The 288,358-nt window shown below is 41.4% G+C and overlaps 5 protein-coding genes across 5 annotated transcripts; 3 read left to right on the top strand and 2 right to left on the bottom strand.

The window, feature by feature from the left end:
• Positions 1–23,777: 23,777 nt before the first annotated feature.
• afap1 (actin filament associated protein 1) lies at positions 23,778–59,532 on the top strand (the record flags this gene model as incomplete). The annotated part of the gene is made up of 17 exons (XM_079215467.1): positions 23,778–23,906; positions 24,401–24,483; positions 36,943–37,051; positions 37,243–37,454; positions 37,626–37,805; positions 42,399–42,485; positions 43,594–43,669; positions 48,003–48,155; positions 48,863–49,074; positions 49,750–49,895; positions 50,325–50,439; positions 51,172–51,417; positions 55,316–55,439; positions 58,142–58,306; positions 58,456–58,646; positions 58,758–58,925; positions 59,506–59,532. The coding sequence occupies exons 1-17, from the start codon at positions 23,780–23,782 to the stop codon at positions 59,530–59,532; spliced, it is 2,421 nt and encodes an 806-aa protein (XP_079071593.1). The 5' UTR covers positions 23,778–23,779.
• A 5,691-nt stretch (positions 59,533–65,223) lies between these two features.
• cfap184 (cilia and flagella associated protein 184) lies at positions 65,224–68,148 on the bottom strand (the record flags this gene model as incomplete). Its single annotated transcript, XM_079215672.1, has 3 exons — positions 65,224–65,553; positions 65,634–65,981; positions 67,378–68,148. The coding sequence occupies 3 exons, from the start codon at positions 68,146–68,148 to the stop codon at positions 65,224–65,226; spliced, it is 1,449 nt and encodes a 482-aa protein (XP_079071798.1).
• A 310-nt stretch (positions 68,149–68,458) lies between these two features.
• tada2b (transcriptional adaptor 2B) lies at positions 68,459–71,043 on the top strand (the record flags this gene model as incomplete). Its single annotated transcript, XM_079215125.1, has 2 exons — positions 68,459–68,746; positions 69,832–71,043. Exons 1-2 carry the CDS (start codon positions 68,477–68,479, stop codon positions 71,041–71,043), a joined length of 1,482 nt encoding a protein of 493 aa, XP_079071251.1. The 5' UTR covers positions 68,459–68,476.
• A 6,111-nt stretch (positions 71,044–77,154) lies between these two features.
• On the bottom strand, positions 77,155–80,755 carry grpel1 (GrpE-like 1, mitochondrial). The gene is made up of 4 exons (XM_079215932.1): positions 80,673–80,755; positions 79,319–79,475; positions 78,579–78,660; positions 77,155–77,957 (listed from the first exon to the last, which is right to left on the bottom strand). The coding sequence occupies exons 1-4, from the start codon at positions 80,738–80,740 to the stop codon at positions 77,611–77,613; spliced, it is 654 nt and encodes a 217-aa protein (XP_079072058.1). The 5' UTR covers positions 80,741–80,755; the 3' UTR covers positions 77,155–77,610.
• An 18,548-nt stretch (positions 80,756–99,303) lies between these two features.
• Positions 99,304–284,712, top strand: sorcs2 (sortilin-related VPS10 domain containing receptor 2; the record flags this gene model as incomplete). Its single annotated transcript, XM_079215636.1, has 28 exons — positions 99,304–99,657; positions 180,429–180,496; positions 228,756–228,855; positions 240,448–240,612; positions 244,715–244,788; positions 253,829–253,893; positions 257,258–257,376; positions 260,347–260,436; positions 264,759–264,938; positions 265,376–265,522; positions 266,876–266,978; positions 271,428–271,504; positions 271,809–271,900; positions 275,215–275,322; positions 275,851–275,971; positions 276,067–276,200; positions 276,469–276,588; positions 277,631–277,802; positions 277,888–278,074; positions 278,232–278,365; positions 279,277–279,400; positions 279,692–279,804; positions 280,871–280,993; positions 281,660–281,759; positions 281,847–281,894; positions 282,277–282,379; positions 283,207–283,412; positions 284,648–284,712. 28 exons carry the CDS (start codon positions 99,304–99,306, stop codon positions 284,710–284,712), a joined length of 3,492 nt encoding a protein of 1,163 aa, XP_079071762.1.
• Between the last annotated feature and the right edge of the window lie 3,646 nt (positions 284,713–288,358).

Genomic DNA, 288,358 nt, shown 5'->3' with positions numbered 1-288,358 from the left:
GATCAGAACTTTTTGTTACAGGTAATAGATAGATAGGTAGGTATAGGTAGGTAGGTGGTGATGAAGATAGGGTAAAATAAATGACAGAAGCTGCATTGTAAACTAACAGTAAAATGCCGCCCTTTTACAGGGAAGTTGTTCAGTGTAGACAAACAAACAGAGAGACAGACAAGTTATAGAGCTAGACCAGGGGTCAGCAACCTGCGGCTCCGGAGCCGCATGCGGCTCTTTAGCCCGTCTGTTGTGGCTCACTAAGGCTTTGACAAAAAAAAAAAAAAAAACACAACTTTTTTTTTCTTTTTTTTTTGCCCAGTGGAAAAACTTTTAAAGGGAAGTCCTCTTATCTTGGAGTTTTAGGCAATATTGGGTCACTGAAAATAAAAATAAATGTTTAAATATTTCTTTCACTAAAATGTGCGTCACGTCGCTGTCAAGCCTCCGCCCCTGCAGCTGCTACTCGTGATTCAGAGCCCCGCCCTCGCGTGCAGATGAGTGCAGAAGAGCGATTCCTCATCTGCTGCAGCAAACAAAAACAAAAAGTCTTTATTCTTGTTCTATAATTTCATAAATACAACAAACTATAGTTTTTTGTATATATATATATATATATATATATATATATATAATATGACTATATATAAAACTTTAGAAGCTGTGATATCAAATAATTTACAGCTAATAATACAGCTACTTGAGCTCGCACTAGCTAACGTTACAGATCTTGTTTCACCAATTTAAGCAAACATGAAACCGACCATATGAAACATTATCTTAGATGTAACAGTTCAATAGTCATGAAGACAAAATAATACTGGACACGTCGGGTGGTAACTGTAACTATACCTCGGCTCCTCGCTTGATCACCACATAGCTGTGCTCAGAAGGACGACTACAAAGCTGTTCAGGAACAGTCGATCCCGTCATTCACTCAAAAAGGATTAGTGTGCTACGAGCAGCTAAGTTAATACAAATGTGCGGCCATCATAGCGGAAACATTAGCCTATAATCAACAGTAGGATGTTGATGGATATTGACCCACTCTTAGGACAGACAGACAGACACTCTTAAGTGCTTTGAATAAACTAAACTGAAAAGGTCAACATCGCTTTTCGATCTTTTTGAAACATCTCAGACAATGAAAAATATGATCTTGCTCCATCCTTGACAGTGGACACATAATATACAGTCATGCACACACACTCACGCAGGGCCATATGGACATCCAGCCATGGCTGCAGTCTTTAGACCACTCCAGACTGCACAACACACACACACACACACACACACACACACACACACACACACACACACACACACACACACGGAGCTCCCTGACTCTGGTGGAGATGATGATGATAATGATGATGGGACTTCCAGGCCTGGATATTAGAGCTGGCTCTTTTCTCAACTGTGACGCGCTGTGACTTGAGATTTATAATGGCTTGACGTCAGCATCCCTCATATACTTCACGTTAAGAAAGGTGAGCCTGCTGTTTGTGTGTGTGTGTGTCACAAATTACAAATTTGGAGGGCTTTACAATCTGTACACCTACGACATCCCTGTCCCAGGACCTCACATCGGATCAGGAAAAACTCCCCCAAAAAACTGAAAAAAAGGAAGAAACCTTCAGGAGAACAATAGAGGAGGATCCCTCTCCCCGGATGAACAGAAGCAATAGATGTCATGTGTACAGAATGAACAACTTAAGAGAGTTACAGCACATTCAATGAATTGTATCTCTCCTTAAAAGTATTTAACTGTGACCTGTATGGCACTAATTCAATGCAAAACTCAAAAACTGATAAATATTTACGGACAGATGCCAATGCATGCTGTGCCAACAAAACCAGCTGGATCAGATATCCAAAGCTACATAGTCAGTGCAGAGAATCCTACTGTAGAAGGGTATTTCCTTATCCTGCTAATTGGTATCACTGGATTGTGTTGGCCGATCCTGTAACATGTGGAAAACAGGCACAAGCCAGATATATAGTTCCACATGTTGCAGAATTATTGTGCTTGCTACTGGGTGTGTTGGGAAAGCAACACACGTGTTTGATGGTGGTGTCGAGACACTGCAAGCTGTTGTAACACCGCCAGCAGAAGTATGCTCCAGAAGAATTCCTGCAGTCCTCACTCGCATTCCAGCCTGATGGGACAAAGTGCAGTATCCAGTGTGTTCAAACACTTTACTTTACCGCTTCCTTTTCATATCATCAGCAGACATAAATGTATCATTTGCAGTAACAAGTGTTTATTCCTGGTCAGTTCCATGTGCTGCTCCTGTGTCCTTTCTGTTTGTCATCGGGTATGCTTTTGCACAAAATGTGCATGATGGAATTTTACAAAGATACTGCCAAAACAAACAATGCCCAAAATGACTCATGTTGTCCCATTTATTTACATGTCCGAATACAAAGACAGGTCCATATATAGAGGACCACAGAGTTGTTACTTTGTTTGTGGAAGTTACTCCAGGAGAAGTCCTATCTTCATGGAGCATAACAGTCAAAACCAGACCTGCGGTACTATGGCGCCACAATATGCATCTCTTGGTTAGCTTTCATTAAAGCGGACTTACATTCATTAAGCGGACTTACTGAATCAACCACTGTGTTGTTAGACCTCCTGAGGAAACAGAGCTGTCGACATCTGTTGCTGATGGAAAACATTCCCCATTCTAGTAAGTTTAAAAGGACACATCATTTGAAGGCTTCTTTCTTTTGGCTTTCACTCCAATGACCTTTGCACTGTGCAAGTTCAACGTTGAAAGAAATGAGAGCTCCTGAATCTGAACCAGGCGGTTTCCAGGTTGGGTGAAATGACGCCCTTTGAACCTTTAGGGAGCCACCTCTAAGACAGACAGACGCTCTCTCCTTCTCACTTTTTGGGGTTTGAAAGTAGATATGGTAGCCAGGTTGGGTTAACGTCTCACCCTCCTGGGGGAGCAAGGAGCAGTCTGGAGCACACACAAAGGGAATGAGTTGCTCTCTGTAAATTTACAAAGGAATCAGTGGGGGGTTGCCAGGTTGGGAAGCGTGTGTCACCGTTTGACCGTGCCGCACAGTGGCATACCTCAGCATCCATTCTAGACAGACACATTTTGCAAGAAAGCTGTCACTCCAAGACTTCACACTCTCCTAAGCAACCCTTGTATAACCTTAAACTCTAACAAGAACACACACAGACACACACATATTTTAATGAAGGTACACAACCAAATCCAGAACAGCTGTTCCTCATAAGTCTCAATGCCCTGTTTTGCTTGTACAGTATGTGTGTGCATGTGTGAGAGTGGGTGTATGTCATGTATTTGTGCGTGCTGAGAGGTGTGCAGTTTGGCTGCTGTTTTGACAGGTGTGCCTTGAATACCAGCCTTTTTCTGGAAGGCAGGAAACACACTGAACAAAACAGGCTGGCTAGCACGTACAGTCGAGCCTCTTGGGACCCTTTTTTGCGACAGCACAGACACACACTGATGGCCTTGGTCCGGGGACGTTAGCCCACTTGCACCCTGCTGAGGTTTGGGCAGTAGTGCTTTCGAGTTAATGGGTATCCCACAATGTATTGCTCTACCATTTACCCCTTTGTAGGTAAATGTTGCTTTAGTTTTTGCGAAAAATACTATATTCATACAGATTTCTTCAAACTCTATCTGGTCTTGTTCTGTTGAGTGTCCTCCCTTTATTTCTGCTTTATATTTTACAAACAGTATGTTTATAATACTATATTGTATATACTGTATATAATATAAGCTTTAAATATCAAGGGCAGCTGTGATTTTCTTTTGGCTTATTACCCAAAAACAAATAGTCATTTCATGTGGGCCTCTGATGTGGTTGCATCCAATCTAAGGGTGCGTTAAGACTGAAATGTGACCACTAGTGTGTTTTGCTGATTAGTGTTACGTTGTTGCTAGCTGTTAATGCAGCGATAGCTCTGACGTTAGCTGTAGCTTGTAGCTGTCATCACATGCACAGACTACGTTTGCATAAAGAGTGGCTGTATGTATTTCATAGCTCAGCAAGAACTCATCAAAAGCTCTAGCTCATTATTTTATTTTCCTCAAGTTTTCTTGTGAGTTTGCCTTAATTCACAACACTTGAATACATTCACATATTTCCATTGACTTGCACTTCCTCTCAAATGTATTCAGTCTGAACATAATCAACAATGAATCATGGATGTAATGTGAAAATGATCCCTGGTTGAGACGAACTACCAGAGCGTTACCACCCATCTCAAGGGTCTGTAATGGTTTGTGTATTACTACTGAATCGTCATGTTAAAGTCTGGTGTAAAATGTAGATATATACATATAACGTTGAACCAAACTTTAAAACCGCTTGTTCTGCGGGGAAACCTTTAGCCCTATGCTGTTAGCAACATGTTCTTAGGTTAGTACGACAAGAGGATTGAGCTGGAAGACATTCAGGTTCTCAGTGGTTCTCAAACTTTTTTTGTCACGCCTCAATTTGGAGGAAGAAAAAATGTTCATGCCCCACTGCCCCAACAAAACGCCGATCTCCGTGAGATTGGCTTTTCTGCTGTTTTTGTTTTGAATCGGTGGGTCGCCAAGAATCTTGGCCATCGTGCATGACCTGCGTGACCTGGCATTTCACCATGTATTTATTAATGACGTTTTATGTCCGTGTACTTTGTACTTTTGTACTATGTAAAGTTATCATGTTCATGGAGAGAGGTCATCCTGAAACCACAAGGTAGCCGGTTCATCCCTGGTCTCCCCATAGTTTCATGTTGAACTGTCCTTGAGCAAGACACTGAAGCCCCAGCGCTTCACAGCAGCACACTGCTCCTTAATGACTAAGAATGGGGAAAATGCAGAGAATAATTTCCCCACTGTGGGGATTAATAAAAAATAAAATTAAAAAATACCAAAAAAAATCTGCATCCCCCCCGCGCACCACCTGTAATACCTCCGCACCCCACTACAGCGTTGCGCCCCACAGTTTGAAACCAATCTAAGTAATTAAAACATTCCTCATGCACAACTTTTGTATTTCATATAATAAGAAATGTTTTTCAGGTTTATAGCCTTTTATGACTTTGAATTTTATTGATGCTCGATTGATTGGTGACTGCTTTTATTTTGAGATTTGTTTAAATGACAGTTTGAGAAGGTTCTGCAACTTGATGCAGTTTGCAGAAAAGTTATTTGAAAGTTAATGTTTTACTATGAACATATAAAATAGAATTAACATTTTTACCAAACAGGTTTTGTGTTTGTCATCAATTACAGTTGTTATTGTTGTTATAAATCAGATTTTGAAAAAATAAGAATAATATTTTCAGGAATTTCATTTGGTGTACATTTGCTTATTTTTATCATTAAATAAGTTTAATGGACAAAATGTTACCTCTGGAAACTTGGACTACTCTCTGTTCAACTGTTCAACTAAAAGAAAATGGATTCTAATGCATTTCTGGGTTTTCGCCGCTGTACTTAACTCGCACCGAACCGTGAGCCCTAAACCGGGGTATGAACCAGACCGTGACTTTGGTGTATCATTACACCCCTTCCCAAACTCTGCACTCTCAGCGATGTGGAACGCTGTAGCGTCTTACAGCTCACTGTTTTGGTTCAGTCCCACCGCTCTCATCATTGACATTTCCAGATGCAGTAGGCAGCTGTTTTCAGTGTAAAGGCACAGATAAACCCATCTTCCATAAACCCAACCCCAGAATTGGTCACAGGCTACAAGTGTGATTTTGGACCGGAAACATGGTCGCAACCAAAAGCACCAGTGTGTGTGTGTGTGTGTGTGTGTGTGTGTGTGTGTGTGTGTGTGTGTACAGGTACAGGTTTCAGATTTTAGAGTTAGGAGTTCAGGCTCAGGGTACAGGGTACAGGGCCAGGTTTCAGATTTTAGAGTTAAAGGTTCAGGTCCAGGTTACAGGTACAGGTTTCAGATTTTAGAGGTAGGAGTTCAGGTCTGGGGTACAGGTACATATTTTAGAGTTCAGGATACAGGTTTCAGATTGTAGAGTTCAGGATACAGGTTTCAGATTGTAGAGTTCAGGATACAGGTTTCAGGTTTCAGTTGTAGAGTTAAGGGTTCAGTTTCAGGGTACAGGTACAGTACAAGTTTCGATGCTGGAAAGCAATGTCAGGAAGCCATGTTGACAATGGACTGGTGTGTACATGTGGCGTCTTTAGGAAGTGAAACACAGGGGCAGAAGGATGTGAGAGTCAGGTAACCAGGATACGGAAAGTCTGAATAACAGAGAGGCAGAATGGACAAAAATAAACACAACTGAGGAAGCCGTCGCAAACCGTCAGAACCTGACACACAAAGTCATTCAGTCAGTCCCAATAGTAGTATTTGTCTGAGTTTGTCGTGACCCTCCTCTGGTTTCACATCAGGCCCGGACAGTACCACACAAGAGGCTCCCCGTACAACGGGGACAAGGCTCGCCCTGTCTCAAAGCCAAACTATTTGTCTTAACTCAATAAAGCAAACTGGGAAGGGGGATGATTTGAGAAACTGTTTATTCTATTCTTTCCAAATCAGTCTCCTCATATGTGACTCTGCATTATTATCTCTCTGCATTCTGGTCTGGTGTCTGGTGTAATTATGGAGGAGTATACTAGGGCTGGGTATTTTGTTTTTAACTTAATGCTAGTACTAATACCAGTATCCTTTATACTAATGGAGTACTTTGATAACCATAATGTGAATGGAAGCTGTGTGTAGTACTTAATATTTTTACATATAAGGCAAATTATTATAACAGAGATAACGCAGAAACAAGAACATGAAAAAGACAGAACATCTCACAAGAAGAAGGGTATTATTAATTCAAATTAGTATAAAGCAATAGTTTGCTCAGTGGGGTGTCTGAATAACATAATAGGTTGATGGCTGACCAAGGCAGGGAGGGTCCAAGTTATTATCTCAATCTCTATTAGATTGCATCTCAGTCAGGGGGCCAAACACTGATGTCACTGTTGACTTTTATACAGCAGGGCCAAATATCTATCCAGTAACACCCACCCACATTATACACACTTGAATGCAGAAGTGAGTCAAGAATAAGGTGAGAGTTACAACACACATTCTGTAATCCAGCCATTATTTCATCGCTTATCATTTTAGCACATGTTCACCACCACACTCCCTCTCCATCATCATATCTCACCCCGATAAGAGTCTCAGAGCTCAAGACGAAATCCTCCCACTGGATTTCTCCACTGCAATTGACTGATTTTAGGGTCATCTGGCTTGCATACTGCCTCGCAGTCCAATACAATGAACAATGCTGTGAAGAATGCCACTTTCTTCTGCCCAAGAATACATCTCAAACCCAACCTGCCAGGTTACAGTGTTTTAAGATCAGTGGTGTTTGTCTGGCCGATTATTTTCTTATTAAAATGGGTTTTAATGAAGATCCATTCTGGAGGGTTATTGGGTTCAGATTAGCTCACCGTTTATTTTGACAGGCATGTCTGAAGCAATTGTCCCACAATCTTTGTGTGTGGTTTGCCCTTAGCTAGCCTGACATCACCAGACCAAAACAAGAATGTGAACTAGTCTGTTCATTTCCAAGGGGCATTATCAATTGGTAATCTGCACAGTGTAGATGGCCAATCACAGCACAGTAGGACGAACCAATCACAGCACATTAGGGCAAGACGGCACAAAGCGGGTTGGAAAAACATATTAAAACACAATAAAAAAAGGACAATATGAGCGTTCTTTTGCTCTGCTCTCACTCTGTATGCAGTTTGGGAAAGGTAACTAGAAACACTTGGTTATGGTTTGAGATGCATTCCTGTGTCAATAAAATGAACCAGTGTTCACTAATAGTTATGTTAGGTCTCTTGTTTAGATTTTTTTTAATATATTATTTTTCATTGCTCTTACGTTTCTGGAAAAGTGCCTTTGAGTACCTTGTAAAGCGCTATACAAATAAAATGTACTATTATTATTATTATTATTATTATTATTATATTTATGTTTTTCTCTATGAACAGAAAATTAATTGGTCTTTAGGAAACTAAAATGTGCCAAATGGGGAAATGGGTTTAAAAATAACTTATTACAGCGTTACAGCCTTGTAAAAGTACCTTGTTACGTTACAGTGTTACATACTGAGAAAAGTAACTTCACTGTACTCCTACCTTTCCACTCTACCACCATTGGATAACCTCGCTTACGGCATCGGTAACTCTGCAGGCAAGAAGGACGCAATATCCTCTTTACAGCTACACATTGTGGGCGGAGTGCAGGTGGTTGGGTCAAACCAAAGAGGACTTTTATCCAGGAGACATTTTTCACGTGAATCGTTAGTGTTGTTGGTCCATGACTCATGTACGGGAGTCTCTTTCTACACCTAACTAATTGGGTTGCCTTTACCTAACTTCCTGTGAAGACAGAAGTTTATTTTGAAAAGACGCAATGCATGCAATGAGCATATATATCAACACCCCGTCACTGAGACATGCAAAACCGACGCCAGAGGGGAGGGTAGAGCATCATAGTTTGAAGCTTAACGCCACTGACCAAGCTGCATTTCTGATCATTTATCTACGGCCTAAACATTGCTGTTTTGAAGCTGTACTGGCATTGTTCCCCTCGTCAAGGTGCCTGGCCACCCACCAGGGTTGTAGAGCTGTGTTAAGCAGGTGTTTCTTTCAATTTAAAGTAGATTTCTTGCAGCTTGCACACTTATCCCCCAGGCACAAAAGCTGCACCATACCACAGACAATTAATTAATTAATTAATACATTAATAACTAATAACTAAACAAGTCATAAACTAAAAATAATTGCATAGATTCACTACTGAGCACCACACCCACACACACACACACGCACACGCACACACACACACACACACACACACACACACACACACACAAACAGTAACAGTCGTTTACAGGAACATTATGGTGATTATCCTTTAGGGAAATACACTAACAACCTCTCCCAGTCTGTGGTGAGCCGGGGCATTATTTCTTCTCTCCACACTTCATTCTCAGATTCCTCACTGGAAAAGTGTAGAGAAGAGAAATGGAAAAACACGACATTTGGTACCCTCCACCCCTCCCTTCCTCCTCCTGCCTTGGTGGCAGATGGGATATTGAACTCAGACTGGTTTCTGCCCCTAGGGATGGGGGGAATCTGCAGCTTATGGTAATAGGGTATAATTAGGAAACCTGGCCTCTTGCTCTCTTTTATTGTTTCTTTCCTTCTCTCCTGTATGTGGCAAAGTGTGACTAAAGCAGCTGAAGACCAATCTGATGGAGTTTTGAAGTTAAAGGGTTACATTCTGTAAACAGGTTACAGTATCCCCAGGAGCACCAATGGAGGTTCAATTACATTTATTTTGTGTCGCCCAAAATCACAAATTTGCCTCAGAGGGTTTTACAATCTGTATAATCTATACAACATCTTCTGTCCCGGGACCTCACATCAGATCAGGAAAAACTCCCCCAAAAAAACTTTAACGGTGAGAAAAAGGGAAGAAAACCTTTGGGAGAGCAACAGAGCAGTTATAGCATTGGCAATACTAATTGCACTCAAATGCAAAATAAATTCATTAAATGTTCATAAAGTACATTTAGAAAAATGAGCATAAAGAATGGTGGTGATAGACTATCCATGCAGACACAGAGGGCAGGAAGGCATAACAAGAAGAGGACAAAGCTGCTTTCAAGTGCGCTCAGGTAAATCTCACTTCGAGAGTTGTTCGTTCATGTGGATGTCAAAATTATTCAAAAAATTATGGATTGCATAAGAATAATACAAACCAGACAATATGAGCATTCATTATTTAATTTTATCTTCACAGTTTTATCACAATTATAACTATTATTATTTTAATATTCATTCACATAATAAAAGTAAGTTACTTCGTGTAATGTTTTTTTATATCACATTGTTTTCGATATAAAAATATTCTGAGTAGGCTACAATTTGATATAGTAACAAGTACAAGATAGTACAAGATAAAAACGAATAACAAACAAAATAATATATATATATATCTCATGAGGAAGTATGTATATATATATATATATATATATATATATATATATATATATATATATATATATATATATATATATATATATATATATATATATATATATATATACAATAGCCCGTGATATGTGAAACAATATGTGATCCTTAATCCAGGCAAGTAATAATTTTATTTCCGATGGTCTTTAAATGCAGCATAAGTATCCATGCAGGCCGTTTGTGGGGGAGTGCGCGAGAGGGCTTGTGAGACATTTGGAGAATCAGAGGGGAGGAGGAAAGAAGAGGGAGGAAGAAGAAGAAGGAGGAGGAGAAAGACCCGGAGAAAACTTCTGAAAGCAACGGAGAGACGTTTCAGTGGCCGGCTCGCCAGAGAACCAGTGGAGGCACTCACGATTTAGCCTTAAAGTCTCTCGGTGTGGATTGTATTGCTGCCGGGGAGCCGCTGGGCACGCGTCGTCGGGCGGATTAGATGCGCTTGACTTCACGATGAGGAGCGACCCTCTTCTGTTCACTTCCAGCAGGGGTGAGTGGCTCCACCTGGGGCTTTTCTTCTGACCACCGCGAACACCAGTGTCCCGTTGAGTTTCACTCACAGGAGCACTTCTACGAGGTTACGGTGACGTGACCTCACTCTATCTATTTCCTTAATATCAAAAGTCTGTCATCTGTCAGCGCTCACGAGCTGCTAGCATCGAGAGTGTGTAGCTCCGCCCATATTTCCATCTCGATTTATCGATACGGGTCTGAGGGACACTGTCCGGCCGGTGGTCTCTGTGGCCCTTCATCTTGGGTTTGGATGTTGTACTTGTGGTCTACTTGTGTTCCATAACTTCTATGTACTTCATTTATACAAAGCGGTATTGTACAATTACTACAATGTATTTTATGTGACGCTATACTTGGACCAGCCTTAGGCTAAGTATTTGTGCCACACGCACGCACACACCCATTTCAGGTAAAACCGTATGTAAATTAGAGCCAATCCACGCGATTACCGTAAAACAGCAACTCTACTTTCTTGGGTCATAAATGTGAAGCCGGTGGTGAAACGTCTCAGATGATCAATGTTGTTAAACTGGTTATGGCCGATGCTGGAGGAGAGAGGAGGAGAGAGGAGGAGGGCCAGCTGGCTCTGGACAGCGTCATCAGGGTTGTGGTCATTGTCACGTGTCCATATTGTATGAACTTCACACCAAACTCTTTTCAGTCATCTGGAGAAGTGATGTGGCCTTTATGCACAAATGCAGTGCTCCTAATGTGAAGGACTCTTTGGTCTTCAGGGGTCCAGACCTGGACCTGGTTTTATGATCTCGTGTCGCTCTTCGCTTGATTCCTTTGGAACCTCTGGGCCTCGTTGCGGTATGGAAGCCCTTTTTAGGCACTGATAGAAAAATGGGATAGAAAAATGATAGACTGATAGAAAAACTGATAGAAAAATGGGGTATTATCTCATAATTATTAGGGGTATTATCTCATAATTATTAGGAGTGGGAATCACCAGAGGCCCCACGATACAATATTATCACAATACTTAGGTCACGATACGATATATAGTATTGCGATATATTGCAATGTATTACCTTTTTTCGAACCGCGACTGGTCCCCAAAGGAAATTTTGTCAACATATTTGATCTAATAAGATAGCATTTTCAGTCTGTTCATCTCACTTCAATCATTTTTATTGCAGCAAAATGGGATTGTCAAGCAGACAAACTGAGCAACACTGTTATACATGTTGCATGCACCTGTCATGCACCTGACATTATACACCTGTATTATACACCTGTATTACAGTCTAGATAGTCGCGTTATTCGCCTCAGAAAGGGAGCGTGGCTTATCTCCGTGCAAACAGTTACCATTTCCTCCGTCCACCATGGCAATAACCACTATTTCTGCTTTATATTTGTTGTGGAAACCCCCAAAACGTCGGAACATTGTGTCTGGGTTCACAATATTACAGCTCGGTGGATTTCACCGACTCCTCCAGGAACTGCGTCGAAAATAGATAGTTAAGTTATAATTATGAATAGTAAATTGAAATTATGAGATTTTTTTTTATCACAGTGGCGGAAACGGGCTTCCATTCTGCAGGCCTCTTCGAAGGGCAGCCTGTTCTTCGTTAGATGCCAGTCGGAGTTCAGCTTGAAATTCTCCTTTAAAACAACAGAAATGGCCTCTTTTGACTGAATGGATGGATTGTACAATAGAGACTGACCTTTACCTTCACTGACCCCAAAGGGAAAACCAACGCTTTCTTTTCCCGGGGCATCCTGACGCACTCCGTTATGAATTATTGAACAACTCACTTTTAAAGCATCCGCTGCTAATATTAGTTTTCTGTACTATGCTATCATTTCAGCTTTCTGACATAGCTCACATTTATGACACTGCACATTGGTTTTCTAGTTTTGTGACCTTAAAAACAAGTCTGGTTTTCATTACTTCATCGTTGCTAGACAACAGATCCAGATCCATCGACAACACGTATTCTGTTTCATGCTTTACTGAAATACAAAATACAAAGGGATCAGTAGAGTTCTTAAAATGACTTTCAGTCATGCTAAGAAACTCTGCTTTGTCTGACCTGTAAGGTAGAACCATGTGGGCTCTGTCCTGGTCCCTGGTGGCCTCCATTTGAAATGATACAAACTCTGACTTTCTAGACTTCTTTCGAAGAGAAAGGTAGGCCCACCTTAGTCAGTCCAACTCAGTCCAACCACCTTTTGGTTTTGGATTAGACTTTGAGGCTCACTTAAAAGCTGATTGAATTAAATTCATGAAAGCTCTTTTATTGTCCCTCATGAGGTCAAGGTCCATCCCCTAAACCAGCGGTCCCCAACCTTTTTTTCAGCCACGGACCGGTTTTGTGTCAGACAATGTTTTCACGGGAAAAATGTGATGGGAAAAATATGACGTAAATGATACGACCGGCATAAAGACAATTAAAAAGTGCATAAAGATACATCTCACCATTACGCTGCATTAGTGGAGCCCTGAGCTTGTTTCTCTGCAACAAGCCGGTCCCATCTCGGAGTGACGGGCGAAAACGTCCGAGCCCCGACGTGAGTTTATGTCCAGTCTACTGACTCTACTCTGTAACTTAAACCTTTATGTGCACTCTGTAACTTCATTAAAACCCGCTTCACAAAGACAGGATGTTGAAATGGAGGCAGAGTTTCAGAGCTTTTTTGGCGATCTCAGTATAATCTGCCTTGATTTTAATCCAGAACACAGAGTTGAAACGGACTTTTAAGTTTCATTTTTGGGGTAAAGTATCACGGAACCTCTTGACATGTGTCAAGATGTTACGTTTGAGGATACGCACAGACGGATGTATCCGGTCTTTTTTCAAAATATTTTTTTTTTCTGACCTTTTATTCATAAATTCTTTCTCTGCGGCCCGGTACCAAGGGACCCATGGACCGGGGATTGGGGACCTCTGCTCTAAACCACTCTGGTGTTAGATGTTAAAGTCAATGCATTGCATCAGATTTCCCAATTCAACTGAAGCTGCTAGTGCCCAGTCTGACATGACACAGTCCAGGTCAACATGGGGTGAGTCCACACAGCACAGCCAGAGGCTTCCTAACGCTGGACTCTCTAATGTGTCCTGCTTGTAGCAGTAAATGGTGTCCTGCAATAACAGGACCTCCGCTAGCAGCTGCAGAGTATCAGATGGCATTTGCTCAGCTTCTGACAGACACCTATTGTGTTGGGGTTGTAATCACTTCTCAGTGGCACACCCAGAAGTGACAGATCATGTGTTGGTCTGGGATCTGGACGAGAACCAATGTGAGTTTATGACAACTAGTATACAGAAATTAAGTAGCTGGTCAAGCTTTGGGTTCGGTTCGTACCCCTGTTTTGGGGTCACAGTTCGGTACGGCAGAACAAAAGAAGGACACTTTTCTTTTCATTTACTTTGAGCAGACAGCAGTGTGAATACAGACAAAATCCTCTTGGTGGGGACTGAGGGAGCACTTTGCCATTCTGGGAAACAATACAAAAATAAGAAAAAAGGAAAGAAACATTTGAAACACTTATGTATTACACTGTAGAAAGACAGAAAACAGGCCACAATAGACTATACAAATGAAAAGCATCACACAATGAACATGAACATGTACGAATGATAAGAAACAAACCGTGCATTAGGAAGAGTGTTGATTGACTCGCAGGCCAATCAGCTTCTTTTGCTACATGTTGCTAACGGTAAATAGCTAAAGGTTTCTGGGTGGAACTCCCTCTTGTAAACTTTGGTTCCTCATTACTTGTATTTATCTCCACATGGTGTATTCTGTGACCCCTGTGACGATCGGCAGACATGAACTCGTGAACTCGCGTTTGATTTCCGTGAGGGGTGCCCAGTGTAAACTAATCTGGCTGATGATACATTTATGAACACGTCCTCCCTTTCTATCAAAGCATTTTCACTGATCTGTAGAGAACAGTGAAGTCATTGACAGCCAGTGTAGGTCAGGAAATACATCCAACCGGACGGCTGCCTAAAAAAGGAAAGGTATTTATTTTCTTGGGCGCTGAGATGTGGACGCCATGTTGTAGCAGCAAAGCGACACAAGTAGCCTAAACATCGGCCTTCTTATGCTGTGTTCACAACGAACGCGACGCAAATTTGTCGCGCGACCAGATTACATGCAAAGTCAATGCACAGACGCGACAGGTTGCGAAGGCGCGACATTCCCGCTGGGCGACGCGACTGACGCGTTTGAGGCGATGCGAATAGCGTGTTTGACGCGGGGCGAACAGAGCGAAGGACTCGGCGCGAAGTCGCGCGAGTTGAAATTTCCCAACTCTGGCGACAAAAACGCGTGAGTCATAGTTGTGTCAGCCAATCAGCGCTGAGATTCAGCGTTGAGAAGCTCCGCCCGTCATCACCGCTGTCTTGCCGTCGCTGAATCAAACTGCTGCTAGTCTGCCTGAAGTAGCGCTGGTAGCGGCCGTCATTCAGACATTGTTGTGGGGCTACGGATAATATTATGAACTCAGACACCATGGAGTTTGATGTTCCGACGTTTGTGGAATTTACACAACAAGTATAAAGCAGAACTAGTGGTTATTTCCATGGCGGAAGCGGTATCCGTTTTTCACGGAGATAAGCCAGACAGAGTTCCTGGAGGTGTCGGTGAAATTCACCGAGCTGTGTGCGGCTACGGATGATGTTATGAACCCAAACACGAGGGCGTTTGATGTTCCGACATGTTTGGGACTTCCACAACAAGTATAAAGCAGAACTAGTGGTTATTTATTCCATAGTCGATACCGGAAAAGATAACTATTTTTTTGATAAGCCATGCCCTCTTTGTTGCGGCGCGATTTGGTGTGAACACCCTCTTTTCACTCGCGCGAGTAAACTGAAGCGGTAAGTTCAGTGTGAACGTAGCATTAGGCTTTTATCCTTAGACTCCCTGTTTACAGCAGCCATTGTGGCACAGGTGTAACTGATGCAGCAAACACAGCAAGCTGCTGAGGCGAGTCAAGGATCCTTTTCAGCAAGTCCTTGCTCCAGAGCTCCCCCACTAAAAGGGGCGCCATATGTTTGGAGGCGAAAATGCACAAGTGTTTAAGGGTTTATTGCCATATATTATTACAGCTTTCCTCACGGAAACCCTGAGTCGACGGGCAATGAATTGGGGTGTGTGTGATGTGGGCAAAATGGGTACATGGTGTCACCGTTTTGGCCCATTTGGTTCTGCTTTAGAGTCGGGGGTCGCTTGCTCTGAAAGTCCATTTGCCCCGATGATGATTGAAGTTTAAAAGCTTTGACGTGCGAGCCTCTCCCTTTTATTTGGGAGTGGTGGGGAAGACAGATCCCAGAAGGAGAGAGGAGAGATGAGGAGAAATTAGTTTGTAATCTCTCCCTCCCTCCCTCAAAAGCCAGCCTGTCAGTAAGTTGGCTTGCGGGAACAGAGACTTTAATTTTCGGGCTGGCTAATCATAGCCCTGCCGGCTTACCCCTTGTGTCAATATTCTTCTGGAAAAACACAGGCAGAAGAAAACCCTGATGGATGCCAATAGGAGAGTTTAATATGGCTGAAACACAACTGGCAACCGGTCGGTTGACTTAAGCATCATCATCACCTCAGCATTTACCTTGGGAATCCTGCCTCAAAATGTAAAACTAACAGTTGAAATAGTCTTGATGGTTACCGTTGTAATTTGGGTCCATTAAGAGAGGATCATTTCTGATTTTCCTCGCCGGGCTTCTTTAATAGGCTTATTGTTGTAATAGGATGAGGCTGTTAGCTTGTTAGGGTGTCTGTTAGTCTTAGACAAAGCTTTTAGGATTACATGACCAAAGCTGTACTGGTGGCCCATGACAGGGTGTGGTGCAGCGTGAGGGGGGTTACACAGCAAGAGGTCTCTGAGATTAAGGGAGGTTCTCCAGCAGGTAGCAACACACACAAAGAAGGGCTGAGGTCTGGACTTGTGAGAACATCATATTTATCTGTTTGTTTTGTGGTGTTACTCTCACATGGATGCCCATGTGAGTGGGTCTGGTGCTGGGTGGCCGGGGCACTGGTTTAACTGGGCTGGATGTAACTGGGCTGGATAGATGAACAGACCTGAACCTGCATTTGAGATGCACAAGTTGTAATTTTCTGGACCAATTCTGATTTGTTTTATTCCAGTTTTCTTTCTTTTTAAGAACTACACAAACATTTGTATAATTTTTCTAGAATATTAAAATACAAAAAAAAAAAAAAATCCATTTACATCAAAACCTTCAGACTATGATGCATTTGTCAGGGCTTTTTAACAGCCAATCTGCTCCACTCGCAAAAATAAACCTTAATATGTGGAATTGTGATGCCTCTTAATGTTATTGAGTGTTGCCAAATTAAGCAACTTTTTCCCCTGGTTTTGGGACCTGTTAGGATCCCTTCAGTGACTTCTTTCAGTAAAGCACATAATGTGAAAAATCTAGTCTCTGTTTGAGTATTGATTAGCTCCATTTTTATATGCAAATCCTGATACAATGAGTAACATGGAAACATGCAGACACTTTTTGAGCAGGCTGACTTTCCATTAAAAAATAAATCACTCATTTATCTGCACCTTTATGTACGTAATTATTGCGTAGACCGAAGACACTGTAAACTCTTGCTCATCTGAAGCATGCATGATGTTTGATATGAAAGGCTGAGATCATTTATATCCAACATACCAAATGTCCAAACAGTCACAGGAAAGAACACAGAGCCAATGCTGCAAACCTGCAGGGGCAAGAAGACATGATGCCTTCATCACGAGGAATAAAGAGGCAGCGCAGGGAGACGTATGGAACAGTGGACTGAGGAAGCAGGAGACGGAGGAAGCAGAGAAGGACTTCAAAGTATCAAGCCCGCACTCTGTCCATGTGTGTCTGCCTCTCTCTCTCTCTCTCTCTCTCTCTCTCTCTCTCTCTCTCTCTCTCTCTCTCTCTCTCTCTCTCTCTCTCTCTTCCCCCCCTGGGGGAGCACAACTCTCCCAAACCTCAAACTTGAAAGAAACCTCTAGTTGCCAGATCCTATGTTTTCAACAGAATTGCACATGTTGCGTAAAAGTGTGTGTCCAGCTGCAGTCGTACCAGTTAGGTTGTGTTCAGTGACAGCTGTGTCTGACGTGCTGATTGGTGTTCTGTTGTCTTTCAGTGGGAAACTCAAAACGCCTCAACCTGTTTGTGTGCAAGCAAATGCGACCTGCTGCCAAAGAAGGGAATGCCCTGAAATTGTTCTGTTTGACCAATAGTCCAAAACATAAATGTTTTCAGGTAGCAATGACAACGCCAAACAAAGCAGCTGTTGATTTATTTTCTGTTGATTGACTGGTCTTTAATTAATGTTAACGTACTTCACAGATTGGGGAAAAAAGGAAAGATGGAACTGAGAGAAGGATTTTGGCCCAATGCATTATGGGTAAAGTGTGTCGGCGTGGGGAACACAAATCAATGCATCCGGTCTGTGATGATCCCAGTGCCTTGCTTGTACTTGGGTTGGGTTGTTATGTCATCAGTGGACACATGGACCCTCCCATGTTAGCTTTGTCGGCTTGCAACCTCCATAACCTCACGAATGAGAAAGTTCTGGACAGTGTAACACTCATTTCTCACACCAGGCAGCTTCCATTTCCAGTCCTATCAGGGAAACCACATGTCCTCTATTCCCAAAGCTGCTTCTCCCGTCCTCCCCTTTACCCATCTCCCTCTCCTGGTCCTGGCCCTGGGGTTTTTAGCTGAGACCCCTCTAATTATCTTTTTAAAAGAGATACCGAAGGGAGCATCCTTGCCAGGCTCCAGCACTATCTGTCTTTAGCTATTGCTCATGTTGTGTAAACCTCGCCTATGTCCATATCCAACCATTTCTTCTCCCCCTCTTTCTGCAGATCAGGGTTTTTGCAGATGTGTATATTTGCGGTCAGGGAAACATCTGTTTGTACGGTAAAGCACCTGTACTGTTCGATAGCCATCAGGCCTGCTTTGTGATGTTCTCTTGGCATGTCTAATTGGGAAAACACACACACCTCATGATTACAGAGCTGAAACATGGGGAGCGAGCGAGACGGCCTGTCTCTCACCACAAGCTAATGCAGCAGTGCCCGACGTCCACGACTTTCTCTGCCAAGTCCAGGCTCTACTGAGCCTCCTGAAATACATATGATGTAATAATGCAGCTCCTCACCAGCAGTGCAAACCAAAAGCACCAGTGTGTGTGTGTGTGTGTGTGTGTGTGTGTGTGTGTGTATGTGTGTGTGTGCGTGCAACAAAACTCCAATCTAGCAAAACTGCATTGAGGATAAAACCCCAGAAACTTTCTCACCATGCTGCCAGAAATACGTTTTCCTTATGAGAATGGACCCAACCTCACTTTTGGCATTGTGTGTTTGTGATCCCAGCCAAGAGAATAATAAAAGACCTTCATGACGTTTGTAAAGCCTCACTTATCCAAGTAGACTGACTAATGGCACGGCTTCATGTTGATGATGGTTTGAAATTAGCAGGACACATTTTCCAAGTGTACTTGGAAAATGGGATTTACTATAATCATGTGTATGTCACTGTAGAACCACAGATATTTAATGTGTGTGTGTGTGTGTATGTGTGTGTGTGTGTGTGTGTGTGTGTGTGTGTGTGTGTGTGTGTGTGTGTGTGTGTGTGTGTGTGTGTGTGTGTATTCCTGACCTGAAAGCTTGTTAAATGCCCAGACTAAACACATCCCTGAAGTGTTAAAGACACTGTTGGTAACAAAAAGCAGACACCTGAAACGCACGCACACACAGTCACAGAGATGGTGTCTGTCAGTGAGCTGTCAATCACAACAGCTGTATTTTGGGACAAGTATCCTCCCTTCAACCTGGCTCAGCATTTTTGCGTCGACAACAATAACGGAGCCGCAGGGTCTCAAGTTCTCTCCGAGACCCAAACATGATCCCGTTGCCTTGCACACACACACACACACACACACACACACACACACACACACACACGCTCACGCTCACACTCACACTCACACTCACACTCACACACACATCACCCAGGAAAACCCCCTTTGTCCTGAGCTCCGGGAACTGTGAATACCTCACAGTGAGTAAAAACATCCCTCTAATATGTCTAGGTGTTTTTACTGGCTGTGTGTGTGTGTGAGAATCAGTGTTGGGTCGATTCTTGTGTATGAGCTTCCAATCGGAGACAATTATGAGCCCACGGCTAGTACTTTACGTTATTCTAAGCTTCATCACTGGCCTGTAAACACGGGTTATGAATATGGACTTTTACTATTGTTATGTTCTTTGCATTTACCTCATATGTATTAAATGGGGCAGTGAGGGAGCATGGAGCACGCTGGGGAAACGTCACTGGACTACTGCAAGACCTTTATTTATTATTCATCATCGACATCATCATTACTTAAGTTGAAATAGGTAATTTCAAAGGGAAGCAGGGAGTAGAATGAGGAAGTAGGAGAGGCAGGACTCCGCTCCTGAAGAGTGGGTGGTTTGTTTGCTTGAAGAGGTATTCTCCTCTCGCTTGGGCCTTGTTTGAGGGTGGTCCTCTCGCTCCATGCCACTTCATTTTCCCTCCACGCCTTTGGTGATCTAGAGAGCTTGCCTGAGGTTTTAATGACACACACGTACACACACAGGGTGCGTTCTTTGGCCACCCCAGTGGAGGTACAGTACTGCACAGGTTGCACAGAGCTATGAAACGCTAAATGGAGCAGTAAAGAGAGCTTGGCTGTTCTCTGTGTGATATAAAAGCAGGCATGCTGAAAGTGATCCAGGGTGTGAGCGTTACAACGGGGATGCTCAGAGGAATTGTTGATTGGTGGACAATCATCCATATGGTGGAGTCATGTTTTCAGACTCTTCCAAAGCCCTGATTAGGTGATGCTATGAGTTCTCTTGTTGCTGCTCTTAGACCAGTCGTTCTCAAACTCTTTCTGTCACGCCCCACTTTGAAAGAAGACAAATTTCCATGCCCCAACCAAATTGTAACAAAATGGTCCATGCTGAATCTTTATTGAAATAACAATTCTTTGTGACTCCTCCATCCGTGCTTTTTTTTCCAATAATAGAATAAAGAAAATTGCTATCACTTTAAAGTAAACCAGATTGCTCCTTTAGACAAAAACAAATAAAATGTACAATCACTTTGTTAGAACATTGCAAATAAAGTTATATCTGTATTTTGAAAATATATATTTTTTTATCAAAATGGTTGCATAATAGTTTTCTATTGATCAAGTAAGGGATTAATGTACTGATCACTTCAGTAACATTTGCAATAACAGCCTCCACTCTCCTGGAAGGTGTTCCACACATTAGGGATTTTCTCCCATTCATTCGTTTGACCTCAGATTTAATGAGGTCCACTGGTGTTGGTAGTAACGCCTCCTCCACTTTATTCTACAGGTGTTGTGTATGGACTCTGTTTCAGGGTCAACGTCATGTCCAAGCAGGAAAGGAACAGAATACAGAAAGCCACAAAGGGCACAATGCTTCAAAGACCCAACGGCTTAGTTTACAAACACAACACAGGTTATTGCTATTACATTTTGAATCTATCTTAATCTGATTTGAATATGGCAAATTCCTGAAAAATACCCTTCAATGAAACTATCTTTTTTCTTTCAACTCAATTCATGAATTTGTTTTGTCTCACTCTCTTTCTCTCTTTTTATTTGATTTTCTACTTCATTGAGCTACACTACTTTCTCTGTCCTTGCTTGTTTACCTCCCTCTCTCTCCCTCCCTCCCTCTCCCTCTCTCCCCCTCCCTCTCTCTCCCTCTCTCCCCCTCCCTCTCTCTCCCTCTCTCTCCCTCTCTCCCCCTCCCCCTCCCTCTCTCTGCCTCTCCCCCTCCCCCTCCCTCCATCTCCCTCTCTCCCTCCCCCTCCCCCCTATTGGATAATGAGATTATGTGAGGAATGTGTGAAAGTGGCTGTGTATCCAGCCTCAGAGCTGCTGTCCAATACCAAAATGCCTCCTGCTGCTGTGATAATGTATTATGGTTGCATTGGAAACCTATATAATGCCTCTGGGATAATTCATTGTCATAACTGATGAAAAGCTTTGGGATGAATCTGGTCCACCGTGAGCCAGCTACCTACAGACTCACCTGTTGTTGGTTAATGGTAGATACCTGTGTGCTAGGCAGAGTGATATATGATCACAGCTGTCACTCTGACATGTTTTGAAGAAGATATAAGAGTGTGTTGCATCATCACAGATACCAGGATGAAGTAGCAAGAACATCTAGTCCCTGACAAAAAGACGTGTTGGATTCAGGTTCGGGATTAGAATGTACCAACATGTGGGTGGAGGGCTGCTTAGTGTTCGACGACTGAACCTCAACATATTAGAGCTGCACAATCCTGGATGAAACGTTGACTCTGAATTCAGATCAAAGATTTTCTGAGTGCACACAGACCAGCCTAAATAGATGAAAAGTGCCATACAGAGGAAATGGTCCAGGTACGGTAGCCTGGGGGGATCTTTTCACAAAGCTGCTGTGGGGAAGTTGCTGCTTCTCCACTGGGGAGCAGGACCGAGGCACGTTGCGATGCAATGCCACTGGTCTGTGAGCTTCCATTCTAAACAATAGGAGTCTGTGTTTTCTTCGGCATCATGTGGCCCTGTGTGCTACCCTCAAAAAACCCATGACATCTGGGGAGGATTGGGGACATATTGGAGGTTTGTGTGTCAAGCGGCAGGTCTTATGGTAGTTTTCATGGCCTCGAAATCTCCAACTATCATGTTGTAGTTCGTAAAGCGGTCATAAAACATTACTTTCCAACTGTTTGGACTGCAATTATTGTTATTAGTATTGATTAACATGCTGATTACTTTGATTTGTTGAACAATTGTTTGGATTATAAAATGAACGACTTGTAGTAGTGAAACATTTAATCTTTCCCAGTTTAACTGCCTTACAGTCCAGGTGGAGCTCTGGCTACTTTTCCTGACTTCACAAAAGTAAAATAAATCAAAATAAATGCATTATCATTTACTCCACTGGCCCCCTTCAGTCTGCAACTGCCTTTCAGTGTGATGTCGTCACCTTCGATACAGTCACATGTTGACTTGAGTTGCACCAAAACAGGCCAGGACCCTGATTTAGAGAGCTGCTGGTTATCTTTGCTGTGCGGTTATGAAGTGAATGTGATGTCAGACAAGCTCTCAGATAGATGTATGGATATATGAACAGTCAAATACTGCACACACATACCTCGGCTTCTCACAATATTTAGATTCCCTCCAATTGTTTGGTATTGCGGGGGAGGGGGGAGGATGTGGTGTATTTTCCACCTTCAACAATCATTCTGCACTAATTTGGCAATCAGATGAGTTGCCAGGTCTGTCCCTGCAGATCAGCCACCAGCCTGCCGGGTCTCTGTGCTAAATGAGTTCCTGTTCAGATCCATACCGAGTACCCACTTGTCTGTTATGTGTTTTTGTTCAGTCCCAGTTTAATGTTGGATTGCAGAGCAAAACTAAACCATTACAAGAGAATGGACTCATGAGCAATGCTGTGTTCTATTTATGTGTATGGTTTGTGTTTCTCTAGAGCTTGATGTGGGGAAAACCTCCCTATTAACACACCAAATCCACTTTTCAGTCATTTTGATATAATAAATGAGCTGGTGGTGTTGTCAGCTCTCCTTCTACAGATTGTAACAGATTTGTTGTTCACAATGTAGCATCATCAGGGATCTGAGACTAGACATCATTAATGCAGATTTCTCACGAGCACATATTTCTACTGAATATAGTGATCACATACATATTTTACTTGTATTAGCTGCATGAGGCATTCCACTTACCAAAACACAGAGTCTCCTTGCCTTAATGTGGAGCCACAATACTGGTTGTTACTTAACACAGATTCAAATTATTATTCTGGTTTATTACAACTTGTACTTATAGAGCAGGTCTAGAGACTGTACTTTTTAAGGAGATATAACTCCTAAACCTGCCAAATGGCTTGTATTCTCTCCGAAGGCTGAAAATTAAAAACTTACTGAATGTGAAAATGGTTTTAGTGCAGATCAGCAAACAGACATCTAAGAACACATACAATATCACATTTGCATTTAAAGACTGTTGTAATTGTTGCTGTGTACATTGTAACAGATGTGAACAATTTATGTGTGACATGACAATGGCATCCCTAAATATTTAGTGTGTATGTGTGTGTGTGTGTGTGTGTGTGTGTGTGTGTGTGTGTGTGTGTGTGTGTGTGTGTGTGTGTGTGTGTGTGCGTGCTGCAGCGATGGAGGAGCTGGTGTGTGAGCTTCGTCTGTTCCTGGACCTGTTGGACAGGGAGTATCTGAGCGCTGGGGTTCGAGAGAAGAAGATGCACCTCTCCAACATCCTCCACAGAGTCCTGTCAGATAAAGGTGAGAACACAAGCCACCCTTCACAGACACTTTAGAGAGCTGGAGTTGGTAGCACTGCAAGACTATCTGTGTTTATTTGAACCAACCATCCATCATCCATCACATCACTTTAAAGATATCTGGAGTTGGTAGGGCTGCAAGATTGTCTGTGTATATTTTCTTCTGTAACCATCCATCATCATCCTTCTATCATTCATCACACACACACACACACACACACACACACACACACACACACACACACACACACACACACACACACACACACACACACACACACACACACACACACACACACACTTACCTTTTAATTTATTTACCATCATTCACTGTGTCCTTTCCCATATTTGTCATCGCCTCAGAGCCGGGTTGTGACATATTGGGTCCATCCAACTACTGAAAGTTATATTACATAATATCAAAGTTCCTCCCACTGCATACATGTTTAGTTAAGAACGTTCTGTCATTTGCTGATACTTGATCCTTCCTCTCAGAGCCTTCATTCAAGTCAGAGATCCACAGTGGTCTGCCGGCCCCACCTCAGATGCCCCTCCCTGAGATCCCTCACCCCTGGCTGGTAAGACTTGTATCCTGAGCCCATGACCTATAACCTTTCAGTGCCTCCAGCAACATTTAGTCCGACAGGGAGCACCATACTGCTTCATGCTGTGTTTCAGATGTCCTCTTACAAAGTATATGTTGTATTGTGTTATGAGAGACACACACATGCATGTGCTTTGGACGTCTGACTGAACAGAGGAGTTTCTCCAAATACCAGTGAACCCAGTGTCACTTTGTTTCTTCCTGACCGCAAGACTGTGTTGGGTCGTAAACCACGCCTATTTGTATTTAAATAAAATGTGTCTTTTTTCATACATGGATTATAAGGAAAGACAGAATGGAATAATTTAGGGCTGGATAGCGTTTGAAATGTTTTGAGTCTAGTGCCATTGCATAGCTTTTGTTTTTACTTGTAACAAAATAGGCCAATGTTGTAAAATGTAAAATGTTGTCCAAACAAAGACATGCACTAATCTGACTTTTTATACTTCGTTCCCTCATTCTCCAAAGTTTAACATGTCAGTTTACTCATCGTGAGGCTTTAACTGCAGCTGCAACACATCACTTCTCAACACATTCAGTATTTAGCCTCATCAGTCATGACATTTCCGCAGGTCATCATCTATCCACCATCCCTTGTGGGTTGCTCCATCTTTAGGTTGTACCACTGCCTTCACATTTATTGATTGGTAGCATCAGTAGCTTAATACATCAATATAAGATGGCTGCAAGAAATCATTAGAAAATGTGGATCTGCTGTCATGCTAAATAAGATCAGTGTATAGGCCGTGAACGATCCAGATGGAATCAGATCAGAGCATCCCGAGTCTAAACACAAGAAGCTGAATTCAATCAGAAAATGTCTGAACAAAAAAAACTAAAATTAGCTCCTGATACTTAAAGGCACGTTTCCATCAATCCCCAAAACCACCAATTTTCCGTCAAAGGTCGAATAAAAACATACCCCAGGCTTTTCCAGCAACATACATACATGTGAGATTTAGTGATACAGTGGGATGTGGAAGCTGTGTGATGTGTTTGAGGGTCATTTTAAAGTAGGAAGTTCTCCTGTCTCACACAGCGCCTCAAATCACCTGATATGTCAGTGAGGACGGTTACATCTCTGCTCGAGCAGCTGAGGAATTAGAGAGTGTGTGTGTGTGTGTGTGTGTGTGTGTGTGTGTGTGTGTGTGTGTGTGTGTGTGTGTGTGTGTGTGTGTGTGTGTGTTTTAGAGCAGATTCCCCTGATGGAAAGCAGGCGGCCTTCTCACCATTACAATAAGCCACAACACCTTGTTCTATATCATCACACACACACACACACACGCACGCACGCACACACACACACACACTCTAATTCCACAGCTGCTCGAGCAGAGTGAGGCATAAGGCCTTACAGTGCAGTTTGTAATTAGAAGCAGTCTACAGCCTCAGCCTCCTCTGGTGACCCCAGTGTGTATCTGGAAATCACAGCCGAGGTTTTCCCGGAAAACTCGATGAAGGAAGAGGAGGAGGAGGAGGAGGAGGAGGAGTGATGTTCCTCTACTTTTGGAGGAGGAGGAGGAGGAGGAGGAGGAGGAGGAGGTGGAGGTGGAGTGATGTTCCTCTACTTTTGGAGGAGGAGGAGGAGGAGGAGGTGGAGTGATGTTCCTCTACTTTTGGTTCCTGTCTTCATGGCAACATTTGTCGTTTTTTAGCCATTTCTTCATCCTGCAGTCAAAATAATTTTCACAAAAAACAACTTTTTAAACTTCTTCATGAGCTTCATAGTTACACTTTCATAAACAGAGCACACAACCACAAGTCAAACGATAAATAGGTTTTAACTTACTTGAGAGGTTCTGACACTTATCTTGCGTCACAGCCAATACCAGTTATCGATCTGATACCAGTGTGTTCAAATCCAAAATCTACTGTTTTTTAACAACTATGTACTAACTCTGTATGGATGTGATATGATTGCTATATATATATATATATAATCATGCCTACTACTCGTTTTAGGATATGTCATATGCATGGAATGTTTTGTTATGTTGTTCATTGGGTACACATGACATTTATTGTACTTCTGTCCAACCTGATAGAGGGATCCTCTTCTGTTAATTCTGATCAGTTGATAAATAATTAGACTGCTGAACAGTTCAAACCTTTTTGGCTTGTATTCGTGGTCTGTCCAACCTATCATTTCCAATGCTAACATGTGACTGAGCTGATGGCTGAGCATAAAGTACAATTGTCCTACTTGGATGGAGACCCAGCTACTGTCTTTGAGTTCCTTCCAGCTCTTTGACTCTCTGTTGCTGTCTCTCCGCTCAGATTACCATTCATCACGTTTCCACAATGACCTCTGGATAAGCTGTCAAGGCAGAGAGAAAAAAAACTTTGCTGCTTCCCTCCACTCTCCATTCCTTTTAGTTGTATACATTTCAGCCAAAAAGATAGATGGCTAAAAGGAAGAGAAGGGGGAGGAGACAAAATAGAAAGGAGTAAACGGGGTGAAAAGTTCCAGAAACCAAGAGGAATAGGACAAAATACTTAAACCCTGTTTAGTCATGTTTGAATGCATCAAATGCAGTTGATTAACAAAATGTAATATTTTAGCATGAGTTTCTGTAAGTGCAGTAGAAAGAATGGAAGAGTATGCTGGAGGAAGAGAAGGCATTGGCCACATTCTGTCTGTGACCCGTCAAGCCTCGGGACGGAGCCAGACCAACGCTGAGAGCCTGTGGCTTTTAGAAGCTACATCAAGACTCGGTCAACCCCAAATCCTGTGGCGGCCATTTTGATTACTCACTGTTATATAAGGAATAATTAGTTGAGAGTGCTCTTGTGGATTTAAAATGCAGTAGTAAATGTTTGACAACAACCGTGTTATTGCACTAATTGTAAACTACCCAAACATAAAATAGAATGGTTAGAATGGACGTTTGCAATGTGCTGCTTGTGAATTAAACACAAAACAGGAAGTCATCAAATTATAGGGACCTTCATGATGGATTTACTCCATGTTCTGTAGTTTGTCACACACAGCCCTTTACCGCCTGTGCAACTTCCCACTTTGTTAAGCTACTGCCCCGGCAGAAACCTTTAGCTTTATTACTGCTACGTTAGCAAATTAGCCACCACATGCACATTTGTAAGAGGTCCTTTTAGCCAAATCCTAGCTAAATAAAACCTTTTTAGCTGCATCAGTTAACACCGGATGCCTTTCTGAATATAACTGGGTATGGAAATATGTTTAAAACATTAGTAGGCTCAGTAGATGCTGGTAGATGCTGGTAGTAAATAAATGTTAGCAATCAATGCACGGTTAAGCTAGCAAAGCTCAGCTTTGAACAACAGGCTTAGCTGCAGTGACGTTATTGCAATACATCCTAATTGATCCCACACCTTGATGGTGTCAGCTCTTCAGCTCAAGCAATGCTAATTGTGTGTGTGTGTGTGTGTGTGTGTGTGTGTGTGTGTGTGTGTGTGTGTGTGTGTGTGTGTGTGTATGTGTGTGTGTGTGTGCGTGCGTGTGACTTTAATTACCTCAAGCAGTGGCTTTGCTCAGACACATGTACTGTATACACTCACCAGAAGCAGGATCTTTTCAAGTCAGTGTGACCCTCTCCACACCCCTCACCTCATAAATCACTCCAGGGATCTGAGGGAGATGATCCCTGCTCCATGTTACAATGTGCCACGCTTGAACACATACACACATGTATTTGAGCCCAGAAAAAACAAGGTCTGTCTCTAATTACATCGTAATGACCACTAAGTGTGGCAAAATCCCACTGAAGTCTTGTAGGACTACAATGATCTCTCTCTTTCCATATCCAGGATTTATGCCACATTAATGTTGCTCTTTGGCACGATATTACATTACATTTAGCTGACACTTTTATCCAAAGTGACTTACACCGTAGACACAGCAACGAGGAGCAATTCGGGGTTAAGTGTCTTGCTCAAGGACACATCGACGTGAATTAACGGTGCCGAACTACCAATCCTCTGGTTGAAAGACGGTTATGCTAACAACTGAGCCACAGTCACCCCACACATATACATTCCTGTCATCAACAAGCTGACTGCCTCGGCCACATGAACGGTTTCCATCCAGCTGTCAAGCAGTTTGAATTAACGTCCTGAAACATATACTGTAAATTATGTGTGTTTCCATTAAGCTGCATTGACGCAAACAAATAGACATCCAGATGGAGAATGCGTCCGCGTCACTGCATCCTCCAGAAAAACAGCATACATCATTCAAGGCAGGATTAGTTTTGGGTAAAATGTTAATTGTTTTCTGTAGTTTTCATACTTCATGCTGTCCATTCACTTTTGATTGGTGTCTTGCATGAGGGAGCATCAGATGTATGTGACATTTCTTGAGGCCGTGAGCTCTTTTCTTTTGATGACTCACTCACCTTTCACACTTCTGATACTCCTTGTGTAAACAACTGAGTGCAGCACAATAGATAGATGCCTTTGGGAATTCCAGCTAATGTCAGAAAAACTGTGAAAACCGCTCAAAGAAAATTGTTTGCTTTGTCCAACCAACAGCCAAATCCCCCAAAATGTTCTATTAATCATACCAGAGAATAGATGCAAATCCTCAGTCTTAAGAGTCTGCATGTCTATAATTGTTGACTAATTGTTTTAGCAGCAGCTACATTTGAGTCAGTATTGCAGTCACATCATCAGACTGTGTGTGAGGCTCCACCTCGACTCTGCTCAGGGAGAATGTGGACCAGTCCCTTTGTTGAGACACAAATGATTTCCATCTGTGTTGATGTTGGAGAGCGGTGCCACCCCCCCGACCCCTTCCTCCTTTCCTCCCTCGTCTTCCCCCAAACAGACCCTCCCTCGTTATACAAGCCAACCAAAGTGTGTTGGGATGATGGATATGCTGTATACACACCAGCCAGGTTGCGTTATCCGCAGCAGTCTGGGTCCCATTTGGAATTCATTTCCTCCCCTTCTCATTTTGAATCAGACAACCCCCTCCGCCCCAAGCCTTTTTAAAGATAAATATGTGTCTCGGCTCAAGCCTTACGTTCAAATGTAGACAATACTGTACACACAAAGTCACACTTCTCAAAGCATTTCTTTCCCGCTGCAGGACCAGCAGCTTTGTATTTGAAACAAACAAAGGCCTGCTGTATTTTGCCAAACCAAATGTTTTCGAGCCTGAAAGTGAAACACATTGTAGCGAGTAGATGTGTCACTGTGCTGTGTCAAGCTACAGATTGCATGCACAGCTAGAGTTGGCTCCAAATCACAAAATTTCAGTTGAATCAGTCCTGCTTTTGTACATCTTCAGAAATGATTTGCCTTTGGGAGTTTGTTGCACGGTATGTTTTGGGCTCCATTTGGTGCTGATGAATCTGTTTTCGTGTTTTACTTAATTCCTCAGTGGGGTTCCCCTACTTTGAGGCCTGGTCAACCACAGCAAACCATCCAGTGACATCAGCTCATATTGTAATGTGTTGCACTTTGTCACTGTAGAAACAAAAAGGTGTCAAATTGGAGATTGATTAAGTCTTAACTCCGGTGATCAGTGGGATTTTACAAAGTGACACATGCCCACAGCCTGGTTAATCCTGAGGTTCAGAATTTATTCAGCCTACTTACAGTAACACTCTTTGGAAAAAGTCCCCGCTCAGAAACTGGGCCACAAATGGAAAACCTATTTCACAACTTTTCCCCCCACTCAAGTGCTTTTGAAGACTTTTTACAATGCCAAGATGTTTTTTTCCCTGACATGATGTGATCCCAATGACTTAATAAAGCACTGAGGGAAAATTGTAGCTATTTTTGCAGTCTGGTAGAGAACTAATACAATTTACTGTTGAACCAGATTAAATCTAGGGGATGTTGATAGACCAAATGAATGGACTTTTTGTGACACATTGACATTTTAGCCCATTATCACTGACTTTAAATGGAAATGTCAATTCATTCCATGTCTTTTTGATAAATGATTGTCCAGAGAATGGCTGCATGCAAAGGTGGTGATTCAAAGAACCAAAGATAAGACTGCAATGCAACTAAACCTGAACAAAATGCAACCGTTGCCCTTAAGAGCAGTGAGCGTGCTGTGTCTCCAGAGAAAGCTGAACTCAATAGTGGCTTCACCCATTTCCAATTCTGTGCCAACAGCATGTCTGTAGTTATCTCTAGTATATGGGAGTGCTATATTGGCATAGATTACTACTGTAATTATGATTATTAGTGGCACGTAAAAGACATTTTATAACCATTTTATAACCAAAACAAATTTCAACTGTAAAATGTCCCACTCAAAACAAATCTTGTTTACAAATCTTCAATCAATATTCAGATTTAAGGGATAATTTGTATTATTTTAGGAATTACAGTGGGTCTGAAACAAAAGTGTACAATTCTGTAATGCTTGCCAGTCCCACAATATATTATCAGTTACATTACCATTAAGTCCTGATGCTGTGTATATGTGTGTGTGTGTGTGTTTGTGTGTGTGTGTGTGTGTGTGTGTGTGTGTGCGCGCGTGCGCGTGTGTGTGTGAGAATGTGTGTGCGCGAGCGTGTTGTGTTTCAACAAATCACAAATCCAGAAATGTGACGTTTCCCTTGTTTCTAGTACAATGGACGGGTTCCATTCCAGGTATGGATATGCTTCCCCTCCACCAGGTCCTGCTGACTCATATTTACACCTCATTGTGAGGTGAGAGAAATGCAGGAAACTGCCGGCCCAATCTGACTCCACAGTTATTTTCTTCAGTGTAGCACATGTAATGGCCCTCTGGTGATGTCCCCTGTCCCGCAAAATGCACACTCAAAGATACTTAATTTGACGGCACAAGACAGGAAGAGGGGAAAGTGATGGAGGGAAGTGGAGTTTAAAATTGTGAGAAAGCTTTTTTTGTCAGAGGTAACACTAGCATGGGTGGTGCATGTATAAACAGAGAGGGGGGAACTTAGATTTGTATCACAGAGTTTGGCAGGTCTTGAGCTTGGACAAAGACTTGAGTTCTGCAAAGGGGATTTTAAAATCTATTTAGTGTGTGTACAGTATGTGTGCGTTAGCCTGCCTTGGTCCACTTTGTCTTTGGTTCATTCTAGTGCTGTCTGTCTGAATGTTTTTGAATGCATGCTAGTTTGTCAGTTGTAGTACATAAAGAGTCTTGTGTTGCCTCTCAGATGATATCCAGATTGAGCTCCTCTCCTACACAATGGAGCTCTCAGTAGTGCTGCTGGACAGCTGCCACTGTTGCGGCCACTGTAATGTATGCTGTGGTTTGTTATCACAATATTCCAACTGATAACCCCGATTTATAAACAAAGAGTGTCCTCTTATGAGGTTATTTCATACAACCAGAGTGAAGACTAACTCGGACAAGTACATGCATTATGAAAGGGATCATACTCTTGGGTAATGTGCTTGAATAGATATGGGTGGCAGTAGCTCAAATAACTACCATCCAGCTGACCTTGAGCATGGCACTTAACCTCCAATTGCACAAGAAGTAGTAGTAGAAGACTGTGGTTGCACTGTGTAGCTCCCAGATGTGCATGTGTATATCTGTGAAACAGGGTGGTGCTGGAAAAGAGCGTAGGTCTCACTAAAACCCTCCTCAGGATAAATAAAGCTTTGGGGGAACTGAAGGTTTGGTCAACAGTCTAAAGTCCAACGTTTTCATTCACAGCAATGTGTCCTTCAAATGGAGGTGTTTGGTCTTAAAGGAATCTATAGAACCATTGTCAAGCCATTTAGACTGTTATTATAGATTCTTTACCAAAATGTAGCATACAGTTTTTTCCCAAAGCACTGAACTTGCATATTTGTGTTACAGTAGAACAGAGCTTGAACATTTTTCTTTTTTTTAATCAAAGAACCAGATATTATCTAACAATGCTATTCATCTTTTGTCCTGATGATTCAACCAGGACCATTTCAGGTCCATCCAGGCCATGGAGGTGCTCCACTGATAGTCACATGAAATTGTCTTATATATATTACAAACAAAACATAATTTTACCAACATTAAAAAACAAAACAAAAAAGCATTGTATATGAAGTCCCCATGGTGTCACCAATACAATACTAACTGTTTGTATTCATCATCTTTCACCATCAAATACAATTCAGTTAAGATTGGCTGGAAATGTATGTGCTTCCACATCAGGTCATTTGCCAAGAATCATTGGAAATGCAGTTTTCCCTTTCAAAAGTCTTTCCTAAGGGAGTGGCTTTCCTGTGTCCACTCAGTTTATCCATTCCAGTCCCATTGGCACACAGGCAGAAACATTTATTCAGGTCCAGTCCTCCTACGCAGGGCAAAAATTGATACTTGGTATAAATGTTTGGATGTGAGTTTCAGGGCAAGAGCAGCAGCAGCAGACATACCTCCCACTCAAAGTAGTCCAAACCAAGGTCAGGACTCCTTTACCACTACCTAATTACACATTATGACTGTGGAATTCTGACATTTCTGATATGCATCCATGCACATGACCTGCTCAGGATGCTGTTCTTCTGGTTGTATCAGTGCTTCCTGTGGAAATGTATTCTCGTCAGGGAGGACTGGTTTCAAACCATGAAGGCACATGAAAAACTTCAAACTCTTAATGTAATTGCTTTAGGTGGATTAGGAGTTCCCTTAAAGTATGAAATAATATGAATGATATGATAATATGAACGTGCAGGGTTCCTTGCATTTGTTACACTTTGTATGGCTCTGCAACCTCCGGTGCCGGAGCGATTATTCTTTTCTGGCTGTCCGTACGCCTGTCTATACATTCTTATGACGTGTCTGAGTGACCTGCATGCTGTTAGGACGAGATAACACCTCGAGCATCCTGAACACACTTCTCAGTTTGAGACCCCAATGTCTGGGAGGTAAAGTAAAATAAAGTGACTTCCAAATTAAATTTCACTTTATTTTACTACATTATCCTACAAAGCCACGAGGATGCTATGCACCACAATGGAATTTGACGGATCACAATATATTTGTTTATCCTCATTCTATCTTCTTCTGTTCCTATCAGAGAGAATCCGTAGGTGGACACAATTCACTTTGTATCTGTTTTGTTCTCGACAGTAAAATCATATTTGTTGGTGTCGGTGTATGGGCAGTTTGTGTTTATGGTCAGAAGAGGAGCATCATACATTGCGACTGCAGTGAACTCCTGTTGGTGTCAGTGGGTTGCAGCCGAATTGATCAGTGTGATAGGGCCAAGCTGCTGTTTCAGGGAATGAAAGCAGAGGGAAAAGTCCCAATGTGTGATTATGCATGTCTAGATTCAAGTGTGCGTGTATGCACTGCAACACTCTCATCATCCCAATGCCTCTAAGCTTTGAGTCACTAAATAGCAGAGCAATTGGATCACATTCTCTGAAGTGTATGTCGTGTATTCTGCTGCAGTGCACTTCATATCAACAGTCCTTCTCCACCCACATAAACAAGTCTACTTTCACATCTTTTCACTTCTTTGTCTATATTTCCCTCTGTGTTCCTCTCCTGGGGACTTAGTTTTCGGGCTGTGGTGGGGAGGAGAACGTTGTACTGGGGTTTTGTAGGGCAGCATATCCCTGTCATGTAATGAGTTCACCAAACCACTGTTCATGGAATAAGAGAACAATGTTAGTTGTCGTGTGTTGTGTTGATTTGAAGTCCGGGTATGCGGGTATGTTTGTCTGTCTGTGTGTGTGTGTGTGTGTGTGTGTGTGTGTGTGTGTGTGTGTGTGTGTGTGTGTGTGTGTGTGTGTGTGTGTGAGTCTTGGGGGAAGTCTGTAGGGTGAATGGATGAAAAAAAAGTGTGTGTCCATAGCAGGCGACAAACCTCCGGTCCTGCCCAGTGAAGCCAATGCAGAAGTGTCTTAAAACTTGCATTCTCTCTACTGACCAGCAGTGGTGACTCCGCCAGTTGCAAAAAGAGGTCAGATTGAATGGAACTCTATGAGAAAAAGTCTTCTTCAATACAGCATGATGTTCATTTAGTAAATGATGGTCCCTTTTAGAGGAAAGTAGACCACAGAGCGAAGCAGGCTTTAGGGCGGGGCTACCTGAGATTGGCACCGTGTTGCTGCTACCAGAGAGTTATACAGTGTCACTACGTCACTACTCCGCATTCCAAATATGGTTACTTCCATTCATGCTGACGGCCGTAATCCAAGATGGCTACGGCCAAAATGCCAAAGATTTATTAGGATGTATTTATTAGTATGTGGACTATAAACATTAGACTGTTACTGAGCTACTGCTGATTGATGTTTATAATGATAACACGTCCTTCAGGCTCTGTGGTGATGGTGTTATGGTCAAATGAGATTTTTTGGTATTTATAACCATTTTTATCCCTTATTGGTTTGTGTTAAATTAATCTGAGAATAAGTGATTCAATTGTGATGATTTTAATTCATTGTAGTCTGATTCTGAGAGGCTTGATTCTTGTAATAAGCATATTTCTGACTCGCCAGATGGTTTGTTTACACAGCAACACTTGGAAAAGGTCAGGCACTTTAGAATAATAAATAGGTGATAGGATGAACCATCTTTCTCTTACTGAAGCCAGTCAGGAGAAGAGCAAAAACATCTTTTCCATGGGGAAAACATGTCCATGTCGTTCTTTGCTCTTTTTCCAATGAAGAAATACTAATTTCTCACAGCATTCCAAAGCAATAACCTCTTTAGGTGCCATTGTGGTTTTAAACAAACAGTTCCCCATAAATCCTCACAGGATGCTGAGATTATTGTCTTTTGTTCCCTTTATCATCAGTTTTCAGCAGCTGAATGTGATTTCTCTTGGATAAGGGTCATTGAGTCTGCCTCGTTACTTTTTGTTCGTAGGGTTTGAATTTCACGATAATCGTCCGTGGTCGGTTATCATTGTTCTTCAGCCCAGATGTGTACGTGTTGTGTCGTTGACGGTCTCTGTTGGTAGTTTGAACTGTTTGGACATGAATGCCTCGACTGATTTTTAGGGTTGTCTGACATTTGTTGAGGAATGCCTGTGAAAACTAGACTGACTGCAGGTCCAGCATGGATTGTTCATGGCTTTGTCGGTGATGGTAGCACAGTTGAGCTGGGTGGTGATGGGGTTGACTGAGTGTTGAAGTGATTTGTTTTTCTTTGTGAGTATTTAGTTCTGACTTTGTTCTAGGCCTGGAGTTGTTATACAATACTTCGATGAGTACAATTCTAGAGTTTTATGAAGTGCGGAACGTTTATTTTCTATTGAAATGAGAATGATGTTGCATCTGTGCAGCACGGGGGTTTTGGAGACGTGGATGGTGTTGCACCTGAGTCTCTTTTTGATTGGAGAACAGATGGCTTTTCCCTTTTTTGTGTCTTCTACATTGTCCTGGTTCATGGTGCAGATTCTGTTGAAGCACTCACCATTGTATTCTTCAAGATGGTCCAGGTCGCTTGACATTGTAGTCTGGTTTTTGAATGGAAAAAGGATAGAGATCTTTGTTTGGATCGGTAGTCTAGCAGCTGGAGGTCGCCATCTTGGATCTTGTCTCGTGAGAGTTGCGTTCAGTGACACCCGTCCTCCTCAGTCCAGTTTTTCCTAAATGACACATACTTTCTGCACTTGGAAGTTAGCCATTGAAGCTGCACGCAGCCAGACCCTTTTATGAATGTTCCACGTTGTTACCGCCATGGATGCTGACATCACTGCAGCACTGACGCCTCACTGGGTCAGCTGTAACCAATGGCCCGTAGCACATAGTTTCATAACTGGTGGGGACTTTCTCCCCTTTATAACTGGCCTGCAAGCGGAAAATAAGAGATGCCACCAGTAAATAAAATAAAAACTATGTCACGGTCCTTTCAGAAAGACTTAGTGTGTTACACCATGTTAATGTTAGGTCTTTACAGCTTTATGCACTTTAAAGTTGTCTGGTACTGGCTTGTACTCTTTAGAATGAGGCTACACTCCACTGTCAGCTCCTGCAAGATCATTTGACATCAGGATCTCCCATTGTCTGTCTCGGGACAAAACCAAGGACAGCATCAATTCAGTTAACTGAAGTAGCAAAATGATGATTCTTGATATTTAGCTTAACTTAGGTTGTCATGGAAACTACCTCAGTCACAAAATCTGCATACAGAACATGACACGGATCAGCCACATCATCCGTGGAAGATGGAGGGCTGATCTACAATATGTTTAGTGAATGTTTCTGCTCGTTTGATACCGGTTAAACCTCAGACCATATGCCCACAGGCATATGGTCTGAGGTTTACTTTTACTGTGGTCTGTTTGTACAATGACCAGAACATAAAATATTCTAGTAGATTTAAGAAATATTAAGTGTAAGTGTGCTTGACAACACTATAAAATGAGTGAAATATCTGAAAACGTTAATTCTTTGCTCGTGAAATGTGAGGAAGTAATTGTTCAATCGCTTTAGGGAGTTGAAGTGTAATTTTCTCTCGACGTACTTTGTTCTCTAACTTGTCACTGATCACTAGAAGCTTCTCTTCTCGCTGCAGCCTCCAAACAATGGCCCCCCTCCTCTGCCCAGCTCCTCTCTACCAGAAGGCTACTACGAGGAAGCGGTTCCTTTGACTCCTGGAAAGGCTCCTGAATACATCACTGCCAGTGAGTGGATGATTTACAATGCACATCACTGATGAACTGCACTTACTCATACGCAAAGTAGTTAATGAACTCTATGCTAAATGAACAGTGGATTTATAGCTTTTTTTCTGGTTTTATGTTTACTTACTTTCATGATAGAAAATAAAAGGCAGTATGTGAAAAAACTATAGCCTTCTGCACCTCTCTGTCAGACTATGACTCAGACGCCATGAGCAGCTCCTATGAGTCGTACGACGAGGAAGAGGAGGATGGGAAGGGCCAGAAGATGCGTCACCAGTGGCCATCTGCAGAAGCGTCCATGGACCTGGTGAAGGACGCTCGGATCTGTGCATTCCTGCTGCGCAAGAAGCGCTTTGGCCAGTGGACCAAACTCCTCTGTGTCATCAAAGATAACAAACTGCTGGTGAGGGACACTGACTGCATGTACATGCTGGCACAGAAAGGCATTTTACAGGGCTCCCACATAAGATCGATGGACAAACTTGTGCAAATAGTTACATAAATGTTCTTAGCTCAATGTTGAGTGAGAAAACATCACATCCATTTTAATCGTGTCCCTTTTTTCTCCCTCCAGTGTTACAAGTCCTCCAAAGACCACACCCCCCAGATGGAGCTGACCCTGACAGGGTGCAGCATCAATCACGTCCCTAAAGACGGCAAGAAGAAGAAGCACGAACTGAAAATTGTCCACCAGGGGGCGGATGCCCTGGTGCTGGCTGTGCAGAGCAAAGAACAGGCCGAGGAGTGGCTCAAGGTAACACAATGGACCCCGTAACCACTGTTACCACAATGTTTTACACTTCTCCTACCAATTTGTCCAGAAAGGAAAATGTGCTACCTCTTATGTGGAATTCCAGTGCTGATGGTAAATGTAGTCCACTGGAGAAGTATCTTCCCGAGTGCTATATTGACAGAGAAAAGTGATCTCTCCTGCTGCAGTTTGCTACTTCTGATATATCAACAAAATAAACAGCCTATAAAACATTGTAAAATGTACACTGTGAAAAACCATTATGTCCATAACATCTTCTGCTCTCATATTTAATTTTGCTGTTGGTTTCCAGCACAGCGCAGAGTAAAGGAATGTTTTGAGCCACATGGCGCCCCACAGCTGAAATAGCAAGTACGGAACTGCCACCTCACGGAAGAACAACAAATTTGGAGCTATTTTATAAAAACTACGAAAGCAGCTTTTTAAAAGAATAATGCCGACGACTCACATCCGGAATTGAGGCACAGAAAAATAAACCTAAGAGCCCAATATGATCAGAACCCTAACACATGAATTAACTGACCAAAAATGATGTGAACAGAGAGGAGAAATGAGCTGAAACAAGTGGTTTAACCCGATTGGGGGACCCTTTTATATCAGGAAAATCAAGAAAAAATCCTGGTATAAATCCCTGCCCCCCAAAAAAACAAACATGTTAGGTATCAAATTAAACATAAAAATCAGGGCTACAATAACATATATAATCCCGATGTACAACCTCTAAACACAACTCAAACAATAAATAGGAGTAGGGGTTAGGGTTACTAGGGTTAGGGTTAGGGCTTAAAGGGCTAGTAACCACAGATAAAGTCCCTGCCCACACACATTTCTCTTTTTAGCAAGTTTAAAATCCAGCCTTTATTTGACTTGAAATAAGAGAAGATAATGTATTTATTATTAGAGTATGTATTTTATTTATAATTAATCCAGTTCAATTGGAAATCTGTAACAATAAATATTGTTTAGATCTTATACAATTGAACTTTATTTTATTTTGTCAGTTGTTGACTACTTACTGACGTTAATACAATTGTTTGCTACTTCAATACATATGTCCCAACATCATATGTCACAACGTCATATAGCGCAAATTGGACACTATTGGGATGTTCCGGACCTTTGCAAGATGAAATTCTCTCTAACTGTGACCTGTGCCATAGATCATTGTCGCAGAGTTCAGACTGGGGTGAAGTTCTTGGCATCGGCTTGAACGTTTCCTTTGGGATGTTAAGATGAGATGCTCTGTAACTGCTGGTATTGAAGGTAGAGGGTGTAGCTCCGTATGAGAATAGCTTGGCCTTTGTTCTTCAGGACACCTTTTCCTGATATGGTATGACTCGGTGGTTTGTTTTGAACAGGTGGTTGTGCTGGTCTCACTCTGATGTGAAGATGTTTGCTTTGTAGTTTTCCTCTGATCTCTCTGTTTATCACACATTCTTGCTCTCCCTCTCTCACCCCGTCTCCTCTTTCGCTCTCTGATCTTTCCCTCTGGCTGCTCGACAAGTCTGCAAAACAAACATCAATTAGGCTCTGTTGCTTTTTGCTTTTCAACCCCTGCGTCCATTTGTTGTTGGTGCGGTGCCAGCTCCTCTGGCTCGTTCAGTTTCAATCACAGAGGAAAGACGGACCTTATCTGGTCTTTGGATTTAAAAGAAACCCGACAACCCTCTCTTCCTCCTCACCTCTGCTCGTCTTCGCTCTCCTGAGAATCACCTGGACTTTCTTGTTTGTCCTTGTATTGTGCTCTATTTTAAGACTTCTTGGCACTGAGGGTCTTGATAAAAAATACAGTGTGGAGCCAATTTGCCCCTCAGACCTTTGATGGAAACACCAGTCTTATTATTGGCAGTGTTTGCTTCTGTCTGTCTTTTTCTAAATTCAACAATTTCTTTTTGCTGTCAAGACACAAAGTTTTACTTCTTGATTCAATGACTTGTTCCACGTAGTAACAAGTTGTTTATTGATTAGCTGAGGCTGGTAACCTGGTTGGGGCGGAGCAACCTGCAGGCAGCCGGGAAAATATACCAGTCTCTGTAGCAGCCACACTTTGGTAACGACTGCATCGGCTTGGCTTGGAGAAACTGTTTCTCTTTGCATATTTAGTCAGGTGACTGGATATTGGAAACATATTGAACTGATACCACTATGGCAGTCAGGGTGGGTAGTAGTGTGTCTTTGTCAGTATTTTACTCTTTTTTTGTCCGTCTCTCTGGAACTTGTCTTCTACCCAGGAGGCATAAAACTCCAATAACAGCAATTCTTACATTTCTTATTACCGATTTGGATGTTGGATATAAAGGTGTCTTATGTTGAATCCGCCAGCCAACAGTTTGTCCGCCTGACAAAAGTGAAGCCCCGTGAAATCGCATTTAGCACATTGAGACGAGGGACGGAAAGAGGAAGAGCTGGTAAAGACTGAGGAGTAAAGGGAGGGTGAGGAAAAGAAGGAGAAGGGCGATAATGAAAGGAAGAGAAGAAAGAAGCGGGAAAGGATGCTAAGAGAGTACCTGAGGGTTTCCCAAGCCCGCTAGGTACAATAATGATTCTCCCAGACATTGTCTGCTGCTGCTGTGTTTATGGGATAACTATTTCCATATTGTGTCCTTCCCAGTACTTTTTTTTTTTTAACTATGTATGTATTCCTCTGCCTTCCTCTGCCTCCTCTCCAGTTGCCCTCTGCTTCAGTTTGACCTGGTTCTCTTTGTGTGTGTGACTGGTACAATATCTTCCCTCCTAACTTCTCTTTTCTTGTCCTTTTTCTGCACTAAGTTTGGGGAAAGTAAGTTGTATGTTCACTGTTTGTGTATTCACAGCTTATCTGCTCAAGTGTGCTTTCAAACACTTCCTTGACTACCCAGAGTGCATCATTGTTGTCCATTGCAAACTGGCATGCATGGCCATCTTTTGAATGTCACCATGGTATTTATTATTGTTATAGGGACAAGTATATAGCATTAACCAACTCCACATACAGTACCACAGCATCTAAAGCCTAAAAGCATTTCCAATGCCAGTCCCTCGATGGCCATTTAGGGTACACAAACACTCAATAATGAAATACATACAGCACAGCACAACTCACAAACAATGATACCTTAAATTTACCAAAACAATTCAATGACAAGCACCAGATCATTCATAAATACATCTCTAATGTCTGCTTAAAATGATCCCACTAATGATCTTTGAACTTGAATGCTGAAAAGTTCTGTGGCTCAGAAATTCCACAAATTCCCTCCTAAAGAAAAAGACATTGGTCTAAATGACGATTACTAAAAGTGGTATTGACCGACCCCTGTGTTACTGACAGCACTGTAGGAGCCTGGCTATTCAGGTTTATTGAGTTTTTGTAAGACATGATTGACTTGTATTGGTGCACTGTATCTTGGTAGTGCTTGCTCAATTGCAAAGCATCTTCAATAAAACAGTGCAATTTAATTAAATTCCAGGGATGGGGCACCCTGTGTAGTGGACCTGGTTTGTGTGGGAATGTTTGTCCAATGTATTTACCCCGTCTAAATCTCCTTTTACTTTCTGTCATCTCTGCTGTCGGCTATGTAATAAAGGCATGAATGCCCCAAAAAAATAGCATGGAAAATGAACTTTGATCATTTTTATGGAATTCTTTTATGTATTTGTTGTGTTTAAAGTTTTTATGGCTCACCCACAACTACTCTACTCAGTCCCACTATCTCCTCAAGTTTGATTTGTAGCACATCATCAGACCTACTTAGCACCCAGTCTGGCAGCGGGCTCTCCAGTGGTCGATAGACATGATGTTGCAGTTCCGTCCCACTCTCCGACTCTCAGAGCCAAACCCATGGAGCCACAGTCTGTCATTTCCCCTGCGAAACCCAATTATGCTCCCTCCAAGCCAAAACCAATGAGCTGAGGAGCCCTGCAAGGCCAGAGACGGTTCAGAATGCTTGTGGAAATGATGAGGTTGTGTGTGTTGGTGTGTGTGTGTCAGTAAGCCGACTTGCACACGCGGTGGTTTGACTGAAATCTCATTTCCCGCTGCCCACTGCTCATCTACAAACACCCCTAGGATTGGCAGATCTGATGCTGGGTTGCCAGATCTGAAGTCCAATGAGGTCACGGTAATGCACACTGGCGCCCTGCAGATCTCATTCAGCCCTGCTGGACCTTATTGCATAAGGATTCCATGGACATCGTAAAATTCTGTGGTGTCTAATGTGTGGAGCAGACACCCCCACCCCTCCACCTACTCCTCCCCCACATGCATGCCCACATGCTCTACCTCCTGTAGTTACTCCACTGCATGGTCTGCATTGCCTTATGATCCTTTGGCTGCCACTCAGTAGCATGATGAGATATGAGAGGGGAGGGAGTTCACCGTACATGTGGCCTGCATTACTCCAAGGATGCTTTCCAGCCTTAAGCAATGAGCTGCTTGATTATATGGCAATGGTGTGAGGAAATATTTTAGGATTTTTTAATAAGGGTGGATACCCATGTGTTCTGATCACAGTTCGGACCTGATAGTGTCCCTCACTTTGTCTATTGTAAACAGTAGCCTCATTAATTAACGCTGTATTATCTTGTGTTTTTCAGGTGATGAGAGAGGTGTGTGTCAATGGGGGTGTAGACTTGGATAGCGCTGGATCTGGATCACCTGTTCACAAACCCGAACTGGAAAAGGTAAACACACTTCCTATCTTTCCACCATGCTGTCCAAACTGATGTACAGTCTGGGGTGTACATATCTGGCCCCAAACACCACGTTGTTATCAGATTACCCTTTATGCAGATTGACAAGACCAACAGAGCGGCGACTCTTTGCCACGTAAGTTTCAGTTCTAAATAGTTCTGAGTCAAGACTGTAAGTTGAGCACACACAAAAGTAGGGTTTTTCTGCTGTTCACTCTGGTTTGGTCTCCACCAACTCCTAAGAGAGGACTGCCAGTGATAATTTCTTGAGGGTTTATCACTATGAATGACCCTTTTTATAATAGTCATTGGATCCATTGTTAATATGACAATATTGAGCAGCCGAACTTAAGGTACAACTTAACTCACAAGTAATGAAAGTGAAACCCAAATAGATCGATAAGCGATTTAAAATAATACAGATTTTTTTAAGGAGAACTGGAAGGTAGATTCTTATTTTATAAAAAGCTATGAAATCCCAACACAATCGTGTACCTTATGTCCCAGTAAAGGATTGTTAATTATTGCGAATTAATAGAAGATTTGTTTTTCTTGTCTCGTCTTCCTCACATGTCAGTGATGGCTGAGTTGGATCTTGTTGTCGTAGACAAACCAACAAACACATTTGCAATTATGCCTCCATCCCATAAGGGCCTCTTTTCTTGGCATAATTGATCACAATCACACTGGGTAGTAAAAGTTGTGTGCCAAACACATTCTGTTCTGTTTCTGGGAAAATTTAGGGAGCTGAAGGGAAAACACTGCGTTATTGGTTTTCATTGGGAAAAAACGCAGGTAATATGACACTGGAGACATACTGTACCCAGCACATGTGTGTGCCTGCATATATATACGGATGTGTGTTTAATGATGGAAAATGAGGCTCTTTAGTGACAAACTGCTCCCAACTTGGCACAACAAACCCCATCTGAGCCTGAGTATTCATCTATACCATTTTGCAGATGCTTTTAAATATGTTTACAATGTACAATATAGTTAGACAGCTGTGTACATTATATGTCAACCTGTCTTTGTTCTGTATAAAAAGTAACGTTTTGTTACTTTGTACCTTCTTGTGTATGATCTCCCTAACTGCCAGAAGGCATCGTGTGACAGACCAAGCTCTGATGGCGAAGTGACTCATGAGAACGGACAAAGCGACTGCAAGGACCAAGGTGAGAGTCCACAGCAGCAATAACTACACAACCTGTAACATGTTCTGGGAAATAAACATTCAGTTTTCTATTGAATAAAAAAAGAAAGTGTATAGCCCAATATCACAACAAAGGTTTTCCACAGAGAGCTTTACGACATATGATGTCTGATCCTTGGACCCTCACATTGGAAAAGGAAAAACAGATGAGTTTGTCATTTACATCCAGTTCATGAGTGCGTTTTAGTTTTTGTGGTGAACACAATATGTCTGGAAGGAGCGTCCTGGGAAAGCCCCTCTCTGGTGCATAGGAAATTATGATTTCTGGTTAATTAAAATCAAAGGAAGAACTGGGTAGTTAAAATGAGCTCCAATCACAACCATAGATGAGGTACTATGTAAAGGAAACAGGAAATATGTCAATATACCAACCGCACTGTTTTATTGACACTTAAGTGAATGACATGAAAGGATATTGTTTCCTGCAGTGTTTTATAGCAGAGGCAGTCTGCACCGCCTGAAATTAAGACAACCTCGACTATAAAGAGACACAGAAAATGACCTCTGCATAAAATGAGACAGTAACAGCTATGTATTTATGTTTGGACCCTAATCTCGTGCTTTAGGCCACAGCAAAACCATCCAAATTCTAGGTTCGCCAGCTTTTTCCAAAGCTTTCAACTGTCTCATACAGTCTTAATTAGCGATCTCCACAGCGTCTTGAGAGGACTTTTGTAACAGACAGATTTCGCCCAGCAACCACTAGCTGTTGCCGCGCCTGGCAGCTTTTTTTACCTGTCTGTGTGTAGTGTTGCCAAGTTTCCCAAGTAGAAATACTGAACACCTGCAGATGGACATTGGCGAGTTGTTCTTTTGATGCGCGTTTTGTTTAGTAGGCCAAAAGTAGCTTGTGTTTGATTGACTCCATCCATCCATTATCTTTACCCGTTCAGGGGAGGGGGCTGGAGCCGATCCCAGATGACATTGGGTCAAGGCATGCCAGACTGTCACAGGGTCCCCAGACTGTCAGAGGGCTTAATGAGGGGGAGGACATTATCAATATTGTTGTTTCTTTACGTCTTCTCAAGTTGGACCCAGTTCTAAATCCTGAGATATTCCAGCTGCTGGATTTAAGTGACATGGGTTTTCATGAACATGGTGTCCACCTGCTGAACCAGAGGCCAAAAAAAGAGATATGGGTGAAATAGTCTCTGATTATTTACCGTTTGTTTGCTCAGCAGGCAGAATTCCTTGGGGAGAGAAGTTTAATTTTACTCGTCAGCTCAGTTATTTGGATTGTCAACTAAAATGTAACTCTTGTTTTTTTCTTTAAAATTAGTGCATTTTCCCAACATAATGTCTGAAAGAGATTTCCCACAAGCAGTTAATATTCCAATCCACTTGGGGTTTTTAGAGTTAGCACAGAGCTGTAATTTATGGTTTTGTAGCGCCCTGTGGGTTGTGTTAATTGGTTGTGTGTATGTGTGTCTCTTGATTATGTCATTCCCTTCACCTGCCCCCAGCCACCCCCATGTGTGTCCCCTGATTGTGATTCCCTTCACCTGTGTTTCCCCTCTCCTATATATACTCCCCCACCTTCCCTTGTCCCCTGTCGGATTGTCTTTGTTCCTGTGTGTTCATGTGCCCCATGTCATGTGCCACCTTTTTCTAGTTTTGAGTTTTAACTAAGTAAAGTACAATCCGAGGCCTGTCCTGTCACGACCCAGGTGTGTGGTGCGCAGAGACTCAGGTGCAGAGGGAAGAGACCGGAGGCAGGTTTGAGGCGGGAAAAATCCAAAATGTACTTTACTTAGTTAAAACTCAAAACAAAACTAGAAAAAGGTGACACATGACATGGAACAAAGACAATCCAACAGGGGACAAGGGAAGGTGGGGGAGTATATATAGGAGAGGGGAAACACAGGTGAAGGGAATCACAATCAGGGGACACACATGGGGGTGGCTGAGGGCAGGTGAAGGGAATTACATAATCAAGAGACACACATACACACAACCAATTAACACAACCCACAGGGCGTTACAGGTTTACTTGGTTGTGTCATGTTTATGTGTCATTGCTGTGAAACTAAGGGCAATGTAGACATGGGACCACCAACGATCTCCCAGATGAGCATAGGTAATCATATAAACATATTGATATACTTTTCCAGGGAGCAAAGTCTGGATCTTTCTGGCCTCTTCATGTAGAAATGTAAAGAACTAGCATTCAGTATGCAACAGTCATCATTCTCATCCTCCCAGTATAGACGGAGTGAGGTGTCACTGAAATGCTGCTGACTGGGTATCGTTTACCTGCTTTCCTACGATCGTGTTGTCGATATAAATTTGGTCATGTAATCAACGCTTTTCGGGTGCATGCCCTTATAAAGACAAAAGCGTATGGCTTCGTGTTATTGCCTCCAACAGAGAGTTCAATCAGGAGAGACTTGTTTAGAATTTAACCATAATTTATGACTTACACATAATATTTGAATAGTGCAAAGTCTTTGGCGATTGGGCTCCCTCCTGAAACAGGATAATCGAGGGGTAGTGATGCACAATGGTGATGAAGGGAGTTGCTACAATCTGGTAATGAATGAGGAGCAGGACTGATGCTGATTGGAGGAGACTGGGTGGAGGTGGGTCGCATCTGGTTTGAGCTGAAATGACAACTAACAGCAGCAGAGAGGAGAACCCGTTTAAAAGTTTGACAGCAACAATGTGATTGGTTTAAGGACACTGTGCATAATCTGATTGGTTAATAAAGTGAACGCCCACATTCAGCTGATAGAGGAATCACAGGGAGAGAGAGACTGAGAGATTATGAATGAAAAGGAGTGTAGAGAGTCTTCCTGACTGAACTTCTGCTTCAGCTTCATGAGTCACGGCCAGTGTGCTATTAGTAGCGCTACAGAATGCTATCAGGTAACTCTACCGCCAGTGTCCACTGTGCCTTCAAAATGAATAGTGAGATTTGTGACGGTATATTTAGTGCTGCAGCTACATGTTTTGCAGACCATATATCCAATGTCTCAAAATTGGGTTTTTGTGTGACAGGATGCACATGGAATCTGGATTGGATCTGTGGTTTTATATCAACACACAGTTGCTGTATCTATGACACATTTACACCTGTTGTGACGTTGATTACACCACTTAAGAGCTGTCATGTGATGGACATCTGGACAAGGGCCCTTTGGCTCAGTCTGATATAACTTTTCCCATGTGAGCCTATTTTAGTTAACCAAGTTAGACATCACTGCTTAAGCACAACAGATTCATCAATGAAATAATAACCTCATTGAGGGAACCTCCTCTTTTCAACTTAATCAGCCACATTCTTTCCATGTCTGGTAACAAACGGGGCTGATTTACTGGAGTCAAATTTACCTGATCAGAGTTTTCCTCGTCCCTCTGAAGGGAAAAATCCGAATAATTCCTCTTTTTTAAAAAGGTTTGAATCACTTTCACATCTGAGTGTCTGCTTTCCACCTCAGGACTGCAATGTGTGTGACGTGTGTTTGTATATGTTTTATATTTGGAGAAAACCCTGCGACTGAAATTGAGTGTGGACAGCTTCCTACTTGATTAAGGAAGTCGCCATGGTAGTAAACACATCATACCAGGGAGAGAAAAGTGCTGAAATAGAAGTTTATGGATTTTTGTATTACTTTTTTTATATAACTAGTTTCTGCTATTGGCTTGGACTACTATTCATTAGTAGAATCTGCTTTGTGTGAGACATTGTGTGTGTGCAAACCTGTCTGATCATTTAAATAAAGTGTAATTCTGTGGGTGCATGTATGTCTAGAATCACGTCTTGGTATGATGACATTCAGTGGAGGGAACACTTAGTATATTTATCCCCTGTTCTCCACTGTCTCTTCAATGTCCGACAGTTTAGAAGAAGAGACAGACAGACAGACAGACAGACACTCCCTCCCTCCAGCAGAATGTGTGTGTCATTACTCTCCCTTTCTTTCTCTCTTTGGATAGAAACTAGGCCAGCTGAAATCCGCCCACTCAGGCCAGTGGGGACGCTGGGATTGCAAACTGAACCTAATTCACCAAGAAAGAGCTTTAGAACACACCAGGGTCTAATTAAACCGAATGCATCTTATTCTGACAGCCTGTTGTTTACTGCAGAGCCTGGTGGAGTTGCTCATTCTCTTCTGTTCTCTTTCTTACAGTATTGCAAAAGCCTCACAATCAACATCGATGAAAACGTTACAGCTCTCTTAGTAACTTTCTATGTTTACATATGATGGTAGAGCACATTAAGTCTGCAGGGATCCTTCACAAAGGACATTACACAGTGTTTTACTCATGCCCCCTTCATTTAGTCTCTCTCTCAGCAAAAGGGAAGAAGAACTCAAAGTCTGAGCAGAAGACTGGGACAGTGGGGAAGGGAGCAGGGAAGAAGATCACTAAAATCATCGGGCTGGGGAAGAAGAAGCCGTCCACAGATGAGCAGACCTCGTCAGCAGAAGAAGATGTACCCTCATGTGGTGAGGAAAAGACATTCAAGTTCATATCCTAAAGGTCTCGTGTGTCATCCAACCGAGTCTAAAGGTCAAAGTGTTTCTCCATGTTCCCAATGACAACAGTCAGAGTTGAACCCCAATGAAGAATGTTTTGGGAGGCTTTGAAGGCTAAATGCAATTAATTGCTTAAATGGGGACAATGGTACACACTTTCAGACAGTCTTTCCTCACAAGCATTCTTGGTGGGAGTACAACATTTCAGGCAGAGATTCCCAACCCCTGGGCCGTGGACCAGCAGCAGGTCTCTAATTATTTGCGACCAAGCATAAACAGCTGAGTAAAAATGATATCACTTCAGTTATTACTTTGAACTTGGCGCAGTCTGTGCTGCATTTTTCTTCATTGACTCCCTGACTCCCCAACAACAACATGCTGGTTTTGAATTAAAGTAGGTCACCAGTACTGTAGATATCCAGTCTCTCATCAGCCCCTTTCAGCATTCATCTGTCCATGAAATGTGTCTCTATGTGTCTCAGTCCCTGTGTCTCTTTCTGTCTCTTTGTGTCTCTCTGTGTCTCTATGTGTCTCAGTCCCTGTGTCTCTTTGTGTCTCTCTCTGTGTCTCTGTGTTTCTTTGTGTCTCTCTCTGTGTCTCTACTGCATGGCTACACAGTTTTGTCAGCATAGTTTGCTCTGACTTTATTTGTCTGAATGTATGCACTTTATCGACAGGCTACCTGAACGTGTTGTCCAATAACCGCTGGAGGGAGCGCTGGTGCCGCCTGAAAGACAACCAACTGCTCCTCCATAAGGACTGTGACGACCTGAAGAGCCACATCGCCTCGCTGCCGCTGCGAGGCTGCGAGGTCAGCCCTGGCCTCGACCACAAACACCCCTTTGCCTTCCGCCTGCTTCGTAACGGCCAGGAGGTCGCTGTGCTGGAGGTGAGCTGCAGATGGTCTGTTTGGTTCTGTTCATGGGGAGACGTGTATCAGCTACAGTCGCTACTAAACTCCTGTCAAACATGAAATGTTAAAGCACAGATGACACTGCTCGTCATGTTTTCCTCCTTCTTCATGGCGTTCCTCTCATGTGGTAACACGTCTCCTCCGCCCACCAGACTTGTGTCTGTGTGTGTGATGTCGCTAGTGGATATGAACTTCCTCCGAGTGCCGCAGTTGGTTGTGAATCTATTTCCTCAAGTAATCGGCACGCCATCCTCTGCTCGACTTTTGCTTGTGTTTCTTTTTCATGTAAAACTGACATTACTCTGCCTTTGATGGATGCTATGCAGCTTGCTGAATACATTTGGATTGTTTAACCCCTCAAACCCCATCTAATCCAACAGGAAAGTGATACCTACACCAGCTTGTTTAGATAGAAGATCTTTAGAATTAGATATCAAGTTAGATATTCAAATTGTGTCATTGACTCTTGCTGATGATAGTTTTGTTGGCTGCAGTCAGACTGTCAGACCTTTTAGTTTGTCGTAAGTGAAAGGCGGGAAGCATCATGTAGAATATGAACAGCGAGGTCAAAAGGTCCTGGTTTAACTAAAAGATGAGGCACCACTGGATTTCTATTGGCTAATTCCTGAGACTCTTATCTCGGTCCTCCAGGCTTCCTCCTCTGAGGAGATGGGTCGCTGGTTGGGGATTTTATTGGCTGAGGCCGGCTCCACCACCGACCCCGCCACTCTGCACTACGACTACATCGACGTGGAGACCACCGCCAATGTCATCCAGCTGGCCAAGCAGTCCTTCTGGTGAGAGTTATCACATAGTAAACCTTTTCATTGTTATTATAATACTTTGATTTTATATAGCGCTTTTCTGAATACTCAAAGACACTTTACATAGGAATCATTCACTCAGTGATGAGAGGAGCTACCATGTAAGGTGCCACATCAGGACTATCTAACATTCATACACCGTAGGACAGCTACGGGAGCAATTTAGGGTCAAGTGTCTTGCTCAAGGACACATTGACATGGGCTAGCGGAGCCGGGGATCAAACCGCCGATCCTCTGATTGGAGGATGACCCTGCTCACCACTGAGCCTGTATGTTCAGCCCCTACTGTGGTTAATGATCCATGTACAGATTGATATATTATATTTGACATGCTGAGACATGCAAATGTGAGATTATAGAAGGTGATGCTCGTGAATGATTCTTGATGTCTCCTCATCCCAGTTTCACCAGTAAGCGTGCTGTCTCTCTGAACCCGTACCTGGACAACCCCGTGAACGGCTACGCCTGCCCCACTGGGATGGCTCTGCACTATGACGACGTGCCCATTAATGGAATGGTGAGGACACGGCTGCTCAGAGCAACACACAAACACATTTAGCATCATTAACATATATATATTATGCTGGGATTAACTGACATATGGTGATATACAGTAAGTAGTTAAAAAGTGACCATAGTTAAGATTATATTTTTCTGACATAAACCTCAAAGAGCAGAGCGACACAGTCTCCTTCTGGTTAGACGAGTCCCGCCAGGAGCTGATGGAGCTGATGGAGCTGATGGAGCTCAGCTCACAGTGATAGCTTCAGTCATTAACCAGAGCAGCATATCGCCACGTTGTGGAAACAGAACCAGGTTTAAGAGATGAATAGAGGAGAGCAGACCACGCATTTAAGGGACATAATCCAGGTTGAAATATGCAGGAATATTCCTTTGTGGTCCACCCCTAGTATGATTTATTACACATTATATGACACATTTAGTCTATATTGTAATAACACTTATTATGGCAAAATAGTGTAACTAACTTTATTCAGTTATCATCTCTCCTTTCATCTTTCTTTCCTTTTATTTATTATGTCCCTCTCCTTTCTCCTCTCTCCTTTCTCCTCTCTTCTCTCTCCTTACTCCTCTCTCCTCTCGTTTGCTCTCCTCTCTCCTTTCCTCCCCGCTCCTCTCTTCTCTCTCCTCTTCTCTATCCTCTCCTCTCTCCTTTGTCCTCTCTCCTCTCCTCTCTCTCCTCTTCTCTCTCCTCTCTCCTCTGCTTACTTGCATGCTTTAACCCAAGGACCTGGAGGTGCAATACTCCAGTCCCAACACAAGGGGGTGCCAGCTGAAAGAGGAGGTGCACTATGAGAACGCTGACCTCTATGAAAACATGCCCTCGTCCAAGCAGGACACTCGCTCTGCTCCCAAGCCTTCCTCTTCTTCTACTTCCTCTTCCTCCACCTCTACCTGTCAAAACAAAACCCCTGTTTCTAAAGTCTCTTCTAAGTTCCTGGCTGCTGATTCTAAAACTAAAGCTACGGCTCAGGTGACTAACACTCTGCTCTTTGATCTCTGTTTTACTGTTCTACACTAATATTAATTCAGTGTCTTTCTTTTGTCAACATCTAAATGTATCATTTAAGTTAACGGTCAGATAGCCTTATTTTTGTGATAGCTATTTTTTCATCTAAGCAAGAAATGTTTCTGAACGACCTTTTCCATGTGTTCTGATTCTGATAGAAGCACTAAAATATTAGGACTTGACTTAACAATACATGGCATAACATTACCATAATTCCAGATCGCTGTCATCAGACTATGAAAATAGAACAGAGAACATACTCCTCAGCTCTGAGTAGTTATGGTTGCATGGCTCGGCATGATGAGCGATGAGCCTCTGGGGAAAGGGGCTGTACTTCTGGTGGTCCTTCACCGGGCTCTGCTCATTGTTGACGGTCCGATGAGCAACTTGAGATGTGAGACTGGAGTTGGAGTTTCAAGGACATCGTGTAGAACTGGATTGTTTCACATGTTTACAAGCTGATTTCAAACCAACAAAAAGGAATTGTTACACAGGGCTGTGTTTTGTTTTCTGCTACTCCCTGAAGAGCCCAAACATAGACTTCATCGTGTTTGACTTCATCTCTCTGTGTGCTGCTGAGTTGTCTCCATTCAAAGTTGCATCAGCTGCTTGAAAAGGCGACTGAAGTGTTTACCTCTCCTCACACACCCGGACGAGAGCAGCAGCAGCACACACTGATGGTGTGTCATGTCTAAAGAGACAGTTCGCTTAAACCACTATCCGATTAGTGTTCGGGAGGCCGTACAGAACCACACTTGTCTTCAGGAGGCCGAGCGAAGAGGGGGAGGTTCCTCACTAAGTTCTCCAAGTATTATGAAAAGCCTCAGAAATCATCTGACACACAAAACATCTTGAGATAAAACAGGAAAAACGCTTGGCTCAAAGTCAGGCTTTATGTCTGTATCATTCAGACGAAGAGGCACATGTCATGTTTCTATCGCCACGTACAATGTGATCTTGGACTTTTTTTATTTGGAATCTGATGGGATGTGTGGTGTCATGGCCCCTCTGCACCCACACACACCTGCTGCTGGTTTCAGGCAGAAACTTTTGGGGAAGTGTGTCTAAAATATTACACAAAACATCAAGAATATTTCTATATGATAGTGCAGCCATAACAATGTGGAGTATTTGGTCTGAATAGAGCTCAAGTTCATACACAATATTATGAGACACTGAACTTCAAAGTCATGAGAGTGAAATGTGATCATAGATACACAATTAGCCTTTATGCTGTTAGAAACAATAACTATTGATAATAAACAATGACTCAGCAGTATACTGTGGGCTTCTACGACACAATATACACAATATTTGCTTCAGAGCAACATTCTCTTTCATATTTGTCTCCACCTGATGAAAGATGTTCCCTTCACTCTCCTGATTTACATCCACAGTGAAGAGGGGAACAGGAAATCTGGTTTACTATTGCTGCAGGAGCACTTTGACTCAGTAGACACAGAGTGCATCCCGAGTCTCTAAATTGTCGTTTCCTTGCTCCTCGATTGAACCGGAAGTGGTTCTGTGCCGCCATATTGACGGCCGTCCCAAAGCTCTTATTTGGCTCGAAAGGAGCGAGGAGCCATGATCACTTCAAAACACTTTTTGCAACATGTATCGTCCCTTCATTCAGTCACGTGAGGCTGATTGTTCCTGACTGTCGGTTTAATTTAAGTTTATCCTGAAACATTGAGCCTAACAAAATATTCCAGTGTTGAAGAGAAACCATAATCATATTGTGGGTTATTTTATAATGATGTGACAATCAGAATTTCAAAACATACAGACGTAAATAATAAAAAAGTAAAACGCATTCCGCCGATCATGCGCATATAAGCAGGACACATCACAGTGTGTATAAATAACACACACTGTGTATAAATACTCAATGCAGTTTGTTTAACAGGTAACAGACTGCAGAGAACACGTCTCCACTCTGACAGTGATTTAAATGTCTTTAGTAGCAGTGGTAGTTTAACACTATTAAATCAACTGCAAACATTATACGATCATTTTTAATCAATATTTTAAGTGGATTTTTATTAAAATGTTTGCTAAAACTGTCCGGAGCAGAAAGCAATTCTGTTCCGATGATCATGTTTACAGACACAAACTCCGTCAGCTGTTAAAGCAACTTACGGCTGATCAGATGTGATCAGCTGTCAGTCGGCCGCAGTCATCATAAACCAACGTCGCTTCACGTGACGCTTAAAACATATTTCCTCGCATCTTCTCTCCTCGCATGGTTTCCTTGCGTCTCTCCATGCATCCCTGGTGGGAGGGACTAAGACGCAAGGAAAGGACGCAAGTGAGGGAAACGGGGATGCAATTTAAAGACTTGTGATGCACCCATGGTGTTGATGTTGGCCTCCCACAAGCCTCACTGGGAACCATGTTCCTCCTCTGCTGCCGGCAGTAATCTGATCATCACATGACGGGCCTCAAATCACTCCTGAGTCTGGAAACATGCAATATGCACTTCAGCTCCCGTTAGACACGTTGCTGATACTGGAACATACTGGAATGTTTTGACCAGATGTGTGTGTCTTTGTGTGCTGCGTGTTGTATGAATACATCAGAGTACAGTTGGGACTGTGTGTGTGTTGGTTGTCCCTTGTGGTGTAACTCCCCAGCTCCCTAGTCAGTGTGTGTGATGTATGTTGCTCCAGCCTCCACGGCCACATGTGTTACCGCATTGTGTTTGTGGAGCTCCACCTCTTTGTGTGTGTGTCGTGACCACAGGGTGTTAACATCGCCTCCACGACCACAAGGTACCGCTCCACTAAAGAAGTAGATCCTCACCCAACGAGGTGTTCACCAGACTGTCAGGAGTTCACGACCCTGCTGCTGGGAGGAGTCGGGTTAGGAAGATATTTATATTCTTATTTTAGTCCTCAACGTTTCCCACTGTGTCCTTTTCAGGTAGACAAACCCACTGAGCCACGTTTCATTACAACAAGGCCCTAACGAGGACGACCTGTGTGGTTCTGCAGACATTTTATGGACCTGTCTCATCGGTATCACCAAATCAGCTGTGGAATTTAAGTGCTTTAGCATTATGAACATAGTCGCTCAGATTGAGTAATTAAACTATTGTGGACAAGGTGTCATGATAATGTAGAATTTTGAGTTATACTTTGATAAGTAGTTATATAATTGAATGAAAGACAATCTGAATAAAAAAGCAAGAAAAGACACAGGTGAAATATGAATATTGACCATATATATTCATCAGGTGTACACAAGTTTCTTTAAGCTGGTATTTTGTCCATGTTTAGTTATCAGATTGTTAAATGGGTTCAAATAAATGAATGACTTCATCTCGAGGAACCCATCTTACATTTTAAAGAGAGGAAAAAACTAAATTAATATTAAAATGTAACTTTTGTTATAATAGCCTAATTCAAGGTTAGAGTGTATTACACAATACAACAATTTTTAAATACGTCCTCAATGTTTTCAGATTCAGAATCATGTGTTAAGTCTGAGTGTGCACAAACAAGGGATTTGACTTAGATTTGAAGTTGCTCTCAATGTACGCAAACAATTTATAGGCAGATAGAAATAGAAGCTGAACAAAGAAAATAACAAATGAAATAGAACTATTATGCCAGTACACGTTAGTGAACAAATAGGTATATGCTGTATATACATGTGTATAAAAAGAAACAATGTCTTTATACCAGTCAAGTGCTTTGTAGATTGTAAGCAAGTCAATCTCTAGTCTTTTAAAGTGCATCATATCCATTTTGTTACAAATAAAATACAAATTCTATGTTTGTGTGTCGCCTTATTACAGTTTAGTATGAACTATTCTGCCATATCTGAAAAGTCTCCATCCTCCTTGTTTTCCTCCAATCAGCTGAAGGGAAAGAAGGGAACGGGGCCCAATGGGACGGCATCCAAACAAAAGACAGAGCCCAAGACCAAGAAGAACGGAGTCAGTGGGACCAATGGAACCGCCTCTCTAAAACGGAACGGCTCCAGTAAGTAGCTACCAGAAGATGACTAGCTTACAAACTAAAACAGTCACAAGCAGGACAGACTTTTGTGTCATTTGTAAATAAACATCTAAATTGTAGTACCAAATCTGAAGACAGACCATCTTTCTCAGTGTTGGACCACCGCCCATTGCTTTCTAGCAAAACTCCACGCAAGAGCAGTTTGGAAAAATGGAGGATGTCCAAAGTATAGCTACTTTGAGGAGGAGGGGTAAAGAACTGGAAACCTGCAGACGCACGCGGGCCAGACTGAGCCTCCTGCCAGCGCTGAGGTCATGCTCTCACAGTGGGGAGACCTGACATGAGGCCGTGTTAATCTGTGTGGTTAGAATAGTATTTAGTTTTCTAATGTGTGAACCAGGAGGGTTGTAACCACTGGTGTCATTCCTCTGAATGTCGGAATGGAAATACCAAATCTGTGTCACGTTGAGATTTAGAGTGTTCCACACAGCGCTCGCATTCCAGTGTCAGGTTGAGTTAGAAATCCTCAGCTGCGGTTTGATTGAGGGATTTCTTATAAGCAGCGTTCATGATGCACATGCAGACGTTGGATGCTCACCCGCAGTCTTTTTCCAGTGAGGGTCCTGGTGTCATGAACATGTGCTGAAGTTGTGCATTCAGTGGCTTTCTGCACACTTCATATGTTTCATATGTACACTGCTCAGAAATATTGAAGGAACAATCTTTTATCAGGGTATGGCATGAATTAAATTGTACTTCTCTGATAATGATCTGGTCAGGTCAGTAGCAGAGGGTTTGTTCATCACTTTAAGCTGCATTGGTGTTGATGGAATTAACAACAGGTGCACTGGAGGGGCCACAATGAGACGACCCCCAAAACAGGACTGGTTTTGCATGTTTCTCCCTCTTGATCTCTTTGACTGGTTTTGCACTAGTGTTGGCTTTAGCTAGAGTCATTATCACTACTGGGAGCATGAGGCTATTTCTTAACCCAGAAGTTGCACAGATTGTCCATCTCCTCCAGGATGGCACATCCACAGTGCCTTTGCAAGGAGATGTGATGTGTCTCCAGAACATGGAGGCGATGTGATGTGTCTCCAGCACAATCTCCAGAACATGAGGAGGAGATTCCAGGAGACAGGCAGTTACTCTAGGAGAGCTGGACAGGGCCGTAGAAGGTCCTCAGCCCATCAGCAGGACCTATATCTGCTGTGCAAGTAGGAACAGGTGGAGCACTGCCCGAGCCCTACAGAAGGACCTCCAGCAGGCCACTGGTGTGAATGTCTCTGCTCAAACATTCAGAACCAGACTTCATGAGGGTGGCCTCAGGGTCTAATCCTGTAGGGTCTGTGCTCACTGCCCAGCACTGTGGAGCTCGATTGGCATTTGCTATAGAACACCAGAATTGACATGCCACTGGCGCCCTGTGCTTTTCACAGATGAGAGCAGGTTCGCTCTGAGCACACTGTGATAGAGGTGAAAGGGTCTGGAGAAGCCAAGGAGAATGCTATGCTAACTGCAACATCGTTCAGCATGGGCGGTTTGGTGGTGGGTCACCTTTACAGGCTTAGAGAACTCACTGATGCTTAGACTTAGACAGATCTGGGAGGACGTCCCACAAGACACCATCGGTCGTCTCATTAGGAGCATGCCGCGACGTTGTCACGTGGGGGCCACACAAGATATTGAGAAGCATTTTGAGTTGCAGAAATTACATTTTGGCAAATGCACTTATTTGCCAAAAAAAATTACGCTATTAATTAAATTAATTTTATAAAATTAAGCCCTCTGTAGGCTGAAACTTTTACTTCCATCAAAAGATGTGTCATCCTTTCGTTCCTAAGACATTAAACTGTCCATATCAGTATAGATATCAACATAATTTTTTTTCACATTGAGATCTTATGTGTTTTTAAAGTGTTCCATTCATTTTTTTGAGCAGTGTATATACCTTGTATATTTTTATAATAAAGACACGGCTCTCCTCTTCCTGTTTGGTCTTGTCCTGGAAAAGCTCTTTATTTTCAGATAGACAACCATCACACTTTGGGCTCTCAGGTCTTAAAGTGACGGTGTGGATGTGAAGTGGAGATGTGTGAGGTACTTCTCCATCGTCCGTGTATTACCTAGAGTAGACTTTTAGAAACCTAAAAATAAAATCTGTTTTAGTTGAAGTGCTCATGAAGAATAAATAGTGTTTTTGACAACAGTCGTGTTCGGCTCAGTTCTCCTTGAGAACATATTCTACATACATCATACACATAAAGGTGCAATATACACAATTTACAGATTTAAACAAGTATTGTCTCCCTGAGCAGAGAATGTGTGTGTGTGTTGTCAGGGCTGCTCCTATGGAGCACCTTTAAACTGATATACATGTGTTATCTTCCACAGCAGTACATTAGTAATACAGTAATATGGATAGTACCTCATACAACTCACTAGCCATTTAAGGTAGTGGTGGCATTATATTCATATCTTAATCCAGTGTTGAATTCCTTGTGAAATCAAAAATGTAGTGATAAATAACCAAGATTTTTGGCAGCTTAATTGCATCTTTGAACAACGTATAATGGTCATTTTGCTCATAAAATCCCAGAAGGGATGTGAATCATGAGATAACCTTTGTCAGCCTGCAGTAGTGCTGTTGTAGGTCATGTGACGGCTGCCATGCAGGACTTCAAACTCTTGGGTCCAGCTTCTTTTCACTCATCTCTCTTGTGCAGATGCAGAGCAGTGCAAGTATGGGAAGAACCGCGTGGAGGCCGACGCCAAGCGGCTGCAGGCCAAGGAGGAAGAGCTGATGAAGAAGAAGCAGGAGATCAGGAACCGTCTGACCCAGCTGAAGAAGGAGAGGAGAGACCTGCGCACTGCAGTGGAAGCTGCTGCTGGTAGGAGCAATACAGCTCGTCATTGAGGAGGTTATGTCTGAAAAGTGTTTGGGAAAGCGCTCTCCACCTCTCCACTCAACAGCTTACCTACCAGGGAGCCATGTTTTAAAGGGATGAACATTCACAGAGAACCTCTCCTCTCTCATCAGGCAAACGTTCACACGCCTCGCTGGCGGAGCGCCTGAAGAAGGTGGAGGAGGACTGCAGGCAGAGGGAGGAGGAGGGGGTCAACCTGGAACTGGAGCTGACTGAGGTGAAGGAGAGCCTGAAGAAAGCCCTGAGCGGAGGGGTCACCCTGGGCCTCACCATCGAACCAAAGGCTGGATCCTCTGGAATCCAGGTCTGAACCCCTGGACCGTCTGACCCAATGCTAATGCTGCTGCTAGTTCACAGGTTGCTAAGTTAAACTAAGCAACTAGCTGTGTGTCTGTGTTTGTGTCTGTGTGTGTAGTCCCCAGCGACGCTGCGCCGGGCCCAGGAGTCTACTTCCTTCTCCAGCTGTGACACCAGTGACACAGAGTCCTGCTCCCTGCCGGTGAACAGCGCCTCGCTGCTCCGCCGGCATCAGGGGGGCCTGAAGGCCTCTCCAGTCCGGGGACACGTCCTCAGGAAGGCCAAGGTCAGAGCTCACGATGCAGACCGGGGCTACACCATGTAGGACCGTTTTATCGTTTACATGTAGACAGCGACACCAGGGCTCGGTAGGTCTGTCGTCATGGATCAGACTACGGACTGGAAATTATAGTATAACTCGATTGCTCTGATACTGAAGACAAGTTCAAACCTGGAGTGATACCCTCGTCACCACTAATCTCAGCAGTGTGTGTGTGTGTTTCTGTGTGATGTTTGACACACATATCGGCCAAAAGGGTTTAAAAGACCTTGATGGCCTCCGTGAGCTGTTTGTCAAAGACACTATTGCTGAGCCACAACACCAGCAACCACATCAAACAAGCAACGCACAATAACACACACAAAAACACACAGACCTGTTCACACACAGAGGACGAGGACCGTGTGTGAAGCTGAACGGTCAGGGTTCAGATCCCTAGTGGGCCCTGCTGAACGTGAGTCTAGAATAGACCGGATGAAGTTGCTTGAGAATGATCACGCGTGTGCTGGTGTTACGGGGTAAGACGACTGTATTCCCCCTGAAAGGCGTGTGGTTAAACTAGTGGTTCTCTGTGTTTGTCTTGCAGGAATGGGAGCAGAAGACTGGCACATAAAGCAGCCAGACCCTCCGCCACTCTACTGGCATGTCTTTGGTTTCTTTTTACGAAATTGTGCATATATTTATTTAAAACTGTCCATAGAGTCTGAGAGTGTGGAGGAGCAGACGAGCATAGCGTTCCCATCCGGTCCGCCCCGACATGCAGACGGAGCATCCATCACTGTTGGACATCTAGCATCTGTGTTGTCCGCTCTACTTCTCTTCAGTCACCTTTGTTTTTGATTCACAGTGTTGGTTCAAAAAGGTCAGAACCAAGTATTTATTTGTAAATGTTACGAGGAATTACTAGCTTCCCTTTTTTTATTTATGTTGATGTATTTAAAGTTCTTTTTGATAAATTGGTGGCGCTCCACAGAATCCCCTTTCCTCCACCGTCATGTGTGCATCACAACAACCTTACACACACCAGCTCCTCTATGGGCTATTTCAAGAAGCACAATTATTCTCAAGATCATCCAAACACCATGAATTATGGAGGTTAATCTATACACTATAGAGGACAGATTTATGTAGAGCAGTGTAGTCGCTATTTTTGATTAAAATCACACATGCCATTCATTCTTTTTTACTTGGTCATGGTTAGGACAGTTTAAGGACTTTACAACCTGTTTTTCTGTATCTGCAGAAAAAATGACGATGGTAAGAAGGATATGTCCCTCTACAGATTATTATTATTATTATTATTATTATTATTATTATTATGATGAACTACTCGGACTGATAAATGAAGTGAAATGCTCGTAGCCACAGATTGTTCTGGCTGGTTAACAGAGCTTTGGAATCTAGCCAATGGAATGAAGATACTCCGTCTCACTTGTAGTCACCTCTCATGACAGCTGTTTGACTCCTGGAGCCTCAATATTAATATTATATTATTATAAAGTCACCCAGTACAGGTAGAGCCAAGTCATTTCAGAGGGGCGGAGTCATTGTGCTTCTTGAAGTTGTCTCTTCGTGTGACGCTGATGGCGTTCAGCTGTGTGTGTGTGTGTGTGTGTGTGTGTGTGTGTGTGTGTGTGTGTGTGTGTGTGTGTGTGTGTGTGTGTGTGTGTTCCAAGGCACATCCAAACCCATCAACATTACACTGACTGAAATAGAGACACTTGCTGTAAACTCAAATTGCTGTGTGTTCTGCTAAATTAAAGACTGTGACTTTAATTGTCACACACACACACACTCATCAGTCACATTTCCATGGTGCTTTTCAGCTTACGCTGTGTGACACTCGTTGTCATGTTGCTACTGTGCGTATAGCTGCTGCTTAGTTGTTGACAGAAGTAGTGATGGCGCGTTGTCCTGTGTTCGATACCCCACAAGGAGCTGGAGTGTAGTAATCCTCATCATCCTCATGTGAGCATGCAGACCGGAGCGATGGGGAGTTCTTGCTTCACGCATCTCCTTCATTCTCATTCCCTGTTGGCTCAGCGTGGCTTAGAACTGATGTCTGATGTCAGTTCATGTGAACCTGCTGTACATAGTGTGTGTGTGTGTGGGGGGGGGAGATCAGTGTTTGTTTTGGCACCTTATACATTTTCTACTCTGTTGTATATCTCAGACAGTCTCCGCCTTGGGGACAGACATGCTTGTACATATATTAATAAACTTCCCAACAAATGACTATTGTGTGCTTTATTGGTGGGGTATTGAGGAATTTTCATTCAAATAAAATGGATAAATGTGTTATGTATTTTACATTTCCGTGCTGTGATGATCCTGTGGGTCTGGTGGCGCAGGTCTTTACTGGGTTTACTGTTCCTTTCAAACTGGACAGTTCAGGCTCCCCAGGCTCCCTCTGTCTCTCGCAGCTCTCCCATAGTTTCCTGCTTTGTTTGCTTTCCACATCTCATTCATTGGTTTTATATTAATAACCCTATTTAATATGTTTCTGTGTTCTCCCTCTGAACTGTGAGCTCATGATGGAGCACGTTAAGGACTTCTCGTCCAGTGAGGCTGATGAACTGAGTTGAGGCGTCCTTGGAGTGCTCCCAACATAATTGGAACTTGTCTAAAGTGGGAAAACGCCATCTTGGAATGAATCAGAATCAGAACCATTTATTTGCCAGGTATGTTACACATACAAAGAATTTGTCTTGGCAGGTGGTGCATACATTAGACAAACAACAACAATCAACACAGTGCAATAGAAACATAACATTTACAATAGAATATAAAATAAAGTGCACAGACAAACGGATAACAGTACTGTAAAAAAGTGTACTGTAAGTGTGTGTTAAAGTGTAATGTATTTAAATATGAGGTATGAAGGGATGTACAGGAGTGGCCGGTAGGAAATAGTCCTGGGGTGACAGGGTCAGTCAGTGGGGGACCCGGGCTCTGTTGATGAGCCCGACTGCCGACGGGAAGGAACTGTTGGTGTGGCGTGAGGTCTTGGTCCTGATGGACCTCAGCCTCCTGCCAGAGGGGAGGGACACGAACAGGTTATGTCTAGGGTGAGAGGAATCAACGACAATCTTTCTTGCTCGCTTCAGAGTCCTGGAAGCAAACAAGTCCTGGAGGGACGGCAGATTGCAGCCAATCACCCTCTCAGCAGAGCGGATGATGAGAGGAGACCAGACGGTGATGGAGGAGCAGAGGATGGACTCAACGATGGCAGTGTATAATTGCACCATAATTTTCTTTGGCAGGTTGAATTTCCTCAGCTGCCTCAGGAAGAACATCCTCTGCTGGGCCTTCTTTGTGATGGAGCTGATGTTCAGCTCCCACTTGAGGTCCTGGGTTAGGATGGAGCCCAGGAAGCGGAAGGACTTCACAGTGTCGATGGGGGAGTCACACAGGGTGAGAGGGGCGGGTGGGGTAGCGTTCTTCCTGAAGTCCACAACCATCTCCACTGTCTTCAGAGCGTTGAGCTCCAGGTTGTTTTGGCTGCACCAGGTCACCAGGTGGTCAGTCTCCCACCTGTAGGCGGACTCGTCCCCACCAGAGAAGAGTCCAATGAGGGTGGTATCATCCACGAACTTCAGGAGCTTGACGGACTGGTGACTGGAGGTGCAGCTGTTGGTGTACAGGGAGAAGAGCAGAGCGGAAAGAACGCATCCTTGGGGGGAACCGGTGCTGATGGTCCGAGAGCCTGAGACGTGTTTCCCCAGCTTCCTGTCAGACAGGAAGTCTGTGATCTACTTGCAGGTGGAGTCAGGCACGTGCAGCTGGGAGAGCTTGTCCTGCAGCAGGGACGTGATGATGGTATTGAATGAAGGTCATGTTCTGATTGAAAGCTCAGCAGCTACTTAATGGACCATGTGGCGAGATTGTCTTCTAGAGATACATTCATACAATACATTGAGTTATTTTCTGCTGTCAGATATCAGTGTAAACCCTTCTCACATCAAATCATATTGAATGTAAAACAAAAAAGGAAGAAACCTTCAGAAGAGCAGAGGAGGATCCCTCTCCCCGGATGGACAGAAGCAATAGATGTCATGTGTACAGAATGAACATTTGATGAATATAATCCATGGAAACTTGAGGCGAGAAAGCACAGAGGCTCCGGGGAAGAAGTAGAGTTAGTAATGTGTATTGGAGAAACATTAATTCATCTAGAAGGAGAGCGAGAAGAGGAGAAAGGAGCTCAGTGTATCCTAAGATGTCACCCAGCAGTCTAGGCCTACAGCAGCACTTCTGAAAATGCGAGGGGGGATCTCTCTGACGGAATCACGAGGTGAGTTGTCTGACTCTCCCTCTTGTGCCTTATCACATAGGAAACTCCTGTTGGAGGAAGCCTCTACATGTCAGATGAATAGAGATGACCGACCTCACTGTGGACACTTTCCATGGGGACTTTTTCCCCAACAAAACTGTTATTAAACTATTACTCTGTGGATTATCCATTCCCTGTCATTTTATTGGGGCGGATGCAGACATCAGAGACAGATGGCTAAAATCCTGGACCCAAAACTATCAGAGATTCAAGATATTTTTTTATGTCATACGCACAGATAACAGTCACTCTGTACAATGAAAAGCTTATGCTTTGCTGGGTCCTCCCTAACACACAGAAATTACAATAAAAAGGTAAAAGATCAATACAAATAAGGCACAAAATATAGTAATAGTATTGCACAAAAATAAGGCCAACTCCTGAGCACTTTAAAGAGCTAAAAGGATACTAGAAGACAACGCCCACCCAGACAACCTGTTCACCTGCTGGCGTCTGGAGAGAGATACACAAGTATCAGCTGATGAACCAGCAGACCTCAAAACCTTCTTTCCTCTGGCTGAGACTCCGTACCCCATACAACTGGAGGTAAATTGCTTTCTCTCCATACAGAGCAGAATGCAAAGCAGCAAAACAAGGTGACCAGGGTTCATTTACTGTCATCGTACAACAGGGTTGTGCAACAAAATGCAGTTTGAAGTACTATTTTTCTCCATAAGAAAGATACAAAAAGCAATGGAGGAGGGTGGACGATGGGGTACGGAGTCTCAGCCAGAGGAAAGAAGGTTTTGAGGTCTGCTGGTTCATCAGCTGATACTTGTGTATCTCTCTGCAGACGGCTGCAGGTGAACAGGTTGTCTGGGTAGGCGTTGTCTTCTAGTATCCTTTTAGCTCTTCACAGGCTTCTCTTCTCACCAGCATCACTGCTGCTCAGGAGATGGTACTCATGACGTTCTGGGCTTTACATCACATCACAAATACAAGTTTGCCTCGGAGGGCTTTACAATCTGTACACATAACATCCCTGTCCCGGGACCTCACATCGGATCAGGAAAAACTCCCCAAATAAAGATAGTAAAAACCCTTTCACAGGGAAAAAAGGGGAAGAAACCTGAGGGAGAGCAACAGAGGAGGATCCCTCTCCCCGGATGGACAGAAGCAATAGATGTTATGTGGCCAGAATCTTTAGTCCCCGTCCTGTCCTGCGTCGTGCACGTCCTGTTTGTAATGTTTCCAGCAGGATGCTTTCTATTGCCCCTCAGTAAAAGTTTACAAGACGTGGTACAGGAAGGTGTCCTTAGAAGTTTCCTTAAGAAATACAGCCATTTATGAGTTTTTTTTTCCCAAACAGTAGGTGCAGAAGAGTTATTATCATTAAAATTACACCAAATGCCTTATTTTATTGTTTTACTACCACCGACTGAAGATGAAAGCAGTGAGTGTTGGAGTCACCCTGATTTGGAAGTCTCTAACAAAGAAACAAGATGGAGCTCTGAAATGTAGTTCCAGGTAAACTCTTCCTGGAGGGGAACAGTGCCCTCTTGTGTTTGCCTGAGGTCATTGCATGGGGAAGAGGGAGACGTCAGAATCAAGTTTGTAGCAAAGTAGGTTTCTTTTTACATACAAGTAATTTCCCTTGATGTTTGTTAACACAGAAGAGACATACATATATAATTAAACATTTTGCATAAAAAATGACAATATTAATTAAAAAAAATGCACAATGTATTTGTGTTGGTAAATGAAACAGCTGCAAGACCATTTTATTATTTCATGTTGCCTTTTTACTGATATGTATCAAACACTATTGTTAATACTACTACTGTGTAAATCCATGGCCTTACATGTCTACTCTGTTTTGTTTTATTGGATGTATGAAATCGACATGTGTCAACATTTAACTTGATCCCCGTCTCAGTGGATTGCATGTGGAAGTACTAAGAGATACGGTCTGACGCTCATTAGCGCTCCTGATGTGTGTGATCTACTTTGATTCAGTCGTTCCTTCACCCTTCATGAAGTCGTCTCCAGCTTCTTCTTCCACCGGCCACAGCTGAAGACAACCCCGGCTCGTCGGCGCTTCAGATCCTCCAATTGTTCTTCTAGATGGTCGGAGGCGTCCACAGTGTCCTCAAAGTCTTGCAGCAGGACCCTGTTCCCCAGCAGCCCCCGGTGCTCCTTTAGCCTCAGGTTGTCTCTCAGCAGGCCGTTGCGTGCCTGCCTGGTCCTGGTCAGGAGGTCCCTCTTCCTGGCCACCATGGCTTCCACCACGGCCAGCTGCTCTCGCTGGGTCTGGACCTCCATCTGGCTCCAGAACAGCTTCTCCTTCACGTTTGAAAGGAGCTGTGAAAAAAAACACCGCTCACTCAATTACTTATTACCAAATGACTTTGACGCAATCTGTACCTTTTAGGCCCACCTACCTCCAAGCTGCTGCTGATACTTTTCTGCATCTTTGAAGATTCCTCATGTTGCCTTTCGGTGTGTTTCTTCAGCTCCAGCCTCTCCACCTGCAGCTGCTCAAACTGGCGGTGCCGCGGGTCCCTGGCATGCTCCTCCTCCTTACGGAGCTCCGCCTCCAGCCTGTGAATCCTGATCCTCAGCTTGATGTGCTTGAGGCGCTGCTTGATCAGCTCATGCTGCAGCAGCGTCTCGGTTGCTATGGTTGCCTCCACTTTGGCCTGAGCGGCGTGCCTCCCCAGGCGCCGGCTCAGTGCGGCCACGGCTACTTCCTGCTTCTGTGCCGCCAACGCTCGCCATTCATCTTCCACCTGAGGATGAGGATGAAGATGAGACCGTTTGGCCACCGATCAGTACACCGGAACATGCTATCAGACCCTTTGAGGCACTTGTAGAGGCCTTCTGATTTGGTGGCTGAAACATGGATAACAAGATTGTGTTTTATGCAGTCAAATGAAAATGCATTCATTATAGTATAATAATAATAATTATAATATTCTGAGAGTTCTTGCTAAATGTTTCAATTGTAACTTCTAAAAAGGGAACACTGGGTTCAGATGGCACTATTTATTCCAGGTTTCCAGTTGTATTCTATTAACTCTTTGTTTGTTCATAACTCCGTCCGCTCCACCAGCACCTTGTACTCCTTCTCCCTGGAGGGATAGAGACCGTTTCAAACTCTGAAGTATTTCTTGATCAATAAATACGATTTATTTAAATACAACAAGAAACAATTAAAGTTGATGTATTATTAAAGTTGATGTATTAACACTTTAATGCTCAGCTAACCTGCGCCATCAGGACTGTGGGTGTGGTTTGGTCAGATTTCATTGATAGCACCATTAGGATTCGGCAGTTCGATCCTCGGTTTAACACTTGTAGCTGTGCCTACTGTGTGTGAATGTGTGTGTGAATGCTTCTCCTGATGGGCAGGGGCACTTAGTGAAAGGGTGAATGATGAAGTAGTGTGAAACAGCTTTGAGTGGTCTGAAGACTAGAACAGATCTCTACAAGTACAGGACCATTACCATTTACAACAACACAATTGTGTTCAGATTTAGAATCAAATGTTTCTAAACTCTGATGTTCAGATCACCTCGTTCCAACTGAGCCCCGCCTACTTTCCCCCCAGTTTCGGAGTTTCTGTCTCACTGGTTTGACAGTGAGACAGAAACTCCACATGTTGCTTTAAGGTACAGCCTCCACATCGGTCTCAACCCGTTACATAAACACTCAGCACATCTTTTAGATTGAATACGTTGTAATTTGATGGTGTTGTTCATACACATGACTCATGTACACACTCCTCCTCCTTGTTAACAACAGCTTGTATGTTGTATGTTGAGCCCTCTGAGACACACGTATGATCTATGATATTTGTATATTGGGCTACACACATAATGTAATTTAACTTGAGGGCATTTCGGATTCACAGCTCACAAAAGGTTTTACACAACTCTTTCAACCATGCAGTTGTAGGACTAGAAATTGGGACAAATATTATATATTAAAGAATCTAAAAGCCTTTTATTGACGTTCGCCCTAATTTAATTTCTCCAGTTCTAATATTGCTTATCTGTTTTAGTTCTTTATTTTATTCTATTTGACTTTAACAGAAACTTTTCAACCTTAAAATTATCAGATTTATTCAGCCAAAGTGTGCGAACAATGTAGAAAACCTGCACAGGCCCAGAAGACCAGACCAACCGTGTCCAGCTTCTCTCGGGAATGGAGGCGCTGCCCCTCTGCCTGCTGCTGAGCTGCCTCGCAGTCAGCGGCGAGCTGCTGCTTCAGCTCAGTCAGGATGCTCATGTACTTCTCATACTGCTGCAGCTGCTCTGGCACCGGTACGGCCCGGTCCAGCTGGGCGGAGTCCCCGGCCTTCTTGCGGAAGAATACGGTAAGCTTCATCTGCAGCAGGCGGCACTGCTGGAGGGCTCCATCTCTGTCACACTGCTGGAGGGCTCCATCTCTGTCACACTGCTGGAGGGCTCCATCTCTGTCACACTGCTGGAGGGCTCCATCTCTGTCACACTGCTGGAGGGCTCCATCTCTGTCACACTGCTGGAGGGCTCCATCTCTGTCACACGGCTGGAGGGCTCCATCTCTGTCACACTGCTCCTGCAGGAGGTGGACGGCTTCTTGGTCTGCAGGAGCAGCAGTGGATTTGTCTTCTTCAGCCTCCTCTTCCTCAGCCTCCTCTTCCTCCACGTCTTCCTCCTGTGTTGGGCTGGCGTTCCGTCCCCCCAGGGTATCCAAATGCAGTCTGGGAGGTCCATCGTCATCAATGCTGTTGATTTGAAAAACAATACTCTCCTCGTGGGATATTGGCAGGTCATTCTTCTTCACATCCAATCCACTTTTTTTGATGTAGTCATTGTTTCCACGGTTCTCTTCTGGTTCACAAGGGGCCTCTTCTTCAACAGGGGCCCCTCGAGGGCCTTCAGAGTTGTCTTCATCATGATCTGATGCAACCATGTCAGCTGGGACCTCCTCACTGGAGGCCGCTGATAGCACCCCATCATTCTCCTCATGTTCTGTCTCTCTTTCCATTGGCAATAAAAAAAGAAAAGTTAAGTATTACTAATGTCTCTATAGCTGTAGGGCTCGTGCACTTCCCAAGTCAATGACACGGTTCGTTTTGTTTCGGTCGTCCTGGAAACTGGGATCGGGAGCCAATCAGAGGCGCCCCGAGCTTCCTCATTAATATTAACAACCAGGATGTGAGCAGGTCGCGCGCTGCGAAGCTCGTTGTGCGCAGGCGCGCAGTTCTGCCTCCAACAACAAGAAGCAGGAGCCAGGCAACATGGCCGACCTGGGGAAGAAGTACTGCGTTAACTGCCTCGCAGATGTTACTAACCTGCGGCTCCGCTGCACCGACTGCCCCGATATTGAACTATGCCCGGAGTGCTTCTCGGCCGGCGCAGAAATCGGTAATCACCGGAGATGGCACGGCTACCAGCAGGTCGACGGCGGCCGGTTCTCCCTCTGGGGTCCCGAGGCAGCGGGAGGATGGACCAGCAGGGAAGAGCAGTCGCTGCTCGATGCCATCGAGCAATACGGCTTTGGAAACTGGGTACATCACTTTTTAAGTTACTTTTCCTCCGCCACGCGCTGATACGTCACCAGAGTTGTGTTTAAGTACACGTGACGTGTTCAGGGTAACCGTGATGATATTAAGGGGCGTTCACGACCCGTGTTCTTTTCTACTGCGGGACACGGTGGACGGCTGAGTGGCAACCGTGTGGACGTCAGCTCGGTTCTTCTAGTTCTAGCATGTAACATGTGTCACTAAAGGCACAACAAGACGTTCTCACATGTCACATTGAGGATAGGAGCTTCTGATTAAATTAAAAATACCCAGAATATAGTGCTTACTTTACTTCAGGTTTTTAGATCATATGTATTATCACATGAAAATACTTTGTAAGAACCTGCAGTACATCCACACCAGGAGGAACGTACGAGATCACATGAGACAGAATGTAACAAACAAGGAACTCCTCTAAAGTAGAACTTACGCTATTACATCTTTGTGTTGTAATATTGCACTGTCTCAGTGGAACTTGGATTCCCTTGAATGCATCATTATTGAGTTAACCTACCTGCACTTGTCAGCTCACAACAAATTAACTAAAAAGCTCCAAATGTATAACTAAATAAAAAATAAGAATGAAACATTACAATACACAAAAATGTACCACAAATATCTAAGATAAACCTTGCTAAATGGTTTAAATTCCAGGTTTGCATAACGCCATATTAAAATATGCTAAATGTCAAAAGTATTTACAACAAAATTCAATAAGGTAAAATAAAGGTTGACCTTAAAGTTTTACTATTTGAAGACGACTAGGAAGTTGTAAACTTCCTAGTCATCTTCTTTAAGGTCAAACTTTAAGGTAAACTAGCTTATGTGCTCTCTGGTTACATTCCCAATTCATTAGAATTAACAGTATGTGTTTCTACTGAAACATGTCTTTTTGCGTCATTTTGCATATCACATAGTTCTTTCCTGAAAACGTACTTGGACATTTTCAGGAAATTACGGACCCTTAAAATAACATGTAAATGAAAATAATGGACATAAATAACAGCATTCCTTTGTATTTCTTCCACGAAGGTCGTTATTAACAACTTCCTGTTTGTGCTGTCTCTCAGGAGGACATGGCCGCTCACGTTGGAGCATCCCGAACTCCTCAGGAAGTCATGGAGCACTACGTCACCATGTACATCCACGGAAACCTGGGTAAAGCCTGCATCCCCGACAGCATTCCCAACCGAGTGACGGACCACACCTGCCCGAGCGGCGGGCCCCTGTCGCCGAGCCTCACCACGCCGCTCCCGCCTCTTGAGATCAGCCTGGCCGAGCAGCAGCAGCTGGGCTACATGCCACTACGGGACGACTACGAGATCGAATATGACCAGGACGCCGAGAAGCTCATCAGCGGGCTGTCTGTGAACTACGACGACGAGGATGTGGAAATTGAAATGAAGCGGGCCCACGTGGACATGTATGTGCGGAAGCTCCGAGAGCGCCAGCGCCGTAAGAACATCGCCCGAGACTACAACCTGGTGCCTGCGTTCCTGGGCCGAGACAAGAAGGACAAGGAGAAGGAGAAGCCAGCGGCGCTGGGAGTTATAGGCTCTGCTGGTGGTGTGGGGGGGGCAGGAGCTGGCGGTGGCACACTTGGATCTGGTTCCACCACAGCAGCAGGATCAGGTTCTGTTCCCAGTACGCCCAAAAGAAAGATCACCAAGGAAGAGAAGGAGCAACGGGTCAGACTGCGGGGGCTCTGCCAGTTCATGGCCCATCGGGAGTTTGAAGACTTCTTTGAGAACATACATAAAGAGCGTGTGCTGAGGGCCAAGGTGCGGGAGCTGCAGCGCTTTCGCCGCAACGGCATCACCCGCCTGGAAGAGTCTGCTGAATATGAGTCAGCGCGCCACAAGCGGGAGAAACGCAAGGAGAACAAAAGTGTGGTCACCTCCAAACGGGGCAGCGCAGGAGGAGGCGGGCTCGGCTCTGGGATGGGACTTGGGGGTGGAGCTGGAGGGGGAGGAGGCCTTGCTGGAGGGTTGGGGGTTGGAGGTGGGATCAAAGAAGAGAGCAAAGATGGGGAGTTTGCCGCCATCGAGAATCTGGCGGGCTTTGAGCTGCTGTCCGACAGGGAGAAGGTGCTGTGTAACTCTCTGAACCTCAGCCCTGCACGATACCTGACTGTCAAAACCATCATCATCAAAGATCACCTGCAGAAAAGGCAAGGCATCCCGGCCAAGAGCCGGCTGCCCAGCTACCTGGACAAGGTCCTCAAGAAGCGCATTCTCACCTTCCTCACGGAAAGCGGCTGGATATCCCGAGACGCCTCCTAGCGACCCGTCTCCGATCAGGAAGTAATGCGCTGGTCATTGCTGACAGCTGATTTGCTATAAGCTCCGTGGGCGGGACAAAACTACTGGCTTTTTTCAAAGGTGACCTTGTGAATATGTACATTGCAAAGAAAGGATGAAAAAAAACCTGTTTATTTTCCTACCATGTCTAGGAACAAAAACTAGCCTATATTTTTACATTTGGAAAGGGACCGGGACAAAAATCAACTCTGTGGGTTCAAATGACTTTGTGTCCATATTGTTACTACATAAATGAGAACTACAATGCTAACAAGTATTGCATAGTTGCAGGGAAATGTTGGTGTTAATGTAACAGGTTCATTGATGGTTTTAGATCCAAACACTGACTGGAAAAGCCACTTGCACCTGAAAGAAGGGGACATGAGAATGAATAATTCCATTTCCTCACCGTTGAGGCTTTAGACGTTTTTCAGGATCTCTCCGATTCTAATTTGATCAACTGTGCCAGCTGTTTATCAGTTAAATCTGGACTGCTAGCTGTTCACATCTTGGAACATTTTAAACATTGTTCTCCTTCATCTCCAGTAAACTCATCTTCTTTGACCTTTTTCCCTCTTACTGCCGACAAGTGAAGGAAAAGACGTCCTCCGGCTCTACTGAGCGCTGGCTACTGAAGCAGATTCTATCTGGTCCCACAGTTAACAGTGACAGAGCTAGACTGAGATATATATACATATCTCTATCTATCAGTATTTGTATACATGATGTGAGACAATAAGCAACAAGAACTGTATGTAAATAAATGCCAAAGAATATTAAAAGGTGATTCAGAGACTGTTGTCATTACACAAACTGTCCACTAAAGAGCTGGCAGGGATTAAAACAACCTGCTCAGCACATTTGTTGCTCAATTCTTTAAAGGGCCAGTTCACCACAAAATCAATACTCCATATTTATTCCTCTTACCTTTCGTGTTATTTATCAATCTAGTTTAATTTGGCGTGAGTTGCTTAATGTTGGAGATATCTGCACTCGGCTTGTTGTGCCAAAAAACAAAAATTTGAAAGTCACCAACGATGTCTCTTTCTAGAAATCATGAGCCGTTTACTACAAGGTCAACAAAAATATGTGTTTCTGATTTTGGAGGGAGAACTGTGGCTTTTAATAATACAATTTGTTATGTGTAGATGGCAAATGAATATACATTGACTGCTTTATTGTATTGAATTTTTAAAGCGCCTGGAAACTTGGCATCAGATCTTGTTAAGTATTTCTCCATAGCATTAAATATTGCTAAAAAAACATCTTTATGTCTAATGCTTATAAACCAGCTAATCTGCTTCATCAGGACTGGGTGGAATTTGAAATGTGATGTGATTCCAAATAAGCCCCGCCCAATTTAACAGGTAAGAGGAGTGTTAGGATGATAAATACAATTCCAAGATTATAGTTTGTTTGTTGAGAAGTGATTATGCGTTCCTGTTTAATCTTTTACATTTAGTCGGCAGTGTTCCCCTCAGTCCACACCCTCTGCCTCCTTGTACTTTTTCAAAGGTTACTTCACTTTGTGTTGAAGGCAGAACCAACTGTGGAGGGAGTTAATGTTCTGTCATATTGCATCAATGTGCTACAAACCATATGCACCATTCTTATAGTTAGTTATTTAAAGGATACAGTGATATTTTCTATTTCTTTTTTTGCCAACAAAAAAAGGCTAAAATCAACAATGAGTTAACCCTTCTTCAGAAGATCTTCAACTTCTGTAGAAATCAATGGGCAGTTGGAAGTATTAGGATGTGGACAGATCTGTTCATGGGGTTTGTTGTGAATAAGGAAAATGCTAAATCCCATCCCACATTTCCTGGAAAACACTTTCCCTCTCATTGAAAACACATTTAAAAAGTAAAATGTCCTGGAAAATAACTTCAACATCTTCACCTAGCGGAGCTCTGTAGCATGGCCACTGGAAAGAGATGAAACACATTGTCATGTTAAGTATTGTATACAAACATTCATAGTTCAGGATCATATTAACGTTGAAATGGAAGGTTTGGACTCCAGAGTTTAATAGTAACCTGCTGTGTGTGTGTTTGTAAAAGCACTGTGAAGACACCTGGCTGGTCGGATGACTCATGCCAACGTGTTTTAAACATTGAATAATGTTAAATTTGTCAGCATGTTTGGTTCCATTGCTGTTGTTGACGTGCCTATCAGCTGTTGTTGACGTGCCTTGTCAGCTGGATTTGCATGCACAGTTGGAGGTTCACTAACTTTGAACCAATGTGTTCAAACATTTCTAACGAAGAGGTGGTTTTAAAGAGAAGTTATAGCCATAGCTGCACGTCTTTTAAATCAGACTAGCACATATGGAACATATCTGCTATGATGCAATCTCTCTTCGTCATAACGGAGAGATCCTCACTGACCAAGTCCTGGAAAATGGGTTCTAGAGAAGAGTGGGATCACTGATTATATTTCCCGCCTTATTTAACGATAAGAACCTCTTCATCTGAGTGATCTTCAATGTATTCAGCTCGTGTGACTTGATACTGGGCCTTTGTGGTGCCACTGACCTTATTGTATGTGGAACATCTGTTTTGTCATCTTTTTACATTCATAATGGATCATCTCCGGTACATAGATGTGTTTTCATCTGCTAATGATCAACTAGGTCTGATGGGAGTTATACCATCGACTGTAATAGTTCATTGAAGATGCTGATTGAGAAACAGTCTGAGTACGAGCATCATATTGGTATTGTAAAAAGAAGAACGAAAAAGGGGAGAATATGAATTTTTCAGGTCAGCTTAAAATTGGTGTACGCAGGCTCGGATCCAACCTCCACCCAAACAGCCCCATGCAGAACGGAGCGTTCCCTTTTTGTTTGAATGACAACTTTTGGTAATTCCTTTCGACAGCTTGTAGTTTGGGATTCTTTTTGAGGACCGTTTTCAGATTTTTTTGTGCAACCAAATGTTCCTCATTGTTGCAAAACGGAGTGTTTCGGTGTAAATGGAAAACAACAATTTGATCATATTTTCCCAGTGGGGTTATATTATTTGTCAGGGGCATTTTGCGTATTTGTATGTCACCAAATGTAGATAATTTTGTAAGATAAATTGGAAAAAGACTATAATTACTGACCTGTGAAATGTACAGTATTTTGTGTCATGGAGATGTTTATAGCTTTTGTAATAAAAACTCAAACTGATTTTGGAATACAGAGAAGGGTTGATAGTGATGGCATGCTGTTGTTACCGGTCTGATACTATTGGGCCTTTTTGCTGTCCCGTTATTTTTGTTATTGCACATTTTGTTATTGTATGAATGGAGATGTATTAAAAGTGCAAACACTTTATAATTCTGCATAGTCCTGTTTCCTCATTTGCAGTACTTGTGACCCTGAAAGAGAAAACTACGCCTAAAAAACAAAATGTTAACTTTTGATATCCATTAAGAGAAAGAGCATGTGAAGGTTACAATAGTCACAATGTTTTCATTCACAGTTTTTATACAAATAAATGTCTATAAATTTAAGAAAGGAAGAAATGTAAATCTAAAAAAAATATATATTTGAAAACAACTCAGGAGATTCAAACACTAATTTCATAAAAAAAGACCCATTCACGATAGTGACAACCACTTTATCACAGCAAAGAGTTTGTCAGCCCCCGCCCCCCCAAAAAAAGCATAAAGGGATGGAGAAAATAAACTGTAAATACTATATCTTTTGGGAAAGTTTCCATTTCTTTCCGCTTATCCGGAGTCTGCTAGCAGCAGCTACATTCGGTGTTCCAGACTTCCCTCTCCCCAGCAACAGTTTTCAGATGAGATATACATTCCTCCGGTGAGTCCTGTGTGTCTCCTACCAGTTGGACGTGCCTGTAGAACTAGAGGCCCATTAGGCATCCAGACCAGATGCCCAAACCACCTCAGATGATCCTTTTTGATGAAGGCACGGCGGCTCTACTCCAAGCTCACGGCCTCAGACCTGGAGGTGCTCATCACTGCGTATTGCTGTAGACTGACTGGTGAATGATGACGGCCATGGTCTGATGAAGCCATAGAACAGCTGCAAAGAGAAGAGACTCTATTTGGAGGTCCCCAAAAAACTGGAATTTCATCATTTATTGCACGTGTCTAAATAAAGCAGTCAGCAACCGTGGTGACCTTTTCTTTATTGGCAATAGGGTCACTACAATAAGTAAAAAACTGCTTCTTTGAGGACAACATAGGACTTTTTAGTCGTTTTATTGCCTTCCGGCACCAGCTGCTGTAGGCTCCTCATCCTCTGCTGCTGGAGCTGGGGTTCAGTCCCAGAGAAAAACGGTCAGAAAACCTGTAGCCGGCCTATGCCAAGGTATGTGGCGCAGTACCTCCAACAAAAGACCGGCCATTGTGGTGAATGTGTGCACATATGATGCATAAAGTCCAATGCATTGGTGGCGACTGTATTAACCTTTTGATTGCGTAGTCACAAAATTAAAGTTGCGTAACCGACTAAGGACAAACACACTCTGAAGACTTTAGTCTGTCACAAGTGGACTGTTAATTTAACAGAAAAAGCACTTATGGAAAAAATGATCAACCTGCAAACAGAAAGGGGACATTTCAAGACTACACAATCTCAGAGATAATTGTTGATTTGAAGGGTGATAAAAGCTTGAAAAATGTTTGTTGAAATTGTGAATAAATGGTGGAAAAACATGAAATGTTGTATAAATTAAAAATGCTCAGTGTCAATGAATTTAAACAAATGTTTGTCTTGCAATGAAAGTTTCCTTAATGCTGCAAATGTTTATAATGATGGGGTGGCTCAGGACAGAACTGGGTGTCTATAGGACACATGAGCAAGGATGACCATAAACGCATATCTTGCCACCCAAGTCATCCCAGCATTCTTCACATTGAGGGGAAAAAAAAGAAGCAGAGGCGACGATCAGCCAAAGAAAGTGTGGCTTAGTGGCATGTCTGTCTCTGCTTGTGGACATATTCCCCACATATAACGCAGATATTTTGTTAATTGGCACAAACGCCTCAAAGTTAATAGAACCATGGGAAGAGATCAAGACCATCTGCAGTCACAACTCTACTCGTCTGGTGGTTCAAGGTCCTGTGACTGGAGCAGAATTTAAAAAGGTGTCTCACTGAACAGTTCCTTCTTCAAGGACCAAACCTGACTAGCTCTCATCACTTCTGATGCCAGTGAAATGCATCAAAAAAATCCAGCAAAATCAAAAGATGGCTCCTTATGTAAAAACATAAAGTGGTGCTCAGAATCAGAACAAGCCTTATTGGCCATGTATGAGGACTCTGGTGTTGAACACTGAGTCCACCAGAACGACTGAGAGACAAAGAGCCCTCTGAGCCAGAAGAACAGAAGAAATCACCAGTTATTGGTGAAAGACACTGGACGCTTACATTCAAATAGAAGGCTGGTGGATCACAGAACATCAGCTGGACATGAACTGACGACTCAGTCTAATCCTCATTCTAACCATTGCAGAGGAAACGTGTGTGCACATAATCATTTTCAGGTCTGGAGATAAAAGAAGTCTTCTTTCTGATTTTGAATGGCTTTCATGGACGTATAGTTGTGATGGACCACAGAGATAATGATATCCTTAAGAAGAGCAAGTCACACTTATCAAACAATATGGCTGTGTGTTCGGGTTTGACTGAATAACTGAATCCGATCCATGAGTCGTCAGTCAGTGCTGCAGCTGTACAGGTGAGCGTGTTGTGAGAGAACAACCTCCTCCTCCTGAGTTTTCTACATACCTGCTTTCCCCTCTGCGGTAACTTTGCCTCATGCGTCTCACTCACTGAAAAGGTTTTAAAACTGTGAGCCACCACAAAGTGAGGATTTAGGTTGGTTTAATTTCAGGATGCGTCAAAGAATTTGATCAGTTTATTCTCATGCTGTGACGGCTTGGACAGTATTAAAGAATTCTTCTTGTGGTCTTCAGTTAAAGCCGTTACATTACTGTCAGATTGTTCATAATAACGTCACAATGACGGAGGCTGGCTTACCAGAGCCTGATCATGTCCAATGAATAAGAGAAGGAGGTTTGCACCATGAAGGCTTCAGGAAACACAACTCAATACAAAGTAACATGCAAGCTTTCTTCAGACCCTCAAGTAGCCTCCTGCTCCTTGCTTTATTCACAAAAGTCATTTAAATCTCACAAACAAGAAAAGGGCTCAAGGTTATTAGGGCTTTAAACAAAAGTCTGAAATTATATTTACAGTTCAGAATCAGTACTACTCATAGTTATCTATTAATCATAGCTCACACAAATAAGCCTAACAATTAGAGTTAGGCTTGATGGTTGCAGGAGGAGACATAAAGCCTCCATTTGGGATCTAAAATGACTCACATGAGTAACTGAAATTCTACTGTAAAGACCGTCCTGTGCCAGACAAAGTGTATGTGTAAATGTTTCTGTTAAAGATGGTGGATATTGTCCAGATACAAAGTCCAGCTCAGTTGGCTTCCCGCCTCTTTGACTAGTCGGTTGTACCCAAGGTCATCAGACCCTCAGGCAACAAAGCAAATCCCACTTTGTCACAGTTACATCCACCTTTCTAGGGGGCTTTGGCCACGCCCACCAATGCTGGCCTGAGGGTGCGGCCGTGAAGCTTGTAGCCCACTTTGGTTACCATGGCTACAGTGCCAGGGTCCTTGCCTTCCACAGGGGCGTGGAAGAGCGCCTCATGCTCGTAGGGGTCAAACTTCTGGCCATCAGGGTTGAGTTTGACCAAGCCATGCTTGGTGAAGACCTTCTGGATCTGGACCTCTGTCATCACCAGGCCGTCGTACAGGTTCTTCAGGTGAGGGTTCTGGGTCGTCACCTCCTCCTTGGGCACACAGTCTGTGGCCTTTTCCAAGATGTCGGCCACCTCCAGCAGGTCCTTACAGAAGCCCTGGATCCCTAGTGATGGGAGGAAGTTAGAACATTATTCAACATGCTTTAAATCTCCCAACTGGTCTCCTGGTGTCGTACGTAGCTTTACTTTTTGTAATAGTTGTGACACGCTAAAAGCCAGCATTAGCTAGCCGTCATAGCAGACCACTTAAGGCTGAAGAAGATCTGCCCCGTTAGCGAAGCGTGAGATATTACAGCTTTTTAAAAAGGAGAATTAAAAATAAATAAAATAGACAAAGAATGTACATTTTCCAATTGCCAAACTACACAGACAAGTTGCTATCTGATTTTTACAATACATAATACAGTACAAGTCTCACTTTAAAGCTTGTAACAGGTATACAAAAGATAGTAAGTCACGTATGCACACTCAAATTAGAAATCTAAATCAAGTGCATTATATTATGCAAACAGTGCACGTATAGGTTTTAAGTTACCTAAATCAACAGCCAACCACTTCATGACGACATACAATTTAATCAAAAAGGCTAAAGTTGCCCTTCTTCACAGTGACATCCAGTGGTTAGAACATGCAACTGAAGAGTAAAGATACAACTTTTCTGCAGGATTCATCCAGCCGTCTAGTTGAAATATTGAAAACTGGCAGAGCTAAAATGGAGTCTTTACCGTATAATTTAGCGTCTTCTATCATCTTCTGTGTCCTCGTTCTGAGGTTCTCTGTGTCTGCTAACGCCCGCTTGTACTTTTCCTGAAAACATAGTAGAAAAAGTAAGTGAACATGACATTATGTACAAAGGCTCAGGAATAATCTGTACTTAATCACCATTAGGCATTTTTGGAGAAGTGGTATTGATGAAAATGGAACAGAATTTTGTAAACATGTCCTCCATTCACAAATAAAAAACATTTAATACAACATATTCTTGTAAGACCTTCAATTTGAGCTATTGCTAGTTAAGCTTAAACATTACATACACTTAGGGCTCAAAAGGGGAATCCTATGTTCACAATGCTCACACGTTCAAGCTGTGGCTAATTTATTGTATTACAGACTAATCTGTCAATCCGTTTTTTAATTAATCATAGGGAACATAAATATTATAGACCATCACTCAGTTACTTTTCACTCGCAATGTCACAGAAATTCATTTGAATTTTTAGGATCTACCAGAGACATTGCTTTACACATGTTTCATAGGAAGCCTATATTTCAGTGAAATGAATGTCACTCTTTAGTCCATTTTAAAATAGTTGTCAGGTAAAATTATGAGAGTCACTTAACCAAATAAGTAGAATTCTTCAGGCCATTGTCATTTCAGAATGATGCAGTCAAAATAGATGCAGTAATTATCTAGGTACAAGATAACACCTGTCTGACGACCGGCCTACACTGGTCCAGTACTCACCGTCATGTCTTTCAGCTGGTCCTTCAGCTGGTCCTCCAGCTGGGTCTTCTCCTCCATCAGGAGAGTCTCTGCTGCACTCTGGTCCAGCTTCTCAGCCTCCTCTGACCCGGGGCCATTCTTCTGCTGGGTGGCTGTACACAGCAATCGTGGAGATGCTCTGTTTGGGAGGGGGGAATTTATTTGTCAGTAATATAATATTTGTCAGTTTATTTGATAGTAAATTGGATCACTTTGAGTTTTGGATCACTGGTTTGACAAACAAAACAGTTTAAGACATCACCATGGTAATAATTTGTAGATTATTCAAATCATGGAAATAATTCTTAGGTATAGCCCTTAGTTACATCCTCCATTCGTTAATTAATTTACTGAAAGTTAAGTGTCCTCAACAAAGTGACTCAATAAATTGTGGGATTATAAACAGTATTGTAGGCAGATACAGGAGAAACAAAGCTAATGTGTATGCTTCCATTCAGGGAACAAGGGCTCCTGCTGGAAGGTTTGAGGATTGTGAAAATGATGTGAAATAGATTTTAGTGGAAGAGTTTGAACCCATCGGTAAGTATTGCATATGTTATTTCTCTTCTCCAGAGGCCTTTGTATGTTGGTTCCTTGTCCAGACTTCTCATTGACAGAACCAGACAGCTTAACTAACAGTTGTATGTCTGACGCAGAACGTTGCGTAACTTCATCATGTCATTCAATGACAACGTACTTATATTTAGTATACAGCCTAAAAAGTGGAATTTTGTTGCAATCATAAGTAGGAGTGGAATATTATATTTCACCATACGTTATTATTGTTCTCTGGCCTATAGAGTAGTGTAGAGACATGACAACCATTCACAGATGATTCATCGACATCATGTGAAGCTACACGTTCACTAACGAGAAATGAAACGTTCAATTATCAGATTTAGGAATTCGGTTTGGCATTTCTCTCACTCTCACTCTCACACACACACACACACACACACACACACACACACACACACACACACAGTTTAGCTAGTATATACCAAGTTATGTCATCGTCCTTCTTCGAGCGGTGACATGCTAACAATGACACACCCACCCACCCCTACACTAAATACGCTGATTAGGTACAGTTGTATTAGGTCATGTCCAACACACTTAAACACGTGTCCGGTCAATCAGTTTAAGCCTATGTTCACGTAAAGGTCATCATTAAGAACCATGGTCTAGGAAAGCTAAGGCTGCTAGCCGGGCTGCTAGCCGGGCTGCTGCTCCACCGTTCCCTGAGCAGCCATGAGCTCTCCATCCTGCACAACCTAGCCTAGCCTTGCTGGAACTGGCACATTTCTGTTAACAAAGTCGAGTTTAAGTGTGTTACCTGATTAGCGCAGGTGAAGCTACAAGTGAGTAGCTCTGTCTCACTGCTCGCACACACCAGCTCGCCATTTTCCTTGTGAACCACTGGTGGTAAAACCTCCTTCAGCACACGCTGACGGGACACGCACAGTGATGACAGTCGTGAGCGGTTTGAGCCAATCAGAAGTCAGTAAGAAGAACACTGCTCACATTTGACCAATCAGATACCGAAAAGAGGCTGACGACAAGGTGTAGTTTGGTTGAGCTGAAGTTAAAGGTGAAGGCTCCTCATGTGACCACCAAGGACAGTTACAACAAATCTTTATCAAATTATGGAAACCCATTTCTGCAACTGTGAGAACAAATAAATATCCCATAAATCATTATAACGAGAAACTTTCAAAATAATAACTTATAATAACTAAAGTATCTAATAATTATGAATGAGCATCATATAATTATGACAGGGGCTGCAGTGGAATAGTCAAAAGAGTATCTCCTAGCGTCTAACTCTAACCACTTTTCCTTGACCTTTGTGTAAAACGTCACGGGGTCAAGGAAAGATGGGAAGGATAATTCATGAGGAGTTAGGACAAGACAACCACGGTATTTAGCAAAAACGACTCCACTTTCACTAACGACGTAGTTATGACGCGATGGCAGGCGGATGTTAGTGACGTCAGTCTGCAGCGGTGAAAGTACAATGTTGTAGTCCGAGATGGACTACAATAAAGATCATCTTAAATACTTCGTCTGTGTGTTCTTACAGTGTTGCGTCATGCAGACGATTTAAACAACCCGGTTCATAGTATTACTTTATTAACGAGGTTGGAATCGAAATTAAAGAAGGAATATGAAAGTGAAACCAAGGTATTTTTCACAGAGTACAAAGCTACTAAACTGTCTCTTTGTTCAGTTTCAAACATATTGAATTAAATACGTTCTCCCAATAACAGTGTCTCATATCTCTTTATGTTGTTATGGTTTATATAAGAGATTATAATCTGATCATAAATCTATGCAGACAACAGTTTATGAAACATCACACAACTCAGTGTAACCTAGAAGTGTTGACTTGATATGTTTTATTGCAATGTGAAAAAATAGTTGATTCCAAAGATGAAAATCTGAAACATGACTCGTCCAGTTTAACACTTTCATCAAAGCTTCTGTAAGTGAAGTAAAATAAAAGAATGAGGACTGAGGCTGCAGTACAACACCAGAGAGAATATCAAATACATCAGTTTGATCACTTTGCAGCAACTTTTTAACGTCCGTAGTTTGCCAGCTGGTTTAACAGATTATTTAAAGTATTTCCAAGTTATGCTTATGGTTATTTACATGATCTGCGTTTCTCGGTCATGATCGTTTGTTCCCGTGAACGACCGAATGATACGTCACTTTAAATGTTGCCGCCGCAAGGAATTGTGGGTCGAAAGGAAAGTCCAGTGGTTCCTATGCTAAAGGAGCTGAGTTAGGAAGCATTTAGAGAATTCGACCAGCACTTATCATGGCGGCCACTTAGGTACTTCCAGGTCATTTCACTCAGTTAGGAACCTACCTAACCAAAAGGACTATTCAACTGCAGCCTTCTCCTCACCTACAAAGCCTTAACTGGTGATGCACCATCATATCTTAAGAAGCTCATAGTACCATATTACGCCACTAGAGAGCTCATAGTACCATATCACTTTCAGGCAGACACAGTCACCTCATTTAAGAATAGACTTAAGACTTTCCTCTTTGATAGCTTATAGTTAGGGCTGGCTCAGGTTTGCCCTGGTCCAGCCCCTAGATATGCTGCTATAGGACTAGACTGCTGGGTGACATCTTAGGATACACTGAGCTCCTCTCTCCTCTTCTCTCTCTCCTTCTGGATAAATTCATGTCTCTTCAATGCACATTACCAACTCTACTTCTTCCCCGCAGCCTCTGTGCTTTCTCGTCTCTCAAGTTTCCATGGATCGTGGCTATCTGGAGCCGGTCCTGCCTCCTGCCTCCTGCCATGGCGGCCCTGCTGATGCCCCCCCTCTCTACCTCCCTCTGCTGACATGGATCGTGGTCATCTGGATCGCGGTCCATGCCTACTACTCATTATATGAATCATTCATTGAATGTGCTGTAACTCTGTTAGGTTGTTCATGCTGTACACATGATATCTATTGCTTCTGTCCATCTGGGGAGAGGGATCATCCTCTGTTGCTCTCCTGAAGGTTTCTTCCTTTTTTCCCTGTGAAAGGGTTTTTTCAGTTTCATGGGGAGTTTTTCCTGATCCGATGTGAGGTCCTGGGACAGAGATGTCATATTGTACAAATTGTAAAGCCCTCTAAGGATAATTTGTAATTGTGATTTTGGGCTATACAAAATAAACTGAATTGAATTGAAGAACGCACAGATCAAAGGAAAGCCTCAGAAGCCCACAGGTTAGCAAGGCAGGAGGACTCATCTGGACCTGCTGTCTAACTACAGCTTGGACTTTGCAGGATGGCGTTTCAGCTGCTCTGGAACGGGACAGGAGGAGACAGGGAGGAAACCCGAAATGGCTCGTCAGGATCTCTGTAGGTAATCTCCACTAAAAGGTGTTCACCCACCTACATTACATGTAGTGAGTTAGTTGCTTAACTTTACATAGGACCTGCTCCTATTTGTATTTCTCACGTTGTCAATAATTACAGCTTATTGGTGATGTTATTATTTTGAGCTAATGTTTTGTCGTAATATAAATGCAAAAGTTAATAATAGTTATTTTTGTATATTCATGTAGTCTTCTGTAGCGCAGTAGACATATGAAATATATACAAATAATATATGTCGAACTCAAAAAGAGGACTATGTTTGTAAACACTACTACATGTCTAGTCCCCATTTTCTTCATTGACCCTACCATCAATTATGTCCCTTTTCCTCTCCAAAGTTTGACGAGGAGCGGCGACACATGATGAGTGTGTTTGCTGTGGGCTCATCTGGGTTAAGGATTTAGTCCTTATGAATAGTCATTTGGAGCACTCAGCCTTGGGGATGGAGCAGCCGACAGAGCTGTCTGTTTGTTTACCAGAGGAGGAGAGCTGATGGAAGGCACATACAAATGAATGGGGGGCATAGACACCCATGGAGAGAAAATAAACCTCACATCAAAGCCGGCTTGTAGTGGAAGAAAGGTCGAGAGTGGGTGGGTGGATACAGATTGTTTGAAAGTTGTTGTTTTTTTTCACGCAAACTAGAAGACAACTTATTCAAGGTTGTTCAATTATTCATGCTTGGGGATCTTCTTGGAGCCCTTTCCCTTCTCAGCCAACAAGACTAACAAGACCTCCACAGTTTGTTTTCATGGATATGAATCAGAGCAGGAAAATAGTTCACTGGAGTGAGATGATTGCCACAGTTTTTAACAGGCGAGTAAACAGGCCGCCAGCAGAGGGCATTCAAACACACGCTTTGAGGAATGTACTTAATACATGCAATACACAACAGAGCCAGTGTTGGTGACACCCATAGGCCAGCTATCACTGCCACTGTCTGTCATGGAGGGGGAGAGTACTTTAGTATAAATGTGAAATGCAAAAGTACACACTTAAAATTCATCTCAAAGGGAAACTTCAGTTTTCTTTAACCTGGACCCTATTTTCATATGTGTGTGATATGTGTTTGTTTATGTGTCAAACTGACTAATGGGGATAACAATTTATGAAATAGGTCCAGTATTGAGCGAGAGCACTGCAAACTGCATCCACTAAACAAGCTGCAATATAATCCTATCGGGCAATTTGGCACCGTCAATCTATGTCGCCGTAAAGGTTTTTTTTCCTTCTGATTGCTGTTTTAAGTGCCAATAGGGGGAGAGAGGGAGAGATGGGGAGAGAGAGGGGAGAGAGGGGAAAGAGTCACAAAATCATGGAAATTAGGGTCCAGCATGAAAGTTCCTTTAACTTTGTCTTGCAGTCAAATAAACTAGATCCACAGTAGCAAAGAGGTTAGAATTTACCTTCTAATAAAATATTCAAACACCTGTCCGAGATTTAAATTGACAAAAAATAACATTTAGATGTGCAATTAAGATGTCTGAGCATATTTAAATGTGTCTTGTCACCTAAAAGAAAGCACTATGCTGTACTTTCACCTCCATCTACTAATGTTAATATGGACTCTACAGTTCAGCATTTTACTTTAACTTAAATTGACAGCCGTTGCCGTCAGCTGGTCACATCAGCTGTCGCTAATTGCCCTTAATTATTTAAGTAACTTGGAGAAAACAGACCAGGAAACTGTCAAGTGCTCTCGGTACAATGTTGAGTGTTTTTGCAGTTCCATCAATCCAACAGAGTGATAGGTCTTGTCATTAGCTGATAGGGTGACCTCAATTTCACAAGAGGTACTCACTAAGTTTTGGATTTAATGCCATTTTTTTAATCAACATATAGGTAAATATAAGTATCTGATTGGACTTGGTACTGTCAAATATTAAAGGACTCAGGTTGGAATCAGGAACAAAATAACTTGATCGAGACACGTGCAAGTCAAAATGTTAATGGAAGATTACAACATGATGTTTGCTCAAAAGTGTATATTTATATTGTTTGTTCAGGATATAGTGTGAAATCCAAGACAACTCTCATTCACTATTTCCCCATCCTTAAACTCCCTTTTGATCTGAACACTATTGAGCTCTCCCTCCTCCATAAATAAACATTTTTTATTATATTCCCACCAAAGGTAAGTAGTATTGGAGAAAATAAAAAGCGACTGCTGACCTTTTCCAATCATTATGTTTAATACCAAACAGTGACTCTTTAACCTTGGCACACAGTGCTCCAGTTAAAAGATTTACAGAATAAAAAAAAGAACCCATGTAAGCGCCCCTATATGACACAAACAAATTAGGAACACAAGAACACATAAATCTAGCAGCACCAAGTACAAAATGTGGTGGAAGTTGATCGAATAAAGAGAGAGCTAAAATAGGAATTTGTCTTTGTATATTTAATAAGCTTCTGCGCAGAAGGACTAAAATCAACAGTTTACAAACAAGCAACTGCCCTGGAATCGCATAAGGCAAAGGGTCAATACAGTCATTTCATGATACAGACATGTATGATATAATTAGATATGTCCAATCATGTATCACTTCACTTATTAAAGCTTATGGGATTTTTCTATGGGATTTTTCCAACTTGAAGGCACACACTTGGTTTGGACAGACGGGGAAAGTGTAGACTAGGTCATTTCCATTTTTGATCAATGTGGTGTACAGATCAGGCTTTGCTACGACCAACACAGTTCGTTAGGCAATAGTTGTAGTATGCCCCAAGGCGCCGAGGGAGTTCAGATGACGGCGGTTCAGTGGAGCCAGACAAGACGTCAGTGGTTCAGTTGGGGTTCATCGGAGGAAGATGGCCGGTCATGCTTTCCCTCAAGTCATCAGAACAGTTTAATGCAGAGGGTAGGTAGCGTTAAACAAGTTCTATTATATCCCTAAGCAGAACGGGAGTCATGTGTCAGCAGTTCAGTAGAAGTTCAGTGATAACTTTTCCTCTACACAAAACAAGAGAAATAAGAAAAAGAAAAAATAACTTGACGCAGAGGGTTGGTTTTCCTCCTGTCCTCCCAGCTGCCTCCCAGTTACCTACCTGCCTATAACCCACCTGCTCTTATCTGCCTGTACTCTGCCTGTAAGCCTTTTTTTGTGTTAAGTCATTGAACTGCACCAGTCTGCCTGTCCTCATCTGCGTTTGAGTCTTTCCCTCATTGCCTCCCCCTGCTAAACAATGACAGCATGATCTGATCTTTATTGACAAAGCTGACGAAGGATATGTTGAACAAGAACTCCATGAGGTGATTTATAGCATCCAGTTTGTCTCCAAAAGGACTATAAATGCCTCCAGTTGTGAGAAAAAGGAAGCAGTTGTGTCAGTAGCACGCCATGAGGTTCCTCTGCCTTGATTGAGGAAATAAGGACATTATTTGCACAACTTCTATTCTGTCTGTAAATGTCCTATAGCCAGATGAGAAGGTACGCTTGAACATCTTCCAGTGCATATTCGGGCACTGTCGGCTCCTACATGGCGAACTCGGCTTGCGTTGGTATCTCAATCCCTCATTATTGTGGCATCTTTAAATCTTGTTTGATTCTGAGGGTTTTTATTTTATTTTCTCTTTACATCAAAGTGCCTAGATGCCCGCAGGTTTTATGCATTCTTCAAATGCTGGTGCCGAAACACTGACACAGCGAGTCTTATGGACTTTGTCCTGTTAAATTCACCCCCCACCATCATAAAGTTCTTCGAGAGGCTGGTCCGGGTTTACCTCCCTCATTAATTTGCCTACTGCTGAATCAGGTGTACGGAGGAAACCATCTCCATGGCGCTAGACAACAAGAACACCTCCACGAGAATGCTGTTCATTAACTAAAGTTGAGCATTATACCTTCCAAATTGATCATCAAACTCAGTGACCTGGGCATCAACTCCTCCCTCAGCAACTGGACACTGCACTTCCTTGCCAACAAGATTCAATCACATTTGCACTGGATGTAACATTCTTTTCATGAAGAAAAGAGAGGTAGAACTGAAGGGGATGCATATAGAAAACAGTGCAACAATTCCTCATGGCCCAGATTTCTGACTTCTGGTCCCTGCCCTTTTCTTTTCAAAGCAAACAAACAACATGATACATTTTCTGTGATGATAAGCCCCTTGTGTGTGCCTTAGTGTGCAGCTCTGATAGGTTAGACACCAAACCTCCTCTAACCTCACCATGAGCATCAATGTCCCACATGGCTGTGTGGTGAATTATTTTTCCTTACTATTCCAGAATAATCTTAGCAACTCACAATTATGTGTTGTTATATTTCCTGAAGCCTTGAGCAAAGTTAATAAACGTGCATTGTCTTTTTTTCAGTTTGATCTTTAATAGAGTAATGGGGGTTTCTTAACCCTAAATTAAATGGATTTAAGTTGTAATAACAGAGGAATGTGCTTACTTATATTATTGCATTTATATAAATGAATGTACAGTATGTTTACACTTGAATAAACAATAATCAAACGCAAAGACAGTTATTTAACAAATATGTTAGGAAGTAGTTTATACGGTGTTACAGTTACAACCAGCCCTTTGAGGGCGACCATGATGCTGATGTGGCCCAGGGTGAGAATGAAGTTGACACCCCTGCATTACACTCTTCTCGTCTTTCTTTTTCTGAGAAACTTTAATAACGTCCAAACTTAACAATAATACTGAAATAAACATGCTTATACATAACTATAACGTCAGTCAGCAAGTCAGCTTGTTAGGCTAATATTAATAATGGCACTAACAACAGTTTCTACCCGACAATGATTTACAATCTCTCCCTACCCTTAGCTAACATGTGTAACAGTTTCCTTGAACAAATTAAATTAGAAATCTCACCTTAAATAGTTTAAACAAGGTTTTACTGATGGTGTCTGCTCACTATGTTACACTGTTTTGTCTTGAGTTACTGTTTTTCTTCTGAGAAACTTGACAAAGAAGCGTGAATACAATGCAGACAATCCCCCTAGTGGTGAGATGACGACACATACTGTCCGTTTTCGATATTACACACATTACCGTATAAAATTAGTTATTCATGAAAACTAAAGAAAAACAACGCGTATACAGCAGTGTTCAGCCTAGATTTGGATGAATTGACATACATCTATGTTACATATAACCATAGTATGTGAAGAAGTTTATTAGAGTTTTTATATTTGAAAAATGTACATCAACTTATTGCAATATTATAAACACACAAAGGCAAAAAGTAACAATTACAGAAATAAAGACTGTAAAACAGGTAGGTTATGTTGTGTCCCCTTTCATCATAAGCCCTGTGTGTCTATTATTCTGATTGCTTGCTTTAAAAAAAACATGGCAATGGGAGAGGAACAGTTAACTATTTGAACTATTTGATTTTTCAAGTCTTTTCTGTTAAAAAAATGAGTACTGCTCACCAATCTTTGAAGTGGTTACGTCTCCAGCACACAGCTGATGGGTACGTGGTCTGTATACATGACGTAACATCTTGCTGTTGGGCAGTGTCTCCCTGCTGCTTAATTCTCTGCCATCATTAAGGTTGTTGTTGAATTATCCTTCGATCAGCTTGATCTAACTTAACATTTCATTTTTAATAAATGAAAGTGATGTTGTCGCGGCAGTCTTTTCCACAATCAAATATACATTTTCACATTCCAATGGGTTATTTTACAATTCATATACATATCCTTTATATTTGGAATCACACTGTACAATTTGAACAGGGTAGGCTGCAAAAATAAAATGCATTTTGATTTCCCATACCATTGTTTTGTGTTGGCGGTTAGCTCATTCGGATCTAATCTAATCATTCACATACATTTACGCAGTGATGACAGCGGAACAATTTTGGGTTCAGTATCTTGCCCAAGGACACTTCAACATGCCGACTGGAAGAGATGGTTATCAGACGACAACATGAGCCATATTTCGATGATTAAATCAGTAAAGTCTGGTGAAGTCTGCAACACAAGCGGACTCTCTGGAGGTCTGCAGAAAGTCCCCTTGTAGATCCTGATCTACCAAACTAAAAGAATGATCATGCCACATAAATCAATTGTTGTTTTTAATTGTCTTTTGTCTCTGTTGTCTTTAATGTCTTTTTTATATTTATCTTGTTTATTTTATATTGTGTGTAAGAGCAACGTGTAACACACATGGCCAATAAAGCTGATTCTGATTCTGATCAAGACTTACCGGTCATGAATTCAGACCAAAAGAGGAACATACATCTCCTTCTGTGCTCATAAGTGTTAAGACAACCAAAACTAGCACCCATAACTCTGATTAGCTCCTCCTCATTGAAAGCAGGGCCCTGACCTGGCCTTGCAGTAAGCTAAAAAACTATTTAACTCCAGTTCCTTCCATCTTCCATTAGTCCAGAGTTGTAACTAAATCTGGACTGAGATACTGGATGGTCATTGTCTTGTTATAAAACAAGGTGCTCCTATGATTACCCATATATCGTCTGGAATGGTTCCTATGGAGGCAGCTTTTGAAGCTTCACGGGTGACAGTGCTTACTTTTCCAAGTTAATAAACACCAATGGTGGCCGGCCAATAGAGGGCCACGGGGCCTGACCCCACCTTGAGCCACCAAAAAAAAAGAGAGAAAAAAAGATATTTATAATATTATTAATTATACAAATTATAATAATATTAATTAATTATACAAATTGTCAGTATTTGTGTTTTTGGCGATATGGAATATACCCAGTAATATTTGTAAAATAGGATATCTGCGCAAAATATATGCTTTTCGTGCTTGTCCTCTCCACCCGTGCACCTCTCAGCTGCCCCCTGCATGTCTCTGCTGCTAGTGCACATGCTGGGGCCTAATCGATTTGGCCCAAGGAAGACGGGTGAGTATAAATGAGTGACCTACAATTTAGCCAATCAGCGTCCGAAAAAATACTTGCGTTCCCGTCTCTCATTCTCGTCAGGGCTAGTCTCTCGAGGCACCACCCATTTTAACAACATGACAACGGCGAGTGCAAGCAAGAGATAGACTAAGAGATGCACTGTACAGCTCGGTTAAAGACAGGCAGACTACACAGAGATGCACACCAGCTCGCACGGCGACTTCATGTTACTAGTATTTGTCTACTTAAGGCCCTGATTAGTTCTTCAATTCATCACAAAATTTCAAATATTGATATTTGGACTGCAAACTACAGATGCAATTTTCTATTAAATTATATTAACATGGATAATGCTACCTTGAATTATGTCTTTCATTATTTCACCCTTTCTATGAAAATCAAAATGCTATGTATTGTTGAATTTTGATGCTATTTAAAAGCAAGTAAAACGCATGAATCACCCTCAATGCATAAGTATTAATGTTTTCAATATGGGGAGAGCCAAATGTATACTTCGCTATGGAGTCGAGAACAGGAAAATAATACATTTGCACAAGCAGGAGTGCCTGCAGCATTGCTTGTTCATGAGCTAGTGACACCAAGGGGACACAGGGCATCCAAAGATCCTTGTTTCCTCCAGTCGGAGTGTGTATCCAGCAGACAGGGTGAGTAATCAACCTTGCCGCTTTTAATCTGGGATGACAGAGCATGACTGTGGGGGCACCGGGACTCGTCTGCAGCGGGGGGACGGCTCCCGGGTGGCTCCTAATAGATGGTCACACCTTTCAGACCATGCAAGAGGAGATATGAAACACTTGGGGGGAGAGAGAGGGAGTGTGTGTGTGTGTGTGTGTGTGTGTGTGTGTGTGTGTGTGTGTGTTAGCGTGTATAAGTGCTTTAAGGATCCTGAACCATGGTAATTACCCCTCAGGAGTTCAGTGAGGTCAATTGTTGGCTGCCTCATTATTGGGGTGGAACATCCCATTAAACTGTTTGAAGTATGCCTGGCATTGGATCACGGTGGGTGTTTATGCTTCACCATAAGGGGCCTAGCAGGATCATGCACATAAAATATGTATTTTAACTGTGGGAATGACCTCTGAGAATTATTACTTGATTCTGCAGTTCCCGTCAGATCAGCTCATTGTTTTTTTGTTTTTAAGTCCACAATGGTACTGTTTTGGTCCACTCCCACAGACACAGTGGATAGCCAACACGTTATGTATGATCTACATCTGATCTGTGCTGTATATAGCCATTTTTAAATTGCATAGGTCAAATGAACATTATTATCTTAATGTTCATTTGAAAAACGTGTTAGCAAGAAAACTTGCCGACCCAAACAATGAGCTAAATGACCCCTAAACCCGAACACACTCTCAGGTCCCACTCATCAGTACTGCACTTGGTCAGTGGCCCTACGCTTAAAACTATGAGGCTCTGCGTCCGCTCTCGTGTCAGTTTGGCCGGCAGGGTTCTGAAGCGGGAGCGATCAGCTTTGCTCAGCAAAGCCGGAGACACAATTCATTCAATTCAATTCATTTTGTATAGCCCAAAATTACAAATTATCCTCAGAGGCCTTTACAATCTATACACATACGACATCCTCTGTCCCGGGACCTCACATCGGATCAGGAAAAACTCCCCAAACTCCCCAAAAAAAACTTTCACGTGGGAAAAAAAGGAAGAAACCTTCAGGAGAGCAACAGAGGAGGATCCCTCTCCCTGGATGGACAGAAGCAATAGATATCATGCGTACAGAATGAACAACGTAACAGAGTTACAGCACATTCAATGAATATGACAGAAATGATTAATATAATGAGTGCAGTAAGCAGAATATTGATGGAAAAAATGAGGACTACCAATACTAACAGTAGTGGATATAGTAGAGTAATAATGATAATAAAAGCAGTAATGATATCGGTCATAATAATACTAATGAGACTAATAATAATGATAGTAGCAGTGGGTCAGTGGGCCATGACAGGAGGCACAGCCCCGGTCCAGGGAACCTGTGAGGAGAGAAACCACAGAGCATCTCCACAGCAGAAGCCCAGAGCAAACTAATATCCACGGCCTCGCTGAGCGCTGCAGGTGGTATCGCCCTGTTTGTGTGAGTGTGATTGCAGATCACAGTATGGATGAAAGAACCACGTCTTGCATCATCTGAGACGGCTCAGGGCGAGGCCATCCTTGAACCAGCTTGTTAGCATGCTGCTGAGCGGCTACTGAACGCAGCTTTGTTCGCCATGAAATGTTCCTGGATAATTGGATGTTATGAAGATTAATGTGCATTAGTTTTACAGAGCCGCAGGAGAACTCCATAACACTTTAACTCAACAGCTGTCTCTGGCCTCTTTAGTGGTGATAGGTGTCATAGTATTGGTCCCTCGACGTCTAGTGATTTATTGATTGATCAACTGATTAACTGATTTACTTCAATCATTCAGTTCTTTTTTGCCGATGGTTCTGTATAATCTACCAAACTGTGCTCTTATGCATCTCGGATGATCTGCAGTTCAATATAATTTCCTACAAATTACCCCACTTAGAGAATGCATTGGAGCGACTCTGATCGTGTTTCACTCTCATCACTATTATTTCGCTCACGCACACTGTGGACTATAATATACTAAATAATAAATTAACCACATACCAACCTTCCATATATGGCATTACCTGAAGTAAAATGACATACACAGTAGTAGAGAAAAGTTTTACACACACACACACACACACACACACACACACACACACACACACACACACACACACACACACACACACACACACACACACACATTCCCACTGCGATATGAAATATTTAAATGCAAGCTCCAGTTTAGAAGGTGCAATTACAGGCAGTGTGCTGGTAGTGGAGGTCATGGAGGGTGCACACTCTGCCATCATCCGGCCTGCCTGACTTATGCATGGAGCTCTAGATTGAAGGCAGAAAATAGACCTGTTTTCAAGATCACAAGTTAATTTGAAGTTTGCCAGACCAATGAGACAATCAGGCTATGTTCTGAGTTATGTAGGCATAACGTATAGGTAGTTTTCTTTTTGAAACATTCATATTGAAGGATTCAACATTTTCCAAGCACCTGCATTATGTAAAGGGCTCTCAGTTGAATTATTTTGTTAAAAATGACTAAATAATTAAAAAAATAATTAACAAGAATAATTTTAAGTATCCCATAAATACTTGATGCCGTGCTCTTTCCTCTCACATTACTTACCCAGCCGTGGTTCTCCGACTTATCTCTGCCTATTACAGCATGTCTATTTCTAAACTTCACTAAAAAGTGGATAACAGGGTGGATGGAGAGACATATAAACTATAAAAGACTTGGAGAAGGGTGCAACATATTCACACAATCTGTAAGATAGTGTGTGAGTGTGTTCTTGTGTTCTGTCTCTCACTTTTCTGTAACACCGATGCACCTTCTGCCCTCAGACATCAATAATTCAAACTGACTCTGCTCCTGTTCTGCCACTCGGGACACCTGAGTGCACTGATCTGAGACCAGTTGAGCCAACAACATCGCTCTCTCATTTATTCCCAACATGCAGCACCAACAGAAGGACCTGGATATGTAAATAATATACACATATCACCTTTTCAACAGGGATCTAGCTCGTGATTCAAGAAGAGCAGAATGCGTCTTTAAGATGAGGTGGCACTGAAATAATAATGACTGATCCTGTCTACTAGACAATGTTTAAACCATCTTCCTGCTGTATCCTGACACATTTTTCCGCAGCATCTGTTTGCAGCATAACTCATAATTAAACATCATCAAAATGAACATGATGGTATGTTTTTGCCAGGTCAGGCTGTCATACATTGTTTTATTCACCCGGCATTACCCACGGTCAACTCTGTGTCGCTGTTTAAATTAACATAGAGGTGTTGTTGTTTGTGGTTTTAGGTATCAAATACTCACTCTATTTAGATTGTATGCTTTAATACAGTGATGATAACTGTCTTTATTAGTATTAATACAGTGATGATAGCTGTGTCTTTATATGCATTAGTACAGAGATGATAACAGTTTTAATTAGTATTAATACAGTGATGATAACTGTCTTTATTAGTATTAATATAGTGATGAACTGTCTTTATTAGTATTAGTACAGTGATGATAACTGTGTCTTTATAAGTATTTATACAGTGATGATAACTGTCTTTATTAGTATTTATACAGTGATGATAACTGTCTTCATTAATATTAGTACAGTGATGATAACTGTGTCTTTATTATTTATACAGTGATGATAACTGTGTTTTTAGTAGTATTAATACTGTGATGATAACAGTGTCTTCATTAGTATTAACACAGTGATACTTTGCTCCATCATTAGGACCACAGCTGTGGTCAGGTTGACTTCCTGTCGTTAACAATGAATTTGCATGATTAGCTTTGATGCTGAGAATCAAAATAATCAAGATCTCCATACAAACTTCTTAATTTTGTCATGCAATACATTATTTAGAATGTTGTATTTGCACTACAGCAATTGATTTGTTGGTACCTTGTGACCAGTGCAAGTGTGCCTTAAACCCAATGCTGACTTTAAACACGGATGTTATCAGTGTGAACACGAGCTCCCGGTGGGTAGCTGAGTGGAGCCGGAGGCTCGGGGATGTCGCTGCCATCAGCTGTGGCCGCCGTGGAGAGCAGTGCAGAGGGGAACATGCAAAGAGCTTCATGCTCTGCTCTGCACTCTATCTTTACATTACAAAAAATAGTTTGATGCTATTTCAATGCTCTGAATCCTGTATAGAGAATCTATAAGTAACAGCTTCCAAATATATTTGTGAGTATTTTTGGCTCAGCGCACCATTGATACGCCAGCACATTGATGCAACAAAAGGATAACATCAAACTCACTCATCAACCCTATACAGGGTCGTTGCAACCTGCTGGTATTTACAAAGTTTGTTGTGGGCCCCATCCGGCCCTTGTGTTTTCGGAACTTAATCATTAAATGTAAATTGATCATCGTTTTAGCAAAATATCTACAAACATAAGCTACTGAAAGTAGATTGTGACATAGGGCCCGTACTGGACATGGCCTCTAAATGGAGCAGAAGCAGGAGTTACCTCAAAGCCCTTTTTAATACAGTTAATATTAATCAAATTATTGGACATTAATTCATTGCACGAATAGTACAATGCAGTGTGTGGTGCATGGTGATTTTCTTTTACAAATCTGTTTTTCATGATTCTAGGCCCAGCTTTCCCCAAAAATGCAAAATAATCTGTCAAGCAAGATAACATATGATGCAAACTGTGAGGTCACACACCCCCATGCAGTGGCGCCTCTCCTTTGTGCGCTGACTGCAGGGATTACACACAAAAGCTATTTTAAACACACACCACCATACACAAAATGGTCAAATATAAATGAAGAAATAGGAATGAATATAAATTGAGGAAGTGGCTCCTCCTGTGCTTGTAAGAGGTGCAGTGCTTTTACAAAATGTGCCCATAGTCAAAGTTCCTGCAGTCGTACAAGCAATCCCTGGTACTGCAGGTTAATCCTGTCAGTATAAAGTACTTACAAGGTTACAATGTTATTTATTATCATTTTACAACAGAGTACAATAAATGCAGATTATAGGAGAGAGGGCAAACTCAAATTGTGGCACCGGCAGCTTGTAGAGGCACTTCCTGTGGCATCGCTGGCCACTATTTTTTGCTGCAGTTTCTAATGTTTGAGGTATCTGCCACTACTTCCCGCTGCAGCTGCCTCTGTTTGGGAGAGAGGTGCCGCGACTTGCTGCGGTAGCTGCTTCTGTTTGAGAGGTGCCGGCACAGTTTACCCTTTATGTTTTGTTATTTGACAATATGTGACAATACATTAAGGTTCTGTTTGATAGGTGCCGCGACAGTTGACGTAATAGTATGGCTACTCGTTTATATTAATGTAGCCGTGGGTTTATCTTGCGCCTATACTGTACAATAATAATAAAACAACAACATAATGCTCTGTAGTTTCCACTTTTATTCTCCTCTCACACTTCATTCGAACATTTCCTCCTCTCCTCTTCTTCTGTTTTCCCCTTCACAATAAAAGCCCCAGAAACATACACTAGAACACTGCTTCCTAGAGAGCTGTTTAAATGCATCGTGCCACGATTTGAGCTAGCTCCTACTGGATTGTAGTCCCATTTTGATACACAGCAAAATACAAACACACACACACACACACACGCACACACACACACACACACGCACACACACACACGGACCTGTATGATACATAGAGGGTGGAGGATGAGGTACGGAGTGTCAGCCAGAGGAAAGAAGGTTTTGAGGTCTGCTGGTTCATCAGCTGATACTTGTGTATCTCTCTCCAGACGGCAGCAGGTGAACAGGTTGTCTGGGTGGGCGTCGTCTTCTAGTATTCTTTTAGCTCTTCACAGGCTCCTCTTCTCACCAGCATCACTGCTGCTCAGGAGATGGTACTCATGAAGTTCTGGGCTTTAGTCCCCGTCCTGTCCTGCGTTGTGCACGTCCTGTTTGTAATGTTTCCAGCAGGATGCTTTCTATTGCCCCTCAGTAAAAGTTTACGAGAACGTGGAACAGGAAGGCGACCTTAGAGGTTTCCCTAATAAATACAGCTGTTCATGAGCTTTACTTAATGACAAATACAATAAATAATCCATATATTAGAATACAGAAATTATCATTGAGATTTTGTGGCTGCAGTTCAATGTGTGTATTATAATGCACCAACCACCAAGTCAAAATCCTTGTGTGCGCAAACAAAACTTTCTGATTCTGATGTTCTGTGTTGTTTGACCTGAAAAGACTTTCGACTTGACCCACCGACTCATGGAGGAATCCAGCCTGGAGCTGTAGTTGGATAGGAGGACCAACGCACAGGAAAGCTACTACTTTACTACTGAGTGGGAGCTACACTCTGACCTCTGGGCCAACTGGCCACCAGCACACAGGCAGCAAGGAGGAGGAGGAGGAGGAGAAGTGGACTGATATCATGCAAATGAGGGATGTTCCCAACTACTTTAGGTCATCTGATAGTTTTTATCTTTTAAATTGGGAGCACAGATTAATGCAAATAAATGCTGGAATATATGAGAAATCTGTCAGAAAAACCAACCCAGGGAAAAATGAGGTCCAACTGTTTCTAAACTGATTGATTGGTGGGCAATAGGATTTACAAGTTATCCTCGGAACCCAATATATTAATGTAGCCGAGGGTTTATCTTGCGCCTATACGTACAATAATAATAAAACAACAACATGATGCTCTGTTAGTTTCCACTTTTATTCTCCTCTCACACTTCATTTGAACATTTCCTCCTCTCCTCTTCTTCTGTTTTCCCCTTCACAATAAAAGCCCCAGAAACATACACTAGAACACTGCTTCCTCGAGAGCTGTTTAAATAATGATGTCCTCTAGTCTCATGTCATTGTTTCCTCTGCTCAAATGTAGTTACACTAATACATGGACTAAAAGCTTCAACAAATTAGACTTCACTGACTCCCGGATTCAATTTCCAATTCAATTTTCTATACAGCCTAATGTCGTTTGGGATTCAAACTGGAATTTAAGATGGCTGAGTTAAATGTTCCCGGTTTGGTTGATGTAATGATGCCATGGGCTGCTGCTGCTGCTGAAGGGTGGAGGGTCTCATGACATTCATTAACCCTCATCTTTCAGTCTCTCTTTCTGCAAGATAAATGGTGTTTGCTCCTCAGGGGCGGTGCTGCAGCTGGATTCATTCAGCAAATATCAGCTAAGGATTTTTCAGATGAAATGTAATGTACCTTACATTACCTGAAGGAGAAATCGTTTTTGCACTGTTACAGGACACAGCATCTGTTGTGTCAGAGAGTACAGTCTTCTCAAATTTGCAAAAATGCCATGAGTTACTACTCAAACATGATGTATGGAGGCAACCCTGTCTCCTAAAAATGATGTCCCCCCAGAACTAATGCGCATTCCCAATTACGTATTACACATACGTTGATTATACACGTATAGGTTGATTATACACGTATTTTTGTTTTATTGTTTTCATGTTTGTGTTTGACGTATTACAAATACGTGTATAATCGTGTGTTTGTGTGTTTGTTTTCTCGCCTTATTTAAGCATATTTTAATTTTTAAACTCTGCGGAGAAAAAAGAAAAGAGGGGGCGGGGTGAGGCCAGTGACAGCCGGCCGGGCCGGGCGTCGGCCACACTGGGAGCCCGAGAGTCGGCCGCACCGGGAGGCGAAGACCGTTTGGCCGCCGTTGTTAGGCCGGTAACGGGCACGAAGGAGGCTGTTACCGACGGCCTGACGGCGACGGCCTGACGGCGACGCCAAGCGTCTGAAGACCGAGCCCCGGTGCAAGCGGTCTGAAGACCGGCCCGTTACCGGCCTAACAACGGCGGGCAAACGGTCTTCGCCTCCCGGTGTGGCCGACTCTCGGGCTCCCGGTGTGGCCGGCTCCTGGCCCGGCCGGCTGTCACTGGCCTCACCCCGCCCCTCTTTTCTTTTTTCTCCGCAGAGTTTAAAAATTAAAATATGCTTAAATAAAGCAAGAAATCAATAACACAATCACACGATTATAAACGTATTTGTAATACGTCAAACATAAAAACAATCAAACAAAAATACGTGTATAATCAACGTATGTGTAATACGTCAAACACAAACATAATCAGGGAGGAGATACGTTTCTGATCAAACGTAATTGGGAATGTGTATTAGTTCTGGGGGAACGTAATTTTTAGGAGACAGGGTTGATGGAGGACACATATTTAAGGAAGGGACCACAGGATAGATAGGGGTTAGGGTTAGCTATACATTTTGTGGATGAACTTGTGATTTACTCTTCCAATGACACCAGCTATTCGATGACTGTATATTGTACTAAAGCAACTATTCAAGTTGCACACACTGTGTGTCAGTGTGTTATGACTGAAACTGATTTGAAACAGGCAGTCAGATGTCATATTTACAGTGGGAATTCCTCGTGAGATACTTCATGAAGGTGGACTTCTTTGAGCTGCAGTGGACGGCAGATGGCTCCACTGCACGAGACTCGTCCACGTTGGTCCCACTGTCTGCCTCCGCTCTCTTCCCCTCCCTCCCTCCCTCCCTCCCTCCCTCCCTCTTTCCCTCCTCCCTTCTCCCTCCTCCCTCTCCGTCGGCTTACAGTACACCTATCTTCCCCAGGCATCAGCAGTCTCTCCATCAGTCTCCGTGGCGCTAACATGGCATTCCTGCGCCCCGAAGAACCGGTCTGCGCCGCGGTGCACCTCTGCGTCTTTCTGTTGATCAGCTCGGCCTGGATGGCCGTGCCGGGACCCGTGCGCTGTGACAGCGGGGTGTTAAACCGGCGCGGCGGGGAGGACCCTTCGTTTGACACGGGCGGCGGAGCCGGAGGATCCTCACCGGGCTTACCGACGGACGGGGACGAGGAAGCCGTCGGCGCGGACAGCTCACCCCGCTTCAGGAGAGCGCTGTCCCGGGAAAAACCAATGACCCTCCTCAGCAGCTCGTTCGTACTCAAAGGGGATGCAACCCACAACCAGGCGATGGTCCACTGGACAGGAGAGAACAGCAGCGTGAGTAGGCGCCCTGACGGTCCCGTCCCGTCACGACCCAGCGGGTCATGCTCCATCCTCAACATTCCCTCTTTGTCCCCGTCCAGCATCCATCACGCAGCACAGCGCGCACCCACAACACGTTATTGTCCTCGCAGCAGGCTGCTGCAGACACACATACGCTGCCTGCACACACACACACACACACACACACACACACACACACACACACACACACACACACACACACACACACACACACACGTGTGTCAAGCTGCACGCGCCGTGCACGCGCCGTGCGTGTTGTCGGGCTTTGATTCGGACTTTCAAAACGTGTTCCTGTCAGCGGCTCCACAATTAGACCCGCGGGCTTCACTCCCATGACCTCACATGGGGCCCGGCTCACAGGCTTTGTTGTTGTTGTGTGTTTGGAGCATGCTGTGTATAGGACAGCGTGGTGCTGAGGTTACCTTTGTTTGAACTTCCCATTGTATATGTGTTGATATTGTCACAATATTTAATCTGTTTTGCTGATGATCAATGGTATCCTGGGGAGTGAGCTGCTCTAAGCAGCACAATAAGAGCTCTCATGCCACAGTATTGTGGCATCCAGAGGTCCAGGAGCTCCTGGGAGCCACACAGCCTCTGAGCAGACAGCTTGCTGCTGATTCAGTCACACAAAGCCATGGCTGAAATATTGATGGAGCTTTATTCTTCATGCATTTTGCAATGTCTTGTTTATTTGTGGTTTGAAATGCGACTCGGCTTGAATGGAAATGGATGTGGCCTGTATACTTTTATGCCTCAACCGCCAGTGTCTGCCTATGCTATGCTACATACTTATGCTAATAACCGTTTGTGACACCAGACAGATTTCAGACAGATACCGATATCAGTCCTATCAGTCGGGATGAACAGTGATGTCAGCGGAGACAAAAATAGCACAACATCTGATACATTCATTGAAGTCATTACTAATATTCATGAGACACTGAATTAAGCTCATATAAAGGGATATTTTAGTGATAATACAACATCATATATGATGTGGTCAGTGTATGAATATTACAGGGATTTTCCTGAGGGCAGCTACACCATGTGAACAAGAGGAGTCTGTCTTGTGATGTCTGGTGGTGCTTGGTGGGGACATCACTTACAATCAGAGCCTTTTTGTTAGCAACACATTGCTGTCGTACTGGCATGGCTTTGGGAAAAATAAATGACATGAGAGACAAATAATCTGACCTATTTTGCATCAAATTTGCTGGAGTTTCATGACAAATTATTTGGTAAATAATGTGAATGTGACATTTGCATGTAACATTACAATTATTGGATTAGCAACAGAGGCAAGAGAGATTTAATTTCAAGCTGCTCTGCACCGTCACACATTGGTGGGTCCAAGCGGCAGGAAGAACTTGAATTGAATTTCAGAAGCCAGAAATCTTGTAGATTTGCACAGTATACTCATATTTACTGCCCCTGAGAGGCAGACGATCGGTTTATTTATACCAAGATTACTCTTTAAGGAGTGTCAGGGAGTTTGTAACTGTCACGTTTTAAACTCTGAAGCTTTGAAGTTGATATGAAGTTGGAGTTCAAATTCAAATTCAAAGCCATTTGTATCCGATGATCAAATCACAGTCCATGGCTCTTCAGCCAACAGCACAACCTAGCTATAATGCTAACCAGCGCTTTGAACTAGACAGGCACGAGTGACTCAGCCACGGCAGCTAAAGATTCTGTTTCCGTAGTCTGAAGGGAGGCCGGTCCGGACAACACTGACCGTCAGTGCCTGAATGGGTCGATAGCTACCAAGTTGGCCAATCAGGCCAACTGACCCCACTGTGCAGACCCCACTGTGGGCACCCCACTAAAAGACACTCCACAGAACTGGAAGTGGACCCTGCCAATCTTCCTCTAGTTCTATTGTGAAGGAGCAGAATACAGGGGGGCTTGCTGGAGGCTGTTCAGGGGCTGTGGGACAGACCCTAAGCCGGCGGTACAGGGGCTGTGGGATAGAGCCAGGCAGCTAAGAGTCAAGCATAGGCCCAGAGCATGTTGGCGCAGAAATTCAGAAGTGAATTTAATGATGAAAAAGCAGACCAAACAGGAACAAAAACATGAGTAGCCGTCCAACCTCTACTCAGTCAGGCCATAAAGCAGGGTATGCTATAAGGTGGGGCTACAAGGTGATTGACAGGTCAGGCCTACCAGATCCATATTATGTAGTGTCTCTACGTCACTTCTCCACAGTCCAAATATGGTCACTTCCATTAGTCAAGACTAACTTTTAATTTTTTATTTGGCAATTACAATTAGGCTACCAAACTAGAAAATTACACACCAAACACCAAATAACATGGTTTATTTCAAAAAAGTTAATTTTGATTTCAGTTTGATCAAAATGCCCAAAGTGACTTTTGAGAACAAAGCACTACAATACTGACTTGTGAGGATTTTAGTACATTTAAGACTGGCCATTAAAGTAGTACAACATGTAATTCTCTAAATGGACTCCAACCTTTCTTGTGATGAACATCCCTGTCGACTTCTCCTCTTTTATAAAAAAACGTTTTAATTGAGGCAATGAGTAATCCTAGAGCTCTGGCTCTGCCAGCCATAGAAAGTTTGACTTATCTTCAATTAACTTGCCGTGGTCATGTACTCTAAAAGGTCAATGAGACCGAGTTCATCCCAGCTTAATAAACACAGACGAATGATGCCATGCATTTTCCCCCTAGACTGACATTTATGAGTGGCACACAGATTGATTGCTGGGGAAATGAATCCCTGCCTCTCTCTTGTTTCATCATTTTTTTTTTGGAGTCTTTGAGGTTCCAAACGTAAGTCACTAATTAGAGGGTCCACAGCGCATATGACTTCTGTTTTCACATCTGCTTTGATGATGAGTTGTCAAGGATGTGATAGAGACCACCTGAATATAGCATTCTTTTCTGAAAACACTCATTTAACTTTGTTTTTTGTTGATTACCTTACAGTGATTCAGGCCAATCCCTACATCATTCCATCATCGTTGTAAAATGTGTATGTGTGTAGGACACAGGACGGCCGACCTCCATCTCTTGCCAGGCTACAAAGCGTTTGACAATAGGATAAATTGTTCATCTAGCTTCATAGTAAAAGTCCTGTTATTGAAAATAGCTCTTGTGCACTCCCCTCTGTAGCAAAGACGGCGACAGACACTTTGGCAAGCCTTGATTGGTCAATTGATGGCTTAGAGCATGAAACAGTTTTCCCTCAGGCACTCCCCAGACTTGTCCTTGAAGAGAAGAGATAGCTGTTGAAGTGTGTGTGTGTGTGTGTGTGTGTGTGTGTGTGTGTGTGTGTGTGTGTGTGTGTGTGTGTGTGTGTGTGTGGTTTTAGAGTAAGAGCATGGAATACAAGGAAACAGAAAAACAAGTGGATGTGGATCAAAATACAAGTGCAGCAGTAAATAATACCAGTGAAAAACACCCCCTAGACTTACCTTTACGGCAAAGTCTGAATGGGGACTATACTAAAAGGGCCACAAAGGGCTACAGACTTATTGTGATGTTTAAGTATGAACACTATTACTAGTATCACTCCTAACTCATTAAATCCCCAAATAACCAAAGCACTTAAAAAACATGCGGTTTGGAAAATGTGTAAATAGATTATTTGACAATGACCTTCTGTCCACTCAGCAAGATAAGAGCCCCCTTCAAATAAGTCGGTCCCTTAAGTGTCGTAGTGGTGAAGCAAGGACAAAAAAATAAAATAAAAAAGTCCCAAACCTAAAATTGACCGTAACATATTTTGCCATGAAATGTCTAAATGTTTTTCCCCCAATCCTATTCGTACCATTGTGTGCCCCCACCCAAGCATTTAGGTCCCTGAGGGTTCAGGGCTTGGGGTTTAGGGGGCAGGGGGCTTGGGCCACAGACTGCACTAGTTTCCACTTGGATTGTCTCGCTTATTTACAGACAAATAGTTAGACAATTCTACATATGGGACCTTCAACATTGATTTCAATATTATAGCTCTAAAGACATTAATTTACATAATTAATATTTCTATTAGAAGAAAAAAAACATTCACTGAAATGATTTACTGTCCATGCATGCATATAACGTTTGTGAGTCCCAGAAGACATCCTGAGATGAGGCACTCTGAATGAAGACTATTTAAAAAGGACACCCTTTGTTCCTCCCTCCTCTCTCTGATTAGCCCCAGGGACCTCTGAGCACTGTTCGTCTTTCCTCTGATTCTATCTCCTCTCCATGGTAATGAACAGCGTCACTGTCTCTGTGTGTGTGTGTGTGTGTGTGTGTGTGTGTGTGTGTGTGTGTGTGTGTGTGTGTGTGTGTGTGTTGTGTGCATTTGTATCAGTGTGGAAACAGTACTTCACATTTGATAAGGTTTCTCTATTTTGCATGTATCGATTGTTCCATGGAAAGACCGATTATACATTTGTATTGCACTCACACTGCTGTTAAATTTGGAATGGGTGTGCTTGCATGTGTGTGTTGCTGATCCCTGGTGGGCTGTCCCACAGTAGCCTAAGTGATTAATGGGCGGCAAAAGGGGCTCTGACAGTCCAAACTCTCGCCATACCCTCTGATGCCAGAGGGGAATTGTGGGTAATTCCTGCCACTTTAAGAGCCGTCCTGTGTGGGAATAAGTGGAAGTAGAAGAAGATCATTGACCCATAAATGTTCAAGGATTCTAAATATATAAAAACTATAAAACTAAAGGGTAATCCCTCAACCACTGTATGTATAAGCATTATTAGATACAACCATGCAGCTTATCAGGACCAAAGATAGTCTGGAATACTGAAATAATGTAGTGAGAATATGATATCTATCTTAATATTCATATTAAATAACAAGTGCAAGCTGCGTTGTGTGTCATTTGACCTGGAAGCCACACCGTGCATGTGCCATTCATGTATAGAAGTCATCTTGATATAGTTTAGACCAGTGTTTTTCAACCTTTTTTGAGCCGCGGCACATTTTCTACAATAAAAAAATCCCGTGGCACACCAACAACCGAAAAAGTTACAAAATGTCACATTGTAACCTAAAACAGCATGTATGGTAGGCAATTATTGTGCTACCTACTGGCATGGAAGAGTATTCAGTGTTTTCACTTTGTTAGAAAAATTAAAATAAAGTTGAGCAAAAAATAACCAATATTGAGTTACTACTAAATATCTTATTGTGGAAAACAATCAGCTATTTTTTTTTTGAGTGCAGATATGTAAGCATCACATTGTATCAGTATTAGTGGCTGCAGTGAGCTGCTTTCCTCTACAAATCTTTTTAAAATGGGGTTGTAGATTTTATACGGCTCTCAATTCATGCTCAATGTTGAGAGACACAACAGCAGAAAAAATATGACGGAGATCTCATATAAATCGGCTTTTGGCGAAATGACAAGAATCGGCAAGTAACCTGTTAATGGCGTACGATGAACATTTTAAAATCAGCATTTCCTCTTGCGCCCCACCTGTAATAAATACCGCCCTAGTTTGATAAATACTGACTTAAAAGAAACATGGTGTTCATTTATTTTAATGACGACCACAAAGTGAGCAGGCTTTGTCACTGCAGTGCATTTTTCGGGCTTTTGGAAGAATATTTCCAGAGCCTCTCGATATGGGAAGTCAGAAACGTCATTGTTGGAGCTCCGCAGGCTGTTTGTCTTGACCTGCAAACACATGAAATGTTGGGCTTTAAGAGTGATAGCTCATAGCTTAAAATAGTGATAGCTTAAAGCAGCAAATCCCATTGTGAAAAGCACGCAACATATTTTTTCTGCTCTGTGATGCTCACTAGTCTAAGCCAGATACTTGGCATCTCATCTTGGATACAAGTTCATCAATGTTTGGGGTCAGGCTCTGAGCTGAAGAAATCCTCAGGATTGAGTGAAGGTGTTCATCAGTAAGACGACTCCTGTAAGATGTTTTGTTCATCTTCATCAGTCATGCCACAGAGTACTACTGCACCTCTTTAGAAAGACTAAGACCTAAAAACATCCAAATCTGCAATAATAATCACAATAAACACAAGCAATGCCATTTTTTCAAGCCTTTCCAGTCCAAAAATCATGTTTTTCGGTTCAGAAATAGAAAAATTAGCAACTTTTACCTAAATCTTGCTCACACCACCCTGTCGTGTATATTTCAAATGACTGGGTCTGTCAGCGCGTGTCAGTGCGTGTCATCTGACGCGCTTTCAGATGAGTCTGAGGGCCAATGAGATCGCAAGACCTCGAAACACGGATGCAAAAATGGAAAAAAAGTTCTGTTGCTTTTTCGCAGCTCGCGGCGTCAATACTTTACACAAAGTGATCTACCCACTACTGGAATATTCGTACTTTGAGCGAAAAAAAAGTTGTTGTTAGGGGTACTAAATTAGTTAAATAGTGAAACGTTATAATCGCTGAGTCATGTTGAGGAGCTTTGTAGCCCTTTAAGCCCTAACCCTAACCCTAATAACCTTAACCCTAACCCCTAATCCTATTTATTGTTTGAGTTGTGTTTAGAGGTTGTACATCGGGATTATATATTATTGTAGCCCTGATTTTTATGTTTAATTTGATACCTAACATGTTTGTTTTTTTGGGGGGGAGGGATTTATACCATGATTTTTTCTTGATTTTCCTGATATAAAGGGCTCAACAGGTTAAAAAAACTCAAACGCTTCTAGATCATCATCCACAGGTCCGATCTAATACATTTAAAACGGCTAAAGTACTGTAAACCCTTGTGTGAAGAAAAACGATGTATTACATTTAAGCCCTAGCTTCCCCCGATTGGGGGACCCTTTTATATCAGGAAAATCAAGAAAAAATCATGGTATAAATCCCTCCCCCCCAAAAAAACAAACATGTTATGTATCAAATTAAACATAAAAATCAGGGCTACAATAATATATAATCCCGATGTACAACCTCTAAACACAACTCAAACAAGATTAGGGGTTAGGGTTATTAGGGTTAGGGTTAGGGCTAGGGCCACACTCACGTCCTCATTTCTGAACAAGCAGATAAATGTAAATTAAAAAATATATAAATGTACACCGCCGAATTGCATGCTGGGTTGTCCTGTCAAACTCCGTTGCCCAGGAGACTTCTTCATGATAAGTGGGCGAGCTTTACCCAGCATGCAATTTGGCGGTGTAATTTCATAAATGTGCAACCCTGACTAAAGTTCCTACCCTGTCACGTAAGTAGCGCCCACTGCGCCCTGAGCTGTAGCCTATGAAAGTTAAATGTTGCCGCCTCCCAAATTGCTTGACGTTTTCGCTTTGTGTCTGTAGACCATATCAGGTGAGACCACCTTTAACTCTCATCATCCCCTCCTTCCTACCGAGCACTCAGGTTACCTTGCCAACACCACCTTCAGATTGCAAGCACTGTTTTAGCCAATCAGGTCAAAGGATTATCTGCCTGTAGGATACATCTAATCCAAACATGGCAGTGGTTGAATTTAAATTGAGTCTTTAGAATGAACAATAATATTTTATAATAATGTCCTTTATTTGCAAGGTAGATCATAGCTCATGCAGGTATGTACACATATAGATGCTGTAACAAAAGTTGTGTGCTCATGTGCATGCACATGCGCACACACACACACACACACACACACACACACACACACACACACACACACACACACACACACACACACACACACACCATCTAGGTCTTCAGGGTCCTGACTTAATGGGAAAGGCATTTGTTCACGCTTCGCATACCAAACAGACAGTTCATTTGGCCTCTGGTTGTTCTGCGGCGGAAAATTGTTTGCACATGTGAAGAGAGGCTTTCTCATCATTTATCTTGTCTGTCCTCGTTCATCCTGCTTAAAGAGACACTCAAAAAACCAGACTGTAAATCATCAGACTGGTTTGCTTGGTTCTCCTCTCTCTCTTGAAATCACGTGGCACAGTGCCACTACAGCATGTTTGACATCCAGGTGGCAATCAGAATGCAGTTGAAGAAGCCATCCGTAATGTCATTATGAAGGCTTGAAAGATATCCTATCCAGCCGACATTGGCTTTTGAAAAAAAAGATGCTGGTTTAATTTCCAGTTAAAGGAATACTGCACCAAAATATTGCATTGCCAACTGCATTGAATTGCATGGCTAGTCTCGTCAAAGTTTTAGTTTTAGTATTTCATAACGGATAACTAGTTTTTCAGACGCTCAAACATTCAAGACAGTGAAAAAAATGTCAGAAAAAACTGAATCCTAGTTATTTGAGCCACTAAGAAGATCAATTTCAAACGTACTCAGGTATAAACTGTCCAATTTAAAGCAAAAAGTCTCAGCTTCCATAAGCCACATCACTGAAATCTAATCAGGCTACCTGGCACAGTAAATACTGATAGTTCTGACCGTGAAGCAAGACATTTATGTCTGAACTGTTGGCAGAGATGAATCCGAAAAAAATAGTTAATTGGAACATAAAAGTCTGGTTTGGTCTTAGTGCTGGCGTGGGACAGCTCCTTGACACTTGGCGGTAGGTAGCGTTTGCCGCTTCGATGCTATGGTTGGCTTGCTAATGAGACCTTGGGAAGGTACACAGAGCAGCATGCAACTGTCACTGTCTAACTAAGTGTCTAGAGATGCTAACTAAGTGTCTAGTGGTGCTAACTAAGAGTCTAGAGGTGCTAACTAAGTGTCTAGTGATGCTAACTAAGTGTCTAGAGGTGCAAACTAAGTGTCTAGTGATGCTAACTAAGTGTCTAGTGATGCTAACTAAGTGTCTAGTGGTGCTAACTAAGAGTCTAGAGGTGCTAACTAAGTGTCTAGTGATGCTAACTAAGTGTCTAGTGGTGCCAGATGAATGCTGGCTGCCAGACAGCTAAATAAAAGCATCAAGACACGTTTGACGTACAGATTGTTCTGAGGCTTCTGGCAGCAGGACTGAGAGATTGGTGTCTCTGTTTGTTCTCACAGTGCTGTGTGTATGTGCTACCTTCTTTCCGATTCTGTTTCCACTTTGTGTGTGTGTGACATTCAGCTGGGTGGGGGGTACTAGTTACCAAGCAACAGTCCAAACAACTAGTCGGCAGGCTGTGGCACACAAGAAAGCCCCTCATCTGCTTGAGCATCCCCGACATTCTCCAAACTTTTATTCTTTTGTTACGCTGTTAAAATGCACTCAGCATGCGTTCCTTGTTTTCCCAGTGTTGTTCCCGTAAACACAGGGCTTTATTTTCTCATGCTCTCCTAATCGTCAGCTGCAGTTTGGCTCTCATGGTTGAAACACTGGAATCCTGTTCGGGTCTTCCAGTGGTTTGGCTCCTGATCTGAGTTCAGAGGCCCCTCGTCACGCCTCACACTCCTCCCAGGCCCTGCTCTGGCATTAATATATGACAGTCATATTCAGGTTGTCAGGTGAAATCCTTGCTGACCGTCATCCAATTGCAATTTTCATATATTTTGTTTGCCCTGTTAGTGAAGCAGACTAAGGTCGGCTTGCATACACATTAGTCTATTTAGAATGTGGATTTATGATACCCAGATAATTGACGAATAATTCTGGTGAACTCTATACTATTTGTTTTGTTCATCTCTGTCATACTTCTGAATGTAAACAAAGATTATTTAACTGAATATAAAACATTAAAGTTTCTAGGATTGGAGTTGAGAAGATTCTACCTGACAATATCGTTAGTGTGGGCTTGCAGTATTTGGCTCAGGGAAAAGCTTTTGTCTGAGTGATATGTGTGTGAGGGGGTGGTGTGATATGTGTGTGTGTCTGCCTGCACCCACTATAGGAGCAGTGGGTAAGCTCTGCCTATAGAGCCCCTCTGAGAGTTGTGAAATGCGGCCCAGCAGGGTTTCTCCAGTATTTCACCTTCACAGCAACACGTTTAGAGATTGGATCTTCTTCGCTCCGTGCTAAGCCGTCCCCAATTCCTATCAAAACCCCCCATCTGAACCCAACCTCTCACCAGGGACCAGGGTATTTTCAGTTTCCATCTTAAGCCAATTGCACAACAACAGCATGGAGCCCTCCACACAAGGCAGGCGTCAGAACAGGAATACAGGATACAGGTATGAAATAGATTGTGTCTGTGTCCTTGGTTGTGATTGGCTGAGGCAAGTACAAAAATACACAGTCAACACACAAAGGGGTTGCATCACATCTTATTTATAGAGAATATCATAACATATACTCAGTTAACTTCACTCAAGGAGTATTTTCCCATATATACATACATGCATATGTGCTTTGCAGGTGCTGGAAAATATCCATGGAAGGGAAGTATAGGGAAGTGTAACGACAACCTCTGCTTTCAGTTCCAAAGCCTAATACACATATGTTTACATTTTCCTGAAGAACCTGCAGTGTGAATTAGGACCAAATACAACAGTGGAACATGGTTATACTCCCTGAAAATTTGGGAAGCGATTAAAGGGGCTGGATGGGTCGACAAAGTGTTTGGCTTTGACTCGGTATATATAATTTTATTTGTTTCCCATTTCACTGTGGCTCTGTTAACCATGACCATTTGCCATATTCATAATGTTCATCATTTCTTATTCCTTTGTCCAAACTTTATTCGTTCTGATACTTTTCTCTTGGAAGCTTTTGTCTTTTTACCATATAGCAGTAGCTACAGTACACATATCCATTTGAGCAGTGTGCGGAAGAGAACCTTTTGCTTATTTAGAGAACCCTGTTTTTAAAAGCTGTAGTTATTCCCAGTTGGGTGAAGTTTGTCTTGGAGCACAAACCCAGACTCAAAGGAAGCCCTGTGGGTAGCTCTGCTCCTCAAGTTCTACCAGGAATGATGTGCTTGGTCGCAGTGCCAACCTCACACACACCGACACACACAAGGCAACTGGAAGCAGTAAAATGGACATTAGCATGTGTTGACGGACGTGACAGACTCACAATTAGAGCACCAGAGAATCAGGAGAGAGGTTGCAACGTTGAAGTGTATTGGGAGGAAAGAAAAGGAAAGATGCAACTCATTCTACAACCTGAACTCTGGTTTATGTTTTTAACAAACGTGCTGTCAAAAACAGCGGTTGTTTTACATGAAAAAGACGAGGCTGTGATCTGAAGCTGCCATCAATGTAATGTACGCTGCTGGGCTCCGAGAGTGTTTCTCTCTCTCCTCTAACTCTCTGACTCCCTCTGTGTCTCCTGCCCTCTCCATGTGGTTTACTCTTGCTTGATTGAAAGTAGACGTGTGCCTGTGAGCGAGAATAGAGATGCAAAGCGGTGACAAATTGAATTATTGTTTGGAGTGCTGCTTGTCACAACAGTGGCGTCAGGTGATTTTGGTCTTCTGCAGTATAAAGGGAGAGAGACAAAGTGGCTTACAAAGACGAGGTGACAGGCATCCACTGGGGTGCTAAAAATAGACTTAAATGCAAACCAAAGGGTTTTCAATATGCAGGTTAGTAATCAGTGTTGGGGTAGTTACTCAGAAAAAGTAACTAGTTACAAGTTACTAGTTACTTCTGAAAATTGTAACTAGATTACTTTCCTAGTTACTGCATTTGAAAAGTAACTTCACTACTAGTTACTTTACTTTCCATTTTTTTAAGCAAATGTTCAAATTAACCGCAAAGATACATGGACAAACATCATGGCCCTTTCATCACTTTATTTTCAATAAAGGGCATCTCTTAGCCTTTCCACATAGTGTATTGTAAACATGTAAAACAAAATGGCATATAAAACTCAGCCATTAACTTGAACGAACATTAACCCTGTTCACACTGTCTGACCAAAGAAATATGCCTCACTTTAAAATCCACAAACAACAGGATACAAGAGGCTGTGTATGGTGGGGACATTCAGGTCAAACAGCATAACACATTAAAAATAGGCTTTTGGAAACATGAGACCCCACTAAACCAAATGGGGGCCTACTCCTAAGAACAAAACCAGCTTGTTATAGGAATCATTATAGTGGTTTAAGAAAAATAGAAAAATTAATGGCACTTTTTCCCATGAAATAGAAACAGAAATGCACTTAACCCAAAAAATAGAAACAGAAAATGCAATTAAATAAACAGAAAATCCACTTCATCATTGCCTAAATAAACAGAAAGTGCACTATATCTTATGAAGTTTATCTTTTTTCTCTATTCCCTAACCCTTCAAAATAGCGATTGTATCGCATGAGTAAAAGTCTTTTGAATCTTTTATCCGACAGCCTGTCCCTCCTTGGGGTCAGAACAATACTGCCCAGGCTGAAAAGCCTTTCGACAGTGTTGTAACTTGTTTTATTACATGATTTACTCTTATTGTGAAGAGCATGTAAACAGGAAGTGCTTTTACTTTGAAGGCAGAAAATACAATGATACGTGCTTGTTGACGCTAACTAATGTTGATGTTACGTGTGGAAGATATATACATGTCGGGTGCAAGAACGTGTTCTCAATGCTTTAACAGTTGTAATACTGCAGTGCACCAGTAAAGTGATTCCGTTCATACCAGACGTGTCTTGTCCTCATTTGAAGCTCAGACAGGTGCACTTGATGGTATTGAGTGTTGTATTGCTTTGCATTATCCCGCTTCCCTCCTTCTACGCACCAGCAGCTACGTCACTCAAATCACTCAGATCACTCAGATCGGAGTTCTGTGATAGGTTGTTCATGCAGGAAGTGTCGTGTCCGGTAAAAATGGCTTGAGTAACGCAGGAACGCGCATTACTGAGGTCTAGTAAAGTAGTGTAGTTACTTCGCTACCTATAAAAGTAACTACGTTACTGTAATCCGTTACTTTGTAACTCGTTACCCCCAACACTGTTAGTAATGTAGCGGACATCCACCGAGAGATTATAAAACTGAAACGTCTACGACAGAACTAATACACTTCTTTTAGGAACTGCTCTCCCGACCCATAGATTACTGAGTGGTTAGGCTCACACTTTACCATGTGCCTGGACAAACTCAAGATCGGACTTTTGGTCAACCACTGGCACTCAAACTGTTATATATATATATATATATATATATATATATATATATATATATATATATATATATATATATATATATAGTATATGAACATCTGAGTTCATAAAGGCTATGTATAATTAAGTACATGATAGCCAACTCGGACAGGACAACCGAGGGGGGAAGGAATGTTCTTTCCCATTTTCTTGCTCGTTCAATTATCCGATTATCCTTTTTTAAGATTCAAGATTCAAGATAGATTATTTAGGATGGATCCCCAATTTGTGCATTCTTGTGGGGATTTATGAGTCTCATGGAACTCAGAGACGCAGAGCCTATAGGAGGATGCTGGTGTGGAAGAGGGGCTTAGGAAATGCAATAGTGGCATGGCAGTGATTGTGTTTCATTCATGTTGCAGCTAAAATACTAGTGATGTGACAGTAGCTGCAGCAGACATCATTTAACAGCATCAACATGATGGTCATATGCCACATGTCATCTGTAGCTCCAGCTAGCATGCCTGAAAACAATAAAAACAATTTAAAAGAAAAATATTTTTTTGACTGAAATTAATGAGTTAATTTGTTGACTTTGAAACACTGAATCCAGACCAGGATAAGGACACACACATTCTGTAAGTATATACAACATCTAGAGTCTCCACCAAGCCTACTCCTTGTTCATGCCTGAGCAGCTTCTCAAGTGCTGTCCTTGGTTGGCAAAGTCATTCTACCAAAACATCCTGCCTGCGACAACAAGAGCTATTTGATGCCTTAGCCTCCTCTGTGATAGTCGGCCTGTTTGTTATTGCAATTGGAACTGGTATTTTTTCACCCGAGAGAAAAAGAGCGGCAGAGAGAGAAAGGTGGAGGAGTGATGGAGCGTCGGAGCCTCTTTGGAATAACGTATGTAAACACAGGCAGTGCATCACTCAGGTAATGAGATTCTCCTCTGCTTAAATCAAAGCCTCTCAACACCTGAGGAGGACAAACAAACCCCTTCCTAAAACACTTTTTGTCTCACACACATGCAAATACACACACACACACACACACACACACACACACACACACACACACACACACACACACACACACACACACACACACACACACACATTTTCCCTCGCCATGTTTTCCTGTCCTATCCTTCCTGTCCCCTTCTCCCCTCCGTGTATTTGGACAGGTAGTTTGTATGCAAATATGTCGGTTCACCCACACACACACACACACACACACACACACACACACACACACACACACACACACACACACACACACACACACACAGAGCTGGCGTGCTGAGGTGAGCAACCCTCCAGTAGGGCAATAGAGGCTGGCAGAGGAAGGCTTGTTGGCCCTTTTTTTATTTATTGTGTGTAATCAACAACAGGCCCAACTGATTCTTTCCTCTCTTTCTCTGGTTCATCCCCTTTTTCATAATCATCCTTTTCTTCACCAAACACAGGCTGATTTCCGGAGTGGTGTTTCTTTCCTTCTCTGTGAAACTTCTCTAAAGGTCATGCTGCTTTGTGGGAGGATTGGAGGTCATTGTTATACATGTTTCTGTATGTTTCTGTATGTCGAGGTCTTTGTGTTGTAATGCACTGGAACGATGAATCCACAGTATGACTCATCAAATCAGTCAAAACTAAATATATCCAATAAAGATCAGGTGTCAGAGGGCAAAAGTCTGACTATCAAATAATCTTAACAGATTCACATGTGGCAACCTGTTTCTGTGTGTGTGTGTGTGTGTGTGTGTGTGTGTGTGTGTGTGTGTGTGTGTGTGTGTGTGTGTATGTACCTCACACACACACACAAACTCAGACACACACTTCATTTGACAGTGTATCTTCGTAGCTGCTAACATTAAAAACCTTGGAAATAGTCTGAATGAAATTATAAAGGAGACCATGCTATGGGGTGGAAAGCCCTGGAAAAAGTGGACCATAAATTAGGATCGTTTTGTTAGTTGATTGAAAATTGAAAATACTGTCTTCATACTCAAATATAATCATTGAAACGTCATTAAGACATTATCTAGACCACATTTAGAATAGGTTGAGCCAGACATCTAGATGTTGTTTGGCCTACACATAATCAAATACTAGTACATGTACTGACGGTAAATTAACCTTGGATTCTTTGTGTACATTTACATTTATCCAGTCAGTTTAAGGAATGGTTTGTGAACGAGGTCACTTATCAAATATCAACCATACTGCCTTCTTAAAATGATGCACATCCATAGCTTATGGAACTAATGTGAAGCAACATTTGTACACTGGCTTCGAGGCTGCAACATCACTTTCTAGGTTGCAGTTGTTAGACCTGTTTCCTTAACAGGAGGCCTATATTATGTACTGAGTCTGATGCCATTCAACTTAACTAAGCCATATAGTTTTGCAGTAAGCCTCTCTCTGAGGAAATCTGCAATGCTGCTTTCTAAAGGACATCATCTCATAAGATATTTGTTCACTGTGTGGCTTGATCTTGTTTCGTTAACCAGGGACCTGTGCACTGTACATTACAGCTCAGTCAGAGTAACATCAGAGCAGGAAGTATCCTGGATGATAAAACTCTTTGATGCCTATGCTTGTATGTATGTGTTTCTGTCCCTGTTAGTCCTATCCCAATGGTCCCTGTGCAGAGGACATTCTTCTCCGTTAACCCATCCCCCCGTTACACCTCGTCTTTCTCGCAGCCCCTTCCAGTAACCGGCAATTTAGACGCAAAAGAACCCGGTGTCTAATTGGTTTAAATTAAAAAGTACTCTTGAAGGCTACTTTTGATTGAGTGTGTTTGTGTACTTCATCTCTGCAAGGGTCTGGTGCTCTGCTGGGGTTTCCATTGTCAAATGAAAAAGATAAAGAGACATTTTTTTCATTGTCTTTCTTCCTCTTTCCCTCATAAATCCCATCACTAGAACTGGCCTCTAGCATGGCTACCAGTTGCCAAGAAGCTGGCCTTATTTCCCAGTCAGCTGCTGACACTGGCCCAACACTCAGCATGTGTTGACACACTGGGTGGGGAGTATGTGTGTTGTAGAAAAGGGGTGTTATGGTTCTGGCATGTGTCTCTCTCCACATCCGTCACAATGGCTGCCAAAATCTCCATGACCTCATTCTCATTAGCACTGCGTCAGCTAAATAGAGCTCGGCTGTGGCTCATTGGTGGTGAATGGAAGATGCCCGCTGCGTTTTTGAAAAGGGTCAGAGATTATTGGTGGCCGTGCAAAGAGTGCACATAAATCTGCCTGTGTGTGAACATGGTGGATTAATATGGAAGCAAATCTGTCGTCTTAGCGTGAGCAACAGGACCCCGTGAGGGTCTCTTGAATCAATTAAACTGAGCAGTGGACAGTCTTACCACATTTGAGAAGTGGTGCACCTTGGAGATTTTGTGTTTTGGACCTTAGGAGTCAGGACAAAAAAAGAAAATGACCAGGCCTGCTGCTGGGTAGAGACAAGATAAAGTAGCAAAATGAAGGATTATAAAAAGGTTTCCCTCTTAAAGGTTTCTCACTCGGAGAGGAAATCATCTCTCAGAAATATCTCCATTTTCAAGGCTTCTCAGTTTCTATCTTTATCTCCTTTCTTTGTGGGAGGAATCTCCACATTTCTAGCCGATCTCGTTTGATTTCACACTCCAGCATGAGAACCTAACCTGGGGGTGAGATCCATCTTGATGAACTCCCACCATGCACCTCTTCTTCCTGACCTGTGACCCTGCCATATGCCAAGTCTGCATTGTTGAACACAGCAGCATTAGCTGTGTATTGAGGCCACCACCACGAGGAAGAGGGAAAGAGCAGAGAGGACAAATGAGAAAAGCGCAATGGGAAACTTTGGAGGGAACAACCTTATTATGTGAGTGCCTTTGTTAGCACCTGCACAACATTTGAGTCCCAAGGGTGCCACCTTCATCACTTCTATGACGGTTCCTTATCTCTCTGGCAGACAGATTATCTTTATATATATATATATATATATATATATATATATATATATATATATATATATATATATATATATATATGTTAATGTTGCCAAAAGGGGGTAAACACCTGCATCAAATCCATGTATGATAGTGGGGGTTGGGAAAACATCTGTGTTATAGGACTGGAATGCAAAGTGGAGTAGAGATGGAGAGGGTAGCCTCTCTGTTGTTTCCATATCCATATAAATAATTATTTCCAAGTTGAAAGAGTTAATAAAGGTGTACAAAAGCATTGATATGCAGATCCTTTTCCCTCGCGCCACAGGGACGGGTAGAGCAAACAAGACAGGGCTGGAAATATTCACACTTTAACTATTTATTCCCACGACACACATTCCTACATTTTGCTCTGCTCGGGCCTCGTTGTAAAAGACGTCCTCCGCTTGCTTTTTCAATTTGAGCAACAATTCACGAAGCGAGATAGAGCCCTGTGTCAGAATGCAAATCCCTCCAGTGTGTCGGAGAAATTAAATTTACCATGAATTTGTGATTGGCCGTGATGGTCCCCAGCAAGACGGCAGCTAATCCTCCAAGGTGGTGTTGGTGGCCGGGTGGTGACAGCAGAACGTTGATGCTGGGGCGCATGCACACACACACACACACACACACACACACACACACACACACACACACACACACACACACACACACACACACACACACAAACACACACACAAACTATGTGATGACACGCTTATAAGAAATGGAACCCCTGGGAGTCACAATCACACAATAGCATCAGCTGCCAACTTGTGTGCGTCCATGTCGCCCAGTGACAACCTGTTGAACACGTGTGTGTTGTGTATTCCTGTCTGTGTAGTTGTTGCTGCTCCCTATGCATTGCCCTCTCTCCACTGCTCTCTTCATTGACACATTTACAAACCACTTGCTGGCCTATTGTAACACCACAAGACTCCAATATCACGCCAGTCATCAGCCCTCATGCTAACAGCCTCTTCTGTCTTTTACACAAAGGAGGCTCATTTGATCATGTCCTCTGTCCTCCATGGCCCACTGCAGCCAGCTGATATCACTTCCCATGTTTTTCAGGAAACCGTAATGAGTATATACAGGCCAGCTAATGCCTCTTCTCCCGTGTCAGACAATGGTGGGTCGATGAGTCACTCATACACCAGTGCACATGATAATACATGCACATACACACCTACCAGACACACAGCTACTTTAGTAGACACAGAAATAATGAACACACACCTGTTTGTTGTTTGTTTGTACATGTGTAGGGCTGTCAACTCTCACGCATTGGGTACATCTCAAGTCTCTTATTTATCGCTCTCTTATTTCCTTGCTCCTCGCTTGAACCGGAAGTGGTTCTGTGTCGCCATATTGACGGCTGTCACAAAGCTCTTGTTCTGCTCTGAGGAGCGAGGAGGGAGGAGCTAGGAGGGATCTCTGAGGAGCCATGAGGAGGCACAAGAGCGGGCTTCCAGGATTTCCAGTTATTTGATTGAACACTTTTTACAACATGTATCGTCCTCTCATTCAGTCACGTGAGGCTGATCGTTCCTGAGTGTCGGGTTTGATGAGTTATAATATTTAAGTTTAACCTGAAACATTGAGCCTGAAAAAATTATTCCAGTGGAAGAGAAACCATAATCATATTCTGGGTTATTTTATAATGATGTCACAATCAGAATTTTTCAAACATACATACATAAATAATTAATAAATAAGACGCATTCCACCGGTAGAAACATACTCTGACACTGATGATAACTGTGTCTTTATTAGTATTAATAGAGTGATGATAACTGTGTCTTTATTAGTATGTAAGTAAGTAGTAGTTTAACAACATTTAATCAACTGAACACATTATAAGATCATTTTTATCAATATTTAATGTGGATTTTTATTAGAATGTTAGCTAAAACTTGGAAACAATTCCGTTCCACTGATCATATGTACGGACACAAACTCCGTCATAAGTCTCTCCAGCTGTTAAAGCCGACTGACAGCTGATCCAGATGTGACGAGCTGATCTCCTGTCATCAGAAACAGATGTCACTTCACGTGCTGCTTCAGAGGAAAGGACGTCTCATGTCTCTTCAAACATGTTTCCTTGTGTCCTCTCTCCTCGTGTCCTCTCACCTCGCATGGTTTCCTTGGTCTCTCCATTCATCTCTAGTGGGAGGGGCTAAGACGCAAGGAAAAGACACAAGTGAGGGAAACGGGGAGAAGTTAAGAGACTTGGGATGCACCCCTTGACTTTGTTCACACACTCTCATGCTCGACATCCATTTTCTCACACAGAGAATTTCTTTTGATCATTTAGTAAATAACTGCTATATTTAAAACTTGTGTGGAAATAATATTACAGCAGGATGAACAATATGATCAATATGATTGAGGATATTTAAACCTATAACAAGCTAAAAACTGAAATGAAAACACACTCCTAATCAGGTGGGGGTGACTGAGGATCAGTGGTTAGCATGCCCGTCTTTCAATCAGAGGATCGGTGGTTCGAGCCCTGGCTCCGCTAGTCCAGGTCGATGTGTCCTTGAGCAAGACACTTAACCCAGAATTGCTACCCGTAATAGTAATGTGACTACATGTGCAGTAAAACAATATATCCAATACAAATTCATATGGACATGTGTTCATTGTTGATATTTCAAGCTTAGTTGAGCTGTAGACTACAGACAAAAGTCCAGTATGAATGACATAAGATTAAAGATTTGTAGCTGTGGCGGCCGCATCGTGGAATATCAATCTTGAATCCACCTGCAGCTTATTGATATATTATCTCTGCTGTCCTTTATATTTGACTAGCAGGTACTTTATATATGAATTACCACTGCCATTGATTGACTTTCAGTCTCCCAGTAACTTCTTCTACCATGTTTTTGTATTACAAAGGTTAGAGAAAATAAGCATAAATGCTGGGCCATACGCGATTGTGTATTCAGTGTATATGGCAGGCCGGCGCTCAAAAGGTGCTTTCAGACAGCAAGTTTACCAACACGGCTTCCATTTCATTGCCACCACTCACGTGATTTGCAGCAGCTGAGCTAACAATGGTTGAACATTTTCAGCTCGTGATCAACAGCTGCACCATTGAAAGTAATGATGGGTTCTAAGCCAAACATACATCAAACTGGCACTTAAAACACACACATACAAAGGCACACACACACAGACACACACACACACACACACACACACACACACACACACACACACACACACACACACACACACACACACACCTCTGTGGACACACATTGGCTATTTAAACAAGTAATGCATTTGAACAGGCAACATGTTTGATCCAGACACACATACAACTAAATGGAGGCTTAATGTCCCCATCCACTCACTAATATGTTTGGCCTTATTATTACTTGACTGTGATGTTGGACCATCACTGTGCAGAATGATGGAAGTGTATTTCGTCACACCCATCTGCTCAAGGGGGAAAAGTATATCTGTGCTCCTTAAATCTTTATTTTTATTTTTTATGTAATGTATGAGTAGGACTTCACACCTAGTTTAATTCAATTCAATTTCAATTTTTAATTCAATTCAATTCAGTTCATTTTATATAGCCCAACATCACAATTACAAGTTTGCCTCGGAGGGCTTTACAATCTGTACACATAACATCCGTGTCCCGGGACCTCACATCGGATCAGGAAAAACTCCCCCAATAAAGATAGTAAAAACCCTTTCACAGGGAAAAAGGGGAAGAAACATGAGGGAGAGCAACAGAGGAGGATCCCTCTCCCCGGATGGACAGAAGCAATGGATATCATGTGGCCAGAATGAATAACGTAACGGAGTTACAGCACATTCAATGAATATGACAGAAATTATTCATATAATGAGTAGTAGGCATGGACCATTATCCAGATAACCACGATCCATGAAGCAGAAGGAGGTAGAGAGGAGGGGGGGGGGGGGCATCAGCAGGGCCATGGCAGCAGGCAGGACCGGTTCCAGGCAGCCACGATCCATGGCAGGGGGCAGGACGATCCAGGAGACAGTCATGGTCCAATATGCTATTTATACTTCAACACTTGCTTTAACAAGTGTGATGTGGAGACTTGAAGCTTACTTTTCAGTGAAGGAGATACCTTTTTTTTCTTCACTTTTGCATAGATCTGGGATTCTTTAATGTGGGAGGTGTCATTGTCATTTATTTTGACTTTTTGTTGAAATGTTATTTATATTTGAAATACAGTATATGTTCAACAAATTGCCACACCAATTTCAGTTTTGTGCAGCAGGAGTACTAGTTTATGGTCTAATCGGATCTTTAGGGTTTTGTCTTGTATTCAGATGCTGTGACACTCTACCACTGCACATACAGCATCACAAGTCACACTCCCTCTACTGTGATCTAACTTGTTTCTTCCAATTGAGCAAATATTTTGAAGTGTCTTCCTCGGGGTTAAAGCAGACATCCAGTCCAGTCCAGATTAAATATGTATGAAGAGAACCGCTTCAGGTTCCTCTGCTTCAACATCACCCAAAGCAGCTTCAAATGCCAATCATCATGCTGGAGGAGTAAACTGAGCGATGGCCCCTGGCACAGTTTTTACCAAGTGTTACTTGATAGACCTGAATATCAAACCGAAATGAAGGGCGACGATTCCCTCATACGTTCATAGAAATATGAACACGTCAGTCCCATAATTCCTTTACCTTATATCCATGCCTTTCCAGATAAATCCACAACATATTTTGTGTAGCAGTGCTTATTTTATCAATAGTTTATTTTTGTTTATTTTCTCTAGCTATCTTAATAACAGGGCGCTGCTGTGTGTCATTTTAGGACATTTTTAAATGCTAGGAAAACTGTGCAGTTGTAACATTTCCTTGCAGGGATTTCCATCATTTCCTGAACCACCACAAGGGTGAAACTCAATATCTTCCTACAGGAGTTTGAGAAACTTAGTGTCACAGTGTTGGTGTGTCTTCTGCTCAGGGGTGATTGGGCTTGATTGGCTGAGTGGACAATCAGAGTCAACTATCCAGAGCCGGGGAACTCCATTTGGATGTAGCCACCAAAAACCAACACGACACTGAAAATGAACTCGCCTTCGCAAACCCACATAATATCCTATCATTATCGTTCCACGAGCATTTCAAAACATTAGTGGCAGAAAATCTCAAAAGGACATTTCATATCATTTATGAATTTTGCAAAACTACCCAACACTTCTGTGACTTCCAGATAATGTACACTTCCATCCGTCTTTTTGATCACATCTTTCTATTTTTCCTGTTGTGGGCTTTGTACCTTGTACCCAGCTGGACAATGACATGTAACCTTGCACGTCTGGGAGACCAGTGGGAAAGAGAAAAACAGAGAGAGGCAGAAAGGCATACAGTAAAAGAGAGTCAGACACCCTCAGGATGCCCAAACACAGAAGAAGAGGGGGTTGTTAATCTGGTAATGGTCCCTGGGCAGAAGGACCTTTCTAGGCTGCATTGTGGCTTCACACACAGTCATCTATCAGGCCTTGACTCTCCTGTAATTACATATTCTTCATGTGGATACAACAGGGTATGGAGAGGGCCGGTCAGCACATTGAGGCATGGGAAGATTGGAAAAGTATCAAAAGAAGGACTCTTTTACTTTGAAGACTTTGAGATATGAGAGAGAGAGAGGGATGATAGAGAGGGAGGGATGATAGAGAGGGAGAGAGAAAGAGGGTGAGGTCGGTTCTATAGCCCAGTGTTTTTCAAACTTTTTGAGCCGCGGCACATTTTCTACAATAAAGAAATCCTGCGACACACCAACAACCAAAAAAGTTAAAAAATGTCACATTGTAGCATAATACAGCATTTATGGTAGGTAATTATTGCGCTACCTACTGGCATTGAGGAGTATTTAATTACTAGGCCAGCCACTATATTGCAGGCTCAGAGGCTCAACAATGGCAAATTATTTGCGGCAACTAAATTATATTTTTTGGACCGATTAAGTTAAATTGGACATTTTCCCATAGCACACTCGTGTGCCGCGGCACAGTGGTTGAAAATCACTGCTATAGCCAACCTTTTGTGTCCGCACTGAAATAAGACAGGACAGGATTTCTCAGACTGCTTTCAGATGGTCTTCTCCTTTTGTTGTTAGTTTCCCATGTGACCTTCACTTTTTTGGCACTTTTTTGGCAGCACCAGGAACAATCAGGTCAATGTATTGACTGGATAGTAGCTGTTAGGTAGCTAATGACAGACGTTCTGACAGTGTGTACGAATAGTTGAGTGTGTGACAAGCCAGACTCTTGACTGAATCTCTGAAGTGTACGTGTATGTGTATGATTTGCAAACGTATCAGAGAGAGTGTAGATCCTTAGTCCCCACTCCTGTTTGCCAACCAGCATTAAATTCAATGCTGGTCCATTTTATAGCCATAGCCTTTTTCCCAGCACAAGCTGTTGTGTAGAGCTTTGCGTGCTGACCCCTGTATGGCTGCACTTCCTGGCGAAGACTGAATACCCTTTGAGAACTTGTCCACAGGGGTCAGATACAGCCTGACAAGCTGCAACACAGACATAGACTGTTCACCTCTAAAGGGCTCAGGATGTGACCCTGAATGTGGAGGGATCATGGACTAGTTAGAATACTTACTACAAGCCTTCTGGTAACATGTGTCACAAACAAAGCCGTCGGAGGTTGTGAGCAGATTGAAAAACTTCAAAGTTATCCCACAGTATGTGTGGATACGGGAGTTCAATCTTACACCCATGTACTTATTAAGTACCTGGGTGTTCACTTGAACAATCACTGATTCATCCCCGGTGTCTGAGGGAGAGGTACCGAAAGACTTTTCTTCCTGCTGCTGTCAGGCTGCATAACAAGCTGAGCTCACAGTAGACCACACTTATAACCAACACGTATAACACTTTAATCACTTTGGCCACTTTAATTACATTCATCTGGTACAATATATAATATGTTGAAGTACTTTTATAGACTTTTCTTTGTAATTCCGTCTGTATATTTAATATTGCTACTGTATTCTTCTTTACTTTTTCTATTACTGTTTTACTGTTTATTTATGTTACTTATTTTGTGTCTCTTGTGTGCAATGCTGTTGTAATTCTGCAATTTCCCCACTGCGGGACTAATAAAGGATTATCTTATCTTATGCTAAGCATTGAAACAACAAATACATCCTTTTTGTCTCTGGCATCACTTTCCCTGCAATTGTCTACCTTAAGCAATTCCTCCTCAACTTGATTTGTTCAGAAAGTGTGGAAGGAGAAATGTTTTGGAGACTCATGTTGTCATGAACATATTCCTCGTACCTGGTTCAACAAAGAACCAGATAGAAAACATTCAGCGGCTTTCCCGATGTTGTCTGCATCACCGACACTGTACAGAAATGTACCACTCGCAAAAAAGCGCAAGGCAATGCATAGAGTATGTGAGACAGTCGATGCTCTGCTGCGCCGTGTGGTGTTCGCAATGTACGGCTCGAGGAGGTCTTATAAATAAATAAGTCCTTGTCGGCAGAATCGATAGCGTTTGTACAGGAAGTCATCCTGATGTGAGAATGGATCTTGGCGATCTGGAAGAACTCTCTCCCTATAAAACTAATATAACTAATATTGCTCTTTCATCAATGAGGAAGGGAGCTGCCTTTTTTGTCCGGTGGGAGTGGCCAGCTTATCCAGTGAATTTCAGTAAGCCTGCCCTGCAGCAGGTTAAAGGATTCCAATGTGTTGCTATGGTGATTTATCTAAACTTGATCGTGGAACCGAAAAGCCTGACCTACGTCATCTTATCCTGAATATTATCCAGCTAACTCAGTAAACCGGGTACGAAGAATAGGGCCCTGATTTGTTTGTGATGATGATTCGTTGCCAATAACTCTACGTGAATTGAACTTCAAACCAGTCTCTCTCTAGTGTTCTGTGTCCAGTGGGGGAAGCGGAGTGTCTTCTGAGAGACCCGTGGAGTCTCGACGCGCAGTCAGTTAAATAGGTAGATTGACGTTTATTATTCAGTATTGTTTTTAGAGAGTATTCATCATTAACTAAATTTTCCACAACAGAAAGATATTTGGAACAAAACAATTGCAGGTTTCTCCAAAGTAGGTGCAGCTGTGGAGGTTGGTGTCACGTCAAATACTTTGTGAGTCACACTGCAGAGAGAGGAGCAGATTGTGTTCTTGCATGGAAATCTGGATTACTCTCTGTCCCCATCTCATCCAGGTGCGTTGGTTGAATCATCTCAACTGGGAAAAAAAACACTTCTAGCAACTGAACATTTTCACATTGGGTTCCTTTAAACTTAAGCATGCACTTATTCAGTGTCAATGTAAACATGCACATTGTTGCTTTTAGCCCTGTTGTGAACCTGTTGACCAGATCGAAGCCACTGAAGCCCTCGGTGCTTTACTGGTTCGCGGTCTGGGCTGTGCTGAAAAGCGGCTCTGGTTGTCGGAAACTGAACATTGTCTGTGACATTTACCGTCTGTGGTGAGTGAATGGAAACAAACACAAATGGAAATCAACTGAAGGAGCAGGTTGCTATATTCAATACAATAATATTTTTCACATAAAATAAAACCTTTTTGTCTGTACTGTCAGTTAAAGCCTTACTTGTGCGGATCAATTTACTTATTTATTGACAGTAAACATGTGCGTGAACCCGCAATTTTACATTTGCTTTACGAAGAAAATCATCTCGTCACTGAAGGCACATTCATTTACTACATGGCTGAGTGATCAGGGGAACACAGCAGATGTGATTCATTTGAACATCGTCATGTGCTGTATTTTTATCGCTCGTGATCCCAAACTATTTAGATTAGGTCACAAATGGTTCTTCAATCAGAGACTTGATTTTATGATTTTTTCCACCTATAATTTAATTATTACTTGGTGTTTTTGCAATATTGTCCATATTGCATTCATACCAATAAAGCATATTGAGCACTTGTGTTAAGCATTTAACTCTAACAAATATATTTCTATTTGGCAGTAATAGCTCTAGTCTGCTCTTTAAGGGAGCTCTCAATCTGAGCAACAAAAAGGATTCTGAAAAAATAGCTTATCCCATTCAATAAACCAGACATGAACATTCAATCTTAAGTATATGAGCAATAGTTCACAAGGAGGATGTTGAGGTTTGGACAACATCCAGGCTACAAGGGACATGTGAAGTAGCAACCAGATGTGGTTGGACTTTAGTTTACAGTACAGTATTCCTCGAGCAACAAATGACCCTCTAAAAAAGTGAAACTGTGTTTAATAAAGACTTTATATATTACGGTTTAGTAATTGGTGTCTAATTAGTCACTCAATTTCAGAATACATAGTTCATATTTCTCAGTTCAAAGGTTTCACAAGCTACCCAGCTGGTCAGAACACAATGAGGCACTCGGCTTACTAAAACTGTTCAACAGAGAAGCTTTGTGTACAGTATTAGGGTCATCTCTGCCCATTCTGCTGGGTGACACTGACCCAGTCTGGTATTCTCTGTCCCACATAGGCTTTGTCTCGCATTGGGACACCATCAAGACTCCACTCTCTGTCTCTCTCTGTTCAGATGAAGCACCCCAGTTCATGCAGAGGTTAACGCAATATTGTTTATGATGACATGGGCGTCAGTTGAGGAGTGGTAGTGCAGCTGCCGTCCCCCAAAACAAGGCACCTTCCATCCACCTTCCATCCCCTGCGACGAGAACCCCTGCACAATGGCGCTTTGTAGAGGTTGAAACGGCTCTACCTTTAAGCCTACCTGTCCAGTAACACCTGTAATTAGAGTGGGAGGCCTTGTGGGTCATTGGTAATTATAACTGAGCTGAGCTGTGATGATAGCACCTATGGAGTGATGCTGAAAGATATTTTTACTCCTTCAATGTTGGATTGAAGTGATTTTATGAGGCAGAAGCAGATTCCTTTATGGGTTTAGATGCTACAATAGTTTCGCTTATAAATTGTGTAATGTTTTGTTAAATTACTGTTTTGTTAAAAAACATTGGGGACACAGTGTTCCCTGAGCTTGTTAGGTAAAAACACCTGAAAGGGAATCAGTAGGCTGCACATCTTCAGTCTGCTCGTTGTCTTTTATGTATTCTCAGTGCGTGCTGCATATGTGGGCGGAAGCTTTTCCTGCACCTTTCTTCCATCTGCTGGGTACTCCTTCTTCCTCTTCAACAACTTACAATTCTCCGGAGTGTCATCACTCACATCCAAGCAGAAAAAGACATATTCACACCCATGTGGAGTTATGTTTATGTATAATACAATGTCTTTTCTTTTTCATATATGATATCACTGTAGAAACTACAGTTCCTACCAATGTGCAGGACATCATATGTGGGCACTTTCTATTTTGTAACACAGCAGTATCTATCAGCAAAAGCTGAAAGTGAGTCAAATAAACACCATCTATTTGTGGAAGTGTTTTAAATTCCACTGCTTGATCCGGAAAGTGTTACAAGTTGTTGCAGACGAACGCTGTTTCTGTCGTGCCGTGTCCTGGGTGTGTGTTTGCCAGCATGAACATGTCTAAGTATGTGAATGATACTGTATCCTGCCATGCATGTAAATGCAGAAATTGTTTCGTTGTTCAGTACGTTCGCCTGAAGGAGAACAACTGGAATATTGCACCTGTCAACTGTGACAATTGAAGAGAGGAAGAATAGAGGATGTGGAATAGAGTGGAAGTGTCTGACATGAATAATACACCTGAATTTAAAAAGAGTCACCATTACCAGCCTACAGTCCTGCTGATGTTCGAACAGTATGAATATGCTAATGAAAATTTACACCGTGTAGTTGCAGCTGCAGTGTAATTGTTGAATATACCATGTTGTGTGAAACAATAGAGTACAAACAGTGAAACGATGTCAGACTCAGCAAATGCAGAAATCTGTAGACCCAGCGAGTTGAAACTGAAGCTATCACTTCACAAACATGGAGATATACAGGATTTATATATTTCTTGAGAAATATGAAGTGTCTTCCACCAAAAACCATGTAGACACACCTTTTCTATATATACAGTGCATTGAAGTACAGGAGAAGTACAGTTTTACAACATCCCGTACTGTCCGTCCCATCATTAAATGTTCATTATTAAACGTGGGACGTGCATTGAGGTGTTATGAGGCTTTGGGTCTTTCAGATGCTGCCAGTTCCGATGGACTCTCCAGGGGCATTTGGCTCTTGGAGGCTTAATAATTAAGCTAATGACTGTCACTAGTGTTTGATTAAACCCCTGCACTGGCAGCCTGAGGGCTCAGGTGTACTGGCTGTAATTAACACATGGTAATTAATTTACTGAGGGGCTGGATGAGGATAAGGGTGCCCCAGAGGTGAAAGAAAGCACTTGTTACAGGAGATGGATAGAGCTATGTTGCAGTGCTTGACTGTGAGTCAGTTGAAAATGGATGCCTCCAAAATCCAGGCAGCTGAATCCTTTTAAACCGTAACATGGCTTACGTTGCATCCAGTCCTCTGTGTCATCCATGTGAGGATTCTCTGCTGCAACTTTACATTCACAGAAATGTGTTTTGACTGAAAAGTTTCAGATTTGTTTAGTCAGTTCTGAAAGATTCTCCCCTAATTCAAATATTAAATGCAGTCTGACTGTGTGGCGACTACATCTTGAAAAGTGCAATCCCAAAAGACAGTATGTCTTCGATACAATGCTATTGGTTTCAAGCCTTTTGTTACATCTTATACTCATAGAGAATTATGCCTCATTGCAGTCACATGAAGCGTGAAATTATTTCGCCCACACTGGCAGGTTTTGTAAAAACCAAGCAGCTCTTCCTAAGACCCAATCCAAGTCTACATTACTTGTTGAAACAGACATTGTTTGCAGTAAAGCTACTTGTCCTCCTGCAGGTCACAGTGATGACCTCTGCATGGGACAAGAGGGCCAAAGATTATCTCCAATTTAGTGGCTTCTCTTCCCTTATTCCACAAATGATTCTGTCCCAATCACAATGTGTTTGCCTGTTAAAAGGCAATTCAGAACACTTTCCTCGACATGATTGGGCAGTGGCAGTGGAACAACTGACTTTAAAGATTTGTGTGTGTCTTTAGGCTAGGATCAATGGGTTAGCCAGAGAATTAATCAGATAATGCAGTGAATATATTTCAATATAAGAGAATGTATATCAAGTATATTATATATATTATACTATTATACTGGATTCACTTGCAAACTCAATACAGAGAGTCATTAACGTCTGAGCTCTATAATACAGCTTTCTGCAGTTATACGCCCTGGGTGTTTCTGTTCAGTCTACCGTATATCTCTCACACTCATTCTCTCACTTTCTATCTCTCTACGCCCTTTTTATTTTCCTCTGAACCCTCCTTCCTCTGTTTCGATTCTTTTCATTCCACCCCCTCCACAGTGACTCTCCTCTCCACTTGCAAAATAATCTCTTCATCACATTGCTGCTCACACCATCTCCCATTTCTTCCACTAACTCTTTATTTATCATCATGGGTCTTCTTCATTTTGCCATTTTCATTTTGTCATTTACTTTTTTGTCATTATCCCCACTTTTTCTCCCTTTATGCAGTCATTGCGCTTTGATCAGGGACACACACACACACACACACACACACACACACACACACACACACACAGTCTGTTATGGAAAGATAAGAGGTATGTGAAGATCAGTCCAGGGAGTGTTGTCGTAAAGCAGACCAGTATGTAAGAGGTAACAGCGGGTCCACTTTGTTAGCACTGCTGATAGTCACCTCAGCTAACCCAGGTGTATGTACACAGAGCTACCAACTCTCACGGTTTCGCCGTGTGACACACGTTTTTGCATGTTTTCACACGCACTCACGCCACACAACCAATTTCTTACGGCAAAAAAAAAATTCTGATTTTGGGCCGAGGAGGGTTCGTTCCTTTTCAAACTCCCCGACGATAGATGGCGCTAAGGAGCGCTTCTGTAAACCTATTCGCTGCATATACATCCTATTTACCCCAAAGTAGGGGCATATTCATCTAGCAAACTATACCTACCTTGGAGTGTTACAATAGCCAGTATAATTGTATTTCATGTGTCCATCCAGGCAAATTGGTGGAGCTAAATGCACCAACGTGTGTGGCTGCGTGCACGGCAAAACTTTGGTCACCCCCGACAAAATCTCATTCCAAGGTTTTTTGACAAGTTGGCAGCTCTGATGTGTATCACTGCTGATAGCCACCTCAGCTAATGCATATTTATGTACATCACTGCTGATAGCCACCTCAGCTAACCCAGGTTTATGTACATCACTGCTGATAGCCACCTCAGCTAACCCAGGTTTATGTACATCACTGCTAATAGCCACCTCAGCTAACCCAGGTTTATGTACATCACCACTGATAGCTACCTCAGCTAACCCAGGTTTATGTGCTGATAGCCACCTCAGCTAACCCAGGTTTATGTGCTGATAGCCACCTCAGCTAACCCAGGTTTATGTGCTGATAGCCACCTCAGCTAACCCAGGTTTTTGTGCTGATAGCCACCTCAGCTAACCCAGGTGTATGTACATCACTGCTGATAACCCCCTCAGCTAACCCAGGTGTATGTGCTGATAGCCACCTCAGCTAACCCAGGTGTATGTACATCACTGCTGATAGCCACCTCAGCTAACCCAGGTTTTTGTGCTGATAGCCACCTCAGCTAACCCAGGTGTATGTACATCACTGCTGATAGCCACCTCAGCTAACCCAGGTTTATGTACATCACCACTGATAGCTACCTCAGCTAACCCAGGGTTATGTACATCACTGCTGATAGCTTCCTCAGCTAACCCAGGGTTATGTACATCACTGCTGATAGCTTCCTCAGCTAACCCAGGTTTATGTACATCACCGCTGATAGCCACCTCAGCTAACACACAGAGGACATGCATGTGGTATTAGACACCTCTACTATATTATAGATAAACCTTACTCTCAACCCAGTGTTGGTGAATGTATCATCGGGCATAATCAACACAGATTATTATTATTGACATAGAAAATCTTGCGATACCCTAATTCCTAGTGTTCACCCCTATCAGGTAGGGGAGATCATATGCTAATTAAAAACTCATAAAAATGTATTCAGCCTTTTTAGTCAAGACTTTAACTTAGAAAAAAAAACTTCAACTTTATTGTTATCGTCAGATACAATCATACGCACCAAAACGTAGTGTAATTTGACCTTTGCATTTTACTAATGGTAGTATAGCATTTAGGAGCAGTGAGCTGCTGTGAAGCACCTGAGGGTTCATTGTCTCACTCAAGGACACGTTGATATGCGGACAGGTGGACCCTGGGATGAAAACATTGTAAGGTTGACCCGCTCTTCCAGGGATCTAACCAAATCTAATTATTTGGAGAAAACAAATAGAAACAGATGGAAACCAATATGTCTTCTACCCAAAGTTGCCTTTTGGGTGGAAAAAAACGCGGTCATGGTAGTTCATGAAAAAGTCACAAAATGTAATCTTTTGATTGGTCATGCTCCAATTATCACATTACTCAACCTCCCCATGGGTTCTGGAAAGGAGGCTCTGACCGATTATCAAACCTCAGATCCTGGAGAAGCAATGCGCATTTTCACCTTTCCAACCAAAATTGAGCCGGTCGCTGTGCATCCATACAGAGAGTGCCAGCCAGCCTACCCGTTAAAAAGTGTAAAAATATTTTGGTTCATTATGAAACTGTGGTGGGGAAAAATACACTTTGGTGGGCTGCAACGGAAATATCTAATGGGAAACACTGGTAAGGAATAAAAAAGCAGATACCCCTAGTTCTGCTACATGATTTTTAGACTTTTCCTTAAACTGTCCATCTTGAGGGGTCTCTGTGTGGGCTGGTGTTTTGGAGCAGCATCTACAAAAAAAAAGAGGTATATATATTTAGCGATGACAACTGTGACATCAAATGCATGATCTCATGCATAAACTGTCATCCCCTCAGGGCCACCTACTGGTGGATATGCTAAACTCTACTTATGTAAATTTACATAAATACTCTATTATGGTTCTGCCTCTAAGGTGTTTTTGTGTTTCATTGTGCTGCACCAGAGCCACCAGCCAGCAAAAGGCTATTTCCATGATATTTATTCCACGCCTAGCATCATGTAGAATAATATGGCTTAACCTAGCATTGTGGGTAATTAAGTGCTCTGATTGTCTTTGCATTTACCCATACAAAAGCATAATACTTGGGTGTTCATCAAAGTACAAGCTGCCAAAATCATCCTCGTAGCTGAAAAACATCCATTCTCCAGAGGAAGCCTTGGCAGGTGGCAGTGGTCCAACCCTACAGAGCCTGAAGGAGCAGCAATCCGGGGTATACTGTTGGTAGCTGCCAGCTCGCTGTGTCTGTCTGTATCCCCTACCAGAGCCTTGCTTAGGTAACTGTGATTACTATACAGTGAGTACATCTTCCTTCATTTTGTGGAGTATGTTTCTCTTGTTTAACCCTTTAAGCCCTAGCCGTAACCCTAACCCTAACCCCTAATCCCATTTATTGTTTGAGTTATGTTTAGAGGTTGTACATCGAGAACATATATTATTGTAGCCCTGATTTTTATGTTTAATTTGATACCTAACATGTTTGTTTTTTTGGGGGCGAGGGATTTATACCATGATTTCTTCTTGATTTTCCTGATATAAAAGGGCCCCCCAATTGGGGGACGCTAGGGCTTAACAGGCTCCTCAAAATCCAAGATTGACATTAATTTATTGTGGCTGGGACCACTTCTGTACTGCTTGCTCCTTTATCTTGTAGTGTTGGAAACACTGTAGCCTGTTTTACATTAATTATAATTTCTAGTAATGCATTTTATTTTCATGATTGTAAAATCAGTCACTAGTGTTGTGATTAATCAATTAATTGTTTCATCCACAAAATAGGAATAGTAAAAAAAAAAATCCCAGAAGTTTTGTAATACTTGTGCTATCCAAACAACATGTCAAAACCCTGACCTTCAACAGATCTCAATGGTTTTGGTATAACTGTGAAGGCTGTAGAGTCATTAATGGAAATTTAAGATCTGTTTTATTTAGAGCTTACTTTGTTTAAGTAAAAACCCCTTTATTCATTGTTGACATTTGTGAAAGATAAATGTTTTATCAGATCAGTACTTTCTTGTTAATTTTTATAATACACAAAAGCAACAGTATGTCTCTCTGATGCAGAATGGCAGAAGGAAGTCACATATCAATGATGAACACACACTTTGGGACCACAAAGCTTATTTAACTGCCAAGTCATTCATCTTCCAGAACATAGAAAATATCCACCGGTGCCAGCTAGCTCACTCCCTGCTCAGGGCTACTTGGCTTTGATAGCTGTCTTTCCTCCCAGTGGTTTTGTTCCGGGGTAGTCTGCCCAGAGCAAGAATATCTGTGATCCTCAATCTGTCTTTTCCTGTATCTTTGGGATGTTCGCCTATTATGTCTAGACTTGAATGGGGGATGGTGATACGGCGTCCATTATTGTTGCAACATAAAAAGAGGGTTGATAGCGGTGAGGGTTGGGCGATCAGGCTAGTGTCTATTAATGTCATGTTCAACACATTCTTTGTAAGTGATTAGATCATTCAAGAAGGGATGAAGATGTTGAAAGACTGACCACAAAGCTACTACTGTCTGTCACTGAGCTACATGAACGCAGAGGGAAAAAGACTGAAGAATGGGATCAATGTGATCATTCCACTCAGCTGTCCTGTTTATTGCCTCCTCCTCTCCCACTTTCTGTGGTTGCACCGCTTTCTTGGATTACTGTGGTGACACATCCAAACAACGCATACCAACAGGCGCTTCTGGGGTCTTAACCCTGAGGGCATTCTGAGTATGTCGCACTGAACAGCTGACTGGGTGTGAGACTCAGCAGCTGTCCTCCCTCCCATGATACTTCACCTGGAGCCGTTGCATGACGCTTCCTTGGTTGGAGCAGACACAGATGGACATTTAGTTACCTGAATATATCCCATCATACATTTCACTTGACATCATTGTGAGGTGGGACAGATGGTTAAAAGATCCTGTGATGGTACGAGCATTGTTTTGTTATTCAGGAAGAGAGTTGCTGTGTGGGAAAGTGATGTATTAATATATCAGGTTAAGCTGTCTAAACTCTGTGTAAACTGTATGTGGTTCAGACGGCCATGATCACATCATGTTCACCTCTTTCCAAAAGAGAGACTTAAGAGAAAACAAAGTTAGGGTTGCAAATTTCCGGTAATATTCAAGATAGAAACGTTCCATGGGAATTAACTAGAAATAATGGGAATACAATGGAAATAGGTCCCTGCTCAGGCTCTATTTACCATGTCACTTACAAACCTTTTACCACATCATAAGCAGATATAATCAAAATAAATCCATTCATTTGTTAAATATATAATAAGTAATATGTTCCATGAGTTGAGTTAACTAGGGACCAGTGGCGGCTGGTGGCAATTTATTTTGGTAGGGCCATCTAATCCCAGTATGATTCAATGCAAAAAAAGGTATCATGCATTACTACTTTGCAGTTAAATATTTAACATTTATTCCAACACATAATAAGGACATCTTATTAATACAATTCAGTATATTATAATATATATATGATATATAATATATATATATATATATATATATATTATATATCAAATATATCATATCATGTCGCATACCCCTCTGAAAGAAAGTCCTGCACTTGACTGCTGATTTCAAATGTATTGATAAATTCCCAAAACCAACGTAAGAGCTGTGTACAAAGGCACAAAAACGATAATTATGTTAGCTTACTAACATTAATAGCACACACACACACACACACACACACACACACACACACACACACACACACACACACACACACACACACACACACACATGCCAATTTCCTTAAAACACACACAGTTATTACAACTTTAACTAATGTTGTACCTCTTCCTCTTTCCGTAGCTTTTGACATACAATGAGACTTCCTTTTTATCGCGAACCGCCTTCAAAATAAAAGCATCTCATCTTAGCGCAGGTAAAACACATGATGCATCAAAAACAACAACATTGATTGACAAACAGTTTCTAAAGCCAGAACACAAATTGGGTTACTTACATATCATATAATAACCGACAGCATGCCTTCCAACAGCTCGTGCTGTCTTTAACGTGTCTTTAAAAACGCTGTCTGTTATGGTGCTCCGGCAGCAGTCGTCCTGCAGTCTCGTCATGTAAGGCCAACTCAAAGGCCCCACAAAACTTCACACAATCAATTATTTTTGATAAAATGTGCCCATTTTTATCCACCTTATTGTGTTTCTTCGCCACAGCCCAGCGTCCGTGGGTAGCGATGTTGACTTAGCTTGATATGCTAGCTTAGTAGCTTGAGTTAGTGCTTCATGTACCTTACTCTAGTAGCTGTCCATGCTGGATCGGTCCACGTTGATTTAAAAAGCAAGCATGGAAAGTAAAATACGGCGTTAGCACAACTGCATCCATCAGCTAGCTTAGCCAAACCTTCCTGTTGTAGCTTAGCCGTCTGCACAGAAGCTGAAGCTGCTCCTTTTCACGCCAGTCTGTTGTCTTATGGTGGGGTCCGGTTGATCTGGGACCAGGTGTTTTACCTGTAGTTTCTCCGCCAAAGGTCTTCTCTCAAACAGGTGTTGGAGGAGAGATTATACCGAGTTAGCGCTTGGTTTTCTTTAAAGAGCAGTGCTCCTGCTCGCAATCACTGCTATCATGTTGTTATCATGGGTGGCGCTCGCCTCGTCTGCCCTGACGAGAAGGAGAAATGGGAACACGCAGCTTTGGGCCAACTGATAATGGCCCCTCTGGAAGTCTTTTTTAAGACGCTGATTGGATATATTGTATGTCACTTGTTTATTTCTTTAATCAGTGATTGGCTAAACTGCTTATTAGACCCGTCTTTCTTGGGCCTAATCCATATGGCCCCACCACGTGCACGGCGCAGCAGAGACGTGCACTAGCGGAGAGGACAAGCTGGAAAGCATATATTTTGTGCAGATATCCTATTTTACAAATATTACTGGGTATATTGCATAGCTCAAAAACACAAATATTGACAATTTGTATAATTTATTAATATTATTTTGTTTTTATAGTGAATGATAATATAATTTTTGTTTTATATATTATATATATATATATATATATATATATATATTTTTTTTTTTTTTTTGCTGTCAGCTGGATGGGTGCTGTGAGAAGACTGTGGTGAATTGTGGGATACACTTGGCTCTGTACTGCGGTGTAAGGCAAAGTGTGCATTAAGTCTTTTAAGTGTTGTGTGTGTTGCGTTTTCTCCAAGAATTTGGTGTTCAATAGCATATAATAAGATTTACTAGCTTAAAGGCCAATATATATGAGGGTCATTGGGATCAATATCTTTATTGCTGTTGGTGATGATGAAGATTAGTATGACAGACGCTATAGATACATAGGGTATTACAAATACACGATTTAAATAATTTTGCATGTTTTATCCAGTTTCTGAATTACATGAGTACTTCAAATTTTCAGAAGGAAACCACCTTTTGATTAACATTTTTGATTGTCTTTTTCCGGCATCATAATTTATAATTACAAATTGCAAGTTGGTTCAAACTGGGGTCTCACGAGTTCTTCTCTGGGTCTTTATCTTTTAATGGGGTACCGTGGCACAGAGGTGCAAACAAGCGATGGAGGCATAATTCTGGGTGGCAACCTGGGAGTCGAGTCTTCACCCCGCAGCGTTTATTTACTGCTCCGATGAAAACAACACTCAGTGGACCTCTAATAGTTTTTCACTCTTTCCCCCTTAATACCCTCTTCCCCTCTATTGTTGTTGCAGTTAATTTAGGTCAAATAAAGAGTTATTTCTATCAGCTGCCCCCTTAAGGGCCCCCTTGCGCATTATTATAAAGCGATGGTGTCATGATCCCAACGCTGGTTCCTGTGATGCAGGAATACGTATGTTGCAGGAAGCATTAGTGCATCTGTGTGCCTCTTGATACAGAATGTCATCATCGACTGACCTCTGACCACACACACACACACACACACACACACACTGCTAAAGCTAATGCAATGCATAAACCCATTTAAGTGTAACAGTGTGCATTGTAGCAAACTCAAAATGTGAGTGCAGCAGGGTACATACAAATGTTATGAGCAATAAAGATATAAAAAATCTGTTTCATTCTCTACTTTGCTACCATGCCACAGCACCCTGGGGTGGAAAACAATACCTTAAAGTCCCATCAATGCAACACTGCTACTGATAATCAGATAATGTTTATTAGGGTATTAGCTACCTTCAATATTCCTGAACTGCTGGAATATAATGCCATCAGTCAGATATGACTGAGGGATAAATGGCCTAAAAGAGTCAGAATGAGACTGATCAATCAAAATATGTAGAAAGAGGTGTGTTTTTAAAGTAAGATGTGAAGTGTTGACTGTTTGAAAACATCTTCTCCTCTTTCTGAGTTCATTGTTAACACCGGCTATGTTTACATGCATGAAGCGCCATAACCCTGATAAGGAATGCATGTTGCTGCCACACAACGGCCAACAGCTAGAGAAAGCAAGAATGCGTTCTTCCTTTGGCTGCATTCTCTTTCCAGGCAGCTTCATGGCAAATCAAACCATTAAGGTAACATTGAGGACACTGTTGGACTTCTACCACAGCATTAACACAGAAAAGCACATGGCCGTCACCTGTGAAGACTACACCAGCAAAAAACATTGATATTCATATATGGAAATACCATGTGATCTGTGCATGCGAGTGACGATGAACGAAGGAAGGGAAGCGGCAGGGTGACAAGGACATTGTGCTCATTAAGGCATCGCAGAAGAGTGATTGATGTTTGGTGGAACATTAGTTATGTCTGTATTAATCTGTCAGCGCTGCAGCAAAAACACCAACAAATTGATATAAATTACAGAACTTGTTCGCATTTGAGAAAGGGTTCGGGTTAGAGTGAAATAGGAGAAGTATAAAGTGACTCTGACAGCTTAGCATGATAACTTGTCGTGCATTAGAAATATGGCATTTAAAGTACTTGTTTTCTTGGACTCTCAAGCATGTCAAGACACATTGTTTTTTACATGCGCGCACACACACACACACACACACACACACACACACACACACACACACACACACACACACACACACACACACACACACACGTACATTCTTAAATAAATTCCAAAACGAGGAGAGTTTGATTCCAAAGCAGACCGAGACTAAAGTCCACTGCCGGCCTTTTGGCGGCCCTCTTGTGCACACGGTTCTGTGTTGGTGATTGGTCCTGATGTGACCCTGCATCCTCTCATCAGTTGATGGTCACACAGAATATTCATATTTTGTACTCAGAGCAAAATGTTGATATGTCTTATCTGCTTCTAAAGGGTGCAGTCTAAAAACTAAACCTGAGGGTTTATATCATGTTACGCAGTCCTTCATGATGGCTTTCCAGTATACAGCAGCTATTATAAGCACACAAGAGTGATGCTATGTTCACTTAAATGGTTGAGGGCGGTGTGCAGAGATGGGTGCAGTGAGAGACCTAATGTCAAGTCTGAGATGAGAGCAAACTGAAGTCAACAGTAAACACTGCCACAGATTAATAAAACATTGTTCTACTTCATTTTGATTGGTTGGAAAAATCAAGTTGACACACAGCAGTGGATAAGACAAACACAAGTCAGGGAAAACACTGCAGGCAGGTGGCCCGGCAGCCGAGTGGTTAGAGTGCACCACCCTGAGGGCAGAGACATAGACGCATCATAAAAGTAATATTTAGACTCAAGATCGTTCTGTTATGCCTCCGTGACAGCTGCAGTCGAAGGGATTGTTTTTGGAGTTGTCAGTCAGTTAGATTTAGGTATATGAAAAAAGTTTAAAATCTTAAAATCAGTCTTCTGTTTTTGGTAATTGGCTCTGGCTCAGGGGTAACAGTACCTGGACAAGAAACGTAACCCCAAATTTCCGGTCTCTGGGTATGACATTTCATCCTGATGGGCAGGTGGCACCTTGCATGGTGGTCCCGCCCATCAGGTGTGAATGGGTGTGAATGGGTGAATGACATGTCGTGGTAAAGCGCTTTGAGTGGTCTGAAGACTAGAAAATAGACGTAATACAGTCCATAATCTTTTTGACAATCCTAGCACACCTGCATCATACACACGCAGATGCAACCCACACTCACTTTGCCTAAACCCAGGGCGCTCCTGAGACAGCAACAATAATGAGGACGTCGTTAATTTGCTCAAACGAGCGGGGGCCTTGAACGTGGGATAGTAATTAATTAACAGCAACACTGTTACTTAATTAGCTCCACATGAAAGGAGAAGGGTGGTGGTGGAGCATGAGGTGTACCGTGTGTGTGTGTGTGTGTATGATTAAGGGGAGATAGAGATTGACGATAAGAGCTCATGTATCTAACTGACTTTATGTAGGATCTGTAGCTATAATGGTGCCTCTAAGTGGGATCTAATGTCTGTAAATGGGTAAAACATTAAATATAGGCTATTTATGTGACAAATGCTTGATTAGGTAATACTATCTTCAGTCTGGATGGACGTTTATAACATTTCATCAACAAAAACTCCAACACCCAGTAAATGTTGCTGACATAAAAATCAATAAAGATCCTTTAAAAATAATTCTGGTGGTATCTGTAGTAGTTTATGCCCGCTGAACCTCAAAATATTTCAGAGTGTTTCTTTGCTCCAGTTAAATTTTTTTCAATGCGGTATAAAAGTCATGCACCTTAATGAAAACAGCAAAATCCTGATTAGATGTAAAGACAACTCAAAAGTGTATTTGTGCAGGACAACATGCCATAATTCATAAAAAAAAGGAAAAAGTTGAATTTCTTTGATGATTTATTTTACAAAATTGGAAAACACTGGAATCCATATATCCAACATTGTCCCAAGTGTCCACGTGTCACAACCGTCACTAGACGGTAGTGCTTTTATTTTGTTGTCTTGTCACTTCCTGTTTTACTTTGAAATCATCCTCCTGTGTCATGTCTGCTGTCTTTACTTCCTCATGTGTGATTACCTCTCCCTGCCCTGATGTGTTTCACCTGTGTCTCGTTAACTCCCCTCCCAGTCTGTATATATACTCTGTGCTTCACTTGTCTCGTTGCCAGTTCGTTTTTCTTCACCTGTGAGTCAACTTACCAGCGTTTTTCCTGCCTGATATCCTGTTCTAATTCCGACGTCCCTTCGTTTCCGAGTAAGCCCGATCCCTGCCTGTACCTCTGCCGAGTTTGACTGCCTTCCTGTGAATGACCCTGGACTGTTTACGTTGGCGATTCTACTCTCCCCGGAGTGAGACAGCTGCTCTCACCACAGCGGGTCAGAGCCTTGCCGACCGGCCTCAGTCCCTCCCCAGTTACATCGGGAGAACCTTCGGCGGTCTTTCTCCAGAGACTCTATCCTGTTGCAATATTACCTTTATCAATAAAGGAATTCTTGTGAACTTCACTCTCTGCCTCGGGTCGTGCATTTGGGTTCTTTCATTAGTGCTCCGGCGTGACACCACGAGTGTTACGAACATTGGATAGCTTTGAGGCACTGCTGGCCTTTCAATGTAATTTATTAATGCTTCGTGAAGCATATAGTCATCACTTTAGATGAGGTCACAGAACATACTTAACTAATACTTAATGAGTAGTACCTGAATTAATCATGAATTGCAGTATTACAACACGTTTATAAAGCACATGCTAACCATTAGTGTATCATCTATAAGTCCTTAACAATTGGTTTGCAATATATGTTAATTTTTTTATGGAGAATCCAACATTTATAAAGTATGAAAACCCAATCATGAAACACATAAGTCAAGTTTATTAATCCAGAATAAAACATTTATAACTGTGTTTATGAATTGCATACTAATGAGTGTTCATGTTGTAACAATGCTTTATAAATTATGAATGAAGTGTTTACTCATACTTAACTAATGCTAAATAGTGTGTAGTTATGATAACGTGCAACCTACCTATACTTACAACCTCTCCTGTCCTTTCCCAAATGCCCTGAGTTCAGCAGCCTGCAGTTCAGTCGAAGTTTGCAGCTTTACAGCTACTGGCTCTGATAAATGATGTAGTTTTGCCGATTGTTTGAAGAAAACATGCTTTTCAATCCCGCCAGCAGGTTTAGGGGTTCAGAGCGAAGCCAGTCTTATGCTGTCTCCATTTTGTGTGTGTGATGTGAACTCTACTGTATATGAGAGAACTGTATCTGCATACATGTTCAGAAATGGCAGCCCGTTTTCACCCAATCCCCGGTTTTCTTGCTTTCCCCAACCGCTCACTGGAAGAGCTTTGACTTTGTAAGCTGCAGGCCAAACTACAGCCGATCAAACTGTATCCCCGAGGGTCACACAACCCTCTCCATGAAATAGCAACTCTGCATTTCTGCATACTGTATACATATTCATGCCTTCATCAGTAGGCATCAAAGGCGCACTCTTTACCTCAGCCTTATTCCATGTAGTGCCCCCTATTAACTAATCCTAGTTAGAATGTAGTGCACATTGATTATGTGGAAGCCTGACGGTGAGACCAACTGTTTTTTGGTTGCTGAGGTACCATGTGAAGAAGACTGAACTCCCAGATATTTTAGGCTCATATTCATTTAATTTGGGGAAATTATTGTTTACTTTGAAATGCAGTTTATTCAATGTGTATTAGAAACAATACTGTTTAGATGTCCTTCCTCCTCAAACATTCAAGAGTTTTGAATCGCTGTAGTGTGTGTAAGAAGTTTGAGAAAAGATGCTCCCTCTCACACACAACTACATCCCGCCTGTAGCTGTGAGTCGCTCCTCACATGCTGCTGATTGGTCCGTACACTGTGGGTCAGATACAAACACATTGATACAATTCTTGTACGTTCTCCTGAATCCAGTCCCCAAGCACGCATCACAGAGTCTTACTTCAAGAAATGTTTTGTTAATCGTGGTATCAATGGTTCATGCTGATGATCAGCATCTCTAAAAACAAGGCTTTACCAGCAAAACTTTACCAGCTCCAGGATGCCATTGTGTCTCCGACAACAGCTTTGACCCTCGTGTAGAGATTTTTTTATGGGGATCAATAAGCAAACAGCAAGCAGTTATTTCTCTGTTCATCTGCTGCAGCCTGTCACCTAATAATAGCACCAGGAGTAGTGCCGTAGGTTATAAAGCAGTGTTGAAGGCAGCTGTGTTGTGTTGGTGGGGATGTAAGCTGGCTTCCCTCTGGCCTTCACTGGGCTCTAATCCTCTCTGCACCCGCATCTGGATGCTCAGACAGACGGGGTCAGGGGACACCAGGCGAATACAATCATGAGATTTACCAAGAAAGAGAACAGCAGCTTGTGCACGTGAGAGTATTTGGACGTCCACGGTGGCGCTCACACTGCAAGCCAGATAAAATGAATAAAATACTGTCACACACCTTTTGAGCTGACTCTTAATAACATGTTCACTTCTGACATGGGGAAAAGGCATCTTTTTAAACACATTTAATAGTGCAATAATAGTATCACTGCAGTTCATTATATTGAACAGTGTGTGTTCACAACCAACAGGAACCTCTTTGCAACCATTGAGAAAATAGATATCTGATGCTTTCGTTGGATTATTCGTAATGCTATAAACTATTTAGGCAACAACGATATACCGCAATAGCATTTTCTTTCATTATGTCTCCTTTAATTTAATATTTGATTCCAAATCAACACTGTAAATGAAATACAGAGTATTGTGGTTCATTTGAATATTCTTTCTTCAACCATCACCCTTTTCCTGTCATCCACCCATCCATGATTAAATAGAAAGAAAAGGATGCTGCAGTCCTCATTATTAATTATGTATACAACGCTCATGCAAGTCCTATCTGCACTGGGAACGATTAATAATGAAACAGCACTGTAATTATATGGCGCTCAACGCAGATATTTTCAATTCACTCTTCTTCCTTCTCTGCCCCATCGCTTTACTCTTAATCTTTCTCATTTTCCTTTTTCCCCCTCCCTCTGTCCATTTCTCTTTGTGTCTTCTTTTGATTTCATCCAATCAGCTCATCAGCATGTATTTGGCATAGTGTAGATGACATCACTGTGGTTGAAACTGGGTGTTCTTTTGAAGTGTATGGCAAAGTCTAATCTCATTTCTGGTACTAAGCTAAAAATTGGGAGAGAAAATAGGTCTTTCATGACACTAATGATCACTTTTCCCCATCATCCCTTGGCCTTTGTCCACATAGGGCCTTTTTCTGGCAGAAAAGCAGCCGCTTATTTATTGTTTTTTGACAACATTATCTTAACAACCTATCACCACCGTTGTATAGGAGACTAGCATCACTCTTTTGCTTTTTGTTATCTATTTGTGCTATATCTATTTGTTTTGCATCGTTATTTCACCATGCGTACACCAAACAAAGGATGCTTGCCTTCATACTTACATAAGACATTATTTTTTTCACATTGGGTAAAGTAAGTTGTGCCATAGGACTTTAGTTCTAGTTCTCCGATTTAAGCCTTGGTTAAACTCCCACTTCACAGTTTACATACTGCTGTTTTAACTATGGCCTACTACTGAACATTTTATCCCTGGGTTCAAATGGCTTTTTTTCTCAGTTGACTTCTTACAAAACAATATGACTGCTCATAACTTGTGTGTATTGTCTGTGATACACATGCTTTCGACTGTTGCCTATATGCAAACTCATTTTTCCTTGGCAGGGTGCTAGGGCAATATATGTTGGCTTTTTTTCAGTTTAACTTTTAAATTATAGCAGACACTGCCCGGCGAGCTTCTTTGATTCAAAAAGCCAGATAATGATGTACAGAGAAAAAAACAACTTCAGCAACAAACAGTTTCTCCATTTGACTTTGTCTGTTGTGGAGACATCAGAAAAAGTGGATTGTCTTTGTCGTTCAATTCTGAACTTTTGTATTTTCTATCCTCTCTTCCACCCAACCTTAATTTCCCCTCATTCCTCTTCCATGTAATGTGAATTTATGAATTGTTTTGTTTTGTTGTGGTTTGAACTAGTGAGGCTGCCATCATGGTTACAAGTGTCCTTTCAGCGTGCAATTAGAGAGGTCTGTTGGAAGGGGATGTGTTCAAGTGTCAGTGTATTTTAGCATTCAATCAACCAAGCTTATTCCCAGCAGGCGCTAAAAGAGAGTTTTGATTTGTGAGGCAAAATTCAAAGTTCACCCTCTAGCACTCGGTCCCTCAACGTATGTTATAGGATAGCTTGATCTTCATTACTAGACATTTGCACCAATCTTCCATGGAGCAAAACAAGGTAAAATAGTTTGTCTTTATTTATTATCTGTGATGTCTGTAGAGAATAAACTAGAACAGATGGTAAAGGTGGCTTTCAGAGGGCCCACTAAGATTGTCAAAGTATAAGGTTTCATATTGTGTATATTTGATTCAAAAGGTAAGGGCTGTGAGTGGGCCAGCCACGGTGTTATAGCTGCGATAGAAATTGGCGAACCCCAGGAATCATTGCAGCTGCTTACAGAAGTCAGGGATGGGCCAGGACGTCACCGCTGACACCTTGGCAGGGTCCATCTGCCCAGAAAAAAGACAGAAGAGGCGTGAAACTCGCACTTCTCTGCCTTCACAAACAGGGAATTCCTCAGGAGGCGTTGGAGGACCGATTGAACATGGTGGATGTGCTCCTCTCGGGACCTCGAGAAAATGAGAATGTCATCTAAGTAGACAAATACCTGCTTGTTCAGCATGTCTCTCAACACATCGTTCACCAGAGCCTGGAAGACAGCTGGGGTATTAGTCAGACCGAAGGGCATCACTAGGTACTCATAATGTCCAGTGGGGGTGTTGAAAGCTGTCTTCCAGTCATCCCCCTCTCGGATCCGGACCAAATGATAGGCATTACGTAGGTCTAACTTGGTGAAGATGGTAGCCCTTCGCAGCAACTCAAAGGCAGAAGAGATGAGTGGGAGTGGGTAGCGGTTCTTGATGGTAATGTCATTGAGGCCCCTGTAGTCAATGCACGGCCTAAGTGACTTGTCCTTCTTCCCTACGAAGAAGAACCCCGCACCTGCAGGTGAAGAAGAGGGACGGATGATCCCAGCTGCTAGGGAGGAACTGATGTACGCCTCCATGGCCTCTCTATCTCTCGTGCAGATAAGGAGTAGAGGCGGCCCGCAGTCGTAGAGACGATGTGGGGGCAGGGATGCGGCCTTGACCTTACTGAATACCTCCCGAAAGTCATGGTACTCCGTAGGCACTCCTGACAGGTCCGACGCAGAGCTGGGGCAAGCTAACTGCTGAGGTGCAGCAGCTTGTTTCAGGCAGATCAGATGGCATGATGCACTCCACTCCATGATGGCCTCTGTGGCCCAGTCGATGTGGGGGTTATGGCGGCAGAGCCAGGGGTGTCCCAGGATTAGTGGATGCTGGGGTGACCGCAGGATAAGAAACCGAATGGTCTCCAGCTGGTTACCAGACAGGAGCATACGAACTGGTGCGGTCTGGTGAGTCACTGTCCCCAGTAGGTGGCCGTCCAGAGCTTTGGCAGGAACAGGGCATGGCAGCGGTACCCGCTCGATACCCAGCTGACGGGCTAGGTCCTCGTCAATGAAGCACCAGAGTCAATGAACGTAGATAGGGTCTGTGATCCGTTCGCGAGTAGCAGCTGAGCGTGGAAAAGGGGTCTTTGGTTGGGAGAGAGTCTTGTCGTTCGGCTCACCAGTACCTCCCCTGTTACGGGCGAGCCATGTCTTTTACTGGGCACCGGGATACGAAATGACCAGCCTGGCCACAATACAGGCAAAGACCTCCCCGGCGACGGCGCTCCCGCTCCTCGCGGGTGAGACTGGTGCGCCCTACCTCCATGGGTTCAACCTCCACTGGAGGAGAGGCCAAGGTGATGCTAGTGGCTGCCAGAGGAGCTTGACGTCGGGTGAATGCGCGGCGATCTGTCTCCCACTTGCGTCGCTCCGGTCACCTTGCCTGGATGTGTCTGTCCACTCGGGAAGTCAATTCTATTAAGTCATCCAAGCTGGCAGGCAAATCAAAAGAGATCAGTTCATCCTTAACATACTCCGCTAGCCCAGTCAAGAACACCTCACACTGTGCTGCCTCGTTCCAGTCGCTAAGGCGTGCTCTTGTTCGAAACTCCAAGGCATAATCCACCACAGTCCGGTCTCCCTGACGCAGCTCCGCTAGTCCCCCGCTTGGATCTGGGCCCTTGGAAACCGCCCCGAAAACATTACGAAACTCCGCGGAAAACTGGAACGAAGAGCAGGCCGGCGTGCGTCTCTCCCATTCAGCGGTGCCCCACAGTCGCGCTCTGTCAGTCAGGTGGTTGATGGTGAAAGCTACCTTAGCCTCCTCCGAGGCAAAGGTGTGGGGCTGCAGAGAGAACAGGATGGAGCAGTTTGTGATGTATGGGTTGCAGCCCTCAGGTTCTCCAGCGTAGAGCTCCGGGGTACCCACACGAGGCTTGTGTGTTGGCACAGGCGCCGGTGAGACCGGAGGTGGAGAGGCTGGAGAGGCAGGAGACGGCGCAGCGGCTACCAGCTGGGTCAGGGCCGTCGTCAGTTGTAGCATCTGGGCGGTCATCGTCGTCATAGCCTGCTCCTGGACTGCTGCAGACTGCCGTGTCTCCGCAGCGAAGCTGACCATCTGCGCCTCGTGCTGCTGGAGGGCATTCTCGATCCTCTTGAACCGGCTTGCTGCAGAAGGTTATGCTGGGTCCATAATTGGCCAGATTGTACTGTAATGGTTAGAAGGACTAGGACCCAGAAGCACGACTCACAAGACAGAGGTAACACAATCAGAATACTTTACTTAACACAACAACACTGGAGAGCTTGGTTCTAAAACACAAGACAATCTGGCAGGGGACAAGTGCAAATGAGGGGACCTAAGTAGTGAAGACTATTGAGGGAATGTGCTACAGGTGAGACGGGGATGGGCCAGGTGCATGGAATGAGGGCTGACGAGGAGGGAGTGACTGATGAAGGGGACGTGAAGCAGGATCGTGACAGTTTATTGCTCTGATGCAGCCTTTGCCTGAGTTACCTGACTGCATTACGTTGAGTGTGTATTTTCATTATCTGTTCATCTATTAAAGATTACATTGTCTTTTTATGTATTTATAGTTTTTTGCGAGTAGGGCTTTTGTGAAATACCGCACCATACATGACAAAAAAAAAGAGCAAAATAATCTTGCACTGTGTTTTTGCTGTGTTTTATCGTTGTGGAGTTTCGTTGCCAGTTGGGCCTCAGCCCCTTCCCACACAGAGCTCAGCAGAGTGGAAACAGAGGAGTTGATGGCGGCTGCCATCCTTGAGTTGCTTTGCATGGAAGCTTCGCCGTCACAGTCTAGTTGGTTTAAACAATCTCTTGCTGCATTCAATTATTTACAGTAATGTAACACACTTGCTTAGTGCATCTTCCTCATTCAAAACATTTTTTACATATAAAACACAATCATAATGCATCTAAGAATCCTGTTTTTTCTCATTTCTGATGTGCGTGTCACTCGCCAACTAGCCTGTCTCATATCACAGCAAAGTGTTTTCCTGTAATCAAGCTGTAATTATACTATAAATAACCATAAGTACTGCATCCATATCCACGATGAGCCTCGACAATGTCTTGCTGCAGAGAGTAGTTATTAGTTGATTGGTGGGCTGTCAGCTTTACTTCCTGTCAGAGAGGGCTCTGATTGGCTGGCATGGTGACAGAGGGCGACAGAGGGTTGACAGGTGCTTTGGGAAGAGAGGCCGGGAAGGCACTTGCACTGAGGGCTGTGGGAAAGGTTTCCAAAAATAGCTTGCGGCTGTGACAGGACAATGATGGGGCTGTGTTTGTGTTTTGTGTGTGAGTGTGTGTTCGCATCCTGTAAAATTAAATAACAGCAGCACAACTAACCCATCCCTATCATTAGAAGTCTCCATAGACACAAGGGCTTACTGAATAATAACACAGGCAACAACAATAGTGCATGTGTGTGCATGTGTGCATATGTGCATGTGTGTGTGTGTGTGTGCGTGTGCGCCGTGTTCGTGTGGGTGTGTGTGTGTGCGTGTGTGTGATACATAGGAAACAAAGAAAGGCAAAGAAAGAATAGCTATGAGACAGGAGTCTATCCTTAGGGAAAGAGGGAGGAAGATGCTTGTCTTCCCCCATTGTTAGAACTCCTATTTGAAATGACACACCCACACACAGGCACCCACACAAACACACCCGCTGCACAATCACAACACACTAACTTACATTCTCTCCACCCAGTCCTACAAACCTTTAAATCTTGGCAGGGAGGAGCTGGTCGATGCTAAAAAACTCTTGTCTGGGTGTGAGGTGTTGCAGTGAGATCGACAAATCAGTGATTGATTTCCTCACCCGCTTGGGGAGCGACAGGGAGGGAAGCAGGTAAATGATGAAGAGATGAGAAGAGAGACAACAAAGGCAGGGGAGGGAGTGGTGGGGTAGAAGAAATCAGAGCGAGTAAAATGAGAGACCAGTGAAGGGGATATCGGTAAGACATTTGACATTTGTAAGACATTTATTTTAGCTTTACATTTGCATGAAAGGATTAATGGCTTAATAAATAATGGATGGATGGATGCTGAATTTGTTGTTTTTATTTTGACAATTTTTAAAATGGTCAAACCATTGTTGGAAATTTTTTGATTTTATTGTCTTTTGTCATTGTGGCGTTCAGCTCTTTGAGATGTGCTCCACAACTACCAAAAATAACAACAACAGTGGATAATGATAATAAAAGCAGTAATGATATTGGCAATACTAATAACAATGCAAATAATAATAATAATAATAATAGCATGAGGTGTCGGGCAGGACCAGGGTCCAGATATAACCACGATCCATGTAAACAGAAGGAGATAGAGAAAAGTGCAGGACCATGGCAGGAGGCAGGACCCAGGAGGCAGGAGGCAGGACCCAGGAGGCAGGAAGTAGGAGGCAGGACCCAGGAGGCAGGAGGTAGGGCCCAGGAGGCATGACCCAGGAGACAGCGCCCAGGAGGCAGGGCCCAGGAGGCAGGAGACAGGACCCAGGAGGCAGGACCCAGGAGGCAGGAGGTATGACCCAGGACCCAGGAGACAGGAGGCACGATCCACGGAAACTTGAGGCGAGGAAGCACAGAGGCTTCGAGGAAGGAGTACAATTAGTAATGTGCTTTGAAGAGACATGAATTCATCCAGAAGGAGAGAGAGAGAAGAGGAGAGAGGAGCTCAGTGTATCCTAAGACGTCCCGCAGCAGTCTAGGCCTATAGCAGCATATCTAGGGGCTGGACCAGGGCCAACCTGAGCCAGCTCTATAAGCGCTATCAACTATATCTCTTTCATGAAGTTGGTGGACTCACAAGAGACTGGTTGAAAAAGAATGGTCTAAATTGATGAAACAGAGACCAAAATATTCTAGCTCTTATTTCCTAGAATGGGCTGGAAAGCTCCAAAAACAAGCAATACTTATTATCCTTATATTTATTCTTAACTATCCCAAAGATCGAAACGATTGTGAAAAAAGTGTTCAGTGAGTCAGCTCTTTTCCTCATAGATAGACTTTAAATCAATCCAAAGGTGTATTTGGCAGACACGCAGACAGACAACAGATGGTAGGCCTTATCACAATGATACGTTACATTTCTAATGTGATCAACCAAAAATGGCAACATGCTAAATGTGGAACAAAAATCACAGATGGATATATTACTACACTTTATTTAAACAGCACCTTTCACATCACTACAAAGTTCTTGAAACAAAACATTGTTAAAACACAATAAGAATTCAAAAAACAAAAGCCATTTGCAGCCCTTATATCCTTAGGTAGGTAATTCCACAGTCTCGGAGCCCTGACTGCAAAGGCCCCTCAGGGCTTTGTACATAATCGATATTATCTTAAAATCAATTCTAAAAGCAACCGGCAGCCGGCGTGAGGAAGCCAGGTTTGGTTAGAGTCTGATTCAAAATTGTAGAGCTGCAGTTTTGGATGAGCTGGAGGTGGGAGAGGGATCAAGGAGTTACAGTAATCAAATCAACTAACTAAGGCGTGGATGATGGTTTACAGATTTTTGGGAAAAAGAAATGTTCTAATACTTAAAAATGTTTCTGAGATGAACCATATATTTTATTTGTTGATTAATTTAAATAAAGTTGTTGATAGTAAATGACACCGAGATTTCTGCGATGTTGAGTTAATGAATGAGTCAGAATACCAAGACTGTTTGATATGTAGATGATTTCACCTTGACCTATGAACAATATCTAATACTATCTATTTTAATGTACCCAGAGCATTGAGATGCAACTAGATTGTTTAATCTCGCTGGATTCATCTAAGGTGGAGGAACATGTGTTTGTAAAATTATTCAACTTGTAGAAAAAGGGACGCCAGAGAAACTAGTCTGGATGTGAAAAAGGAATGTGTTGAACTGAGCAGCAGAGGATGAGCTAAACATTCTAGATCTGGTTTTAGGGAGTGTGTGACCAGAAACTTAAAATTAAAAAGCAAAATCAATGAGCCATTGACACCATCAGAACAGTAATCAAATCTTTACATCCTATCTTTATTCTTTTTAAATCAGCAAACAACAGGCAAAATCTCAATGTTAGCCATCTGTCACCAATTGGTGGGGCAGCGTATCTATTTTCCCAAGATTCTCTGTTTCTATGTTACCCAGCTCAATATTCTCAGAATATGGCCCATTGAGGAGAACCTTCAAAGGATTTTGTGGTCAGTGTTCAGTGTTTATTCCCCTGGGTCAATTTTGTTATATTACCAACCTACAACTAAAAACCATGCAAAGGCAAAACATGTTTTTAAATTTGCTGGCAAGACAGTTTTCTTGAATTTTGACGTTGATATCTCCACAGTGGCTGAACCAATTTTTTCCCATTCAAACTGCATTTGAAACCATTCCACTGCAAAGGGGGCCTTTTATGTTATACCTGAAACTCCTGCAGAGCTACCGAAGACATTGTACAACTGTTTACACAGGTTGAGTAGTGCTCTTCATGATTAGCAAACTGAGCTCCTTTAAAATAATGTCCTCATATAGTAAGATAGAGAGCTAAAGGAACAAATAAGGGTGAGAAAAACCTGTCAAAAAGAAGGAGCCTGCTTTTCAAGCCGAAAACTAGCTTTTCCCAGAATGCCCTAATGATCAAAATCCAATGTTTGACTGCAGCCTTGTGTTAAACCAACTTGTTTACTCTCAAATGTAATTGACTAATTGCTTAGATATTTTATTTTGCTTCACACACTGGAGTAAATTATTATTGTGAGTAATTTATTGCCACCACTAAACACTGACACCCCTTTGAGTTGTGTGTTAAGAAAAAAGCACATATTGATCACAAATCCTGGCCAAAGGCATTTCAATTATCACCTCATGGTTGTACTGTTTTGTGCACCTTGAGCTTTTGTTGCATTGCTGATGTTTAATTTGTTTCAGATTATCTTGGGAAAAGAATGAAATGTGCTCATGCACCTACTGAGCCACACCCTGTTTACAGTCAGTTACCCTCAGCCTTTTGTTTTTGGAAGAGTGAAATGGAGGATGAGTCCTGTGGGAGAGCCAAACAAAAGCTTTGTGCTCTCGCTCACCAGATCTAAATCATTCATGGCAGCATTGTTGTCGGGATGGCAGACCGGGTTAAATCCCGACAGGTCGAATCTGCCCCGCCGCTGCCCTCCGCTAACACCAAAACCTGCCCATCTTTCCCTAATTCATTGTGACTGCTGGTTTCAGTCAAGTGTGACATGAAATAGCTCCGCTTGACATCAACGATCAGAGAGAGAGAAGGACAGGCAGAGACCAGAGGACAGGGCTGTATTGTACATATATTTTTGATAGATGTGGTTTAGGAAGTGGAAACTATGTGAATGCAATTTACTGCATTAATGTACAATACATTTATTTTATTGTAGCAAACACAAACATATGTTGAAACAGATTATTGTGCTTTCCATAATCATATTTCAAACCTACTTTAAATAAAGGATTGTTGAGAGCGCCTCACTCATAACATTTTCCTGTGACTGTGATTAAAAAAAGAACAAATATAAAAAGAGTGCTCAAGCGATGGACTTTGTTGGGTCACAATGGACAATTTTGTTAAAATGTATCAAACCTGCAGCAGAACCAGAGATATTATCTTTTTCTGATTCCACACAATGTGTTCTTTGTTATAGAGGCATGTTCCTTCTATTGCCTTTTATGTTTTATGTAAAGCACTTTGAATTGCCGACTAATAAACTGAGTACCAGTTTGTGACAGGGCCCATCAATCTCTACTGATGAGAGGGTGTGTGTGTGTGTGTGTGTGTGTGTGTGTGTGTGAGTGTGTCAGTTGCCACTTCATTAGCTAAAACTAATGCAGTGTTGGAACATGTTCATACTGTTATCCAGGCTCAGTGGCAGGCCTTGCCTCTGTGACCGTTTTCAGTGAATTTATATTTCAACTACATTGGCTTTGGATAAAAGTGATTTATTCTGTAAAGGCTTTTGGTAATTTTTAAATGTAGTGGTAAGTGTCGTGTGGTGTTAGAGAACAAAATAATCCATATGATTCAGGATAGTTAAACCTGCAAGCTCAGCTGAATAGTAACAGAGGGTCTGCAGCACAGACAGTATGAGAGAAATAATGTGTTTTTTAAACATTAAAGCATTTTCTAGTTTTTTTCTAGTTCATAAAAGTAGCTGAACATGCAAATGAGCATGCCTTTAAACTGAACCAGGTGCACAGGTTGTCATACAACCACATCTAAAGGAAAATGTGATAATAGCTGTTCTGAATGTCCACACAAGGGGCGGGGCCGAGGGTCTACAGCCTTAGAGGGGCTGAGACGCAATGAATCATTCAAATTGGTGTCTTCAGAGACTTTTATGGGGCTGCACTTTTGACAAAAAGTAAAGGGTATATTTGAGTGAAGAATAAAACACCAAAGCATGGTTCAACTCCGGCCAATCACTGTGGGAGGTGTGAACTCTGGTTTGATGATTTGGGAAAAAATATTATTGTTGGTTGGCGCTGCCCTAATTCTGACCTAGTGAGGGCGTTGAGGAAAGACGGCAATGGACGCCATTTGAGAATATTACATGCGCTTTATTTTGCCTCTATCCCCAGTGGAAGTATCTGCCTTGTTTCTCTTTAATACAACACAATGATATTGTGCAAAAAGTACATTTAATAAGGCCTATGAATACATTTATAAAAACATTTGCTGTAATGACAACCTTAAAGAAGCTGTAACAGCAGTAAGTATACTGTAACGTTTTAATTGTCTCAGCAGCTCTGCCTCCGAGTAATGTTTGTTTAACTAAAATGCGCATCTGCTCTCAAAATGTTTTAGGCTTGAGTGCATTTACTTTCATTCATTTTGGGTGCTTGTTACAGTTCTTACACCTCTGCAGCCTTGAGCCTGGCCAATGAGGAAGGAACTTGTTTGATGCACCTTGTATTTCACTGCCACATAATTGAAGGTTACAGACTATTGTCTGGCCACAAAAGGCTGTGTGTGTGTGTGTGTGTGTGTGTGTGTGTGTGTGTGTGTGTGTGTGTGTGTGTGTGTGTGTGTGTGTGTGTGTGTGTGTGTGTGTGCTTCCAGGGTTGGTGTGATATGTTTGTTAGCTAGGATAACCTTCAAACGATGCCCAGCCAATCGTAACGGACCTGCGATGCCGTCTGCCTCATTTTTGCCATGTTTTTTTTTCTTTCACTTGTTTTTCTTCCCCAAGAGAGTGTGTGTGTGTGCGTGAGAGAGAGTGTGAGTGTATTTGTGCAGCGGAGACTGTTAAAGACAGGACCGCAGCTTTTGTGGAGCTGGTTTGAATGTTAACACAGGCTGGTACAGACACACTCACACACAGACGGAAACACACACTCTCAGCCTTTTATTCACACACACTGGCGTATGGCTGCATTCAAGGTCACAAAACAGCCCTGAAGAAGGAGGTAAATAAGTGATTATTTCAGCGGGAGCAGGAGATGAGTGTGTGGGTTTCTTTATTGTAATGCTAATGCAGGAAGCTATTCTCAGGCTCTGTCTGGCCATCCTCACTGCAGCCTGCTTAAAGATGACCTTCTTAGACATGCATGGATACATATGAGACATTCACCCACACATAAACACACACAGCCCATTGGCAGATTAACGCACACACTGTGGATGGGAGGATGAGACGCATACACCTCATTGTGCATGCAGCTACAGGTTCATATCTTCCATACGTAAGCGGCAATCAATTAGAACTCGTTTGGTTACACTGTAGACTGATAACCTGATTTAACCTATATATTTGTTTTTCTTCTTTATTTTGGCCTTCATGTTAAAGTAAAGTACACTGTAGAGATAGTGCGAGAGTGAGCGGTATGACATGCTGTTATATGGCATGCACTGGATCCACACACATAAACCTGATATTTGAAAAACGCGCATGCCAATGCCAATTCATTTTCACTTAAATGTTCCTGATTAATTGATATAGAAAACAAGTAGTAGAAATCTACTTGAAGTAGCAATCATATATTATAATATAACTGACGGTGAAATTTGATTTTAAGAATTGCAGTGGAAACAACCTGCAGTCCAAGGTTTTATTGTTTCTACTGAACCTGACTCTGGAGGAAAGGACACATCACATTTATTCCTGAATACACTGCAATGTAAAGCCCCTTTCCAAAAGCATCTGGTCTGTCTGAGACATTTTTGATCTTCAATCCACACTGGTGGCCCGGAATTTCCCTGTAAGTCAGCTGTAAAGCTGTCAGGCCAATTTCCGAAAATCAAACTCGTCTATCATGCGTCAGTCCATTTAGGGGCACATTTTCACAATGTACTTTTATGTATTTGCTGGTGTTTTCTACATTTGCAGCATGTTCCTTTATGTAAAGTGTTTTGACTTGTTTGAGAACAGTTTTTTTTTCATTGCAGTGTTTTGAGCTGCCTCAGGATAAAGGCCAGCTGCGAGTCCAGACATTTTTTCATGTATAGATTTTTCAGTAAAACAATTATCCTTGTAAATATGCTAATTCAGAAGAATCAAGGATCATCATAGTATCCCACATGATGATTATTATTATTCTGTTAACAGCAGGACATACAACATTAAATGACGACGGAAGAGGATTAGTTCCCCATGAAAAAAATGCATTTCAGTTTGGTTCTATATTTGACATTTAGAGCATTATTACAGCATCACACTATTTGCAATGCAGGGCTCTCAAGTGTCACGCATTGAGCGTGACTGTCACGCATTTCGGTCTTAAGTCACGCCCTCCCGCCACACATCGTATTTCTCACGCTGAAAAAAACCTCTAGGCTATTTAATGTGCCGCAGCGCACAAACATGACCTGGTCGCGCTGCCCTCACCATGGAGGAATCAAGCACGTCTCGGGCTACAACGAACAGCCAATCAGAGAAACATATCTGTTGTATCTGGGTGAAATGTAATCCAGCAACCAATGAAAATGAAGCTAATAATAATAGTATGGGTGGGGGGAGGGGAGGGGGGGGGCTGGTCTGTGGGCATGTCACTCTTACCTGTCTTAAAAACTTGAGAGCCCTGGCAATGTAAAGACATAGTAGAGTAATGTCTACATGAGGAAAGAATGAAATCACTCTTCCTCTGATGTGTTTCAAACCAAGCTTTTCTGTGCTTCACATAGCCGGGCCGGCCCATGTGTTTTAGTGCATGCGATGAGCCCCACTGGTTACCTCACTTGTTAGCCCACTGGCTAGCTCACTGGTTAGCTAACTGGTTAGCTCACTGGTTAGCTCAATGGTTAGCTCACTGGTTAGCCCACTGGTTAGCTCCCTGGTTAGCTCACCGGTTAGCTTACTTTATTACACTCATACGTCGGTTACAGCTGATAACGCCAGTCAGACTTTATCCTCAGAATTTGACTTAAGTATTAAGTACATTTTTCACGAGTGGCCAAACTTGAATACATATAGAAGAAGAAGAAGAAGAAGAAGAAGAAGAAGAAGAAGAAGAAGAAGAAGAAGAAGAAGAAGAAGAAGAAGGCTAGTAACTTGTCTCCAAGTATGTTTCCATCCAAATTCAGTACACGAAAAAAGGATGCCAAATTATTACATCATCAAAACCAGCACCCTTTTCACCAAAAAACATAATATAAAACAACTGTGTTTGCAATGTTTAGGGAGTTTTGAATGAAATCTATAGCTTCAAATGAACCCGTCTGAATTCCACAACTGTGTCCAACAATTACATTTGCAGATTGAATTGGTCCAATTTGGCCTTAATTGGCCCACTTCGACTCACATCCAATACCACAGGCGCCTGCAATCTGAGAGTGAGCCATTTGTTGCTAATTAAACTCTAGACAAGCTTGTCTTATTTACACACATTTTATAGGTACAGCTATGCATACACACACAAACACACACATCTGACTGCAGTGTAGAAACAACAATTAGCATTTCGTGTGAGTGAATATGTTAATTTGGTGGTTCTGTGAGTATTTGTTTGTATGTGTAATTATGTGTGTGCCTTCAGTCTATTTGATTAATGTTGGCATTCTGTGTGTGTGTGTGTGTGAGTGTGTGTGTGTGTGTGTGTGTGTGTGTGTGTGTGTGTGTGTGTGTGTGTGTGTGTGTGTGCGTGTGTGTGTGTGTGTGTGTGTGTGTGCGTGTGTCAGCTCACACTCAGGCACACGTCAATATGAGTGTCTCATGTGTCCGTGCCTGGTCTCTGGAAGTGTGGAAGTATCAGATTAGGGGATTAGAGGGGAGAGGGCCTTCGCTAGCGGACACATAGGCAGGATGGGTGGGTGGGGGCAGGAGGTCCCATCAGTCCACGGTTCTCCCCCAATATATACTCTCTCCGCCATTCCACTTTAAACCCCTCTGACATCCCCTTGTTTGTCTTTGTCTCTGCATCCTGACTGCCTGAAGCCCAGAGCTTCCCAAATTCACTGTAACAGGTTCATCTTTTGAAAAATGGTTCTTCTTTTGAGATTTTTTAATCTCTAATTCATCTTCTCTTTTATTGTTTCTCAATATAGCATCATATCTCCACTCATCCTTCTCCTCATCGCCTGCTGCATGTTGCTACTCCTTCCCTCCCCTCCCCCTCTTTCTCTTTTCTCAGTCTCTAACCCTCCCACTCGCTCTTCCTCACAAATAAAAAAGCACAAAGCGAGAACGGCAGAATAGCTGCAGACCAAAAAGACGAGGAGAGAAAGAATGATGGGTTGGGGTTTGGATGAGCTGCAGTCGTGGCAATGCCAGAGCTCAATGCTGCCGTTGAACAGCCCACAATGAGCCCTGCATCCATCTCTTACTTGCTACTTCTGGCCCATGATTAGTAACTGCAGGCCTTGGCTAATCTGAATCAAACAGTCACTCTCAGATGCAGTTTTGCATTTCTCCACATAATATTGTGTTACAGTGAAGAAGCAGAGAGAGACCATCTCACTGCCCTACGGATAGAAACTCCATGTTTATGTCGGAATATCATCCTGAACTGAAATTTAATCTTTTACCCCTGAAACACAACAAATATGGAAATCTCAGCATTGAGTTTTCTGACAGTTTAAAACTGTAGAGAATGTGGTCTTGTTTGGCAGCTAAAATATCTTGTTGTACAGATAAATGTCTAAACAAAGTATTTCTGCCCAACAAATGCACCGATTACAGAAATGGAGAACTTCAGAAACACTGTGCTCCTAAAAGCCATAAACTCATGGTCTTAACCACACTTGATGAAATGTGTTGTGAAAAGAATTAGGAAAAAAGTGTTCTAATTTACTGTCCATTCAAAGAAATTAATTTGTCTAATTATTCCATATACCATTTAATACTTTTCAAGAGTTAGTTTAGCACTGAAATAGCATTATTTATTTTTTCGGAATAAAAGATGTTCGTAGTTTGACAAAAGACAAAAAGTTTGAGCAGCCAAGAACAACAATATGTAAAACAATATCGTGTGTTCTAATGTGCCATTTTTAAGTGATTCAAGTGGCTTTACAATAGAGAACCTTGACTCAAAGAATGGGTTGAGTTTGGTTGCAATGGGCACTAGATTAGTTAGAGCGAAGGCCTCACATACATTTCTTATTGTTAAATCAAAGCAATTTTTTGTTCTTTAATGAGGTTGTGGCTTTTATGGTCAATCTTTCATAGAATGTTCTGCTGAGAAGCAGGTGACAGAGTTGAAAAGCTGAATTAGAAACCAGAGCTTACAGAATTTGGCCACTGTCACTTATGTCATGCACACATTTATTTATTTATTTGTGTCAGTGTTTAGACATTACTGTGTATTCCAAAACTGAGCATAAATTTGGAATTTATGAGCTTTTTGTGTCTAAAAAACGACAAAGCAAAGTGAATTCATGAATCTATTGAGCAGCAACTACTCTTTCACATATTCTCTGTTTTTATCGCATGCATTACACATTTCATGTATTCTACTGTTTCCTTCTTTGTTCTTTTCCCATTATCATCTTTTCTGCCTTTGTGTCTGTCATCACAGATGGCCATAAGCAGACAGGCGTCTTTGCAATAGTAATCTAGTATTCTGTTTCAAGTAGAGAATGAATATATTCACCTTACATGCTGCAGAGACAGGTAAGACGTGATGTTAGCATTCTAGATGTAATCTCCACTGTCCTTGAGTAGATTTCACACACATAAAGGTGTGTACTGTATAGACAAACAGGTTGTCACACAAGTGTTCTACCTTTTGTTGGTGAATAACTTTGAGGGTTGACAGTTACCCTTAAAGTCCCTTCCGCTTTATATGTGTGGAGCTGAACCAAGGCTCTAGTTTCTTGTAGTTGTAGCAGGTTGTGCTGTTCATTTGTTATGAACCTTTTCAATGAATTGTATCTGCATTAGTCTGGATCATTGGTCCTTATCATGACAATTGAGTCATCGAGCTGGCTATACATTTTATTCTTTTAATATGATTTAATCCATGAACATTATTAATATATTTATGGCAAAAGTGTTTCAATGCCTTAGTGTACTGTACTTTAATTGTGTTCTCATCATGAGCCTCAATTTCAAAACCTGGAGTATCTGAGACAACATACAACCGCACGTCTGTTAGAATCAAACACGCATCAAACAACTGATGAACTTACACATAAGAAGAAGCTACATTTGTAATTACCCCACACCTTTTGTAACATTACATGTGTGACTGTGACAGTCGTAGCAAGAGGAAACTATACTGTATTGCTTCCTATGTGTATACATCGACATGCTGTGTGAGAATAAAGATTTGCTGAAGAAAGTAAAGCAAATGTGGGTGCTCAAAGTCATCCTTGAATATTTTTTCTGCGGTTGTGTCTTTCCAAGATCAGACAGAAGTGAAACAAAAGACATGCTAATACAATATGGAAAAAAAGCCATGACAAGCAATGAAATCTGCATTTAGCTGCCGCTAAATGAAGGCCATCTTTTGGTATCAGATGGATTAACTTTCCATTTTTAAACTACTTCTCACATCTGTGTTGCTTCCAAACAAAGGACAGCCCTATGAATAATAAAGGCCTGTACAGTAGCTTCTCTCCTGCAGACTGCCAAGCCGACCACAGCATCCATAGCTCTTCACCATGTTTATGGATGAGATGTCACATCGTACCACAGGGACAGGTCGCAACCGGACCCCAAAAAAAAAAAAAACCTCTGCCTTCTGCAGCTCTGACATTTCCCATTCCCGTGAAAGAGCGCGAGCATCTGGTGTTCACCTCCCGGCTGGTGCAGGATTTGAAGTTGTCGTAATGTCATAACACCACCATGTGGTTTAGTATGCAGGAACCAGTGTGAGCAACATGACATGTAGAATGCAGTTGGACTATCCTGTTGGTGTGTGTGTGTGTGTGTGTGTGTGTGTGTGTGTGTGTGTGTGTGTGTGTGTGTGTGTGTGTGTGTGTGTGTGTGTGTGTGTGTGCTGAATTATAGTTTTTTTTTTTTTCAGAGGCCTTAATACTCAGCTGTGGCTTTACTATCTAGGAAGGACTGACTTCATTTATTTGATGATCTGTGTGAAACAAATCTATTTGCCACTCTTAGCATATTCACTGTGCATGCGCAGTAGATTGGCATGGCGCTAATCTTATATGTAGATTTAAAATGTAGCCCGATTGGATTACCTGGTACCATCTATGCAGTACTGTGACTTTTAAGATAATATCACTTGTATTTGTTTAAAGAAATCATCTTACATTTTATATTTAGATATGGCAGTGTTGGTCATCTCGGTCAAGTACACCAGTTTGGTCCATACTAAAATATCATAAAACTATTGGATGGATTGCCATGACGAATGGAAGACATTCATGTCACCTTCAGGACAACATTTCTTTTCCGGCTGGTCTCGAGGAAACCTGAGCGCAGCATAACGATGAGTCTCCCGATCAGGACCAGTGCTGCGGTGATACAGTCCACAATATTTATTTAATGTGATGGTGGTAGCAATATTCATCAGCCTGGCCCAAAACAATGAACAAAATAATCTTTACAAATAGCCTCACTTACCCAGCACACACAAAGAAACAAAATAAAGTACAGGTACCAACCTCTATAACTGTAAAACAGGAGAAAACAAGCGGAACAAAAAGGGCTTCTCACATACACTCACTGCCAAACAATAATGTGAACAGAAACAGAATAGTGCTGAACCAAGTGTTTTTTATAACCACAGCACACAAATCCCTCTTTTTAAAAGATGATCAAACATAATACCATCCTTTTTTATTGACATCATGCTCCTGAATGTATTCAATTTAAAGCAGCAGGACAAGTCAGTTATATTTTTATTTATTTTTTATTTTAAGATGCACATTTTCCAAAAGCTTTCCGTTATGTATTTTAATCTTTAAATGCATCCTTTATTTTACTTGAAATGAGAAGACATTTCTTTATTATTAGAGTATGTATTATCATATTTCCTCCAGTTCAATTGGAAAACTGACAAATATTGTTGAGATATCGCTCAATCGAACATTCTTTATTTGATTTGATAATCAGTTGTTGCCTACGTACAAACTTTGATACAATTGCTCGGCTCCTTCAATCTATGGGACTTACTCACACGTTGGACTTTAATGAGATGTCCCGGACCTTGTCTTAGCAAATTCTCTAAAACTGAACCTTGTTGAATTTCAATTGAATACCCCTGCTTTACGCACAGATGTATTCTGAAACCCCAGAGGCCTACGCCACATAAACTGAGAGGAATAAAAGACCATAGACTGTAGCTATAACTGGTAAAGCCATAACTATCCTCCACACTGACGAGCAGGTATTGTAATTATCTGTAAACTTATATATCCATCGACTTCTTTACTAATTTTGACAAGCCATTAACACCTTCTGTTCCTCTCTAAATGAATTGACGCATTTCCTATAATCCTCAGACATGTTATTACTAGTGTTTTATCAGTGAACTATTTTGATGTCATTTCATTGTTGCAAATCCCGAGGTTAGAATACGTCATTTTCTGACGCGCAGACGCCTCGCGCGTTCATCACTACGGCAAGGATAAACTTTTAGCGTTTAACTGCTACTTAGTTATGTTTATTTTTCGGGCAATATGATTTGTAATCTTGCTGATGCGCTCCAATTTCACAACTGGAAGGGACGCTTTCATATTGATCGACCTGAACGATATGCATCGGAACTCCAGACGTGTGTCTGGACCCATAGTTCCTCATCTGTCACAAAGTTTCAGTTTAAGCAGCGAGGAACTCTGCTGTATACCTGCATTACAAAAATAATAACAAGCAAATAGTCCCCTTACATTAATAAAACATAAAGTTTAGTGCATTTAGTGCACCAAACTTAAACAGCGTCATGCACAACAAAAATAAAGAAACAAAGGATTAGGTAATAACTGAAGAACTATAAACTCCTTCCCATTGGAGAAAAAAAAAAATGTAATAGGTACTTTCAATTCAATTTATTTTGTATAGCCCAAAATTACAGATTACAAATTTTCTTCAGAGGACTTTACAATCTGTACAACATATGACAGAAGCAATAGATGTCATGTGTACAGAATGAACAACGTATAGAGTTACAGCACATTCAATGAATATGACAGAAATTATTCATATAATGAGTAGTAGGCATAATGAAAAAGATACGACTACCGATAATAATAGCAGCAATGGGTGTGATAATGATAATAAAAGCAGGAATGGTATCGGTCATAGTAATATCAATGCAACATTATACAAACAGTTAAACTCAACTATAAGTACCATCTCACACATTTTAAATCATTTATTATTATTAAATGCCAGTTTGTAGCACTTATTTTTTGTGACTTTAAGAGTTACTTTATTGTGACTTATTTCATAGAGTAGCAAATGTTCTGAACCCAGTGTAATTAATGTGCCACCTTTCCTTCAATGTTAGCTTCTTGACCACAAAAGCTGCATATTTTCTATGCTTTCTGGCTGCTTTTTATTTTGTCCTAGGGTGTCAAATCTTCCTTAACTAGTAGGTTCTTCTCTTTCAGCATCCCACTATCACTTTCAGAGTTAGTTTTTTTGACAGATCTCATTGTGAACTGGGTTGCATTGAAGTGTTTTGCCAACTCAATCACTGTCAGTATATCAGCATTTGAAATATCCTCAATGCTCAATGTCTCCCCGGTTCAGGGCTCTTAGTTGATGGAACAGGTAACGATGAACAAAAAACGTCTAAACTTCAATTTTCTTGTTAACGTACTGTAACAGGACTCTTTTTGGCATATTGATCCTGGTTTTTAGTTAACACTAAGCTAAAAAAGCTAAGAAGTTAGCCTGTTGAGCTATCAAGAAAATCAAGAAAAAATCATGGTATAAATCCCTCCCCCCCAAAAAAACAAACATGTTAGGTATCAAATTAAACATATATATCAGGGCTACAATAATATATAATCCCGATGTACAACCTCTAAACACAACTCAAACAATAAATAGGATTAGGGGTTAGGGTTAGGGTTATTGGAGTTAGGGTTAGGGTTTAAAGGGCTACGCATGTTAAATTGTGATTTTTTTTTATACGGTGTTATTCAGTTACTCTGAGTGTGCTTCTTTTCAAAACCTAAGGAGCCACTATAACATTTTATTTAACTGTCTCCTTTTGAAGAGTGAACTTATAGAGCTCACCACCCATCAAGCATTGCCACAAGTGCCATGCATCCGACGGTTACATCAGCCCGTGCCAAGCTTAGTTTACACAACACCTCATACGTTTTCTAATGATGCTGCACCTTGCTGACTTCACAGAGTTGGACCCAGAACAAAGGTTACAACGTTTGAAAGCCCTTTCAGTGACTGCTGAGGGACCTTTTTTCTGTTGCGGTTTGACGGACAGCGCTGCTTGGCCATGTGTCACAGTACATTTGCGTCTCTCAATGGGTGAAGCAGCCAGGGTATTTCTACTTGTTTAGATTTGAACACTTTCTCTGACCTCATTCTATAGCTGGGTGGTCTTGGCCTGAATGGGGCAATACAAAGAGTTGGAACATAGAGAAAGGCCACAAAACCTGGAAACTGTGAGCGAATTCTGGTTGCGTGCAGAGTTTCCAAGAGTGCTTACAGTAGCACAATGAGCTTGTGACTTAATTTGTGTATGTCCATGCTCAAGTGCACAGGTATATTTAGATGCTGCTGTGTGTTATGTGTTAACGCTGCACCCACATCACACTCCAATCCTCTTTCTCTTTAGAGGCTAAATGAAGTGTGACAGGGCATTAAAGTAGGACCAGAGCTCCGGGGTTTTCTGCAGGGGAGATGGAGACAACGAGAACTGGGGGTTGAATGGAAAGTGTGTATGTCTATGTTTATGGGAAGGGTAGAGGGTGCTGATGGCTTGTGACAGTTGCCATAGTGTGGGTCTGGGGCTACATACAACCTTTTTCAAGCCCTTGCTTTGGTGTCCAGGAACAAGACACCAAATATTAGCTGACACCTAAAGACATCAAAACACAAAATCCTTACCGTAATGGGTTTTTGTTTGTGCGAGTTTTTGTCTCATTCAAAACCATGGTCTAATAAGAGAGGATGTCTTAAAATGTACAGATTATTTTTTTAATTTTGGGCTACATCAATTAAATTGACTTGAAAATGTAATGTACATTTAACGCAGGACACACAAATTGAGCTTGATTAACCTGGCTCACCAGGCTGAACCGACTATTCAATTCAATTCAGTTTATTTAGTATAGCCCAAAATCACAAATTATCCTCAGAGGATATATTTGTAATATGTACACATACGACATCCCTGTCCAGGACCTCTCATCGGATCAGGAAAAACTCCCCCAAAAAATAGTAAAAACCCTTTCACAAGGAAACAAGGAAGAAACTTCAGGAGAGCAACATAGGAGGATCCCTCTCCCCGGATGGACAGAAGTAATAGATGTCTTATGTACAGAATGAACAACGTAGAGTTACAGCACATTACATGAATATGACAGAAATTATTCATATAATGAGTAGTAGGCATGGACCACGATCCAGATAACCACGATCCATGTCAGCAGAAGGAGATAGAGAGGAGGGGCATCAGCAGGGCTGGACAGACAGACAGACGGACATCCTCCATCGTAATACCTCACAGTACTACTAGTGACTCCATCTGTGCTTTTATGAATAATAGAATAAAGAACATTGCAATCTCTTTCAAGTAAACCAGTAACCTATTAACGGCATACGGTGAACATTTAAAATCAACATTTCCTCTTGCGTCCTACCTGTAATAAATACCGCCCCAGTTTGATAAATACTGACTTAAAGGAAACATGGTGTTCATTTATGTTAATGACAACCACAAAGTGTGCAGGCTTTGTCACTGCAGTGTGTTTTTCGGGCTTTTGGAAGAATATTTCCAGAGCCTCTCGATATGTGAAGTCAGAAACGTCATTGATGGAGCTCCGCAGGCTGCAGCCTGTTAGATGTTTGTCTTGACCTGCAAATACATGAACTGTTAGGCTTTAAAAGTGATAGCTCTTAGCTTAAAATACATATTTTTTACCGCTCTCTCTCTCTCTGTCCGCTGTGTGCCCACCTCTGTGCAGCGCATCGGGGCAGAACTCCGCCGTGCGCGACACAGAGGAGAGTTGTATATACGCGACCATAGACAGAAATGACATGCTGTCGTGCAGATAAGATCAATAACATATGGCTGTTTAGTTTGTTTAATAACAGAACAAGGTGTAGGCCTGTTCAATAGGAAAGAGCACCTTAAATGACTTCTGTTATCTGGCGTTATAGAAAAAATGACAGGGGGGTGGCGGATTTCTTTATAACGGTAGGGGAAACAATCAATATGTATTCAATCAAACTGAGGCTTCATATGATCAGTGTAAACCTCGAGGATCTTTAGGATGAATTTGGGATTCTTTTTTTGGTAAAGCCAAGGTTCTCTCTAGTTAAACGGTGCTATTGTAATATGTACTATTTATCTTGAAAAGTTATTTTTAATCACTTTTGTAATAATATTTCCCTCTGGCTTTGACGGTGGTATTGTATCAACCCTGTATATTTCCAGGTGATTAAGGTGATTAAATGTTAAATAGCATTAACGGTAAAAAAAATGACATGATGGAAAATATGATGGAGAATTGGAAACATGCTAAAATACAAGTAGGATAAACTGGCCTTGAACGGCAGTTGTTGGGAACCGTGAAAACACTGTGTATAATAATTTACTTGAATAAATACTGTAAATCCTTAGTGTAATTAGTGCTACTCCCTGAAAACATGAACCCCAATTAGACCCTGAGAGTATTTCACTGTGTTTAACTTTGCATTTAAAACGCTCTACTCCACTTACCCAAGTCATCTTTAACTTCCATTTACAAAACGATAGCAGGCATCGCTTTGTTGTTAATAGTGAGATTTGTAAATGAGATGTGGTTTTAGACTTTGTTTTGTTAATTGTGGGGTACAACGTGTGTTTACAAGTATTAGGTGAAGGGCTAAGGGTGGTGAGAGAAGATAGAGTTGCCAAAGGGCAGGTATGACAAAGCAAAAAAATGGCAAAAAACTACAGGAACATCAAGAGAAAGACGGAGATTATGATAATGCCGAGGCAACAGCTGTTCAACTGTGGGGAGCAGCTGTATCCACTGAAGGGGATGGATCCTGAGCCAGGACAGGAGCCCTGGTCTACGCCACCATTGCAGTAACGGGGCCAGGACAGACACAAAGAAAACAGAGCTGCATGCAAATGTGTGCTGAACGTAAACAGGTAATACCAGAATCTCTTGAGCTCAGATTCATTTTAATAAAGTCAAGAAAGTGATATTTTATAAAATATCAATTTACTAATCATGGAGACTACTATACTTATACTAAAAATATGAAAACACCAGCCTATGCTTTATGGAAATGCAATACTAAAGCAGAGAAGAACTTCAATTACTTGATATGCCAATTTGTTAGGGAAACCAGCATTGCATTGGTAAATCCTCTTTTGCAGCCACGACCCCAATTATTAAAACGATTTGCATGTGTAGTTACATTTTCTTATAAAGTTAGTAGCATAGAAGTGTAATTTCTAAAAGACAGCTAAGCTAGCAAGAAGAAAAACATACTTTTTTTACCCGTTTCTTTTATTTAAAACATTTGTTTTGATGAAACATTAAAATGTTTACATTTTCTATACTTTCAAATTCTCAATACCATTTTATATGCACTCAGCACTTACACCACCTTGGTTTCTACCGCTAACTAAGAAGGATGAGGCCTATTACCTATGTGAGTAATAGCATTTGTTATCAGTCCGTGCGAGAGGGAAGAAAAGAACAGTTACTATCCACTGACTGCATTATGTATGGTGTCATGACAGATGCATATGGATAAATAGCAATACATGGGACACAATGATAGAGAAAATATGGAAGGAAAAAGACAGAGTTGCCATTTTAATAACCATGTTTATTTGGTCTTTCTCTCTCTTTACGTGCAGAGCATCATACACAGTAATGAGAGACAGTTTCTTATTATTATCAGAGTCCCACTTGCGACTCTCTCTCTTGCTGATTTATATTTTTTCCTCCAAATATACCTGTCTGGAAATTTTTGGGGGGGCTTTAGGACCTGATCTGTCCACCTGAAAGGAGGAGAGGCATCCTCAGCCACTTACCTATCTATTTAGTCTTCTAGTGATTCCGACATTCAGATGGTTATTCAGCAGAGACTTCAGTCATTCTGCAATAGCCTGCATGAAAGAAATAGAAACATCACAGATTCTGTATCAAACAATGCCTTTGATACAGAATCAGAGTACTTTCTGATGCCTCTGAGTCTCGGAAGATTGGAAGCATATGGTGGTAATACACTCTCAAGATTAAAGGAACAGTTTACCCCCAGTTTATGATTTTCTGGTCAGTTTTGTAAGAGAAAGATTATAATCTAAATTAGGAAAGTGCGGGTGGATATATGTTGTTATCCAAATGTCAAGTATTCCTCATGATTAGAATTGAAGCAAGACAGAATGAAACTAACTGCAGTGCCCGTAGAAAAATTTAATTATTTCAAGCCATTTCTTCTTCAGAATAGGGATTTATTAATTTGTTTGTTTCTCCTCACACACTACTGTATTTGTTTTAGTACTTTTGCATACATATTAAATATAATGTGTTTTAGAGCAGAGGCCGTTGCAGACCTGGAATAAATCTGCAGTCTACTGAGTACACCTTTTTAGTTTCTTTATGTTTTCAAGAGATCAATCAAGTCCATCATGCTTAGTGAATTCTACAGGCACTAGAAAAAATCTCTAACATTGCAGAACGTCCAGCTACCAAAACTGTCCAAAAGGCTAGAGAAAATAGACCAAGACGTGACTGGATGCTTTTATTTCACTGAGTCTTTGTAAAGACAAACATGCAAAAACTCCTGTTTCTGTATTTTCATTGGAGAATTTCAGTACATGTCTAGGAAAGGTCATGAACCTCAACAGGTTTCCCGTTGAAGACCAGCACTGATTACTTAAAGCCAGGTTAAATTGGGTTCGCAGTCCAGTAGCCCCATCGGACCTCACCTCCTCTTCACAAGTAAGATACTCAGATCAATGGACAGACTTGAGGGTCAGAAGGCTTGTCTCAATCCCTCGGCTTCATCGATTACCATCCGCCTTACCCAAATCTCCCTGTCCTATTATATTTCTAATGCATCACTCTCTTGTTTCTCTCCACCATGAATCTCTAGCCCCTCCCTTTTCCCTTCATCTTTTTTTAGGTCTCAAACTTTAATTATTTTTTTCTCTCTTTTTTTCCTCTCTTTGTCTTCACTCAACCCATCTATTCTAAACTCTTTTCTTTGTCTCTTGGTCTCTCACCATCTTCCTTTTACCTCCCCTTCTCCCTTTAAATCTCATATCTCTCTTTATCGTGTATTCTATCTCGTCCTACACTCCCTCTCTCTGTCCCAAAGGCCTCAGGCTCCCAGCAAGGGATTATCACACATCTAAGGAATTCAGCTCTATCAGTCCTGTCGGTCCAATTAGTTGTCGGATTGAGCATCACCATTTTACTTCAGTCTCCAAAGGCAAAATTGTCCTCGCAATTCCACGCCCAGGAATAGGTCTATATATGTTTATATGGATGAAGGGTTTGTGGTTAAATATGTGTTCGGGATTGCGGTAGATTACAGTAATGTGTGTTACCCAAGATAGCCTGTCATTGTTAGGGATGCACCCCATAATTTAAGAGAATCAGGGAAGGATGCATAAGTATTTGTGTGAACATCGCCTGTCCTGGGTGTTCCAGTCTATTCCTTGGAAAACAAGCTGTCAATTTGATCAGAGCCCAATTATAGCAATTGCTCAGATATTCATGAGAGAACAGAGGAAGCTAGAAAAGAGGGAATAAAACCGCAGAGACTAAAATAAGCATAGAGATCATAGAGAAGACGGAATCAACAAAAGACCTGTTTAACATGAGGGAAAGAAAATGAAAAAGTCAAAAGGTAAGGTGTGTAAAGGATTTTGGATAAAAAGGAGATTTAGACATAACAGTCACTTTCAGTTCCAACATGAACTAAACAAGCATACATTTTCCATTATTTGAGAGAGTAGCAGGGAAAATCATATTGAAACTTCTGCTGTCGTCATTTCACAAAATGATGCAGGTTTCAGGGTTAGATGATTACATTCTGCTTATGAACATGTCATGCTCATCCTGGTACTTTTTACTCTAACATTATGGTCATTGTAACATTTGACATTGCCTCTGTTGTACAGATGTGGGAAATATGGAATTTGGTGAGTTATTCTACAAATGGGGGTATATTTCAGTTCCATTGACCATTTTCTTCAAAAATAGCAAATGTTATAGATAAACACTTACCACGGTTCATCTGGAATCCAGATGTGCCTCCATTCCACCTAAATATATGGACTCAGTGAGGTCAAGCAGAAGCAACGATTCATGTAATTGTCCTTCTCTATTCTCTGCCTGAGCAGTTTAGTGAATGGTGGCAATCTGAAGCTACTGTGAAAATGCTAACGATTGTGTGGGTCACTGGCTAGCCTCAGATAAAGAGCATGGGCAATGTCCAACACAACGACTTTTACCAGATGTATTAGGCACAGCTGAAACCAATAAGGGGCCGAGGAGGCAATAGGTTCTGTCGAGATGAGCTGCTTCGCCTGGAAAGTGGACAAGAACAGTGGCAGCAGCAGAACCGTCGACAAAAAACTCTAAATTGTATCCCCGTTTCCCTCACTCGCGTCCTTTCCTTGCATCTTAGTCTCTCCCACCAGGGATACATTGTTTTCTGGTCCGGACAGTTTTTAACGAACATTCCAATAAAAATGCACTTAAAATATTGATAATAAATGATCTTAGAATGTTTTCAGTTGATGGTGTTAGACTACTTATATTAATAAAGACATCAGTGTCAGAGTGGAGATGTTTTCTCTGTAGTCTGTTACCCGTTTAATAAACTGCATTGAGTATTTTTATGTGTTCTGTGTCCTGCTTATACGCGCAGGATCGATTTCTACCTGTGAAATGCGTCTTATTTATTAATTATTTACGTCAGGTTTTTTTTTAATTCTGATTGTGACATAATTATAAAATAACCCACAATATGATTATGGCTTCTCTTCAACACTGGAATTATTTTCTTAGGCTCAATGTTTCAGGATAAACTTAATTAAATAACTCATCAAACCGACAGTCAGGAACAATCAGCCTCACGTGACTGAATGAATGGATGATACACGTTGTAAAAAGGGTTTTAACCAGATGGTGAATCAGAAAACAAATATAATATATAGCTTGAGTTTAATCTGTGATCGTCTTCACTCTGGTATGAAACTCCAGCGATCAGTCCGCTCAACTGCAGCGTCGAATCAAATAACAAATGAACATTGAAAGGGGGCGTGTCCAGTGTTAAAACACTTCCTGGAAGCCTGCACTCGGGTCTCCTCGATCTTGGCTCCTCCGAGATCCCTCCTCGCTCCTCGATCCTCAGAGCAGAAACAGGCTGCGGTCGAATAGTCCATTTTGGTTATGAACCTTCCAAACTTAGTGAAATGACCCGGAAGTACCAAAGTGGCCGCCATGATAAGTGCCGGTCGAATTGTCCAAACGCAAAGGAAAGGAGCGTCAATGCTTCCTAACTCAGCTCCTTTAGCATAGGAACCACTGGACCTGCCTTTGCGAAAGGAAAGTAGATAATGCCGACCCACAACTCCTTGTGGCGGCAACATTTAAAGTGACGTATCATTCGGCCATTCACGAAAACAAACGATCATGACCGAGAAACGCAGATCATGTAAATAACCGTTGCTATAACTTGGAAATACTTTCAATAATCTGTTAAACCGGCTGGCAAACTACAAACGTTACTTTGCTGAAAACTGCTGTAAACCTGCAGCTTCAGCCCTCATTCTTTAGTTTATTTGACTTCAGTTACAGAAGCTTTAAGGAAAGAGTTAAACTGGACGAGCTCTTCAGTCTGAGTCATGTTTCTGATTATTATCTTTTTATTCAACTATTTTGTCACATTACAATAAAACATAGTCAACATGAGATGTGTGGTGTTTCATAAACTGTTGTCTGCATATTTTTATGATCCGATTATAATCTGCACATAGATAAACCAGCAACAAAAAGGGATATGAGACAGATCGTTAGTGTGATAACGTATTTAATTTAGCATCTTTGAAACTGAACATAGAGACTGTTTAGTAGAAAAATACGTTGGTTTCACTTTCATATTCCTTCGTTCATTTTTATTCAAACCTTGTTATTAAAGTAAAACTATGAACCGGGTTGTTTATGTCGTTATGACACAACACTGTAAGAAGACGGACAAAGTATCTAAGCTGCGCTTTTTGTCGTCCATCTTCGGAACATTCTAGTTTCACCGCTGGCTGCAGACTGACGTCACTAACATGCGCCTGCCGTCGCGTCATTACTATGTTGTTAGGGAAAGTGGAGTCGGATTTTACAAACACCGCGGTTGTCTTCTCCTAACTCCTCATGAATTCTCCTTCCCATCCTTCCTTAACCCCGTGATGTTTTCCACAGAGGTTAAGGAAAAATGCTTAGGGTTAGACGTTAGGAGGTAATTATTTGACTATTCGACCGCAGCTTAAGAGCTTTGGGACGGCTGTCAAGATGGCGAAGCAGTACCACTTCCGGTTCAATCAAGGAGCGAGGAAACGACAATTTAGAGACTAGAGGTATGCACCTGCTACATCTCTGGTTTGTATCCGGCCATGGATCTCAGTTGCATGTCATCTCCCTCTCTTCTGACGTAAGATGTGCTGCATCACATAAAGGTAAAAAGTCCCAAATAATCACAATGGTTAAGGCAGTGGTTCTCAAACTTCACGCCCCACTTTGGAGGAAGAAAAATGTTCGTGCCCCACCGCCCCAACAAAATTGTAACACAATTGTCCATTTTAAATTTTTATTGCAATAACAACTTTTTGTGACTCCTCCATCTGCGCTTTTTCAAATAATAGAATAAAGAAAATTGCAATCACTTTCAAGTAAACCAGGGGGCTATTCTTCGTACGTGGTTCAACAAAGTCGAGCAAATGTCCTATTATCCACCTTAAATTAGCGAGATGATTGACATCAGGCTAACTCGGTTTCTCCACGGAAGATCCGTGCTGAAACGGTCTCGTTAATTCTAACCAGACATCTGGAAAAATGCACGTGCCTGTTCCTCTTCAGAAGGGATGATAATCGAGCACTCACACCACGTTATTCTAACAGTACAATGGCAAATAAATTCAGAGAAACCTCTTTTTATTTCTACGCTGAGAAGCAGGAGATGACCATGAACGCATATGAGGAATTCAATACCTTAATCATGGCAAAATCTAATGCTGCATTAACAGCAAACGATTCGTTTTTAGTGTGAACGCAGCTTAACACCGCCCCCACTGCGAGACATAAGCGACGCAAATATATCAGACAATTTAAATGCATCAGTGCTGGGAAAATGTATCGACAAATTTTTCATCACCCAAATCAATCAGATTATATTTATTTAAATGGACCTGCTTGGCAGTAGTATACGAAAAGATAAATACTTATGAGGATATATGTAATGTATGTGTGTATGTATCATGTACTATATATGTATATATACATGTATGTGTAGATTATTAACTAGGAGTTTGAATATGGGTATGGGCGGATCAGTATGTATGTATTATTCATAATCAGAAATTCAATCAATTGATCAGTGAAAATAAATTCTCTGTATTTATTATTAATAATAATAATACATTTCATTTATATAGCGCTTTTCCAGATGCTCAAAGACACTTGACAGAGACAAAACAGAACAAAACAAAACAAAAATATAGAAACAAAACAAACAATCCCAAAAAAATAAAATAAGAAAAAACTTGAGAAGCTGCAACAGAATTAGTCCTGCAGTGGAGGGTAGGGAGCAGGGGTTAGCAGGTGAAGGCGAGTTTGAAGAGGTGTGTTTTGAGAGCTTGCTTAAATGACGATAGGGTGGGAGCCTGACGGATGTGGATGGGGAGGGCGTTCCAGAGGGGAGGTGCAGCAGCTGAAAAGGCCCTGTCACCCCAGGTCCGGCACTTGGTCTTGATGGTCTTTAGAGTGTTCAAATTGGCAAACCTGAGGCAACGGGTAGAGGCATGAAGGGGGAGGAGGTCTGAAAGGTAGGGAGGGGCCAGGTTGTTTAGGGCTTTGTAAGTGGTGAGTAAGATTTTAAAGTCAATCCTGTATTTGACCGGGAGCCAGTGGAGGTTGCGTAGGACCGGGGTGATGTGGTCATAGCGGCAGGTAGAGGTGAGCAGTCGAGCGGCAGAGTTCTGAACATACTGAAGTTTGTTGATGATTTTGTTGGAGGAGCCAGAGAGGATGCTGTTGCAATAATCAAGTCTAGATGTTATGAGGGCATGGATGAGAATTTCAGTGGTGGCAGAGGACACGGAGGGCTGGAGGCGAGCAATGTTCCTGAGGTGAAAGAAGGCAGTTTTGGTGATGTGGTTGGCGTGGGGTAGGAAAGAGAGGGTGGGGTCGAGAATGATGCCGAGGTTGCGGACCTGGGTGGAGGGGTGACGATGGAGCCATCAATGTTCAGAGAGAAGGTCTGGGCTGAGCGGGTGAGGGAGTTAGTGCCGATGATGAGCATTTCAGATTTATTGCAGTTGAGTTTAAGAAAATTCTGCTGCATCCAGGATTTTATATCAATGAGACAGGAGGTGAGAGTGGAGTGGGTGACTGAGGTAATGGTCTTAGAGGAGAAATAGAGTTGGGTGTCGTCAGCGTAGCAATGGAAATCAAGACCATGATGACGAATGATTTGTCCAAGGGGGAGGATGTAAATGATGAAGAGAAGGGGACCAAGCACGGAACCTTGGGGGACACCGTGGGCCACTGGGGAGGTGGAGGATTTGCAGTTATTTATGGCAATGAATTGATGTCATTATTGTTATTGATAATAAATCAATGAATTGATTTATTATCACGAGTCCACCTTAATCATTTTCTACAATAACGATATGTATGGTGTACTAATAACACTGTCATATAATTATGCTTTCAACACATCCATAAGTTTCTTAAACGCTAAATAAACTTAAGAACAGCGGCTGATAGTCTTTGTCTGTGAGACGGGCAATGGGTGTGTGGTGTTCAATGTCCGCGGCTCGAGAAGCTCTCGTAAATAAGTGATTCCTTGTCAGCAGAATCTATAGCGCCGCATACAGGAAGTCATGATGATGTGAGAATGGATCTTGGCGATTTCGAAGAACTCTCTCTCTAAAACTAATCTAATATCGCTCCTTCATCAATGAGGAAGGGAGCTGCCTTTTTTGTCCGGTGGGAGTGGCCAGCTTATCCAGTGAATTTCAGTAAGCCAGCGCGGGAGCAGGTTTAAATTTGTGGCTGTGTTGCTATGGTGATTTTTCTAAACTTGCTTCGAGGAACCGAAAAGCCAGACCTACGTCGTCTTTTCCTGAAAATTAGCCCGCTAACTCAGTAAGTACTCGGTACGAAGAATAGGGCCCTGGTTGCTTCATCAGGCAAAAACAAATACAATGTGCAATCACTTTGTGAAAACTGTGACAAACTAAACAAAATAAGTTCAAATATTTGGCAACAAAGAGTTTTACTGAGTTTTACACTGCATATCTTTTCAAAACAACAATAATGTGCAACGTGTGCCAAACAAAACAGAATTAGTGCAGATATGTGAGCCATCACGTTTAATAAGTATTAGTGGCTGCAATGAGCTTCTTTATAAAAATATTTTTAAAACGGGGTTGGTTGCAGTCTTATGCTTATGCTAATTCATGCTCAATGTTGATCTTATATCTGTATTTTGTTTTGAGAGACACAACAGCAGAAAAGCCGACCTCACAGAGATCTCACAGAGATCGGCTTTTTGCAAAATGCCAACAAACGGCGAGTCGCGCTTGCGCAAGCGTGACCTGTTAACAGCGTAACGTAAACATTTCCACAAAAGTACAGGCATTTCGTCATGTATCTAATAATGATGTTTTACGTCTGTGTACTTTTGTAATATAGGAAGTTCTCAATAAAGGTCTTGAAATAAAGAAATTCTGCATTTCCGCCCCGCGCCCCACCTGTAATACCCACACAGTTTGAGAACCACTGGTTTAAAGGCAGGGTTGGTAATCTTAAGAGTGCGCTAGGTTTTTAAAATGATCCAACAGAAAAACCCAGCCTTGTGATGCCATCTCTTTTCCAATGAAAGTAGCTAGCAGCACTAGCTCGAAATATTCTAGCAAAAATATTGCCAAGTTGGCAACACAAGCCATCCCTTCAGGCCCTCCAAAGCCACTCCCCCAAAATGATCATTACAAGCATGGCAGGTAGCCCGCCAAGCCTTACATTCAAGCCAAATTAAATGATTGAATTGAGAGAGAGGGAGATCTTTTTTTTCTTTCTCTCTCTTTCTCACACACACACACACACACACACACACACACACACACACACACACACACACACACACACACACACACACACACACACACACAATGAAATTTACTCTTGTGTCCCAAGAATAGAAATTGGTCTTCATCTTCTTTTGGAGGGAATAGATGAAAATGAGTTCCTCCCTTTTATTACGAACTGATTAATTGTTGATGTGTGTGGTCTGTTTCTGGTGAATGTGCAGACCCGGGAGGGATAAGGATGCGGTGTCACATACAGATACATGTATTTCACCGTTTTCGCTTTAAAAATGAATGAGTGCATTCTTTCTCGAGAGCCTCGGAATCTGTCTGTCTTTTTTTCCCCCAGTCTCTTTTTTCTTAAAGCTTTCTCCCTCTGTCTATTCAATGGCTGATTTATAGCACACAGTCGATGGGAATGTCTATGGAACAAACAGCAGTTGTTAAGCTGGAGTTCATGAGAAGCTCAGCTATGAGCTTGACTCTCAAAGGGGTCTCTTGTAGTTCTTGTATGAAGTCATCTGTGGGTCCTGACCGCCCTGTTGACTTTTCCCCAATAAAAGCCATTAGGCCCATTGTCCACTAGCTTACAAACAAGGAACTCAACGTGGCTGATCATGTGGTCGAGGTATTCCAAGGAGGCGACAATAAAGGGATACTTCCTCTACAACAGTTTGATAAGCAAGTTCATCACAAACTTTCTTACAATTTGTTATCTGAATCAACATAGAATGCAGAGACTTTTTTGTGTCATTGAAAATAAATTATCTCCCAGACTGTTTCTACTTTAGCTTGACATGTAGAGTTTTTTTGTTTGTTTACTCTTTGATTGGATACTCTGTGCCAATTTTGCCCTTTATTCCAATGATCCGTAGGTAGAAGCTGCCAAGTTGTAGTCCTAACACACTGCTCTGTACACAAGAGCCGATAGAGGAATGTGGCTTCTGTGCTGTTCAGCAGTTTTGTCAATGTGGCTAGGTTTGATGCTGCCAAATAAACTCCTGCCACGAGTGATTTATGGCCGGATACATCCCTGCCCTCTCCGATTTATCCCCAAAGAAACATTATTTTACGATTGAGCAGAACTTAGGCCTTGAAGACTTAACGTGGGAATAGAGAGGCAGAATATTTGATTGACATCAGCATTTGGATGAGTGATGAATACCTCATTCTCAAGGGGCTGATGAACTGATGACTTTTAGTGCACAGTTAATTTACCCTTCTCTTTTTCACGCATTTGATGTGTAACACATTTAGAGAGCTATAATTATAGATTTATATTGTAGACAGGGTTTACTTGTAACCAGCAGGCTATATGTATTTTGTGTCAGAGGAAGGATGCAAGCTGTTTGAGGCTGTAGAGGATGACATCTTTATGTGGAGCTGTTTTTCTAACCTAGCACTGGGACTGCAAAACAAATCTCAGCACTCTCTACACTAAAGCGCCCATTTGTCTTCGAGCACTGTGGAAAGACATCATTTGGTCCAAAAGATGAAAAGTTGAATTCTTTAAATCTCTTCTGAAACCATTCCTTTACCCATATAGACAAATTGTTTTGGTGTTAATGGGTTTACCAGAGTCTTAGATTCACACACATAGTGTAATATATGAATAAATAGTAAATACATACTCAAATATAATGTTGTATTACAGCTTTTTGAATAGAAGTGTTATCTGTCCCTCTACTTTCACCATAGAGAGATTGATTGGACTGAGAAATTACTTCATACTAGGCATATCATGCTTAATCAAGCTTAAAAAGTCAAATATTAACAATATATATAAAACACATAAAAAATACATGATTAACGTTCTCCTTTCTTCCACCAGATCCCCCACACACAACATTCAGACCTAAGAGGAATATGGGGGAGGCGGGACAATTTCACAATTCCACACAGATATTTACACACATTTGCAACGTGTTAACTGCACAGTACAATATGATAATGGCAAAAACATTTCCATTCATTTTTACTATTAGTAGGTGAAGTTCACTTTAATACAAGAAAGCACTTTTACACCATTATGATGAATATTTTTCACAACGTTCTTAAAGACCAAATTATTTATTGATTACTCAAGAAAATAACAGGCAGAGTAATATATCATTTAAATCAGTTTTAGTTGCTGAATCTAATCCCAATTTGCTCTAAAATGTCCCTAATCAATATGTGTGTACAGTGGCTCAAATGTATCACTTAAACCTACTGTCTGGTCTCGTTAATTCTAACCAGATGTCAGTCATCTGGATAAATACGTGTGCCCACTCCTCTTCAAAAGGGATAATAATCGAGCACTGACACCACGATGTTCTAACAGTACAATAGCAAATAAACTCTCTCCCTATAAAACTAATATGACTAATATCGCTCCTTCATCAATGAGGAAGGGAGCTGCTTTTTTTGTCCGGTGGGAGTGGCCAACTTATCCAATGAATTCGTCAGTTAGCCTGCGCGTGAGCAGGTTTAAATTGTTGGATGTGTTGCTATGGTGATTTTTCTAAACATGCTTCGAGGAACCAAAAAGCCTGACCTACGTCTTCTTATCCTGAAAATTAGCCGGCTAACTAAGAATAGGGCCCCGTTCAGCAGCAAACAGCTGGTGAAGGACATGGAGATGAACATCCACCCAATGACGCAAAACTACCGGAGGAGTTCTTGTCTCCATATTGCTCGGTTAGCTAATATGATCCACAAACAATTTTAAATGACTGATGTGGCTAGCGAGTCCCCAAAGTCTCATTTGATTGGATGCACTTTTGTAAACGACCCTGAGTGCAGGATGAGTTATGAAACATTTTAAACTGTTTTACAGAAGAGAAAAGACAGGGATTTGATGGGGATTCTTGTATTTGCCATATAACAAAACCTAATTGAACCATTAATACAGATGGATTAAAACAGGGGAAATCTATTTTCCATTTCTCTGGGTCTTTAAAACAAAATTAGGTTTGGGAGGCACACATAGTGTTCAGCATGCTTGATCTAATCCTTAAGTCAAGGGACCAGTGATGTTACTGCCTGTACTGTATAGTGTCAAGCTTTGCATCAGCATCTCATTAGGAGAAGGACAGCTGTGCAGAGGCGGACAGCCTGTTTCCAGAGACACCAGTTTAGTCATAGCAGGCCAACGACCACTTGGGGAACACTTTCTACATGCTGCATGACTCAGAGAGCCTCAAACAGTGGCTCGTTCAGACATGGACACTGTCTAATTCTTCATCAGCAAAGAAAGAGTTATATGACAGTTAGAGGCAGAGAAAAATCAGGCTGTTTGCTGTAGCTGCATCTGTTAGAGATGTTACCAAGGTTGCCATCAGCTTTGGTAAGCAGGCTGCTGCTCCAAAATACTCTCTGTTCCGGTTTTCAGGACTCTATACACCATTAGAAAGCCTTGCTCCACCAGGGTTGGAACTCCTGAGTTGCAGTATCTTTGAGCCAAGCACCTAGAGACTCCATTGAGTGGCTTTGGTGGCTTTGATAGTCTGAGTTGTAAAAATTGGTCTAGAGCTCTCAAGCTCATTCTGTATGTCCCCAGCTTTGGGTCTCTGCTTTAACCGAGTCTTGTGCGTAAGAAAACTCTTTTGAGATACAGTTCAAATCCAGCACCACCTCAGTGGAAGGCCTTGAGGTTTTCTTTTTGAATACTAACTGGCGCTACAGGCTGTTTGGTCTCTCTGACACAAAGGGGCAATGTCAAAGCCTTGGTCACTCCTATATGCTAGATTTGATGAGGCCCAATGTTCTGACAGGATAAAAACATATTTCAGAACATGTTTGGGCCTACAGCCCAATATCTTATGAAGTCAGACATCACAGCTTTCATTTTATCTGGCAATCAAGCAAATATTTACCTCTTGAATAGCTGTCTTTCTTTTTTTTTTAGAGGCCATGCGACTGTAAAATGTTCATGCACTTGTTTTACAAGTCACCATAAATTGAAAGAAAGATGCTGCGTACAAATAAGAGTCATAATCATGTATATTCCCCCCAGAGAATATGGTGATACAGGCCATGCTTTCTTTCCACATTAAGATGTATCAGGAGTGTACCTACTGCACAGGCTTTGCAGCTTGACTCCGTGGGAGCAGCCACCTTCAACACGGCCTGCTGTGGGCAACAGGACCTCCTTGGCCTCTCATATCCCATCTGCCAAAAGAAGGCCTGGGTGTTTTTCTCGTGTTGCCTGACCCACTGGCTACACAACTCCCAGCAGACCCAGCTGTCAAAGGAGCGCTCAGAAGTATGAAAGATAATATTCTCTGATCCAGTTTACACCCGTGTGTGTCCTGGACCATACATGAATCATGCCGTCTGTGGTGATCTTTTTGGAAAAAAAATGCTGTATTACAGTTTTTTCTCCATTATATATACAAAAAAAATAATCTATGCACACAATTTAAAAAAATAGCATATGAGAATGAAATATTGGATGCAACCAAAGGGTTTCTTCGTAAATCCAATCTGATGCTCATCCCTAAAATAAGTCTGTAACAATATTCCTAAGAAAATAGGTTGGAAAACGTGTAACTCACATTACAGCAGGAGTTCTTGAAAATGTCACATAGTTAACTTCTTTTTCTTAAATAGCATGTTAAACAAGGAACTTTGACACACTGCTCCAACTCCTCATAAATAGAGCCCAGAGTATAAGCTTTGCTGCTCCGACACTGTGGTCCTGCTAATAACTGAGTGGTTAACAGCGCAACAAATTTACAAACACTCCAATTTGCTCTCCGATGCTTGGAGTGACCATTTACAAACTTACCCAAAGACTCCAGACCACTACATTGCAAAATTGTAGAGCGATTAATGACGTGTAATTTACAAGTTCAAGAATTATTTAAATTACATTTTTATGTTAAATTTAGCCAACAGCTGTTGGTACTGTCATTTAGCATTAGAGACCACAAGATCAATGAGAAATGTGAATAAGTTAAATGTAAAGCTTTCACAATTAGATAAGTTTATACATGTAGAAAAACATACCTCTAAATATTAAGTGAAACTAAAATACAAAGCTTTTGAAAAATGTAAAAACATTTATTGAACAGTTGTATGAGTTATAATGGAAACATATCTAGATTAATAAAATTGTTTGAGTGGTTGTTGGTGTCTGCTTTGATTTATGAATAATTTAAAAAGCCTAGATAGGGCCTTGATTTCATTCCCTAACCCAGTCGCCCCCAAACATGTTCCATCATGCCCATCCTTGCGTTGACAGATGTATGTGTATCAGTCTTTTACAATATTAAGAGAGTAGGAGGAAAATAAGCCACGGTGAATGGTTTAGCTTCAGGTTAGCACCATAGCTATGCGAGCATCAGGGCACTCATGTTTGTTTATTGTTCCCACACAAACCACGATCATTCAACTTTATTTAACTACACCCTCCTTGGAGGACCCACCTCCTACTTTGTGAACCACTGCACTAACCAGTCCTTTTCTTCAGTAGTAGCTTAAATGTGTCTCTCTCCACCTTGTGTTACAGGTCATCCTGATCCTGACCAAGTACTACCATGCTGACTCAACCAAGGTGCTGGAGAGCTCACTGTGGAGGTAGGCCAAACATTTACAGCATGTTTGTGCTTGTTCAATGTCTTTATGTCATGTTTGTCCCAGACTCACGCAGACCTTTCACCGGCAAGCAGCTTCCTTTTAACAGAGAGGTCAGTGTAGGTCTCGGTTATCTCTCCGCTGTGCTTCCTCAAGGAGAGAAGAGTGATACAGAGTGCTCGGGCGGTCAAAACATCAGCAGGCAGCTACTGGTAAAGTGGGGGACCAGAGAGTGCCGCTGGAAGGCCAGAGCAGGCATCTGTTTGAGCAGATAGCATATCAGCATGGCACAGGGCAGGACGGCGGGCACCGACAGTGCCAAGGAGAGGGGTCAAGTCTGGTTGGCATAGCAAAGCTTCCTTTTGCCAAAACCATTCACACTTCCCTGGCTTACAGCGGCAGAAAACGCAATGCATCCATTCCACTCCACTTCACAACAAGTATATGTTGTATATGCTCATGGATTATTAAAGTCAACCCTACAAGCTCCTGGGGGACTACTATGTAGTTGAGCCTGACCTTCTCCTACATATGGGTGTGGAGGAAACTTAATTATATTCAAATCCTAATGAAAACTTAGATAAGACGGGGCTCATATTACTGGGTAAAATTAGAAGGCATTCGCTAATGGCAAAACATGTTTGATTGTGGTACTTAAATCATGCCATTCACCTCGCTGAGGGATCCATGACTTCAAAGCGTTGGCCTCATTAGCTTGACTGCCTGTCCTCCTGTAGGACAGATACAAATAATGTAAATATATATATTTTATATATATATATAACTGATGTGTTTATATGATGAGGCGCTGAGGCTCTATTCTGCGCTGAGCGCTGCACATTTGTTTTAGTGTTTTCTGGTCGAGAGAGTTGAAAATGTTTTAGCTTAAAATAGTTTACCTAATAATTGCCAAACAATACAGCACTAAAATCAGGATACGTTTTGCAATGATTACGCATATTGCACTGTTGAGCCAATTCCTTTACTGTAACATCCTTAAAGCTACATTCTGTCGCTTTTTATCTTTGAGCCGTAGAGAGAATTGCCTATGCTTTTGATTTTGGTTGAAGTTTGAAAGCTCATTTCAATACATTTTTGACATGGAATTAAAATGTCTACCTATCTCTGAGAGCATTGTTAACCTGCATGATATAATACTATGGGAGGAAGGCACTTTTTTCCAAAAAAAGTAAAGCTCTCAGAGTGTCTGGTAGTAGATGATGGTGAAGAGGGCTGAATATAAGACCCACAATGAGTTCTGACTCAGAGTCTTGCTTGAGGACACTTAAATAAGATATTTACCTAATCTGGTTTTGCCTCTCTGTCTCTTACTCCACATGTATGCCTTAAATAGAGATCAAATTGGATACTGCACTAGAGTAAACAGAGGGAAAGGAGCTTGTAGATTAGGCAAAGATGTGAGGATCTGCCGCTGCGTTACTCAACACTGTGATAACTGCTGACAGAACACTTCTAAGACTCTGTTGCTCCAAGTTGAGCCATGAAATACTCAGTAAACCCGTTTGATCCTCAAAATGAGTGGATCAGATGTGCACTTTTTTTTTTGCTTTGAATCCTCAGTGTAATAATTTCTTTCATTTTCAGACAATATGTAGAGCTTCAAATAGCAGGCAAGTGCTATTGTCGTTTTGGGGTGATTTGGTGGATGGAATTGATTTTCATGTTTACAAGTAATGATTATCACATAATATCCTGATCTTCGGTAAAGTTATTGATTTCTTTAAAAGCGCTAAAGCAAGTTTAAGAAGCTTCTTAATCCTTGAATCTATTTACTCTCACAGCATACACTCACGTAAAGAAAGCGCTGGTGTGAAAATCCGGGGGTATTTCAAATTCTTTCCACTTCTTTTGAAGATGTGAGGGGGCTAGTAGCCAGCGCACCAGAGGGCTTTGCTGCTCCATCATGGGGGAAAGGTCTGACAGGCCAGTACTTCTACTGTGAGTCTGAACTTTTGTTTGAACTATATTCAAGGTGTCTGCTGCCCTTATTTGGTTCACATATACTGACGGATGGGCAACATAGGCTTAGTGTAGAGCGGGTTGTCCTCTAATCGGAAGACTGGTGGCTTGATACCCAGTCGCTCCATGTCGAAGTGTGCTTGGGCAAGATAATGAACCATGAACTGCATTGTGCGTGTGTGTGCACGGGTCACACACGTCAGTTTAGAAGGGCGGGCTCTGCCATCAGTGTATGAATGTGTGTGTGAATGGGGGAATGTTGGGATGTAGTGTACAGAGTTTTGAGTGGTCGTAAATCTAGAAAGGTGCTACATAAAGCATTCAAGTCCTTTTACCACGTACCATTTTATCACGTAGAGTGGATCTACCACACCACATCCACAACTGTCTGTTTTCTCAGTGTCATTTTATGGGCTTAATATGTGTGTTTTTGTCTACTTTAGTGTAGGGTATACCTGTACAGTATACTTGTATTGTGTGTATTGTTATGTATATGAATAAGTATCTATTTGCATCTGCATGTGTGGCTTTACTTGTGTGCCTGTGTGTTTATATATTGCTGTAAGTTATGTTCATGGATAACATTAATTGAATGAAATAGAAAGAGAGCAGAGCTGAAATGCAAAGAGGAGAGGAAATTATAAAAAAGCTGGTTAGGGAACCTTGAGTTTACATTTTGCCTGTAAACATTTTACTATGTGACAAATTGCAAATACATTGAATTGCTAGTGTTGAAAAAATGCCAGCGATAAATAGGTTGATGTGAGGAAAGTCTTTTCGCTTAAAGGGATTTTATCTTAAAGTGAGAATGAGGTAACATAGGGAACATGATGAGGATGTACTCAAATGAATGACGACATAACGCCAGCACAGTATGCTGAGAGAAACAAAGTATAGAGATATATTCAGTGTGAGTGTTAATAGTAACTTAATGCTACAGTCGATCATCTTTGTTTCAATGTGTTTTAATCTTTTGAAGCTGTTGCTTTGAGGACATCTACAGCTCACTTCCCACTTCCTTATTCATTTTGTTTCAGACATCGGTGCATGTACTCACACACACACACGCACGCACGCACACACAATTATTCCACCATTACAAATGTGTTGATGATTAGCCCTCCCTGGGGTTCAGATCACATTTCCCAAAATTAAACCAGGAGAGAGCAGTACAAAGTAGAAACATACGCTTTAGGACTTAATCATTTACCCCCGTCCTGCACTCCCACTAATTTATTTTCCTCTCAGGTTGTTTCTGCTCTTATTTGTCTCTATTCGTTCTCTCAGTGGTTCTCCCATGGTACAGATGATCTGAGGTGCTGTAAATACTTAATGGAGACAAGAGCATCCCTATACCCTGCCTCCACCACCTCATCACTTTCCTCCTCCATGTATATTTTACAGCCTGGAGAGAGAGACACACAGAGAAAGTGAGAGCGAAAGACAGCACCCAAGAGAGCTCAGTCTGCTACTGAAGATGCCAAGCAGAGTCTACTCTCAAAGCAGGGCCCTATTTCTCGTATGTGGTTCAACAAAGTCGATCAAATGTCCTATTATCCAGCTGATATTAGCGAGATGATTGACATCAGGCTAACTTGGTTTCTCCACGTCTGATCTGTGCGGAAACGGCCTCGTTAATTCTAACCAGATGTCAGTCATCTGGATAATTGCGCGTGCTCGCTCCTCTTCAAAAGGGGGAGGAGTCAAACACAGATTCCATGATCTTCAAACACTACAATGGCAAATACACTCAGATAAAGAGTGTCTCTTTTCTCCGTGGAGGAGCAGGAGATGATCATGACTACATATGATGAATTTAAGTCCATGATCATGGCAAAGTCTAATGGTGCGTTCACATCCAAAGTGTAGCGAATATTTGCAACACTTCCTGTTGTGAACGCATCATAACGGTGCCTCCGCTGGTCGGGCTAGAGTCACATAAGCATTGCAAAATATCAAGTTAAATGTGTAAGTGTTGGGGAAAATGTATCAGCTAATTTTAAGTGCCTCATCACCCAAATCAATCAGATTATATTTATTTAAATGTGCCTACTGGCAGTAGTATACAAATGAATATATACTTGTGAGGATATATGTACTGTATATGTATCATATGTGTATGTACATGTATGTGTAGATTACCATATAACTAGGTGTTTGAATATGTGTATGGGTGGATCAGTACCGTAATCATTTTCTACAATAATGATATGTATGGTGTACTAATAACACTGTCATATAAATATGAGAGCTTTAACACATCCATAAGTTTCTTAAGCGCTAAATAAACGTTACAAACAGCACGCCATGCAGCGGCTTTCCCGATGTTCTCCACATCGCTGACACTGTACAACTGGGTGACTGTGGCGACTGTGGCTCAGTAGTAAGCACACCCGTCTTTCAATCAGAGGGTCTGTTGTTCGAACCCTGGCCTTGCTAGTCCAAGTCGTTGTGTCCTTGAGCAAGAGACTTAACCCCTAATTGCTCCCCGTTGCTGTGTCTACGGTGTATAGAGCAAACATGTAGGTTGCTTTGGATAAAAGCGTCAGCTAAATGATATGTAATGTCATGGACCACTTGCAAAAAAAGCTCAGGTTTGAGACACTGTGATACAGTATGTGAAACGAGTGATGCTCTGGTGTGCCTTTGGTGTTTAATGTACAGGAAGTCATGATGTGAGAATGGATCTTGGCGATCTGAAAGAACTCCCTATGAAACGCTAATCTAACTAATATTGCTCCTTCATCAATGAGATCTCTGAGGAAGGGAGCTGACATTTTTGTCCGGTGGGAGTGGCCAGCTTTCCAGTGAATTTCAGTTAGCCTGCGCTAGAGCAGGTTCAAATTTTTGGATGTGTTGCTATGGTGGTTTTTCTAAACTTGCTTCGAGGAACCGAAAAGCCTGATTATCCGGCAAACTCGGTAAGCCAGGTACGAAGAATAGGGCCCAGAACTGGTGTTTGATATAGAACCAGATATAATGCTGCAAAGAACCATTTTATAAAGAATGTTAAGGGTATAGCACTCTTTGAGGCATTTTAGTTACATAGAGAAACCCATACCCAAACTGAAGATAGCTTGACCTGTAAATCTTTCAAAAATTGAAAAACACAGGTAGAATGAAGAAGAAGAAAAAATCAATGAGCGGCTCCACTGATGGATAATTCATTGTTGTGTGTATAGCAGACGCCGGCAGTGTCTATTTTGCCCACACTTTCCTTTCTAATGAAATGAACAAGAGAAAGAAGAGATGCAGCCAACTATCTGTGTATCCGTGTGTTTAACTTAATGGTTATTGCCCCATTGCTCACTTTATCAAAATACACTTTTTGCTCATTTACCCGTCCTTCCAAAAAGGGCTCAACATTAAGTCACAATCCAGTAGCAAGGCAAAGGTCACATTTAATCCAGATTACTATCACAAACTCACAAGACAGGTGAAGTCTGCACGGCAGTTTAAACCTTCATGAGATATAGTAATAAAATATAACCATTAGGCCACAGGGGCACACCCAATGAAGTCTAATTAAAGATTTAAAAAAATTGAGTCTTGAAATTATATTTCCTTCAAATGTGTCTGCTCATCATCAGGTCAAACTATTTGTTTATTACTTTGCATTTTGACCAAATAGCTGCAAAATGAATGACATTCCGATCAGCTATCAGTGATCAGTGCAAGGGCTATCAATGTTGGTGTTGAATCAATTGACGGAGGATCTGGCCATAGGTGATTTATTATAAAGTCTAATAGCAGTGGGCAGGAATGTTGTTCAGCGGAGCTGAATCAGTCTGTTGGAGAAAGTGCCCCTCTGTCCCTGCAGTGGGTGGCGGAGTAAACCTTCTGCTGACATGGGTCGTGGTTCCATGCCGGCATGGACCACGATCCAGATAACCACGATCCATGTCAGCAGAAGGAGGTAGAGAGGAGGGGCATCAGCAGGGCCGCCATGGCAGGAGGCAGGAGGCAGGAGACAGGACCTAGGAGGCAAGGCTTAGGGCAGGAGGCAAGTGGCAGGGCTAAGGAGGCAGAAAGGAGGGCCCAGGAAGCAGGATGGCTCCAGACACAGCCACGATCCATGGAAACGTGAGAGGCAAGAAAGCACAAAGACCCCGGGGAAGAAGTAGAGTTAGTAATGTGTATTGAAGAGACATGAATTCATCCAGAAGGAGAGAGAGAAGAGGAGAGAGGAGCTCAGTGTATCCAAAGATGTCCCCCAGCAGTCTAGGCCTATAGCAGCATATAGGGGCTGGACCATGGCGTGACTGTGTCTGCCCCCCGGACTGAAAGTGGAAGCTGGTTCCACAGAAGAGGAGCTTGATAACTGAATGCTCTGACTCCCATCCTACTTTTTATCCCCGCATTCAGTGAGCGCGGCTCTCTAGTGGGGTAATATGGTACTATGAGCTCCTTAAGATCTGATGGTGCATCACCAATTAAGGCTTTGTAGGTGAGGAGAAGGATATTAAATTGGATTCAGGATTTCTCAGGGAGTCAGTGGAGAACAGCTAGTACGGGAGTAATGTGATCTTTTTTTTTTCTTTTTTCGTTAGTACACGAGCTGCAGCATTCTGGATCAACTGGAGAAATTTAAGAGATTTACCAGAATAGCCTGATAAGAGTTACAACCAGTCTATGGGGAAAGAAAGATATTTTCCAGCTATAACTGGTTATTCCTTATCACTTGACAAGCATTGCATGCTGCAGCATTCCACAATTGTGTGTATGTATATATATATATATATATATATATATATATATATATATATATATATATATATATATATATATATATATGCCAACCTCACATACAAACACTCACAGTCAACCCACAGCGTACCAATTTGTTTTTTCTAAATTGACTTGGCAATCTCGATCGCTCCTTCATCAGTAACACTTTAGTGGTCCCAGAGAGCTCTTCATAAAGTCGTATTGCTGCTTTATTTATGAGCTTGCCATCATCAGAAAAATGAGCCTTTCAATAACGCGGTACGGATAACTACCATAAAACCATTATCGCGTTAATGATGTCGTTAAGATAAGCGCGCTGGGACCATGGTATGAGCTTATGAGCTGATGTTGTGGGCCTAATTGAGCTGGGAAAGAGTTTTCTTTTTGACTCGGTTCATGACTTTTTATTAGCTGTTTGCGCAGGAAGGAGGGGTAATCACCTTTCCTCACACTTAAAGAAACAAATGCGGTGAAATGAGGTGAATGAAGGATGTAGTGAGCAACAAAAAAGTACTCTGACAACTCTAATCTCACCACTCACCACTATAGAGCTGCTGTAGCTTCATCTGTCCCCACTTTTTTTATCAGCTGGGTCTAGGTAGGTCTTTGTAGCTACCTGGAATGTTTGTGTAAACATAGTCTAGGGCAGAGGTCGCAACCTGTCGATCTCGATCTACCGGTCGATCTCGATCTACCAGTCGAGTTTCCCCGTCACTCTCCAAAATAAAATAAAAATAAATTCAGAAACACATTCTCGAAAAATTGTCTGCTGAAATGTTTTCTTACGGACTTCGGAAGACCAACGTCAGAAAAGATCTCCACCTGATTCATAACGCCAGAAAATGGGTTCATACACAGCCGACGCGTTTTCAGCTGTGCACCCAGATGAGGATATCTTGTGCACCTGGATTTGCACACAGAAATGCCCCGCCAGCTCCTTATAAGGGCTATGCAACTGAAGAGACCTGTGCACAATGGACAGACTCCTCAAGCCACGCGAAAGCAACTCCAGACTGATTAAAGTCATGTCAAAGCGAACTACGGTCAACTCAGCAGACACTCGGATCTCCGTAGTCAAATGAGCAGACACTGAAATGTCATTGCACCTCTATACTAACATTCACGGTAAACACATTCAAACGGCACAGATCGGGAGTGAGCGAGGGTTTTTACGAAATTAGCGGAAAAATCCACGTGACACAACATCCGGTTTTCAAAATAAAATATTGACAAATCGTATACTAGCATATGGAAATGAGATTAAATTAATTATATTCATATTAAGTAAAACATGTGACCTTCAACTAGTGAGAAAATAGAAGTAAATTGTACGTGGAGTGTATTTATTATTTGATTTGAGGGTTAATGGAAATATAATTAATGTACTTATATCTGACTGATATTTATGTGTTCAGGACATTTCTAACCACATCCAAATGAAAATATTTTAACTTTACCAATTCAGATATTTTACAAAGTAAAAACTGAACTGCTTTTGTATCTTTCAAATAGCTAATTTCTAAAAAAAAAAAACAGTTGATAAAGACAACAGTTAATATTGGTAGTTCAACCAGCCTCCTGCTCATTGGAAATGTCTTTTTTCTTGTTCATATGGTGTGCAGTTAACAAATAATTTCCTTTTTATGTTGCACTGAAATTAAGTAATTGAGTGTGTTCTTGGTCACATCAAATTGAAAGCTGGACCAAAGTGTTTGCTTTCATTCAACTAGGCCAAATAAAAAAGCCTCAAGTTGTAAATATAGTCTTGCCTGTCACCGAGGCAGAGGTCAGGGATCTTGGGCTTAAAAAGATTGGTGACCACTGGTCTAGGGTCTCTCTTTTGTTTCAGTCCACTGGTCTTGAACTTTTAGAGGGCACAATCAGAAGCCTTGTTGTGGTGACCTGGGAAGCCTAGGTCTATTAGTAACTCATTGATCAATTGTGAGGAGGTTTAACCCTCTTATTGTGAGGCAGCAGGGCTCACCACTACACCGCCCACTCACATTTATCAGGTGACTATGGGGGCAAATTAATGACAAAAGTAGAGAGCGCAAATGAGCTCCACGAGAGCGCGCAAATCAAACAGCCGCGCGCGTAATTTACTTTGACGAGCGCTTTTACATCTCTACGAGAGCAAAATCCCCGCTCGCCCGAGCAAAACTCGCTCTCGTGAAGCTTTAACCTGCTCACTCGCGTGTCTGTTACCTGCTCGAGTAGATTTTCTTTTTGACAGTAAGTGGGCGGATCCAGTCACCATCCATCTCTACATCTAATTGGTTACAATCCTCGTCTTCGGATTGGCTAGAATGCATTTTGCACCAGGAACAATGGCGGATGAGAAAACACAACTGAAAGTTGGCGTTCTCTGAATACTACTGTTATTGAGTCACAAAATGTAATTTTAGGATGTTTTCAGGCGAGAAGTTAGTTGTTTAAGCATCAAATCTGTGGTCGGTTTGTCAAGAATCAGCCTACTTAAAAAGATACAGCGGCGGTTTGAGTTCCTGCTCGCGGGACCTAGAGCCCCGCAGCACCGGGCCGTCAGCGCTCTGCTGCCCGCTGACAGCAGCCTGATCCCGGCAGGACTTTTTGAAATGCTCCGATGTCTCCGTATCGATTAAACATGAGATATAATTCAATTTTGAGGATCTAACGAGCAATCTTTATTATTTATTCACAGTAACGTTACATCAGTTTGACTAAGGAAAAGTTTAAGATTTATAACTTAAGATTTTAATTTAACTTTTACTTTGAACTACAGCGGTGTCTTATTACTTTTGACCAAATTGATTGCAATCTATATAGAGATTGTATCTATATAGATATGTAAGTATATATATATATATATATATATATATATATATATATATATATATATATATAAATATATATATATATATATATATATATATATATATATATATATAGTGTTTATTTATGTTACACCCCGTCCCATATAGCTATATGCTGATGGCATATAGCTATATGTGATGGCAATATGATATAATATAATGGTTCCTACAACCATTGCTCTTTTATTAAAAAAGAGGCGGTGCCTCCAATAGAATAAAAGGTCTGTGCCTCTTATTTAGTCCTTTTATCTTGTGTTGTAATTGTATGTTACCCTTTCTTAAACAGTTCTTTAACTTTGACACACCCAAGATACATTAACTGCCTTGAAGCACAGTTTGGTATTTATTAGGCGTATGCAACAAACTAAATGGCATGCATATCGCTTATTAAAGACAATATCAATAGAAATACTACGCAATATCAACAAACCCCAAAATATTTATGAATTCCTCTTTGGAACTTCAAGTCTTTTGCACATTTTCATTGGTTACCTCTACTTAGGCTCTAATACAACTGAATAGCATCTTTAACATGTGAACATCATTGCTCTCTGCAACTGGGTGCTGAACTTCCTCTCAGGCAGACCCCAATCAGTCAGAGTTGGAACCGCACATCTGACACAAGAACTGTGAGCACAGGGACCCCCAGGGTTGTGTACTGGGTCCCCTGCTGAACACCCTCTTCACATACGACTGTGTGGCCTCCCAGGAAAACACCAGCATCATCAAGTTTGCGGATGATACAACGGTCATTGGAATGATCAGCTGAGACGGCGTACAGAAGAGAGGTGGAGGAACTTGTAGCCTGGTGTCGGGATAATAATCTCTCCTTGAACGCAGGCAAGACAAAGGAGATGATTATCCACCCAAAGAGGAAGAGGGGGCAGGAAGCACCACTTCACATAGGTGGGACAGAGGTGGAAAGGGTGAAAACCTGTAAATTCCAGCAGCGACTGTATTTCTTAAGAAGGCTGAGGAAATTTGGAATGCCACCCAAGATTCTCAGCAACTTCTACAGATGTACGGTCGAGAGCGTCCTTACAGCTCCATCACAGTGTGGTATGGAAGCTGCACTGCAGGACAGGAAGGCACTCTAGCGTGTGATAAAAACTGCACAGTACATCTCAGGAGCAGCCTTATTTTTTGCCTTAAGTTTATTGTAATTCTGTGTGTTAGGAGGACCCAGCAAAATAAGCTTTTCATTGGACAGAATAACTGCCTGTTATCTGTGCATATGAGAATAAAAATATCTTGAATCAATACACAGTAAACCCACACATACACACTCAAAATAACAGATACAGAAACACATACAATTGTATAAATATGTATTTTTTATTTATATATATATATATATATATATATATATATATATATATATAGATATAGATATATATATATATATATATATATATATATATTTATATATATATTTATATAGATACATATATAATGGCAAACACTTCGGTCAAAAGTAATAAGACACCGTTGTAGTTCAAAGTAAAAGTTAAATTAAAATCTTAAATTATAAATCTTAAACTTTCCCTCAGTCAAACTGATGCAGCGTTACTGTGAATAAATAATAAATAATAAAGATTGCTCGTTAGATCCTCAAAACTGAATTATATCTCATGTTTAACCGCTACGGAGACATCGGAGCCAGCGGATCATTTCAAAAAGTCCTGCCGGGATCAGGCTGCTGTCGGCGGGCAGCAGAGCGCTGACGGCCCGGTGCTGGCCCGGTGCTGGCCCGGTGCTGGCGGGTGCTGGCCCGGTGCTCTAGGTCCCGCGAGCAGGAACTCAAACCGTCGCCGTATCTTTTTAAGTAGGCTGATTCTTGACAAACCGACCACAGATTTGATGCTTAAACAACTAACTTCTCGCCTGAAAACATCCTAAAATGACATTTTGTGACTCAATAACAGTAGTATTCAGAGAACGCCAACTTTCAGTTGTGTTTTCTCATCCGCCATTGTTCCTGGTGCAAAATGCATTCTAGCCAATCCGAAGACGAGGATTGTAACCAATTAGATGTAGAGATGGATGGTGACTGGATCCGCCCACTGACTGTCAAAAAGAAAATCTACTCGAGCGCGAGCAGGTAACAGACACGCGAGCGAGCAGGTTAAAGCTTCACGAGAGCGAGTTTTGCTTGCGCGAGCGGGGATTTTGCTCTCGTAGTGATGTAAAAGCGCTCGTCAAAGTAAATTACGCGCGCGGCTGTTTGATTTGCGCGCTCTTGTGAAGCTCATTTGCGCTCTCTACTTTTGGCATTAATTTGCCCCCATAGGTGACCAAAACATGAATTCAAATGAATGATAATGTTCTCCATATCTACCGGATGTCTAAATAAGCACATTTTTGTTCACAAGTTTTCAGCCCCCACACCAATATCAGTTGTAGAGCTTTAAATATGCTGAAAATTGTGGTTAAAAAACGTTTGTTGAAGGAAAACAAAGTAATTTCTAGTGCAAGATGTCTTAACCAGGCAAAGAAGCAACCTTCCACCTGATTTTGACAAGTAGTACATACTTTAAACTAGCCCTTACCATTTGAAGGTTTCAGTGTTTAGTAGAAATAATGTCAGGCCCCAGTCTGAAGTCTTTGAAGAAGCAGAACTCGTCTCCATGCCAGCAGACAGTTAGCATGCTGGGCATTTCCTCATGAAAGTGTTTCAGTGGGAAAAGCACCATTACGTAATTCTAGCCAACACTTTTCAGTGCCAGAGAGGTGGCATTTGGCGACACAGTAGCAGTATTAATCCCCACCCCCCCCTTCCCAACTCTGCTGATGGTTCTGATCCAGAGATCTCCAGCCCATGAGAGAGGAGAAGGGAGCGTGTCCAAGCAAAAAAGGGCTAATCCCCTAATTTGGCAAGGAGAGAACAGGGGCATGTCCTATACAGGAAAAGACCCAGCAGCTGGTGGAAGATGGGTCCGGGGCAGAGGACGGCCCAGACGGAGATGAGGCTGGGGGTCCCTTACCCATGATCACTTGGAGCTACCAGTGCCTCTCAAAATGAGCTCCCCAGCTGGCTGCAGAATTAGCTGATAGGAGGCCAATTTCACATTTGGCCATGGAGGGAGTGAAAAGAGAGCAATCAATGAAAGCAAATGTTCGGTGTTATTATTGTTGTAGAGCTTTGTGAGGGCTGTCAGACTGTTCAAATGATCAGTTGGACGCTTAGTGTTAAATCCCATTCCATTATCCGAAGGCATGGCTCACCATGGACAGGTCGCTCGTTTATCACAGGGCTCATATAGAGAAAGAACTCCATTCAAACACACATTCACACCTACGGGCAATTTATAGTCGCCATTTAATTGCGAGGAAGCCGGAAAACACGGAGGGAACCCACGCTGCCACGGGCAGAACGTAAACTCCAGTGTTAAATCCCATCATACTTTATTAAAATCATCAGTATACCATTTTTAGGGATATTCGGATATGCTGTATATCATTAATAGGTCACAGTCTAAATGTAACACCTGTAAAAGAAGGCTACTATCTAAGTTGGAAGATAATTGATCCTGTCAAAATCTAAATTTAAGTTATATATATATATATATATATATATATATATATATATATATATATATATATATATATATATATATATATATATAAACAATCATCAATTACATTGTTACGTTAATTAGAGGTAAAACACCTTTGCCTCTGTTTGCACAGTTAAGAACTGGTATTTTGCATTTCACTATTAAAGTGTGTAAATTGAAAGAAATTGCAGTGACCCCCTAACTGTCATCTGGGAGAAATAAGTTTCTTTTCAGTGCCTTGACAGAGATATTATCATGTGATATTATTGTGTAAATAATTGGAATTGCTATATATAATAATAACCTGCAATTTTTTCTAGATATATGGGGCATGAAAACTGAACTATGCTTCTTCATGTTTAATTTTGACTGGAGACAGTAAGCAGACCTGTATCAGATGATCTGAGAGGTACGGATTGTAATGTAGCAGAAGATCGGAAATGTACTGTGACCCAAAACCATTCAGTGCTTCATAAATCAACAGTGTTTTTGAATCAATTATTTGACAGACAGGAAGCCAGTGTATAGACGTAATCCACGTGCTTGGTAAATGGAGGTGTGCTTCCCATCAGAGCTTACTATCACTCAAAGCTCTTTAACGCTCATGACATTATTCACCCATTCACACTCATGGCTGTGGCTAAGATGCCACCTGCCAATCAGAAAGCTAACATTTAAACACATTCTAAACCAGCTACAGGAGCAATTTTGGGTTAAGTGTCTTGCCCAAGGCCACATTGACATGGGCTAGCGGAGCTGAGGATTGAACCGCCGATGCTCTGATTAAAGGATGACCCTGCTCACCACTGATCCACAGTCACCCCTTGGTCTGCAGCGTTCTGATCCAGCTGCAGCTATCTAATTGATTTTCTATGGACACCTGCAAAGACACTGAAGATAAATGCATGGACAAGTGTTTCCAAATCCTGCTGAGATATAATTCCTTTAATCCGTATTCTTAAAGTGACTTTGAAACTGTCTTAATGTGGCTGTTGACATTCAGGTCTGAGTCCATCACTACACGAAGATTTCTGCCTTGGCTTGTGGTTTTTAACATTGATTCCTTAATGTTCACATGCAGCAACATTTTTCACCACAAACTGATCAGTTATACAGTTAAAAAAATATCTATCCAAAAGATAGCATTAGCCAATACTCTCTACTGGTCATACCAGTATTGAATTGTGCAAGGGTGTTTTTTGTATTTATAGTCTTTGCTGAGTAGTGTATTTACTCTCTCGGAAGTTACATAGTCTTGCTTTAAGCGAGCAAACCTTTTATCAAAACCTTAGAAAAAAACAATTTAAAAGCACTAGCTTTGATTTATCTGATTTTGTTCTATACATGGTCAGAAGATTTCTGAATGTGACTTACACAATGTTTTTTTAATATTTTTGAAACTCATGTAGTATCATTTCAATATGTATTGTGCTGCATTTTTGACAAATATAGTTTATATTAATTTGTAGTTTCTCGTTGGAGGGATGTCTGAGTGTGGTGGGACTGGCTGATGTGTGGCTTTGATAGCGGCAGCATTCTGTCTCCTCATGCCGACCTCTCTGGGCGAACTTGTCACTCTCCTTGGCACGCACGCACGCACACGCACACACACACACCTCTTGGATGTCACTGTTGCCTGAGGCGAAAAGGTGAAAGGAACTAGGCCAGGCTCAGTCACGACTGGCTATCTCAGTCAAAAATGTATCATATGACCTCTTTTTAAGATGTCCGCTTCCTAAAACTTGTCAGCATTCCCTTATACCACTCACACACACACACTACTATTAGTTGTGAGGTCTGGGCAGAAAGCCAGGGTTTGCGGACTAGAGGCTAAACTGAGTCAAACTCTGACTATGGTACACACAGTGTGTTTCCCAGGTCTCTCTACTTCACCAGACCTTCTGATTGCTTACCCTCCGTTCCCGGCCAAATTAAACCATACAACTCCGACTCACACAAGCAGAGAATGATGAAAGCCCGCCAGAGAGGGAAAAAAAAGCCTGTACATTATATGAAATGATTACAATGACTTAACAAGATGTGGGGCTGGAGGTAGGGAATTTTTGCCTTGTTAAATATAGATGGAGCTTTTTAGCAGCCTGTCTCATATGCACACAAGGGGGGGAAGGAGGGGAGTTTTTAATGGTGTTTTAATTAAACCTGCGGCTTACGGTGTGAGGCAGTCCCTCTGTGACTTTTCATACTGATTCTTCAATGTCCTTCTTAATGACATATTTGTGTGGGGCCACACGGCAGACATGTGCTATTATAGTTGTGCACAAATACAGATTTTTTTTTTGTCTAGACCTTCTTGTTCATTTATTAGCTTAAAATTAACCTCATAGGTGGGTTGTGTGGTGTAGCTGAAGTTGTGTTCATTCAGAGAATTCAACTAATAATTTAATTAAAATGTAACATCAATATCCAACTTTTGTACGTTTACATGTACATATTTGGTCATCTTCCTCTGTAGTCTGCCATGGCATATTTCAGACACAAAGGCCTAGCAGAATAGGTAAAAAAAAATGGAAATGGCAAAATCTAAAAATGGAATTATATGATCCTGTGTCATCTGGAGACACAGCCACATACATATGTGTGTCATCTACATAACTATGGACTCCCCCGTCGACGCTGTGGAGTCCTTCCGCTTCCTGGGCTCCATCATTTCCCAGGACCTCAAGTGGGAGCTGAACATCAGCTCCATCATAAAGAAGGCCCAGCAGAGGATGTTCTTCCTGAGGCAGCTGAGGAAATTCAACCTGCCAAAGAAAATGATGGTGCAGTTCTACACAGCCATCGTTGAGTCCATCATCTGCTCCTCCATCACCGTCTGGCATGCTGCAGCCACTGCCAAGGACAAGGCCAGGCTGCAGCGCATCATCCGCTCTGCGGAGAGGGTGATTGGCTGCAGGTTGCCATCCCTCCAGGTCTTGTCCACTTCCAGGACACTGAAGCGGGCAAGAAAGATTGCAGCTGACCCCTTTCACCCTGGACACAACCTCTTCGTGTCCCTCCCCTCTGGCAGGAGGTTGAGGTCCATCAGGACCAAGACCTCACGCCACACCAACAGTTTCTTCCCGTCGGCAGTCGGGCTCAACAATAGAGCCCGGGTTCCCCACTGACTGATTCTACCATCACAGGACTATTCTCGGACAATTCTTTCGAACCATTTATTTTTCTTCTTTTCTCTCCTCTTACCGGTCACTCCACTGCACACTTCATATTTAAACACTCATGCCACATACACTAACTTCAACTTAAACACACACGTCACTTTAACATACACTTATATTAGTGTTATCTGTTGTCTGAGCACTTTATCCTTATCTGATTTAGACATCATTGCACTGTTGCTGTCGTTGATTGTTGTTTGTCTCGTCTAATGTCTATTGTATGCACCTTCCGCCTAACTAAATTCCTCGTTTGTGCAAACATTCCTGGCAATAAACGGTTTCTGATTCTGATTCTGATTCTGAAAGAGATCCTGTTTATCCTGATGACATCACCGTGAGGATAACATATATGATTAAAAAGAAGTGGCCCTAAAATCATTCCTATTGGAAAGGTTAATATAAATTGAAATAAGGAACTCTCTTCCAGACTGATAGGAGGAAAAACAATTAAAAAACAGTTCCTGACAGTCCAATATGATCCCTCGATTTATCTATTCGAATTTTGTGATCTACTGTGTCAAAAGCAGCACTCAGATCAAGGAGTTCCAACACTGAAGGTTGATCTGAATCTATATATATCCTACTACTTTTACTAAGGCTGTCTCAGCCAGAAAGCCAGAATGAAGCATTTCCAGTTCATTGTTCCAGCTGAGTTAATAGAATTATTTAATTAAATGTCTCTTGAGATGGTCTAGAGTTAGTTGGCATTGAAGGATCAAAGCTATTTAAAAAAAAAGAGGCTTCACAAGTGCACACTTCAATGCTGTGGGGAAACGCCTTGCTGTATCGAGTAATTCAAAATTGTAAGAAACACTGAATTTAAAACATTAAAAAAAGAAAGAAAGTTGGGATTCGGTCAAAGGTGCATGTGGAAGACTACAATGATTGTTTCACTGCGCTGAGCATTTCAGCATCAACCAGGCTAAAACTGTCCAGCAGGTTATTACTGGCTGCTGGATGTTTCTTCATCTAGCAATAACATGGTTGTTATGGTCTGAAACACGGTCCATGAGGCAGTCCATAATGTTAAAACGCACTCTGGGGTTGCTTTTGTTGGAATTTATCAGGTTAGGAAAAGAAAATGGCTTAGCAATCCGAAATACTTCAGGTTTTAAATGTGTTATCCTATTTTTTGCCCAATCTATGCTCTATAGAAGTTGGTATAGTAAAATGAAATACATTAAAACATACAAATGGTGGTCTGATAAAGCCAAGTCAACAACTGAAGATACATTTATGTCCAGCCCATATGAAATACTGTCTTCCAAAGTTTTCATATCCTATTATTACAGTGGAATTCAACAGCTATGTCTATCGTTCCTCTCTATTCAAATGGGTATGAACATTTACACCTTGCTTCAGGTGATCCACTTGAATTGGAGGTAGATTATGCATTTTTATGTTGTATTATTACTATTGTATTATTACTGCTCACACAGCACTCATCCAAGCAGATTTATCCGCAGTTGCCCCATAACAGACTCGGACAAACTGACAGTGTTTTTACACTAAGAAAGAAATACCTTAATATCCTTAGCCAAATTCATAACAGGGCTTGAATAAATACAAATTTGTCACAGACAGCATTCACAAAGTTTGAAAAGTATCCGCTAACTCAACAACTCAAAGAACAGCGTGATTTCTAGGTGAAGTAAAACCTATTTAAAAAGTTAAAACCACTTTTTAACAGAACAGCAGAAACGGAACCTTGGAACCAGATGAACTAAACTCTGGAACTTAAATGGGAATCAAATTTCCCCTTTCAGCACAACAATCAGTCGGCATCCTGAATCAGGATGAAAGACGGAAGATATTAAGCACACAAGAAAAAAAGGACATACCAATGACATAATATAGATGACGATGCACTATTATAACACATAATAGTGCATCGTCATCTATATTATGTCATTGTCATTATGCTACAGCTGGAATTTATGTGTCTCCTAGGTTGAAAATTCCACTCCAAAAGGAACATCTTATATATCACTTATGACAAGTGGAAAAGTGCATGCCAGAGGATTGACTGCTCATGTTATACAAGGACAAAGGTTTAGCTGCACTGATGCATGTGAGCAATACAGTGGGCAACAGCTATAGAAAGGTTATGGTTTGCAATGGATTGTAGTGCATGTGTGCGAGAGCGAGGGTGAGAGAGAGATGGTTCAAGGCCGGGATGAGCTGCATGTGTGATAACCAAAAGATGGAAGTGTTATAACCAAAGGATGGAGGTCAATAAAGTTCAGGAGCTTGTATTTTTCCATCACCACAGCCAAGGCTCATAACAGAGGTGTGAAAATCACCAGTCAGTCAGTCAGTCTATATATATATATATATATTATACCAGAGGTAGATATATACACATCCATGAATGGATTGATTGTAGTCTGCAATAGAGATTTTACTTTGATTTGGATTGAAAGCACTCATCTGCATGGCTAAAGTGGTTTGAAGCGCATTATTGCGGCCCCCATATCATTTTCATTTCCATCTCCGAACAAGAAGCCTTAAAGTGAAACAAAAAACCCCAAAACCCCAGACAATCAGGGAGAAGTTGCATAATGCTCATTTGGCTGGCGGCTGGGACATTTGGCCCCGATTTAGCTCCTCTTTAACCCAAAGAAAAAGAAAAATCAGCAAGGATTTGGGATAATCCTCTTTCCCCAATGCTTTCTCTCCTCCTGCCGACATGTGAGCTCAGGCATTTGGACAACCCACCTGAGCCAAGCCAAGTTCCCCCTCAGCATATTTTATTTGTGAAATGGATAGTTATGGCTTCCTAGAGGCTTGGTCGAGGGGCTTTTCCCATTGGACTCAGATGAAACAGCTAATAAGAGATATAGCGGGATCATAAACTTCCCGTTATTCCTTGCTGCCTACTGGTCCATCCATCTTTCTTGCTGTGACACATTTTCAAACATTCTTTTTCTCTGTTTTGAAGTTATTGTTTTTTCTTTTAGAGTAATAAGCCCCGACACCTGGAGAGAGCTGGGAGTAGAACCCATGTTCCTTCACATCGAAAACGAGCCAGTTGAGGTGGTTTTGGCTTCTGATCAGGATCCCCTTGGGATCCTTCCTTCGGAGGTTTTCTGGGCACTTCCAAATGATAGGAGGCCTGGGGGTAGACCCAGAACACACTCTCTTAACGTTCTGCCATCCTGCGGGTGTCCTTTACTGTACATTCTATTACACTGTCCATCTATTCATAATTCAGTACGAGTGCCCCATGAACCTACGATTCTTGTGATTCCAGCTGTGCAATCCATTTCAAGTTCAGACCATCACATCAGCTACAAACAAGACTTTTGTCAGACAACAACAAACAAACAAACAATAGCAAAAGCCAGGCAACTCACCGATGACGCCTCATATTGATCCATAAATCCATAACATTCTAACAACAACGGCGTTGTTACGTCGTAAAGGTCCAATAAAAAAAATCCCATAAAAGATTAAGTCCAAAACAAGTGATTACATCCATAAATATCCATGAACTGGTGTTGCATCATTTCATATCAGCTGGAAGATATGAAAGAATTACGTTTTGTTTTTAAAAGAAAAGCAAGTTTGCATGAGAGCACAGATACAAACTCGGCACCAAAATCTAGGCAAAATCTAAGCTTTCTATTGGTTCACCACTTGAACCAATAGGAGTTTCATGTCCTGACTGACAGGCTACATTATCCAACCAGAAGCTATGTTGAAGTACAGGTTCAGGCTCTGTTTCCTTACATGGATCAAGCCGGTCACGTCGTACGGCTCGGATGATAGGCATTTCGTATAGCCAATGAAATTGCCTAAAAAACGAATTAGCATTGAATTAGCATGAAAATGCATTTATTCTTAATTTTCTCTGTGTCAGCAATACTGGTAGTAAATATGAATAGTACCTCTATAAGTTTGCAAGACTATAAGCCTTTTTAATATATATATATATATATATATATATATATATATATATATATATATATATATATCAGGAATATTTTCAGTCTCAAAATGGAAAAACGCCTAGACATTTCATTAGAAAAACATGTGTAAAATATCCATTTTCTGTGATATTGTTATCTGCTTTTTACTTAGACTAGAAAAGGCTTCAGGCTACTGTGTTCAAACTTATATAACTCACTATTGAGGGAAAAAAGCTTCAGTGTTACCTTTCAAAAGAGACCAAGACCATGCATTTAGTGCATGGTCTTGGTTTCCAAATAGTTGGACTCCAAATAGTTCAAGTACAGCTTCCAATTTACTTTGGGTATACCTGGATAGGCGTTTTTCTGCAAATTTTACAGGAACGCTAAGAGGTTAAGGGATTATATATCTCATCTGGCTTGGGAGCACCTCGGTATCCCCTGAAGAGCTGGAAACTGTTGCTTCGCAGAGCAACGTCTGGACTACCTTGCTTAGCCTGCTGCCACTGTAATATAGCTTCGGATAAGCGGAAGAAAAGTAATGGATGGAATGACACAAAAAACTTATTCCAGATTATTGAAACTTTATTGAGTAAGAATTCTGGGGTTTCATGCTGGTTTACTCTTCCTTCGTTTAATCCCTCCCTCTCCCTCTTTGAACCTCCTTTTCTCTCGGCTCTCTCCATCTGTCTGTGTCAGCTGATTCATTTCATAGCTATCTGAAAGATATGCTCTTTCATAGGTGCCATAACACATTCATACACAAGAGGCTGCAGTTTTCAGTGCAAGACCGTGAAAAGAGACAAAAGACATAAAGAGACTGTACAATAAAGAGAGGTCTGGAGAGGGAAGCTGGGAGAACGTTTTGATTAATCAAAAGGGTACATTCATTAATTCCTTAACATGTTTTTTTCTGTCGTCTTGATGTGCATCCTTGAGGGAATTCTGATTAAAATGTCTCAGGCTACAGAAACTAGTAGATTACTTGAATAATAAATTGTTGATTAGTCAAACTCAAATAATCATGTAGTGATACTATCATTGTAAATTAAACAGCATTGGATTTTGGACTGTTGGTTGGACAAAACAAGGTGCACTTTGGTTCTGGGACATTGTGATTGCATTTATGAATGATCCTCTATAATCAGCTGGGGAGGTGCGACGAAACAGCTGTTACGTCACACATAACAGCTCTCTCTCTTTCTCTCTCGTTCTACCCCTTCTGTCTGTGAAATGGAAAATGTAATGTTGTGTTTACAAAAAGCAAGCAGGATAAGAAGCAGTGTCTCTCGTTCCCGTCCCTGTCAGTACTACGAACAGTGTTGCAACTAAACACAACAAACAGTGCTATCCATTATTCTAAAACAACAGTCAATAAATGAGCAAGCAAAAAACCCACATGCTTTGACAATCACTAACCAATTACTAGAGACCAGCAAATCCACCTGGAGAGTGGGGAGTGGAGGATCAAGTTAAAAACTTTATTCAGCAGCCCAAAGAGAGGCTCTTGAACGATGTCGGGTTAAATCTACCCTATAGGCAAAGCATCTAATCTTGGGTGGTTTGTGTGCATTGTTTTAGATTACTTGTAAGGGTTGAAGATTCATAATGTATTGTTAAGAGGTGGCAGTTGGAGTTCAACGTTACGGTTACAAACAGAAATGGGGACTATAACACGCAAACACAGGGCCCATGGAAAAGGAAGCTATGCCAAAGTCTCATAGCAGTGCGACAGAGGTGAATAATACATGTTACCCAAATATCAAAGAGTGCTGCTTGGATTTCAAAGTACTTGGTACTTTTAATCAATTTAGAATCGGCGAACATAGCAGCGGCGATGATATCTTTAGTGGACTCAGCGGCTTGACAACAGCGTTAGTCCCACCCTTGACACTGATTGGCTGATTGTTAGCTGCCCTTGGCGCTCATTAGCTCGATCAAGTTATAATTGAGAAACCGCTGTGTGATTCAAAGCTCTAGACAACAGTTTTATTATGTTCCTCTGCATCGCTTCACCCAAACACTAAAGCTGGCATTCCTCGTGAACCAAACGTGTTGCTAAAAGTCTGTCAGCCTCCACTGTTTTCTGAACCTTCTTTTTTTGTCAAACTTTCATAAACATGCAGGGCTCTCAAGTTTTTAAGACAGGTAAGAGTGACATATCTCTCTCTCTCTCTCTTCGGGGGAGGTGTGCTTGATTCCTCCATGGTGAGGGCAGCGCAACCAGGTCATGCTTGCGCGCTGCGGCACATTAAATAGTCTAGAGTTTTTTTTCAGCATGAGAAATACGATGTGTGGCGGGAGGGTGTGACTTAAGACCGAAATGCGTGACAGTCACGCTCAATGTGTGACACTTGAGAGCCCTGAACATGTGATAAACGAACATAACTCACACAAACACTATTTACTGTATTACTTTCTCTTGGTGACATTAATTACAGTTACAATGACTTTTTCTTGGGTTAAAATTCTAAAGCAATCTTAAAACATCGTCCACGCACGCAGACCAAGTCAATAAACATGGCCATGTTTGGTATCCCAGCATTCAAGAAATCCCTGTATTTGCAAAGAAAACATTGATTTTCATTCATTTCATATGCATTTTTCACAAGAGGAGCCCAAACACACACTGTCGTAACCCGTGATAACCGCTGCATGTCGGGTCTTGCAGCATTTCGAAAGTTACAGGATACACCTGACTTTACGAATGGATGTACTATGTTTGCATGGAGCTAGCGCCTTCAGAAAAGGCAAGGACCTTTACTACAAAACAATTTTTTCCCTGACATAAGCCATCAATCAACAGGTTCATAATTATAAATAAGTTTTTTTCTTTCTGATGATTCTTTATGGTGTGTCTGTGTCTAAAACATTATGGCAAGACCTCATTGATGCATATAGTCAAAGTGGTTCAGAAGCTACAGCCATTTTAATTTGGATACGTCATTTTAGAGGTTAAGGGGGGAGTGGAAGAGATTAAGGAGTTTGCGCTTCAACAATTGGATTCACAGTAGACTGCAAAACCCAAAATCCAATAAGCACATTTGAAAAGAATGGTAACACATTTTCAAGTCAAGAAAAATGAGAAATTATGTGTATGCAGTGTTCTATTGTAATGTGCCAGCTCTTCACATTTATTTAAAAAAAAAAAAAAAAAAAACTTGTTTGCAATGTATCTGTTGGTGATACGTCAATTAACTAATTTCTTTCTTGTGTAATTAAATCCCAAATCATGTGTCTAATTCTGACACACATGCAGTAAACACGTGCTGATATCTTTTTTCCGCCTTCGCCACTGTTACACCATCACATCACTGCTCTTAATGTCAGGTGTTATTCATAAAACATTTTGAATCACCAGAGCCAAAACATAATTATCGCACGCTTGCCCAAATGACAAAAAAAAGAAGATAAATATGACAAATGTTGTATTTCTGCGTGTTTGCTATTGCAGCCTGTGGCTTTTTCCTCTGTATTGATAGAGCTCTGGCACACTCTGGCACCCTGTCCTCTCTTTAACGTGCTTAAAATCCTTTTAAATCTGGTTCCATATAATCATGACAGTTAATTTTTTTCTGTTGGTCCTTACAATATGCATGACGCAGGACACTGGGGAGACAGGTATTTGTAATTGTCATCTGTGTATCTATGCCGACTGCTTACATTCTTATGCAATGTTTTCAATCAAGGGATCATTTAAGTACTATATCTACACCTTATAAACGAATACCATATTTTATCATTAAAGCAATAAGTTGACAAGATTCAGTAGGTCAGTTCTGTACCTTAAAGTTATGTTAAATGACATTGTCTCATTCTGAGACGCATTAACCAAGTTTGCAACACTGACAGATCGTCCCTTCAGGCCTTCTTCCAAAGCCACTCCCCCAAAATGATCATGATGAGCTTAAACAACAAACACATTGTCAGTACTCACAGCTTGTGGAGATGAGCAATGAGTGCACAGGCAGAGTGCATGCAGGCAGACAGGCAGGTAGCCTGCCCAATCATTACATTCATTACAGACCTGCGGCAGACACAACATTTTTTTATTGTTTTTGTCAGAGCATTTCATTAATTGATCAGGATATAATGAGAATGTAAACAAACATATCAAAAACGTGTTTTAAGAAGATTACCAACCCTGCCGTTTGTCTGGTCTCTGACCATGGGAAAGGCCTCTTGAGATGTTTCTGTCCTGCATCTGAGTGTGCATCTGACTTAGTTTAGAAGGTAGAACAGCAGTAGCTTGGTACCATCAGTGTATGAATGGGTGAGTAAATACATTTGGGTGAATGCTGAAATGTCTTGTTCCATTTACCATTTTAAAAAGATTAAATCATTTGGATTACATTAAAAAACTATTTTAAGATCAAGTGAATAAAAGAAAATCCATTGTCACAAAGCTGAAGTTGACATTTTTAAAATATGTGATTTTCCCTGGAGAGCAAGTCGCCACGTTCTCTGATTGATCTGTCTATATATGAAACTGTTCTAAATGTACACTGCCTAAAGAGAAACGAGTTGAAACATCATTTTCAAATCTATCCCTCTCTGTTAAAGTTATCACAGGAATTATTTTACATAAAGTTTAAAAAGGTAAAAAGAACATTGTTGAAGCCACTATCTTAATATCAGCGCCAATAAAATGAAAATGAAAGAAAAATGATGCACAGGGTCTTTAGAATCAGCAAAATCAGTTAAAAGCCAATATGATATTCAGATTATAAAATATGGTAACCCACTGGAGGACTCTATATTCCAGGGAGGAGCACATATCTACTATATAAATGTTAAACTACTATAAACTATTTTATGTACACAAGTGGGACTTTTTGGTCTGAGGGAAGATAAGGTAGGGGAGTCACCAAACACCAATCATAGCAATCGGGCCCATAATTGCAGAGAAATCTGGGCACGTCCACAGTGTTGGAAAGAGGGACAAAATGCCTGACAGACATTGGCATCTTTAATTTCCCCTTTGCTATCAGCCGAACTCAAAGAGTCCTCCCAATACAAAATCCACATGCACGTGTCATTTTGTAAAACCCTCTCCAACCGACATTACCCACCTCTTAAAGGGGGAGGCCCTTGTTCAGCCTCCCCATGCCTGGCTGAGTGCCAGCATGCCAGTCTGGTCTTCCGATACCCTATCTACCCAGCATCACTATATCGTCCCCAGAGCCAGAGTGTTCACCTCTCAGTGACCCCCTCCAACACACTTCCAACCAGAACCTAATCTAATCAGACACCCCGGGCATGTCGGCCCACAGCCCTCTCACCTTGTACTCGGCACAGACCCATCCAGTCTTCCTCATGGGGGCTGTCTGTCAGCCACACTGTGAAAGGCGTATTTCAAGGCTACAAAAAGCCTCTTCAGCCCTAACTAAGAGAGGCAGAGTGGTGGAGAGGGCACTCAGACAGGGAGAGAGATGTTCTGTGTGTGTGTGTGTGTGTGTGTGTGTGTGTGTGTGTGTGTGTGTGTGTGTGTGTGTGTGTGTGTGTGTGTGTGTGTTCATGTGTTTCTACACTCCAAAGGCTGGAATATATTGAGCAATTACAAACACAAGGTCAGTTTATACAAGCATGTGTAACTCAGTAGGTCGCACATTGTTGTAGTGTTTGTATCAGTCCAGCCATTTAGTGAGTGTGTGTCGTTGGACCGGACAGTGTGTATACTTGAGTAACTAGGTCGAGTTATGTCCGAGTTATCTTTTAAATCCGGAGGACAGTCTACAGGGAGTTGTGTGAGGCAGCTAAAGCAGAGTTTAGGGACAACGTCAGACTGTCAGCACAACCGAAATCCAAACCCTGCCACCAGAGTCGGATAAAGAAGACATCAGTGTGAGCTTTCTGATACACTGAACTACTGTTGGAGAAAAATATGTTGTCTATGTTTAAGGTGACAAAGTGTTCCCTGAAAAGTATATTAGCAGACAAATACTGATCAAAACACTGTGATTAAAGTATTGATGTATCCATGGGTATTGTGGACTTATGACCGCTCAGAACTGCTACACCACCCCTGGTCCAAACCTTTTTCACCGAGGGCCACAAACAGAAAAATATGCAAAAGCCTGGGCCACTCAGGTGAGGTATATTTTATTATATATATATATATATATATATATATATATATATATATATATATATAAAATATAGATTACCAATATAATATAGATTTAGTCATTCAAATAATCAGAAAAACAGGAATTGTTCAGTGTTACTGACAGCTGAACAAGGGACTTGGGCTTTTTTGGTGTTGAGCATAAAATAATGCTTTTTCATACCACTGTACAAAGTTCTGGATGTTCGATGTATACTCCTGGACTTCAAAATTAGCTAGTGTCATCAGAAAATGTATTGATACATAATGTTGGTTTTCAGTATGGGTGGTGCATTAATTTATGTAGACTCATATTTACTGCAGAGCAGCATAGTTGCTAATATTTACTGCTAGCATAGTTGACCTTACACTGGGGCACTCCAGTACTGATGGTCATGAGCTCAGACATGTTCACTCTGACATGCTGGGTGCAGATGTTACGGCATGAATTGTAACACTCTGAGCTGATTGAGCCATTGAGCCTATTGATTGTGTAATATGTGAGGCTAAGATGAACTGATATTAACGAACAATAGTTTGGCTTAGGCCTTGGGATTCTCTAGTCTAGACATTTGGGACACATACTGATAAAACATTTAAAAAATTGGATTTAGCATGCTATGTTACCTTTAAAGCTGCAAACTAATCTTAGAGAAAGTGTGAACTCTGGTTAACAAACATGCAACTGTCAAAAGCAGTGGTTCTCAAACTGTGGGGTGTGGAGCAGTGTTCTCTCTAAGCTGCGTGCGTGCGCGGCCGCGCAGGCCAGTCAAAGTGGCCGCGCAATAGATTTTTCAGACTGCGCACATTTTTCAGACCGCACAAACAATTTTTTTTCAGGGGTTAAAAATCTTTTTTGCGCCAGTGTTTCTGAGATAGGAGTGATCCATCTTCACAATAATAAGATCTTTGATGTGACGTGTCGAGTCTTCTTGGCCAATCAGCGTCCCGTTTCTCGACATGCGCTCTCTGTACCTCTGCTAGCGCTCTGCCTCCGTTAGCACCCCCCACCCCCGATGTCCTCCTCCGGGCGCCAGGAGTGAAGCTCGCCCAGAGCGCCACATGAGCTCGGGCCGGCGCTATTTAGGCTACTCTTGGCGGGCCCTGCTCCAGCGGTTATAGGCTACCATGATGGCGAAAAAAAAGGCAGAGCAGGCGCCCCAGAAAAAGGTCTGCCTAACGTTCAAACATGAGTGGCTAGATGAAATAGTCCAAACTGACACAGGGAGGGTGAAACTTTCAGACATATTTAAATATGAAGAATATGAAGTTAGTAAATTGTTTATATAGGCTACCTTTAGGAAAATTACACCATGTGAATTTAATAGGCCTAAAATTATTGTTAAGCACTGCATTAGCATTTTTCTTTCAATGAAGTTCCACTTAAATGTTGTGTTGCTGCTGAGAAATGACTAAACACCTTTGATACTTTTATTTTTTATATATATCATTATCAGTCATAACCAGTGAACCAGTCATAACCTCCCCTTATTGAAGTTCAACAAATATCCTTTAAGTTCAAGTAAACTGACTGGTAAAACACCATCATTAAAATGTTGCCAAAGTCCAGCCATTATAAAGGATATTGAATAAATATCAACCTTGTATACATATTGATGCATTTGCTGTCATCTCTTTGAATCCCCTATGGCTAACGCAGGCTTGTGGTCATTTTCGGCAGGTCGCGTGGTTGCGAATTGCTCACAGTGCTGAAATGTGCGCTCAGAAAAAAAAATGCTCAGTGCTGAAAAAAATTAGAGGGAACATTGGTGTGGATGTATTACAGGTTGGGTGATGCTATTTTAAAAATATATATAAAAAAAAATATATGTATAATTTTTTTGTAATGATTTTTTGTATTTTCTATAATCCTTTATTAATCCCACAGTGGGGACATTATTCTCTGCATTTTACCCATCCTTAGTAATTAAGGAGCAGTGTGCTGCTGTGAAGCTCTGGGGCTTCAGTGTCTTACTCAAGGACACTTCAACATGAAACTATGGAGAACAGGGATGAACCGGCTACCTTGTGGTTTCAGGACGACCTCTCTCCATGAACATGATAACTTTACATAGTACAAAAGTACAAAGTCCACGGAAATGAAACGTCATTAATAAATACATGGTGAAATGCCTGTACTTTCATGGAAATGTTTACGTTACGCCGTTAACAGGTTACGCTGCGCATGCACGACTCGCTGATTCTTGGCCTCCGTGAGATATTTTCTGCTGTTGCGTCACTCATTATGTTTTGCACAGGTTGAACGTTATTGTTATTATCTTGAAAATATATTCAGTGCAAAACAGGTTATTTGCAGCTCCAATAAGTATTTTTTGTGCCAAATATTAGTTATTTTTTGCACAGATAGAACTTTATTTGCAATGTTCTAACAAAGTGATTGCAGATGCTATTAGTTTTTGTCTGATGGAGCAATCTGGTTTACTTGAAAGGAATTGTAATTTTCTTTATTCTATTATTTAAAAAAGCATGGATGGAGGAGTCACAAAAAGTTGGACCATTTTGTTACACTTTTGTTGGGGCGGTGGGGCCCAAAAGTGTTTCTTCCTCCAAAGTGGGGCGTGACAGAAAAGGTTTGAGAACCACTGGTCTAAAGCATCACTCAGCACATACAAACAACCACTTGCCTGCATGACTCATGAAAACGTGCATACACAGTAGCCTTGTGTGACCCAACTTACCACACGACAGAACAAGGGAACTGACAGAAAACGTCTCTTAAATTACACGTCTCCTCAACTCCACCAGTGAGGGGCTTCTATTGGTGATGTATGGCACATACGCTAGTCTTCTACTTCACAGATGAGTACATCTGTTCATTCCAATGGGGATTTGCTTCATGACATCACAAACACACACCGACACACAGAGGCCCTGGAGACACACAGGGCTACATTAATATTATTTCCAGTCAGATGTGTTTGTGTTAGACTGATTGCTGTTTTCAGATTGCTGTGGGATGATTGTTGTCACGGGCAATCAGCCACGGTGAGAGAACAGGTGATAACATGCACACGTGTCACGTTTATTAGAGGATGCGGGGTAAGTAATAAACTGTTTTGATTATCTTGAATAACTTATGTTAGGGGGCAGATGACAGATGTCACAATTCAAATCAAGTTTCTGTGCACAAGTCTATTTCCAACACTCTGCTTGTGAATGAGGCCGTTGCTGCCTTCTGGTGACGTAGAATCCCAGTCCAATTTCTCCCTACACCTTTCCACCTGTGCAAACCTCACAGAACTGTAGACCTGATATTTGAGTTCTGGAGAAAACCATGCGTTGAGTGCGAGGAGCGTCCCTTGGCACGTACCTTCTATCACCGCTCTTCTGCTTGCAAAACATTTGTCTTTTTCTTTTTGACAATGAGTTGGCGGATCCATTATAATTGGTTACAATCCTCCTAGCTAGGTGGCAGCAGTATAAAGGTGGTTTGCAATCTACCACTAAATGCTATATTGCACTTTTACTTTATTGAAAAAGTCAGGCTAATTAAATTGGCGGGCGGTAAAAGCCTGGTTTGATAACTTCAAAAAGGGGAGGAAGTGTGAATATTGATGGCGCTCCTCAATGTATATATTCTTCCAGAAGTCATTTAATTATATGATTCTGATATTTTAAGCTGTGGTTTTCTAGTTGCACACACTTCTTTCCTGGTAGTGAGTGTGTGTGTGTGTGTGTGTGTGTGTGTGTGTGTGTGTGTGTGTGTGTGTGTGTGTGTGTGTGTGTGTGTGTGTTTTAGCCGAGCCGAAGGACGAGCAGACGTGGGCATATTTTTATCCAGATGTGCTTTCTGTGAGCCTTCCCACAACAATGAGCATACAAGGCGATAAAAGAGTGTTTGTTCACCCACCTTGGAATGCTTTCTGTGTAATTGGAGCCAAGAAGGTGTCAGCAGATTGTAGAGTCAGAATGGAGGAAGCGGACAGCTCCACGGACAGCTGTACGATAGGACTTAACTGGTGGTCATGAAGGGAGGAAAAAGAGTTGAAAGATGTTCTCTCTACTCCCTGTTAAGGTTTTTTTTGCTGGAGTTTTTCCTTTTCCGATGCGAGGGTCCTGCGACAGAGGATGCTGTACAGTTTATAACGCATACAACAATATTGGGGCTGTACAAAGACATTTAATTGAACCTCCCAACGACTCCACTGAGGGAGATACAGAATTGAGGTGTTGATTACATTCGTCAGCACAATGTAATAGGGAAAACTTTTTAATAACATTGTAAAAAACATGAAATAAATAAGTAAAGTATGTACAAAATATGTGCATTAAGCTACAACATTACAAAAATGCAAACAGTAAAAGAATGCAAATGGAAATATTTAGATTATCTATACTACAATCAACAGTGCAAATAATAATGCTGAAAATGTTTTGTTTCAATATACACTATAAATGAATGCAGTATTAATGCCAGAGTAAAGCGTAATTCAATTTACATTTGTTTGCTTTTTGTGTTTGTTACTGACTCACTCATGGCATATATGACCGAATATTCTAATAGGAAGTGTGTGGATTGGTGTAAGGGCATGTACTTTGCACATTGGTGGTCAGTAAGGACAGCTGGTTAAGTCAGCATTTTTGCAGACTCACTTTTGGAGGGTTTCATAAACCACTTCCACTGCCATTGTTTTGAGATGGCACTTAATATGGTGGACCCTCCACGTGAACATGCCAACAGAGTGTAAGTGGGTAGTGAGCGGGTGTTGGGGGTGGTTTGGTTTTGTGTCTCAGAATTGGAATTTTGGCTTTTCTTTTTCAGAAGCAAAGCTGGAAGTCGCAACATGTTCTCAGTGAGAGGAGGCTAGGGGTCGATGTTTTTGTTTCTTTTAACTATGAACAAAATCTTCCCCAAACCTTATTCAAATGGTTTTCATTGCCTAGACATAACCAAAACATAACTATAGTGGCAAATTAGAAAACACTGGAGTAATTAATTATAGTAACTGTCCAATGTTTGGTTTTTAGAGGGAATGAGTTCCATCCAATGATTGAACTTGACCTGCCAGTTATGTGAGGATGGAGGAGACATGAAATAAAATAAATGAGGCTAAGCAAGGATGCAGCCGACGTCCTTACTGGAAATCTAAAAATGTTTTGCCAGAAATACTTTCCCACATGTTTGAAGTATTTTAGGAATACAAGTCACTGTTGCATGAGCAGAATGAAGAAAGTCGTGCGTCAGAGGCTTATATGTAAAAATACAGTAAATTATATGACTTTCCTTTAGCCTCCCACACAACAGGGACTTGACATGTGGATAAGTAGGGCCTCACAATTTTCCACACTTAATGCTGGTTTTCTGCTGCAAGGCTCCTGCCACCACCAGCGCCTCTGCTAGCTTTGGGTTAAATCCTTCCAGCACCATTTTAATGATGTCGCCTCTTCCTTCATGCTCAGTAGAAATATTAATGGTAGAGGTCGCGCACAGAACCAAACAATGTGCTCTCACTGATGGTTGGTGGGTACAATAAAAATGTCCCCCTGAGTTAGGATTGCTTTATAGTGCTGTAAACACTGTCATTGCAGTGTGGCATGTCAACATTTTAGAGCCATAGCAGGTGAGTTTTATTTTTTTAAGAAGTGGATGTCTTTTATGGTGACGCATGTTATCTTTTATAACGTCAGATGGTTGTACTTCAGCAAACTCCAGATACAGATATCTGGAGGGGGTTGATTATTTATTCAAACTTGAGATGAACAGATTCAAAAGGACACTAGGAACAGTTAAGTATGGTGTTGATTGATAAATATGATGCATTACATTAAAACATATCTAGATAGTATGTTATTTAGAACATAGGCTACTGTAGAACGGCTAACTCTAGCCTGTGTACTGTAAACAATCTGTGTATTTGGGTTTGGGTTTCAGAGGGTGACCGACTTCAGTGTGCTTGCTCGGCCCCCTGGGAAACTGCTTGCTTCTCTCTGTGCTGTCAGCCCACTTACTGAAACGTTTGTGTTTGTGCGTGCGCGTCGTCATTTTTACTGTGGTGGAAATGAACCTTTTTAACTTCCTTTAGAGAAAACAAATGCGATGGAAAACACTTTAATGTCTTTAAGCATTTATTGATACTTGGAATATTCAATTGAATAGACAGAGCTTCACCACAGAGGTCTAACCCAGAAACATAGTTGAACAGAGTCTTATACACATTAGTTCATGTCTCCATCATAATCTTGTAATTTTTGGTCACAGTGATTACTGTTTAGCAGCAACAGTTACATTGTATAACTTTAAGCTTAAAGCTTGATGTGGTTACCTACACTAGCATAAAGACTGGACCCTGAGAAGTTCAATTATTGTATTTATACTTATTTTTTTGGTCTGTTTTCATAGCTCTTGAAAACCGGAAACTTGTTTTAGAAATAGGTTTTTACCAAGCATGGTCAGGATTAAGCCCTTAACAACTGTAAGGTCCTACCACCACTGAATTTACCTCACATCTATACCGCCAGACTTATTCAGGCAAACTAACAGCAATCAATAGTGGATGCTTAGTCTTGGGTCTTGTCCGAGACGGTTACTCTGACAAATTGGTTTGCCTTTGGGTTGCAGTTTGTCGGGGACCCCCTCCCTTGAGACTTCACCTCTGACACCCAAGCAAATGTGGGCTTATGAAAATACTTTCAGGCTTCTCCTTTCTGCGTCACAGTGCTAAAATAAAAATTAAAGGTGGAAATGGGGACAAAGACTGGTTAAAATGTATGAAAGACAGCATGTGACTGAATTCCTCTCTAAATCCATAAAAAATAAATCCTTCTATTGCTAAATTCTCTTTCGCAAAGCAGCAACGGTCTCTGGTCACAAGTTATACATATGGCACAAAGACCCAACACATACAATCACATGTTTACATCCTCCACGTTATTGTCTTGATATTTGTTGTTGATCCTTACCAGCCAGGCATCGATGTGTGTGGCCTTTATGTGAATTACTGCAAGATGCCCCATTATTCGGAGAGCTTGTTCACAGCATCACCGAGGAGCCGGTTTCCTTGAAGGGATATCAGGTGATGAATAACTATTAACATTTTGATTGAACTCTGTTCTGTAAGGAAAACTTTCGACTCTAGTGAAAGAACTGCTTCTTTTTATGCCTCTTACATGTGCAACTGTATGGCAGTGTTATCCAGTATATTTACAAAATAAAATGATATCTCTGTAAATCCCCAAACATTTGTTACTAGGGTTGGAACTAGTCATTTAAATATTATTTAGTACAACAAATAATAATTAAATTATCTTTTTTTTAAATTATCCTTTATCTTTCTAGAAATTAGACATGATCATCTCAATAACTCAGGGCCCAAGTTGACCTTCAAAATGCTTGTTTTCTCTGACCAGCAGTCCAAACGCCGAATATGTTTAGTTCACAATAATATAAAGCAGCAAGCAGTTTTCTTATTTCAAAGAAACTCATTACAGCAAATGTTCAAAAAATTCTTGTTTAAAAATAACTGAGTCAGTCTATTCAATGAGTCATCATTTTAACACTAGATGAGATCATGCAGCACCTGAGTAAATTAATGTTTTTAGTGTCTATAGCTATGCCAGCAGCACTATGAAACACTTCAGTATGCTAACATGCTGAGGTTTAAACCCACTCTAACATAGAAGAAAATATTAAACTCAATGCTGCAAACTATGCTATGAAAAGGAACAAGGTTTTGGGTCATGAACAGTAATGCTAGCAACTCTTTATGTAGACACAACTTTGAGCTAAACATGCTCAAAATGACACAATGTGCTGATGTCTAGCAGGTACTACTTTTACATTCACCTTAGTTTATCCTGACTTACCCACACTGCTTGAAAATGCATTGGTCAAGTGGCAACATGAATTCTAATGGACAATCTTGAATGAAGGCAAGTAATATGGTACAAAAGAGGCTTGACATTACTTATCTTACAATACAGTTTTTAGTGCCATTTTCAGTATTGTTGATTCTGCAATATACACAGATAGAACAGAAATACTGAACACTTTTGCATGGAGCCTTCTGAGGCTCTGGAGGAGCTTTGTCAAGTCTGACAGAAATAACCATGATACGGTCTTTGGGGATTTTCTCAATTTAGCCCAGAAAACTTCAAATGTGGGATTCAGCTTGAAGACCATCATGTCTTCCGCTCCATGAAACGCATGTTAATGCTCAGTACATATATGGTACTTTAATGTATTTGCATTGTAATAAAATGTGATCATTTTAAATGGGCATACACTATATGCAGCTGAAACGGGTAGCCTGGTGCATCCCACATTTTTCAACATAACATTTTAAAACATTATAGTCATTATGGCCTTTATAAAAATGATTGTTTTGGGGGGAGGTGGGGTAGTGCACTATAGGCCCCTGAGACGCGACTTAAGAGTTTGTCCTTAATGGAAGATAAAAAATCTCCTTACATTACTTTTACTTTTATACTTTTAAGTAGTTTTTAAACCAGTACTTTTACACTTTTACTTAAGTAAAAAGCTTGAGTTGATACTTCAACTTTTACAGAAGTATTTTTAAACCCTAGTATCTATACTTCTACTTGAGTAATGAATGTGAATACTTTTGACACCTCTGATCAAAGCTGACAAGACAAGACTAGTGACTCAGTGTAGAGCAGGGGTGGGCAAACTACGACCCGTTGTGCGTTTTAATCCGGCCCGCCGAATATGGGTAAAAAGAAACAGGAAAAATAGATGCAAAAAGATCTGTCAGGGGACTTCCATAAGCAGTTTCTCAAATGGCAGCAGCACTCTGTGTCTGATAACTATGCTCCAGTGGTTTTGTGCACTTCAAGAGACGTATCTGCTACTGTGAAGTGCTCTTACTGAGCAGGAATCGCTGTATCCTGGCTAACTGCCTGCTCAGACTACTTGTAGTGTAGGAGGCACTTCTAGATCCTATTTTCCAATTGCTGCTAAAACCAAAATGTAGCCCACATCTTCCCACCTCTGCTAAAATCTATTGTGATTCTAATGCAAATGAGCTAATTCACTCTCATCATACAGTATGAACTATGTAGCTTAAGCAAACCTGTTGAATGCATGTAACAGTGTCAGTGACTTGCTGCTCTGATCTGCTCCACTCCTACAAGTTTCCTCTCTTACTCTTTACTAGGGATGCCCCTCGATACCCAGTGCTACACGGGAACCGATAAGACAGTAGTAAATACCCGGAGTATTGATAATGTCCGGAGTTAACGAATATGCTATAGATACCTTGGAAGTTACGGAGTGAGATGAACACAGTGAAAAGCAGAGTTTGCAAACCTCTCGGTGCCTGTCTTTGCACGAGAGTTGTGCTTTACTCTGACACACACACACACACACACACACACACACACACACACACACACACACACACACACACACAAAGATTATAACCTAAAAGTAGATTTTTGCAGTTATGTATTGTGACTTAATATAAAGTGATTTAATAAACAAAAGGTGATTCCAATATTGATTCTGTTGACTGAAAGGTTTGAAACTGTTGAAATGTTTCCTCATACAACCCAGGTGGCAAGAGTGAACTAATCAAGTTCCTTTTAAGTAACTAAATAAGGGAGTATATCCTGTTGAAGTCATAGTGTGTGTGTGTGTGTGTGTGTGTGTGTGTGTGTGTGTGTGTGTGTGTGTGTGTGTGTGTGTGTGTGTGTGTGTGTGTGTGTGTGTGTGTGTAAATCTAAAGCAATGAATGAAATCATGAGCAACTGGGTGCGTGGATGTGAGGGAGGGGGGAATGACACAACTGGACAATAAAAAGAGAAGACTCGGAATATCGAGTTGTGATTCAACACTAGTACTCAGCTGAGGACAATCGTCCAGGACAAGCATCGGAGAACTTCATCTCTGCTCACGGCTCAGAGTACACCGATCGTGGGCAGGAATTGTCTGACAGACATTCTCATTTCCCCCTGCCTAAACAGGGTTAAGAAGGAGGCGGGAATTATTTTTCCTCGGCAGGTGGAGGCAGGTGTCTACATAGGCCTCCTACCCCTCAAAGGATGTATTTTACAGAAAAGAATTTCAACCAGCCTCAACTCAGTAAGAAATGTATGATTGGATCAGAGATCATTGGAAGAGTAGTAGTGAGTATTCATGGTTGTAAAAAGTGAAAGTAGTTAGTACTGTGTGCCTAACAACAATATAACTCTGAACGGTTATTCTAGTACCTAGTTCACTAAACTTATTCCTTACTATTATAACCTATCCTGGCACCTTACCAAGAGCAGGTTGATTAGAGGAAAGCTACCATTAACTGACGCGACTGATGGCTGCATTCCGCCAAGAGTGAAGTTGTGAGTGGAAGCAGGGTAGATGTCAGGAGGGAAGGCAGTGAGTAAGACAGGCGAGTTTGCTCAACCACCAGCTTAAACAGATCTCCAAACATCTCGGAGATCCACCAATTTAATGAAGAGCTGGTTAATTAGATAGTCCTGTAAAGGGGCTTATCTCAGATCTAACAATATGAGTAATAAAGAAATGTTGATTCTTTTTTAATTAATTGTGTTTTATTCCTCACAAAATATTCAAAAAGAACCAATAGGAATAAGAAACCAAACCTATAAGCAGTATCGATACTAGTACTAGTATCGATAAAATCCTAACGATATCCATCCCTCCTCTTTACTGTGGGGACTATACAGCGATTAGCTTCCAAGTCCTCTGCTGAATCTCACATGGCGATTCCTTGAAGGCCCTCTGCCACTGTTAATGGCACTTTGATAAAGTGGTGCTAAGTGCAGAGGCAGGATTCAAAACCCAAGTATGCTCTTTATTTGTTCATGAAAGAGGGGATGGGAGAGGGAAAAGAGGAATGCTGATGAACCATCAAATCCTGGACAGACTTATATTTGTGATGCTGGAGTAAATTGATTACATTTAAATAAATCAATAGAAACAACAAATTACTTTAGATTATGAAAATTTGTATTTTAATGAGAACATAAAGCACGTTTTGTTTCTTTGGTTTATAATCTGACTCATGTCAGCCATAACACCTTTCTGAGGACACTGCGTCTTCTTTTCCCTTTGATGACGTGTTATCAGTGTACTGTCACCCTATGGTAAAGAAGTTCAGTGGTCGTTTGGCGCAATCAGGCCAGAGAAGATGGCCTTTGTCCAGGGTACACATGATACTCCTTGAGCTGTATCATCCACAATCATTGCATTGCAGTGCAGGAGGGAAAATGAACAGATAGAGGGCAGTGAGGTGTTGTAGAAAAAAAGCAGCTCCAGTAAAGCAGAAATGGGTCCGCACTGTGAAGCAGATTGACAGGACCCCTTTTTTTTCTTTTTGCATCATACCTCATAGTTTCATTGTCTCAGCATCACAGAGCTGTGTCATGAAACTATATTTCAAGATTGCACTTAAGTTTTTTTTGGTGTTTTTTATAATGCCTTGTTTTAACCACCGTAAATCAGCTTTAATTATATTGGTAGCCTTCCTTTCAGCAGTATTTTGAACACTGATCATGGCAAGTACCTTTGCTGCAATGAATCCAAAACTCCCATCTCATGCTAATCCTTGTTCTTTCAAAAGGGAAAGCTTTAACCTGCTCCGGACAAAATGTGGCACAAATTCAGTGGACAATATTCTGGCAAGGAAGCAAATTTGCCATTTGGGTTTTGCCTTCCATATTTTGTCAACCTTGTGTCTCTGTGGCAGTGCAACACAATGCATGGGTGATCAAAAGCCTCGACACATTACCCTTATGCTGCGTTTTCATCAAACGCGGCGCGAATTTGACGTCGTTAGCAGAAATGATAGCTCTTTTACGGAGATAAGCCACGCTCCCTTTGGCGTGAACACACTTTTATTATCGAGCGAGTAAACTGATGCGGGAAACGCAGCAGTAGGCAGATACAGCTCAATCCTCTTGCTGAGTGAGTCTGACTCGCTTACCAACCCCACAGTCTGACTGTGCAGGCCTGACTCAGACCAACAGCATCCATCTGCCTCAGCCTCCGTCGCCCTGTAGGAATCAGATGTCAGGACACACCCAGTGACTGTATACGTCCCCTGGTTTATATTTACAAGCCAACCTACTGCTCTACCATTTGCAACATTTGAACCTATTTCAGAGTTTGAACTTAGGTCTTGACAGTATATTTCCCTGACATGCATGCACAGTGAGAAATGTCTCGAAGGCTTCACTTCTGTGTGTCACTTATCATCAAAACATATCAACAGCTAACATGTTGAGAGCATTTAGGTGGATTTATAAGAAATTCATCAGAAACCTTTTTCCCTATTAGACCCTTTTCTATATTTTAGTATCTGTATACTAAAATATATCCCGTTGTGCTTGATTTCCCTTCCTTGAGACGGCAGGTGCTGGAGCAACCTTGACATATAAGGACATTAAATCTGATTCAGCACCTGTCGCCGCCCTAAAGTGCTTCCACATTCTCTGTTTTTTCAAGCGCATCAAGGAAAATACAATTTCACCCTCAGTCTGTCTCTGTTACATCCACTCTTGCAGACACTTCCTTGTCCAGCTTTCTCTCCTCTTTCCTGGCTCTCGTTATGTTACTCTTCTTTTATACCTCAGTATGCTAGTGGTTTATGTCCTTCAACTGTTATTATTTTAGCTGCAGGGCCAGTACTAAATGTCTGCCGCAACTTGTTTAAGTCTTTTGTGTCTCAAATGTGTCTCCATCCAAGTCATGATTATGCTGTTTGAGAGTAAGATTCCTGAACTGACTGGTATTGAGACATCCAAATAAAATACGGTTGTAAACATTGTTTAAAAATAAGGGTAATAACAATGGTAAAGGTTTTTTTTAACGTGTTGATTGATTGCTACATATTCTCCCTGTGCTCCACTATATCCCCTTTCATCTCCTTCCCATTCTGTTACAAAGTTATTACACCTCATTAATCTATAATCGCTCCCAACCAGTGTATTAATCAAAAGGTCTGGATGGCAGACAGTACAGAATGAGCTCTCATATAAACTAAAAATATTTTTCGTGCCATAAAAGGCTCTGGGGCACAGCAACCCCTGCCCAACCCCCAAATTAGCCTTATTATTGCTGGAACATCTTTCCTGAATTCTTCTCCTTGCTTTGGAATATATAATTTGATTCCTTCTTTATGTTTTTTACTAAAGTAATTGCAAAATCCTTTGTCTAATAAATGCTACAAGGTTTTTTGGAAAATACAATAGCTGCATCTACTTGAATCATGGAAGACATAACATACATTTCACAATAACATTTTTGCATGAAGTTCAGCTACCTCAAATGCAAAAGGAACACTCCAACAGACTGTGTTGTACACTGGCCAATGCATGTTGGCTAATGAGACTATTTAACATTATCCACAAATGTATAGTCTTACAGTAAAGGGACAGTCAAGTATGAGTCATACCGACATTCAGCAGTAATTATGTAATTACTGTGTAAAAAATAAGCTCTCGGCCACACCCTGGTTTATGTTTGATCTTATTGGCTTTTTGTCGAGGGAACCAGAGCAATGTTAACTTCTTGGTTGGTCTACAAAAATGCATCGTCATATCTGCAGCATTCTATAATGGGCCACTGCTTGAAAGACGAGCAATATTGAAGCGCAGCGGCCTGAAGCGGCTTGGGAGCGGAAATACTCACATCCTCACAATGTGATCCAGGCACTGAATGTGTTATGCTTTCTATGACTTTTGTCTCTCCATCATCCATCATAAACTCTTGTGCATACACAAAATCCATAGTGCCTAGAGCACATTGGACCCTGGGAGCACATTGGACCTGGGCATGTGAGCAGAGTGGAGCGGTGAGGATTTCCGCCCCTCGCTAAAGTTGCTGTATCCCACTGTGGCTCAGAAGTAGAGTGAGTCGGGAGATCAGCGGTTAAATATTTGGGTTAACATTGACATGTAGTGTAAACTGCATTGAGTACACTATAAATGCTCTATATAGGGATACTGTAGCTATGTGTTTTCTTATTATCAACAAGGATGTGAATACATTTGAAAAACCAAAACTGATGCACAGACATTTCAATCATGGCATTATTTGCCTCCCAAATAATACCAAGCAACCTTGATAGAAGAAATAATCATTTCTGCTGCATTGTATGTGCTTTCCTAAATAACAGACTTGTATTGATACATCTATACCCTTAAATATATATCTTAAATCCCTGCTGACCATTTTCTAAAGCTAAAGGGTAACTTCCTACCTTCAAGACCACCAATGGTTTCACTCTCTAGATTTTATATTACAAATGAACCCAACTGTACACTTCCTGCTCAGCACTAAACAGAACATGTGCCTAAGGATTCTGGAGCAACATCTTTTATAGATTTAGACTGCTAGAGTGTGTGGAGAGAAAGTCTGCATCAGTCTTCTTTCTCTGTCGGGAATCAACTCGACCCCCTTCAATTTACTTAGAAATGGCCCTGCGGTGGTCAAGGTAAGCCTTGATGGTCAGGAGGAAAAACACATTGTTGACACCATGGATGAAAATCTATTACATTTATTTCAGTCAAGACCTGAAAGCAGTTGTTGTTGGCAATAACACAGACGACCACATCATAATTCCTGCGCACCCAGGAGCTAGACTGCGTCACTTGCTTAGACTTCTCCAGCATCCATACAAGGCCCTAACAAGGACTGTGTATAATAAGTGGATGTACTCACTGGGATGTCACCCATTGATTTGTGGACTACTGTTCCAAAGCCTAGAGTTAGGCATTTTGGTCTTCTTCATGTTGGTATTTGGATGTCGCCATCCTATGTTTTAATCAGAAGTGACACGAGAGAGTGGAGCTAGGTAAACCAAACACTGAATAAAACATTCTCAGGCGATCAAAATGTTTGTAATTAATAGTGGTGTAACGGACCATTATTGGTCCGCGATCCATGCGGGTTCTCACCTCGCGATTTGGCATATGTGAACCACGGATTAATTACACAGTTTAACGTTAATCATCCTAGTGTGAAATAAAGTTTTACTGACTATCGTTAATATACAGTATTAGTATACAGTATTCGATGATGTCATTGACATTTATGCTTTTTGCCAACTTCTGATAATGTTACAATGTAATCAGATAATCCCTGTTGAAATTGACAGGAGGATAACCAAGGTTCTGTTTAGTTATATTATGGTAGGTTCAGGCTCTGTTCAGTGGAAATGAGTATTGTGTGAAGGTAAATTTGAACGTGACGATGTGTTCACATGTAATCTCTTAAAATATAGTTTTGGTGAAAAACTTGAATAAATCCAGTTGTTTGTTTTTATGAAGAAAAAAGCCCACTGTAATTGACTGTAACATAGTAAACGGATAACATTTAGAATTTGTTTATGGTCTACAATGACTTCAAAGCAGGTGAAATTAGGTTTGTGTCTGGAGTCTTGTAGATCAGCTGCTATAATGAAACTACAAAATTAATGGATCAGAATCTGCTAATATGGATCATCAATGATCATCGCTGAAAAAAAAAACCTGTGATCAGGGATCTCTAAAAGTTAGATTTTCTCCCTCTTATCTTTTGTGCTGATCTGTGAAACAATCCAGATAGTGAGTTTTATGATGCGTTGCACTACTAACAATTAACATCATGATCTTAAAACGCTGTGTAAGGGTTAAAGTGCTAAAACGAAAACACAGTCAACTCCCAGACATTTGGGCTGTACCGAATAGTTCAAAGCGTCATTTATAACGTTGAAATTCAAATTATTATTATTCACAACGTACAGAAACATTGCATATAATAGCCCATTGTCTCCCTCACACAATTGTCAATTGTCTCGTTCTTCAATCCATATGTTAAATTTATTGGAAAAAGATACATGACTCGGAAGTAAATATTCTGCTTCAATCTGTATTTGTTGGTGTTTAGCTTTTAAAAAACAACATTTTCACTATGGTGAAAAACACAAAAGGAGACATGCACCTGTATTAACAGAGCGGTCTAGCATTATTGTGATTCTAGAACAATTCATGGATTTATTTTCTTCAAGTACACCTGTACACACCACATTGTACGGCCCTAACATGCTGAGGAATTTTGTCACACAGGCTCAATCTGGGCTGACAATCTTTACACAAAGTTTTCTGCTTCAATCTTGTTCAGAAATTCTTATTATCTCGCTTATTCACCAAAACAGTAACAAAAAACACAAATCAAACCACTATGTGAGTGACAAGGGCTCTCTCACATGAGGGCTCATTATCAAGGCTACTGCACTGCGCTCCTACTACCACAACCACGGCCGTAACATTTGCTTTGGCTGCTAACTGGCTAAACTGATGCAGTTATTTATTTTTATCTAATAAACACTTCCAAAACCTAACACAGTGCCACCGAAGTACAGTAAAAATATTGTCCAGCTTACCTGCAAAATTAAAAAATATCACTCTGGGTTGACAATCGCTACACAGCGTTTTCTGCTTCCATCTTATACACAGAGGCTCTCATTAGTGTATTCACCACATACTTCTCTGTGACTTTCCTGTCACAGACACTGCTCATGTAGCAACACTGAAATCTACTGGCGGTACACTGGTACTGCTGCCTAAAGATGACTTGATGAATAACACCGTAACCAACTACAATGAACACATAGGAAACATAAGAAACTATCTTTACCTGCATTACACTCAAGTTATTGTTCTATTTAATACGCTACACATGATTGATTGTATCACACTGGCATTATTATTATTATTATTATTATAATTATGATGGGCGGCTGTAGCTCATGGGTAGAGTGGTTGTCCTGCAACCACAAAGTAGCTGATTGGATCCCTGGTCACCCCAAAGTGTCCTTGAGCAAGACACTGGACCCCCAGTTGCTCCCCGGGCGCCTCATGGCTGCCCACTGCTCCTAAATTGCTATGGATGTGTTAAATGCAGAGACCAAATTGCATGTATGTATGTACACATATGTAATATGACAAACGTAATAAAGTTTAAGGTTTAAGTTTTATGGGCCTTAACAATTACATTGAATGTCCAACATGACAACCACACAATCTGCCCAACTGTGTCCTGTATGGCTAGAACATGCTGCACTCTCTGGAACGGGATGGGTCGAGAGTTGAATCCACAATGACGGAGAAATATTTCTCATTATGAAGCAACTCAACTTTTGCAATTACTTGCCTGTTTTTGTTCACCAATGTACTCAATTAACTCTTCACGTGTTGTTGACAATAAGTACGAGGTGCTCCCTCTGTTCTTCTGCCAGAAACTGGGTCAAATTGGGATATAAACTGTTAATTAACTATTAATTAAATTAATCTTTAGCTTGTTCATATAGTAGAAATTTCCATTTGACCTACATCACCTACACGTTTTGGTTGGGCAACTGCTCCAATGGAAGCACATAAGACTGCTACTTTGCTTCCTGGTCGCAACTCTGAGTTGTCATGAATTAAATCCACTAATAAACTTAGTCAGGCGTCTAGATATGACTCCGCTCCATCTAAAGTGGGATGTATACTGTCTCTACTAGTCCTACTGTATTTACGCTTATCTTTAGGCAACAGTGTTAAATAGGATTCAACGCCGGGTGCTCTGGCCTCGGCAATGAATTTAACTTTGGTCGCTTGTGTCACTAACTTTACGTTCCTCAGAATAGAAACAGTAATCCAGCCGACCAGCTGCTCCCGGGGTGTCTGGGGACGGCGAACAGGACCTACATCTAACTACTATAGCAAACGACTGAGCTTCCATAGTGCAGAGCCTCTAATTCACTAAGCATTACCTCCAACACAGATATTAAACTGCATTTATCAAATGTACCATTATCACCAAAGAAGGCAGAGGAATAGCAACACATGTGACACACTGAGGAAAAGAACACAGGAAACATGGAAGCCTTCCTTCCATCCTAAACTGAAGTACGGCAGCTAATGTTAGCAGAACTGGACAACATGCATACAACTGTGGGATTTAGCAACAAAGTCACTTAAGAGGTAGCTAGCTATGAGTGCTTTGAAAGAACTTGTGAACGTTTCAATGTATAGCAGGTAATTAGCCACTGCAAGGAAGAATTTTAAACAAATAACTGCTAAGTTATAGCAGCTAAAGTACGCTACCAGAACATAGATACGCTGGCAACTTGAAATGAGGCAATTTGCTTACCGTAGACGTCCGCAAGTCCAACAAAGCCCAAATGGCCCAATATATTTTAATACCCTGATGATCCAGCCTCCTAGTGGACTTCAACACACGAGGTCTAGCAGACCCACTCCATCCACAACAGCTTTTTTAAGCACTGAGCTCAAGCTGCTAACACGGCCATCGCCACTAGATCTGTCCATGTGTAGCATCCCCGGCTGAATTATGGTCTGGAATCTTTAACTGATGGTTCTTAAAGGTTTATTGAACTCACCGTAAGAACTAGCAAGAAAAACGGAAATAGCAGTTGATTAGATTAAGTTCTGACACAGACAAAAAAACGCAACAATCTAAAACAATATTTTCTCAAAAAATTAACTTGAAAAGGTACAAACCTTGTGCCCATATCAGCAAGGTGCTAAAACTAATACAAACGTAACCTTTGTACCACTGTTTTCCGTTGTAATGGCAACTTTTCCTTTCTGCCGTTTCTTACGAACAACTTACGATTTTTCTACCTTCAAAATAAGAGCGCAACCAGAAATGCACCAACTGCAGTAACAAAACGGACTAAAATAAAGGACAAAAAAAAGGAACAAACTATTACAACACTTTAAACTCTCAGAGGTTCGTTACACTCCCACCAAATCACGTGTGGTTTTAAGAATAAAATAGAATACAAGCACGAATGATTTCTAAACTCAAAATGACCATAACTATAAAGGCTCAGTAAATACAAAATGTAACTTCGGCAAATGTCCACATTTTGTAGCTCTTCATACAGTAAAGGATAGGACAGTTAAACAGTCTCTAGGAGTAGAATCAGCTTCTGAACAGGACGTTCAACGATGGATGGCTTGCCAGAACGCTGTCCATCCTTTCCCAATTTCTGATCTCCGAAACAAATCTTTACTCTTCTCACTAGTTCATCTCTATCAGTCATTGTCTCTACAACTTTGGACAATCTCCACTCATTCCGTGGTCGATCATCTGCTTTCTCCATGACAATGTCGCCGACCTTCAGGTTCCTTTTTGGGGTATGCCAGCGTTGTCTGGTGGCAATATTCGTCTTGTCCTCCGTCTTAGTCCTCTGCTCCTCACCTCTTTTAGTGTCTCCTCTCCGCTTCACCTCCATTGTTGTTTCCTTATCTTTCAACTTCATCGTCGCCTCCTTTTCCTTCTTCGTTCTTTTCCTTCCCTTGCTCTCTGACCTCGTCTCTCTCCTCGTCCTCTCCTCCTTCTTTCCTTCGCTGCCATCTTGTTCTGTTTCCTTCTCATTGTTCAGGAGCTTTCTCTTAAAATGACTGGCTGGATGCTTATTGTCAGGGAGATGTGGTCTCTCTCTGAAGGGAAGTGGCATGTCATAGTGGCCACGACTGTTCATTTGAATACTTTCCTTTAACATGCCCAGAAAGCGTATGTCATCCTGAGACACCATTTTGCCGTCTTTACTGACATCCTTAAAGTCATACTCAAGAACCTTGATGGCATCTGATGGAGCCACTGGAGGAAGTTCTTTGACAGCAACTCTGTGACACATGTTGGTGATGCTTAGTGAGTCATCGTGAGGTGATGAACTACCTACAATACTCCATCCAAGATCTGTGCGAACTGCATAGGGTTCGTTGTCCTCTCCTAAGATTACCTGCCGTGGTGCCAGTGCCCTTGAGCAATTGTAGCCTATTCAAAGACCAACTTCACACTCTAACTGTGGTGGAATTTCATTTGCTATTGCGCAGAGATGAGTCCACTGTCTTGCCGTTTCACAGGTAGGAATGTGTGTGTAATTCACTGGTATGCAATCTTTGGTATAGGAAGGAGGTAGATCAATGAGGGTTGAGGAATTGTAGCCTCGTACTCTGAGACCTGAGACCCTCTCACTTTGCATTAATGTATCCTTTCCAATCATGGTGGTTAGCTTCAGTCTTACAGGATGTGTCTTTGTCTCTAAGCTACGACTAACTTCTTGATCAATGAAAACTGTGTCACTTTGAGTGTCAAGCAGGGCATAGACAAGTTTTTCTATACCTGGGTTGCTGATAGAAGAAACCCACACTGGCACGATCATGGAGGAGCTGACAGATGACTCCTTAGTCTCCACTTTGAGTGACATTGTGGTGGCTGCTTCCTCTGTTATGACTTTACTGTGGTTGTTGTCGTGCAGACAAGTTGGGTGTCTTCCTTCACAGGTGTCACATAAGTGTCGGTGATGGCATTCTTTGACACCATGGCCTGGCTTTAAGCAACCATAGCATAGTCTGCTGTCCTTCACATATTTTCTTCTTTCATCCAGAGACTTCCTTTTAAACTCAGGGCAATAGTGCAGGCCATGTTTGCTGTCTTGACAGAATGTGCAGAGGGGCCTTAAGCTTGTCTTTGGCTGCATGTGATTTTCAGTCTCTGTATAGAGAACACTGGATTTGGTGTTCCATTCTTTGAGATGGCGTTTCTCTGTTGGTGCTCCGATGAGTGTAGTGCTTGAAAGGAGGTTATTGGATTACAGGCAATCTCTGCTTCCATTTCCATGAAAGTGACAAAGTCCTTGAAGTTTGGAAATTCCTGCGTGTCTCTCAAAACTTGAGTAGCCTGGCGGTTCCAGCGTGATGCTGCCCAGTCAGGTAACTTATGGACCAGCTTTTGATTCTCTTCACAGTCATTCAGAATGCTAAGACCTACTTTAAACTCTCAGAGGTTCGTTACACCATGTGATCCTGAGTTAACACCGCACACAAAGCAACGAGAAAGATGAAAAACACTTGCCAGCTCACCGCAGAGAAGTAGCTCACTGCTACAATGTCACTTAATTTTCTCCAGCTGTATCGGATCACTCTAGGAGAGCTGATTTCTGAATGGCTTGGTGGGGCTATGGGTGTGCATGTGTCTCATTGTGTGTGTCTGTCAGTGGTTGATGTCCCACTGCGCAAAGGAGTAAATCCTCTCATCCTTAACCAGGCTGACGTGCTGGATCATCATTCTCTTTCATCAAGACCTTTTCTTCCAGGCTCCCACCGGTTTAACCCTCAACCCTTGGTTAAATGCAGCAGAATCTTTCCTCCTCTGTGCTATGGATTGCTTTGAAAATTATCTCCAGAAAGCTGTCAAAAGCTGCACACAATAAACAAATGCAAATACAGTAGACGTTACATTTGCATCGTTTAACCTCTTTTCCCTCCTCAGTTACATTCATTTTCTTAATCTGTCAGAAGTATTTGCTGATTTACTTAATCTGCCTTGCTTTCATTACGTGACTGAGAGAGCATGTTTCCGGGAGTAGGATTTAAATCATTAATTATCAATAACCGGATACCCTCCTTAGACTTCCCGAGCTGAAACCTGTGCTGATTTTCAAAACTTGTCACTAACCCTCACTCTGCTTGGAGGGTGTGACTGAGCTGTACTGAAGAAACAATCCAGCAGCTAGCTATCAATCCCAGACACACAGGAGGTCCTACCTGCTCGTAAAGCTGCCAGATTTGGGGATTGGCCAGTACTTCACCACTAGCCGGGGCTGTTCTTCTACTGTCGTTGCAATGACAGATCGTCCAGCCGTTTTGATTTGTCACCGGGCTCAGACCACGGATTACAAAGTGGTAATATGGTAAACAGAGACCTGATATAATCCGTTCAGGGCAGTTAGAGAGAATAAGCAGGCTGCCCTTTCCCTAACATTTTGCAGATCTCCTTGTACCGGCACAAAGGTTTTTTATGGAGCTGCTGTTGTTTTAATATGTAAGATAAGAAATGTCAGAGAAGAGTATATGAACAGCAAGCATTTTTACTGGTCCTATCCTAAAATCACTATCATACTGCTATGACAAATTGTATAAACTTGAACGGTACTGTTTGTCTGTCTGCTTTCAGGTCTACTGACTATGGCACCACCTACACCAAACTCAACCTGATGCCAGGGACAACTATCGTGGTGACCAGCTTCTACATTTGCCCAAACAACAAAAAAAAGGTAGGAAGATGCAAAAGACTTTTTGGAGTGATTGTGTTGTCCATGACCTCGCAAAAATGCACTCCTGACAATTTAAAAAAGAAAAGCTCTGCTCTTGTGTTTTGTTCACTAATGTGAGCTGGAGACCTGAAGGATTATTTACACTGCAAGTAGGAATCACAAGGCATCTAAATGTCTGATTTGACAAAATCAAATTTAAGACAATTTTAAATTCCACCTTAAATTAGATGAGACAAATCTGGTACTGTTACTGTAAGTATATTCCATTATCAGAATAAAAAATACCCTTGAAACCCACTATTTTCAGATTAATTGACACTTTGAATTGTTTAAGCCCCTTATTTGCAAGGTGAGCATATTGATGCAAAAGCAGCGGTGTCTTTTCTCTGGCTGGGACGTATTATGTTGTTGTTTTTTATAACGCACAGAAATGAACAGAAAGATTAGCATATGTAATGCTGCAACATGTTGCTGATTTTGAACTGCAACTTTAGCCACATGTAACACTCCTGTTATAGTTATTCAATCCACAAGCAGCTACTAGACAACAGTTCATTAAGAAAACAACAGCTCTCAGAAAGGTTGAAGCGTAGCCAAGAGGTACACTAGGCAAATTATACTGAGATACAACTGGACTGCCAGCTGCGGTGGCCTGTCTAATTTGCGGGTGTTATTGCTCAGGGTCCAAGGTTGAGGGTTCTTCCAATAGAATATGTAGCCTTGCATTCTATTCCAGTCACCACTCCAAACGTCTGTTTGGGTCTGCCATCTAATTTTCTTCACACATGGATGCACGCGAACATGTATGCACATGAAGAGTAGAGGGTCAGACAGCATGAGAGCATTTAATTGCATGGAATGGAGTCATCTTTGGGACAGAAAGAGAGAGAGAGAGTGAAAGAGACTGACTAGGGATGTGTGTTGTGACAGTAGAATGTATCTTAATATGAGCTGGGGATCCAGCTGCTGCTTAACCCTAGAATACTAACGTTAAAAAAAGTCACACTATCACTAACGTCGGGTATACTTCACCCGATATAATGTACCTGATAAAATATACTTCTCATCAAAATATATTAAAATACAGCAATACAAGGCAAATTGAAGTACTCTTCCTTTATTTTACCCTATAGAACTTCTCATAAAACCAAAAACTTTTTCACCCTCTATCACTAACGCCGGGTAAAAATCACCTGACGTTAGTGTTCTAGGGTTAAACACACCTCCTGGCCAGGCAGGAGAGGACTGATGGAAGCTCAGGTTCGGTGCTTCTTGCTGGAATGGGTGTGCGTGTAGGTGTCTATATGTGTTGCTGTTGATGCAAGAGTAGTTTATCATCAAACACTTTGATCCCTCTAACTAAATATCAGTATGCTGCCATGTTTACTACCTTCTTTTCAGCGTCCAAATTATGAGTGATCAGGTTCTTTAGTTGCATCTACAAACATTCAAACACACAAATACGTGAGCAAAGTTTGATCAATACTGCTAATCTCATCAGAAAACAGTAAAGAGGAGGGTATTCAAGCTCTGTGAGGGGATTACACATTCTGTGAAGGGATCACATGAAAAAAGGGGTGAGGGGCCTTGGGTAATCAATAGGACTGGAGGCAATTAGAGAGAGATGAATCTTCAGACAGAGTCGATGTCACCCTCGCTTTTCTTGCTTCATTGAAGATCTGCTCAAGACCCTTTGCAGGAGAATGCTCCCGAGGACCAGTAGAGTCGTTATATACTTTGAGACTGGAAGCTCAATGCGCTCTCCCTGAGCTGTTTTCTTTAACACCTGCATCTAGGGGGCTGTCATCTGAGCAATTGTTTGCACAAGTCTGTTTCCTTGTTTAGTGCTTAGTGTGTGGTCTAAAATGAAGGTTACAGTGTAGGCTAAACATCATTTATAAAAGCATTAAGCAAGTCAGATCATTAACAATTGCTAATCTGGATACATGTCCACAAGAGAGAACAACAATCCTATAACAAATCTATACTGAATCATCAACGCCACTAACCAAATCAGTAGCTTTTATCATTGAAGCTCTCCTCAATGGTGACTGAAAGAGATTGGTTGCCAAACCACACATTGGCTGCTCACAGCTCTGTGTGGCTCCAGTTAATTTAGATTAACATATTAAGACAAGAAAAAAGTTAATTCAACAAAACAACTTGAAGGATGAGCGTTATCATTCATAACCGTTATCCTTTACAAAGCTCAACAAAGGAGTTCCTTATTAATGTTTAAACCAGGGAAACCTTTTTACATTTGTGTCTCCTTTCTTGTCATCTCTCCCTGATGTCTCGACATCCTCTTGATGTTTGGCAACCAATAAATAGATAGCAAAGAGGAGAAATGTGTTTGAGTAGAATTAGTGTCCAGCGCATTATGAGGTTGAAGGCAAATCTTTGTCCATTAACGGCTTTTGCAAATCTGATCCCCTTTGAGAGATTGTTTTTAAAGACATGCACTCGGAAAGCACTGTGTTTTCACCTACTTTTACATGGCATCTTTGTGGCTTATTTTTACACGTCGATAATTTCTCTGACTCAGCAATTCTCTAAGCAGCAAGGCATAACCCAGAGAGGGCAGAGGGTATCGGGGGTAAACCAGCTTCTGAGCTGATGTCCTCAACTATGTCCTTGGCTACAAGTCAGCTTGGCATCTCCAAAGGCACTACTACTAATAAAGTCTTTCTTGATGTCATAACTGAAAAGCTTTTTTCCACTGTATCAATAGAAGTCCAGTGGACTGTTTGAATTTCAGAGAGCTTGGACATCAGAGGCTCTCTTTAAAATGGCTAAATAAAAGGCAGTTGTCTCTATCCTACGGCCACTAATGTTAGTGCAGCTTTTGATGGTTATAATATCAAAGATGTATCTGTAGTCTCATCTAATTTAGGCATGAATCATTGTACTGTATACAGCAATGCTCAATGTCTCAATGTCAATACAGTCGAGATTTCAGCCTGCAAAGATACATTTATCATTATATTTCAAATGGGTTTTGCGGGTGTGGTTTTTTACAGCAGTGTAGCCTTTAAGGGTGATCTAAGGGGGCCAATATTATATTTTTTTCATGGGGTCCTTTTTATCCAGGAATTAAATGGTTCATTGACCAAATGAGACTTGATGGAAGATTTTCTCGATAGCTAAAATGTAATTTCTCTTTTCAAAGGGTAAACTTGCTTTAACACTGGGAAAAGTGTCTGTTATGTTAAGGTTGCATAGTTTTATGATCAAGGTTCACAAAAGTGCACAATTGGATTTAAAGTCCATTGACTTTATTGACCCCTTTATTGACCCCAGACAAAGCACTTTGCTACCTCTGCCAGGATTGAGAGATGATGAATTATTGCAATAACGATTGAATATCATGGCTGGGAAAGGAAGGTGAGGGTGATGGAGCATTTTCAAGTGCCGTAATGAGAATGGTCTGAGAGCGAGTGATGGAAGGAGAGAAAATTAAGAAAAAAAATCACAGAGACAAAGTTAAGCAACAGCAGAAAAATTAAAAAAGAGCAGTGGAGCTGGTGACAATGACACGCAGCATCATTACTCATTTAAATGTCAGTGGCTGAACCTCAGCTCATTTATTTTGTGGCCAAATAAAATGCCATCCGCAGGCTCTGATCCCTTCGCCTCCACGGCTTTAATTGAATCAGATGGTAAACAGCAGAAGAGTGTTAACTTGCTAGTATGTGTGTGTGTGTGTGTGTGTGTGTGTGTGTGTGTGTGTGTGTGTGTGTGTGTGTGTGTGTGTGTGTGTGTGTGTGTGTGTGATTTATTGTATCTGCCTGAAAGTGTTGGTGTCTCTTTAGCATTTGAGTGTGTGACTGCAAGTGTGTGTGTCTTAATACGCAGTGTAGCTGAGACTGTGTGTATTTCTGAATGCCACTGCTAGTCTCACTGCCTGCTGTAAGCGTGAACATGATTGTACGTTGTCAAATTTACAGTCGGGACTCAAACTACATCAGAGAGTTGTTTGTTTGTTTCCCAATGAATCTGTTCACTTAAGATCCGAGAACAAATTTGAACATTTGATAAAATACTTTCAAGCAAGACATTTTCTGTACCCAAATCCAACAACCCTCCAAATAAACAACAAGATACATAGTTTGTCCACGCTCTCTTGAACAGAGGTAGCCAACACGGTGCCCGCAGGGACCTCGTGAGCAAGGCATGTTCTAAAAATATCATTTTTTTATTTATTTTATCAAAAATGCTCGCATTAATGAATGTAAATTTTAAAATGACAACATTTAATATAACATTTTACAAACCAAAATATTTTCTCTGTATATGAACTCTGACCTTTTCTGAAGTCAAAGTTCAATATTGTGCGCATGTCAAACCGCCATCTTAGTCTGAGACAAGAAAGCAGGCGGCGCTATGGTGGGGAGATGCGGTTCTTACCCTCGAAACAAAATAAAACATGGCAGAAAACCAAAAGAAAACTTTTTATTTTCATGATGATTGGGAGGAAGAGTTCTTGTGTGTGTCTCGCACTACATTGCGACGGTGAAGCGGCACAATGTGGAGAGACACATCCATGCTAACTACCCACCTGGCAGCGCACTACCGACCGAAAAAGCCCATGACTTAAAGGCAGCTGTGGGCAAACAACATTCTTTTTTCACGAGACCGGTGGTAAAATCACAAAAAGCAACTGAAGCTTCGTTTAGAGCTGCACATGTTTTATTATAGAGCAAGAAAGCCGTTTCTGACTGGGGGGTCTTGAAAGAAGCAATGATGATCGTTGCAAACATTGTTTTTAAAGACGAGAAGAATGGCCCCGATGCCATCGCCACTCTCTCCGATGTCCAACTGGGGGCAAGTACGATGGCTAGAAGAGTGTCGGCTATATCCGAAAACTTAACGACAAGTCCGTGGACGGCACCAGTATAGCTCAGCTGATGTTTGTTTGATGATTTTACCACAAAAGAAGAAGTCCTGACCTTTCTGCCCTTGATGACAACAACAAGGGGAATTTACATCAGCGCGGTGAAGAGGTTCTTCGTGGAGAAAAAGGTACCGTTAGAAAAGCTGGCGTCGGTGGCAACAGACGGGGCACCCGCAATGACGGGCCGGCATGCAGGCTTCATAGCGCAATGTAAAGGTGATCCAGACTTCCCAAAGTTTCTACACTACCACTGCATGATTCGCATGATTCACCAGCAGGCGCTATGTGCAAAAGTAACCGGCTTGTAGCATGTGATGACTCCTGTCGTGAAGACCATAAATGGCATTAGCTCCAAAGCCAAACAGCACAGGATCTTCAAGGTGCTATTGGAGGAGCTGTCGGCTGAATACAGTGACCTGTTACTCCACACAGAGATCTGATTGCTCAGCAGGGTTTATTGTCACTTTTGGGCGAAGTCAAATAGTTCATGCAATTCAAAGGGGAAGACGCCTCGCTGCTCAAGGACACTAAGTGGTTACTTGACCTTGCATTTTTACCGGACATTACTGGGAAACTGAACCATTTGAACTGCGAGCTGCAAGGCAAAGCTACAACTGTCGTTGACATGATAAATGCTGTCAATGCATTTAAAGCCAAGATGAAGAGAACAAAAGTGCTGCACTTTCCCTCCGTACAGTCAGTGTTGAATGACAACGGGTCTGCATCTGGGGCTTTAGACAAAGCTGTAGAAAAGTACTCTCGAGTCATAAACAGACGAGGGCAAGAGTTTGAGAACAGCTTTTGTGACTTTGATCAACTTGGGTGTCATTCGTTTCAAATCCTTTCTTGCAAGAGGATATGACCTGCATTGCTGAGCAACTAAGTGCTGTGTTCAACTTGGATGCTGGACAGGTGGAGATGGAAATTGTAACATTGCAAAATGACCTCCACCTTCAAAACCCATCAGTCCAAACCTTTGGTTCCTTGTGGACACAGAAAAGTACAAAGGTTTATGCACAGCAGCTATGAAAGTTGCCTGCCTTTTTGGTTCGACCTCTCTCTGTGAATCCGTCTTTTCTGAGATGAAAGAACAAACAGAGAACACGCCTGACTGATGCACACCTACAAGACTCACTCGGTGTTGCAGTGTCAAAGTATACTCCAGATTACAGGACATTGGTGAACAGTATGCAAAGCCAGGCTTCCCACTAACAGACTACAGACAAAGAAAAAGACAACATATGTTTTCATTGAAAACACAACGACAACATTAACACAAATGTGAAAAATAATTTGTTCAAAATGTGTAACAGATGTTATGATTTGTTTAAAATGCTACATATTTGGTGATGAGTATTAATGTAATATGTTTAATTTAAAAATGTTGAAAGAGTTGATTTGTTTTAATCTTACATAACTGATCATTTGTACAGACAGTTCATGATTTGTTAAATGTTACTAAGATAGTGGTTAAATATGACAGTTAATGGTTTCCTAACAAATGTAATGTGATAATTTGTACAAAAATATAACGGGTGTTATTTTGAACAACATGCTACATATATGCTTCATACAAAAATATCAGAGATGTGATACCTCTGGCTTTCAAATATTGAAACAGATTAACTGCAATGAATGTTGCATGTTTAAATATCTGTTTTTCCTACCATCATTCTTGTGGAAATGATTGTTAATAATTATTGTGAGGAATAATTAACATTGATATGTGATCAGTGAGTCACTTCACATATATTATGATTATTATTAAAAGGTGATCTGTGCAACTTTGTTATTCAGGAAGTTTGTATCAAACAAGTAGCTCTTCGTATTATTTTTTACCCTTGAAGTAGCTGTCGGTTTCAAATAGGTCCTTTGCTCCCATCATTATTCGTACGGCCACTAACTTTGTCACCTGAATATAAACATTTGTTGTTTGGGGAAACTTGCTGAGACTAATCCTGTCTTTCTTCTTGGGTTGAAAGTCTCCTAAAAGGTGTACTACACATTCATTCTAAGTACCTTTTCGGTAGGAAGTGAGTTCACACTGGAATGTGGCGCAATCTTCGTGCGACAAAATTAAGCAAAAAAGTCTGTCCAAACTAAACAATGTAAAGCTGTAGCTTTAGGACATTTGATTGTTTATTTTTATTATATTTTTATAAGAAATATTGTATTATTAAATATTCTTTCAATAGTTACAGTCCCACTTTAAAATGGATGCCACTGAATATGGTCTGTCGGTGACCTGACAGTTCTATGTATTTCTTTAATATGATAAACACCGTAACCTTGTATGTCCCTGTATAAATGTTCCATATTACTTGAAAAAAACTAGATGACACAGACAATTCATTAACTAGGTCAAGTCAAGCAGAGAGGAGAAGAGTTCTGAAACAGCAGCAGTCTGGTTGACTAACTTCCGAGTCAACGGCCATAATCAGCTGGGAGAGAGAGCGAGAGCGACACTTCCTGACTGAACTTTTGCTAAGCTTCATAGGGAGTTGGTGTCGAGCAGAACCATGGCAACAAGCTCAGCTACGATCCATGATACGGGAGCAGCCATGATCCATGGCAACCTTTTTACTTCATCTTGAATTGTGAAATTTACTTGAAATGGAATACCTTCTAACACAAAAAATAAAAACGGAGATTATCTATGTCTCTTTTTCTCAATTATCATTGGTGGAGCTGCTGTGAAGAAGGGTTCATAGATTCAGAGCTGATTCGGTCCATTAAAGCTAAATTAGTACAGATACAAGCTCGGATACAAGCGGCCGAAATGAGCTTCCTCCGTAGGGTGGCCGGGCTCAGCCTTAGAGATAGGGTAAGGAGCTCGAACATCAGGAGGGAGCTTGGAGTTGAGCCGCTGCTCCTTCGTGTCGAAAGGAGTCAGCTGAGGTGGTTCGGGCATCTAGTCAGGATGCCTCCTGGACACCTAGAGGTTTTCAAGGCACGTCCAACTGGTAGGAGACCCCGGGGAAGACCCAGGACACGCTCAAGGGATTATATCTCCCGGCTGGCCTTGGAACGCCTCGGGATCCCCCAGAATGAGCTGGAAAGTGTTGCGGGCGAGAGGGAAGCCTGGGTCGGCCTGCTGAACCTGCTGCCACCGCGACCCGACCCCGGATAAGCGGCTGATAATGGATTGATGGATGGATAGTACGTCACACTGCCACATTATGTTGGGTCTGCATTGGCTCTGACATGTATTTCTCTTTTGAATATTTGTATGGGTAAGGCAAGTGGATTTCAGTATAATTAGCCTCACACATGTCACGAGCGAGAGTTAAGTCCTGCTTTTACTGTGAAAGACTGAATAATCACAATGCAGGGCTTTGCCATTCAGCATGAGACGCTGCCAATGAGTAAGATCTGCATATAAAAGATATTCCGTGATTCAATTTGACTATCATGATATCCTGCTCCATGCCAACCCGGGTGGCGTGACCAAAACACCAGGCAATTTGTGTATGATCTCCTTCAAACCCAGTTTGTTTATCCTCATTTGAGTCAGTATTGCTCCATCAGTTACCAAAACCATTGCTATGTTTTATTGATGCAATGAATAAATAAGCAAATTAATAATGAAACAAAGGTACGTTTTTTGGTTGGTGCACCAGAGCTTCTGGTTTATGCGTAAATATGCGTAAATATGCGTGCGCGTCTATATGCTGGCTGGGTAATGAGCTGAGGGATATGCTGTATGAGCAGGGATAGAACGTTGACAGCATGTTGAATGGAGATGAATGTGTGCTGTGAGGATGACTGGCAGAGCTAACCACAGTAAAGCCAGACAGCCCTCTGATCACCTCCACCTCTCAGCTCAAACACGAGCGGCTCCCTAACAGCCACACAAATCAATAATTCAGGGAAACTCAGACATTTCAAATTATTTTTATTTGCATCAAATTCTTGATTTAAAATGTTCTAAAAAGCTGATTGAATAGATGTGAACAATGCCCTACTGTGGCAGACAGAAGAGAAAACTTTGTTTCGTCAAGATTGCATTAGATTTGGTTCAATAGACCGCTTTGATATCACATTAATAACAGTTTTACATTTTGACCCAGTACATACTGTGAAGTATTGGTTGTGATGTTGCATTTGAGCCAGATCAAGAATTCTTACTTAAAAAGTTGAACACAAAAGTCAAACATTTTAAGTTGCATCACACAGTTCTGCTTTTGCCGTTCACCACCACCTGTTCCAGATAGTCCTGTTTGCAGCCAATGATGGAGTTGTGTAGCTACTGTCAGGAATTGCTCTGTGTGTAGCTCGTGTGTGGGAAAAAGGGCTGGAGAATTGCAGAGGTTAGTTGAGTCTTGGGGTCAGAAAGTCTCCAAAACTACCATCAGACGCCACCTACATCACCACAAGTTGTTTGGGAGGGTTGCCAGAAAAAAAGCCTTTGCTGTCAATAAAAAAACAAACTAAAGCACCTACAGTTTGCCAAACGTTACTGGGGCCGGGTTATATGGTCAGATGAGACCAAAATAGAGCTTTTTGGCAGAAACAGGTGGATTTGACGTAGACAGAAAGATAGACATACAGAGAAGCACCTCACTGAAGTATGGTGGTGGATCTTTGATTTTGTGGGGCTGTTTTTCTTCCAAAGGCCCTGGACATCTTGTTAGGATACATGGTATCATGGACTCCATCAAATACTAGCAGATATTAAATGAAAACCTAACTGTCTCTGCCAGGAAGGTTAAAATGGACCGTGGTGACCTTCAAGCAGGACAATGATCCAAAGCACACCTCAAAAGCTACACAAAAATGGCTTACTGACCACAGAATAAAGGTTTTGCTATGACCATCACAGTCCCCACATCTAAACGAAAAAATGAATATTACAAACAAGAAATAATAATGCAGTTCTTGTGATTAGGAATGCGTGCAAGGACAATTGTAAGAATGGAAAGACATAAACAACCAACTCCAAATGACAATATGCAAATTGAAGTTATACTCAGCCTGCCGCTGTGATAAATATAATCATATTCGACATGCATGAGCCACACACACACACACACACACACACACACACACACACACACACACACACACACACACACACACACACACACACACACACACACCTGCATTTCATTTATACAGAAACATGTTCACTGAATTCACGAGCAAAATTCAACCTCATTGCCTGATTATTTTTTCATATATTTGTTGTTGCACCCAGGTTGTTATATTACAAGAATAATCATAACAAACAACCTTGATGGTTAAAGGGACCATCACACCCAGTGTGACTCCAGATCCTTTTGAATTCCTTATCAAGTCTATCTAGACTTCTTATCTTATCAAGTCTAGCAGTTTTTTTAATATTTGTAAGTGAAATTGTAAATAACAAAACATTTCAATTACGTTTTTCAATTATTATCAGTCATTGTTGGAAGAAGGCAGAAATTCAACAGTTTTGAGTGGCAGCCTATCACATTTTAGACGCGGATGTGTCTTTCACAATATACTAAATAAACTAATAAATCAATTCCTCCCTTAGCTGTTAGCTTTGTTTAGCTACACTCTGCTGTGCACTGTCCGACAACATGGTTGTTGGTTCAGTTTGTCAGTAAGCATCGAATGTTATTAATATTAAATATATTGATCTTTGAAAGCTAGGAATTAAGCTCTAGCGTAAATTCAGACAGGAAGACAATCCCCTCACGCCAGGCTCGTAGGCCTCTCACTCATACTGTCAAGGACCATCGTAAGGTGTTTCAATGCAGCATTGATCACAAGTTGCAAAGTATGGCCAGTGCAACGGACAGAGGACCATTCATGCTTCTCCTCCACGACATTTGCCGCAGCCACAATATTAGCCCCATTGTCATGGACTATGGCAATGATTTTGCTTGGAGGAATTTCAAATCTGGCCACTACCTGCTCCAACCACTCTGCAATGTTAGATGCAGTATGTCTGTCCTGCAGTGGCATGATGGTGAGGCAGATTGACGGCATGTCCCAGTCATCTGTGATGTAGTGGCATGTAGCGCCAAGGTAGGCTTCAGTTGCTACACTTATAGGATATCATGTAAAAACATGTTTTTAATGTAGAAAGTAACCGTCATTATAATTAATATTACATTTATACATAATTCTGACCCTCCAAATATGATTCAGTTTGAGTTTTTCAAGTTCTATTGGCTTATTTGAGATGTGCAACTGCCCCATTTGGAAGGTTTGTGGGTGATGTGGGTGAAAACATTGGAAAAGACAGATGGAAAATGTTACTTGCCCCTTGGAATGCATGTTGTTAATTCACTCAGTATAAATTGTGAAACAAAACCTGCTGCACACCAAGGAAATTAGCCATACAAAAGCTAATGGACAGTGACAGCTGCTAGAGATGTGAGAAAGAAGCTGGTTGTCTTGTACACATGCTTTTTTTTCTGTCAAAAAAGATGGATCATTTTGCACGTCAAGATGGGGGACACCGGAAGGGGAAGAACTTTCCCATGCTTTAACAATAAAATAACCAGCTAACATAAATAATATATATATATTTAGTGTCAACCGTAAATAAATAAAAAAGACAAAAACTGATGATTTGATATGCACAAATATTATTCTACAGACTACTGACTGAGAGACTAATATGTTGCATGCAATTACTCTTTGACTATTTGACCTTTGATCTGTGTTTTCTTCCTTTCCTCCTCCTCTGTTGGTCTCTCTTTCAGGTAGTGTTGGTAGGTTCATCCATAAATGAAAGGGATCAGATGCTGTTTATCAGCACAGACGAAGGTTCCTCCTTCCAGCGACAGTCCATCTCCTTTACTCCGGACACGCTCATCTTCCACCCTAAAGAAGAAGACAAGCTCCTAGCCTATTGTAAAGATGGCAGGGTGGGTATTGCAGCGCCGCAGAAACCTGAAGATAATTTACCAACCTCTGGAGCTGAAAGAATGGGCAAGAAGACAGCAGTGATGTCTGTGCAGCAATGCATTAAATCTATATGTGTTTCCACATGCACCAGCAGAACAGGAACCAAATTATTTCAAAGAGAAACGTGATTTGCTATACAATATTGGGTAAATATTACGCATGGCAAATAAACTGAACAGGGGCCATAGTAGTGTCAAATATACACACATTAAAACACATTCTTTGACATTACATACATTACATTTCATATTGACAACATTTTGCAATCTCACTTGGCTTTTTATTTATTCCAGATGCTCTCTTAAAAAGATACTTTGGTTTTAGTTCAATGTGGAGCTTGTTTTTATAGTTTTGGCCATCATTTATTTCAGTCATGATTACATTGCACACGAGCAGTGTTAGTTCTGGCAGGCCACAAAGTCAAGAGGCTGGGCTTTCCAAGTATGTACGTAGAGGTGCAGGGAGCCCCTGGAACATAGGGAAGCCATATGCCAAATGTCTATCACTGCAAGTCAATTTAAGGTTTTTCAATTCAATTCAGTTCGACAAACTGATTCCCAAAAAAAAATACCCTTTCACAGGGAAAAAAGGGAAGAAACCTCCAGGAGAGCAACAGATTGCTCTCCCCGGATGGACAGAAGCAATATATGTCATGTGTACAGAATGAACAACGTAACAGAGTTACAGCACATTCAATGAATATGACGAGTAGTAGGCATGGCCCACGATCCAAATAACCACGATCCATGACATGGAAGGAAATAGAGAAAAGGGGGATCAGCAGGGCCATGGCAGGAGGCAGGAGAATGGTGGGGCAGGGCCTCAGAGGCAGGGGGGCAGGAGGCAGAACCGGCTCTAGACATAGCCACAATCCCTGGAAACTTGAGAGGCGAGAAAGCATAAAGACTCCGGGAAGATAGTTATGTTCTTTGTAGATGCATTAATTTGTCCAGAAGGAGAGGAGAGAGGAGCTCAGTGTATCCTAAGATGTCCCCCAGCAGTCTAGGCCTATAGAAGCATATTTAGGGGCTGGACCAGGGCAGACCTGAGCCAGACCTAACTATAAGCTATCAAAGAGGAAAGTCTTAAGTCTACTTAAATGAGGCGACTGTGTCTGCCCCTTGGACTGAAAGTGGAAGCTGGTTCCATAGAAGAGGAGCTTGCTAACTGAAGGCTCTGGCTCCCATTCTACTTTTTAAGACTCTATTCCACAAGTAGACGCGCATTCAGTGAGTGCAGCTCTATAGCGGGATAATATGGTACTATAACCAATTAAGGCTTTGTATGTGAGGAGAAGGATTTTAAATTTGATTTTTGATTTTACAGGGAGCCAGTGCAGAGCAGCTAATACAGGAGTAATGTGATATCTTTGCTTAGTTTTTGTTAGTGCACGAGCTGCAGCATTCTGGATCAACTGGAGAGATTTAAGAGATTTATTAGAGCAGCCTGATAATAAGGAATTACAGTAATCCAGTCTTGAAGTAACAAATGTGTGAACCAATTTTTCTGCATCGCTTAGAGATTGGATGTGCCTGATTTTTTTTAATGTTACGTAGGTGAAAAAAGGCGGTCCTTGAGATTTGTGGGAGTTAAAGGACAAGAACTGATCAAAGATAACTCAGAGATTCTTTACGGTGTTGCTGGATGCCAGAGCAATGCCACCAAGAGAAACTATATAATTGGATGATTGATTTCTGAGGTGTTCTGGGTCAAGTAAAATAACTTCAGTTTTGTCTGAGTTTAACATCAGGGAGTTGCAGGTCATCCAGGTTTTTATGTCTTTAAGACATGCTTGAAGTTTAGCGACCTGGTTGGTTTCATCTGGCTTGATCAATAGATATAATTGAGTATCATCTGCATACTAATGGAAATGTATGGAGTGTTTTCTGATAATATTGCCTAAAGGAAGCATATATAAGGTGAATAAAATTGGTCCAAGGCCAGAACCTTGTGGAACTCCGTGACTAATGTTGGTAGTCATCGAGGCCTCGTAGTTTACAACTACAAACTGAGATCGATCTGATAAATAGGATTTAAACCAGCTTAGAGCTGTACCTTTAATACCAATCGACTGGTCTAGTCTAGTGTGATGGTTAATGGTGTTGAATGCAGCACTAAGGTCTAACAAGACAAGAACAGAGACAAGTCCTTATCTGATGCAATTAGAAGGTGATCAGTCATTTTCACCAGTGCTGTCTCTGTGCTATGATGCTTTCTAAATCCTGACTGAAAGTCCTCAAAAATAAACTATTGTTATGTAGAAAGTCACACAACTGATTTGCGACTACTTTTTTAGGCTATTAGAGAGGAAGGGAAGGATAGATATCGGTCTGTAGTTAGCCAACACCTCTGGATTGAGAGTGGGCTTCTTAAGAAGAGGTTTAATTATAGCTACTTTGAAAGTCTGTGTCACATGACCTGTTCGTAAAAACACATTGATGACATCTAGTAGAGAGGTGCTAATTAAAGGTACAACTTATTGAAGCAGCCTCGTCGGGATGGGTCAAAGAGACACTTTCATGGTGATTAGTGTTAGAGCGGGTCGTCCTTCAGTCAGAATATTGTCAGTTTGAATGATGACCTGTAGCGTTAAAAGCACTTTGAGTGGTCGGAAGACTAGAAAAGCACTGTACAAGTACGTTTACCAACAGTAGGTCAAAGTTGAACCACAAAGCGGGTCTGTAAACATTGATGTTCAGTTTTATTTCAGGTACTGATTTTATTAGTAGCCTCTATTTTCTTGTTAGTTCAGTTTTGCTAATCTGGGGATAACCTGTTCAGAACCCATTTATCTTTAACCCTTTAAGCCCTAGCCCTAACCCTAACCCCCAATCCTATTTATTGTTTGAGTTGTGTTTAGAGGTTGTACATCGGGATTATATATTATTGTAGCCCTGATTTTTATGTTTAATTTGATATCTAACATGTTTGTTTTTTGGGGGGGAGGGATTTATACCATGATTTTTTCTTGATTTTCCTGATATAAAAGGGTCCCCCAATTGGGGGACGCTAGGGCTTAACAGGCCACACACTCCAAAAAAGAGTGCAAGAGGGAGAATCTGAATATTGTAATTAAAAACATTGTAATTAACAAATGATAATAAATAGTCTTGGAAAACATTTGTCAAAGACACAAAGCATTACAGTTAATTTATTTTTCATGAAAGGTTAACGCCTACCATAAAGTGAGACATTAAAATAAATGGTATGTATTTATTTAGTATGAGCCGCGTTGTCACTACTCAAAATATCCTGTGTTGCTGCATCTCTATTTTTCAAAGGGAAGAGGTAGATCAACATGTAAAAAGAGTAATTGGTTGAAATAAACTTTATCAAATCTCAGTATCATTTTTAAAATTTCTCTCTTTGGAAAAATTCCATTATCGAAACACCCAGACACGATGGAGTTTGATGTTTCGACGTATGTGGAATTTACACAACAAGTATAAAGCAGAACTAGTGGTTATTTATTCCATGGTCGATAGCAGAAATGAAAGCTCTTTTCATGGAGAGAAGCAACGGAGAGAAGCCACGGCCCCTTTGACGCAGCGCGAATATTCGGTGTGAACACCCTTTTATTGTCGAGCGAATAAACTGCCGCGGTAAACTGCTTGGTGTGAACGCAGCATTAGGGTTAGGGGGAATCCAGAAAAGTGTTTTCATCAAATCAACTAGAAGTTTATTAAAGTTTATTCAACTAGTAATAGAAGAAAATAATCAACACTAATAGCCAAAACATGCAGAATAAAATCACAGCCAAACCATGCAAAACAAAACAGGCAAAATTGGCACGGCAAAACAGGCAAACAGAACAGGCAAAGCAAGACAAAACGGGCGAAAGCAAAACAGGTGTGTAACACACACTAGTGCAAGCACACTGCTCATAAAATATTCATCAGTCTTAACTGGGTTGAGCTGGGTTGATCCAAATAGACTCAAGTTGTCATTCATTTATAGCTAGTAATTGGGCTCGAGGTTAGGCTTTTTAACTGAATGCTACATGCTTTGAGTGTGTGTTTTATGTCTAATTGTGGTCTTCTCTATGTTTTTTGTTGTATCCAGCTTTTTGCTTCGACAGACCTGGGCCGCAAGTGGACTTTGCTTCAGGAGCGGGTGACCAAGGACAAAGTCTTCTGGTAATTTATCATAATTGATGATTAAGGACTTCAAGACTCAGCTCAATGTTCCGAGTGTCTCAGTTTATTACTTCTTCATTGACGCATACATGTACAAAGCAGTAACAAACGGGTCAGCAGGAAGCACCTACTGCAAGAATGCAAGCAGGGAGGAACTCATCTCCCTGTACACCTTCCACCTGCATGGAATCCCAGTTGACGTAGTCTGCTGACCGCTGAGCAACAGCGGCTAACCGACACCACACTCCAGCCCCCATCTACCAGGTGGGTCAGAGGGTGTCATTGGGCCCAAGATTTATTGGGCATTTTCGTGGTCGAGAGGATCATCAACCCAGCGGCAGCGCCTGTCACAGCACAGCTGCCCCTTTCCTCCTGCCACTCTCTCTCACTCACCTAATCAGCTCATTCAGTGCACCTGTTAGTCCCACCCACCTCATCAGCTCAATCACTCTCACCGGCCCTACTCCCTTTAGTATTTATACCACAGTCTCACACACACACTCGCTGCCAGATTTTTCTCGGCATTATGCCAGACTATTCAGCGTTTAGCATCCGACTGTTTTCCTGTTGCCGACCCTGCCTGTTTGGACTTCCCCACCTTGCCTCTGTCCCGGTAAAGGACTCAGCCTTCTGTCTCCGACCACAAGAATTTCCTCTGGTTTCTGTCTGCCTTCTCTCCTGACGGCTTGGCGTTTCACCGAGTGGATTTCTTCACATGAGCTAATCCGAGACTATTTGCCTGCTACGTCTTCTGCCCGGAATTAAGCTTCGTTCAACTATTCCGTGTGTCCATTGTACTGCTCCTGGGTCCTTACCACACCCGTTTCAGCTCTTTTTGTGCACCAACAAAATGTGTACCTTGATCGGATCTGATGGTTTTTACAGTACCTCGGCAAAATATAAATCTGCGTATTAAATTCATGCAGGAGTTTCCAAATTGCTAGCCAGCTCAAAATGGATTGCACGGCTAGGAAAGCATGTAAAGATCACACCCCACTGCTTTATATTGGTTCAACCTCGCTTATTTTTAAAAGGTCCAGAATAGTCTGCAAATCCAAGTGAAAGGTGACAAATTCGGCATCACACGGTCCTGTGGAAGATCTGACATTTTTTTTCCTCCTACAGACAGCTTTTGTCTGCAGAGGATATCCAGTATTTCTCTCCAATTTTTGAAAGCATATGATTTCTTCCAGAATGACCAACTTGGTTGTCTGTGTATCTTAGAATGATTTCGGATATGTAGGATTTTTTGGGTAAGATCACAGGCTTTTTAACGCTTACTGGCATAGCTGATCTGTTAATCCGTCCCCTACTCAGGACACCTTGGTCTAGGATGGGATCAATTTTTTTAGTATAGGGCTGTCTTTTCGGCAGTATTTTCCTGTTTCAAGGAGGGTAATTTTCGGTGCAGTCGTTGCTGTAGTTCAAATGCATATATGGCCCATTCAGCAATTTTTATATCTTTCAGATCTTTATGGCATGTTCCTTCATTGATTTATCATTACTCATAAGCAATCCAGTATTTGTCATCTTTCTTCTTTGAGTGATCTCCAAGTGCAATATTTTCAACATCACTATCCAAGCTACACCTTCTTTGGGCTGTTGCAGTTTGAGTAGTACTCAGTAGCCCTTCCCACAGGTAGCTTTTATCAGTCCAGGTCCAGTTCTTTAATCGGTTTGGCTTTGTGTTCATCTGGGACAGCAGCTAAGACAGCACGGCTATTGCAAACCCATTTTGTTTGAATCCTCCTTTAGCACATTTCTGGGATGAGCAGTACAGCCGAGTATACAGGTTGCGCCCATGAAAGATTTGCCAAATCTTCTCTTTCTTGTTTTGAGCTTCCGGTGGCGATATGTCTTGTTTTTTCCTGGTTGCTGATATACTTCAATCATCCACACATGACATACACTCACCTAAAGGATTATTAGAAACACCATACTAATACTGTGTTTGACCCCCTTTCGCCCTCAGAACTCCCTTAATTCTACGTGGCATTGATTCAACAAGGTGCTGAAAGCATTCTTTAGAAATGTTGGCCCATATTGATTGATAGGATAGTATCTTGCAGTTGATGGAGATTTGTGGGATGCACATCCAGGGCACGAAGCTCCCGTTCCACCACATCCCAAAGATGCTCTATTAGGTTGAGATCTGGTGACTGGGGGGGAAGTAGCCATCAGAGGATGGGTACATGGTGGCCATAAAGGGATGTACATGGTCAGAAACAATGCTCAGGTAGGCCGTGGCATTTAAACGATGCCCAATTGACACTAAGGGGCCTAAAGTGTGCCAAGAAAACATCCCCCACACCATTACACCACCACCACCAGCCTGCACAGTGGTAACAAGGCATGATAGATCCATGTTCTCATTCTGTTTACGCCAAATTCTGACTCTACCATCTGAATGTCTCAACAGAAATCGAGACTCATCAGACCAGGCAACATTTTTCCAGTCTTCAACTGTCCAATTTTGGTGAGCTCTTGCAAATTGTAGCCTCTTTTTCCTATTTGTAATGGAGATGAGTGGTACCCGGTGGGGTCTTCTGCTGTTGTAGCCCATCCGCCTCAAGGTTGTGCGTGTTGTGGCTTCACAAATGCTTTGCTGCATACCTCGGTTGTAACAAGAGGTTATTTCAGTCAAAGTTGCTCTTCTATCAGCTTGAATCAGTCGGCCCATTTGTATAGCACATTTCAACAACAAGACGATTCAAAGTGCTTCACATAAAACCATTAAAAGCATCAAAACATAATGCAGATTAAAAAACGGTTAAGACAGTTAAAGACATGAATGTTAAGACATTAAAACAGTCAAAAAGCAAAATAAAAGTTGAAAAAGCAAAATAAAAGTTGCAGTGCAGTTTAAGAAATAAAATGCAGTAGTGAGATGCAGTAATTGAATTTGGTTCAGTTAAAGGCAGCAGCAAACAGAAAAGTCTTCAATCTGGATTTAAAGGAGCTGAGGGTCTCAGCAGACCTGCAGCTTTCAGGGACCTTGTTCCAGATATGTGGAGCAGAAAAGCTGAACGCTGCTTCTCCATGTTTAGTTCTGACTCTTGGAACAGAAAGTAAACCCGTCCCAGACGACCTGAGTGGCCGGGATGGTTCATAAGGTAGCAGCAGATCACAAACCTACTTAGGCCCTAAACCATTCAGTGCTTTATAAACCAGCAGCAGGATTTTAAAGTCAATTCTTTGTTTGACAGGGAGCCAGTGCAAAGACCTCAGAACTGGAGTGATGTGATCCACTTTCCTGGTCTTAGTGAGGACTCAAGCTGCAGCGTTCTGAATCAGCTGCAGCTTTATGATTGACTTTTTACAGAGGCCTGTGAACACACCGTTACAGTAGTCAAGTTTACTGAAGATAAATGCATGGACAAGTTTCTCCAAATCCTGTTGAGACATAAGTCTTCTAACCCTTGATCTATTCTTCAGGTGATAGTAGGCTGATTTTGTAATTGTCTTGATATGGCTGTTCAGGTTGAGGTCTGAATCCATAACTACACCTAGATTTCTAGCTTGGTTTGAGGTTTTTAACATTAGTGATTGAAGCTGACTTTCAATCGTTCGTCGTTGGGACCAAAAAAAATTACTTCTGTTTTATCTTTAACAAGGCATTTTTGCCCACAGGACTGCCGCATACTGGATGTTTTTCCCTTTTCAAACCATTCTTTGTAAACACTAGAAATGGTTGTGCGTGAAAATCCCAGTAACTGAGCAGATTGTGAAATACTCAGACCAACCCGTCTGGCACCAACAACCATGGCATGCTCAAAATTGCTTAAATCACCTTTCTTGAGAGAGGGCAAGCTCAAATTGCGGCACAGGCATCTTGTACAGGCACTTCCTGTGGCACCTTTATGTGTTGATCTATTGTTTTGCTTTAAAAGGCTACTGTTTAAGCACTTTATTTGTTGCACTTTTGTTTGATAATGAAAAATATTTTTCCCTAACTAATTTTGTGTCATTTTTTGCTGAACATAAATCATTAAGTGCTCTTAAGAATACAAGTATTAACAATATAGGTTGGGTTTCAGTTAAGAAATAGTTGAATACCATTGTAATCAAAATGTCAATCAACCTACCTTGGTCAAATCTTAAACACAGGTCTATTAATTAGGCTATATCGTGGTACATAGACAGTCATTGAGGCACAACAATAGTTTTCTGGTTGAATGTTTAGCTCTAGTCTAGAAGGCCGCTGTGGCAGGTATTTGTGGCCACAGCTGTCATCGCTGCAGGATAGATTCAGAAGATGTTTTGGCAACTGCCTGCCACTATTTGTGACTTCTGGTGAGATGCACAGATGCAGTTTAAGGATGTCAGTTGTTTTGCATTCATTTGCAAGGTTCTTTATCATTATTTTTAACAAGGCATCCAATACACGTACATTGTACATTGTCCCTCTTGAACAAATAAAAAGAAAATAAATACAGTTTGTAACAGAAAGGGAAAATTAAGAGCACAGAACAGCCCTTTCTCTTTCACCAGGGCAACTCAAGGTTGTGATTCCATCCACACCTACTGTCTGCTGTACTGTTGAGAGTGTTGGAGGGAGACACTGAGCCCCATTAGAAGCCCATTGGTAGTAATGCTTAAGAAGATTAAAAAGCAAGGCCAATTAAAAAATAACTTAATAATATTAGAGAAATATTTACTGTTGTTACAGTAAATATTAAAAAAAAGTTGTTGTAAACAAATGTCATTATCTCTACATACAGTCATAAAAGACAATGACAAATAAGCATATTCAAATGTGGAACATAAACTAATAATGTTTGATTTCATATAATTTACAGGGTGGCAGTGCACATATCATTACAAATTATTATTAGTTCTGTTACAGTAGGATATTATGGATTGTATTCATTATAATAACAAAAACAAGCTTGAAAGTCTTTGTCTGTTGAGTTTAAACCAATGAATAAAAACCTACCTAAAACGTTTATTTCTTCTGATCCAGAGAGATTAAATTAAAAAGAGAGATTAAATTAATAAATGCATTATTTAAAGACCGATAAAGACTTTGTACATAACTTGTAAATGCATACCTGGCTTATTTCTCAATTACAGCCAAAGTCAATTATTTGTTTTGGTCTGATTTAGTAAGGAGTTAAAAAAATTAATGGCTTGATTAAAATTGACAAAAGATATCAATTATTATGAAGGCTGTATGACATTATTCACATTACAATACTTAAGTCTAACCAAAAAATGAATAGTCCTACATAATAAATATTAGATTTGGTTGGAGAAATATGAATGATGAGTTAAATTAGACAAAGAGGCAGATATTTGATTCAATAGATATTCAATAGCCAGAATACCAATCTTTAATTTATTTAACCAATATCAAAACAGAAAATGAATGAACGGCTATGCTAACGAATTACATTGCACAGTGGATTTATAAATTCAGAAAAAAATACATTTTAAAAGAGAAACATACCTGCATGTGTTTACTCCTGACAAAAGCGCTCACACAAAGGTAAACTCCCTCTTGTGGCCAAATGGGTCAATAACACTCATCTTCAATATGTGCAGAAATATTGGTTTCAGAAGGAAACCTTGCAAATGAATGCAAAAACCACATGATGGAAATGCTACTTCTAGGGAGTACAACATTGACTACTGACATCCTTAAACTATGCATCTGGGCATCTGTGGCAGCTTGCCACAACAACTAGTGGCAACAAGAGGTGCCACAGGAAGTGCCTATACGAGGTGCCGGTGCCACGATTTGAGCTTGCTTCTACTGCCTTTCTTTCCCATTCTGACATTCAGTTTGGAGTTCAGGAGATTGTCTTGTCCAGGACCACACCCCTAAATACATTGAAGCAACTGCCATGTGATTGGTTGATTAGATAATTGCATTAATGAGAAATTGAACAGGTGTTCCTAATAATCCTTTAGGTGAGTGTATATTGCTTCTGTCCATCCGGGGAGAGGGATCCTCCTCTGTTGCTCTCCTGAAGGTTTCTTCCCTTTTTTCCCTGTGAAATGTTTTTTATTTGGGGGAGGTTTTCCTGATGTGAGGTCCCGGGACAGTGATGTTATGTGTACAGATTGTAAAGCCCTCCGAGGAATATTTGTGATTTTGGGATATACAAAACAGATTGAATTGAATCCAATCCACCAAACAAGAGTCGGACTCCAAGCGGGCTCGCCAGCTTCTCTCGCTGAATGGCCTCGTCGACAACAAGCTGTCGGAACTAATGGATAACATGCTAGCTCTCCTGGATAGACACAAGCTGGAGTTTGTTGAACTGTTTCTGCAGCAGCTGCCTTTGTCGGGAGCTGGCCACCATGGCCAGCTCCCGACAACAATGGGTGGCCGTGCTGAAGCCGGCCCAAGCCACTGCATGCCTACCGGAGACAGCGGTAGTTGCGGCGGCAGCAGCAGCGAGTCAACGACAGGGATCCGCCAGCCTGTGTTCTTACCACGCTAGGTTTGGGCCGAGGGCTAAGGATGTGCCGTTCTCCATGCAGTTTCGGCAGGATGGGAAATTCTGAGGCCGGCGCTCAGTAGCTGCCATGATCGTCGGCCGAGCGGACAGGCTGCTGTTCATCCAGGATGACATCTACGGGCGGCGCTTTCTGTGCGACACGGGGGCACAGATAAGCATTGTGCCGGCATTGCAGGTGGACATGCTGACAGACAGGCATCACATCTCTACCACTGGCCCACCGGTACATGCCCGGGCCTACTGCCTGGACCCGACAAAGCTCACCATTGCCATGGCCAAGTTTAACAACATGGGCATCATTCGCTACTCCAACAGCCCATGGGCTTCACCCCTGCACATTGCACCAAAGCCTAGTGGTGGGTGGCGTCCAAGCAGGGATTATAGCCGGCTCAACGAGGCAACGATCCCGTACCGCTATCAGTTCCGTACATTCAGGATTTTTCTGCCCACCTGTCAGGTAGTGTTGTGCTCTCTAAAGTGGATTTCACCATCATAATGCCCATTGACTCGCTGAACCAAGACGGCGCTTATCACTCGCGCTTATCACACGGGCGGCGCAAATGAGGCGGAAAAGCTGAATCAAACTGCTGCTGGTCCGCCTGAAGTAGTGCTGAAAGCGGCTTCATTCAGACATTCGTCCTGGAGAAGTCGGAGCTGTGTGCGACTACAGATAATATTAAGAACCTAGACACAAGGGAGTTTGATGTTCCAACGTATAAGGTATAAGTATAAGGCTGGTTATTTCAATGGTGAATGGCGGAAAAGGTAACTGTTTTAAGTCACAGAAAAGCCGTGCCCCCTTTCCACCGTGAAAAAGTGAATGACACGAATTAACCACAGAAAGTCGAGTGGGTAAACTTGGGTGAAAAAGCGTTGCGAATGCTTTCGGTGTGAACGCAGCATAAGGAGGACCTTCACACTTCATCCGTTGAGTTGGTTTACGGCCAGCCACTGCGGGTCCCATGGGAGTTCATCCCCAAGGTCACAGACTTGTGGTCTGCGACACAGCAGCGAGCCACTGTCCTGGAAAAAGCCAGACTGTTAACACCTGTGCCTACGTCGCAGCACGGCCTTCCACAGTCGCATATCCGGCCTCAAGGCAGCAGAGTATTTTCAGTGTGTTCATTCGCCAGGACGGCCAACATGGAACCTTTTAATCTCCCTAAGAAGGCTTCAAAGTGGACATTGCCGGTAAACTAGAGCATGTGTCAGTGGATCGCCTTAAGCCAGCTGGCGGTTTGATTGATTGTTTTTTTTGTTTAGTTTTCTCTAGTCTTGGTGAATTCTGGGGGGACGTATGTAGTGGAAAAATGTATCACATATTTTGATCAGAACTATGAACATCCAACATGATATGAGCAAGACTCCCCAAAAACGCCTCCTCGAGCAGTTCCGAGTTTTTCCAACTCCATGGTTCAGGGCCTGAACAACGTCCCACCTACTAATAACACATCTTTTTGGAAAGATTAGAACCTAAAAAAATCCCCCAAAAACACAAATTAATGTTAGTCATAAAACTGTGTCGTTCAATTCAAAAATTGAAAAATTACTCATTTTATGCAAAAAGATTGTCTGAACGGTGCATGCTGGGACTTTAAATATGCGTCTCCTTTAAATATGCGTCTCCTTTAAATATGCGTCTCCCGGGAAGCCTTTCGGACTAGGAAACGTGATACGGAGGAAGAAAAAAAAGCTCTGCCCATTTTGTAATTTTTCAGGTACTAATAGGATAAAGATTCTTTTTTAAAGAATCCCACAAACCCGTAGAGTTACTGGGATGTGTTTGTTAGTGAAATCGGACTTTGTAAGGGTTACTTATTAAGGATTTAGTGAAACCTTACGGTCCACCGTAGAAGTTGGCGGAGATTACGTGCGTACATAAACTTTAATTATTGTAGCAATTTAAATTAAGTTTAACAACGATGTGGTTCCGGAGATAACTAAGGAAATGTTAACAAATAATAGGCGCGGGGACGCATGGTGCTTATTTAAGAGCGGTATCGTAACCATGGTAACACAATGGCGTTTGGGGGTTAAGATGACGGGATGTCAGTGACACGAGGCAAATGTTTGTGAGTGTGAATAAACGGCCACAGAGGTGTGTAGCCAAAAAGATAAGCTTGTCGACTGCGTTCATTTATCCGCTCCTACAAGTCTTTAATTAACCTAAGGTGCATGTCTTTGGACTGTGGGAGGAAGCGAAAGCCTAAAGTTACCCATTATTTCATTCTTGTTTTATGTTTTTTTTTCTTTGCTTTTCCTATGCTTTGGCAACAAAGATTGTCATACCAATAAAAGGAATTGAAATTGATTTTTAAAAAAAGATGGCGAATGCACTGCACTGTGACGGTGTGAGTATTGAAGTTAGCAGTAATGTTACAGCTGTAAATGTAGCAGTGCAGTGTGTGTTGCTTGGCACCTGCTGATAAAAGTGGAGAGAGTTAGCGCCAAAGTTGTTTGCCCAAGCTCATTTGAGGTGGACCACCCAGTTTTACATCTAATTTCTGATTAAATGTATTGTCTCTGGTCAGAAATGCCATTGATAAATTGAGTAATTCTCATCTGTTTTCCAGGTCAGTATCTGATGTGGATATGGACCCAGATTTGGTACACATGGAAATGCAAGACACAAGTGGAGGTACAGTGATGTTTCAACTGCTCATGTACTATTTACATGGTAATTCATGATACTGTTAGGGCCTAGTCACGCAAGCAGTTAGAACAATAAGTTATTTGTGTATTTACTCACAAAGGCAAAGCAAAAGTGTGGAATAATCAGAATTTAACTGTCACATAAATACCACCCAACCATGAGATGTCAACAAGTCAAAGCAAGAGAGAAAGTAGCCCCTACATCACCAAGTTAAAAAAATAATTTGTGGGGAAAACAACTTGGCTTTGCTTCTTTTTTTTGTACGTGGACCTCAGAGGTAAGCTCAATTGGAAGAATATTTTGTACATTTAAAATGCAAAGCCAGCCAGCGCAGGATAAGATGTCCATTAAAAAATCCACCAGACCTGCAACCGAGGCTTTCACGACTCCGGTGGGACCAGTATAGGTGTACTCTGTTTACGTAGCTGATGCTTGGTGCTCAAAAATAGTCAGTGTCAGTGAGACAGTGTTTCTCGAATGTCAATTTGTTTATGTTCACATCTTCAGATTTACCTGTTATAGATTGTTCAACAGCAATAATTCCAATAGTACAATCATAGTCCAGGCTCGCCCTCATTTTGGTGAGATTCTGACTTATGCTTTAAGGTCCAACATCAGGCCAAAATTCCCTCACCCACAATGTATCTTTCTTCAAGATGGAATGAACCTTTTTTATTTCTTACCCTCTGTTAGCTTTTCTAGCGCCACCCGTCTGTGGTCTTAAGTGTCAACTACACACACAATATCTCATGATCTAATAATCCGATTGCCATGTAAGTTGTTAAGGACATTCATGCCCCCAAGAGAGGGCTGTATATTACATTACATTTCATTTAGCTGACGTTTTTATCCAAAGCGACTTACAATAAGTGCATTCAATCACGAGTACAAACTCGGAGCAACAAGAATCAAGAAAGTACAATTTCTTCAAGAAAGCAAAACTACAAAGTGCTATAAGTAAGTGCCAATTAAGTGCTACTAAAGTGCTAATTTCTTTTATCAAGGTATAGTCGGAAAAGATGTGTTTTTAGTTTGTGGCGGATTATGTAGAGACTTTCTGCCGTCCTGATGTCAATGAGGAGCTCATTCCACCCTTGAGGAGCCAGGACAGCAAAAAGTCGAGACGTTACTGAGTGTTGGATGAGCTGCAGAGGTCTGATGGCATTAGCAGGTAGATCTGCCAGGAGGGAGTTACAGTAGTCAAGGCGCGAGATGATCAGAGCCTGGACAAAAACCTGTGCCGCCTTCTGGGTGAGAAGGGGACGTATTCTCCTGATGTTGTACAGCATGTACCTACAGGAACATGTTGTTGTGGTAATGTTGGCAGTCAGGGAGAGTTGAGTGTCACACCGAGGTTCCTGGCATTCGGGGTCAGGGCCAACACCGAATTGTTGAAGGTAATAGTGAGGTCGTGGGAGGGAGAGCCTTTTGCTGGAAGGAAAACTAGTTCAATCTTGTCAGTGTTAATTTTCGGACATCCACTGAGAGATGTCAGCGAGACAGGCAGAGATTCATGCTGCTACCTGTGATTCCGATTGGGGAAACGAGAAGATCAGTTGGGTGTCATCAGCATAGCTATGGTAGGAAAAGCCATGTGATCGAATGACACAGCCGAGAGAGTTGATGTACAGAGAGAAGAGGAGGGAACCCAGGACGGAGCCTTGAAGGACCTCAGTCAGACACAGATTATCTCCAAGTTACCCGGTAAGTGCGGTCGTTGAGGTATGATGAGAAAAGGAAGAGCGCAGAGCCAGAGATACCCAGGTCCTGGATGGAGGAAATAAGGATCTGGTGGTTTACTGTGTCAAAGGCAGCAGAATGGTCTGGAACAGGGGTGTCCAAACTTCTATTTTGTATTGGCCCGCAGCAGATTCTAAAAGTATAATGTAGAAAAAGTCAAGCAAATGGCAGCTAGCCTGCAAGTTAAACAATCAAATTTTTGCCGTGCTAACCAAACACAAGAAAATGCCACACTAGCAATTACGAGGTCGCTCAACTCACAGCGCGACACAGGAAACCGCTCAGACGGCGACTTCATAACACAGCGCCTCACTAAAGTCACAGGAATAATGTGGCCGGAAAAGATGCTGGAATTCAACAACGTGAGCATGTCTTGAAACACGAAGACTTGTCAGCTAACTTAAAGCATCAGGTGTCACATAAAGCTTGTGCTTTTGATTTTTACTCGATTGCGTGTGATGAGAGCACAGACGCCACACACACCGCTCAGCTGTTAATGCTTTTGCGGGGAGTTGACGATAACTTTTGCATTACGGATGAGTTGCAGGATCTGAGGAGTCTCAAATGCACAACAACAGGAAGGACATGTTTGAAGCTGTGTCAGATCCACAACAGAAGTTCAAGCTTTCCTGTCTGATGTTGAAGCTGAATACGAGACCTACTCTCATTCTGACGTGCGCTGGCTCAGTCGCGGCTCCGTGCTGCAGCGGTTTTATTCCCTGAGATCAGGAATTGACCATTTTTCGAAAGAGGACCAACCTCTTCATGAACTGAGTGACCCTCTATGGTTGGGAAGCTTTGCATTTCTTGTCGATCTTACTAATCATCTCAACACACTGAACAAGAGCCTGCAAGGCAAAGATGAGGTAGTACCACAACTCTAGACAGACATTAAAGCATTCTGTGTGAAGCTCCGTCTCTTTGAGACACAATACGCAACTTCAATGTTGAGCACTTCCCCACGCTGTCTGAAATCAAAGTAGCTTTTCCAGAGGTCAACCTATCTGCTAAAATGGGGAAATATATGTCTGTCATCACATCTCATGACAGAATTCAGTCAGCGCTTCCAAGATTTTTTTTATCAAGCTGTTCTCGACTCCCTTCCTGATGTATACAGAAGAAGTGGAAGAGATTCTGCAACTACAACTGATAGAAATGCAGTGTGACTATCAGCTTCTCTCCCTACCTGACTTCGACCAAGGCTTGGAAAAGGCCAGGTTTCCTCTGAGATATATATATATATATATATATATTTATATATATATATATATATATGTGTATATATATATATATATATATATATGTATATATATATATATATATATGTGTATATATATATATATATATATATATATATATATATATATATATATATATATATATGTGTATATATATATATATATATATATATGTGTATATATGTATATATATATATATATATATACATGTATATATATATGTGTGTGTGTGTGTATATTTTATTTAAGTAATATTCAGTCAATTGTAATATAACTATCTGTTAGAATAATTTGTGAACCTGCATGAATATATGTGTACATTTAATCAACAGGAGCTGTTCTTTTTTGTTTCTTTCTGTGTTCGACTGCAGGTTACCTGTATGTTACCTGTCTCATCCAGAACTGTTCGGACAAAATGGTGACTGCTCAGTTTCTTGGCAAAATCAACCACAACTCGCTGCTGGTGCAGGACGACTACATATTTGTCAAGGTAAACATATCTACAATAGGGTAGATGATGGGTAAAGTGGTGTATGATATAATTATTTTACTGAAACTAAAAAGGTTCCTCAAAATTTCCAAAAAGTATCACTTTTCTTCGTTCAGATTTTTTTCTTGAATTTAGAGATATAGTATATATGTTCATGCAGCACGTCGGGGCAACAACAACAATTTTCAAAAACATTTGGATTTAATAGAAGAAAATGCTTTACATTCTATAAATCTAAATGACATGCAGGTACAGTATAGAAACAGCATATGCAGACCATACCTGTACTAAGCTTAAATAAGCTTCATGTTATAAGTATGCCGGTCTTATCTACCAGGTAGCAGTTATTGTTTTCATTCATTCATATAGCTGCTTGCTGATGGAGACCAGGTTGATGAGCATGGAGACAAAACCAACACAGTTAATTTGCTGACGGTGTAACTAAAACAATAAGCTTAAAGACAGTGTAAGGCGATGTAGAGCTGAGGGAAACTGCAGATTCAGATGATACTTTGCTGTGGGTTTGTCAAAATGATCAACCCTCACATTCTCAAGTTTTCATGTGATCCACTTGTATCTTATTAGTGTTACTCTCAGCATCATGCTTATACACCCAACCACCCAACCTGATCTCATCCCTGGATTTGCTTCTGCATAAGGACAGTCCACATTTGTTTGTCCTTGAGCTGTTTATCTTCCTGTGTCTGCATGATATGTAAGCTAATATTATATTTGATCTTCAAACACTACTGAATTTTTAGGCCTCTGTTGTGGACCTTTAAACTTGGGATCCCAGTCAAAGAATATTTCACTGCTCTCTAGTTTTCCAACTACCTGGAGGTATATGGGCTCAACCCTGCGACTATTGCCTCAGGTAACAAGCTAGGAGGCAGAGTAAACATACAGGCCCCTCGGTAAGACTAAGAAATCTTGCCCGCACTCCCTCAGCATTGGCATACCTTATGCAGCTCGGCAATATTGGACCTGGTCAGCCATGTTGCTCAATTCCCCAGTGCTCCCTCTACCAGGTACGCCTCTCTTCAGTGGCAGTCTCAGGCTGTCTGAGGTGTAGGAGCATTTTGTCACTGAAAGAGTACCTAGAGGGCACTTCACCATGTTTTCTCGACTGGAATGGAACCCCAGTGGGGACTTAAAGAGCATCCTTCCTCAGATATAAGATGTAAATTGAATATTCTGCCGAGTTCACACTTTTTGTCGTTGTCACAGATTGAAAACACAAGTTTTATGTACAATGGCAAAACAAGCAGTAAAGCATGATCTCATTGTAAAGTGTAGGTTTAAGCCTAATAGACGTTTGTTAATTACACTAATGTCTCAAGATTAATTAAGTCCTTACTATAGTGTGCATCTTTACATTTGTCTGCCTGAAACCTGCTTATCTCTTGTTATTAATTATCACATGCTGCTGACTTTTGTCTCCTAAGAAACTCTGCTGCTCAACCCTGCGAACATATAGTACTATTGGCTCAAAATGGAAAATAATTGCAAAGTGGCACAGTGTGCAGAATACATCTTGGCTATATTTGACTTGCCACGCAGTACAGTACACTCTAAGAGCCCCGAGAGCTGAATCTGAATCATAGGTGAGGGTTGGGACGTAGACCGACCAGTAAATGAGCCTTCCGGCTCAGCTCCCTCTTCACCAAAACGGTCCGGTGCAGCGCCTGTTTTACTGCTGCAGCCGCACAGATCCGCATGTCGATCTCCCGCTCCATCTTACCCTCACTCATGAACAAGATCCCAAGATACTTGAACTCCATTGCTTGGGGTAGGCACTCTGGAGTGAGCAATCCAGCAGTTTCCGGCAGAGCACCATGGCCTCAGATTTGAAGGTGCTGACTCTCATCCCCGCCGCTTCACACTCAGCTGCAAAACGCCCCAGTGAATCCTGGAGGTCACGGTCCGAGGAGGCAAACAGGACCACATCATCTGCGAACAGCAGAAAGATGACCCCGAGACCCCCGAACCTGACGTTCTCCGCCCCCCTTGGCTGCGCCTAGATATCCTATCCGTGAAAGTCACGAACAGGACCAAAATCAAAGCTTTAAATGTATCCATTCGCCTGTTTAACTGGCACTCTGAGATTCTTTGAAGGAAGAGTGCGATAAAAATGAAATGCATTATTATTATTTAACTGCTGCAGCCACATCGATCCACCTGTCGATCTCCCGTTCCATCTTACCCTTACGCGTGAACAAGATCTGCCCAAGATCTGCCCAGCCAGTTCCCGACACTCATGCAACATTGAAAAAGCGTGTCAGCCAAGACAGCCCAACAATGTCCAGCACCTTCAGCATCTCAGGGCTGATCTCATCCGGTGCCTTGCCACCAAGGAGCTTCTTGACTACCTCAGCGGCCTGCACCAGGGATATGCGTGGCCCGGCCACCCGAGTCTGGTGGCCCGGCCATTTTTGCTGGGAGGGTGCCCCGGTTTCCCTGGTCTGGGCGAGGAGCTCTCCCCTCTGAGGCCTGTTTGCCTTGGGAGACCCTACCAGGGGGCTGATGCCCCGAACAACATAGCTCCCAGGATCATTGAGACACTCAAACCACATTAAGGTGGTGATTCGCGGAGGAATCTTAAATGTATGCGTTGGATGCAGTTTCTGGGTGCCCTTTTTTCTGGAGTCCAGGGACACTGACAGTTAGTTCTAATTTCAATTTGAATTTACAAACTGGTCTTGTGTTTCAGTTAAAGTGACATAAACAAGTCTTAATAAATACGGTTAACAGAACTTACACACATGCTGTGATTTTATTCTCAATCTTTAAATCAATTTTTACCTTCTCTCTTTCTTTCCTCTGTATTCTTCTTAGCTTTTTGCAAAGAAAGTGAGATTGCGTGCAAAAGTTATAATAATAAAATGGAGATAAGACACAAGCTAATGTTAAGAAAAAGTGGATTTTATGTTTTAATTCTTGTGCTGATTGTGTGTGTCTGTTTTTTTCCAGGTCACCACAGGGGTTCCTACCAAGCACTATGTGTCCTATCGGCGCAATGAGTTTGTCCAGATGAGGTTTCCAAAGTACGCCTTGCCAAAGGTACAGCAAAAAATCAAAAAGTCTTCTTACATTGCTTCAAACTTTTAATGTTGACATGATAGACTTCAACATGATGTCTGCATGTAGGTGGTACAAATCAACCATGATGTGTTTTTTAATGCCAATTTTTTTAATGTTCTTTTTATTATCTTGAGAAATATCAGTTTGTGTTTCACAATTATCTATTACATTGGCTTTGAAGCATTAATTCTCGAAGAAACATTGAACATGTATCTATAAATACTGGGAGGAGTTCGGGGAGGCCATTTGGGTTGGCCTCAAGAAGAAAAAAAAGTTCTACATATTTCTTTGATATGTTGAGTTCTGTGTTTAAGCAACAACCAATTTCACTTTCACACAAGACAATCACTGCAATTGACACTCTGTCAGAGAGGACTGCATGGACGGACACACACACACACACACACACACACACACACACACACACACAGTTGCCAGGACTTGTATAGAATTGTTCTAGCCCACCATTTGGAGAGATCCTATGCCTCAATGGCTTGACTATTTCAAATACAGTAGTGATGCCATTGAAGGTTAAAAGTATTAAATTGCGCATGCACACACAATCTCTTTGTCTCTGTCTTTCTCCCCTAGTTAAGACAATAAGGATCAATTTGATTACATGTCAGTAAGGCAACGGGTAAATCAGTTTGTGTATGAATGTGTTTGTGCATGTGTGTTTCTTGTCTCCTTCTTTCTATACATGTGTCCTCTTACTTGGGTGAGCAGATAGGTCACACACTGCAAAGCTTTTAGGTCGAGCGACACAGAAAGGGGAGGAGAAGGGGGACAGAGGCGATAGAGAAAGAAAGAAAGGACAGAGTGGGAGACGGGTGAGAGGGACTATTTCGAGCACCATGTTTTTGCAATGTGAATAATTGAAAGGCTGGAGGATGAAAAATGCATAGGTCATCAGTGAAAACACTTTGCCTCTCTCCCATGAGAGCTGACCTGGGTTATGGATTACTACACGCACGTATACAGCTTGCTGGGCTGTGAAATAACAGAGAATAATTGTCGCATTTTGCCTTCCATTCTGTCGCTTGCTGTCTCTTAGCCAGGATGTAACCGCCTGTATGTCTTTTTATCACTTTATTTACCCAAGTAATACTATACAGCTACAGTATACAGGCAGCTCCAGTGGGCCAAGTAGAAAACTCGTAGTGTATAATTGTGTCAGGAAACTTAAATCTTCAGTTGACCTCTAGGTCTGTCCACACACAGACGGTGGCTTGATGTGGGCCATAACGGGTTGACAGTTGTCAAGCTGTTAAGGTACGCTCCTGCTCTATTTCAAACATTAACGCATGCAAACCCTCCACTCAGTAGCAAATCTATTACATTTGCTCCCCACTTCAAGGTTGTCAGATGACACATGCAGAAGGAGACGGTCAGTTACATACCAAGTATGTCATGGGGCGAGCAAGATTCGGGTCAAAGTAGCTCATTTTTCAATTTCTGAACCAAAAAACACGTTTTTTTGGACTAAATATGCTTCCTAATATGTCAATGCTTGTGTTTATTGTGATTAGTATTACATATTTAGATGTATTAATATTTCTAAAGATGTGCAGTATTACTCTGGGGGTTGATGGGAAGGCACCGAACAATACAATTAAATAAAAATCGACGCAATCCAGGAGTCATTTTTGGGGGAATCTTCCTCAGACTCTTGACTTTTGATCATATTTATGCTGAAAATAAATTAAAACATTATTGATTTTTTTTTTTTTTTTAAAGGTAAGGAGTTGCGGATTCATTAGAGATCAACGACAATATGGTCTGGTATTCAAATCAAGGTCATATGAGCTGTAGAACACCTAGGGTCCCCTAAGTAGTACAGGTAAACACAAACTGGATGCTCAAGAGGTTAAGACAGACAACTGCTAGCACTGAGGAAATGAGGATTTCCTATAGATGGATCGTGGCTGTCTGGAGCCGGTCCTGCCTCCTGCCATGGTGGCCCTACTGATGCCCCTCCTCTCTACCTCCTTCTGCTGACATGGAATGTGGTTATCTGGATCGTGGTCCATGCCTATTACTCTTTATATGAATCATTTCTGTCATTTAATGTGCTGTAACTCTGTTACGTTATTCATTCTGGTCACATGACATCTATTGCTTCTGTCTGTCCGGGGAGAGGGATCCTCCTCTGTTGCTCTCCCTCAGGTTTCTTCCCTTTTTTCCCTGTGAAAGGGTTTTTACTGTCTTTATTGGGGGAGTTTTTCCTGATCCGATGTGAGGTCCCAGGACAGGGATGTTATGTGTACAGATTATAAAGGCCTCCGAGGCAAATTTGTATTTGTGATTTTTGGCTATACAAAATAAACTCAATTGAATAAAGCCCTTTAATTTCTTGTCCACCCAGAGCACTCTACATGTCCTCACCATCAAATTCCTAACAGGTGTATGTATGGTTTAACTATTTAATAAACTGTTTTAGTTCAACCTCTGGTTATTTTTCATAGGGTTAGTGTCTCATAATGTGTTTGACTAACATATCTTACTGACATCCTCCAAGAAAGCTTCCTGAGAAAGCCTGCGATTGAACCCTTTTGTACACAACTCTTGGCTTACTGTTAGCGGTGCGTTCATTTTCTTTCAATCACTATGTTTCGATCACTAAAAAGTCCTAATTAGGATCCAGTTTGTCCCTGAGGAATGTAAATTACGGGTGTTTGTGGCTAAGAAGGCTCAGAAGATTGTCGCTTTGATCCCCGGCTCCTATAGTCCAATGTCAGTGTGTCCTTGGGCAAGACACTTAACCCCAATTGCTGTACTATCGGTGTATGAATGGGTATGAATGTTTAGATATTCCTGATGGGCAGCGGCATGGTAGCTGCTGCCATCAGTGAATGAATTTAGCACTTTGAGTGGTCGGAAGACTTGCAAACCACTATACAAGTACAATTCATTTACCATTTAACACTAAATCTGACAACCTTTTGTTCTCAGTCTTCATGATTTCATCATTGATCACATTATGAGACCTATGCATACAGGCATCAACTTGACATCAGATTAATAAAGATATATAATACAAATATATGACCGACACTAGTGTTTTGTAAAGGATACATGTTTTATACGAATAGGCATCGACACCTACCACCAACTTTGTCATTTACTCTTGTCCTCGCTAAGTGTCCTTGGCGTCTGAACTACAGCCTCACGAACGGGTAGTGAAGTTTACAGCAAACTGATCCGTTTATAGTCTTGAAAAAGAATGTGACAGAGAGGCTCAGTGTTGTTGTTTTTGCGCAAAAATAAAAAAACGACATTGCAGGGACAGTAGTACGCTGTGTTCACAGTGGTGTGTGAAACTACAGATATTATAGTGTGGTTTTTGAATGTCACAACCTGGCATAGTGTATTGCTCTTGTACTGCGATTCATGACAAGTATGGTCTAAAACAGCTTGCTAAACATAACTTCGTCACTGGCGTCAATTTTGCCAATCCCGTGAATATGGTGTATAGAAAGTATTGAGTCATAATTCTGGCAGTACCTAGCTTCCTGAAGGCAATGTAGTTGAGGCAGGTCCTCAGCATTTTTTGTTATGCTGTTGATACCACGCCCCTGTAGTTGATATCACGCCCCCCACGCCAGATCCCGTCCAAAAGTCTGAAAGTGAAAAAAATACAATGAAAAAAAGAGTATAATTTGAAAATATTAAATCTGCAACTAAAAAATGAAAAACAATATATATTTTTTTGTTTAAATCCAGAACTGAACAAAATAATTTTTAACCCGAAAAAAACATATTTTTATTTGGAATGCATTGTTGAATTTTTCAAAGTTCAAGACCAAAACTTGAACTTTCAAGTTCAAATCTTTTTTCAAATGATCAAACTATTGACCTGTATTTGGCTCCTTAGCCTTCCTGCTGTTGCGGCAGTCCTTTATAAAAAAAAGGTTTCTGTTGATCAAATAGTTCTTGCACCTGTTCCTGTGAGATGTATAGACATTGTCTTTTTCTTTCTACCTGCAACCACGCCCCTGTAGTTGATACCACGATTCATGCCAATCTTGGCAGCTTGAGAGAGCCTTTTGTTGTAGGTCCCAACTGCACGAAGGTAAAAAGTCTGACTCAAGTTTCATTCACTATTCTATTTTCTGTATGTTGAGTTTTGGCAGATTATTTCCACAGGTTTCTCAGCACAGTGTAGGCCTCACCAGTGCATGGTGATATTGTGTACAAAATAATTTTACTCTCAATATAAATGTACATCCACAGGAATATTAAATATAATTAAATATATTCAGAAAATACTGACTGTCTATTTTGCTCTCTCTCGCCCCCAGGATGTTCAGATAGTGAGTACGGACGAGAACCAAGTCTTCCTCGCCCTCCAGGAGTGGTACCAGTCAGACACATATAACCTCTACCAGTCTGACCCCCAGGGAATCTACTATTCCATCGTCCTAGAAAATGTTCGCAGCACCAAGCAGCCAGAGGAGAATGTCCTCATCGACATACTTGAGGTGAGTTGGGGAGTGGAAAAGCCATTCCACTATGTCACAAGTACGTTCACGGGGAGAAGGAGGCATAAATTAGAAATGCGCCATCCGCGTTTAAATCAAATGTCTGGACTTATTTGGGATTTTTTATCAAGGAAGGGAAGAAAGACAAACCTCACCATGGAGACAAAACAGAAAATATTACAGCTCCCGACCCAACAACAGCCTGCAATTTGCGCCTCCTCCCGAAGTGAGAAGGAGTAGTACAGATATCTTCACCCTGAATGAGACCAATAATGGGAATGCAGAAGAAATTGTCCGGACTTTGAAGTCGTTGCAAGTGGCGACCACTGTGATGTCTGAGGAAAAGACTCCTACTCTGTCACTCTTAGCACCGCTGCCCTAGTATTTCAGGTAGTTTTTGGCAAAGTTAACCTTAGCTGTTCCACTTCATTTCCTAGGTGCGTGGAATCAAAGGAGTCTTTCTGGCCAATCAGAAGATCAATGGCAAAGTGACAACTCTCATCACCTATAACAAGGGGCAAAACTGGGAACCATTGGTTCCACCTACCACTGACATGAATGGCAAGCCGATCAGCTGCAAAGCAGTAAGTAGTGACCTCACAAAAAGTTTCTTTTACTTTTTTCTTTATTTAATACTTCCTGAGATGAGCAGCTTTAAAGTAAATGCGTTCGCAGCCACTGTATGTCCGCATACCGGTAAACAGATCAGCTAAGTAAGGAATCTTATCGGCAAAATAAAACTAGCCAGCTAATCAGCTGACATACATGCAAACCCCACATAAAACTCTGTCTAAACACATCTTGCCAATTTTTTTTTTTTTTTTACATATCTGGTATAACATGTTGTTGCATTTTGTTAACCTTGCACAGCAGCTGAATTATTGTGATACCAACAGATTACATAAGAATTGCGGGTTCGAGATCACACAAAAGTCCATCCCATCACGCTTTAAGTAATGCACTTGTGTCTGAACCTACAGTGCTACAGTTCAATCGGTGTCCTGAAAGGGGCTATTGGCAGCTACATGCCTGATTTAGGTGTGTGATGTTACAACACAGAGAGGTGTTTGTTGAAAGCAATGGTGGCTCCTTAAGAGGTTAGCATAGATGCTGAAATAGTATCAGTTATATCAGAACTGAAAAGCATTTATTTTTGAAAGAAGAATAAATGACACTAAAGCCTTTTCTTGATGGAAAAGAAGTTGTTGCTCTTCTCCTGTGTGGCTGTGGTAAGAGTTTGATTGACAGATGGTTCATCCAATCACCTGTCAAGCACTTTTTGAAAGTCCCCACACTTCCAAATAGCTGGACGCTTCACAGGTGGTTAACAAACCATCTGGCACTTCAGTTGCCAAGATGCTTTATTTCTTTCTACCCGTCTGAAGAGGAGGACTTTCTATCTTGACAAAACTTGAGACTTTCCCAGAATCAACGGCTTTTCTCACGGACTATCGGACAGACTATAGACAACGGTAGTCTGGATGATGGCAAGTATTTTAGGCCCTGTTCCGCGGAATATTCTTTGTCGTACCATAAGTTTTATTCAATCTGTAATTGTGTTTTCTATACTTTTTCTATAAATCATTTTCATTGTAACATCGATTGGGCTTAATTTTGTTGAAGGACCTCTTAATCGGGGAAACTCGCCTCAGAGAAGGCCAGAGACCCGGCCATAAGTGTAGTGAACTACTACTTGGTGCTTCTTATGGATATGAGGGCAAAAAGCCTGCAGCTTCTAACATCAGGGAATAATAATGGAACTAAGAATAAGGTTTTCTTTAAGGTACACATTTTTGTTTGTGTAAAAAGGAGATATGAAATGCATTCATCCCCTTCAGTCACAGTTTCCAGTATTAGTCTATTAGATGATGCAACAGTTTAGCACTGGCAGAATTATCCTCACATCAAAATCACTCTACAACGTTTGCATTCTGCAGCCGGACTGTCATCTCCACCTCCACCTACGCTGGGCAGACAACCCCTATGTGTCTGGGACAGTCCACACCAAAGATTCTGCTCCAGGTCTCATCATGGGTGCTGGTGAGTCTTTAGGGGGAAATGTATTTAAATGTACAGTACTGTATTTGAATGTTGAACCTTCTCCCCACCTGACATTTATTACTGTTTTTCAAGTCACAGCAATTGTATTCATGTAGCCCAATATCACACATTTGCCTCATGAGGCTTCACAATCTGTACAACATGAAGCAACCTCTGTCCTTAGAAACCTCGATTTGGATCTGGAACAACCCTGGACCGACAGACATGCAATAGATGTAGTATGGACGATCAAGAGGAAAAACAATTGACTGGAAACATATGAGACGAAAGATATTCCAAAGAAGGATTGCATGCATTTTGTCATTTTAATTGAGAAGAACAGAATAAAAATGTTAACAACGTAATGACAAGATCAAGGAAAACAGGAAAGTTAGACAGGAAGAACATTAAAGCTGCAAGCAGCACTAGTCGGACTCTTGCACCTTTGCGCACGGGGGAATTGCTGGACGCTGGTTGACGAGATTTGGCACTTGCTTGACCATCAGACGCAAATGGGTTAGACTATATTTTATGTGGAGCAGCGCCGTTGTCACATAATTTTGCAGGTGTAATTTTGCAATGTTTTGAGTGTATCTCTAAGTACTATTTTAGATGAAATGATAAAAAAAGGTAATGTGTGTGAATTCAATTCAGCTTATATTGTATAGCCCAGAATCACAAATTACAATTTTGCCTCAGAGGGCTTTACAATCTGTACACATACATATAAGACCCGTGGTGACCGAGCTTTTGAGGCAGTAGCTCCTAAGCTCTGGAACGCTCTGCCAGCACAAATAAGGTTTGCAGTGATATCTTTTAAAAAACAACTCAAGACCTACCTGTTTACGCCGGCGTTTGTTTTAAATACCTGATATGACCTGTCTTTTATTGGTTTTATCTGTTTTTATTTATTTATTTTCACTGTTTATTTTATTTACTCCTCCATCTTTTGTGTTTGTACTGTGTTTTTTAACTCTACAGCACTTTGTGACCTCTTTTGTCTGTGAAATGCGCTTTATATTATTATTATTATTATTATTATTATTATTATTATTACTATACAACATCCCACACATTGGATCACACATTGGATCAGGAAAAACTTCCACATAAAACACGGGGAATAAATGGAAGATACAGTTCGGGAGAGCAAGAGAGGAGAATCCCTCTTCACGGATGGACAGAGTGCAGTAGATGTCACGTGTACAGAATGAACAATGTAACAGAGTTACAACACAGTAACGTGTCCAGTCAGACGTTTTTTTTTCCCCAGGAAATTACGCTTTGCAAATATCTCACCGGTTACTGTATCCACGGTGTGGCGCTAGACAACACGACATGCTCAACAACATGCATCATATTTCTCTACGTGAAGTGTAGACCACGTCATGTAGGTGGCGCTTTGACTATGATTGAAAATAGACTTGTCGATATCCTTAGGCCGTGACTTTTATCAAGCATGACAAATTTTGGGCAGATTTGAGGAAGACCAGTGGAGTTTCTTGTTTAATGAGGAAACATGTCAAAGGTGTAGGGGGCGCTATTCCGGCCATTTTTAACGACCCAGCCAAAAAAAAACATGTTAATTATTTGTTTCCATCACCTTTGACACATGTGAAAACTTACATGAGTTTGTGAGCATCCCAAGCCACTAAACAAGGAGTAATACATCATAGTATACAACGTGTCATTTCCTTTTTGCCAGTAGGTGGTGCTATGACAATGTGAATATACACATGCATCATGTTTCTTTATGTGAAGTGTAGACCACGTCATGTAAATGTGATGTAAATCCGATGCTGTTTGTCACTTAGTTTCCTTTTGCCACTATGACAATGTAATGATTTATTCATGTAAATGTGCTCAGGCCTGGACCGGCATCATGCATGAGACATTTTGGGCAGATTGGATGATGTACCTTGGAGTTACAACAACTTTCTATAACATAGCAAACCGCACAAAATGGGTGTGTCATGGGGTCCACGCCACGTCAAGGATCGTTCACCAAAGCGCGCCATTTTGATAACTTTTCATCACAAAGGTCTTCAGATCATCCTTGACCAAAATTATAGTCGATCACTTGAATTTTGTAGGAGGAATTCGTAAGAGTACAAATGTTGAAAAGGACGAAAAATGACAAGAAAATGGCCTGTTTTGGAGTATGATACAGGTTAAATGTGCACATCTGCTGCAAATTTGGCCATTTGACATTAGGCCAAATAGTTTTGAAATTAGGAGTATTGAAAAACAAGCCACGCCCCTAAGACGTTCATTGGTCCATAACTCCTAAACACAATGAGATATCAAAAAGCTTTGGATGATATAGCTCCAATAATGATCCATAGAGAGTTTTGGATGAATCCGATCCATTGTGTTGGAAGAGTTCGCAATAATGTTCTTTTCACAAAATTTAAAAATGGCGGAAAATCTAAGTAGACAGAGTTTATGGATCTGGGAGGCTTTTTTGTTGAGCAGGTGGAGATGGACATGTGTCAAATGTCAAGTCAAAGCTACGCCTTTCCAACTTCTTGAGGGCGCTGGAGAGAAACATTTACAAACAAAAATGACACCTATATCCGATGTATATTTTCACTAAGCCTGACAAGCGTGCACAATCTGGTGAGTTTTGGTAAATATGCGCCCAATTGCGTCCTTAGAATTACAATAGGGTCCTCCCGGACTGATTACGTCAGTGCTCGGACCCTAATTAAAGCTCCAAGGAGCGATGTACGGGCCCTCGCACCTTTGCGCATGTCGGGGTACTGGCTGGACACCGGCTCACGTGGCCGAGAATGTCTGCGACCATCGGACAAAGCGTTAGACGTTTTAATAGCTGTCTTCCTGTTGCCAACAGGTGCCGCTATACGTAACATTTGGCTTGTCGACATACTCAGGCCGTGAACTTTATTGAGCATGGCCAGTTTGGGGCAGATTCGTGTAAGTCCAGTGAGCTTGTTTAATTTTAGGAGCCAGCGCCGCCGAAACTGCCTCAAATGGGGTTCAGCTCGTCAGAATCAGAATCAGAAACCGTTTATTGCCAGGAATGTTTGCCCAAACGAGGAATTTGGTTAGGCAGAAGGTGCATTCATTAGACATTAGACGAGACAAACAACAATCAACGACAGCAACAGTGCAATGATGTCTAAATCAGATAAGGATAAAGTGCTCAGATAACATTAATATAAGTGTATGTTAAAGTGACGTGTGTGTTTAAGTTAAGTAAAAGTTAAGTGTATGTGGCATGAGTGTTTAAATATGAAGATATTCCCATGAGATAAGATATTTCCATGTCCTATCCATCAATATCAAAGCTACTCATGTGACATAGCAAAATAAACTGCAGAGTCTGGCCTTACAAGAGCAAACAAGTCAATTTTTCATGTGTATGACACTATTCCACAATAAATATTAACATAAACCATAAATATCAATTTCCATATTGATGGCATGAAGCTACACAGGATTAGCATAGAACCTACTAAATCTACTAATGCCGCAAAATCCGCCGTCAAGCAAAGCCTCACCAAGTTACCAAGCACAATGCAACCCATTTCCCGCAAAAAAAGTGAAATATAAATATACTTAACTTCACTTAATCAAAGCCAAACTTTGAAAATATACTGTTAACACGTATTGCTATGTTATTATATTAAAACGAGCATTCGGCAACATCATTTTTTTTTTCTTTCCTGTCTACTATCAAAAACCAATATACCAGTAACACATATATGAACTTTTTAACTAGTCTCACAAGTTTTTTTTTTTTGTATATTATACCATTTGAAATGATTCAATAACCAGCCCGCACAAAACATGTCGACGCACGGCTGCAGTTTGGCTGATCAGAGTATATTAGCAATCGAAACAGAATAAGGAAGGTATGAGATGAAGAGATTTAGTTCAATATAAGGGACGTCCTGGCTGACGGATAAGGGACCTTATTTTCAACAATAATTAACATATATTTGAGCAGTTAAAGAAGATCGGAAGTGCCCAAACAGAACATTAGCTTTAACGCAAGTGAAAGGAAATGTTTAACCCACTAAGTAAAGCACTTAGTAAACAAAATTACTTTTTTTACTAACTGATATGATTTTTCTTTTTAAAATATAATAGCATTTTCTTTTTACTCATTATTCCATAATTGTGACTTAATCGTTTCATGTATCAGCTAAATTTGCTAGTTGATAGGTTGTTGAGAATTTTTCGAGGCTCGTTTTTCCCATCTGGTAATTTGTTAAAAAACAAAGGTAAACATTAAAAACATTCTGAGGGGGAAATCCTCCAATTACTCTATTTAACTTCCTCTAAGTTGGTTATTAACTACCGAGTCTGCTCATATCTGTTCTCTATATGTTCTTTTGTGTCTTTTGGAATTTGTTGTTGCTGGCTTGCTTCATATAAGATTATGTTCCTGATGAAATGTTCAATTCATGACCTTTCCTTCAGGTAACCTTGGCTCCAAGCTAGTAGAGTACACGGAAGAGATGTACATCACTTCAGACTGCGGAAAGACATGGAGACAGGTACATTCTGCCCTTCCTTGCTTTGTATTACCCCCACCCACCCCCTTTTTTTATGTTTCCCCTTCTATCCTTGTCTACACTTCCCCTCTGCTCCCATAAAAAATACACAATCTGAGTATATAAATACATTTACAATCTGTATAATCTCTAACAAACTGTCCAGCTGAGTATGACTTGTACCATTTTTGTTGTTAGTTTTAATGTTTTGCTTTTTATGATTTGTACTGATGTTAACACATTATTACATTAGTAATATAATTTCCATTTCATTTAACCCAAACCTTTTTACGTTACATCTTTTAAGGTTTTCGAGGAGGAGCATCACATCCTGTACCTGGACCATGGTGGGGTCATTGTTGCGATCAAGGACACCTCTATTCCCCTCAAGATACTCAAGTAAGATTACTGTTGCAGTATGTCACGATGTCAATACCGAACCTTACTACTGTTTATAGTTTATAGACTTTTAACGTATTAAAACCATTGCAGATTATACAGATTAATTAACATGATGTATGAGAAACCTTTTGCAGTCAATATATCAATAAATCTTTATTTGTATTGCACGTTTCCAACGTGTTGATGCAGTCCATGAACTTAATAGGTGTCTGCCAAAATTCTGACATTTTTATCTTTATATGGATTTATAGTCCAGTGGTTCTCAAATGGGGGTACGTGAAAGCACTCCAGGGGGTACGTACGTTAGCTTTTTGATTTGGGGTAGCAGTAGCTTGGCGTGGAACAGGGGTTGTTTACAGAAGGAGTGTCGGGAAACTGCGCAGCTCACCAGTTGTGTTCTACTGGTGAGCCCAGGCTTTTATCAGGAAGGTGAGTGCAAAATGTCTGGCCTGACCAAATTTCCCCGACGCGCCGTTCTCGTTCCTCCGTGGAGAGTCTGGCACGTGGGTTGGCAGGTTGCTGGACGAGTGCGGCAAAAAGATGGGCTTTGGCTGGGCTGTTCCCGGCGCTTCGCCAGCTGCCTGGCCTGGATGTGAATATCCAATCCGGTGGTTGTTTAGATGGGTAGCTGGAACAAGACTAGTTTGTCTTTGATGTAATTCGCTAGGCCGAGCAAATATGCATCCATGTTTCACGAAATGAACCATGCCTTGGTCCGGAAATCAATAGCATAGTCCGTGACAGGTCGGTGGCCCTGCCGAAGTCCCGCCCCAAGCAGGTTTTTCCTGATCCGATGTGAGGTCCCGAGACAGGGATGTCGCATGTGTACAGATTGTAAAGCCCTCCGAGGCAAATTTGTATTTGTGATTTTGGGCTATACAAAATAAACTGAACTTTTGGCAATAGTCATCTACTGCTCTGACCACACCAGGCCAGTGTCTTCTCTGAGGCTTTGAAGAAGAAAAAAAAGATAATGGATTACTGAAAATGCAATATTGTTTTAACTCAAATGTGCGTCACATCCTATTATGTCGCTGTAAAGCACCTTTCCCTGCAGGTGGCTACTCATGATGTGCAGAGCCCCGCCCTCAGTAAACTATCAAGGGATAAATAAATAAAAAGAAAAGTCACGGCAAAAAGTAGAGTTTAATTCTGCATGGACGTATTAATTGTCTGTCACTGCCAACGATGCTTGCTGACCTGTATGATGTGAGTCAAAGTGTGCATAGTTGTCTTTTTAATTGACCTCAATGTAGGTCAACATGACCATTTTCTTTTCTCCTCTTCATGAGAGTTTTATAGTTATAACAGGTAAAATAGCAATACAATGTCAAGAATTGTCTTTATTCTTGTTATACAATTTCATAAATACAACAAACTATAGTTTTTGTATATATAATATGGCTATATATGAAACTTATATCGAATAGGTTTTTGCGGCTCCAGACAATTTTTTGGGGGGTGGAAAAAAGGCCAAAATGGCTCTTTGGATAGGTAAGGTTGCTGACCGCTGGACTAGCTGTACGTGAAATAGGTTGTTTTAGGTTTTTTCATCGAACTAGAGGCAAGGCTTTTTCTCTTAGTCCAATAAATATATTGGCATTATCAATGTTGCACATGAAAGAAAACCAGAACTACAATAACAAAATATATTACAGGATATATCATATCACAATTTATATAACCCAGTGTCTGGTTTGCCTTGTGTAATTGAACTGCTGGTAGGTGGTTTGTTCGTCCTCTGGTTCCGGCGTTCCTCCATGCAAGAATTTCCGCATTGACCCTGTATCAATGTAGAAATACAAGGGAAATGAACAGGAAACATTTCTTATGAAAAGACAACATTTCTGTCACAGTTCAGCTGCCCCTACTCTTCTGCCACAAAGTAACAAAGTCCCTGGGACAAAAAACAACAACATCAAACCGTGACACGCTGCCACTTCAATAAGATATTAATTATTTCAGATGGAGACTGCACAAGGCTCCAACACTTACCTCCATACACATAATGATCAAAGCACTACAAATTAATACTGATCCCATCCAGTCTTGCTGGAGTTTATTCTGCTTATGAAAAGGCTCTTGTTTCAACACAAGGCTCTTGTTTCAACACTTCGATCAAAAGTACCATTGTAGTTCAATGTTAAAGTTAGGTTAAAATCTTAAGTTATACTTTTTAACCTTTCCCTCAGTCAAACTGATTTAACGTTAACAGGCTGCTCCTGGCTGATCGCCGCTGGCAGGGATCACCGGTCCCGCTCACGACATACGTATCTTTTCAAATGAATCTTGACAAACAGGCCACAGATGTGATGCTTAAACAACTAACTTCTCGCCTGAAAACATCCTAAAATGATATTTAGTGACTCCATAACAGTAGTATTTAGAAAATGTAAAATAACAATTGTGCGCGTTCTCTTCCGCCATTGTTCCCCATTTCAGGTGCGAAATGCATTCCGGGATATTGGCTGTCTCTAGTACGCACAAGTCTCCTCCGATGCATCCCCGGTAAAATGGGCGGATTAAGTCACATCCGGGCATTTGGTCCGCGCTTGGCGGGAAGCGGACTTTTGAATTGGAACAGTACTTTGGCAGCAATTGATGACGTTTCACAAGTCCACGAGAACACAGAGAAGTACAGAGAAGAATATTGAGAAACGACCTATCTCTTACTGACCTAGTCAGCTCATTCAGTGCACCTGTTAGTCACACCCACCTCATCAGCTCAATCACTTTCACTTTCCCACTCTGCTGCACCTACTCTCTTTAGTATTTAAACCCTAGTCTCACACACGCACTGCTAAATCGTTCTCCGTCCAACCTGGCCTGTTTGGGCTTCTCCACCTTGCCTCTGCCCCGGTAGACAATTCAGCCTTCTGTCCCCCACCACGAGATTCTTGCCTTGCCTCTGCCCCGGTAAATTGCCACAGCCTTCTGTCCCCGACCACAAGAATAGCCTCTGCTTCCTCTGGTTTCTGTCTGCCTTCTACCCCGACGGCCTGGGGTCGGGGTAGAACAAAAAAAACAACACAAAAACCTGTTTTATTGTAGGTCCAAACAATTCAAGTAATCAATACAGGACAAGGCTGGTGCAGCAGGCCCTGCTGCGTGAGGGAAAGAGCGTCAGAGGACGACACTCCCATTGGTGCCGCCTTTTAAGGCCCTCTCGGAGGCGGACTGTCCCAGCTCCTCCCACCAGTTACTAATAATGGCCTACTCATTACTAAATCTATTCTTTTTAGAAACTATGGCTCCAACTGCATAGACTTTAATCAATATGTTGATTGTGAACACTGCCTGTTTCTCCACAGGTTTAGTATCGATGAAGGACGGACGTGGACCATTCACAACTTCACCAGCACCTCCGTGTTTGTCGATGGACTCCTGAGTGAACCAGGAGATGAGACCCTGGTTATGACGTGAGTAAATCCCAATTTCAAAAATAAATTAAAGCTGCAAGCTGCGATGAACGGGTCCTTGACGGGGCGCTGGCAAGAAGCTGCTCACGCGGCCAAGAATGTCTGCGACGTCAGCCCTGTGTTAGTTTTTGTGCGTGGACTGCTAACTTGATATGATGGAGGCTGGAGGTGAATGTGGTGGAAAAGAGTCACATTGGTTCATACTGCAATGACGACTGACAGAAGAAGAGAGGAGAGCAGTTTTACTATTTGGATAGAAACTATGTCATTGGCTGAAGGAAATCATCCGGGAGACTGGTATTTGTATCCTAAGTGGAAAAAATCACATGACTCAATCGTTACATTAGTCACTTGGTAGTGTGTGAGTCAGGTTATCTTCGACCATAAAAAAAATTGTTGATCATGGTTACAGTCTGTACGAACTAAATTTGATACAGATTGGATTTGATATTTGTGATTATAGTTGTGTCACACAGCTGTCTATTTGCGGATATGTGTTAATTTTGTTTCTGTGTTGTGTGTTTGCAGTGTGTTTGGGCACATCAGCTACAGGTCCGACTGGGAGTTGGTCAAAGTGGACTTCAGGCATTCTTTCCCCCATCAGTGTACAGAGTCTGAATACGAGCTCTGGAAGCTCACAGACCTGCAGGTAATGCACACATACAAATACAGTACATACACACATAATTACCAGTACATGTGTGTTGCTTAACTAAATTCAAATTTTTCTATCGTCACCGTCAGGGAGAGAAGTGCATTATGGGTCAAGAGCGGAGTTTCAGGAAAAGGAAGGACACTGCATTCTGTATCAAAGGAAAAAGCTACACATCAGCTCTCACCACCAAAGCTTGCCAATGCACAGAGAGAGACTTCAACTGGTGAGCACTCCAGAGATGAATGTGTTGTAAATCTGTTATGTTGTTAATTCTGTACACGTGACATCTATTGCACTTCTATCCATCCTGAAGAGGGATCCCTCCTCTGTTGCTCTCTCTAAGGCTTCTTCTTTTATTTTTGTTTCTCCCCCGTTTTCTCCAGGACACTCGCATCAATTTAATGATGTTAGGGTCCTGGGAAAGAGGATGTTTACTCATTATGTTTACTATTCTTCTATCATATCTGTGTGTTTGTGGTGTATGTGTGTAGTGACTATGGTTTTGAACGGTCCCCAATGGAAGGCAATCGCTGCTTCGCTGACTTCTGGCATGATCCAGATTCACCACCCGAAGACTGCCATCTAGGACAAACCTATACATCCAGCACTGGGTCTGTACATTATCTTCATCACACAAACACATTTTCCAGGAGTGAGATGAGAAGATCAATATCATTCTCATTTCTATACGCTAATTATGGAGCTGGAGTCAAAATAGTTACAGCACTCCCTCTAAACCAATATATTTTTGTTTACGTTTCACTTAGTAAATGGATTAAATAAATGACATAAAATGTGTCAATAATAGAGGTGTAAATGGACACAAAACTGATTCTTCAATATGTACCTTGGTTTTGGGGTCATGGTTTGGTATGTTTGAAGTACAGGAAAGAAAACAAAAATAATAAATATCATTATGCAAAATACCAGGTGGTAATCCAGGTGTCCCGAGACACCTGGATTTGTAATAATAACAATAATAATATTAATAGTAATGAATACTTAAAAACTATATTTAAAAAACATTAACAACAACAACAGTGGCTCTTTGGCTACTGAAACATGTAGGGCACAACAGAGTAAACAATGCACACATGAACCTTGAAGCTCTACCATATAGTACTTCAATCACTTTGATATATGCTTTACTTCAATATTGTCCACGATCAAGTATGGTTGCATTTAAGCAGTGAGAAACAATCCTATCATAAATCTTTGTCTTTGGAGCTTGACTACGCTTTTACAGATGATAAACAAAACTTTCTGCCTAACTCACACTCCAGCTGTTTGGGTGAAGGACTTACCGAACGGATGCTACATTCCAAAACCAAACGTCCTATACCAAACGGTTGGGACGAACACATGTTTCCTTTAATCCATAGTTAATAAATTAGTTTTAAGCTTAATCCTTAAACTTTAGACAGAATCAGACTAACAGTTTCCTGCTGCTTCCAGCCTTTTGTTGTTGTGCTAATTGCTACCTATCTCCAGCTACATCTTAAGACACAGGTATAAAATTGATATTGATCTTCTCATCTCAATGTCTGAAAAACAAAAACATAATCCTATTTCCAAAAATGTTGAACTGTTCATTTCAGGAGATGCATACACCTCCACACTCTTACACTTGCGCTGTCCTCTACTGTGTTTCAGCTACAAGAAGGTGATATCTAACATGTGTGAAGGGGGACTTAACAAGCAGCATAGTACCAAACAGCACAACTGCCATCTGTTGCCCCCAAAAGGATTACAGGTCGGCATCAAAGGTCAGATGTTGGCCGTGGCTCCTGGTGATGACATCACTTTCATTGTCCACCAGGAAGAGGTACGATTAAAGGTTTTATCGTTTCATCCTTTCCTTCCTTCTATTCAATTTGATTCGGCTGAAAGTCCTCATTTGTTCCGACCAGGGTGACACCAGCAGCACTAGGTACCAGGTGGACCTCGGCGACGGGGTTTGGGCCATCTACCAGAACCTAACAGTGACAGATGAGCCCATCCAACATCGTTACAAAAGTCCAGGCGTTTACAAGGTCACTGTAAAGGCCGAGAACATGGCAGGGCAAGACGAGGCCACCATGTACATCCAGGTCACAGGTCGGCCTACCAGTCACTGAATGTTTTGCATATATGGTTATTAGACAACTGCCATTTTTGGAAGGTAGCCTTTTGAAGGAAGATCCAAGTCAAGTCTCAATTCTAGGAGTATTGATGTATTGGATTTAATGGGAAAAAAAAATGTCTTCTCTTACAGCTCCCCTACAGGAAGTGCACCTGGAAGTGGTACCCATCACTGGGAGAAACCATGAGGTTAATCTGACAGCCATAGTCCTTCCCACTGAGGCCAACCTGTCTGTCTTCTACTGGTGGATTGGAGACTACCAGCGGGTAAAGGACACATGACAAACTTCATCTAATTAACTTTTATCTTAAATTTCTACAGCTTTTCCCCCCTTGAAAACCACATTATCACATAATGTTTTTGGCCATTTCGGGGCAGCAAAACAATCGGAAAAAACAACATTTACGTATCATCAGCTTCTAGAGTTCTTATAGCAAACATATGTGAAAAATATTATTTATATCCAGCAGATAGAGAGCAACAATATCCACCTAAGTAATGATTGAATATAAGCCCAATATTCACACTCTTTTAGATCTATTTTTCATCTAAAAAATAAAACATGTCTCACTTGGACATTGTGTGAAAATGAATGGCATCAGTGTTGGGGTTGCAGATTGCAAATGACTAAATACCCCTCTATGAACCTTTTCCAAGCATGTCGATGAACTACAGTAGCGTTCAGATCGGGATAGGTATCTCAGGGATTGTATTACTGCTAGGAGCTACAACTTATAAATACTGGGTTCTTTATCATGAATAAATAATTCCTTTTAATAACAAATATATAATTTGAAAATTACTAATAAATAAACATCAGTAGCGTCTGGGTTTATCAATACTCTGGCCTTTAATAGTTTAATACTGGTGACTGTTAAATGCAGATTTTCAGTACCAATCATTATCTTTAGATAATAGTAAAACGCAAAAGACTCTTGCTAGAGCAAGTGTTCGGTTTGTCCATTCTGGGCTGCTTCTGGGCATACATGGCGGTGCAATGTTACGTTTCCCATTATCAGGGTTAGTTTGAAATATCAGTTGTAGGCATAAGGATGACTGTTTAGCCCAATTCCAACATGTCATTATAGAAGCCATTTTGTGACCCCAGACTTTTCAGACACATCCCATACACAGTTGACCTAACTAACGGCCGACCTGTTGTGACTTTCTCTTGTAGCCTACGCTGACGCTGCAGAACAGCCTTTTGACTCGTTTCCCAGAGACCGGAGAGGTTTCAATCACTGTCCAGGCTTCTAATGGCCGATCTATGGTGCAGGATACCAGGACAGTTCGAGTCTACGGTAACTATTTAATTTGAAAGAACCTAATTGTAGAGTTGGGTCGATGTAGGACCAGATATTGACTGAATATAGGAATGAAACTAAAATAATTTATTTGTTTTGGTCAATCAATTTCTGACTATTCCTTCCACTCCTCAGTTGTTATAGTAAATTCAAAAGATTTTAAACTTTACTCTCAGAAATATTTGCATCAAGGTAAATCTAAAACTTTCATAATGAAATATAATGAATAGAGTTTTGAATAATGACTGTGATGATTGCTAACAACTCCTTTGTTTTGTCCAATCCCAGATAACTTTCAGGTCATCCCTCTGAGTTTCAGCACAAGCCTGGACAACTTCAACCCCAACATTCCAGAGTGGCGAGAGGACATCGGCCAGCTGGTCACCAAAATACTCGTTAAGGTAGGACTTAAAAAATAGGTTTTGAATTATGCTTTTCTTAAGTAAGAGTGCATAATGCATAAAATAATGGAAATAATAGAGGAAGCACTACCTCACATGAAGACACAAATCAGCAATGAAATAGTAAGAAAATAAACTAATTTAGGACATAGACATTTAGGAATCTACAGCAACACTTGCTAAGGTTGTGGCTGCATAGCTATTGTCAATGCTAACATTGATAATCACAATGACACTTTTAACATTCTGTTTTTATCACGTAAACAAAGTAGTATATTGTTTACATGTATTCACCATCATTGTTTTAGGGTGTTAGCATATTATCATTTGCTAATTTGCAAATGTACATAGGCTGGTGGCATGGTGAACGTTGGACACACTGACCTGGTCTGACCTGATGATGATGCTAGAAAAAGACTAAATAGCCACTAACGTCGTAACGTAATTTATTATGAAGTGGACATGAATCCAATTTCATTGTAATCCAATCTATTTCAACACCACAAATGTCAGTAGACTGGCAAGTCTACTGAAATTTGGTTCAGAAGATTAGAAATTGAAATGTAGTTTAAATGTCGGGAAAATATGAAGATCTATTTTACTTTATAAAATTTGATGTGTCAAAGGTTTTAGAAAACAGTTAAACATTTGAATTTAATTTATTTTAGTTGTTTTTTTGTCCATCTGACAGATATTAAATCCATTATTCAGTCTTATTTTTGCACTCGACCAATTTATGGGGAAAAAAACATCTGGCTCTATTGCTTCTAAATGATTTACTATAATTACCTGCTAGTACAACATATCAAATGATATCTAACAAAACGTTACTCATTTTCTGTCTGTTTTCCTACGTCCATCTAATGTGTAAATAAAAGTACTTAATAATTAGCTGCCTGTGGCCTCTGGCTGTGTCTATGAGAGCAGTGTGTGGGTCACGTACCAAAACGATCAGTCAAGTCGATCAAGTCAGATGAAGCTAAAAAAGCCAAGAACTGTTCACATATGCATATTGATTAATGCAGCTTTATTGACTTCTGACTGACCTTTAACCATCTGACCTCAGACCACAGGTGTCCCTCTGGAGTCCCTGGTTACAGTGGTGAAGCCAGGCCTCCCCACCACTGCTGACTTGTACGTCCTGCCACTGGACAGGAAACCAGCCAAGACGAGCATGTTTCTAGATAAGGTACTGTAGCGTGAACAGAGGTCCTGCCCCGGGGAGAGGAGGGGAAAGAAGGGGCGGCGCACCTTGAATTAATTGCGGATGCGCAAAGCCGCCGCTGATCCTGACCTGCGGTCTGATACACTATGACAGAGTACTTTAAGTCAGTATCAGTTCTGGATTTTTACTCTTCTCTCAAAGAGGAGAACTTTCCACACATGAGAGGCATGCTCAGAAGATGCTAGTTCTCTTTGGATCTACCTACACATGAGAACAAACATTCTCAGTGATGATGAAGTTCAACACATCATCACTGAGAATGCACATCCAAATCCTCTGGCACTGATACCTGTCAGCTGTCCTTCACATCTCCACCTCATTCAACCAGACTTCAATGCACTGCAAGCTCAACACAGACTGGACTTTTCTCACTGAGTAAGAAAAACTGAACTGGAAAACATCAAAAGCACTTATTGCTTTTGCATAGTTTAATCAATTGCTGGTCTTTAACATACATATTTAAGGTAAGGTTTAAAAAAATGAATTATATTTTTTACATTATTTCCTTATTGTAACATGTATTATTACCAGCAGCTCAAAACCCATATACTTTACAGTGTTTTAATAGAGTAATAACATTAATATTGAGTTCATTTAATTAAGTTCAGTTTTTTTTTTCCTGATCCACAGCGTATTCCAGCCATCATACAAGCCTTCAACGGCAACAATGTCAGCTTTGTTGTGCGCGGAGGACTTCAAGTGCTGGTGAAGCTAGCCGATCCGAACGCAGGTACCGTATATTTTCTTTGGTGTGCTTTTTAAAACTAAATTTTTTTTAAATGTTTTTTAATTCCATGTTATTGATTTAATTTCCAAGGGCTAGGTCTAATTGCTAATGACTCAACAGATACAGCAGCAGAGACTGGTGCGTTCATAAACCATACACTCGTAGCTTTATCTTTGGAGGCTTAAACCCAAGGCTCTTTGATTTCTGTGGGGGGGGGGGTTCTTTCCTGGTTTACGAACAAACCCAAATCCTGTACAGTCTTCTCTGCTCTGCTGTGCTTTCTCGTCAACCTGACCATCCTGTCCTGTTTTGTTTGAGGAATATCTTTAGTTCAGTTGGATGTTTGATGTTTGGATGTTGGTGTTTCTTACCACTTCTGTACCTTTGCTCATACATCAGACTCCAGTTGTTTTCTTTCTCACTATACTTTCTGGACTTGCATTTTTTTAATCAGAATAATGTTCTTATTATGCAAATATTATGCCTTTCTATTGATTATTTTGTGTATTTATTACCCCAGGCTACCATGGAGTTGTTGGAGGTCCAGGTTTCTGGGCCCTTGCAGTGATTTTCTCAATTAGCATCATCGCCACCGGCTCCTTCATCCTTTACAAGTTCAAAAGGTAAGCCATATCAAAGGTTGTGCCATGTAAAAATGTGAAATAATGAAATCCTTGGACTAGATGGATTCCCCACTGAATTTTAAAATTACTTTTGGCTAACACTATTCAACAGAATGACAGATGAGATAACAATTGAATCCATCCCCTATCATATGAACACCTATCAAATAAGGACCCAGTTCACTAAACAAATAAAAATAATAATAATAATAGGCCCATTTCCTTATGTATCAGAATCATCCCTCATTCACACAGAAAAAAAAGTGTTTAAGGCAGGTATTTATTAAGTAAAACAGTTATTTTCAATCTGATAAATATATCCCACCAAAATAACTCTAAAACGATTTCTTCCACACCATGGAGCGTGGGCATAGGTTGCATGGACCCATTTAACAAATGCAAACGATCGTACCGGTTCTTGGGTTTGCACATGTCTAATGTCTACATGTCTAGCCACGAATGTTTACATGAATCAATAATCCATAACGAATATAGTGATGTCCTCTACCAAATTAAACAGCAAAGCTTGGACGACAAGACTAAGTAAGCCAATTCTACATGCTTCAAACACAACTCAACCACCAAGGATAAACGTAACATAATAACGTAACATAAGAAGGACTCGAGAAGACTTGAAAACCAACGTGAGAATTATGGCATTGTGAACAATAGGCCTGGGTAGCTTCATGCTACGCGCAAACGCCGGACCTCTCCGTAAACCTCACAACCCACGGATTCAGACGCTACCTTCCAATCTCTTCTCAGACAAAGCATCAGCACAAAGTGTAAAGCACGACCCCGTATCACAAAAACAACAAATCTCACAGTCCTTTGCTTTGGACTGAAGATGCATTTCCCCCACTGTTTTTCAGGAAGCTCCCAGGTAGCCGTAATGTCTACGCTCAGATGCACAACGAGAAGGAGCAGGAGATGACTAGCCCTGTCAATCATAGCGAGGACACCCAGCACATCATCCAGGGTGAGGAGTTCATTGACGATGACCTGGACTCACAGACTCTAGGTAACGCAGGAGGTAGCACCGCCTTCCGTTCCCTTATAAGGACCACTAACCACTGCTACTAAAACTTCAGCCATAACACCAGAAGCTAACACACACAGGTACTGGAGGAGTTACACTTTGTCATCTTGTTAAAAGCTTTTACCTAGAAAACTTATATTCAACTTTTTGTTTTGCCTCCAAGATCAAAAGGCATCACCTGCATGCGCATACCATAGTCAAATCATATCATAAGCAATATCATGTTCACTGGTGTGAACTTAACAAGTATAATATCACTTTATGGGAGAAATTAAGTTTTGTTGCAATTGTTACCAACTTAAATGTGTTTTATAACAATTTGAATTCATCATTGATCAAATCAAGACATTTCTGTTGTGATTTATGAAATTAGTATTTGTTTGTGACTCATGCACCTCATTCGAAAAAGCAATGTAAGGCTATGATTTGATAGCAAAATCAGGGATGTAGTGGAAGTTTAACAGAGGTCACCACTTATGGGATATTAATATTAATATCCCCAGGAAGAATTAAGAATGTATTTATTCTTTTTTTTTTATCCAGCGTATCATACGGCTGGATTAAAAAAAACCCGTCCTCACTGACATTGACCGGCATTTAAATAGTTACCATTTCCAACTGTAAATGGTAACTATTTAAATGACAGTTTGTCATTGTTAATTTTAAATGAATGTCAAATTGATATGAAGATCACATTTTCCTGTGGAGTTTTCTATTTTGTGGTGCTTTGAAGAAATGTTTTGATGAGCTGATCTGTTATGTTTGTCTCTTATTATAGAACGTATATAAGACGTTGACAATCATTTTAATGAATTGAAAATCTTTTTAACGAATTGACAAATGCCAAATATTAGTTTATTGGTTAGTCTTCTGTAAGGATTTGCTGCTTTTTAAATGTCATTCTAAATGTAATATCTTGGGTTTTGGACTGTCGGTAAAGGTCAAAAAGACATTGGATGGAATATTCCATACTGGTATGAATTACTACAAGCATGCCACCAAGAATACACATTTGCCATCCTGCTGACGGTGTCCATGAATGGATAGTTGGTGGCAGCAATATGCCAAGAAAAAAAGCAAATAACACTGTTGCAATGAGACTGTGAAGGCAACATTTTTGTTTCTGTACTGCTGCTGTAAAAATGTCAAACATTTCCCTCCACTTGTTATTCATTAGCATTGCTCATATGTTTGTCTCTGTTCTGTTTCTCCTTCCCTCTTGTTACCAGGCAGCCATTCCGGTGTGGTCCTGAGCATCAACTCCAGAGAACTACACAGTTACTTGACCAGCTGATGGCTGCCAGGCAATGCTAACAAGCAATGCTAACAAGCTAGACTAACAAGCATCGGGACTCCACTCGGCCTTCCTCCTTCCCTCTCCTCTACTTGTTTTACCACACAATGGCTTCCTGAACCCTTCAGCAGCTATAATGTGATTTTTGTTTTGTTTGTTGTTTTTAAGGTGGGGGCATGTTGGGGGTATGGAGGTCTTGATGGCGTCACATTAAGGACTCTCGCTTATCTGTGTTTTGAAAAGAAAAAAATCTTGTCTCTCACTTGCAAACACTCAAAAGCAGTGACTAACGACACTGGTTTCCAGTAATATTCACAGTCAGAGAATGTTGAATCATCCATTACCAAAAGACCATTGTCACTGAAATTAGATAATGGCCTAAAATGGGTGCACTATGATGATTTTCAAGGGGTTAATAGTAAAGAAAAAATATCTTTAATCTCATCCCTTGTTTTATTCACCCTTTGCTTCCCACACATGGGCAATAATATGACAGTGTTAGCATGCAAGATGGTGTTGCACTTTCTTAAATTCACATTTCACAGCTTCTACATTCATAATCGCAACAGAAATGTCTATAAAAAGCATTGTTCCTTTTTCAAAATCCCACTGCATTCATGTTCTTGTATTCTCGTTTATCACTCACGAATTGCAAGAAGTTTTTGTGTGGACTTGAGCAACACCTTTTGAAGGAGCTCATTGTCTATCCCATGGTGCCTATAACGGCAGATGTTAATCTGCGCATTGACATTTCCAATAAAGACGAGATTATTTATTTCTAATTTGAGTATGTTCCTTCCCCCTCCTTCCCAAACTTTCTGCGTCAGAGTTCCCCTGGAGTCGTGAAGGGAGTGTAGTTGATGTATTTTACTGTATCAGCCTATATTAGGCACAGCCCGCAGTGGAATAATGGCTCCTTTTAAGGTTTGGTTTGTTGTATGTACATGTTTAAATATGAACAATCTCTACTTTGTACAGTTCCCTTTGACATGAGTTTGGGAGTGTTTTACACGACTACCAAAATACACAGCAATTTATTTTGGAGCAAATATATTTGCTCAGTGGAAAAATATCTCAAGTTTCCTTTTCCATGTATCCATTTCGAATCCAGTGTAAAAATTGTATGGTCTTCACTGTTAACTGGAAATCATTTCCTTCTAAAAAATACTCGCAACTACACAGTGACAACTATATGGATATAGATGCACAGTTTTTTTCTCAGTTTTACTGGTTATTTCTGTTGCTTTTGATGAAGTATTTTTGTTTGTCTGGTTGCACTAATGATGCTGCGACACGTACCAAACAAAGCAACTGAACAAGTCTACAGACTAAATCAAAATGTCTTTGGGTTTAAAGCCTTTGCAGACTACCAATGCTACCACCCCTTTGTTTGCCTTGATACATACAGCTCTTATGATTCACTCATTCTGATTTACACCTTTTGTACATATTCTGTTCTTAGTTTTCTTGTGATGAGTTGTCATGTATCAGTGCCCCTAAACTTAACAAAGGGGAAAGTGGGACTTATGATATTCCAATATAGTGAAGAGTATCACACCTGTGATGTTGACCACACCATTTTTTATTTTCCTCTTTCTTTTTTGGGGTTGTTTGATGTATTGATTTTGTTATTAAAATAATTGTGTTCTCATCAGGAACGTATTGCACTCAACCTGCATCCTGGAATAAATCACTCTCATAACTTGTCTGTTGGTTTTATCAGATGCCTTTGAATCTGCAATTCAAAGACAGCTACTTGAGAAAATTATGTATACTATGTTTTCTTTCACAAAATCCCCATTTGAGCTATGCTCAGCCAGAAACATCTTTTGGGAGCCTAAAATGAGAAATGGCAGCTTTTGGCAGTACAGTGGTGAAAACTCGTATATGTGCTGTGCAGGTGTTCATAACAACATAAAACTTGAAATTAAAATCTGCTGTTATGAAGCACTTTCAGGAATAAAATCATGTAAACTATGTTTTCTTTCAGACAATCCACTTTTGGACTAATCTTAACCTGAAACATCTTTTCACTACTTCACTGCTTAAAATGTTTAGCTTGACATTGAAGTGGTGAACACACATTCGTCAACATCAAACTGGTAAATGTGCTGTTCTGAGGCACTTTCTGAAAGAAAATAAAACACTTTATAATAACTACACTATATATAGCATTAGTTAAGTATGAGTAAACACTTAATTCATCATTTATGAAGCATTCTTACACAATAGTTTGCAGTTCATAAACACAGATGTTTTATTCTTGATTAATAAGAGTAAGACTAGTATGCACATTATTGATTATGAGTATCTAGCTAGTTAGCCAGCTAGTCACTAAAAGAGGCCCTGGACAGGCATGCGCCACCTCAGTAAGTAGACCATTATAATGTGTACGTGGCAGCAAACTAAGAAACATACTCACCACTCGTGCCACTGACGGCCATCGCCTCCCATCACCTGATCGGTATTCTTTTGACTTAGTTTGGAGTTTTCCGTAGCGTAAATGCACTGTTGTACCCGGTCCATGAGCAAAACGTGTGTCCCACGTTGATACGTATGAAGAGGGATTTGCCATTGTCCCAAGTTGATGTGTTGAAAGTGGAATAATTTGATTTATTTCGCGGATCAAATCATAACCTCTTGGATGTTGTCCTAAAATCACCACCGTCGAAAGCATTCTTTTATGCAAACAATGAGCAGAGAACATAAGTACATTGTTTGCATCTTGCAATAAATATTTATACGTTCTTTATCACTTTGTGTTGTGTCTATTTTCCTTTTCTGTTAAGAAGATATGATACTTTTGTTAGCTTTGAGGCACTGCTGGCCTTTTTAATGTCATTTATAAACGATTCGGAAGGTACTCCTCACTTTAGATGAGGTCACACAAATACTTAACTATAACGACTAGCAACTATCTGAATTAATCATAAATTGCAGTATTAAAACGCGTTTATAAAGCACATGTTATTATGTTAACATCTTATTAGTCATCTATAAGTCCTTAATAATTGGTTTGTAATACATGTATTACTTTACAAATGGGGAATCCATCATATATAAAGTATGAAAACCCAATCATGAAATGCATAATAGTTAAGCTTATTAATCAAGAATAAAACATGTATAACTGTGTTTATGAATAGCATACTAATGAGTGTTAATGTTAAAGGAACAATGCTTTATATATGATGAATTAAGTGTTTACATATTGCCTTTATTCTCATAGATGCAAGTACAGAACCTGTCAAAGAGACAAACTTCCTACTGATATGGATCATTTACTATGATATAGATTTCATTGTAAATTATTTCATGGTATATTCATTTATTATGAAATATACTGTATATAGAAATATATGGTATTAAATACATTGCAATGTGAGGCTAATTTCAGGATTTGAAACAGCGAGGACAATGTTATCAGGTGGGTAAGATCATTGAGATTTGTGTATCCAGAGACAACATGGTGGAAAGAGGTCTGAAGTTATCACCATTAATAGCAATGGTAAATGGAATATTTAACAAAATATAGACATAAATTCATTTAATCACAATAATAATTACTTGTTTGTATAATGTATACTGTATTAATTAAGGCACTTTACAGGAGGAATGACGCACCATGAACTGTGGTATCCTGGGA

Source organism: Taurulus bubalis (assembly GCF_910589615.1).
Source record: "Taurulus bubalis genome assembly, chromosome: 3".
Classification (NCBI taxonomy): Eukaryota; Metazoa; Chordata; class Actinopteri; order Perciformes; family Cottidae; genus Taurulus; species Taurulus bubalis.
The sequence above is the reverse complement of the archived record's forward strand: the minus strand, read 5'-3'. Positions and strand labels throughout refer to the sequence as shown.

Bases quoted from the DNA above. Each gene is read 5' to 3' on its own strand.
- grpel1 (XM_079215932.1), bottom strand. From the start codon at position 80,740: ATGGCGAGCTGGTGTGTGCGAGCAGTGAGACAGAGCTACTCACTTGTA. The intron at 78,661-79,318 runs GTGAGTACTGGA...CTATGTTTTCAG, and splicing joins ACCAGCTGAAAGACATGACG to GAAAAGTACAAGCGGGCGTT. The intron at 77,958-78,578 runs GTAAAGACTCCA...TCCCATCACTAG, and splicing joins AGAAGACGCTAAATTATACG to GGATCCAGGGCTTCTGTAAG.